Genomic DNA, 226,031 nt, shown 5'->3' on the forward strand with positions numbered 1-226,031 from the left:
GGAAATTTTGGAATTTCTACACAAAATGATTCAAAGATAATTCTAATATGTAGTTTAAGAATTTAAAAAGTAATAAAAATCAACAACAAAGAACTGAAACGAAGAGTATATTTTAATTGTGGGAAAAAATATTTACAGAAGCGTGAATTAAAAAAAATGTTTTTTTTTTCAATAAATTATAGAATCGTATTTAAAAATATATTTTTTAAACACAAAAAAAGTAGATTAAAATATATATATATTTTTTTTTAATTTACAGAAGCGTGGGTTTAATTTTTTTAAATTAGTACAGACGGACTGGGTCGACTATATAATACCCTTCACCATTTTGGGTATATTCTACATATGTCTCCTAACAGACTCCGCTTTTTCGAAAGAACATTGGCATGAAATTGAACGAACTTGAATATAAGATCTTTATGCCTTTCTGGAACATATGCTAAATTTTATTTCATTAACCGATTTTCACAGACGATATATATATATATATATGAGAACTATATCTAAATCTGGAACGATTTTCACGAAGCTTATCGCACATCATTCTAAGGTATGCAAAATTTCATGCAAATCGAAAGATATATATGGACTCCGGTGCACCATTTACATAAAATCGGACGTAAATATATACGAGGGCTATATATAAATCTGGACCGATTTTCACGAAACTTTTCACACATCATTCTAGACTCAATTCAGTACGCTATGCCAAAATTTCGTGCAAATCGAAAGATATATAGGGACTTTGGTGTAGCATTTACATTAAATCGGACGAAAATATATATGGGAGCTATATCTAAATCTGAACGGATTTTCACGAAACAATTTATTCTGACTTAATTCTATACGCTGTACAAAATTTCGTGCAAATCGAAAGATATATAGGGACTTTGGTGCATCATTTACCTTAAATCGGACGAAAATGTATCTGGGAACTGTATCTAAATCTGAACCACACATCATTCTAGACCGAATTCAGTACGCTGTGCCAACTTTCGTGCAAATCGATGGTTATGTAGGGACTTTGGTACACTATTTACCTAAAATTGGACGAAAATATATTTGGGAGATATATCTAAATCTGAACCGATTTTTCCCAATTTCAATAGGGTTCGTCCTTGGGCCAAATAAATGACTTATGTCAAATTTCATCCAAATCGGATCATAAATGTTACCGGTTCTTTGTTTAAAATTTAACATGGATAGACAGAAGGACGGACGGACATGCATAAATCGACTTAAAAAGTGATTCTATGCATATTCTTAAAAGGAACCATGTGTCTCCATCGTATCCTTTTGCCTGTTACAAACATATGCACAACGACATAACACCCTGTACCACAGTGTGGTGAAGGGTTTAAAAATACATACCAGAAAATATCTGAAAGCGTATTGGTCTAATGAAACAAATTTTTCTTTGCCGTTTTTATTTCTTTATTTTTTTATTATCCTCTTTCAGTACATTCTTCTGTTATATTCTGTCGTATAAATTCCAAAATATCTTCTCTACTTGAATTGCTATTTACATAACGTATCGTGGCCTCTTCTTTATTTTCCTTGGGTATAAAAAAATGTATCGGATATTTGCTATAGGAATATTCCAATGGTATGGAATTCGATTTTACATCAATTTTCCACAATTCAACATTCATATCCTTGACGACAACAGGATCAATTTCTTGTAATAAATTTAAAACACGAACAGATTCCCTATCTTTGGAATAATATATTGTTAAGAAAATATTCGATTTTGAGTTTTCGATTTGCGATTTTATGTCATAGGCCACACAACCTTTTATGAAATTTTCTTCCTCCTTCTTCTTATTGGCCACCACCGACCAATGCTGAGATTTGAAACATTGCGTCTCCACTAAATCGAAGGAATAATAAAAGAGAGATGCGGCAGATTTGAAGTCGTTAGGGTTATAGGTGAAATTTAAACGATCCTTGGCAATGACTTGGAGGGACGCATCGTTCAGTTCTTTGTGATCAATATATTTCGCATACCATTTGGGATAGACGAGATGAATATCCTGCAACTCTGCAATATAATAGAGTATTTTTCTCTCCCCAAAGGCAGTGGCAACTTTGTGGATTTTTTCCAAACACTCTTCGTAGAATGTTGCATCATATTTTTGAAAATTCAAAAAATATATAATGAGACAATAATTTTGAAAATTAATATTTTTACTGTCTTCATAAAACATTATACCCGATTTGGGATAATTCTCTTGCAAATATTCCTTTAGTTTGGGATATGTCATTCGTATATCCTTTGGCATTTGAATTGGTTTATATTGTAATTTTCTTTTCTCCCTTTTCCTCCATAATTTTCCTTGCAGGCCAATATTTTGTTTGATAAATTCTCGTACTCCCTCCGTATCCCTTCTTCGTTCCTGAGGATATTTTATGAAATCTTCTTTATTATCCTGAGGGATAAATATTAAACTTGGATAGCAGTAGATTTCATATTTAAAATTCAAATAATTCATCTCAGCATCCATGTAAATAATTTCGAAATTTTCATCTTCGAATTCTTTGGCAACTGCTTCATAATTTGGTTCATATTCTAAATGGTAATCACTTTCGGGTTGATATTCCCCCATATCCATAATGAGGAGAATATCTTTTGTGGATTTCAATATCATTTTTTTAAAAATTGCATGGCTACATATTTTCACTAAATGTTCACCATTTTGCTCCACTGTCAATTGGGTTTTATACAATTCTCCATTTAGTAATTTTTCACAAATTTCCCTCACCATCTCTGTGGAATTTTCGCCATTAAATTCTTCATAAATTTGTTTTTCTCTATCGATGGCATATATCTTAAGATTTTCATTTCGCGGTGGGGTATAACAACAAAATTTTGTTAAAGGATTTGAATTTGGAAATAATATATCAATATCTCTGAGATCGGCGACAATAAATTCAATATCTTCACCATATTCCAATGCCAGTTGATAGAGTCTGTCCAATTTTTCGGTGTGATGTGAACACAACTCCTGGAAATGATTGAAACCCAAAATAATTGGCTTTTCAATTTCATGAAATATTTCACGATCCAATATTTGAATTTTATTTTCACATTTTTCGCGTATATAGTTTTCAAAATCCACGAATTCATGTTCTTTAGCAGGGGGTTGTCCAACATCTGTTTCTGCAATGACTATTTTTGTTTGGCTCTCTTCTTTCAGTGACTCATTTTCTGAAACGTCATCGTCCAAATTAGCAAAACGATAGGTTTCAAATATGTCTTCCTCTTCTTCGTTTTCAATCATTTTCAAACCCATATTTGTTTTACTTAACACCTTAAAAGAACAACTACTTCTGAACAACTATTAAATCTAGTACCCCCAACGCACTAATATATAAAAAGAGAGAGAAAAAGAGAGAACACAAAAAGCTCTATCGTAAGTTCTCTTAATGGGCGCCCCCTTGTACGTACTGAGTCATTGAAAAAAAAATGAAAAATAATTAATTTAATATAAAAATAAATAAGTTTTTTTTTACGTGATTTTTTTTTTAATTTTAGTTGGGACCAAAGACCAGAGTAGCAGTCATTTCTTTAAAGGTTTTTGGGCAGAGCCATAGACAACAATAGGCGTGGATTTTTTTAAAAGATTTATAGGTGGAATAGGCGGGGATTTTATAAAGATTTTTAGATACAACCATGAGCCTCAATAGGCGTGGATTTTTTAAAGAATTTTAGATACAACCATGAGCCTCAATAGGCGTGGATTTTTTAAAGAATTTTAGATACAACCATGAGCCTCAATAGGCGTGGATTTAAAGAATTTTAGATACAACCATGAGCCTCAATAGGCGTGGATTTAAAGATTTTCGGTGGAGCCACAGCTGATGTTAGGCGTGAATTTTTAAATGATTTTTAGGTGGAGCCATAGCTGATGTTAGGCGTGAATTTTTAAATGATTTTTAGGTGGATCCATAGGCGATATTACAAGTTTATTTTTATTTGTTTGAACCACTATTTTTAAGCAGACCCATATACGCCAAAAGGCGTAGATTTTTTAAAGATTTTAGATGAAACCTTGAACCACTATAGACGTGGATTTTTTAAAGATTTTTAGATAGAAACTTGGACCACTATAGGCGGGGTTTTTTATCGATTTTTAAATGAAGTCTAAAAATAATGGATCTGAATGTTTTAAATATTTTTGGATACAATATACAATAATGGGTTCGGAATTTTGAGGTCGTTCTTTATGGAGAAACAATTTTACGACTGATAAAAAAGAGCGCAAATTATAATCTTGGTTTTTGCATGTTAAAACTAATTAATCACAATCCTTAGCATATATGGCAATTTATTGGGATAGGGTAGTGTTTAGTTTACATCTCTCTGCCTCTCTTTCTTAACATAAAAAAGCGTCCAATTCTAATAAACAAAAACCACAAAAGCTCTCTATAAAACAAAAACCCAAATTACACAATTAATTGCAAAGTCGCAAAACTCTCTCTCTTTTGTTGCAGTAGTGCTTTTTGTTTATATTGGCTACAACATTTGTTTATAAATATTATACAAAATTGAATTTCAGCAGTTATCTTTCAATACCGGTGACAACAACAACATCAAAACAAAAGAAACCCCAAAATATGGAGATTACGGACACAGCTGACAAACAATTCGAAATATTTCGTCAAATAAGTTTGGAATATGAATCAAATCTTAATTTCGATTTATACGTCTATACAGATTGGAAAACATCGGAAACAAACGCCTCGGCCACCTCCACCGCAACCACCATCAACCTCAGCTGAATGTGTCGCTTAAAAGGAAAAAGACGATGAAAATTTTGTGGATTTTGAAAAATATGTCGCGGAGAAATGTGAAAATAAAATTCAAATTCTACAACGGTCAACATTTCAACGGCAGATCCAAAAACCCATTTTAATTGCTTTCAATTATTTCCGAGATTTGTGTTATTATCACACAGATTATTTGGATCGCCTTTATCAGTTGGCTATGGAATATGGCGATCGAGTGGAGATCATTGTGGCCGATACACTTGATATGGACGTAATTGACCCACACAGAAATCCCATGGATCATTTTTCATTTTGTGTAAATCCACAGGATGAGAATATACACGTTTATGTCATAAATCAAGAGAGGGAGATCTATGAACACTCCGATGCCTATAATACAATGGAGACGCTCAGGGAGTTGGCTGACAATTTATTAAATGGAAGTCTTTTTAAATCACAACCCATACCCGAGCAGAAAAGTGGGGGATTTGTAAAAAGCTGTGTCCATTCGACATTCAAGGAAATGGTGATCGAATCCCCCAAAGATATATTACTTATAGTCGGTTATGGAGATTATCGGCCGGAGGATGAACCCGATTATGAAGCAATTGCTCAAGAATTCCAATCGGAAAATGTCGACATCATCTACATAAATGCCAAACAAAATTTTATAGATTATAAATATAAAGTCTACTGCTATCCCACGATAATTTTTATACCCCACAATGACAAGGAGAATTTCATACACTATAATATGGAAAATGTACGAAAATTTATCAGAGAAAATCTTGGTGTGGAAGGTGCCCTCTACAGAGAAAGGGAACTTAATAAAATACGTTACAAACCCTTGAGCATACCTGCGCGACATCTAACTTTCGAAGACTTGAAGAGACACATATTACAAAATTATCCCAAGACCATAAGATTCATAGAAGATTCTGACAATTTCGCCAACAACAATCCTTGTTGTATTACCTACTTTATGAATTTCAAAAGACAGGGGGTCGCCCATTACATTCAGGTTCTACAAAAAATCTATCAAATTGCCTCAACCTCCACTGCGTATGGAGTGAAATTTTACATTGCCGATATACAGCAGATCGATGCAATGTATCCCAAATGGTATCGAAAATATATTGACTACAAGTCCTTTGAGAATATCACGGAGCCACAAGTTTGGGTTTTACAACAAAGCGGGAAGATTTTAAATCAATTACCTCCATGTATATTTACGCCCATCGTACTTTATACGATTTGAAGGATATCAACTCACTACCCACATGGCTCATATACCGCAAGGAGGATTTGGTGAAAACCTGTGTTGCCAACAATATTAAGAAATATATTGAAAACTCGAAAACAGATTTATTTTTAACTCTCTACTGGCCCAGCTATAAGGCTTCGGCTAAAATTTTAAATATTTTAAATGAAATTGCCGCGGAAGCTAAACAGCTGAATGTGGGATTGTTAAAAATGGATGTTAAACACAATTCTGTGCCACTAGAATATGCCTATAGTGAATATCCGGTGCACTTTTTCATACCCAAAAAGAATAAAGAGGAGGCAACAGTGAGGTATTCAAATACAAATGCCAGTAAAAAGGATATTTTGGAATTTATACGCAACAATGTGAAGTTATGTTCTTAAATAAAATATTTATTTTTTTTTTGTGATATTATTTAATAAAATTGTAAATATAGTTTTAAAATAAATAAATATATATGTACATATGGACTTGTTTGAAATTTTACCACGATTTTTGGTAGGTGTTAAAACAATGTTAGATGTTGATTTTTCTAAAGATTTTTAGGTAGAGCCATAGCCGATATTAGGTTTCGATATTTTCAAAATGTGTAGGTGGATCATTGAAACATAATAGGTGTGGATTTTTTAAAGATTTTTATGTGAAGTCTTAGTCCGCAATAGCCGTGATTTTTTTTTAAGATTTTTGGGTGGAGCCTTGGACCACAATAGGCGTGGATTTTTTAAAGATTTTTGGGTGGAGCCTTGGACCACAATATGCGTGGAGTTTTTAAAGATTTTTGGGTGGAGCCTTGGACCATAATAGGCGTGGATTTTTTAAAGATTTTTGGGTGGAGCCTTGGACTACAATAGGCGTGGATTTTTTAAAGATTTTTGGGTGGAGCCTTGGACTACAATAGGCGTGGATTTTTTAAAGATTTTTGGATGGAGCCTTGGACTACAATAGGCGTAGATTTTTTAAAGATTTTTGGGTGGAGCCTTGGACCACAATAGGCGTGGATTTTTTAAAGATTTTTGGGTGGAGCCTTGGACCACAATAGGCGTGGATTATTTAAGATTTTTTAAATATTTTTTATGAATATTTTAAATATTTTTTAGATACGATAATGGATGTTTCTAAATCGTTCCTTATGGAGAAACAATTTTACAACAAAAAAGGTTTTTTTGTGAAAGGCCATTCGAAGTATGGCTAATTTGGTTCTTGCATGTTAAAACTAATTAATCAGAACTTTTAACTTATACAGCAATATAGTGAGGTAGGGTAGTGTTTTGTTTGCATCTCTCTACCTCTCTTTCTTAATATAAAAAAGAGCGCCCAATTCTAATAACAAAAACTCTATATCACACAAACAAACAATTTCACAATTAATTGCAAAGTCCCAAAGCTCTGTTGTGTTGTTGTGCTTTTTGTTTATCTCTGCTACAACATTTGTTTATAAATATTATAAAAAAAACAATTTCAACAGTTCTCTTTCAATACCGGTGACATCAACTACAATATCAAAGAACGTCAAAACATGGAGGCTACGGACACAGCTGACAAACAATTCGAAATCTTTCGTCAAATAAGTTTAGAATATGAATCAAATATTAATTTCGATTTATACGATTATACACCGTGGAGATATCGGAAACAAACACCTCGGCCACCTCCACCGGAACCACCATCATCCTCAGCTTATGTTGCAAAGGAGAAAGGCGATGACAAATTTGTAGATTTAGAAAAATATGTAGCGGAGAAATGTGAAAATAAAATTCAAATTTTACAACGTTCAATATTTCATCGACCGATCGCGAACCCCATTTTAATTGCCTTCAATTATTTTCGAGAATTGTGTTATTATCACACAGATTATTTAGATCGCCTATATCAGTTGGCGGTGGAATATGGCGATCGAGTGGACATCATTGTGGCCGATAAACTTGATATGGACGTAATTGACCCACACACAAATCCCATGAACCATTTCTCATTTTGTGTAAATCCCCAGGATGAAAATATACACGTGTATGCCATAAATCGGAAGAGGGAAATCTATGAACATTTCGATGCCTATAATACACTGGAGACACTCAGAGAGCTATGTGAAAATTTATTAAATGGAAGTCTATTTAAATCACAATCCATACCCGAGCAGAAATGTGGGAGCTTTGTAAAAATCTGTGTCCATTCGACATTCAAGGAGATGGTAATCGAATCCACCAAAGATATACTGCTTATAGCCAGCTATGAAGATTATCGACCGGAGGATGAATACAACAAAGAACATGAACCCGATTATGAAGCAATTGCTCGTGAATTCCAATCGGAAAATGTCGACATCATCTACATAAATGCTGATCAAAATTTTATGGATTATAAATATAAAGTCTATTGTTACCCCACCATTATGTTTATACCCCACAGCGATAAGGATAATATCCTGCAATATAATCGCGGACCCAGAGATACGGAAAATATACGTGAATTTATCAGAGAAAATCTGGGTGAGGAAGGTGCTCTCTACCGAGAAAGGGAATTTAATAAAATACGTTACAGACCCTTAAGCTTACCAACGGAACTTCTAACCTTTGAAGACTTGAAGAGCCACATATTGGAAAATTACCCCGAGACCATAAGATTTATAGAAGATGCTGACAATTTTGCTAACAACAACCACTGTTGTATTACCTACTTCATGAATTTCAAAAGACAGGGGGTCGCCCATTACCTCCAGGTTCTGCAAAAAATTCATCAAATTGCCTCAAGTTCTGCTGGTTATGGAACAAAATATTACATTGCCGATTTACAGCAGATCGATGCAATATATCCCAAATGGTATCACAAATATATAGACCATAAATCTCTAGAGGATATCACGGAGCCACAAGTATATGCCACAAATCGTTTGGATATCACAAGAAAGCGGGAAGATTTTAAATCCTTAACCTCCATGTATATTTATGCCTATCGTACTTTGTATGATCTGAAGGATTTCTACACACTACCCATATGGCCCACATGTCGTAAGGAGGATGTGGTGAAATCCTGTGTTGCTACCAATATTAAGAAATATATTGAAAAATCGAAGACAGCCATCTTTTTAACTCTCTACTGGCCCAGCTATAAGGGTTCGGTTAAAATTTTAAATATTTTAAATGAAATTGCCCCGGAAGCTAAACAACTGAAAGTGGAATTGATAAAAATGGATGTTAAACACAATTCGGTGCCACTGGAATATTCCTATAGTGAATATCCGGTGCATTTTTTCATACCGAAAAAGAGTAGAGCTGAGACTACTGTCAGGTATATAAACACCAATTCGAGTAAAAAGGATATTTTGGAGTTTATACGCAACAATGTGAGGTTATGTTCTTAAATAAAATATCTAATTTGTAATGTTATTTATTAAAGTGTTGTGTACATCATTTTAAGTAAATTTATAAATACAAAAATTTTACCATGGATTTTTGGGAGATCTTAATAAAGGGAGATCTTAATATTTTTAGTCGGAGCCATAGCCGATATTAAGCGGGGATTTTTTTGATTCTTAAAGGTCTTTAGGTGTAGCCACAGACCACAATTTTTATGAACATTTTATTTACAATAAATTACAAATATTTAATATTTTTCACTTTACTATCACATCGACATTTTCTTGTACAAATTTCAATAACTCTTCTTTACTTTGGTCCTTACTTATATAACGCACTGTGTCTTCCTCTTTATGGTGCTGGGGTATTAGAAAATGCACTGGATATTTGTGATAGGTATATTCCAATGGTATTGAATTTAATTTGGCATCAATTTTTACAATACTAACATCACTATCTTTCAGCTCCTCTGCCAGTTCCTGCAAGGCTTTCAATATTTTATTCGATTCGCGATATGTACCCCAATAAACGGTTAAAAATACTGTCTTCTTCGATTTTTTTAAAAACATTTTCAAATTATCTCCTACACAGGATATTATACCATTTTCCGAATTACAGGATCTCCGCTGCTGAGAATAAAAATTACGATTATACGTTAAATTATAGGAATAATAAAATAACGAAGACGCTGTCTTCAATTCGTCCAGCTTGAAATAATGACCGGCCCGATCCATGGCAAATATTTGGGGTTTCGTCGCTTCGAAATCTATATCCAAGTGGAGATATTTTTTATACCATTTAGGATACATAACATCGATATCTTGCAAATCGGCAATGAGATAATCCAAACCCCATCCATATCGAGTTTCGGCAACTTGATATAGATTCCCCAGTGACTCCAAATAAAACCGCACTCCCTTTCGTTGGAAATTCATAAAATAGATGATTACACATTTGCGGGCTGGTGGAAAGTTCTGACGTTGTAATAGTTGAAATGATTTGGCAAAATTCTCATTGACATATTGTTCCAGCTGGTCATAGGGTATTTCTTTATCTTCCGGTAGCTGGAAGGGTTTATATTTCATGTTAATTATATATTCTTGCCTTAATTTTTTACCTTCAGGTCCAATATTATCTTGGATGAACTTTCTTAAATTCTCTGTACTACGTGGACCATTTCGAAATTCCATAAATTCCTCTTTATCCTGCTGGGGTATAAACAAAATTGTAGGATAACCACCAACATTGTATTTCAAGGGAACATAATTTTGTTCACCATCCAAATAGACGATATCAAGATTGGAATCTTGAAATTCTTTGGCAAGTTCTTCATAATCAGGCTCGTGTTCCTGGTGAGGTTGATAATCTCCCATATTGATGATAAGTAAAATATCCTTACTGGATTCGCCAACAATTTGGTCATAATTCAAATGGACACATATTTTAATTGAAGTGGGATTACCATTCTCCTCCGGAATGGGTATGGGCTGAGAGATATACAACTCTCCACTTAATAACTTTTCACATAGCTCCGTTAGATTTTCCACTGTTTGATAGGCGTCAAAATGTTGAAATATCTGCTTCTTCCGATCGATAACATAGACACTAATACTCTCATCTTCCGGTCGTATCATATTACAAAAATAACCTATGGGGTTTCTGTGAGGATAGATCACATCGATATCCGCTAGATCTGCAGCCACAAATTCAATATCCTCACCAAATTTGAGTGCCAACTGATAAATGCGATCCAACCATTCCGTGTGGTGATAACATTTTTCACGAAAATGGTTAAAGGCAATTAATATTGGCCTTTCGATTTGATGAAATGTTCTCCGATCCAGAATTTTTATTCTATTCTCACATTTCTCTTTGATATATTGCGCGAAATCAAAGTAAGTCTCGTAGAAGTTCACCGGCTGTCTGGGTGGTATTGGCGGGGGTTTACCAAAAATGCCAACAAACTCGTCGTCATTGTTTTCATTCTCGTCAATACAAATTTGTCGGAATAATTCCAGTTCGTCACCTTCCATTTGACGGATACTGCAAATTAGTTGTTACCTTAGCGAGTATTCGAAGAGAACTGCTCTTTATCGGACACAAACAAATCAGATTTATATTGAAAACACAATTTTATAAAAAAAAAAATACACATTTTTATTGGATTATGAGCGCAAAGCTCTCGTTAAAATAAAGCTTTGGGAAATAGACCTAAATTGTGAAATTATTTATTTTGGAAGTAGAGAAGCTCTCATTTCTGTCGGCAGATATGAAATAAGACTCTCATGAGAGCCAGTATGGGCATTTAGAATTTACTCAGTAGTGTTTTTGTAAATATGGACTGGAATAAGATTGGATTTGTTAATGCCTTAGCATTTTTTAAATGGGAAATCCAAGCCTGTTTGACAGAAGTGCTCCTGGTACAGAAGTCCAAATGTAAACAAAGTATAAGTACATTTTTTAGCACGTGGATTTTTAAAAATATTTTTGGTAGCCTTAAGTCTGGCCTGTTAAGTATACAGCTATTCCTACACTATAATCGTGGACCCAAAAATACGAAAAATATACCAGAATTTATTGAAGAAAAGTATGGAAATGGCCTCTACAGAGAAAGGGAATTTAATACCTGCAGAACATGTAACCTTTGATGATTTAAAGAGCCACATATTGAATAATTATCCAGAGACCATAAGAGTATATTTTTTTATTTTTTTAGATACAACCAATGACCATAATAGGTGTGGATTTTTATTGATTTTTATTTGTGTAAACAACAAGGTGAAACGTGTATTTTTTAATTTAAAATTGTTATTTACAAATATTTATTAAATACATATTTTACTTAGCTATCAAATTAACATTTTCTTGTACAAATTTCAATAATTCTTCTTTACTTTGGTCCTTACTTATATAACGCACTGTGTCTTCCTCTTTGTTGTGCTGGGATATTAGAAAATGCACTGGATATTTGTGATAGGTATATTCCAATGGTATTGAATTTAATTTGGCATCAATTTTCACAATACTAACATCACTATCTTTCAGCTCCTCTGCCAGTTCCTGCAAGGCCTTCAATATTTTATTCGATTCGCGATATGTACCCCAATAAACGGTTAAAAATACACTCTTCTTCGATTTTTTTAAAAACATTTTCAAATTATCTCCTACACAGGTTGTTATACCATTTTCCGAATTACAGGATCTCCGGTGCTGAGAATAAAAATTACGATTATACGTTAAATTAAAGGAATAATAAAATAACGAAGATGCTGTCTTCATTTCGTCCAGCTTGAAATAATGACCGGCACGATCCATGGCAAATATTTGGGGTTTCGTCGCTTCGAAATCTATATCCAAGGGGAGATATTTTTTATACCATTTCGGATACATAACATCGATATCTTGCAAATCGGCAATGAAATAATCCAAACCCCAACCATATCGAGATTGGGCAACTTGATATAAGTTCTGCAGTGTCTCCGAATAGAATCGCACTCCCTTTTGTTGGAAATTCATAAAATAAATGATTACACATTTGCGGGCAGGAGGAAAATTCTGACGTTGTAATAGTTGAAATGATTTGGCAAAATTTACATTGACATATTCTTCTAATAGGTCATAGGGTATTTCTTTGTCTTTCGGTAGCTGGAAGGGTTTATATTTCATACTCATTATATATTCTTGCCTTAATCGCTTTCCTTGGGGTCCAATATTATCAAGGATGAAATTTCTTAAATTTTCTGTACTACGTGGACCATTTCGAAATTCCATAAATTCCTCTTTATCCTTTTGGGGTATAAATATAATTGTAGGATAAGCACCAACATTGTATTTGAAGGGAACATAATTTTTATCACCATCCAAATAGACAATATCAAGATTTGAATCCTGAAATTCTTTGGCAAGTTCTTCATAATCAGGCTCGTGTTCCTGGCGAGGTTGATAACCTCCCAAACCGACAATAAGTAAAATGTCCTTACTGGATTCGCCAACAATTTGATCATAATTCAAATGGACACATATTTTAATTGAAGTGGGATTACCATTCTCCTCCGGTATGGGTATGGGCTGAGAGATATACAATTCTCCACTTAATAACTTTTCACATAGCTCTGTTAGATTTTCCACTGTTTTATAGGCATCGAAATGTTGATATATCTGCTTCTTCCTATCGATAACATAGACACTAATACTCTCATCTTCCGGTCGTACCAAATAACAAAAATGACGTATGGGATTTATGTTAGGATAGATCACATCAATATCTGCAAGATCTGCAGCCATAAATTCAATATCCTCACCAAATTTCAATGTCAGCTGATAGATACGATCCAACCATTTCGTGTGATGATAACATTTTTCACCAAAATGATTAAAGGCGATAAAAATTGGCCTTTCGATTTGATGAAATGTTTTCCGATCCAGAATTTTTATTCGATTCTCACATTTCTCTTTAATATATTGCGGGAAATCTATGTAGTTCTCGTAGAAATTAGCCGGCTGTCTTGGTGGTATTGGCGGTGGTTTACCGAAAATGCCAACAAACTCGTCGTCATCGTTATCGTGTTCATCAATACAAAATTCTCGGAACAAATCCAGTTCGTCACCTTCCATTGGATGGATACTGCAAAATAGTGGTTGTCTTAGCGAGTATTCGAAGAGAACTGCTCTTTGTTGCACATAAACAAATCGGATTTGTATTGAAAAGAAAATATTATAAACAATTTCATGGTATTTTGAGCGTAAAGCTTTGTAAAAAAGCTTTGAGAAATAAACATAATTTGTGAAATTATTTATTTTGAGTGAAGAGAAGCTATCATTTCTGCACGCGGATGTGAAAGGAGAGCCAGAGATGGACATTTAGAATCTAAGAAAACTTAGCCTATTGTGGTCCATGGCTGTATGTAAAAATCTTTAAAAAATCCACGCCTATTGTGGTCCATGGGTGTATCTTAAAAAAATCCACGCCTATTGTGGTCCATGGCTGTATCTAAAAATCTTTAAAAAATCCACTCCTATTGTGGTCCATGGCTGTATGTAAAAATCTTTAAAAAATCCACTCCTATTGTGGTCCATGGCTGTATCTAAAAATCTTTAAAAAATCCACGCCTATTGTGGTCCATGGCTGTATCTAAAAATCTTTAAAAAAATCCACTCCTATTGTGGTCCATGGCTGTATCTAAAAATCTTTAAAAAATCCACGCCTATTGTGGTCCATGGGTGTATCTAAAAGTCTTTAAAAAAATCCACTCCTATTGTGGTCCATGGCTGTATCTAAAAATCTGAAAAAATCCACGCCTATTGTAGTCCATGGCTGTATCTAAAAATCTTTAAAAAATGCACGCATATTGTGGTCCATGTATCTAAAAATCTTTAAAAAATGCACGCATATTGTGGTCCATGTATCTAAAAATCTTTAAAAAAAATCCACGCCTATTGTGGTCCATGGCTGTATCTAAAAATCTTTAAAATAATCCATTCCTATTGTGGTCCATGACTGTATTTAAAAATCTTAAAAAAAAAATTTAAAAATCCACGCCTAATATAGACTATGGTTCCACCAAAAAATCTTTAAAAATCCACGCCTAATATCGGTTATGGCTTCACCTCTTCCTCCTTCCAGCCTCTTCCTTCCATTTACAAAAAGCTTTATAATAACTTGGCTAAAAAGCTCCCTTGTTTCTCTCCCTTTAACAAATTTCACAATATAAATTTAAATACCAATACGATTCTATAAAATTGCAATTTTCAGTTCGAATTTATCATTCATCGTCAAAGGGGTGTTGTGAGTCAAGTCGATTAAACTAGAACCAAAATCCAAACAGAATGTCTGACGAACTGGATCTCTTTCAAGAAGTTTCAATAGAGAATAATTCCGATACTGACAGTGATATTGAAGATTATTTTTATGTGTGTCATCTAAAGCGTTTACCGGCACCGCTTCGACGTCAACCACCTGTCGAAGAAAAACACGTCAATTTCGAAAACTATATTAAAACCCATTATGGAGAAACAATTAAAATCCTAGATCGTAACAAATTTCCGGAGATCCAACAGCCCATTATTATGATGTTCAATCATTTTCAAGAGAAATGCCTATATCATACCAAATGGTTGAATATGCTACATGTTGCAGCTCAGAAGTATATAGGTCGTATTGAATTTATTGCAGCAGATTTCGGTGACATTGACATTCTATTTCCCCAAACAAATCCCCTGGACTACTTCAGTGCATCCGAGAAACCTGAAAAAGAAATTCCCTATATATTTGTCATGGATGTCGTTGGGAAAAATGTATATAAACATGAAGATGTTATTGAAATGGGGGAGAACAGACTTTTGGAATTATGTGAAAAACTTTTAAATGGCAGTCTATATCGCTCACAAGAACCCAGAATAGCCAAAAATTCTGTGGTAAAAATATGTTGCCATAAAAACTATGATGAACTGGTGGCGAATTCCACTAAAGACATTTTACTCGTGGTTGCTTATGATGACTACGAACTATGTGCTATGTTACGAGGCTTTAATTACAACAAGGTGGCCGAGGAAATACAAAAATTTAATGTGGACATGGTTTTTATAAATGCCGATCAGAACTTTGTTCCCATGGAATTTTGTAAATTTTCCTATCCCATGGAATATTTTATACCTCACAACGATAAACAAAGTTTTATACACGTCAAAGGTCATAGTACCGAATCGTCATTAATTAATTTCGTCAAAGAACAGCTAACACCTCTGGGAGAAAGTGCGAGACAGCAGGAAATGGCAGCCAGACGATTTCAACCATTCCAACTTCCAAAAAATGAAGAATTATCTTTCGCCGCACTAGAGGAATATTTATTGGCAAATTATCCCAAATCTATGAAAATATTTCATAATTTACCCACAACCCGCATTTGTGCCCTAATATTTCTAATGGATTTCCAGAACAAAGGAATTGCCCATTATTTGAAATCCCTACAAATCATACATCAAGTTGCAGTGGCAAGAACATTTTATTCCGATAATTTTTATATTGGAGATATAACTCAAATTTCGGACATATTACCCAAATGGTATTGCGAGGAACTGAAACGCCGGAAAGGACACGAACCCCAAGAATTCTATATAGCCTGTGATAGACAAAAATGGAAATATAAATTCGATACCGATGTTTTAAAATCACCCTTCGCTTTATTCTATTACACACAAAAAGTTTATCTTTCGGATCTCTTCTATTCAGAAGCTCCAGAAACGGGCACTGGCCAATCGCTCAAAATGTGTTGCGCCCATAATATTCGGCATTTAATTGTCACCGCTAAAAAGGATATTTTTCTAACCATATATCGTGGTAGTAATTGTAAAAGATCTCCGAAAGTTCTGGAATTATTGGAAGAACTTGCTGGTAGTATTAAAGAAATGGAAGTTTGTTTAATAAAATTAGATGCCAATTTGAATTGCGTACCCATAGAGTACTCGTGGTCATCGTATCCCGTACATTTTTATATACCCTTTTCGAATAGAGATGAAAACACCTGTCGTTATTCGATAAGTTGTGATCAAAATAAGGAGGATATTGTTACGTTCTTGGATTTTATTTAATCCCGCGTAGACGTTGTTTTATTTCCCGATACAACTCGTACCAAATAAAACGCAGGTTCTTTCGGATTACGATTATTACAATGATTTTATTCACACAACTTTACTTTGCACTTTACTTTACTCGACGGTTTCAATTCGCGATCTGATTCACAACTGACTCACTGCCTTTCCATTCCCTCTATTTATATGAGCCCTGCCTGTCGCTACAGAAGTTTCTAGACGATCTGGTAACACCTAGATCACGAACAATCTACCACAACAAACACATTGAGTAACAACAACAAACTTACTGAGTGAACAATAACAACAACAAACTTGAGTAAACAAACTTACAATAACAACAACACATATACAGGCGAGGGAATAACAAAGAAAGAGGAATAACAACAACACATATACAGGCGAGGGAATAACAAAGAAAGAGGAATGACGTTTAACAAGAATTGTACGACAATAACAAAATAGAAAATGAAAGAGGAAATGGAAGGATGTAGAAAAATCTATACAGTGGTTGTTGTTGTGAAGTTATTCAAATAAACTGCGTAGTAGAAATTTACGTTACAATTCAAATTCTTAAATTAACGGAATTCATCTAAATTAACTTAAATCTAAAGTTATATTCGTAACATTGCCCCCCGCTTAAGCCTGTTCGTCCCGAATAGGCACAGTTCCCGTTCCGTAGGGGGTCAGCCGCTCCAAATGTACAACTTTCATCTTCGACCTGGGACTGTCGCTCCTCTGGATGCGATAAACGACGTCATTTATTTTCGTGACAATCTTGTAGGGTCCTTCCCAGTGCGTTTGTAATTTGGGGCATAGTCCTTTCTTTCGTTGTGGGTTGAACAATAGTACCAGTTGCCCTTCTTGAAACCCATCGGTATTTGCCGCTCGATCGTACCTTGCCTTCATGCGGTTGCTAACCATTTTTATTCGATGTCGGACTGCATCGTGGACTTTACTAAAAGAGTTTTGGCTGTCTTCATCTTGGTTCACATCGTCGTTTGGGGTAGCGCCGAATATCAAATCGCCAGGTAGCTTTAATTCATTTCCGAACAGAACTTTGGCTGGGGTCCGGGATGTGGAATCATGAATGGCCGATCTATAAGCCAATAAAAACTTTGGAATATGCTCATCCCAGTCTCGTTGGCCACTGTCCACCACTTTCCGTAGATGTTCTTCAAGGGTGCGATTGAATCTTTCCACCATGCCATCTGATTGTGGATGTAGGGGCGTCGTTCTGGTTTTCTTAATTCCGTAGGAGTCACACATTTCCTTGAAGATCGCTGATTCAAAATTCCTACCTTGATCGGAATGAACCTCAGATGGAACACCATAGCGACAAATCCAATTTTTGCTGAACACATCCACAATTGTCCTGGCTTCTTGATTTGGGATAGCATAAACCTCCGGCCATTTACTGAAGTAATCCATGACCACTAAGACATACCGGTTCCCAGAGTCGCTTGTGGGGAACGGTCCAGCTACATCCATTGCGATTCTTTCAAAAGGGGCTCCTGAATTATACTGCTGCATGTAGCCTCGACTCTTCCGTGTTGGACCTTTAGCTTTTATGCACCTTTCACAATTGGCGATCCAGTCGGCAATGGATTTTTGACAGCCGACCCAGTAGAATCTCTGCTTTACATTTTCAGCGGTCTTTGCTATGCCAAGATGTCCTCCACTTGGCCCATCGTGAAACTCCGACAAGACATCTCTTATTTTGGAGTCTGGGACGACGATCAAGTTCCGGTGAGATTTACCGTCCTCACTTTCCCATTTGCGATATAGGCAGCCATCTTTTATAAGTAGACTGTCCCACTGGGCCCAATAGGATTTTAAAAGAGGGCTTTCGGAGGTAATTTCTTTACGACTAGGTCGCTTGCCCGTTTCAATGGCCGAAATTACTTTGCCCAGAATGGGATCTCTTCGTTGTTCCGTCGACCAATCTTCACCCGACTCAAACTGCAATAGTCGGTCATCAACGATATTCTCCTTATTCTCAGCCTTTGAGCAATGCCTGTATTCTGCCTTGCATGGCCGACGAGACAGGGCATCAGCATTATCGTGTTTTCCGCCTTCTCTGTGCTCGATCCTGTTTACCGGTGACTCATTGGTGGACTGTTGAGCCATTCTTCTACCATCTTTCGTTAGATGAGGTGACGATGACCTGGATCGTTTGCGCTTAGCTCTGCATTCGCGCGCAATATGACCTGCTTTATCGCAGTTGTAGCATCTAACCCTGGGCTTAGTCATCCCTACTAACTTTGTTTCTTCTATTACCCGCCTCATGGCGTCCTTGATCAAGTTAATGAGAGATTTGTGTTCGCAACATTCGGTCTCCAGTTGGCGAATCTTGTGGGTCTGAGGCTTAACAATTATCCTTGCCATCTCTTGGGCAAGGGCAAACGACACAGTTTCGGCAAACGACGCTTTTGGTGACGCATATGTTGCACATTTAATCTCAGGGTCACGTATGCCATTCACAAAGGTTTCGATTTTCATACGGTCCAGCAATGGGTGATTCTCTCCTGGATACGCCATTAGCACCAAACGTTCCACCTCAGCTGCAAAGTCTTGTAACGTCTCGTTTGCCCTCTGTACTTTTCCCCTTAGTTCCATAAGGTAGATGTTTTGTTTATGTTCGCCACCGTACTTACGTTCCAGGGCAGCAATAACATCTTCATAGTTGCTTCTAGAAGCGACAGGAATACTCTGTATAACATCCGCAGCACTGCCCTTCAATGCCAGAAGTAGTGCAACCGCTTTGTCGCTGTCGTTCCACGAATTTCTAGAAGCCACCGTCTCGAACTGTAACTTGAAAACATTGAATGACGTAGAGCCGTCGAATACAGGAGGTTTGATTTTTAGTGTGTTATCAGGAGCTCGCACCGGACCACCTTTAATTTCCAGTTCCGAAATTTTCTTCTCCAGATTCGTAAACCTGTGGTCGTGGGCCAGAAATTTCTCGTCAACCGACTGCACTTTCTTATCCAAATCTTTAATTTGGACCTCCACGGTTTCCACTCTCCTTCCAATAACTTCCGTAATGTTCCCGAGTGTCTCGTTCATTCTACAATTCTCTGCCTTGAGTTCATCTAACTTTCTGGAATTCTCTTCGAACATTCGTCTCGTGTTTTCTTCTAACTTTCTGGAATTCTCTTCGCTCCTTCTGAAATTTTCCTCAAACATTTTGGCCAGCATTTCTCTGAAATCGTCACCCCTGGCAGCTACTGACGAGACTTCCCCACCGTTGGATTCGCCCATTTCCGATAAATCCACTTCATCCTTACTGTCAAACTCATATGTATCGATGTTCATACCACGGCGCTCGAACTCATCCAACAGACGTTTTTGTAGTTCAGCCTTGTTGCCAGTAGAGGACAATTCCAATTTATTGAGCTCCTTCTTTAAGTCTTCCACTCGTAGATCCTTAAACTTCATCGTAGTATTATCGTAATCTCACTTCGGACACCAATTGTTACGTTCTTGGATTTTATTTAATCCCGCGTAGACGTTGTTTTATTTCCCGATACAACTCGTACCAAATAAAACGCAGGTTCTTTCGGATTACGATTATTACAATGATTTTATTCACACAACTTTACTTTGCACTTTACTTTACTCGACGGTTTCAATTCGCGATCTGATTCACAACTGACTCACTGCCTTTCCATTCCCTCTATTTATATGAGCCCTGCCTGTCGCTACAGAAGTTTCTAGACGATCTGGTAACACCTAGATCACGAACAATCTACCAATGCAACAAACACATTGAGTAACAACAACAAACTTACTGAGTGAACAATAACAACAACAAACTTGAGTAAACAAACTTACAATAACAACAACACATATACAGGCGAGGGAATAACAAAGAAAGAGGAATAACAACAACACATATACAGGCGAGGGAATAACAAAGAAAGAGGAATGACGTTTAACAAGAATTGTACGACAATAACAAAATAGAAAATGAAAGAGGAAATGGAAGGATGTAGAAAAATCTATACAGTGGTTGTTGTTGTGAAGTTATTCAAATAAACTGCGTAGTAGAAATTTACGTTACAATTCAAATTCTTAAATTAACGGAATTCATCTAAATTAACTTAAATCTAAAGTTATACAGTGGTGGCCACAGAATTAAAACATTTACTGTGGTAAACATTTTTTGATCAGCCCTCGATTCGTTTGAAGTATTTTTGAAAATTTTTTAATTCAGAACACTTCGATATACTGCACTTAAGAGATTTAGTGTGGAAATGGAAAATTATTTCATGCAATTTTTCCATAAATAACGGTTTTTATGAAAATACATCGACTTTGAAGTGGCCATATAATTAAAACATTGTGTAATTTTTTACTTTACTGCATTTTTTTTTTAATATTTTTTAAAAAAGCTCTTTAATTTAGTTAAATTATATAAACTAAGCACCGATAAAATCATTTACTGATAAAAATTTTTGAAAAAAATCTGTAAAATCTATCAAAATTGCCAACAATTTGTACAGTACACCTAACATTCAGAAAATCACCTTTATTATAGAAAATAAAGGTCCGAATGCACCAGAAATTGCTAGAATTAGTAAAAAACAATAAATAATTCTCAAAATAAATAAATATTTGAAATAAAAACTTAAAAAATGGGAATTAACCTAAAGGAACGATTCAATTTCAATAGCCTTTATTGAAGAAGGCCGGAATATTTTTGCAGTATGTGAGGAAATATCGATTGATATTGGCATTTATTACATCAAATCGATGTTCGAGTAGTACAGAATATATTTTATCAAAAAATATACCAGTCACAACAGAAAGAACAGAGATCAATGCCTATGTTGACGAGTAAAAGATTCCGCCACACAGCAGCATTTTTGATGCTCAACACAAGACTTTAAATATTTGTCAAATTGTAAAATTTTTCTTTCTTTTAGGCTAAAATAGATTAAATGGGCATTATTCTCTCCAAAAAATATTATTTTGGAAAAATATTGTCATGTTCAATAGATTTGAAGGGTCAAGAGTTAACCATCAAACATGCTGCTGTGTACCAGAAACGTTTTCTCGTCAACATAGGTGTTGATCTCTGTTCGTTCTGTTGTGACTGATAAATTTTTTGATTAAATATATTCTGTACTACTCGAACAATCGATTTGATATAATAAATACCAATATCAATCGATATTTTCTCACATACTGCAAAAATATTCCGGCCTTCTTCAGTAAAGGCTATTGAAATTGAATCGTTCCTTTAGGTTAATTCCCATTTTTTGAGTTTTTATTTCAAATATTTATTTATTTTGAGAATTATTTATTGTTTTTTACTAATTCTAGCAATTTCTGGTGCATTCGGACCTTTATTTTCTATAATAAAGGTGATTTTCTGAATGTTAGGTGTACTGTACAAATTGTTGGCAATTTTGATAGATTTTACAGATTTTTTTCAAAAATTTTTATCAGTAAATGATTTTATCGGTGCTTAGTTTACATAATTCAACTAAATTAAAGAGCTTTTTTAAAAAATATTAAAAAAAAAATGCAGTAAAGTAAAAAATTACACAATGTTTTAATTATATGGCCACTTCAAAGTCGATGTATTTTCATAAAAACCGTTATTTATGGAAAAATTGCATGAAATAATTTTCCATTTCCACACTAAATCTCTTAAGTGCAGTATATCGAAGTGTTCTGAATTAAAAAATTTTCAAAAATACTTCAAACGAATCGAGGGCTGATCAAAAAATGTTTACCACAGTAAATGTTTTAATTCTGTGGCCACCACTGTATTCGTAACAATATTTTAGAATTTATTCGAAAGTGTAAAAATGTGTAATTTTTTTTTTGAATAGGTAATAAAAAAATTAAACCAAAAATTTAAAAAGAATCCACTTTTAAATCTTCAAAAATTCAAGCCTACTATGGCCTAAAATCGTTAAAAAATCTACGCATATTGTGGTCTTTGATTTCACCAACAAATCTTAAAACAATCCACGACTATTGTGGTCTATGGCTTCTTTAAAAAAATCTGTAAAACATCCTTCAAACATCTTACTGCAAATAAAACTTTGGGAATATTTTTTTTGTTTTTGTTCTTGTTTATTATAAATGTTAATGAGAAGTATTGGATCTACGAGGATCCGATAGGGGTGAAGCAACAAAACATTTAACGAAAACTTGTAGAATTTAAAGCCTTAACTTATTTGAAATGTGTATAGAGGCTGGTTACTCAAATCATTTGTTTTTTTACATTTATATTTCTTTTAGATAAATGCAGGTGATTTTTAGTTCTTTCCTTTTCCGGGGGGTAGGTAGGTGGTGGTGGTAAAACATGAAAAAATGATGATTAATGTAATGTTAAAGTTATAGCAAAAAAAGATTTTTTGTATATGATTTTTTTAGTTTTAATACGATAAAATTAAAAGATAATTTTTTTGTTTTTTGTGGAGCTGTCTATTCAGCACCGGCAGCAGCAGCTGCGGGGTTAACTGGTTCATTACCACCCTTCTTCTTGGAACCAGAAACAATATCATCAATTCTCAGCAAAAGAATGGCAGTCTCTACAGCAGTTTTGTATGTTTGCATTTTAACAGCCAATGGCTCCCAAATACCCTTAACATTCATATCAACAATTTCACCAGATTCACCATCAATGCCCCAGGCACAGACACCATCACCCGAGTGGGAAGCATGTTTGGCTCTCAAGGCGGTCAGTGTACGAATTGTGTTGGCACCGCAATTTTGAGCCAATGTACGTGGAATAATTTCCAAAGCTTCGGCCACAGCAGTGTATGGGCCCTTCAATTGTTTGCGGGTTAGAAGTTGTGACAAGGCCATTTCAATGGCACCACCACCTGGCACTAGACGTGGTTCAATTACCAAATTACGTGCAACATGTAAGGCATCTTGCAAATTACGTTCTGTCTCGTTGAGAATATCCTTGGAGGCACCTCTCAACAGAATGGTACAAGCCTTGGGATCCTTGCATTGTGTAATAAAGGTGAAATATTCATCACCGATTTTCTTAATTTCAAAGAGACCAGCTCCGGTACCGACATCTTTTTCGGTCAGTTCTTCGGTACGGTTGACAATTGTGGCACCACAGGCGCGGGCAATACGCAAATTATCGGTCTTACGCAAGCGTCTGATGGCAGTAATGCCGGCCTTCAACAAGTAGTGTTGAGCCAAATCGGAGACACCCTTTTCGGTGAAGACAACATCGGGTTTCAAGGCAATAATGTCGGCGCAAATGCGTTGGACAAATTCCTCCTCGATTTGCAACATGCGGGTGAAGTCCTGTTCGCCAACAATTTCGACATTGGTTTGACTTTCGCCCTTCTTGTATTCCAAGGAGCAGTCCAACAAAACAATGCGAGGATTTTCAATATAGCGACGCATTTTGGGGTGGGTAACATCCTTGTTGATCATGACACCCTTCAAGACGCAGGACTCATCAATGGAACCGCCGGGGATTTTCTCAACCTTGGCATAACTATAAAAGGGAGACGCAACAATTTTAATATAAAATAAACTCATCTTCTCCTACAATGCTTTCTTACCGCTTAATATCAACCTCCAAACGACCATTTTCATTCAAAGTGACAGTCTTCACGGCATCCAAAGCAATATTCACCGCCAAATCGGACCATTTGCCAATGAATTTGGTACCGACACAGGACTTGACAACCTCAGCCATTTTCTCCTTATTATTAACATCCAAAACAGTGCTCAAATCTGTTTGCAAATGTTTAATAATATCCTCCAAGGCTTCGCGGTAGGCCCGAATGATGACGGTGGGATGGATTTGTTGTTGCAAGAAAGGTTCGGCAGCAGCCAACATTTCACCGGCCAAAACAATGACCGATGTGGTGCCATCACCCACTTCTTCATCTTGGGTGCGAGCAATTTCAATCATGCTCTTGGCAGCGGGATGTTGGACGGTGATCTCACGCAAAATGGCATTACCATCATTGGTCATAACAATGCCACCCATAGGATCCATCAACATTTTCAACATGGCCTGTGGGCCCAAACAAGTGCGGATAACATCAGCAATGGCCTAAAAATCGAAGAAAATTAAATGAATTGTTTAAAATCATGAACAGATGGTCATCATTCATTTCATTTCTTGTCTCGATTCGATTCACATGAGTCACTTGAGGCAAACCCACACACACAAACACATGCACACACTACACATACCTTTCCGGCATTTATGTTTTCCAGCTGCACTTTTCGGCCAGACTCTCTTTTGGTATTTTGGCCTAAAATATGCAACAAATCATTTAATTATCTCCAATAATAATGAAATTTTCATAAAAACTTACTCAAAACCAATATGGGCTGTTGTCCACCAAACATTTTTTATTGAAAATTTTTTGAAAAAATCCGTAAATCAGTCGAAAACTCGTGCTTTGTGTGAGATCTGCTAGCGGCGCCCCTCTTTTGCAAAAATCACTTGAAAATGACGTGAGTGTTTAAGGTTATGTTTACATCGTATGCGTCCATTGAATAGTAATTTGACATTTCCAGAATATTCAAATGTGAAACACAATGGTGGCAAAACAGACAGCGTCGATGATAGGGAGATTTGAAATAAATTAATAAAATTATATTTTAAAATTAAAAAATAGGTTATAATTCTTGTTCTCAGTCTTGGTCTGTTCCCGTACTTCAGTAATCTACTACTTTTTACTTCGAAAACAATTTTCCAATTATGATATCGGAAAAACTAGTAAAATTAGGATATTCTTTGTGTACGTGAATTAATGTCTGATAGTTCAAATATTAACAAAGTATCGGGAAAGGAAAAAAAGTAAAAATGTCAAAGCATGAACTTATTTTCAAATGACAGTTGGTTACTCGTCAATTTTACGGGACTAAAAAGTTCCTAAAGTGGCTTTTGATTGACTACATAATCGTACTGGAAGATTTTCTGTGTACGTGAAAACTTTATTAAAAAATCTTGTATTTCGCAATTAACGTATGGTTATGATATGGATCAAGATCTATTAACAAGGTCACCCATCTAGCGAAAGTCAGCTGTTTTTTCTCAAGTCTAATGTCAAAAGTGTGGCTTTTGTTTACGTATGGAAGTCAATTCGCAATAATGGATTTTGACAGCAATCTTCTGAAGCATCTAATCTTCCTGAATATGGATAAATTCAGCGATATAACACAATATGGCACTTCATTATTTTCACATTGCTCCGACTTACGGCTAAGACATTCATCTCCTTTTGTTAGTTTCGGTCCACACTAAAATGACATGTATATTAGAAGTTTTTGCAAGTTTAACCTACTTTATAATGATTTGACACTAATTAAATCCAGTACTATGTAAACGTACTATGTAATTATTATTAATTAAATATGTTAGTCTGGATTTACATTAGACAATTTAAATTGCCGCGATCCTGTAATTTGTAGATGAGAGTATTAACATTTGAAATTGACCCTATTTCGAATTTTATGCGAGCTTTTAGGGTATTAATAACCCCACAAATATATAAGCACCACAACCATAATTTTTATTAGACAATCTAAATTGTCTCACTTTGTAGTTTGAAGATGAGAGTATAAACTTTTAAAATCGAACATATCTTGAAATATTGTTGTAGTTTTTTACATGTTTTTATCAAACGATATTAATAATTCCACAAATACATAAACGCCACAACGATAACAGAATATGTTATCATTTTTAGGTGAATTGCGCAATATTGGATCATTATCAGTGAGCATCCGTTCACTAGTTCACAGGCTCTTTTCAGTGAATAACCCAATTAAACCGAATTCCGTGTGAAATAAACGTTTATTTATTGTAAATATAATAAAATAATTAACCAATTACAATGGAACCGGCCAAGAAAATATCATTTGGTTTTAGTAAAATAAATAAAAAAGTGAATTTAAGTGCAAATAAACCTGTCCAGAAACCGGAAGTTGAATTAATAAAATGTTTGGAGGGCCAGGAAATCAAGCTGGTAGAGTAAGTAAACAAAATACCTACATAGAGGTTTACCATTTAATTAGTTCATATTTTAAGGGAGAAAAAGGAAGAAGCACCACTTGTTATACCCCTAAAGGGAGCACACAAAACCTCATCTGCCTTGGCCAGTTTAATGAAACGTCGAGCTGTACTATTGGGAGAAGATGAACCCAATGATGTGGATAAACAAAATGAAAACAAGGAAACTCCCATAGAGGAGAACGGCAATGAACCTGAGGATCTGGAGAAAAGAGCCGCCAAAGAACTTTTGGCTGAAATAAATGCAAATGGGTCATTGGATACAGATAAAAATCTAACATTACCCGTTGTACATCCCAACGATTTGCCATTGGAGGGTGCCAAAGAGTCATCGATGGATGATTATGAAAATATTCCAATACAAGATTTTGGTAAAGCCTTACTGCGTGGTATGGGTTGGGTGGAACCGCCTAAACCCACCAAAGGTGGCCCGCCTGTTGATGATATGCCTATGGTACGGCCCAAAGGTATGGGTCTTGGAGCTGATAAAGCTTTAAAAGCTAAACCTCTGTTGGTGGCTCCCGAATCGAATGAGGTCTTGGAGATTAAGAGACATGCCTATGTACGCATATTGGGTGGCAAACACAAAGATCTCTATGGTCAAATTGAGGGATTTGATGATCATGCTGGTAGGGTTATTGTTAAAATGGCCATTGGTGGTGCCAAGGAAGCATTTAATGAGTTTCTATGTCAACCGGTGTCACGCAAGGAGTATGCCCAATATGGAAAGTGTATAAGTAAGTAAATATCTATGTGTTTTCCTTGCAAATTTTTAATTTATTCTGTTATTCTTTTTTTAAGATTCCACTAAATATGAAGAATATAAAAGAAAGGAAAATGAATTTGGCCAAATTGTTATAAAGGAAGAGAAAAACGATATCAGAAAACCAAAGGATGATAATAAAAATAATTCTAAAGATGTTCAAAATGGCAAAGAAGTCCATGAAATTTCATCCGATGAAGATGATCAAAGGAATTCCAGAAAAATAAAAGAAGAACGTTCGGAAAGAAGGGATTATGACGACAGAAAGGATCGTAGGAATGTAAAGGATGAACCCGTGGAAAGAGAACGTAAAAATATAAAGTATGAGAAAGAAGAAAACTCAAAGGGAGACTACGATGAGAGAAGAGATCGGAAAGACACTAGGGAAGAACCTTTGAGGAGATCTGATGATCGCCGGAAAGATAGGAGGGATAAAGACGAATATAACAAGAGTGACAACAAAAGTACCAGGAATAACTACAATGATAGAAATAACTATCGGGATAGAGATGATTCCAAAGGAAGAGATAGAGAAAGGGATAATAGAAATGATAAATATCGGGATGTTGATGAATCCAAATATAATCGAAGAGAAGATAAATATGAAAATAAGGATAGGGATAGTAGAAAGGATAACCATAGAGACGATGACAGGAGAAGAGAAAACGAACGTGATTATAGAAGAGATGATGAGAAGTACAAAAAACGTGAAGTAGAGCGTTACAAAGATGAACGTTATGACAATGACGATAGAAATTATCGCAATGACGGAGATAGAAAAACTGAAAATTTATCCAGAGAAAAGCAAAAAGATTACGAGGAAAGAAGTCGTCGAAAGAATTCGAAATCTTCTAATGATTCTGACTCAAGTGATAGTGAAGAGGAGTATAGGAAAAACAAAAAATCCAACAAAAAGAAGAAAAAATCTGATAAGAAATCCAAAAAATCAAAGAAAAGCAAATCCAGACATCATGAATCTAGCTCGGACTCGGAAGATTCATCGTCCTCGGATTCAAGCGATTCCGAGGAGGAGAGATCAAAGAAAAAACATAAAAGTAAAAATAAGAAAAGCAAAAAACAACGTGAACGTTCCCGTTCAAGAGGAAGAAGATAACATACAGCAAGATTGAACATGTAAATTAAGAATAAAGAAAATAAAATTAGGGAATAAAAGAGTTGTTTGTTTTATTTAATAAATTGTAGTTTTATTAAATTGATTTTTTATTAAATATTTGATATTTTAAGAATTTATAGACATGCTTAAAAACTAAGAGCAAAATAATTTAATTGGTTTTATGGTGTATTTTTTTTTTTTTGTAATTTTTTAGGAAGTGTTTTGTTTAATGGCAATTTGAATAATTAAAAATTAATAATCTTAAACTCAGTTAAATGATTTATATAAATTATTAGATTTGTTACAAATCTCTTTTTTCAGAATTCAGAATACCAAACTTAGCTTATTATAATTTTCCTACCATTTTCTTTTGAAATATAAATGTTATTGTTTTAAATTATATTTTTCTTTTTATTATCAATTTTTATTATTCTTCAATGAATAAAATTTTGAGATTTGTTTTTATTTAAAATAAATTAATCAAATTAGGGGAGGTGATGTATTTTTTTTCTTTTTCATTAAATAAACAAATTAAAACTTAAATACTAAAAAGAATGTGTTTTTAAACACTATAGGCTATAAAAATTATATGTATTTTGAAATTTGTTTTTTTTTTAATTTTTTTCAAACAAAGTGAAAGCAAATTACAATTAATGAGATAATGAGAAGCCAAGAAGAGAGAGGTAGGTGGTGACTTAGAAATGCAATCCGTTATTGTTTGTTGTGCTTTAGTTGTTTTTGTTTGTTTGTGTTTGCTTTTGTTTGTTTAAATCTATGACAATGATGAGATTAAATTTAATATTATTATAGTTTTTTTAATAGTATAGCATATTTGGTTTTGTTGTTGTTTTGAAATACTTATTTAATGCTTTGGTCGACCATTTTAATTCTCACACAAGATATTAATACTTTTTTGTTTATTGTATTGCATATCCATCAGTTTAGATTCTTTTGTTGTTGTTGTCATGAAAATGTGTGTGTTCTCAAAAAGGAATAATTTCTAATTATCCTAAAGAAATATCAAAGAATAAATTACATATATTATTTTTTATATTATATTGAAATACTTTGTTTTTGTTGTTATTTAATAATATTTGTTTCCAATGGAATTGCTTTAGTCTTGCTTCTTGGTTACCTCCCGTATTTTTTCCATATTGGAACTAACAAGACAACCAAATCGCTCCTTAAATTTATTCAATACCCCCTTGTCCTGAATACCGGGATACATGGCCAAGCCCAAGGTAACGAAATACATGAGCAGTAGATTATTGAAGATGGCGCCAATCCAGGCAAGGGTAAGCAAAACAATGCTCATTATGATGACAAACTGAAAGTAGAGCACACAAATTAGAAAAAAAAAATAAAAATTAATGTTTCATCACAGAGCAGATCTGTATCAAAATGTAGATCAACTTAAAAATTATTTAGGATAACTATATAACAATTCTTAAAGTTTAATAAAAAAATAAACAAGTAAGGCGGTTTGCGAAATTCAGCGTAATTACTACACGCATATACTTTATATTTTTGTTATCAAATAGCTGCCCAACTGTGGACCAGAAGAGGCTGCTCTATATAAATATGTGTTGAAATGTTTGTGGGTCCCATCTACGGACTTGATCTAGTCAAGATAAAAATATTATGATGGGAAATTTTTGGATGAAATCGGACATTCCATTCCTTTAATGTTGAATTAACAAATTTTCAAAATTTTCCACTATGTGATGTACCAGATGGTGATGTGGGTACCAGATGGAGTTGACCTTTTCGGTATGATCAAGGTTTGGTGAAAGTATTACGATGTGTAAAGTTTGAGTCAAATCGGACATTGCATTCGCTTGGTATTGAATTAACAAATTTTCAAAATGTTGAAGATTTTTGGAGGAGATACCAGGAGGAGTGGACCAACAGGTCCCATCTTTTAACTTTATCTAGGATTGATAAAAATACATCGGTGTGTACAGTTTGGGTCAAATCGGATATTTGATTCGCTTAATATAGGATTAATAAAAATCGTAAATTTTGAAACTTTGTGAGGGAGGTACCAGAAGGAATGCGCCGATATGGTCCCATCTTCCAACAATATACAGACTTGGTAAACATATTAGGTTGTGCAAAGTTTGGTTCACATCGCAGGATATTACAAAATTAAATTTCAATACAATTTTGAACATTTTGTGGGGGATGTACCAGTAGGAGTGGACTGATATTCGCCATCTTCGAGCATGAATAAAGTTTTGGGAGAAATATTACGATGTCCAAAATTTTAATGCAATTGGTTACTCTATTTAGAGAGTTAACGTGCGCACCAGCCGGGCAGACAGCTGTATAGACTTGGCTGGAATCACCGTGCTGTCCAGCTCATCATCAGTTAGGGTGAGATTCAGTAGCAGTTCCTCCGGAATCGTATCCCCACATTGCTCTTCCGGTATTAGTCTGTCTAACTGGTTGAATATTTCCTTACTTTGCTCCTCTAGACTATCGCGGATAGCATTTAGAGTCCCGTGTCCCCTCCCAGAACTACAGTCCTGTCAGCCAGAGACTGATTTTCATCAGTCTTGACTTGCTCGTTTACCAATTGAATTGCCGGTATGCCAACGTTATTTGGGTTTGAAATTAATGCACTTGTAACAGATACAGCTGCAGGTGCCAAGGCATCCACACCTAGAACAGACGGCTTGTGACCTCACCAACGATTGCCGCCGGTACTGGGTTATTAACACCCTGCACCGTAACTTTATTCTTTTTGCTCCATTTACCCATCGTAGTTAATTAATTTAAGGTCACTACCCCGATTCATTTTGGCCCACGAGGGATCCGAGGATCCCCAAGGTTTCCACGAAGTGCAGAGGAAAGGTGACCTAGGTCAGTTTCACTCTGCACATCATGGAGACCCCCTTCCCATCCGCCACACGGGAAGACGCGCCTACTAGGAGATTGGCAAATCTTTCAACTAACTAATAAAAAGGTTTAATGTATTAATATATTGAAATATACCAAAATCTATTGCTTTAGTCATCGTTAATTTTAACCGCAATTCGCGGTTAAAAAATAGTTGCGGTATATTTTTTTAATTTATTCATTCAATCAAATAATACAAAAGCCTCCAAGGTCTATAAATAGTTTTAACAATATTATCATTCGATTTTATTCTGCTCAAAGAAACTAGGTATAAATTGAATATGGGAATTTCTTAGTCATCCTTTATTTAAGCTACACCCTAATTATGATATCTATTTCTTTTTCAAAACGTATATTTAAATTTCAATGCAAAGCAAAATCATACAATTAATTTATAAATAGGCTTTAATAAAATTGAATTTCCTTTTATTACTCACCACTGTCGACTTCTTCTCCTTGTTGGCAAACAAATATTCATACCAACCCAATAGTAAAAATTTGATATCACACAGCTGGGTGACAACATTTTCAAATTGGGCCTCCTGTTTGCCACTCCATTGATCGGTGTTGAAGAGCAATTTCGATATTGTTGGATAAAGAAAATCGAAGATGACACCCAAAAGACCGGCTAATGCCACCATAGTGATTATCGACAAATCCATGGCCCACAATGACAAATAGAAAATGCTAACCGCAGCAAAAATAATTGCCGGATAGAAATTTTTCTCCCACACCAACAGCGAATCGATATGTACGATGACATTACGCCATGGTTCCAGGTCATGTTTCAATTTATTGAATGCTCGTTTCTGTGGATAAAAACACAAACAACAACAGAAAAACGTATTAGATTTTTTCGGAGTCCTGAATAAATGGGGTTAGTTTTTGCAAAGGAAAAAAAATAAATTTTACAAAATTATTTTATATCCTTTTTAACTTACTTGATCAACCTGAGACATTTTGTTTGTTGTTGTTTATTAAAATTTCTGTTTTTAATTTATTTAATTCCGTAGTTAGGTTTTCTTCCAAAACTCTGTTCCAGGCAAAAAATCAATGCAAGCCACAAAAAAATAATGATGCACAATTATTCTTTTTTGCTTTGCAAATGCGCTCTCTGGCTGGCTGGGGTCTCTCTGCTAGTTAATGAAGCTTTCGTGTTGCTTGAAGTTTAACGTATGGCAATTGCAATGTAGGGGAGGTTTATTTTGCAAATATAAAATAATTGTTTGTTTCTAATCTTGATTTATTGTATTTTATTAGTAATTCTTTATTATATTTATCACAAATAATTAATTAAAAATCAAAAATAAAACATACAAATATTTGCCATATTGTTTCCGCTGTAATTTATTGTTGTTTACCTTCTTAATAAAGCTTTGCGTCGAGTAGCGTTGCATTTGTTAAGCTTTGATTTTAAGGGTTGCTATTTTAGGAGTATTCGGGTGTCCCCGTAATAATATTTTTTATTTAATAAAAAAGGAAATTTTAAACGTTATTTATTGTAAAGTTTAAATTACATTTTTGATGGTCAATTCTGTCAATGGTATATAAACAAAAATGTGTATAGATTACAAAAAAAAATTATTAAAAAATCAAATTTAAGATGGAATTTTTTTTATCTTCTATAAGAAGTCGTTTTGGTTTTCGAAAAGAGATGGCTTATTGATAATCCATAAAAAATATCATTTAATATGCTAGAAGAAGACATGTTGGTATTTGATGAGAATACCTTTTGATATTCTACATTGTGGTATTTGGACTTTTTGGTCTTTCAAGATAAATTTAAGACAAGTTTGCTCTAAAACCCCTGTCCATAATCCTTTTGATAGCCACAGTGGGTTTACTTATCGGGATCAATTGAAGCTGGGGGTTTTCTTTCATCTCTTTTCTGGTAAATTTTTGGCACTTCACTTTTGTTCTGTAACGCCACCATATTTGATGATTTCTGATTGTTACCGCGATTAACGCCATAGCCTCATTGACGGAATTCGAATTCGGAATTTGCCATTCAATTCCATATTACCAACGCCATCATTGTGGCGATGAGAAGGTTTGCTACTACTTCGTTGATTATCCATGTTGGATGAATTAAGAAGGCCGCTGGTGCCACTTGTGCCATTGGCACTGTTGCCGCTTGCACCGATCAATATTACCACTACAAGAACGTTCAGAATTTGGTATGGTTTTACCGTTGAATTTAGACCCGAAGAGCCACTATTATTTTATCGGTATTGTTTGCCCTTTACACCGATCGATATTACCACTGCCAGACGTTCAGAATTTGGTGTGTAATTGCCGTCACCGGTTGAAATTAGACCCAAAGAAACACTATTTTATCGCTATTTTATATTACCACTGTCAGACGTTCAGAATTTGGTGAAATCGGTATTGGCGCCACCGTTTGAATTTATACCCAAAGAAATATCGATACCGACTATAAATCCGAACAATGTTCAAAAATCACCAATTCTAGCCAGCACTGGGTACATGATTATTTCTGCGGTGTCGGTGCACCACACACATCCACTTGTATATGCATAAAATCATCCATTCCCCCTTTTATGTCCAGATTCTTTTGGTCCGTGTCCAGTTTTTGTTGTAAGTTGGCTGCTGATGAAAGTTCTTTCCTGAACATGTTGATAGAAAAAAACGGAAAAAGAAAATATATTAATTAATTATTAAACAATCGGATTTGAAGAGGGTAGCCGGAGAATTTGTGACACCTCTATTGGCTTTAGCCATAAGTCTATAGGCAATAGACTTGTAGGCTCGGACGGGCAATTGAAAATATGGTGTGGGTCGTGAGGGCTTTGCTGGCAGGGCGGGCAACTGTTTAGGGTTCCGAGGACAATGCGCTTCCGATATGAGTTGAGACCATTGCTGTATCCGGACCTTAGTTATGCCAGAATTGAACGGATTTGCCTAGGAAGAAGCTTCGCACTCTCCGAAATAGCAGGAGGATGTTGTTGTAGGACTTTTTTGCATCTGTAGCCATTTATGGCTTCCGAGACCGCCTAGCATTCAATTTCTGGTTGATGTAATTAGAATGCGAGGAGAAATGAAGGAGGTTATCGAAGACCACCCCAAGGATTTTCAGATTATGGGGATGCGCCTTCCATCAACGGAAATGTCAAGTTTTAAATTGACTTTTCGGGTCCAGGAAATGAAAAGTGACACAGTAGATTTTGCAGAGGATTATTTTAGATGGCGCTCCCGGATGAAGTTTGTGATAGTGGCTAAATAGTTGAAAATTCTTGCACTTACTTCGTCAATGTTAACGCCGGACGAAATAATGTCCAGTTTTCGTCGTGCCTTGTGATCTATCAATGCTTGTAGCTGTGTTACAGTTTGCATATTCTCATTACCCAATTCTTGGAACTTTATTAAACCCTGTTGCATGACATTGTCGTGCTTCCAAACGGGCATACATGGTAGTATCATGATTTTAATTTATTTTCATTATCCAAGTTTTTTAATTTTAAATAAAAAAATCCCATTTTATTTTTATTTTCTTCTTTACAAGGTATATTTTATTACATATTATTTATTTTAAATACTACAATATTTGTAATTCAAATGTTTGTTTTTATTTTTATCGTTTCGTTAAAAAAAACAACATATAAGAAAAATGTACAGTGTAAAATGTTTCCTTTTTCCGTTATATTATTTATTTTGTGTGAAATAAAAATAAAAACAAATAATAAAAAGAAGGCTCAAAATTCAGGGCTCTCTTAATTTACGGAAAAAAGGAAACACAGTTGTAAAATGTCTGGATTGGCTTTTGCTTTGTTTAGAACAAATATTTATGCAAATAAAAACTAAAAAAATTCGAATTCAAACATTTAAGGAAAAAGGGAGGAAATTTCAGCAATAAATAATCATTTTTGTAGGGGGGTGCTCATTTCTATTTAATTTGAAGGCTGGAAATTATGTGTGTGTGTTTGAGTCTATTGGCTACAACATTTATGAGAAACATTTATATTTAAACAAATATTTGCTAAATTACTCTTTAAAAAACACGGATGCCTATTTAAAAAGTAAGCATATTACAGTAGCAGAAAGGGGTTTACTAAAAATGTTATTCATTCCAACATTGTAAATCCACCTTCTACCAATTCTCGGCAATATTTACCTTTTCATCTTTTTAAAGAGTACATCAAGTTTAGTTGTGCTAATTTACAATTATTTCGGTTTTCTCTACGAAATTTGTCTATTGCTTTTGTCTGTTGCACTATTGTAATTAAAATTTGTTTATTTTATTGTTTTTGTTTTTCTTTTGCTATAGAGAATTATTATTTAAAGCTGAAAATAATAAACATTTGTATTTTTTGTACACTACAGAAGATGAAGAAGAAACGTTTTTAACGACATAAATATTAGCATTAAGTTCAGTTGTTTTTTTTTCATATATATATATGTAATAAAAAAAACATAACATTATCCTTCTAGCCTTTTTTACAAAAAAAACAGTCCGTTATATTATATATTATAATAATATATGTATATAGCTCGAAATTAAAGTTAGAAAAATGAATACAGCAACCTTTTTCCCTCTTTTGTTTTTCGTTTTTCCTCTTTCTATTCTTTTCTTTTTTTACATACTAAAGTTTACTTATACTTAAATGTGAAATCAAATAATTTCAATATTAATTGTATATATATATATATCGTCGGGGGATTGATGTCGCGTTCGGTGCATCTGTTTTGAACATTTTGAAGTGAACCACCTCCTGTGCTGTTGTTGTTTTTGTTGTTTGGCGGTGGTGATGCTGTGGTGGTCTACTTTACGTTTTCTCCTCCTTTTCTTTGTTGTAACGTTCCAGTTCTTTAAGAAATTGAGCTTTGGGTTTCATAAGATTGGGTCGGTCGCCACGACAATTCGGACAATACCATTTGCCTTTGGGTTTTAATACCAATGAAACACACGAAAAATGAAACCATTCAATGGGACACAGATCATTATCGCAGAGAATCATTTCACCAAAGGATATCTGAAATGAGAAAAAGGAGAAAAATTAAATTAATAAAAATAGAAAAGGAGAAATAATTGTAAGATGAAAAAATGAAAGGCCTAGCCAAAGGCGTGGATTTTTCAAAAATATTTTTTAAAGGCGCGATTTTTTTAAAAATATTTTTTAAAGGCGTGGATTTTTTAAAAATATTTTGTAAAGGCGCGAATTTTTTAAAAATATTTTTTAAAGGCGTGGATTTTTTAAAAATATTTTTAAAGTCGTGCTTTTTTACAAATATTTTTAAATGCCTGAATTTTTTTAAATATTTTTTTAAAGGCGTGGATGTTTTTAAAAATATTTTTTTAAGGCGTGCATTTTTTACAAATATCGTTTTAAGTCTATCCAAAAATTGGAATTTTTTTGAATCTGTCCAAAAGGCTGAATATGTAAAATGTTTTACCCTCCTCCTTACCTGATTGCATACACAGTATGTTGGCTCATCGGGATCAATTGGATCGGGCGGTGGTGTTTCCTCTCTGGCATCTCTGGCTTGCGCCGACGACTGCGCTCCACCGCCACGTGCTTTACGTTTCTTCTTTTTGCCCGAATGATTATTACCCGAACCGCTGCCGTTACCCGATCCTGAACCAGATCCTGTAACTGCAGATGCTGACACCGCTGAACCGGCAATATTTTGTACACCACCACTTTTCTTCTGTGACGCCGCCATATTTAATGATTTCTGATTGTTGCTACGATCGGCACCATTACTGCCACCCTCATTGGCGGAATTCGATTCATTGCCACCCAATTCCATATTACCAACGGTATCATTACGGCGTCGAGAACGTTTACTATTGCTTCGTTGATTATCCATATTAGATGAATTAAGAAGACCGCCGGCTCCACTTGATCCATTGGCATTGTTGCCGCTTGAGCCCATATTACCACTGCCGGAACGTTCGGAATTTGGTGTGGAATTGCCGCCACCGGCGGAATTTAAAACCGAAGAACCACCGGCACCATAACCTAAGCAAAGAACAACATTATTTCCAATTGAGTCTTCCTCACGAAACTTTGATACTTACCATTGGCAATGGCTCCGGACAGCGTTGACAAATCCCCAACCCTTGCCGGACTCTGGGTACGTGATTGTTTCTGCGGTGTCGGTGCACCACACTCATCCATTTGCATATGCATAACATCTTCCTTTTCCTCTTTTATGTCGAGATTCTTCTGGTCCGTGTCCAGTTGTCGTGTCTTGTGATCTATCAATTCCTGTAGCTGTGTTACAATTTGCATCTTTTCATCGCCCAATTCCTGGGCCTGAATTAAACTCTGTTGCATACGGGTTACAGAACGTGCCCGCCTTGGTATATTCGATTCGCCACAATTCTGTAGGGATCTCCATAAATCATAATAATGATCAACATCTCGCAGGAGGTCTAAACAAACGAACAAGAACAAAACAACAACAAATTGTAAAAACTAAGTCGAAAGGCAATTAACCTCAAAACAAAAACATTGCCAGCCTGCTGTCCGCCAGTTTGGTTGCCTCCCCACCTCCCGTCGCCTACCACCCATGCCACAAAACATTGTTCGCGAAAGTTTGTTGTTTTGGCGCAAGAGGCAAGCAAACAGCAGCAACAGCAATGCTATCTAACTACAACATTTAGCTAGCAAGCTAGCTTAGCTGTGCTGTAGATATTGTCCACCATTCATCTATATACTTACTTCGATACTGTACATCTATATCACGTATACGCGATAAGTGCCTCTGAACGTCATCGGGTAGATTTTCTACCGAATCAATGTAGTTATCCACATAGGTGGCCGAATACAGGGCCTCATCCATTTTCTCCCACAATTGAGCCAGTGTATTATTGCTGCTGCTGATTGAGATACTGCACTTCGGTCTCTTCTGCCGTGGTGGATCTGTGTTCTACGCTACGCTTGGCGACTTTACCAAATAATAAAAACAATAATAATAATAGTAGTCAAAATAATTGCGCGTCTTTTGTACATCCGACCAGCAGCAGTCAACCATTGGCTGTTAGCGCGCGGCTCTGCTCAAACGGCTGGCTGTGTTGTGTGGTGTTGCTCCCAGCGTTTGCTCCTTCCCTCCACGGCACGATAGCTTTTGCTTGGTGGCTTATGGTGGCGTGTGTGTATGTTGTTGTTGACTACGATGCTAGAGCGTAGTGTATTGGTTGTAAAATCTCTATACACACAACACACAGGAGGAGACGACTCGACTTCTCGCTGTTTTTCTTTTTTTTTGTGTTGGGAAAGTTAGGTTTTTTTTTCTGGTTGTGGTGGTGGTCGACAAAATGCAACCAAAATCAAAACACACGAATTTTGTTCAACAGTTTTAACGATTTTATTTCTATTGGCGATTGCGGTACGATCGAAGCGTTGGCTAAGAAGATCGATTTTTATTAATATTTTTTATTCTTTTTGCAACGATGTTGTAAATGTTGGCCATTTGTTGGAATTATAAATATTTACTTTATTAAAACGTATAGCGTAAAGCCGAAGATGTATTAGGAAATCGGCGTCGTATTATATTTGTCAAAGCTTTTTGGTGACGGCGTTGCAACGTAAGCGTCTTTTGATAATTTAAGGTAAGAGGGTTCGCATTCTGTGATATGTTTTACAACAGAAATAACAATTGACAAGGAATAAGAAAAATATGGATATTTGTGGTAATTTGCATTAGTTTACATTAAAGGCGAATCAATAAAAGAGTTATGTATAATGTATTATATATCTATCAAATAAAAATTGTAATAAGTATTTTAGTTCAGTTAGGTTACGTTTACACCGGCTATGTGGTTAATGAAACCACGTGTTTTATAAATTTTAAATGGAAATATGTCGCAAATACCTTCGTTGCCATATTAATAGAAAATCTAATTGGAAGTAATTGAATATAGATTGTTTATTAAGATTTTGTGTAATATTTAAAAAAATAATAACAAAATTAGTAACATCTTCGTAATTTGCTACCTTTAAAGCGGATTTACATATAACATTTAAACCTGATTAAAGGCTGAATTAGGGTTTATTTTCTTAATCAGGCAGAATTTACCATGATTTATCATACAAATTTACAAATCATCGTGCGGCTGTTTTTTTTTTGTTATTGTTTTGTTGTTGTTTTATGGGATTATTTTTGTTTGGAGAAAAATGCGTTTATAGTTTGAGAAGCCCTCTTGCCGACACTTGATGCTAGCACAATAAATCGGTTATATCTTCAAGAGTTATTGAGGTTTTCACTTGAATCACTATCGAAATCATGATACTAATGAAATGCAACGCGGTTTTTGTACGAAAAAATACAACTCTCTCACAACATAACAAAATTAACAATTGTTTTCACATATTGTTTGTTTTTATATTTAACAGTTGCCGCATACAAAAAGAGAAAAATAAAAATTATTTAAAGAATTTTTGTGTTTTAAGTGTTTTATTTATTTCAGATCATGGTTAAATTTATGTAAACAATTGGGGTGTATTTCTGGATTTCGTTAATTTAGTCGATTTAAAATCGTTTATGTAAAAGTACCTTTAAGATTTAACTTAATATTAAAAAAATAAATAATTTTTATTTTGCTACATTAAACCACGTTTATACCTGGTTTCAAAAACAACCCAATTTAACCAATATTTTTATATTTTATCTGTTCCACTATCTACAAGAATGTACAAATAGTTTTTTAATTTTTATAAAATAGTACATAATTTGTACTAATTATTGCAGTACAATAACATGTTAAATTGTGAAGGCAATCTCATGCAATTTTTATCTCCTCAATTCCAGAACATTTAAATCTTGTTAATACTAATAATTACTTTCAGTACATAAGAAAGAAAATTTCTATATGTTTTACAATAAAACAACAATTTGAAAGTTAATTGTACCAACAGCTGTGGTACAATTAACTTTCAAATTGTTGAACCACATCACCACATTTTACAATTTTTGCCACTTTTTTTCGAGTAAACCGTTCCAGAACCCACAAAACTATTAAAACATTGAATAAAATTTAAGGGAATACAAAACAAAATGGATTTCTCTTTTAAACTCTTTACTCGGAAAATTTGTCCATATAAGAGTGTTAAACAGGAATGCCAACTGACTAGCTGTTATATTGATTTTGAAGTATTGCCATCTAAGTTCGACATATTTAATGGATTTCCGTTCCAGAACTTTTGAAATGTTTGTCTTTTACTATTAAAAAAGTACCGGAATAGGCCATTTATAAGGATTTATTTGACAAATATGTAATGGAATTGAAAATAACTTTAATCCGGTACAATGTAAACGTACTATTATATTTTGTCTGCTCCAGAACCTGCAAACATTTTTTACTTCGGTAATCTTCAATATTTAATTATTTTTCGTTGATATTTCTGTTTTAATATTTTTGTTTTTATTCCATATCTTGAATTTTTTAAATTTTAAATTGTCTCGTGCATACGGATATTAATAATTATTGTACATATTTTTAACAAATTCATTATCTCATTCTTTAATAAAATAACAAATTTATATTTATCACTATCATGTGCCATCTAAACCAACCAACCCCACATTTTGTGTTAACCTAACCTAATTTGATTATCAATTACCATGTACCAAACTACGTTTTAACGCCGCCATAAATTGACTGTTCCCGACAACGGTTTCTGATTAAAAGTAGAATGCGTTTAAATAATAGCGGCATAAATAAAAACGCATTATTTCGCAAACTTTTGTCGTGACAAGTTGTGTTCGTTTCTTGAGTTCTCAAGCCCGTGTTTTGTTTTTTAATCGTTTGATATTGGTGTGTGCGTTCTTGGACATTTGTTGTAACCCGTTGAGTTATTAAATTCCCTACGAAATAAAAAGAAAAAAGCCGGTACATTAAAGTAAAGTGTATCGCCGTGTAATCAATAAATAAAAGCAATAATACAACGAATTGAAGTTGTATTTTATTTGACATAACAATAAAACAAAAAATTTTAACATATAAAAAAGAGAATTTAATAATATCCGAAAAACGCCGGTATTAAAATAAAATAAATTTTATAACTTTTTAAGCAACAGAGTTAAATAAATAACACAATAAAAATGATGAGCTTCGAAGGAATTAATGATGATAAAAAACCCTCCTCCAAGTAAGTTTGGTGTTTCCTTTTCATTTGGTTTTTGATTTTCTTTTCTTTTGTGTGTTGTTGGAGTAATAACCTCCATTTTTAATTGATGATGGATCTTTTTGTTGTTGTGTTGTGTGTGGTTCTTACCAATTCCTTTTTGCCTCATGTCTTTATTGATCATATGCTTTGTTCTTTACTTGGAATGGATCCTTCCAGATATTTGAGCAGCAGCGGCGGCGGCTGCGGCACCTTTTCTAAAGCAACAAACCAAAAAGCTTTTGTTGTGTTATCCATGGCCTTTTTCTTGCTGCTGCTGTTGATAGTTCTGAGACCCTCTGTGTGTCTCAGTGTGAGTTTATTGTTTAACTCTTTCTTTACACACGCACACACATGTGTTCAGCTGTTGTTTAAACTTTAAACATAAGCTTTTTTATTTGAAATTTTTCTTAACTGAAATTTCGTTTGTTATTGATTGTCCAACAACAAAATGTACCAAAGGCACAGAGCAAGTCTGTTCTTGTTGTGTACTGCGTGTATGGTTGCCGTTTAGTTTTGCATTAACTTAATTCTCCTTGTTTGTGGTTTGTTGTTGTTGTTGTTGCAATGAAATAATGTCAAAAGTAAAGTTTTGATGAGGTGTTTGTTTCGTTCTCTCACCTCATTCACCTTGTAACGGTATTATGTCTTTTCCTTTTGATAGTTTTCTTCCTTTTTCTCATGTTTTTGCACTTCCTTGGCATTTCATTTCTCATTTAAGTGTTGTGTTTTTTGTTGTTATTGGGTATGTAGAACATGTTTTTTCATGTCATCGACATCCATTTTGTTGCCGGCAAATCGGGGACAATATCGATTCTTCTTTTTCTCCCTGTGTGTGAGTTTGTTGTTGTTGCTATTCAAGTGTGTTGGCCTTTTTTGCCAACTGACTTTTCCCTATTGTTGCTGGTGCTGCTGCTATTGTTTGCGGTGAACTTTGCTGCAAAATTGGTAGCATTTTGTGGGTGTGGTGCCCGGCCGGGTGAATCATAATAATTTTTGATACCATCATGTAATTGTCATAGTTTTTGTGTTCCTTTGTATATCATTCTGGCGAAATTATTATTTTTGCCAGCAATTGGTCTGATTAGAATTTGTTGTTCCAATCAAATCAAACGAGGAGAACACATGTTTTAATTGTCAAGCATGTAGTTTATAGTTTTTGGAAATAAATAAATAATATGATTGCAAAAGGTGTGGTATTTTTTGATAAGTTCTAAATAGTTATGTCTAACTCATTTACCCCTTATGCTGTGAAATTAAAAATCAATTTCCAATTAGATTTTTTTTTTAAAAGGAGTAGGGTAAGTGCTCTTAATGTCGGCATTTATATATATATATATATATATTGTATATAACTTAAAATGACTAAAAAATCCTTTCACTAAATATGAAAACTGCCTTGAATAATCTACAATAATATTGTCAACTATCTCTGTGTAAAATTTCAGCAATCTAATTTATTGTTAATTTATTAGGCCGTAATTAAGGTTTTTCTAAAAATTGTACTTTCACCACTAGCGACAGTGCATGAGATAGGGTGCTGAAATGGGTTTGTCTTTTGTCTGCAGGCAGGTCAATTTCGAAAATGGGACATATCGGCCCACGTTTAGGCATAGCTCCCATATAACAGTACCCCCAAATTTTGAGAATTTTGCGGTTCCGAATTCGTAGAAATTTGGAACATTGGGTTCTTATTGGGTACTAAAAGTCTTCACAAAAATTATACATATAGGTTAACTTTTTCTGGTAGCCTCCATATAACGGTACCCCCGCGTTTTGGGTTTGGTTCTAAGATTGAGATAAAAAAAAAACTAGAACGCATTTAGGCCTAGCCCCTGTGTGGAAGGTATCAGGAGGAGTGGACCAATATTCTCCATCTTCGAACATGAAGTAAGTTTGGAAGAAATAATAAGATGGTCAAAGTTTGAACGAAATCAAAATTTTCTGAAAAGGATTTGGTCCAAAGAAACATAGAACCAATATTTCCATGAGGCACTTTGATGTATACACCCTCATTAGCCATAAGGCTGAGGGTATAAATTATTCATTAAAAATGTTTGAAATTTGTATTATGGTTTAAATAATGGGTTTGTAGAAATGTCGGAATAGGTCCACTTTTTGGTATTTTCCTTATATTTTCATTTTAAGTACCTATCATTTTTGTAAAAATTCGACTGAAAATTTAAAAAGAATTGATATTTTTCTGTTTAAATTTAAAATAATGGAAATATATATTTTTTTCTTTTATAAAAAAGAAGTTTTAACTTGTTTTATAAAAATATTCTTCCCCTATAATATTTTTGTAGAAAAATGTTTTTTCTAACAGGCAGTGTGTTTGAGTTCAACTTCCCAGCTGTATAATGGATCTTTTCCAATCGAATATTACATTTATTTGTTTAAAAATGAGTAATTACTTCAGACAAACAAATCATCTACAAAAATTCGTTACATTTAAACATTTGTCACAATGAATCACAATTTGTTCTGATCATTCAGCATGACCACCAAAAAAGAAAGAAACTTCACGCAAATACTTTCGCCTTTTTTGAGAAAAAAATGTTCTCTTCCCTTCCAGATGTCTTTGAACTGAGCTTTGACAGCTGCTCAGACAAGAGAAAAAGAGACACTAAAAAAAGTGGGGTGTGGGGAGGGCAATGTCTCATATTAGTTTGATGAATGAATGGAGTATTGTCACCACGTTGTTGTTGTATCCAGAAATGCTAAGTTTTTATTATTATTCATAAATATGGTTATTGATGTCGTTCGGCTCTTTTCACATATCTGAATAGTTTGTCGGTGTGCTCTCTTCTAAATGAGAGACTATTTTTCATCGGCTCTGTTTAACATTTCTGCAAATGGTGTGGGAATGAAATTTGTTTATAACCATAATTGAGGAATAATTAAAATTTATAAAAAAATCGAATCAATTTTCTATATAAAAAAATTTTAATTATTATTTTTTATATTGCAATTTGTTGTTATAGAAAATGTGATATCGATAATATTTCCTGTCTAAAAAACTTATCATGAAAAACGTTTTGTCATAGAAAAATTTTTATTTACAACAATTGTTAATAGAAATTTGTTGTGATTCTTTAAAATTTCTTTTTAAATAAATTTCAATTTGTATTGATTGACTTGGCATGGTCATACATGTGTTGGCCCTTGATAGACTTTAAAAGAATTCAATCAAGTTGTTGGTAACAACAAAATAATTCAACCTATTATAGAATTTAGTTTTTACTTTCATAATGATTTGTCAAATGACCACCAAACCCCCCAACGTTCGCCTGCCGCCTGACCAAAGTAAAGCAGGACATTGTTATTTTCCAAAGTTTGGCCCCGTGCCAGGAAGTCAAAAACATTCCACATTTTATTGCTGTCGTTTAGATCAGTAATCATTTATCCGAAAACAAAAAAACAATTTAGCTACCATAACCCGGTTATTTAAAAATGACCATTTGCACCCCTCCTACGTTACTATCTAAAATACTTAAACGGCTTTTGTATGGGCCATTTAGATGAGGGTGGATAGGGTCTAACCTTTTTATGTACCCTAAACACTATCCCTGGAATCAATGTCCTTTATTCGATATTCTTTTATATACAACATATTGTTTAACATTATGTCCTGCAAGCAGGCGGGCGGGCCAATTGCATTGCAACACACACTAACACATGCCACTGCACATCCGGGTATTTAAATATTTTATTATCCTTCCCTGCATATCCTCATTCCTTGACTGGCCGAGTGAAGGGGGAGGGTGTGTGTAGAGAAAGCGGATTTTTTTTTACGTAAAAACAAAGACCATTTATTTGATTATTGACAGCTGTCGTGTTTGGTATCGACGAAGTAAATAAATTTTAAACTTGTGTCTAATAAACACCTGTTCCCCTCTATGTGTGTGTGTGTGTGGGACAAGGAATTTTTGTTGTTGTTGAGTTAGGTTGTCATGGTGAGGGAGAGTAGCCAATAAAAAAAGACAATATAAAACTATTCTAGATATTTTTTTAAGGAAAACATTTTTTATTCATGGAATGTAGTTATCGATAACTTTGTACTATAGGAAAACTGTTATCGGCAAATTTTCTGTACAAAAAAGCTATAATCGACAAGTTTTAGAAAATTTTATAGAAAAGTTTTACTTTATAGAAAAGTGGTTATCGATAACTTTTCTTTATTTATAGAAAAGATGTTATCGACAACCTTTCTTTATAGAAAAGTTGTTATCGACAACTTTTCTTTATAGAAAAGTTGTTATCGACAACTTTTCTTTATAGAAAAGTTGTTATCGACAACTTTTCTTTATAGAAAAGTTGTTATCGACAACTTTTCTTTATAGAAAAGTTGTTAGAAAATTTGTTATGAAATATTTCTTATAAATTTGTTATCATTTCTTTTTGAAAAGTTATTATTGACAACTTTTCTTTATAGAGTAGTTGTTATCGACAACTTTCTTTTAGAAAATAGAAAATTTGTTATCGGAAACTTTTCTTATAGAACAGTTGTTATCGACAATTTCTTTTTAGAAAATTTGATAAATTTTCTTTATTGAAAAGATAACTTCTTTTATAGAAAATTTGTTATCGGAAACATTTCTTATAGAACATTTGTTATCGACATTTCTTTTTAGAAAATTTGTTATCGATAACTTTTCTCTATAGAAAAGTTGTTATCAAAAACTTTTTTTTATAGAAAATTTGGTATCGACAACTTTTCATTATGGAAAATTTGTTATCGATAACTTTTCTTTATAGAAAATTCGTTATCGATAACATTTTTTTATAGAAAAAATATGATTGATTCTTTTTCTCTATGGAAATTTTGTTATCGGTAGCTTTTTACTTTATTATCGATAACTTTTCTTCAAAAAACACTTGTTATCGATAACGTTTCCTCAGGATTTGAATTTTATAACAGATGACTGAGCCTGCCAGAAAATTATTCACCTCCATAAAAATAATGGTTAAATATTTAATGCCGTTCTATGGCGACAACAACAACTCCACTGCGGTGTGATGACTATGAAAGGAGTAGTCGTTGCACTGCTGCTGTTGCTGCTCACTTGAATACTAAAAATTATGTTGGCGTCTGAAAGACGTTGAAATATTTTGCTACAATCCGCAAGAACGTGTGGTAGGTAGGCAGTTTTGTTTGCAGACACCAAACACCACCACCATAAACACCTCATTTTTGTGTGCTTCTTGGCAAAATGAATAGGAAAAAAACTATTGTTTGCCGCCAGTGTGAATCCCTGAAAGCATTGCAACAACAATGGAAGGAGTCAACGGAATACGATGTGCCAAAGAAGAGTGTAGGCTAGGCTAGCACTGAAAAGACAATGGGTATCGAAGGAAGGAAGTCGTTGTTGTTGTTCTTGGAGTTCATGGCTTTCAACAGAGCGTTGAGGAATATTTTTTTTTAATTTTTTCTTTAAGAAAATATTATGAATTGAATGAAAATATTGGATATTTGTTTTTCAACACAAAACAAATATTTTGCTTCTACGATGGAGTGAAGAGGGGGGAGGCGGGATAGCTAGAAAAATATCATTAATGAATTGCTACAAAACTTAATTGTACAAGTGTGAAAACAACATTGAAAGGAAAACAACAACAACACTTGCAAATCTCGTCGACAAGAAGTTGCCGGGTCGGTCGTTTGGGTCAATGACAAATTTGCTTGGCAAACACAAAAATTAAATTTCCAAGTCATTGTTGGAAGCCATGTGGCATATTGTTGCTGCTGCTGCTGCTTTGTCATCACTTTGATCTAAAAACATTGTTGTTCACAAGACATTTGTTTGGCAACTGCAGGCTCTTTGACTGCTTGTTTCCAATGAGTCACAAAGAAAACTGAAAAAAAAAACTTTAAGGAGACAAAGAATTAACTGCTGCACCAAATGGACGACAACGCCACACGTGTGGACAACAGCAAATGAAAAGACAATGGAGTTGGGGAACAAACAACAACCGAAATGGTTAATAATAATTTAAAAAATTTATGGGATGAATGGGGGAGGCACTGCCTAATTCCCGGTAGTTGTTATCGGCATATTTATTTTTATTAACAAACTGTTGTAGAAATTATTTATCTATAGAATTTTATTGTCGATAATATTCTATAGAAAAAAGTATTATCAATAATTTTGCTCCATAGGAAATTTGTTATCGACAACTTTTCTTTATAGAAAAGTTGTTATCGAAAACTTTTCGTCATTGAAAATTTGTTATCGACAACTTTTATTTATACAAAAGTTGTTATCGACAACTTTTATTTATAGAAAAGTTTTTATCGACAACTTTTATTTATAGAAATGTTGTTATCGACAACTTTTGTTTATAAAAAAATTGTTATCGACAACTTTTCGTTATAGAAAAGTTGTTATCGACAACTTTTCGTTATAGAAAATTTGTTATCGATAACTTTTCTTTGTAGAAAATTTGTTATCGATAACTTTTCTCTATAGAAAAGTTGTTATCGACAACTTTTCGTTAGAGTAAACTTGTTATCGACAACTTTTCGTTATAGAAAAGTTGTTATCGACAACTTTTCGTTATAGAAAAGTTGTTATCGACAACTTTTCGTTATAGAAAAGTTGTTATCGACAACTTTTCGTTATAGAAAAGTTGTTATCGACAACTTTTCGTTATAGAAAAGTTATCGACAACTTTTCGTTATAGAAAAGTTGTTATCGACAACTTTTCGTTATAGAAAAGTTGTTATCGACAACTTTTCGTTATAGAAAAGTTGTTATCGACAACTTTTCGTTATAGAAAAGTTGTTATCGACAACTTTTCGTTATAGAAAAGTTGTTATCGACAACTTTTCTTTATAGAAAAGTTGTTATCGACAACTTTTCGTTATAGAAAAGTTGTTATCGACAACTTTACGTTATAGAAAAGTTGTTATCGACAACTTTTCGTTATAGAAAAGTGTTATCGACAATTTTTCATTATAGAAAATTTGTTATCGACAACTTTTCGTTATAGAAAAGTTGTTATCGAAAACTTCTATTTAAAGAAAATTGGTTATCGAAAACTTGTATTTATAGAAGAGTTGTTACGACAACATTCCTTTATATAAAATTGTTATCAACTCCTTTTCTTTATAGAAAATTTTTTATCGGCAACTTTTCTTTATAGAAAAGTTGTTATCGACAAATTTTCTTTTTAGAAATTTGTTATCGATAACTTGTCTTCATAGAACGGTAGTTATCTATAACTTTTCTTTATAGAAATGTTATCGACAACTTTTTCTTTATGTTATCGACAACTTTTCTTAACGGAATATAGTTATTGATAACTTCTCTTTAAATAAATGCTTTTATGAAGAATTTTCTTTATTGAAATGTTGTTATCGATCTATTTTCTCAATAACAAAATGCTATCCATTAATTTTTCTCCATTGTTATCATCAGTATATCCCAATTCCTTTTCCAAATATAATTTTTTTCTTTGGCTATGCAGTCGATAATTATCTTTGACTTATGCGATTGTTTTAATGAGTCAACTAAAATATCCTGTCATTAAAATGTTTAATTTAAATGGCTTAAAATTGAGGTTTACATTTCCTCAAACATTTCAACAGAATGTGTGTAGGGTAGAGGGGGTGTATAAAAGGCACCTTTCACGATAGGTGTTTGAAAAAAAAAACAATAAAATAAACTGGAGGACATTAAACTTTGTTTAGTCGTTTGTTTCATTTTTTGGCATGTTTATTCGTTCTTCCTTTTCCTTCTACTCCTGGTGTGTGGTGTTTAGTTGGGCGGTTAGGAGCAGCTGTTTGGTCACGCGATATTTTAATTTCTGTTACATTTTCTAACTATTAAAACAACAGCAACCAACAACAACAACAACTAGAAATTGATGTAGTGTTTATCTTAAAATTTGTTGTAAAGAACGTCATAATGTCCAACAAAATTGAGAACAATGAACTTTTTTTTTCCTTTCTTGGAACAACGATAAAACAGCAAACGAACTACAAAAAAGAACTGTTGGCGATAAAAAGTTGTTGTCTATGTATAATAGTTGCTATATAATTACTAGCGTAGTTGCAGTTGTGGGTGGGGTTTGTAATCTATTGTGAAATGCAAATATTTTATAGTAAATATTTGCAATATGTAAAATATGACGGCAACGAAGACGACTAAAAATCAATATTTCAATTCATTCATATTTACTTTGCTGGTGTTCCCAATGAGGGTATACCGACTCCCAATCAAAAACCATCAATATGAAGATATTAGGATTCAGTTATTTGAAAATAATATTAAAAAAAAAAAAAATACATTATTACCTTCTAGAAAAATCCATTAATCGAATTCCGTATACTCACAGTTATTTTGAAATGAACTCTGAACTAGCTACTAGTATAAAATCTAGGACGAAGGGAAATATTGTATTTATTTCTTCCTTTATTATTTCATTTTCGTATTCTTTTGCTACTATGTTTTGTGGCCGAAAACAAAATAGCGTCATTTCCACAAAAAACCCAACGTTCAAGATTTGTTTGCAAAAAATACAAAAATCATAAATTTCTAATGAGGACGACCTTCATGGCGCCGCATTGCATTGTTGTCTTGTGGAAACAAAGTAATTGACACGAATTTAATGGATGTTTGTCTTGTACTTCACTTAGATTGTAGAGAATATCTAAAAGTACAACTGCGCTATGGGGTAAATCCACTGAATAGTGGTTAAAATCAATGGTGCCAACGGTATTGATTGTGAATGGCCTTAGAATCAGTAGGTCAAACAGCAATGTCATCAGATGATCGATAAGTATCGATTTTTGTGAGAAAAATTTGCAAATACCTACTTTTATATAAAGAAAAGTTGCCGATAACAGGTTTTCTCTGAAGAAAATTTATCGATAACAAGTTTTCTATGAAGAAAATTTAGAAAGAAAAGAAAAGTTGTCGATAACAACTTATCTATAAAGAAAAATTGTCGATAACAACTTTTCTATAAAGAAAAGTGGTCGATAACAACTTTTCTACAAATAAAAGTTATCGATATCAACTTTTCTCTAAAGAAAAGTTATCGATATCAACTTTTCACTAAAGAAAAGTTATCGATAACAACTTTTCTATAAAGAAAAGTTGTCGATAACAACTTTTCTATAAAGAAAAATGGTCGATAACAACTTTTCTATAAAGAAAAGTTATCGATATCAACTTTTTACTAAAGAAAATTTATCGATACCAACCTTTCTATAAAGTAAAGTTGTCGATAACAACTTTTCTTTACAGATAACAACTTTTCTATAAATAAAAGTTGTCAATAACAACTTTTCTACAAATAAAAGTTGTCGATATCAACTTTTCTCTAAAGAAAGGTGATCGATATCAACTTTTCACTAAAGAAAAGTTATCGATAACAACTTTTCTATAAAGAAAAGTTGTCGATAACAACTTTTCTATAAAGAAAAATGGTCGATAACAACTTTTCTATAAAGAAAAGTGGTCGATAACAACTTTTCTATAAAGAAAAGTTGTCGATAACAATTTTTCTTTAAAGAAAAGTTGTCGATAACAAATTGTCTTTAATGAAAAGCGATCGATAATAAATTTTTATCTATAAATAGTTATCGATTGTAACTTTCCTATTAAGAAATCTAGTCGATAACAACTATTCTCTGCAGAAAAGTTATCGATAATATATATTTTTTAAAGAAAAGTTATCGATAACGCCATTTCTATAAAGAATAGTTAGTGATAACATCATATTCATTGAGAAAAGTCTTCGATAAGAAGCTATATATAGAGTGTATGTCAATAACTTTTTTTCTATAAATAGTTATCGATAATAACTTTTCTATAAAGAATTTTCGTCAATAACAGTTTTTCTTTAAATAAAATTTGCCGATAAAAACTTTTCTATAAATAATATATATCGATAACAGATTAACTATGAAGCAAATTTGTCGATAACAAATATTCAATACAGAAAAGTTGTCGATAACGGATTATTTGTAAAGAACAACAAATGCTATTGTCGATAACAATTATCCTATAAAGAAAAGTTAAGGGAAAGTTGTCGATAACAAATTTTCCATAGAGAAAACTTATCGATAACCATGTTATTTTTCATATAGAGTTTAGTTTTCGATATCACTTTTTTTATAGAAACAAATTAGTGTAAAATTGTTTTAACACCCATTAGTCATTATATAATGGGCCAAGCAAGCTTTTTCATGTTAACACATGCAAAGATTTAAATGATTTTTTTTGCACTCCATTAACTTGTGTTTTTCATTTTTCTTTCAAATTTTGTTGTTATTATTTTTGTGTTTTTCATTGTTATTATTATTTAATTTTCGGTTGAAAGACTTCAATCGACCATTTATGGCAATCTGTTGTTTTTGTTATTGACAACAACAACAACTAAAACAACTTCGAATTCAAATTCACTTTCAATTTGTATTTTGAAATAATGACAATTGCCGCCGCCATCATCGCCGCCGCCGTGGTTAAACGCAGACGCCGCTATTATTGTTTGCGTGTGTTTGTTGTTGGTGCCGTTGTGCTCTTTGACGATTATTTGCTGTCAGTTGGACAAATATGGTCATGATTAGCCAGCCTTGCAAAAGAGTCTCAAAGACAAGACAAAGGTAGAGTTGTGAGAGACAGAGACATCTGCGCACAGAGAGCAGAGCGATCGATCGATAGATTGAACAGCAGATCATAATGTGTTTTTAAGGTGACATAAAGACTTTGTTTGAAATGCTGCTGTTGCTGACAACTTCTTTCAGAGTAGTTGAAGTTTTGTTGCTTCTATTTTTTTGCTATGGTACTTCAATTCACCCAAAAAAAATATTTGTCAATGTCTTTTTATGTTAACTAGTAGTACTTGCAATAACAATAACCATGAAACGAACACACCTACTATACTTTAAGAAAACTATTATTTTACTGTATGTTGTTATTTCTTTAATTTAAAGGTGGGGTGGGCAGAGCGAGGTTCGTCTTGGTAATTGGTTAATGAAATGCTATCGGAAATAATGCCAAAAATATACATTTATTTCTGTGAACTATTTTCAATGAAAATTGTTTTAATGACAGCTCCAAAAAAAATATCTGTTATTATTTCAAATTGAAATCTATACGTTACGCAGCCTTGACATGCCTGCCAATACCATATTTTGGAGGTTGTGATTTATTTGGAGAATAAAAGTAGACATTAAATCGATTCCAAATTTGGTCATATACGGTTTTCAATGAGAAGGGCTTGGATTGTTTGACATTTTAGGCAGGGTGTGTGGAACAGCTGTCTTCCTGTAAAGTTTAAAGAAAATGACATTAAATGCGGATGTTATAAAGAAAAGAAAATAGACAATTTCTCATTGGCAATTGAAAAATTGTTATCGGCATTTTTTTTTTGAATATTTTTCTCTTAAAAAAAAAGTATCGATTACTTTTCTCTCCTTTGTTATCGAGGTTATCAATAAGAAAGTTCTTTTAAATAAATTTTATCTTTAGAGAAAATAGCATCGATAACATAACATTGAAGAAAATGTGTTATCGATTACTGTTCTCTATAAACAATGTGCTATTGATAGTTTTAAATTATAGATTCAACAACTTTTCTTTATAGAAAGATTGTTATCGATAATTTTTCTTTAGAAAAGCTATTATCGATAACTGTTTTCTGTAGAAAAGTTTTTATCGATAACCTTTCTTTATAGAACAATCGGTATCGATAACTTTTCTTTATAGAAAGGATGTCGATAACTTTTCTTTATAGAAAAGTTGTTATCGATAACTTTTCTTTATAGAAAAGTTGTTATCGATAACTTTTATTTATAGAAATGTTGTTATCGATAACATTTCTTTATAGAAAAGTGGTTATCGATTTCTTTTCTTTATAGAAAAGTTGTTATCGATATTATTTTATAGAATAGTTCATTTCGATAATTTTTCTGAATCAAAAAATGTTTATCGATAAATTTAATTTGTTATCGTTAACTTTTCTTTGTAGAAAATTTGTTATCGTTAACTTTTCTTTGTAGAAAATTTGTTATCGATAACTTTTTTATAGAATTGTTATCGATGATTTTTTTATAGAATTGTTCGTCTCGATAATTTTTCTTTATCGAAAATTTGTATTCGCTAAATTTACTTTATAGAAATGTTATCGATAACTTTTCTTCATAGTAAATTTGTTATCGATAAGCTTTTTTTATAGAAAATTTGTTATAAAAATTATAGAAAAGTTGCTATCGATAAAATTTCTTTATAGAAAAAGTTGTTATCCATAACTTTTCGTTATAGAAAAATTGTTATCGACAAATTTTTTTTATAGAAAAGTTGCTATAGATAATTTTAATTTTTAGAAATGTTGTTGTCGATGTATTTTCTTGGTATGAGTAGCTCTTCTTTAAATAAGTCATTTTCGATAATTTATCTTTATAAAAAAATTGTTATCGACAACTTTTCTTCGCTGAAAATGTGTTATCGATAACTTTTCTTCGTTGAAAATTTGTTATCGATAACTTTTCTTTATAGAAAATTTGTTATCGATAACTTTTCTTCGTAGAAATTTTGTTATCGATAACTTTTCTTCGTAGAAATTTTGATATCGATAAGTTTCCTTTATAGAAATGCTGTTATCGATAATTGTTTTTATAGAATAGTTCATCTCGATAATTTTTTTTTAATCGAAAATTTTTTATCGATAAATTTAATTTGTTATCGGTAACTTTTCTTTGTAGAAAATTTGTTATCGGTAACTTTTCTTTGTAGAAAATTTGTTATCAATAACTTTTCTTTACAGAAATCGATAATTTTTTTATAGAATAGTTCGCCTCGATAATTTTTCTTTATCGAACATTTGTTTTCGCTAAATTTACTTTATGGAAATGTTATCGATAACTTTTCTTCATAGTAAATTTGTTATCGACAACTTTTATTTTTAGAAAATTTGTTAACTATGTATTTTCTTTATAGAAAATATGTTATTAATTACTTTTCTTTATATACAATTTAATATCGATAAATTTTCTTTATAACTCAATTGACAACTTTTCTCGATGGAAATTTTTTTATTATCTATAACTTCTCTTTTTTATAAAAAATTTTTGATTTATTAGTTTTTCATTGCATATACATTTATGATGGTATGTGTGATCTTGTATTTCAATTCCAAGTAGGCACGCAAAATAATCAAAAACAACAACACAAAAAAGTAAACAGCGTAACAAATTGCATTTTTTGATAATCTCTTCAATTGAAGGTAGTAGTACTGACTGCGGCCTCCACAAAATGTGAAGGCACACGAATAACAGACAAATCTGGATGATATACCTTGGGATGAATGTCAGTTCTTTTTTTGTCCGGGCTTAGTTGTAAAGCAACACCCTCCCACGCAACGCCCTGTGCTTTGTGTGTTTTTCTTATCGTACGAAGTTTTGAAGATCATTAATAATTTTCGTGTTAATGTTTTGCGATTTTTCCCTTCTCTTCTTGTCACCACCTATTATCCAGGGTTCCACTTGGGGATTTCTCAGACAAAGAAAGTTTCCATGCAACACCACACCCTTTTGTTGTTGAATTTAATAAGCCATTCCAGACCGAACAAACAAACAAACAATTCCGGTAAAATGCCTTTTTTGGAAGCTCTTGAAGAGGATGACAGATGACAATCGTCATGTCGCCTCTAAAGAAATTAATACAACAACAACAAGGAGGGGGGTGTATATTGCAAATTTTGTTTCGCAATTTTTTGTGACTTACCTATATTTCTGCCTTTAAAGGAAGGAAAGTTTGAGTCATTGCCCTGAGGTGCTAGGGAAAATATTATGGAGGCCACAGTGTTTCACTGGATTGATTCGGAATCGTCTTAGAAGTTTTATTATGTTATCGATAACATTTCTTTTTAAAAACCTCTTATCGACCAATTTTCTTTATAGAAAACTTGTTATCGATAATTTTTCTTTATATAAGAATTGTTATCGAAACATAGTTTTTATAGAAAAATATTTTATCAATACATTTTTTTTTAGAAAAGTTCTTATCGCTAATTTGTTATCGAAAATTTGTTTTTATCGATAATATTACACGATAGAACAGCATTTTTAAATAGTAAAAATTTATCTCAATAACTTCTTCTAAACATAAAAGAAATCGATAACGATAAGGTTTTTTTTTATAGAAAAATGTTATCGATATTTTTATAAATAGTAAACACTTTTTCCATAGTTTTCTATATAAAATGTTCTTATCGATAATGTATTTCATTGATGAATATTTATTATCGACAACTATTCTTAATAGAAAATTTATTATCGACACATTTGTTCGATGGGAAATGTGTTATCGTCGTCTTTTATAGAAGTTGTTATCGATAAGGTTCTTTATAGATATTTTTTGCAGATAATTTATTATCGACATATTTTCTGAATAGAATGAATTATAATTATAATTTTTTTACAAATATTTTATTATCGATTACTTGTCCTTACAAACATATTGTAATCGACTTCCTTACATTATAGATAAGTTGTTATAGATCCTTTTCTTTGTAGAAAAGGTATTTATCGATCATTTTTCCCCATAGAAAAGTAGTTAACGATTATGTTCTTAATAGAAGTTTTGTTAATAATTTATAGAAAATTTGTTATCGATAACTTTTCTTACTAAATTAGTTATTGTAGGTTAATTTTGGTTATTGTATAATTGTTATCGTTCATTGAGAAATTGCCGATAATTATTCCATACATTTAACCTGTTATCGATAACATTTTCTTATTGTATATTTTGTTACGATAACATTTTTTTAAATAAAAGCTTTTATCGGCAAAATATCTTTATCTAAATTTTGTTATCGATTATTAAAACTTGATTATCGATTTTTTATCTTTTTTTTAGTTGTCGATAACTTTTCTGTTCTATGTAATTGAACTTTTTTCTTTATAGAAATGTTATCGATCATTTCCATTAGTACAAAAGAATTTTTCGATAGTTTTTCTTTATAGAAAAAGTATAAATCGATTCTGTTCTTTCAGAGAGTACTTGTTATCGATAAGTGTGACTTATAGGAATTATGATATCGATAATAGTTCTTTACATAAACGTCTCTATTGATTTTTCTGTTTATAGAAGTTATAAACGATTTTTCTCTTATAAATTTTGTTATCGATAATATTATTTTTTTTTTTTTTTATAAAATTTATTAAAAATTATTTCTGTATATAAATGTTGTTTTCGAAACTCATTTCTATGTTAACCAGGTTACCGATAACTTTTCTACTTGAATCACTGTTCAAAATCCCAATTTTTCCGCGGTTTAAAAAAATTGGTTTTTTATGCTTAATTAAATCTTCTGTCTGTCATTTGTCATGTTATAGTTTATTGGATTATTATAAAGATTTTGAGTGAAGCAACACTCACTCATATTTTCAATATCCCAGTTGAGGCTGTCACATTACCCACCCAATTTTTGTTTTCTACCAAATTTGTCATAACTTTAAAAAAAAATACGTGGTTGCATTTCCATTGCCTTTCAAAAAAGGAGTAAACTGAGTAGGATTGACAACGAAAAGACAACAGAAATCATTCTTCTCACCATACACAGCTCAAATTGTTTTTGACATTGGCAACAAACAGATGAAGCAAAAAAAATAAATAGGAGGAAGAAAGCCTTATAAAACCCCAATCATTGTCGACGGCCCACTACTATCCTCCGCATATGACGACGAGAACAACATATCCACATCAACATAAATATGATTATGTATGGATGGATGTAGGTATGTATGTTGTCATAATATATTTCCTTTGGGCCAAAAACAAAACCGTTTGCCCCATTGCAGCAATGCGAATTGAATGTTGTTGTCGTTGTGTTTTCTGTTCTGCACAATTTGCAAAGGAAGGAAACCTTTTTTTTTCCATTTTCAGTTTTGTAGGCATGATTTTTGTCTTTTCTCCTCTCTATGGTGGGTTATTATCTGTTTGTTTTTGGTTGCCCCCACATTTTTCAACATGAATCACTCACTCACTCGCCCGGGCCAATACAAAACTTTTAGAATTTCACTGCAGCAGAAAAAGGAAAATCCAAAAAATCAGCCGATTTTTTTATCATAACCTCCACACACGCCGTTGCACGTGCATGTTTTTAAAACATGTGTTGTTTGTTTTTTTTTTCTGTCTGTCTTTTTGACTTTTTCGCAGTGTCTCTTGGCTTTCTGCTGCCTGCCAATACATATGATTATTATGTTATCGACACATTTATTTTAAAAGAAAATTAAATAGATTTTATTATAGCGTTTTTATTATGCGAAATATGGCTATCGATAACATGTCTCCACCGAAAATGTAATACATTTTCGATAACTTTTTTCTATAGAAAACACATTTTCGATAACTTTTGGTTGTAACAAAGTAGTACTGCATAATATATATATATATATATCGATAACATATATAACGATAACATATATAACGATAACATATATAACTATAACATATATAACGATATAGAGCATTTGGTCTGTTTCCGTACTGCAAGAATCTACTACTTTTTTTAACGAATTTTCTTCGATATCATAAAGAAAAATTCGTTATCGAAGTAAAATGTGTTAGATTCTTGCAGTACGGGAACATACCAATTGTCGTTATAAATTTGTGTTATCAACAGCATTTCTCTATAGGAAAAATATATTGTTAAAAGAGATAAAGCGATGTATCGACAAAATTTATTTATAGATAATTTGTTATCGATCACTTTTCTCTTTAAACGATTTATTATCGATAAAGTTTCTTTATAGGAAGTTTTTTATCGATAACTTTTCTTTATAGAAAAGTTGTTATCGATCACTTCTCTTTATAGAAAATTTGTTATCGATCACTTTTTTCTATAGAAAATTTGTTATCGATCACTTTTTTCTATAGAAAAGTTGTTATCGATCAATTTTTTCTATACAAAAAGTTGTTATCGATTACTTTTCTTTATAGAAAAGTTGTTATCAATCACTTTTCTTCATAGAAAATTTGTTATCGATCAATTTTTTCTACATAAAAGTTCTTATCGATCACTTTTCTTTATAGAAAATTTGTTATCGATCAATTTTTCCTTTAGAAAAGTTGTTATCGATCACTTTTCTTTATAGAAAATTTGTTATCGATCAATTTTTTTTTTATAGAAAAGTTGTTATCGATCACTTTTTTTTATAGAAAAGTTGTTTTCGATAACGGTTTTTTGCTGAAAATATGTTATCGATAACTTTTCTTCAAAGAAAATTTATTCTCGATAACGGTTCGTTACAGACAATTTTTTATCGATAAATTTTCTTCAAAGAAAATTTATTATCGTTTACTTTTATCTATATAAAATCTAAATTTGAATGTCAAAACAATCGATAATTTAAAGATACAAGAACTTGTTTTCAATACTTTCAACAAAACATCAACAAAATCGATGTTATCAATCTGTTTGCTCTGTAGAGAACATGCTATCGAGAATAATTTATTATAGAAATGCCATTATCGAAAACTTTTCTTTATAATAAATTCTTTATCGATATGTTTTCTCTATTGAAACGTGCCATCGATCAACTTTTCTATATAGAATAGTTTATTTTGATAACTTTCCTCTATAGAAAAGTTGTTATCGATTACTTTTCTCTATATAAAAGTTGTTATCGATTACGATTTTTATCGAAAATTTTTGCAAATAGAAAATTTTTTTATCGATCAATTTTCTTTATAGGAAATTTATTATCGATCACTTTTCTCTATAGAGAAGTTGTTGTCGATAGCGGTAACCGTTGTTATCGATTACTTTTCTATATATAAAACTTTATTCCGATAACTTTCCTCTATAAAAAAAAATAATAAATTTTTTATATCAAACTGAATATCGAAAAAATTTCCGTAATTTATCGATACATGTTCATTACAATTTATTATCGATAATTTTTCTTTTGAACTTTCCTCTATTGAATTGTTGTTATCGATTACTTTTCCATATATAAAAGTTTTTTTTATCGATAAATTTTCTCTATAAACAATTGTTATCGATAACTTTTCCAAATAGAAAAGTGAATATCGAAAAAATTTCCGTAATTTTATGTTTTCTTTGTGAAAACGTTTGTTATCGATAATAATTTGTCGTGGAAATGTTGTTATTTTCAACCTTTTTTTCGTAGAAATGCCTTTATCTAAAAATTTTTGTTGAAGAACGGCTGTTATCGGCAATTTTGCGTTGCAGAAAATTTGTTATCGACACGTTTTCGTTAGAGAAAAGTGGTTATCGACAATATTTTTGTTGTAGAAAACTATGATCCGGAATTTTTCTTTATATTACAATTGTCATCGATAACTTATCTACATGAAGAATTGGTAATCTATAAATTTTATATTTAAAAATATTGTTATCGATAACATTTCGTTATATAAAATTTGTTATCGATTGATTTTCTTCATGGAAATGTTATCGATAAATTTTCTGTGAAGTAAAGTTGCTATCGATGGCGCTTCTTGATGAAAATGTTGTTATAGATAATTTTTCTGTACAGAAAAATTGTTATCGTTACATTATATCTATTAAAATGTTGCTATCGACAATTTTTCTTCATGTAAATTTTGTTATCGATAAATAATTTTCATATTGAAGTTAATATCGACATTACTTTCTTGCAGAAAATCATTTGCATTTGCACATTCCTTGCAGTTTATTGAACTCTATTATAGTGTACTGCACCCATCATAAATCCGCCGGGTGCAGAAAATGAAATTATTTATTATTTACCCAATGACCGTTTAAGGAAAATTATTTTCTTTGTAAAATTTATTAACACTTGGCATAAAAAAACGTTTCCATTTCAAGTATGGATTTTATTTTTCAACAACAAGAAATAAAAAAGACAAGATATGAATATAAATTAGGAAATGGTCATGTTCAGAAGACAGAACAAAGAACGAAATATTTGGACTTGTCACTTTTTTTTTAAATAAAGTAAAAAAGTGAGTGAGTGAATGAATGGTGGTTCGATAGATGAATGACAATGACAGTTGTGCAAAGAAGTAATGCGTTCGTTGTTGCGCAGGCGTATTGTAAAATTTTTGTGTAATAATCTACACACATACATTTATTGTCTTATAATAATAAATCCATTCACAACCATCTCTAATGAACCACCACCACTAGACACCGGCTGTCAGGTATTCAGTTACTTATTACAGCACTCCCTCTTCATTTTTGCATGTCAAACATGACTTTGGAAAATAAAACAGAAAAACTTCTTGGCTTTCCATCTAAAGAATTTTACAATGTGGCTCCGCTCCGCATAGATTGACGACTAGCAGCTAAGAAACCAAAACGATTGCATGTTAACGATGAAATCGAAATATTTGAAATTGAAATTGCATATGGCTCGTGCACCATGCACCATGCAACATGTTGCTTTGTTTTTTTTTCTTGCGACGGCATAAAAATAGCCTTAGGAAAAAAATGAAAGATTCTTGTCTCGCGGAATATTGGTTTGCTACTTAAATTATATATGTACATATAATTTGGTCGGTTATTGAACTACTACCACCGCTAGTCGTCGTCATCGACGACGTTTTCTCTCGAGGCTTCCAGACTGGGTGTAGAACACACAAAGTCAGTCAGTCGCCTTCAATGAATTGAATCTGCAATTACTTCCTGGTGGAAAACAAAGTCTTTTGTCGAAGAAGAAGAAGAAGAACTGTTCATCCAAATTTCTCCTCTTTTTTTGCTTCTTTTGTTTTAATTTAGTATGATTAAACACAACTCCAGCCATTCATAAATAACTTCAATTAACTCAAAACGAAAAAGACAAAGAATTTTAAAATTATTATAAAACAAAGAAATATTCGAATAGCGAAGATTCTTTGGATATCTCTTCAAGGGGGTAAGAGCTTCAGAAGAGGATCTTCTTCTTTGTGTAGGCAAAAAAAAAACATGAATTAATTAAATGCTTGAGTGCTGCCTAGTACAAACCCACAAATATAAATGAAGTTTAATCAGAATCATAACTCTCATGATTGACGGCGCAGAGATCTCAAGTTCCAGATAAATGAAATGTCTGCCACAATAATTAATGATTTATTTTTAGAATTAGAATTATTCTTTTAAAAATCAAAAGAATAGGAACGAAAACAGTCGATAATTTTTTCCATGAAGGGGAATATTAACGATAACCACATTTGTGCAGAAATATGTTATCGATAATACAGTTTTTAAAGGGAAATATTGTCGATAACTACTACTATATGAAGAAATGTTGCCGATTGCAACGATTTTGCAATGAAAACTTACTATAATTTTTTTTCTATGGAAAAAAATGGTCAATACTAAAATTTCTTCAACGTAAATATGTCGATAACAATTTTTCTAAAGAGACAAGTTATCTATACCACCTTTTCTATCGATACAAATAATTGATAAAATTTTTACTATAACAAAACTAATCGATGACAATTTTTCCATAACGAAAAGTTTTCGATCATAACATTTCTATAATTGTTCTAATATGTCTAAAACAATTTTTCTATAAATAGTTTTTGATAAAAATTTTTTATAAAGAACATTTTTCGATAACAACGTTTCTTTAAAGAAAATTATCGATAACAACATTTCTATAAAGAAACGTTTTTGATAACAATTTTTTTATAACAAAAAGTTGTCGATATCAATTTTTCGATAATGAAATGTTTTCGATAACAACTTTCCGATAACAAAAAATTTCGATAACAGCCTTTTTATAATGAATCATTGTCGATAAAAACTTTTCTATAAAGAAAAGTTGTCGATAACAACTTTTGTATAAAGAAATGTTGTCGAAAACAACTTTTCTACAAAGAAAAGTTGCCGATAAAAACTTTTCTACAAAGAAAAGTTGTCGATAACATCTTTTCAATAATGAAAAATTGTCGATAACAACTATTCTATAACGAAAATTTATTGATAACAACTATTATATAAAAATATCGATAACATAGTTACCGATAAAAACTTTTCTACAAAGAAAAGTTGTCGATAACATATTTTCAATAACGAAAAGTTGTCGATAACATCTTTTCAATAACGAAAAGTTATCGATAACAACTATTCTATAAAAAATATCGATAACATATATTCTGTAAAGAAAACATACATAACAACTATTCTAAAAAGAAAAGTTGTCGATAACTACTTTTTCTATAACGAAAAGTTGGCGATAACAACTTTTCCACAGAGAAGAGTCGATAACAAATGTTCTATATAGATAAATTATGAATGACTACTTTCCTATAAGGAAATGTTATCGGTAACAATTTCTTTGTAAAGACAAGTCATCGGTAATGCCTTTTATGTAGATATATATTATCGATAACACCTTTTTTATGTAGGAAACTTATTAACAACTATTCTGTGTTGGAAAAGTTATCGATAAATTTTCTTTGGAGAAAAATAAATGTAGATAACGAAAAATTGTCGATAACATTAAATGTATAGTGAAAAGTTCTCGATAATCATGTTTTGATAACGAAAAGGGATCGATAGAATATTGAATATTAGAAAAAGGTATCGATAAAATATTTTATAAAATTATCGATAACAAAATTTCCATAAATAAAAGTTGTCGATAACAAATGTTTGTGCCGGAAAATTTATGAAATGATATCGATAACAATATCTCTATAAAGAAAAGTAGTCTATAGCAACAATGATGTTATGAAATTTGTCGATAACAATTGTTATATCCAGAAAAATTATCGACAAAGGCTTTTTAATTAGAAAATGATATCGATAACTAAATTTTTAGTCAGAAAATTATCGAAAACAACTCCTACAATGTTATCGATAACAATTTTTTTTAAATAAAATTTATCGATTACTCTAAATCTATCGATAATCGATAATGTATCGCAAATCATTTGCTTTAGAGAATCGTATATATTATAAAATTATCGATAACAAAATTTCCATAAATAAAAGTTGCCGATAAAGAGCTGTTTGTGCCGGAAAATTTATGAAATGATATCGATAACAATATGTCTATAAAGAAAAGTAGTCTATAGCAACAATGATGTTATGAAATTTGTCGATAACAATTGTTATATCCAGAAAAATTATCGATAAAGGCTTTTAAATTAGAAAATGATATCGATAACTAAATTTTTAGTCAGAAAATTATCGAAAACAACTCCTACAATGTTATCGATAACAAATTGTTTAAAATAAAATTTATCGATTACACAAAATCTATCGATAATGTATCGCAAATCATTTGCTTTAGAGAATCGTACGGCATAAAACTTTTTTTTGTAGAATTTTCGATAACATTTTTTTTTAAATCAAAATTATCGATTACACGTTTTCTATGAACGGAAGTTATCGGACGTATTTTTTTATTATAACTTATTGGCAACTTATTTTCTGTAGTGAAAAATGTTCGATAATATTTGAAGTTGTCGATTTTACCGAAGAAAAATTATCGATAACAACTATACAGTATTTTTTTTTTATTAATTGTGTTTATTTTATTTGCTTTCTTTTTTCAGGTAAGTTCCCATATTGACGAAAACATTTTGTGGACCATGAGTAAGTCTTTTCAAAAATCCAAACCGCGCCCCTGGCAGCCCACTTCAGTGGCAGTTTCACTTCAAAAAACCTTGTTTCTCTCAAATGGGTATTAATTTTTAATACCTTGAACATGAAAATCACTTTATCGCTTATTCAATATTTTGGCCACATCCAACACAAAACCACTTCCCCTTGATTTATCACGGAATAAAAAACAAAAAACATTTAAAGAAATCAAGATAGCAAAAAAACGAAGAAAGAATTTAAGAAACAGCAAATAATTCCCCCTTCTGGATGTACTTGACATGCAGCAGCCGAATTGAAGTGTTTCTCTGCTACCTCAAGACAAATCCCAGAGTTCTTTTGTGGTGCGAAATTTCACAGCAAAAATTCTGCTGCTATCGGTGTAGCTTCTTCTGCCCAGTCTGTGAGATTAAATAATGCCCTTGCGTTAAAACGATGCCGCGAAGATAACACTCAGACAGACAGCCATCCAGCGGGTTAAGTATCATCGTCAGCATCTTCTCGTCAACCTCAGTCAGAGTCAGTGAAAGTCAAATAATTACTTTGTTGGGAAAGTATTGAAAAATAATCCAAAACAATTCTAAAAGGGGGAATCATTCTTTCAAAATGTCACGTCGTATTTTTAGATTTTTTTCATGTCAATAACATTTTGCCGTGAATTTGCCAAAAATACAACTTCGTCGAATCATTCTATATTCGGAGATGTTTAGAAATTAGAGGCTTCGGGACATTGAACTTGACTGGTCGATTGTTGACTTTACATGCATAAATATTTATAGATTTTATATTTTTATATAGCAATAGCAGGACCTCCGCATCTACATTGTACGATTTAAGTTTTCTTCTGAATTTTATTTTAAATTCGATTTGAATTCATTTTTTTTTTTATTCATGACTCATTTTTTTAATACAAAAAAATCTAGAGCACAATACCACCCTGAAACATCTGTGGGTTGCTTTTTATTATTGTAATCGAATCTTGTTCAAAACTACAACAACTAAAGGGGAAGTAAATATGAATAGCTGTTTAATTGCTTAACAAGTAGACAAACATACCGTCGAACTTTGACGTAACAAAAAAAATAAATATTCGAGAATAATTTTAAGGCAAAAACACTTGGGCGTTTTTCCGCAAACACCACACACCGGCTGCTGTTCTTATGGCAATATTCCCACATGTTATCGAACCAATAAATATAACAATTATTATTTTTTTAATTTTTATTTAAATTATTATTATTTGAAAAAGAAAATAAAAATTGGAGACCCACAGTTCTGCACATTTTTTTCTATAGAAAAAAATTTGGAGACCCACAGGTCTTCACATTTTTTTCTATAAAAAAAATTTGGAGACCCACAGGTCTGCACATTTTTTTCTACAGAAAAAAAATTGGAGACCCATAGGTTTTCACATTTTTCTATAGAAAAAAATTTGGAGACCCACAGGTCTGCACATTTTTTTTCTAATAGAAAAAAAATTTGGAGACCCACAGGTCTGCACATTTTTTTTCTATAGAAAAAAATTTGGAGACCCACAGGTCTGCACATTTTTTTTTCTATAGAAAAAAATTTGGAGACCCACAGGTCTGCACATTTTTTTCTATAGAAAAAAATTTGGAGACCCACAGGTCTGCACATTTTTTTTCTATAGAAAAAAATTTGGAGACCCACAGGTCTGCACATTTTTTTCTATAGAAAAAAATTTGGAGACCCACAGGTCTGCACATTTTTTCTATAGAAAAAAATTTGGAGACCCACAGGTCTGCACATTTTTTTCTATAGAAAAAAATTTGGAGACCCACAGGTCTGCACATTTTTTTCTATAGAAAAAAATTTGGAGACCCACAGGTCTGCACATTTTTTTCTATAGAAAAAATTTGGAGACCCACAGGTCTGCACATTTTTTTTCAATAGAAAAAAATTTGGAGACCCACAGGTCTGCACATTTTTTTCTATAGAAAAAAATTTGGAGACCCACAGGTCTGCACATTTTTTTTCTATAGAAAAAAATTTGGAGACCCACAGGTCTGCACATTTTTTTTCTATAGAGAAAAATTTGGAGACCCACAGGTCTGCACATTTTTTTTTCTATAGAAAAAAATTTGGAGACCCACAGGTCTGCACATTTGGTTCTATAGAAAAAAATTTGGAGACCCACAGGTCTGCACATTTTTTTCTATAGAAAAAAATTTGGAGACCCACAGGTCTGCACATTTTTTTTCTATAGAAAAAAATTTGGAGACCCACAGGTCTGCACATTTTTTTTTTATAGAAAAAAAAAAACATTTTTTTCTATAGAAAAAAATTTGGAGACCCACAGGTCTGCACATTTTTTTATAGAAAAAAATTTGGAGACCCACAGGTCTGCACAACTATAGAAAAAAATTTTTTTTTCTATAGAAAAAAATTTGGAGACCCACAGGTCTGCACATTTTTTTCTATAGAAAAAAATTTGGAGACCCACAGGTCTGCACATTTTTTTCTATAGAAAAAAATTTGGAGACCCACAGGTCTGCACATTTTTTTCTATAGAAAAAAATTTGGAGACCCACAGGTCTGCACATTTTTTTGTATAGAAAAAATTTTGGAGACCCACATGTATTCACATTTTTTTTTCTATAGAAAAAAATTTGGAGACCCACAGGTCAGGTCTGCACATTTTTTTCTATAGAAAAAAATTTGGAGACCCACAGGTCTGCACATTTTTTTCTATAGAAAAAAATTTGGAGACCCACAGGTCTGCACATTTTTTTCTATAGAAAAAAATTTGGAGACCCACAGGTCTGCACATTTTTTTCTATAGAAAAAAATTTGGAGACCCACAGGTCTGCACATTTTTTTCTATAGAAAAAAATTTGGAGACCCACAGGTCTTCACATTTTTTTCTATAGAAAAAAATTTGGAGACCCACAGGTCTTCACATTTTTTTCTATAGAAAAAAATTTGGAGACCCACAGGTCTGCACATTTTTTTCTATAGAAAAAAATTTGGAGACCCACAGGTCTGCACATTTTTTTCTATAGAAAAAAATTTGGAGACCCACAGGTCTGCACATTTTTTTCTATAGAAAAAAATTTGGAGACCCACAGGTCTGCACATTTTTTTCTATAGAAAAAAATTTGGAGACCCACAGGTCTGCACATTTTTTTAGAAAAAAATTTATAGAAAAAAATTTGGAGACCCACAGGTCTGCACATTTTTTTCTATAGAAAAAAATTTGGAGACCCACAGGTCTGCACATTTTTTTCTATAGGAAAAAATTAGGAGACCCACAGGTCTGCACATTTTTTTCTATAGGAAAAAATTAGGAGACCCACAGGTCTGCACATTTTTTTCTATAGAAAAAAATTAGGAGACCCACAGGTCTGCACATTTTTTTCTATAGAAAAAAATTTGGAGACCCACAGGTCTGGAGACCCACAGGTCTGCACATTTTTTTTATATGGGAAAAAATTTGGAGACCCACATTTTTTCTATATGGAAAAAAATCGCAAGACCACAGGTCTAGGTTTTTCTATAGAAAAACATTCGCAAGACCTCAGGTCTTCATTTTTTCTATAAAAAACCAATTTTTTATATTAAAAATGTAAAGTCTTCTCCCTCTTCCAAAATCGGACAACTGTAGCAACAGGTGCCGCCTTTCATTTAATGAGTAGCAATTATCGGCAATTTGAAATACCAAACACTTCAATACCGATTGAGAGATAATCTATGCTATCGTCGTAATTTCAGTCCACATTCCTTCGATTGTCATAATAGCTGTAACGCTATGGAAAATTATTACACAAAATATCCAAATAGCTGGAAAGAATGCGGCATTTCAAACAGACACCGACGAATTCTTTACAAAGAAAAAAATCTGAAAAATTAGCATAACAAAAAGTAAATGTTCCGACAAACTGCACTCTTCACAAATGAAGAATCGGAACATATGCTAATTCCTACAGAAAGAGGCAAGTAGATGCATATGGGTCAGAGGTGGTATCACCGTCACAAAACTATGTCGGCAAAACGGAAATTCTAATATTCAAGTAAGGTTTAGAATGCGATGGGAATATCAGAAGTAACACAACAATTAAGAATAAGCTATGCATATGGGTCAGAGGTATTGTAACAATGTCGGAATTTTAAATGTATTTCTTTATTTCGTGGAAAAACAAAAATTCTATTACAAAAGTCACCTGAGGAGGTAGGGCTCCTCCGCTATGCAATTTCTTGTGTTTATTATTTTAGTTTTTGTGTCTGTCTCAATGTATATTGCAATAATTGCAAGAACTGTAACTGTATTGTCAGATTTCTGAATGTGCTCCGTTGCTGCCTGCCTCCACCATCGTCTCGTGTACAGCCAACCGATTATTTTTGCCGCTCCAATTAATAAAATACCAATGAAATAGCAATCACAGAGTTTTTACTGTAGGTTATTTGTCTAACAATGAGGTAATAAAAATGGAAACATTTCTATTATTTCCCCCGATCGCCGTCACTCACCTCCTCCACCATCTCTAAATATTAGATAATTTGCTGGTTGGCATGCAATGTCTTATTTGTTGTATTACAAGGTTATCCAAAATCAATCGAAATTGTTTTTGTTATATACAAAAATAGAAACAAAATTAGACCTACCTGAATTTTTCTTTAATTTTTTTCTAGAAAAAAAATTTGAATTTTTTTATATAGAAAAACCTCTGGTCCTGTGAATTTTTTTCTGGAGAAAAAAATTTGACCTCTGGTCCTGTGAATTTTTTTCTATAGAAAAAATTTGACCTCTGGTCTTGTGAATTTTTTTCTATAGAAAAAATTTGATTCTTTTCTATAGAAAAAATTCAGGGTCACAACGAATTTTTTTCTATAGAAAAAATTGGACCTGGGGTCCTGTGAATTTTTTTCTATAGAAAAACATTGGACCTGGGGTCCTGTGAATTTTTTTCTATAGAAAAACATTGGACCTGGGGTCCTGTGAATTTTTTTCTATAGAAAAACATTGGACCTAGGGTCCTGTGAATTTTTTTCTATAGAAAAACATTGGACCTGGGGTCCTGTGAATTTTTTTCTATAGAAAAACATTGGACCTGGGGTCCTGTGAATTTTTTTCTATAGAAAAACATTGGACCTGGGGTCCTGTGAATTTTTTTCTATAGAAAAACATTGGACCTGGGGTCCTGTGAATTTTTTTCTATAGAAAAACATTGGACCTAGGGTCCTGTGAATTGTTTTTTTTCTATAGAAAAACATTGGAACTAGGGTCCTGTGAATTTTTTTCTATAGAAAAACATTGGACCTAGGGTCCTGTGAATTTTTTTCTATAGAAAAACATTGGACCTAGGGTCCTGTGAATTTTTTTCTATAGAAAAACATTGGACCTAGGGTCCTGTGAATTTTTTTCTATTGAAAAACATTGGATCTCCAAATAGCTAGGTATTTTTCTTATGTCTATTATTTTAGTTTTTGTTTCTGTCTCAATGTATATTGCAATAATTGCAAGAACTGTAACTGTATTGTCAGATTTATGAATGTGCTCGGTTGCTGCCTGCCTCCACCATCGTCTCGTGTACAGCCAACCGATTATTTTTGCCGCTCCAATTAATAAAATACCAATGAAATAGCAATCACAGAGTTTTTACTGTAGATTATTTGTCTAACAATGAGGTAATAAAAATGGAAACATTTTTATTATTTCCCCCGACCTAGGGTCCTGTGAATTTTTTTCTATAGAAAAACATTGGACCTAGGGTCCTGTGAATTTTTTTCTATAGAAAAATATTGGACCTAGGGTCCTGTGAATTTTTTCTATAGAAAAATATTGGACCTAGGGTCATGTGAATTTTTTTCTATAGAAAAAAAATGGCATGTTGTCTTGTGAATGTTTTTCTATAGGAAAAAATTCACAGGACCCTAGGTCCAATATCCCGTGATTTTTTCCGATATAATAAACTGCAGTTCTGAGGTCCTACAACTTGTTTTCTGTAAAAAAAATGCAGCCCTAAGAAAATTGGAACCTATTTCCTAGCTTTTTAAAATAATCAAGGTTTCTCAGTTCATAATTGATCATGTTTTACACTCATGAGTGTCCTTGGAACCAAAGTCAAAATGCATATCAAAGTCAAATGCAAATCAATAATTAGGTAATTTGTAGGCGTTGCATTATTGGCAATTTTTATTTATTTTTGAGTGGCAATTCTATGACGAAATGTTTGCCTGCAATTTAAATCTCCATCCTACTCTCTATTTGTATTTGCGGAGTGTGTTATCAAGATTTCTTTTCGTTGATGCTGATGATGACGATAATTGTCTGACATTGGTGGCCGGGTGGTGTTGTTGTTGCTGCTGCTGCTGTTGTCGCTTAAGTAAACATTTACAAAAGAGGTGGCACTTAAGTGTGTGCGAGAGTTGCACACCATCATCGTCATCACCATCACCATTTTGAATGCTAAGAAATCGTCTTAAGAGTTCTGCAGACTCTCAAGTTTTTGGATCTCCAAGCTGATGGCTACTGTCAATTATGTTACTGCTACGGCCAGCAAGCCAGTCAACCCCCAAGCTATAGACATCCATATGGTCATCACCAACGTCTTAAAACTACTTGAAATGTGATCCTTATCTTTTGGTGTGTGTGCATGTGTGTGATTTCCCAAAGTGATTTATGTACAAAAATATCTTAACACTAAATTATGAATCATTGTCAATTATTATAGCTAAGGTAGAGGAGATTTCTAGAAACTTGAGAAAATTTAAAATAAATGACAGAAAATCTAACTTAATGTATTTTGAACACCCTTTCCTTACAAAATTATATTAGGGGCTTTTTCGCATACAAATTGATCCTTGAGCCTATCATGGGTGCAAGTCGTAGGGCGAAAAATATTTTGGACACTTCTTTGGAATATTTTTTTAGTTTTTAGTAAAATGCATTTCAATATATTGTTTTGCCTTGTCAAGAAATTAACAAGACATTAACTGGAAATGTTTGAAGGGCATCAGCATCGTTATCTCCTCTAGAATGCATAACAACAACCATACAAACCGCATCATTTTACCGCAACAGAGGAGTCATCATCATATCTTCACATCTGCTATAAATCCCTTTTTGACTTCCATGTTGTTGTTGTCGTTGCCATCATTGCAATAATCACAATTCAAGAGATCATCATTTGAATGACAAAAAACGAAATTGAAGAAAGAAATCCATTGTATAATTTATCCACTTAAAATCTGGGGAACATTTCTTGTACTTCGCTACGACTTACTTCTTAACAAAGTGTCTGTCCATTGGTGGAGGAGGCCTCCTCCACCACAGATATCATTTAGAACGAAGTTCCCAACGCAATCAAGTAAACAAAGAATACAATGTGCTTCAACCACAATAAAGAAAACAAAATAGCCTAGAGGTCTTCTGAATTGCAATTTGTTTCTATAGAAAAAATGTGGAACTGCGGTCTTGAATTTTTTTTCTGAGGAATTACTTTTGGCCTAGGGTTTTGTGGATTTTTTTTCTAATGAAAAAATATTGGAATTTTTTCTAATATATTCCTACAGAAAAACATTGGACCTAGGTTTCTCTAAAATATTTTACAGAAAAACATTGGACCTGGGGTCCTGTGAATTTTTTTCTATAGAAAAACATTGGACCTGGGGTCCAGTGAATTTTTTTCTATAGAAAAACATTGGACCTGGGGTCCTGTGAATTTTTTTCTATAGAAAAACATTGGACCTGGGGTCCTGTCAGAATTTTTTTCTATAGAAAAACATTGGACTGGGGTCCTGTCAGAATTTTTTTCTATAGAAAAAATATGAACTTAGGTCGAAAATTTTTTTCTATAGAAAAAATTGGAACTAGGGTTGTGAACTTGAAAAACATTGGACCTTTTTTTTTTTCAGAAAAAAATGGATATATAGTCCTGTGAATTTTTTCTACAGAAAAATATTGGACCTAGGTTTTTGTTTTCTATAGAAAGATATTGAACCTAGGGTCCTGTGAATTTTTTCTATAGAAAGATATTGGACCTAGGGTCCTGTGAGTTTTTTTCTATAGAAAAACATTGGACATAGGGTCCTGTGAATTTTTTTTTATAGAAAAACATTGGACCAAGAGTCCTGTGGATTTTTTCTATAGAAAAATATTATTGTCCTGTATTTTTTGTATAGTTAAATATTGCACCAATGGTCCTGGTATTAAAAATTCAATGGATTAGGTTTCAGTGAATTTCTTTCTATAGGAAAACTTGTCAATAAAAAGAAAACTTAGACCTATGGTCTAACGATTCGTCTCTATAGAAAAAAATTAACCTTTGGTCTTGCAATTGTTTTCAATAGAAAAAACATAGACCTGTGGCTTTGCGATTTTTTTCTTATGGAAAAACATTTGAACTGTATTGCGTTTTTTTGTATAGAAAAAAAAAACATTGGACCTAGGGTCCTGCGATTTTTTTCTATAGGAAAACATTGTACCTAGAGGCCTGTGAACATAAAAAATTGTGATTTTTTTTCTATAGAAAAATATTGGACATTTTTTATTGTCCTCATTGAGACTTGAAGTCTGCAATTTTTTTCCTATAGAAAGAGCGATTTCTTGAAATATTTGTTTTTCATATTTTTTCCTCTTTCCTCTCCACCATCTCATCCTCAGCTGTCTATAAATTTAACCTTTACATAATTTGCTAAGCTCTTGAAAATTTATATTTGATTCCGAAAGGCATGAAATTTAATTCTGGAATAATCCATTTTTCGTTGCATCACTTTCGTTTTTTTATGTTGCCAAAAAAAAGAGAAACGACGAAGTGCTTTGCAAAAATTATAACCCTTGCCCAGTCAGTTCTGATTATTTACGCTCGCTTGACAAAATATTAAAGGCCAGTCAGAAAAAAGGGAGAATTTTTATTTGTGGTGGAGAAGTAACATGGAAGCGACGATGAGGCTGAGTGTGGAGGAGGTATGCAGGAGGTAGTAATAGTAAAGTTAGGAAGTAAAGGGTTGCTGCTGTTCTTTTGTAATTAATGTACCGAACACAAAGACATTACCTCATCACCATCGTCATCGTGGTGTAGTTGTCGTCCTGATCCGAACAAATGCAAATAAATGTTAAACAAATGCAATTTTTTGTTGTTTTTGCCCGAGCATAATAATCATAATAGTAGCAACAACAACCCTTATTTCCATACTCAACCCACTTGGAAGGATAAAAAGACATGGACATGGTGGACGATATTTGTAGTATTCCTTCCTTCATCCGCTTGCTTTTCAGTTTCTGATGATTTTTGTTGCTGTTGTTGTTGTTGTTGCATTCGTCCACCACTTGTAATTATAGTCCGCAAGTTAAAATGCACTTATTTCAATTTTTTGTTGTGGCGAGCCGGTGTGGCGGCATCAATGGTTTCGGCTGGTATGCAATTTTGTATTTTCAGAGGGTAGCTCTCTAGCTATCTTCCCCCGGTGGATTGCTGTTGTGGGTGGAGTGAAATTTGAGTACATGATGGCATGTTTTCCGTCTGTTTTCGTTTTTTTTTCGCAAAAAGGATTGAGTGAGCTAAGAAGGAAGCCCTTGAAGCGGCAAGTCACACAGCTCCTCCCAACCATTCCCCCTTTTCAGTTGCTGTAATTCATGAAGAGTGTCAATAATGTCTGGCTTAGCCATGAATCTCCAGCAACAACAATGACGACGACAAACAGACAGACACATAGTCAGAATGTAAAATTATAACCTCGAGGGTGGTCATATGGGTATTGTCATGTTTTTAATGGGATAATATAGACGCCGGGCATGCTAGCCGCCTCTGGTGGCGGCAGCGGCGGCTTCCAGACTAGCCGTGTGGAACGTGCACATTTTCACTTTTTCCCTTTTGTTGTTGTGATTTCCAATGCCAATCTGCAAAATCTGTGAGAGGGCCATCATCTTGTCATTGTCGTCTCGACAAAAAAAAAATTCAAAAGGCACCAAACTCTCGCAGGCCCAAGTGCAGCGGCCTTGGGCTCCCGGAGTAATGAACAATGTAAATTCCATTTAATAACACGTCATTAAAATGTATCCTCCCGCGCACCCACCCTCCTCAAGGTAAATGTTGCAGAATTTCTGTTTGCTTTGAATTTATGGCGCATTTTTAATTTCTACACACCACGATTACTGTTGTGGACTCCCCCTCGATGTGTGTGTGCCTCGAAATTCTAATGAAACCAATTCCCAAGAGCGTATGTTTTTTCCATAAACCACCCTAAGCCGCCATAGCTTATGCCATTATATTCATCTCTCCTCACCCTTCCTTTTTGCGAACAATTCGTGACATTTTTTATACCATTATTGACTGAAATTAATGCCCTAAGTGTTTGATAGGATCAGTTTAATGTCAAAAGGGAATTCTGTTGACCAGGACGAAAGTGTTTAAACATTCAATTCAATTAATGAACACAAATAAAATGAAGGAGGTCCTATTACGGGAGGAGGGAGAGAAGCAACAGTGTTGGCCTTTCTAAAGAATTTTCTCTGGGGGCAGAGGACTTCATGCGGTTTTTATAAACAAAATAGACCTATCGAGGTCCCTCAGTAGCACGGAATTCGTTCGAAGTTCTCTCTTAAACTTTTTGAGTCCTTCCAACAACAAAGAAGGTCCTCCGGGAGAACTTGAGAAATTCCATATACACAGAATGCCCATTTTAGTAGACTTACATGGTAAAGAAAACCCTTCTAAGTTATTCTACAGAAACACGCTTCTGAGTTCCTCTATAAACAGTGAAGTCCAACAGAGGCCTTAGTTCTACAGAGGACGTCAGGTCTTTTGGGTATATAGAACAGCTCCGGACTTGGAGAAGAAAATCCACAGACATCTTCAGGACGTTCATAAAACCTCCTGAGGTCTTCTATAAACAGATAAAGCCAATTGAGGTCCTCATTTAACAGAGAAAGTCCTCTACCTTCAACCTTCAACAGAAGATTTTGACAGTTCCTTTGTCTTCCATATTTCGAAGATCTCAGGAAGCCTACTGTCGAAGAAGATACTGACTCAGAAGTTAGTTTCTTTGCCTTGATAGATCTCATTTCTTTAGGATTAGAATGTCTTAATAAGTTCTGTCTGAAGATCTCCTCAGGGTTTTTTCTTTCCAAAAAACTATCACAGAATGTCTACCTTCCATAGACCTCCAGAGCTCTTTTGTGTATATAGAACAGTTCCAGACTTAAAGAAGAACAACCACAGACCACTTCAGGACTTTCATAGAACCTCCTGAGGTCTTCAATAAACAGATAAGGCCTATTGGGTACCTCATTGGGCAGAGAAGGCCTTCAATCAGAAGCTTGAGAAGCTTTATAACTTCTACAAGAAACAATACCTTCTGGGCAAAAGGTCTTTATGAAGTTAATAAAATACCCTAAGGATGACCTCCATATGTATTTTTTCTACAGATAATCAAAAATGCCTTTGAACTATTCTGCGGATAGATATGACATTCTATAAACAGCAAAGACCCCTCTAGAGGGCTTATTTCCATTGAGAACCTCAAGTTCTTGGGTATATAAAACACCTCCGGAGGACTCAGAGAGGAAAATCTACAAAGGTCTTTATGAAGTTAATAAAATACCCTAAGGATGACCTCCATATATATTTTTTCTACAGATAATCAAAGGTCTTCTGTGTCTACAAAACATCTCCGGACTTAGAGAAAAAATCCATAGAAGTTTTCAGGAATTTTATAGAAGATCTTAAGGATGACATTAGAAAATCTTTGCATGTACGCAGAGGCTATCCGGAGGTCTTTTAAACTTTAAATACAGTATCTCCTCCAGACCTCCGGATCTTTTATTTTCATAAAAAAATAAGGCAGTAATATTTCCATAGCAAAATCTCTGGAAAACTTTCGAATAAATATATCGAGAGGTCTTCTTTCTATACAACGCGTTAAGAGGTCTATAAAAGACCCAAAGAGGTCTGTGTGTTGAACGCCTTAAAAGTCGCCCTTTTTATATTGGTTTTCAAGACTTCTGATTTATTTAAGAAAGACCACAGGAGTTCTTTAAATAAAATATCTCTGGGGTGGGTGTCTACCTTTCGTAGAAGTCTTTGGCAGTTCTACTGTCTTTCATATTTTTAGGATACCTCAGGATGTCTGAATAAGTTCTGTGTGCAGATATCCTCGGTGGTCTTTTGTTTATAGCAGACATCAGGAGATCCCCTGTCTATAGGTTACCTTAGAAGATCTTCTGTTTGTAAGAGGCATCAGGATGACTAGACAAGTTCTGTCTATAGAAAATTTCTCAGAAGAAGTCTGTATACAGAAGACATCAAAAGGCATTTTCCGTACCGCTCATTCAAGGATTTTTTTTTTTTAGAAGATCTGAAGTCATCATTTCAAAGGGAAAAATCGATAGTCATATTTTCTGTCAATAGGTCTTCTGCCGTTTTAATGTTCAATTTTTTTTGAATACGACAGCTTTTCGTAGAGGGTCATAGGGGAAACGACCTCAGGAAGCCATATTTCCGTTAAGGACTTAAAGATGTCTTTCTTCCATAGAATTGCCTAATAGGTAGTTATACCATCAGCTTTATGGCTGAGGCCTCATCGAAATATTGCTTTTAGACCCCATGTTTCTTTGGACCAAATCCGTTTCAGACAATCCTCTTCGATAAGAGAAACATATACTTAATATAAAACGAACAATAAAACCTTTAAGTAATTTCAAAGACCTCTGTCGGTGATACCGACTAACACTTATTTACTTGTTTTGACTTTATACGGCATTAAGAGTTCTTTTGTTTGTGGAGGTCTTTTGTCTGTAAATTATCTCAGAATACGTTCTGTCTTTAGAAGAGCTCTGTAAGTCGCGAAGATGTATATTTTCCTTACAAAATTTAAAAAGAGACCTTTATATATACAAACTTGCGTGGTCTTTATTGCATTGTTCTACTTTAGAGGTCTACGTTCCATAAAATACCCCAAGAGGCTCGTTTCCATAGAAGGCTCCACGAGATCTACTTTCCAAAAAACGACCTCTGGAGATCTTCTTTTAATAGAACATTCCAAAAGATTTTCTTTCCACAAGATCCCTTAAGTAATCTTCCTTCTATAGAAAATCTCCATAGAAGACCTCAGAACTTTCACTCGCCATATTACACTCCGATTTGTTGGCATTGTTCTCAGCATTGGAACGTTTCATGTTAAAGTCTTTGTAGTTTCGTTTCGAATTTCCAATTAAATGACCATCTGAGCAGCTCATCAAAGCGAAACGACAAATTCAATAATCTTTAGTCATGCAAATATTAATTGCTCGCTCGCTTATAAAATTTTAAGCAGACAAAAGAAGAACAAGTTCAATAAACCCCAATCTCAGACGAAATGCAAAATCAAATCAAGCCAGACCTCCTAAACTAACAAACGGACTGTCAGACAGACATACCGACTGGCAAACGCAACAGACAGATAACTAACCACACCTCAATGCACAGCCCGACATATCATATCTTCGTCGTCGTCATCATCATTGGCTTCGACATCATCATCACCGGCTGTCACATTTCCAGAAAACAGCAGCAAATTAGTGGTTCTCTCATAAGCCACACAAAACAAAGCAGCCAAAGCCAAAAAAGAAAATAAACTAAATATGCTTTTTAATCGCTCGCTCACATGCACACACAATCGAGGCAATCCAGACGAATTGTGACAGCGGGAGCAGCAGCCAGCCAGCCAGTTAGTCATTCAGCCATCCATCCATGCAAAAACGTCCAACATCATCATCAGCACCGCCATTCCAGACATGTTGCCAAATCTAAGAACAAAGACACAGCCAATCTGATCCACACACACCAGCTCCACCACCAACTCTCGACTCTTCTGGAACAACCTCCTACCTTCCATCTAACAGCCAATACTTCGGTACTCAGCCACAATGTTGGACAAAAGACAATAACTTTACAATTTGCTTTATTTGAGTCAATATTTCATTTGGTTACTTTGATACCCCCTAGCTCCCCTCCCAATAACCCCCAACTTGCTCCCTTGAAGTCTTTATTTACCTATGAATATTCGTTGGGGGATTTTCCATTGTTGTCGCCTGGGCGGGCAGCCAAACAGCCAGCCACCACCACCACCACTTTTTCCATTTGTGGGTTTTTGATGTGTGTTCCTGAAATCTTGTCATTGACAGCAATCGTGGTCATGTACGACTGGATGAATCGGGAGCTATGTGGGATGGATTAGATGTAATTCATGTTTAGTTCGCTTTTTTGAGGAAAACTAATTTGTAACATTTCATTGACTCCCACGCACACACAGCAGAACAGAGCTGAACACACCCGGTAATAGTAGTTTTCCAACATGCGATCAAACGTTTGATCGATGTCAATGTACTTACTCGTTAAGGGAGCGGATGGCGATTACACATGGTGAACTCCATTAGAAAATAAATATTCAAAAAAGAAGGTGAATTTTAACTCTCCTCGAAGGTAGAGGACTTCCTCAGGTCTCCAAATCTTCTAAGGTTACACATAGACAGAAGATCTCCTCAGGTTTTTTATATGGACCTTCATATATCATCTTTCAGACAATGGATGTATTCTAGAGGTCACTTAAGCCTTCTTCTTTTATGTAATTTATAGACATGAGATCTTCTGAGGATCATCATAACCATAGTAAACTCTAATAGAAAAAAATATATAAAAATACAAAATTTGTTATATCCGAACATGTTATATCCGAACATGCATTTGTCACTGAAGACATCTTTACACTGTGAAGTCCTTTATATAGAAAGAATCTATGGACGAAAACCCTCCTGAGGTCTTCTTTCCAATCATAGATATATTATACAGGTCTCTGAAGTCTGTGGAGGCTATTTTTCAATAGATGACCTCGTCTGAGTAGGCAGAATATTTCCTTAAGTTATCTGTATAACTGAAAACCGCCAGCGAATTTCTATTCTTCTTCCACAGGTCAATGAAGTCTCCTATAGATAATGAAATCCTTCTGAGGTTGTCTATAGAGAGAAGATCTCCTGAAAATATATCTGCGGATGTCTTCTGTAGACAGGGGAGACATATGGAAATTTTTATAGGCAAAGAATACCTATTGAATACTTCTGAAGGCAGAGAAACCCTCTTAAGATAATGTATACGCAAAGACGAGCTCTTAAGATCTACTATAGACAATAAAGACCTATAGATAATGAAGCCCTTTTCAGGAGACCTCCTGAGGTATTCAATATATACGAAAGACCTGCTGAGGTTTTCTATAGACTTAGAAGACCTCTGATGATTTTTATTGACAAAGTAGAAATCTTAAAGACTTCTGTAGACAGCGAAAACCTCTTGGGATATTTTATAGGCAAAATCAAGAATTCTATAGAAATGTAAGATCTCTTGACGTATTTTATAGACACAAAACATGTTGAGATTCTATAGATAGAAGAGATCTTGCAGTCTTTCATTGACAGAAAACTTCTACAGATCTTTAATGGACAGAAGACCACTTGATGTCATCAATAAACAGAAGACTTGAGCTTCTCTATGAATGAAAAAACTCTTCTGTTCAGAACTTCTTCCGTTTTGAAAACAGAAGACCTTTTGTGGTGTTACTATGGACAAGAACATCTTTCTAAGGACAGAGCATGTGATCTATGAACAGAAGAACTCGGGTCTTCTATGGAGAGATAACTTTCTTTGTCTAGAACTTTTGAGGCCTTTCGTTCAGACCTCTTGTTCTTTAAATTAAATACATTCAAATGAAGACCTCTTCAAGTCTTCTATAGACAAAAGACCGCTTGGGGTTGTTTATAGACAGAATACCTCAGGATCTTCTTGAGGAAAAGCTCATTATGTCCCATAGGAAGAACACATATTTTTTTCTGTCTATAGACACCACTTTGTGGTCTTAACTCTTTAGAAGGCATGCCATTCTCTCCATAGAGGAGCTTTTCAGGTCTTATATGTATGGATAACTTCCTTTGTCTAGAACTTTTGAGACCTTCCTCCAAATCTCTTGTTCTTTAAATTGAATTTCTTTGAAGAAAACCTCCTCAAAACTTCTATATACAAATTACCCCCTGTGGTTGTTTATAAACAGAATACCTCAGGATCCTCTTAAGATACCTTCTGGATGTCCAATAGGAAGACCACAAGACTTTTTTTTCTGTCTTTAGAAGACTTATTTGTGGTATTCTTTAGAAAACTTGTCATCATTTCAAATTTTCATATGTGCTCTATTATCCGTAGAAGACCCCTTCAGATCTTTTGTCCAGACCTCTTTTGAAATTCAGCCATTGAAGAATACTTCAAGTCTTCTATAGACAGAAAACCGCTTGAGGACGTCTTCAAACAGAAGACTGCAGGATCCGCTACAGAAAATCTCATGATGTCTTTGTCCCATAGAAATGCCCCAAGAATTTTTTATGGTAGAGCTTTTTGATCTTTAACAATTAACATTAACAATTTACATTTAATATTCCACCCATAAAAAGTGGATGTTTTTGCCATATTCTATGAATGTGGAAGTTAACTTATGGCTTCCTGACAAAGGCCAACTCCACTTAAAAATCAATAAAACCAACAAAATTTATGGCCTAAAGGAAAATGTAAAATGAGTAGTTTTATAACTCATTAAGGCAATCCGTTTTGTCTAAAGAGGATGTAATGGCTAGTCTCGACTTATCGGTTTTTGCAAACGTGTCGATATTTTTGCGAGCTGGGAAAGTATTAAATAACATTTAGTCTAAACATTGCTTCTCAACAACATAATCAGTATTTAGAAAACATTGCAGTCGAGCAAACATAAAAGTTCTTGGATTATTCCTAACCCCACTGTTCGTTCTTTTGCACTTTGGCTGGCCAAATACCAATGGATTTGTCACATTCTGGCAAAGGGCTGTCAGCCAGCAAGAGAAGAGACAGTTGTAATTTACGCATTACAGGCTTCACAACAAACACAGACACTTGAACCATTGTTATGCAGGGAATGTAGTTTTATTTATCGTATAGACATGGTGGTGCTTGACTATTCCAGGGATTTTGTAAAACAAAAAGTAGCTAAATAGCTACAATTATATATGTTACGAGGGGAGTATGAAGATATAAATGAAAGTATCTGTAAAGACATTAATTTGGCATTACTTATATAGCAGAAATGTCAAGTTGAGACCTCATCAGCTGATAGTATATCAAATATACCCCTACGCCCTAAAGTATGCACCACACATTATTGATATCAGGAAATCACAATTCATTCAATTCATTCCTTAATTTTTTCTGTCTTCCTCATATTTCTAGTTTAGTTCGTTAATGGAAAATTCTAAAATAGCGAAAGGAACGTGATCGAATAGTACCCTTTATTACCTTTTTTCTTTCTTTACTTTCCAATACTCTCAGCGGTCATTTAACTCTAACCCATATAATCGACATAACAAAGTTAGAATATAATAGGCCAATCCAACTAACTTTTTTTGCTGGATTGCGCGCGTAAATTAATCCCCTGTGCTTCCAAGGGTATTTAACAAAGAAATTGTTAAGCTCGATTAATCTCATTAGCATTCAATGAGCTCCAGAACGTCGATTATTTGCTTTGTTAAAATATCTTAAAAAAATTAAAATTGAAGTCGTCAAAAAATGTTAATCGTTTTCATTTGTGTTACTTAATTTGTCTTAGCAATAAAAATTAGCACCTTTCGAACGAGTTCTTGTTTTTTGCACACAGATTAGAACTGGTTTTCTTCAGTTCGATGACGCTGAAAGCAAAATTGACTACCAAAAATTAATAGAGTGCCACTAATAACTGCTATTATTAATAATATCGTTCAAGGTTATTTTTTAAACACCGATTTTGATAAATGATTTTGACTTAAGACAAAAAAAAAAAAAAAAGAAGTTCCAAGATATTTGCTTTTATCGAAATAGGTTCTGAATGTCCAAAATAGAACATAACAAAATATGTTAGACATTTTAACACAGACTTCTAGGATATCGGTTTATCTAAGTAGGCAGATGACCTACCTACAGAAAATTTTGTTCGTTTCAAGAAGTGTTTTACTTCTTTCGGATCTCAACATGTCTCCAAACTTCAAAATATAATCACCTAGGTCTTCTATTTTTATATGAAAGACAGGTTTTAATTTAACTTTCTTTCTAAAATAGACCTCAAGATGTATTGTGAAGATTTTAATACGTCTTTCTTTCAGAATAGTATATTTTAAAAGAAATAAATTTGTGTGCCTCCAATATAGAAGACATCTATCCATAGATAATTCTAACAATTTTTATCTCTACAGACGACCTTCAGATATTTTTTTCATGAGATATTCTTTGTCTATAGAATATCCAAAGATCTTTTGAGACCTTCAGTATACATACAAGACCTCATGGGGTATTCTATCCATAAATAATCTAAAGATGTCTTTTCTCCATAGAGAACCCAAAGATGTCTTTCAATCATAGAATAACGCAGGCTTCAAAATTATCTCATAAACTTATTTATGCCTTCAGTATAGAAAACCTTAGACTTCGTCAGCCCATAGATGATTTCAACAGTTATTCATGTAGGATCTTACAATTTTTTTAAAAGACTTCATGGGATATTTTTGCCTGGATTTTCAAGATCTAAAATGGTGTCTCTATAGATTTCAAGAGGACTTTTGTCTTCAAACATGAACTCAAGAGGCCCTAAAGAGGTCATCTTCTGATCCAAAAATATCTTTTATCCATAAAGGACCGGACCTAAAACTGTCTTCCATTCAAAGAGGACCGAAGGGATCATTTCTACATAGAAAACCTTAAAAACTTCATAGAATATCTTCTAGACATTCTGACTGTTCAGAAAGTCTCAAAAGGTATTTTGCTTTAAAAAAAAAACTCTTCAAGAGCCATTTTATGTCTCTTTTTGCCCTAGACTCATTGGAAGTAGTTAGTAGATGTTCAGCTGTTATAGAACACCAATAATATTGGTTAGAGTTCAATTTCCGTTCCGAGATAAATTACAAAATAAGTGATTGAATTTTGTTTCCAAAAGAAAAATTAAAAAAAAAATGTAATGCATACTTTGAGGCGCAATGTTTTATTTGTATGTACAATCAGCTGATGAAGTCTCAACTAGACATTTTTGGTATAAAAATGGTGCCACATAAATGCCTATACAAATATTTTCAGTAAAATTTTGAAAAATATTTCAAATGGTTTTCTATTTTTTAAAATATATCAAAATATATTCTGTTTTATATAGAAGACCCAAAAAGGGATATACTATTTTTGTAGGCGAAAGAGAAGAGATTCTCTGTGGCACTATTATGCTTCAAAAGGTGTTTTTATTTTTAGAAGTCCTTTGGTTCTGCTTCTATTGAAGACCACAAGAAACCTAAAGTGTCTAATACATACCCTATGTAATTTTCTTTGTAAAAGACCCCACGAAGTCTGTTGGTTTTTGTTTATATATAGAGGACATCTACATTGCAAGCCTATAGAGGCCTTCTATAGGCTGGAAAACGTCTTAAGGGTCTATAGAAACCTCTGGTATCTATTAATGGAATATCCCAAAGGGGTTTATACCTTTATAGAACTTTTCGTGATGACTTATGTGTCTATAAAATATCTTTTGTGTTTATGGAAGACCTCAAAAGAAGATATTTTCCCTGAGATGTTCTTATAAAATAAGCCTTCTTGTGTCTTCTGTTTTTAATGAGGACATATCGAGGTCTTCATAGAATAAGTTAAGATGTCATCTGACTTTATGGAATGTATCAGTAGGTACTCTGCCCATTTTAGCATACCTCAGAAGGACCTAATTTAAAATCTCTTAAGAATTCTTCATCCATTAAAATCCTCAAAAATTTTCACAAATACATAAATAACATACTAAATGTGGTGCATACTTTGGGGCGCAATGATATACTTGTATGTACTATCAGCTGATGAGGTCTGAAGATGACACTTATGGTATAAAAATAATGCAAACAACAATTGTCTATGCAAACTCTTTCAGTAAAATGTTCGGACTTCCTGCGTAGCACATATTAGTTTCTACTTTCTTTATATAGGATCTCAGGTGTTTCCTAAGCACAAACAAAGTTTCTAGCGAAATTCCTCAATTTTTTTGCTATTGAAAAGGAAACAGAGCTTTCCGTCATCATCATTTGACGACAACATTGCGGGAACATACTGTATGTATGATGCATACTTTTAGGCTCTCTATGAGTAATTAATCGAATGATTTGATTGAATTTTTTTTATCAAATTCCAAGAAAATTTTAAATCAAAATTCTTCAATCAATTGACAATTGATTTTCTTAAATACATTCGTTGGCGTTGTCTTCCTCTTTTTTCACATGATTCAATATATTTATTTGTATTTCTTTTCAATTATTCAATGATGTAAGAAGAGGAGGCCTCCTCCATTCGTCTTTTCTTGGAAATCAATGTTTAAAGGGGCAAACAATTTGCTTTGATCCAGTATTTGTTGTTCTTTTCTGTTTTGCTCTTCTTCTTCTTCTTTCAAATGATTCATTCGATTCTTTTCTTTAGTGGTGGCTACAAATGCCTTTTATTTCTAATATTGATAAGAGATTTTTCTAGGTCTTCCAGAGCAGCAGAGCGCTACTGTCGTATGAAGAAAAGTAGAACAAGTTTTGTTCGTTTTTTTCTGTGCTATTGTTTTTATTTTATTATTTCTGCTTTTGTTTATTTAATTTCTATTTAATTTCTATTTCGAATATAATAGAATCGGGTTCAGGTTCTGTTTCGGGGCAACAGAAGTGTCTCCATATTAAATTTCATTAATTTAATTTGTTTTCAACAAAAATTATTGATTGGATCTCATTTCAATTTTAATGATTATTAATTGTCTGTTCTGTTCTCTTGTTTCTTTGCAGGTATGTTAATTTTCGAAATTTTTATTGGCAATTTAATTATTCGAGTGGATACCTATTTATTATGGTTTGTAATTAAATGGTGAAACACCGTTACTATGGTCTTAAAATATGTTTAAAAATCAGTTTCATATTTAATTTGGTTATTATTAAATCAAATATTGGATCTGAGGTTTTGCAAATTTGTTTCTATTGAAACAAAAACCGCCCTGAGGTCCTGTGATTTTTTTTTATAGAAAATGAAAACATCCTTAGGTCTTGCGATTTTTTTTCTATAGAAAAATGAAAATATATCAGATCAAGGTGTACCTTATATTTAAGTAGAAATGGATTACAATACATTTATTTAAACGAATATAAATTTGAAATGATTATTGAAGGTAGATTTGATAGTAAAATTATAAAGATTTATAATTAGATTTTAGTTCTAAAATATGTACACATCGCCCGTCACTCGTTTTATTAAGATAAGTCGGAACATAGTAGATGTTCTGGAAGTGTATCCAGAATGCATTTAAAAGCTTATTCAATAAAGCATATATATCATTTATATTGAAAAGATTTTTGTGCTAATTTTTTTTTTCTATAGAAAAATGGCAGTCCGTGGGGTCTGCAAATTTGTTTTTTTGTAGAAAAAAAGCTATAGAAAAAAGCTGTCCTGAGGTCCTGCGATTTTTTTTCTATAGAAAAAAGCAGTCCTAAAGGTCTGCGATTTTTTTTCTACATAAAAAAAGCAGTCCTGAGGTCCTGCGATTTTTTACTATAAAAAAAGGCAGTCCTAAAGGTCTACGATTTTGTGTATAGACAAAAAACAGTCTTGAGGTCCTGTGAATTTTTTCTATAGAAAAAAGGCAGTCCAGGGGTCCTGCGAATTTGTTTTTTCTATAGAAAAAAACAGTCTTGAGGTCCTGTGAATTTGTTTTTTTATAGAAAAAAACAGTCCTGAGGTCCTGCGAATTTTTTTTTTCTATAGAAAAAATACAGTTCTAAGTTCCTGCAAAATTTTTATATAGGAAAAATATCAGTCCTTGTGTCCCTCATGAAACTAATATTTTCCTGTTGCCAACTTATTGATCTATCGAAATTTATAATAAAAAATAATTAAAAAAATACTGCATTTGTTTGATCAAATTGGCGGATTATCGGTCTACCCGGCATAGCAGCAATATCGATAGCAGCTGATTGATTACAGCTGATACTACATTGCTGCTGTTTGTATTGCTTGTAGCTACGCTATCAGCGGAACTCTTCTTCTACATTTGGGCTCTTGAACGAACATGAGCAATTGAAAGAAAAAGTGATAACACATGGAGTGAGTCTACACTTCTTGTTATTGGATAATCATCGGTGGTCGTTCAATAATGACGTAGGGTCTAATTAAAGAAATGAAAGTTATGACTGTCACAAAAAATAATAAATAAAAATAACCGTTGAAATTAAAAATAACAACAATGAGAGAGGAGGGTAAAAATATACCATCATTCACAATTGGGCGCCACTTTACACAAGTAAAGCAAATATTGTCTTTAAATAATTTAAATTTATTGCAGGGAGACATTTCTTCTTCTCTCCTCATCCATCCCTCCCACCGAACCAATTAACCCAATATGAGGGTATTTTGTGGACATAAATTTCCATTTAAAAATTCTGAGTGTGCGTGTGTGCACTGAGATTCCAATAATTCGAATAAATATCAATTTGCTGTTGCTTTCATTCAATGTCCTCAGTGGTGGCTTTCCTTGTCGTCTTCGATGTCTTATGCAGCCAGCAGGTTCATATTGAACCCATATAACCCCAAACTGTCATTTGGTGTTTAACAATGCTGAACCAAAGAAAGGGCCATATCCATTTGTGTCTAGAGGATAGACTAACAGTCAATAATCGATTTGTGTTCAAAATTGATTTGAAATTTCATTTTTAAATTGGAAATGTGGATTAGATTAAATTTCCCCAGACCTTTAAATTGATTTTTCTAAAAAAGGTAGACTTCAAACGGCAATTCGTAGGTCCTGAAATTCTTTTTCTATAAAACAAAGAACTAGACCTGTGGTCTTACGATATTTTTTCTATGAAAAAGTACTCTACTTCATTTTTATAGAGAAAAATTTTGCAAATCCTCATCATTTTCTATAGAAAAAAATTGCAGACCTCTAAGTCGGCATATTTTTCTATAGAAAAAAATTTGCAGACCCTCAGGTCGGCATTTCTTTCTCATGGAAAAAATTGCAGACCCTCAGGTCGGCATTTTTTTCTATAGAAAAAACTTTGCAGACCCTCAGGATGGCTTTTTTGTGATAGAAAAAAATTTGCAGACCCTCAGGTCGGCATTTTTTTCTATAAAAAAAAAAAATTCTATCAAAAAAATTTGCAGACCCTCAGGATTCCTTTTTCTATAGAAAAACAATTTGCAGACCCTCAGGAATGCTTTTTTTATATAGAAACAAATTTTCAGACCCTCAGGTCGGCATTTCTTACCCATGGAAAAAATTGCAGACTCTCAGGTCGGCATTTTTTTCTATAGAAAAAACTTTGCAGACCCTCTGGATGGCTTTTTTTGTGATAGAAAAAAATTTGCAGACCCTCAGGTCGGCATTTTTTTCGATAGAAAAAAATTTGCTGACCCTAGAGAAAAATATTTGCAGACCCTCAGGTCGGCATATTTTTTTTTTTTTGTTGATGGAAAAAAATATAGGCCTTCTGGTCGACATTTTTTTTAATAGAAAAAAATTTGAAAAATCATAACTGCTTTGAAAAATTACACAGTAATATCTTACTCTTCCACATTCCAGCCAGTTTGGCCTACTACGACATTGATACGTTCTTATTGTGCTATATCTGCGTATATCATGTTAATTATTAAATAAAATATTATATACTGCTATATAAAGAAAACCACACGAACAGGTTCCGTAAACAAAATAAAATATTTTCATTCAAAGACAGGTTCAATTTGTTACAAAATCCGCAGAAATTCTAAACTGAAAAAAAAATGATCAGGAATTTATTTTATCATCAAACCAATAACCGATTAAAAGATGTGATCCGAAGAATGCACCACAGCTGGAAAAAATGTGGCTGCTCTGACTAAGTAAAATCTATCGAAAACAAGTTTACCGGCAAATCTGTGATGGCATGTCATAGAGAATCATGTGGATAAATTGCGTAGCCAACAACAACCTGCTGCTGTTAGTCATATCACACGCGATCATCTACTGAAAAAATCCAAACATAATCTCTGCCAACAATTTATCATTGGAATATAATAAACCAAACCAAACCGAACCGCACCACATTCGCATTCACATAATCGTAAATTGGATAGAGTTGTTCGGACCACAAATCATCAAAATACATACGGGTGGTCGAACGACGACGACTTCAATCCGTTAGCCAATGAATTTTTCATAACAGCTTCGAAGTGTCATACTTCGTTCGTCTTCGTCGCTCTCTTTAATGGTAATTGACTTGTCGATTTTAATGGCTTTTTATGGCCGATTTGATTTTTATTAGATGAGGAGGTGATTAGCGGTGACACACTTTGTAAAGAAAACATATTTATCTGTAATTTATCTGAAATATTGACTTCAGATAAAAAAGCGAATAAGGTCGATTTTCAATTCAGAACTGGTTCTCGAACTCATTACCCCGACAACATTAATAACAACTCTTTTCTTTGTTGCCCACATTCAGAGTTTGCCATTGTTTTTCATGTTCTCTTCCACTTAGTTTCTAAAGCCTTGACAGACAGAACAAAAAAAAACTTCCTCCTCAAGCTCAAAAATCTGTGCATCCGAAAACTATTGCTGCCAATGCCAGTCAGCCCGACAACCTGCAGCAGCCTCAACATTGAAGTTTTGTTGTTTTCTTCCAGTTATTATTGTCTCTTTGTTTCTTCGTCTACCTCTGATCGGTTGTGCTGGTGGCTCTGTGGTCTAGTTGTGTCTTGTGAGCAATGGAATTATTGACGGTAAAACATTACCGGTAATGGTGGTGATAAACCGGCGATGTTGGTGTTGGCTGTTTTTCATTCAAACCTGTTACTTAACAAGACCCAGTCGTTTGGCAGTCGAAGCCATGAAGTTGGCTAAAATCGACCGCAAGATTTTTGCAAAAAAAAAAAAAAAAAAAAAAAAAAAAGATCGGCAGCCACTTCAAATGATTGGCATCAAAACATTATTGAAGTTGTTGTTATTTTGCAATTTTTTCCTCCTCTTGTTGTTGTTGTTTATTCAACTAGAAATGAAAAAAGTAAACAAAACAATGAAGAGAAAGAAGAAGCAGCAGCCGCCGCTCACTAGCAGTTATGCCATAGATATTATGATTACAGTACCAACCACTTAATAATTATGAATGTCGAATATGAGGTATGGTTGAAGTAATGGACAGTGGGTTAGAGGGGATTTATTTTGAAAAACAAAATTTCCAAAGCAAAAAATCGGTTCAGAGGCACTGAGCATTTTTTCTATTGGAAAAGTACCGACCTGAGACTCAGAATTTTTTCTATATGAGAGATCATCGACCTGAGGGTCTGCCATTTTTTTCTATAGACCCTTAGGTCGGTATTTTTTCTATAGAAAAAATACCCTCAGGTCGGTCTGTTAAATTGTTTTCTATAGACAAAAAATACAAAAAATCTGAGTATGAGAGAATTTTTCTGATCGACCGAGGTTCTGAGAAATTTTTCTATAGAGAAAATACCGAAGTGAAGTTCTGAGACCCCTAGGTCGGCATTTTTTTTCTATAGAAAAAATACCGACCTAAGGGTCTCAGAATTTTTTTATAGAAAAAAATCATCGACCTGCCAATTTTTTTCTATAGAAAAAAATGAACGACCTGAGGGACTGCGATTTTTTTTCTAAAGAAAAAATACCGGCCCGAGGGTCTCAGAATTTTTTCTATAGAAAAAAATCATCGTCCTGGGGGCCTCTGAATTTTTTTCTAAAGAAAAAAATCATTGACCTGAGATCTCATAATTTTTTCTATAGAAAAAAAAAATCATCGACCTGAGGGTCTCAGAATTTTTTCTATAGAAAAAAATCATCAACCTGAGGGTCTGAGATTTTTTTCTATATAAAAAATACCGCCTTGAGGGTCTGCCGAATCTACAAGGAAAACAATGCCGGTTGGAGATTTTTTTTATAGAAAAATGCGGTCCCGAGGGTCTGCGGATTTTTTCTATCAAAATTAAGGGTCGATGTTCTGTGAATTTTCCCCCAAGAAAAATATCAGTACTGAGATTCTGATAATGTTTTTCTATAAAAATAAAATCAGTCCTGAGGTTCGGAAAATTTTTTTATAGAAAAGAAATTAGTCATGATAGTCTGAGAATCAGTTATGAGCTTCTGAACATATTTCTATAAAAAAAAACATCAGTCCTTAGGTTCGGATAAGTCGTTTTTATTAAAAATAAATTAGTTCTAAGGGTCTAAGTCCTGATTTTCTTTTGAAAAAAATAGTGCTGTGGTTCTAATTTTGTTTCTATATAAAAATCAGTCTTAAGGTTCAGAAAAAAATTTTTTTTATAGAAAAAAATCAGTCCTGAAGGTCTAAAATTTTTTTACAGCAAAAATCAATCCTGAGATTCTGAAATTGTTTCTATAGCAAAAAAATTAGTCCGGATCGTCTGTGCATTTTTTCTACAGAAAAAATCCGGACTTTTGTCTATAAAAATTTAGTCCTGAGGTTCGGAGAAGTATTTCTAGACAAAAAAATCAGTCCTTAGATTCTGTTTTTTCTCAAAGAAAAAAACATTTCTGAGAACGATAGAATTGTTTTTCTAAAAAAAAAAAAAATACTAAGGTTCTGAGAATTTTTCTATAGAAAAAAATCTGTCCGGATGATTTGAGAATTATTTTATAGCGAGAAATCAGTCCTGATGATAGCCGAGGAAGTTTTTTTTCTATAGCAAACAAATCTTTCCTGAGGTTCATAGATTTTTTTCCAAAAAAGCGGTCCGGATAGTGTGATAATTTTCTATATAAAAAAATTCACAGGCCCTCTGGTCTCATATTGACTTTTTTAATAAATCGAAGTGGACAATTTAAAGAAAATTTGTTTCGCATGCCTTTAGATGTTGTTGAGGACCTGGAAATTTGTTTTGTATGGAAAAATCCGGATTTATGTCTATAAAAATTTAGTCCTGAGGTTTGGAGAATTTTTTCTATAGAAATATCCAGGTGTTCATAAATTAATCGTAGTTAAGGGTTCTGTAATTTATTATCTATAGTAACCTATTATTCCCCACGGTCGCTATTTTTATTTCCTTTTGTACCACTGTTCAAATTATATTTCTTTGCGGTAATTCAGTCGTCCATATAAAGCAAAGACTCTGCCTGTCCCAGCTATAATAGTCAGTAGACCAGTAGTACATTCAGTCACATACATATATAGTAGAACATGTTTTTGTGCCTTCACTCCAAACTGCTGTTAACTCTCTAGCGGTTCGAATAGCTGATATTTGAAGAAGAATAAGAGGACAATGGCCAAAATACCATCTAAGCATGAATGGATTTTCTGTTAGAATCGACAACAACAACAACAGCACACACACCTGAGCTTCTTCTCTAGCTGGTCATATTTATTTTTCTCGCCTGGCTTGCTTTGTGTAAAAGAATAAAAACAACACATTGTCGTAATTTATTTGCACGAAGGAAATGGAGACGAAAGGTGAAGGGGGTAGGGGTTTGGTCGATTATAAAAATAGTTAATGCGGTTTTTCTAATATCATCTCTCACCGCCTCGCCTTCAAAACGCTAAGAATGGCAGCAAACAAAACCGCTGAGGTTTTGCACTTTTTTGTCGGTTCTGTTGAATTCCCAGTGTGGAGGCTCTGTTTTTGTCACCTTTCTTTCTCCATCTCTGTTCTGTGGGGAATTGTTTTTTTCACTTATTTTTTTTTTCTTTCTTTCAAAAATTATATAAGATGTGTGGTATTAGATAAGTATTGAAGTCATCTCGTTACCGTGATTCTTGGTTGGATTTTTTTTTTACTATTTTAGTGGTTTTCCTGTTTTTATTAACCTTGTCGTTGTCAGAATCTGGTTGTTTATTCCGAGCTGGTTAAATCTGTTTTAATAGCCACCTGTGTGTGCATCTGGCCCGAAGGCAACCTAATTGTACAACAATGTGTATGGAGTCGTTTTTGCGATTAACTTAGGAAAAAGATTATACCAGTGAATGGTTTTCTATAGAAAAAATAGAGACAAGGACCAGTATTTTTATACCCTTCACCACACTGTGGTACAGGGTATTATGTCATTGTGCATATGTTTGTAACAGGCAAAAATAATCGACATAGACCCATGGTTCCTTTTGAGAATATGCATAGAATCACTTCCTGAGTCGATTTATGCATGTCCGTCTGTCCGTCCGTCCGTCTGTCCATGTTAAATTGTAAACAAAGTACAGGTCGCATTTATGATCCGAATTGGATGAAATTTGGCACAGATCACTTAATAATTGGCCCAAGGACGAACCCTGAAATTGGAGAAAATCGGTCCACGTTTAGGCATAGCTCCCATATAAGGGTACCCCCAAATTTTCGGTATTTTGAGGTTCTTGAGCGCGTTTTTTAACTGAATTCGCTGAAATTTGGTACTTTCAGTTCTTATTAGGTAGCAAATCTTCTTATTAAAAATTATAAATAAAGGTCAATTTTTTCGGAGAGCCCCCATATAAGGGTACTCCCAATTTTCGGTATTTTCGGGTTTTGGGCTCGTTTTATAACGGAATTCTCTGAAATTTTGTACATTGGGTTTTTATTGGGTACCAAATTACTCCACTAAAAATTATAAATAAAGGTCCATTTTTTCGGAGAGCCCCCATATATAAGGGTACTCCCAATTTTCGGTATTTTCGGGTTTTGGGCTCGTTTTATAACTGAATTCTCTGAAATTTTGTACATTGGGTACCAAATTACTCTAAAAATTATAAATATGTCCAGTTTTTCTGGTACCCCCAAATTTTTGGTACCAAATTACTTAATTTAGTACGTCGAGTTCTTATTAGGTAGCTCCATCTCTCCACTATAAATTGTAAAATTATAAATATAGGTCCAGTTTTTTGTTGAACCAAATTCTTTTTAATACCCTTCACCACACTGTGGTACTTGTCTTTGTGCATATGTTTGTAACAGGCAAAAGGAAACGAGATAGACATATAGAGAATATGCATAGAATCACTTTTTGAGTCGATTTGGCACAGCGTAACAAATTAGGTCTAGAATGCTGTGTGTTAAGTTTCCTGATAATCGGTTCGGATTTCGATATAGCTCCCATATACATTTTCGTCCGATTTAATGCAAATGGTGCACCAAAGTCCCTTAATATCTTTAGGTTTGCACTAAATTTGGCACAGCGTAATGAATTAGGTCTAGATGTGTGTTAAGTTTCCTCAAATCGGTTCAGATTTAGATATAGCTTCTTTATCTGACCAAATGAACAATTTAGTATCGGTTGCAGAATGACGTGTTTATGGTTCCAATTTCATTTTACTGGTCCTTTAAAAATGCGACGTCTGTTCGGATTCATCTGTTGAATATACTCAAAGTGGTGAAGGGTATCATATAGTCGGCCCCGTCCGACTTTACTACTTTCCTTACTGGTTTATGGATAAACTAGACTCAAGGTTATGTAATTTTTTTGGTTAATAGAAAAAATCTTTGGAAAAAATTGACTCAAGTTCTATAGAAAAAAAATTTACAGATTCTTGGGACTATTTTTTTTCTATGGAAAAAAATCGCATTTCCTTGAGACTATTTTTTTCTATGGAAAAATCGCAGTTCCTTGAGACTATTTTCTTCTATAACTGTTTAAGAAAAATTGGACAAATTTTTTCTTTAAAAAAAATTACAGATCCTTGGGACAAAACAACAACAAAAATTCGCAGACTACTTTTTTCTATAGAAAAAAATCACAGATCCTCGGGATTTATTTTATTTTTCTTAGAAAAAATCACAGACCTTCCTTTGGTCTAACTTTTATTTTCTCTAAAAAAAAATGCACAGTCTATTGAACCTTTTTTTCTATAGGAAAAAACACAGACACTTGGGACTAATTGTTTCTCTTTAGAAAAAAAATGACAGACACTTGGATCAAGTTTTTTCTTAATTCACAGACCCTTGAGTCTAACTTTTTTTCTATTCGTAGACCCACCATGGGTCAATTTTTTGTTTTCGTAGACCCACCTTGGGTCAAATTTCTTTCACTAGAAAAAATGTACAGACCCTTGGCGTAATTTTTTGTATAGAAAAAAATCACAGACCCTTGAGTTTTTGTTGTTGTTGTATTTGTTCTTTAAAAAAATTCACAGACCCTTGGACTGACTTACTTTGTTTAGGAACCCAGACCTTAAGAATGTCTATTATCGTTAGAATCATTCCTGTTTAATTTTTATAGAGTTGTCTGTCTGTCTGTAGAAGTCCAACTGAATATACTCTTCTAGATAATGGAGAGATCTAGAAGAATATTCTGTGTACAGAAAAGACCTCCAGAGGGTCTTCAACAGATATAACGCCTCATAAAGTTCTATGTATAGAAGTCCTCCTTTCTATCTATAGAAACCGCTTGTTTATAGAAAAATGTTCTTCTACTGTTGTTGTTCTATGTATTGAAACTATTGTGAAGTCCGCCAACTATAGGAGACCAGCCTTGGGCCTAATTCGTATTGTTGCAAAAAGCAACTGAGACTTCTATGTAAAGAAGATTCCTAAGCATGTCTAGTTATAGAAGAACTTCTAAGGCTATTCTATTTTTAGAAGAACTGGTACGGATTTTATTTTTTTTTCATACTTTCCAAGGGTCGATTTTTTGAAATAGACCAATGGATGCCTAAAGGATGAATAGACCAATAGATGATGCCCTATGGGGGACTGTGGGGGGTTATAATAGCAGGGTCTGTGATTTTTTTTTCATAACAAAAATTTCCCATATCCACAATTTTTTATTAAAAAATATTTTTTTGGAACTGTAATTGTTTTCTTTTGTCCCCATGGAGGGAGAGAATTTATTTTAGAATTTTTTTTTTTTTTTCATAATCAAAAAATAGAGAATCATAGAGAAATGATTGACCACTACCACCACCATCGCCAGGTCATTAACATTGCGTTGTTGTGTGGCATTTCTTCTCGAAGGTGCAAAATTAAAACCACAATTTATAGATTTTTGTTATTGTTTTTATTTTTCGTCTTTCTTCTCGCCGGATGATTAAAGTTTTCTACCTGAGACGCAAACATGAATGAATGAATGAATGGCATAAAATATGTATGTATGCCAAATTATATACCGGATTTCAATTTATATTGATGTGAAAATAAATTATGAATGATGATCGACCGACCAACCGACCGCAGATCCATAGAAGAATGTTGAACGAAAAAGCGTTTGCTATAGCATCCCATGTTGGAGAGGTTTTCTAATAATTTGTAGCACACGAAAGATGGCACAATTTTTTTTACCTTGAGGCACAGGATACATATTCTTTTTCTAAAACGAAAAATTGGGTCAACAAAAATTGATATTAATTAAGGGCGTCAGTCGTTTCCTACATTCTTTTTCAGCAAATTTTTTTTCTTAAAGAGAGCACGCGTGTAGAGTTTTGTCTGATGCGGTATTAGATTCCATGTTGCTTTAGTCTAATTTGGTCTACTTGACTGGTGCACCCAGAGCTTTCGAATGGACTAACCCAAACGTTTGCAAATCGTAATATTTGTTCCGAGAATAAATTATGTTCCACAATGGAGGGGGATATCGGTGTATTTCTGGTACCTACCTCCCTCCTTCTCGTCTTGGCCTTATCACAGAATTATGTTGAACAAAACAGAAACTACGTTTTCAGGTCTTCGTTAAGATAGTAAAGACATCAACCTTCACAAATATACAACCATTCTATGTTTTAATTATACAAAATAGACGATGTTTTGTATTCTCCATTTCAGAAAAGAAAACCTACCATTCTTAACTGCACAACTTACCATGACATTGATTTCTTCAACACCACCACCGGTTTTCTATGTTGTATTTTAACTCAACTCTCCCATAGAGGTGTATTTATTTTTCACCATCATCGGTTTTCTATGTTGTATTTTAACTCAACTCTCCCATAGAGGTGTATTTATTTTTCACCATTACCTCCAAAGGATTGTGTCTTTGATATGTGTTATCCAATACATCACCTATGTAGAGTTGTGTCTGTGCTAATTTTTATTATTCACCATTTATGGTGAATGCCAATATTTCATATTCGATTCACCACAGTCTATGTTTTCGTTCAAAATGACGTAGTCAAGTTTGAAACCTTCTGTATATTTTGGGCACAGTTGCAAACTGTTCCAATCATAACCAAATGCCAAACTGAACACATAATTGTCGATTAATGTTAGGATACTTTCAGTATTTTTTTTTATGGAATACATCTCGTCTTCTGACTTTATTAATCCACCGGACAGTACTATTCCAGATATTGAAGTCATATAGAAGGATATTCTGAAACCCATCTCTGGGTATTTAAAATACATAAGACCACATTAGGATATTCCTGCGTATAGATATCCTTCTACTAGTCCTCTATCTATAGCTTTCCTGACCTCTGTAGAACTGTTGTTAGAAACTATTCTGAAGTTGCCTAATTATAGAAGGCCTCTTTAATGTACCGAATATATCCAGAGTTTTGATTGTAAAGCAAACTTAATAAGGACTTCATATATGAACAGAAGATCAGTCCAATTCTACATAGATTTTCTACAATTTATAGATGACCTCTTGGGGCACTTCTTTCTAAAGAAGGCTGATTAATTTATTGACGGAGGGTATATACTTAAATAAAAATCCTGACCTACAGATTGGCGAGGGGAAACAAAAAATCGCCTGGTATTGTGATAGTATAAGTCCGACGGAAACCCATTATTCTAGATATTGAATTTGTATTGAAGAGTTTTCTGTGTACAGAAGGCGGTCGTCGAATTATAGAAGATAACATCATGCATTTTTCTATATAAAAGTTCTCCTATGTGTTTTCTATATATAGAAGACCTACTGGTGGTTATACCCCTTTCTATACAAATCTTCTGATCTTAGTTATTTTAAGAACTCTTCTGAGGTTCGTATAAGTTCAGAATAACCTGGTAAGAATTATCTATATAGAATATTGCCTAGGATGACTATTGTCTTTCAGAGGGTCTTCGATCTATGGATGTCTGGAGGCTTACATAATGTAACAAAGATCTCCTTAGACTTCTATGTAAAAATATCTCCTGTGATTCATATTTTTATAGGACTGGTCGGATCTTCTATTTATAGTGGACTTTGTAATTATTTATAGACGAGTTCAGGATGGTCAATAAGAAAAAAAGTCACTTAGAGTACATTTTGTCTTCCAGCGGGGTTTCGATTTAAATATTGACACTCTTGTATTCATTCAAGAATAGAAAATCTCCTGAAATCTTCATTGATAGATAATCTTAAAGAGGTATTTCTTAGAAAGATATTCGAGAAAGTCGGCTACCTGTAGTTAACAATCAGGAAGGACTTCTATAGACATAAGAATCTCAGGATCTTCTGAAGTTATGCTATAGGTAACAGATTCATAGTCGATTCATGTTCGACATATATGCATATAAGAGCCTGGAGCTGTTATACAGTTAGAAGTATTTTTTTAGGACCTTGTAAAGGTCGAAAGTACAGGTATTGTTTGTATAGATGGAAAAATATATTGTGAGTTCTACTGTAAGTAGACGATTTATCAGGAGATTTATAGATAGAATACCTTCAGAAGATCTTCAATAGATAGAAGATCATTCGAAAGGCCTTTCATAGAAAAAATCCGTTATGAGGGCCTTCTATGTGTATTAGGCAATCATGAGGTCCTCAGGAGGTCTTATACAGCCAGCAGACCCTGAGGTGGTATCGCATACCTTCAGATTATGTGTAGATTTTCTACAGAAGATTCTCAGGAGGTCTTTTATAAGCAAAACACCAGGGAGAGGATATTTTATAAGTATTAGGCAATCAAGAGAACCTCAGGAGGTCTTCTACAGTCAGAAAATCCTGAGGGGTCCTTTGAAAGATAGACGTCGATTAGAAAGTATTATTTTCTGGAAGAATACCAGGTATATATTCTTACTAGTTTAGAAGATCTGTTGAGGGTCTTCTATAGATAGAACATATTTTTAGGTCCTCTGTATTTAAAATAGCTTCAGAGCGTAATCTCTGAAAATACATTCAGGATACTGGCTTTTAAAAATACCTTTATGATTTTGATCTACATAATTTCTTCTGGAGGTATTATGTCTTTAGAAGTTTTCTATATTGTATTCTGTCTATAGAATGCTTCTTAAAAGCCTTCATTGTTTATAATTTAACTTCAAAACAAAAAAATGCCTCTGTTTTGACACACATAAATCATCTAATGGTTATCAGATTAAAATCTGCGTACAAAAATATTCCCATTTACATGGATGGTACACATTTGTGTGTCTGAGTGTGTGTTATTTAACCAACACACAACTCATTCACACTCGATAAGAAATCTCAGCGACTCTTAATGAAATGGGAAAATGTAGGGGAAAAGTCAGATTCTTAATGGATACCAAACCAAGCCGCTATCCAGGCAGGCGGCGCAAACCCGCCGAGTCTTCTTCTGCTATAATTTACAGTTCATTTGGTGGCACAACAAAAGCCAAATGGCTACCATAATTCTGATATCTATGACTTTTGATCTAATATTCATCATCATCATCTTCATGTTAATGTCTTTTGGGGTTTTGGGAGGAAAGAAAAAAAATGCATTCCATCCTCTTTTTTTGTTGCTTCGATACGCAGCTGTGGCCTTCTTTTCATTTGAAATGGATTTTGTTTTTTTTTTTTCAAATAAAGAGATTTTAAGTTTATTGTGTTGCAGCTGATATTTGATTTTAGATTTATTTTTTTTTTCGAATTTTTGAAAAAGAAAAGCCAAGCTTTGTTCATCGTTGGCTTCATATTTTTCTCTGTCTCTCTCACTTCAAACGTCCAGATAATCTCATCTTTCAATGTCTGCCATTATAAATCATAATATCTCTTGGATTTCTTCTTTTTCATATTTTTCACTTTTGGACAATTAATTTTCTTGTCTTGTCTTGTCATGTCTGTCCTTCCTTCCAATCGATGGGAAATATGAAAATTCTTAACCGAGATTTATTTTTCATTTTCATCTCTGGTGGCTTAATTAGTTTTTAAAAGCAGAGGATATGGCTTTGCCTAGCTTCTTGTATGTAATTTCAAATTTATTTTGAGTGAAAAATAAGAAATTGATTTGTTGCGCATCGAGGCTTTCGAACAAAGGAAAAAAATATTAATGGAAAATGCCACTGGAAAAATTCCAGCTGTCAAAAATCTGACAGCTAATTTTCTTATTAGCTATGGGGTCAATAGCTACTGTTCACAACTTCTAGGGGAAGATCAAATTTCAAGCTTAGAATAAAAAATTGATTTGGGAGGGAAATATTCCAATTAGAAATAAAAAAGAACCCGAACTTCCAAAAGACTAACCAAAACATCCCAATATGTGCTGCCGAAGATGTTACATAATTAGAGGACCTTGTAAATGTTTAAAGTACAGGTCAGAAGGTCTTGTATAGAAAGAATTTGTAAGTAGAAGACCTTCAGGAGACCTATATATACAGAAGATCCTCTGGAGGTAACTAATATACAAAAAACTCATCAAGGAGGTTCTTCCATAGCTATTAGACAAGAGACCGTAGAATAATATATCGTATAGAATACCTTCCGAATTAGTTTAGAAGCTGTTTTTAGGGTTGTTCTAGCTATTTCCAATTAGAAATTTAAAAGAGAAATCTCTCAATTTTTCTTTTCTAATATGACCAAATATTAGAATGTCAAAGATCTATATGAGGGTCTTCTAAAGTCCTCCTGATTTTTTCTATGTATAAGGTTATTCTGTATGAGGTTATTCTATCCTATGAAATATCTCGCGATGGTCTTCTCCCAATATATAGAATATATCGGCTAAGGGTCGTCTATATACAGAAAGTCTGCGGCTAATTTATAAAGTAGACCTCCTGAGGTTTTCTAGGCATAGACGAACTCCTGAAGATCTTATATGTTCTTCAATAAAAGGACTCTTATTTAATATTTCCCGATGGCTTTTTATATAAGTTCTCCTGCACCTATTCCATCACAAAATAAATTTAGATTATATTCTACCCACAGAAAATCTTATTTGTATGTTCAACCCACTGATGACCTCCAATTGGAATTCAAACTATAGAAGTCGCCCTAAAGGAAATAAAATGGCGTCCGGGAGTCCTCCATCTATAAAGGTTTATATGTGAATCTATAAAAGGCCTCTTATAGGTCTTCCCCTTTATTCTATCCTATAAAATATTTCTTGAGGACCCTTTATAGAAGTCCTTTAGAATTTTTTTTATTAATAGAGGACCTCCGGAGAGTTTTTTATTCATACAAATTCTCTAGAAGGATCCTGAAGATATTTAACCTACAGAATACCTCCTAAGTATTTTCTACCTATTAAGGATTTCCTAACGGCCTACCAAATATAAAATATATCCTAAAGAAAAACCATCCCGAAATCTCCTAAGGATCTTCTGTCATGTAGAAGGACACCTGAGGGTCTTCTGTGATATATGAGTGCTTCTTGAGTATCCGTTATATAAGGACCTACTTCTAAAGATTTCTTGAGGACTCTTTCCATAGAAGCCTTCCAGGGGGTCCTCTTTTTAAAAATTTGCTTTTCAGGACCTCCTACCAAAAATTACCCTTCTCCTGTCTACGAAAACTCTCATGTTTATAGAAAATCGTCTGTAAGTCGTCTGTATCTAATCTATCCATTGTATTCTACTCCAGCTATCCAGGCCACCAGATTTAAGGCGAATTTCTTTATAACTCAGGTTGCTTTATGGAAGTTCTACTGGTCGCCTTCTATCTAAAATGACCTTCTCAGGTTCTTCTAACTATGGAAGATCCTCCTAAATCTCTTCTTCTCTTCTGTAAATGATCCTCCTGTAGATCTTCTGTCTGTAGAATATCGTCTGAGGGTCTTCTATACGCAAAATAATCCCTAGAATATACACAAGACCCTCCGACCTGCTCATTAAATTTACCCTATCATCCGCTACACTGCAATCTCTTTCATATGCCAATTCATTTTTAGATAAGAGGTTTTTTGAGGGCCTAATTCCATCTATAAATGAACTCCTCAGGGTCGCCTAATTATAGCAGACCTCATGATTTTTTTCCTCTAAAAAGGACCTCCTTAGTATCTTCTAACTACAAAATATATCCTGAATGTTGTGTACTTTCTTCTATACAAAACTTTCTGACCCGTGCTTTAAATCTTTGCAAGATCTCTTCAGTACCTCTTATATCACTCGAACATGTATCTACTATAAAAGTGGTTTATAATGGTTTAAAATTATAGGAGATCTTAAGAAGGGCTTCTATTTTCCTGCCAAGTTTTAACCATAGATGACCTTCAGATATCTTTAACATTCGAATACCTCTTCTAAGCATAGCACAAATCGTAAGGCCTTCAGAATATCTTTTATATACGAAATTCGGAAGGTTTTCTAATCGAATTATATATCTTTCATGGTCTATCGACTATCGAAGTGATCCTGAAGGTACTCTATATATATATGTATATATTCGGATGATCTGTTATCTTTAAACGACTTTCAGAAGATCCTATGGATCTTATCTCTATAGAAAAAGCTCCTAATTCTCTACTACCTATAGAACAACTTCAAGAGGGACTAATACGTATAGAATGCCTTTCTGAAGGGTTCTGTCTAAGCAAGTCCTTCTAAGCTTCTTCTGCTTATTGAAGGTCTCTCGAAGGTCTTCTATTTAAGAAAGAACTCACTAAAATTAGATTCTTAGTTCACTCATTTTCAGTAGTTAGTCAATTGAATAGATTTCTCGAAACTCATTTGACCAAATTCGCAGTTTCCCTTTAGAAAGTCTCTATGACATGTTCAAGTTGTCATTGAATGGCAAATATTTTCTTAAAATTCGGTCATTTCTTTTCCATGGATTGTCAATGGGGGGAAATTTTCTAAAGACAACTTTGTATTGATTTATTCAATGTGGAGAGGAGCCACACCTTTGACTAATAATTGCATGGGTCCGGTACTTTCAATGCTGTTGTTGCTGCTGTTATTTTCATAACAAGGTATTTCTTGATTAAATAAGTAGGGAGACGACAGGCAGGCAGAAACAGCTACTACTAAAAACTATGTCAAGTATTGATTAAAATACTGTGTCGTCTATTCCCACATTTCTTCTGAAAATTTACAAAGAAGTTAAACCCGACCCTCCTCCTTACTCCTCACCTCAATTTCTTCAGTCATACAACAATTGCCTACTAATCTCCCTGTCTGCCTCATAAACAAAAAATAAAAACCATTGGCACGTCAAACTGACATAAATTGCCAATGGTGGTCTTTGAATAAAAAAGAAAAATATGCCAAAATGCTCACGCGCATGCGCACGCACCCAATTCATAACAGCCGAATGTCTGTCTGTCTATGTCGCAGCAGTGCAACACTGCAACGAAAATTAATCAAATATGCAACGTTGAAAAAATAAAATAATAAAATATTGTCACTCCATCGATCGATGGATGAATAGATAGTTGGGTTTATGGCCAGATTTGATTGACTAGGAAGGCTGAAGGAGGATGATGGTGAAAAATAGAGGGGAGGTGAGAAAATATGAATTTAATGCGACATTGAATTACATATCAAATGAAGGAAAGTGAGCGTTTAATTTAATAAATCTTCAGTGAATTTATACGCACGTTGCATTTTTTTTTTGATCATGCATGTGCCTGATTGACATGCAACCAATTTGTCAACATTTTTGTAGATACCCTACAATGATATGGGGAGGTGTTTTACGTTTTATCATTGTAAAGATCTTCTACATATTGAAGAAAATTCTGAGGGTCGATTATGTATAGAAGGCTTTCGGAAGTCTATAGGAAATTCTTTTTTTTTATCAACAAACAACCTCTAGAACATTTTACCATATTAAAAAGCCCTCTATAAGATATCTTCAATATATATAAGACATCTAAAAGGCATTCCATCTACAGATGGTTTCCTGTAGATCATTCAAATTCGGTAGTCTATAGAAGACCATTTTTCAATCTACAAATGACCCCAATAAGGTCTTCTATAGAAGATCTCTCATATATTTCGAGCCTATCTGAACCTCTTTTAACTTCACAAGGAGATCATTTGCCCATTTACAGAAGACTTAAGTATTTAAGACCTCTAAAAAAATTTCCCCTTTAGATGACCTTCTATGGAAAACCATCAGAAGGTCTGTTAACATTTTAAATAACTTCATAACCATGGCTCTATAATAGTAGAATATCTATCGACTATTTCAATAGGAGAGACCTCACGTAGGGCTTTTGACCATGAAGGCCAGTTGAAGTTTCAACCTTTGAACCCCTTCAGATGTTTTCTAACGGTCGAAAACCACCGTCGACAACTATCAGAATTAATTCAGAACATTTTATATCCACAGAACCTCTTCCATCCACTAAACACTTTCGGAAGGACTTTTAACTATACATTTGGACATCTGCAGTAGTTTTTCTAACTATAAAATACCCTAGCAAAAGCTCTTCTAGTTATGGTCTTATAATTATGGTCATCTACAAGGTCTTGCCTAACATACTTGCTGATAGACGTCGATCTATAGCAGATCTCCCAAAGGTGTTCTACATAGAAACATCAAGAGGGTATATTAGTTATAGACGTCCTCATGAAGATATGCTAACGTTCTTCTAACAATGAAAACCTTAGAATCTCTTCTCACGATACAAGATAACCAGAAGGCCATTCTTACTGTGGAAGGTCTCCAACTATCGAAAACTTACAGAATGTCTTCTAATTGAAAAAAACATACCTGCAATTATAGAGAATTTCCGACTGATCTTCTAACTGAAAAGGCCACCAAAAGCCTACCTAGCCATTGAAGATCTCAAAAAGTCAATTGATTGTAGAAAACCTCACTCTATATACTTTGGTACTCCCGAAGGTTTCCTAGAACTTGTTCTGGCAAAGGTCTATCATTGATAACTTGAGACGATTTTTTAATTTCTAAAAACCTCAAGAATGATTCCTAACTATGAAATGTCTTAAAATTCTTCTGTAGAAGACCTCGGCTATTCTAGCTATTGGAAGCTTTTGGATGATATTTTAGCTAAAGATAACATATTTTTAGCTCGGAAGATTAGCTGTAGAAAACTTCAAGGCAATCTTTTAACTAGAAAATTCTCAAGATCTTCATACTAAGAAGACCACCCATAAGTTCTTTTTATCATTAGAAGATCAACAAGTTTTTCTGACCCGGATAACTTTTTTTAGTCCGACGTAATGGTTGTATGATATCAGAATCAGGACCAGAATTTATCTATGTTGTCTAGATCATGTTTATGTTTCTTAATGATCTATGAATGAAAGACATTGGAGCATATTTTATCTATGACGACAGGATCACGTGCATTATTATCTACACAATGTGGATAAGTCTATCTCTGTTATATGGGCTGCACGGATAATGAATCTTAATTATCTGTACCCGGTGAATAATATATCTACATAATCTGGAGCACGTGGATAATGTGGACCTTATGGATAATGTATCTATATTATCCGGAACCTTTACATACTATATTCACATTACATAGATAAGGTTATCAGGTGCTGTGAATACTGAACTACATTTCCTATATAATGTGGATAATGTATCTACATTATCTGGATATCGTGGATAATGTATATTCCATTTTGGACCATGTATATAATTTATCTAAATTATTTATAACACATGAGTAATGTATTCACATGCTGTGGGTCCTGTGGATAATTTATCTATATTATCCAGATACCTGTGCATACTTCATACACATTGCTTAGACAATTTATAGTGTGTATCTATGTTAAATGGACCCTGGGAATATTGATCTACATTTTCTATATAATTTGGATAACGCATCTACATTATCTGGCGGTTTTTAATAATATATATATGATCTGGACCACGTGGATAATGTATCTACATTATGAGGACCCTGTGGATAAATTATCTAAATTATCCGTAACCTGTACACACTTTACCTATATTAATTAGATGAGGTTTATAGTGTATCTACGTTATTTGGACCCTGTGAATATTGATCTAAATTTGTTATATAATGTGCATAATGTATTTAATGTGGATTTTTTTAAAATAATATATCTATATTATATAGATTTCGTGGATATTGTATATACATAATCGGGACCCAGTGGATAAATTATCTGTATTATCTGGACACTGTAGATAATTTATCTAAATTATCCGGACCCTGTGGATAATTTATCTGTATTCTCTGGACCTTGTAGATAATTTATCTAAATTATCCGGACACTATGAATGCATCTACATATTCTGGACACTAGGGATAATTTGTCTACATTATCTGGACTTGTGAATAATTTATATATATTATCTAAATCACGTAGATAATGTATCAAAATTATCGGAAACTTGAGAATAATTGAAATATATTATCTGGACCCAGAGGATAATTTATCTAAATTATCTGGATCCTATGGATAATGTATCTAAATTATTTAAATCATGTGGATATCGTATCTACTTTATTCGGACCCTGTGAATACTGATCTTCATTATCTGGATCACGTGGATAATTTATCTACATTATCTAGGCAGCGTGATATAGGATTAAACATATTCGCTACTATTTACCACAAAGTATTTTCCAATTCTTGGCCACTTGGCATGGATTAACAAGTGCGTGATTATCTGCCATACGCATGTCTGACTGGTAGTAACTTGTTATGGCCGCTGACTAACTGCCACAGGATGGGGAGTTAACTGTTTATGTGAATTGCATATAAATTTTATTGTTCGCCACAAACCAATCTCCTCAGCCAATTTAAATCAAAATATTATCATTTTGCTATGCCAGCCATCTGACAGTCTGTGTGACTACTGACAATAACTTGGGATTTTGATTAATTACTTTTTAAGTGAATGGATGACAGCTTAGAAAAAGGGGGGACAATTAAAAAACGAAACTTAATCTGATAATTGCTATATCTTCTAGAGCTACACTTTCGGCCACTGAAGATTTCTTAATAATTTTCGATTTAACATTTTCGATATTTCCAAAAAAAGGCTTCTGTATCTTTTTTTGTTGTTGACCACCTGAGTACACGGCTTCCTCCTTCCATGTACAGCAACCGAAGTCATCGGACACATGACATCTTGTTCGCCACTGTCTGTCTATGCCGTCTTTATCGTTTTGTGTACGCTTCGCTCTTTGGCCTATATGTCCAACGAAAATAGGATCATATTTCTTCTTTATGGAAATTATAGATTGTGTGTACATGTGTGTGAGTGTATGTGTGTGCGGGATAGACAAAACCCAACTGATAGAAAAAAAATTAAACTGCCTCGACTTGAAAATTACATTAATTGCTTTCCGTTTCAAAGAAACCAAAGAAAAACAACTGGGAAAACTATTTGTTACAAATATAGCCCAAGAGGAGACGATTTCCAATCGCTCCGCTGCTCTAGTCCAATTGGCTCCAACATTTTCAAAATTTAAAGCAGCCACAGCACCAGACCTTTTTAATAGCCACCATAGTTCACATTTTGTTGGCTGTTAAATACATTTTGCATGCATCGGGCGATTGCTCTCATCCTCTCCTCCTCCTCCACTTCCACTCGACTTTGATGTGGCTAGCTGGCTGGTGTTCCATCTTATTTTGCTTTTCTATTCCAAGTGGTCGAACCAAATTGCAGTGTTGTTCGTGTAAATAAATGTCTTCCGTATATCGTCGTTGCGTCGTCGTTTCTATTTTGAAAATGAAAATGTTGCAAGCAAAGCAATGCAAATTATGGCCAATTGCTTCCATCTTGTAGTTGTTGTTGTTGGTATCTTTTTTTTTCAAACACCACTTCCAGACGGGTTGTTGCCTCTTGTTTGCCTGGTGCGTATTTGTGCCAGTCCTCGCTCGTTTCATGTCCAATATAAGTTGTTGGGATTTGGATGTAATTGTTGTTTATTTCGTTTTTTTTTATTCCGAAAATTGTCGAATTTTATTCCATTTGACAGAATTGTAACAATCTCCTCATAGACGATAGTCTATGAGAAGGAAATACATATTTGTTTTTTACTCTCAGAGAATAGGGAATTAGTGGACGGGATAATGTATCTAGGTGTTTTAGATAACACGATCTATGGATCAGAATGCTGAGAAATGTTATTATTATTGCGGTTAATATAATAATTATCCGGGTTGCTTGGATAAAGTATCTAAATTATGAGGACCTTGTGGATAATGTATCTACATTATCTAAATTGTGTGGATATGGAATCTATGGATAAATTACCTAAATTATCTAGTCTAAGTGGCGATTGTATCTATAGTACCCGGATAACCTGGACAATCTATTTATCTTCTCTACGTATATTTCTACTTTAACTGGACCGGACACGGATAATGTATCTACATTATCTGTAATCCTCAAGGGGGACTTCTAACCTGAAAACTTCTTTAGAAGACCTCGACTATTTCTTTTTACCATAGATCTTCCGGAAGTCTTTAGTAAGATCTCAGGTGTTATTCTAGCTATAGAGAACTTCAAGGATATAATTTAAGTAGAACCCAGTAGATTTTCTAGCTGCAATTGAACCGATAGCTGCAGAAGACCTCATATTGGTCTTCTAACTAGAACGTCCTGAAGGAAGTCGTGATACTAGGAAGTTGTCTGGACCACGTGAATAAATTATCTATTGTATCTAAATTATTAGGGCCACGTGAATAGTTTTTCTATGTTATCCGGATAATGTGTATAAAATGCCTACATTGTTTGGAATGGGCGGATAAGGTATTGAAAGTATCTGAACAACCTAGCTTCTGTATCTGGATGGGATAATGTATATAAGTTATCTGGACCGTATTAATAATGTATATATTTTATTTGGATCTGACGAATAATGTAAATACATTATCTGGAGCAAGTGGATAATTTATCCACATTAAGATGGCCCTTCATCTACCTTAAAGGTTTTCAGAAAGGACATCATACTTGAAAGACTTTATTTAAGACCCCGAAGTGCTCTTCTGCCATTAGAAGACTAAGAAGTTCTAGAGTTCACGTGTGTAAAATGTCTGCATTATCTGGACCGTGTGGATAGTTTATCTGCATTAATTTCAACATGTGGATAACATATCTACGTTATCTCTATATGATATGGAAAAATACATATGTTATCAGTTCCACATGGATAATGTATCTCGGATATCTTTTGGATGTGTATAATGTATATCTATCATTTGAATAGCATCGATAATTTATCTATTTAATTTGGAGGACATAAAGAAAAGATGAAAGATATCAGAATCATGAGCATAATTTATCTATGTTGTCTGTAAACGTGGATAATATATCTACATTATCTATATACCATGGATAACGTATTTATATTATTTGGGCGATGTGAATGTTATCTGGCGGCACGGATAATGTACCTATTTTATTTGGACCGTGCAAATAATGCATCTACATTAATTGACTAAATGGATAATGAATCTATGTTATCGGCTTTATTGTATCGGCTGGGTCTGGATGACAAGGATAACATATCCATATTTTCTAATAAGATAATATACATTATCTATATTATTTGGACCACGTGCACTATATATACTAAGTGGATAGGGTATCCCGACTATCTGAACATTGTAGATAATTTACCTATATACTTATACAGTCATTGACCATGTTGAGAATTTACCTATATATATTTAATAATTATCTATATTTCCATATTCAAACAATCTATAATCTTCTTTATCTGGAGAGCTTATAAAATGCATGTTAATTATCTGGAATACTCCTGTAATGTATCTACGTTATCTGAGTGTATTTAGAACACATGGGATTATATATTTATGTGATCTAAACATCATAGATAATATTCATATTTTTAAAATTAATAGTAAAAATTGAATATTTAATGAAAGATAAATTTATCTAAGATATCCGATTGTCATGGGAACTTATCTATGTTATTTAAATGATATAGACATCAGCTCGGAAATCCATCTAGGTTATCTATAAATATCACAGATGCATAAATGTTATCTTAATACCATAGATAATGTATAGATATTGCAGATAATGAATCTAAATTATGGAAATAATGCAGATAAATTAACTAGATGTTCTTATTAATTATCTGCGTTATCGAATATACAGAAATTTTATCTAGATTTTGTCTAGATATAGAGACATTTTATCAGACAATATGTTGATATTGCAGATAATGCGTAATGACTATCAAAATAATGCACGTAGATTGTTAAAATATCGCAGATAATGCATCTAGGTTATCTTAATACCACTGATAATTAATAGATTTTGTAGATAATGTATTTAAATTATGGAAATTAGGCAGATAAATTATCTAGATTTTCTTATTCATTATCTGTGCTATTCGAATATACAGACATTTTGTCTAGATTATCTAAATATCACAAATGATACATTCTGAATAGATAATGCATTTAGGTTATCAATATAATGCAGATAAAATATCTAGATTTGTTAATTTGTTATCTAGGTTGTTCAAATAGTGCAGATAATTTATGTAGATTATCTAAATATCACCGATAATGCATCTAAGTTATCTTAGATAATGTATAGATGCTGTAGATAATGTATTTAAATTAAATTGTAGATATTATTTAAGTATAGATAGTCTAGTTTATTATCTAGGCTATGAAAATATTGCAGATAGTGCATTTAGATTAATTAAATCTCACAGGTTGTCTAGGTTGTTGAAACATCACAGATAATGTATCTATATTATATAATATCTTAATACCAGAGATAATGTATAGATGTTGCATTTGAAGTATCTCGATTTTCGAAGTAATTATCTAGGCTGTTCAAATTTCACAGATAATTTATCTAAGTACACATAATATTTTTTTGCTGAGCATAAATCTGAAATTGTTTGATCGATACTTTACGAAAAATCTATCAGTACAGGCATCTGTCCAAAAAGTAATGGATTACTTTTTGGATTTTTAGATAATTTATAATTTATCTAATTAAACATAACCATGCAATTTATCCAAACAAAGTGTATTTATACCCTTCACCACACTGTGGTACAGGGTATTATGTCTTTGTGGATATGTTTGTAACAGGCAAAAATAATCGAGATAGACCCATGGTTCCTTTTGAGAATATGCATAGAATCACTTTCTGAATCGATTTATGCATGTCCGTCCGTCTGTCCATGTTAAATTGTAAACAAAGTACAGGTCGCATTTATGATCCGATTTGGATGAAATTTGGCACAGCTCATTTGTTTGGCCCAAGGACGAACCCTATTGAAATTGGGAAAAATCGGTTCAGATTTAGATATAGCTCCCATATTATATTATTTAGACCCTGAAAATCTTTCGATTTGCACGAAATTTGGCATAGCGTACTGAATTGAGCCACGAAAGATGTGTGCCAAGTTTCGTGAAAATCGGTTCAGATTTATATATAGCTCCCATATATAGTTTCGCCCGATTTACGGACTTTAGACCCTGAAAATCTTTCGATTTGCACGAAATTTGGCATAGCGTACTGAATTGAGCCACGAAAGATGTGTGCCAAGTTTCGTGAAAATCGGTTCAGATTTAGATATAGCTCCCATATATAGTTTCGGCCGATTTTTGGTAAATGGCGTACCAAAGTCCCTATATATCTTTCGATTTGCACGAAATTTGGCATAGCGCACTGAATTAAGTCTAGAATGATGTGTGCAAAGTTTCGTGAAAATCGGTTCAGATTTAGATATAGCTCCCGTATATATCTTCCTCCGATTTAAGGTAAATGGTGTACCAAAGTCCTTATATATCTTTCGATTTGCATGAAATTTGGCATAACGTACTGAATTGAGGCTAGAATGATGTCTGCCCAGTTTCGCGAAAATCGGTCCAGATTTAGATATAGCTCCCATATATAGTTTCGTCCGATTTCATGTTAATGGTGCCCCAAAGTCCCTATATATCTTTCGATTTGCAGGAAATTTGGCATAACGTACTGAATTGAGCCTAGAATGATGTCTGCCCAGTTTCGAGAAAATCGGCCCAGATTCAGATATAGTTTCGTCCGATTTCATGTAAAATGCTGCACCAAAGTCCCTATATATCCTTCGATATATTTGGATAGAGCTTCCATATATATTTTCGCCCGATTTTAAGTAAATTGGACATCAAACTCTTCATGCTAGTCAGGTTGACATCAAATTTTCCACAACGTACAAAATTGAGCATAGAATTACGTAGTTGCGTTTCCTAGAAGTACAGACATAGCCCAACAGATAACCTATTTATATTTGATTGAAGTCGATTTATATAACTTATGGATATATAGGTAGATTCACATTTAGATAAATATCACATATTTTATTTCATCCAATTTCATGTTAATAGTCCTGTTTAATATATCCATAGTGGTGAAGGGTATCATATAGTCGGCCCCGTCCGACTTTACTACTTTCCTTACTGGTTTTTTTTTTTTTGGAAATTGTTAATTTATTATTTTTTTCCCTCGAGTGTATGCCATTTCTAAATATACCCAAAAAATAATAATACCAAAAATGCAAGCATAATTCGGGTGCAACATGTGTGGCCTCTGGTGGTTTCAACATCAGTTTTTTTTGTTTTTTTTTTTTGCATATCCCATTTCGACTTTCCATTTCGTCGATGTTTATTTTTTTTTCATATTTTTTTTTTCCCAGTTTACACTCGGCTGTCATGCCGTTAGGCATCCAGCTAGCCTTTGGTAATTTTATTTTTTTTTAGCAGATTTTCGTTGTTGCAATTGTTCACACATTAGATTATTTACACTCGTTTTTAATTGTGAATGACCCTTCACAATGCACAGCCAAGGGGTCAAATGTTGTTGTTAAAATATTTAGTGTACTTTTTTTCGATGTTGCCATCAGTTGTTTTTTTAATTTTTCTTTCTTTTTTATATTTGTATTGTTTAAATAAAGGGGTTTATATTTTCTTGTCCATGTTTGTGTTTTAAGACACAAGCCAATTCAAGTATATCTAATTTCTTTCATTTTTTCTACTGAATTGAAATAAATTTTTATTTTATTTTTTTCTCCTAACATTTCTTTTTCTTATATTCGACATGGGATTACTTGGGTCGTTGTTTCATATTTTTGTAGCTGTTTTTTTAATTTTGTGCCATTTTCACTCACCTCATCATCACCACTCATTCTCACACTTCCATTTCTTCTACGTTTACGTTTAATGTCACATGTCACATTTGTCTCATTTCTTCTTCTCTTGGTGTTGTCGCATTTGTTTCGCCTGACTGTAAAGAGGAGAGGTCAGTTATAGGTTGGCCAGTCAGTCACATTGCCAGCCTGTCTGTCCGTCTTTCGCGTATAATTGCATTTTGTCGTCATTATTTATTTCTTGAAATTATTTTTTTTTTCTTTCTGTTTGGCTTTTTTTTCACACTTTCTTTGGTGCAAAAAAAAGCGAAAGAAAAATTTATTTCGAAATTGAAAACATTGTAACGAAGATAATTTTACGAAATTTATTTAAAAATAATTTAAATTTCCTTTATTGATTTTTAATTAATATTTTTTTCTTCTTTTTTTCAGGTAAGTGTTTCCTATTCGATGACATAGTTAGTTTTCCATAATCCAGGTTTGTGATATTAAAAACCTTTGATACCATTCACTGAAGGAATTAGAAAAACATGACTTATCAGTCCGGAGGTTTGTTTTTTTCTTCTTTTCTTTTAGACGAGAGGATTAATTTTTATAAATGTTTTCTATAGAAAATACAGTAGACCTAAGAATTATTTTTTTCTATAGAAAATGTGCATATAATCTAATGTTTTTTTTTCTATACAAAAAATATTCTATTCAGAACAGATTTTTGTAAAAAAATCGTCAGAACAGACGGCTAATTTTTTTTGTAGAAAAAAATTCTCCCTCTTGAGGACTAATTTTATTCTATACATACAATTTTTTCAGTTTTGTGGCCTGATTTTTTCTATAACAAAATCCTGTCTTTAAAAGTCATTTTTCTATGCAAAAAAAAAAAAAAATAACTCAGAAATAATTTTTTTTCCAAAAAAAAAAAAAAAAAAAAAAAACTTAGACCTCGGAAATTATTATTTTCCATAGACCACAGAATTGATGCCAAAAAAAGTTCCTTATACATGAGAATATTTTGTTCTCTATAGGAAAAAAAACTTCAAATCTGAGGATTAATTTTTTATAGAAAAAATTCTCAGAAATGGTGATTGATTTTTTTTTAGAAAGAAAAAATTACACAGACCTGTCGTTTAAAATTTTTTTTTATAGAAAAAAATCCTTAGAATTGAGGATTGATTTTTTCCACAGTAAAAAGGACTGATAGTTTCTATATTTTTTTCTATACAAAAAAATTCCTCAGTCTTGAGGAATAGTTTTTTTTTTATAGAAATATATTCTCCATCTCGGGGACTGATTTTTTCTTATGAAAAAAAATTCTCAGTCTAGAAGACAATTTTTTTCCTCAGCTTTGAGGAATATTTTTTCCATACAAACAGACTTCAGAATTGATTTTTATAGAGAAAATCCATTCATATCAGAATATTTTTTTTCTATAGAATAGAAAAAATTCTCAGTCTGGAAGACAATTTTTTTTCCTCAGCTTTGAGGAATATTTTTTTTCCATACAAACAGACTTCAGAATTGATTTTTATAGAGAAAATCCATTCATATCAGAATATTTTTTTTTTCTATAGAAAAGAAAAAATTCTCAGTCTAGAAGACAATTTTTTTTCCTCAGCTTTGAGGAATATTTTTTCCATACAAACAGACTTCAGAACTGATTTTTATAGAGAAAATCCATTCATATCAGAATATTTTTTTTTCTATAGAAGATTAATTTTTTTATAGAACAAAAATTCAACAATGGATTGATTGATTAAGAAAAAATCGTTAGACCTGAGGATTAATTTTTTCTAAAGAAAAAAATCCTCGTAATTGAGAATAAGTCAATCCTCAATAAAAAAAAAAAATCAGCCTGAGGATTGATTTTTTTCCTATAGAAAAAATTCTTCAAAACTGAGAATTAATTTATTCTATAGAAAAACATTAAGATTAATTTTTTTATAGAAAAAAAAATCCCAGATTCAATAAAAAATTCAACAATGGATTGATTGATTAAGAAAAAATCGTTAGACCTAAGGATTGATTTTGTCTAAAGAAAAAATTCCTCGTAATTGAGAATAAGTCAATCCTCAATTAAAAATAATAATCCAACCTGAGGATTGATTTTTTTTTTTTCTAAAGAAGAAAAAATTCTTCAAAACTGAGAATTAATTTATTCTATAGAAAAACATTTTTCAGACCTGGAGTTTAATTTTTTTCACAGAAAAAAATTCTTCCAAATTCCAATTGAGGATTGATTTTTTTCAATTGAAACAAATTGCCTCAGTCCTGGGGATAGATTTTTTTCTATAGAAAAAAAATACTCAGTATTGAAAAATTCTCACAACTGTGGATTATTTTTTTCTATGGAAAAATATGTCCTCAGATCGAAGGATTAATTTTTTTTCCTATAGAAAAAATTCTCAATTCTGAGGATTATTTTTTTTATAGAACAAAAAATACCTCCTGACGTCTTGGTTGATTTTTTTTTCTTTGGGAAATCATTAGCCAGATTTGCAAATCAAATTTTCCGCATTTCTTTCGACAGCATTGGAAATTAAGTTATTAAAACGGAGTGAGAAGGTTCATTTAAGACGTAACTCACAGCCAAAGACGATCTAAAATAAAAAACAAAATTGTAACAACAATAAAAAACCAAAAAAAAATTAATGTTTAAATTCCATTAGTCGTTTAATTGTATAGCCGTAGAAAGTAAGTCAGTGGTATGACTCCCAAGAAGTTCCGAACATAATGGGCGTTAAGGAAACCAAATGAAGATTTTTTTGTGAGAAAAAAAATGCTCACAATAATAATAACAACAAGTTTAAAAACTGAAACTAGCAATTAGAGACACTTGAAAGCTAAATGAAACGCTTTGAAATTGAAAGTAAAAAAAAAAAAATACTGTGTAAAAAGAATGAGATCAGAAAATAAATTAGAATTCTCATAGATCGGAATCCATGTGCAACAATGTTGGAGTTTTCGAAATATAAAAATTTGAATTTGTGAAGATGGTCTTTATAAATAAAATTTGTTTTCAATAAATTCTTTCAAAATGTTAATTTCAATTTTTAGAGACTTCCTTCCTTTCCCACTCTTATAATATGACCCATAAATCATCAAAAAGTCTTCCAATCCACTCTAACATCCAATAATACACAACTTTGGTGGTCGCATTTTTCTCTCATCTTAATTTAAAATAAAACAAATTGGTTTCATCCCAAACGTCAATCTCAGCTTAATTTTCTTTTTTTTTCCAAACTAAAATCAATATGAAAAAAAAACTCATTAAAAGAAAACATAGTCCATGGCCATGTTTCAATTGTCATGATCTCAACTTCTTCGTACCCCCTTTTTCATTTATCTGCAGAGTATGAGGCGTCGAAAAACCAGAAAAAATATTGAAAATTCATTATCAGAAAACATGAAGGCATAGACAGACGGGACGCGCATCATCACCACCATGTTCACGAAAATTTTGAAGTTTTTAACATAGAAACTACATTTAACTGTCAATTTTCCTCCCAAAAAAATACAGATTAAAAAAAATAAAACTCGGCAGGGAGGGGTTGGTTGGTAATACATAAAATTTGGGAATGGGTGTATGAGTCTTAATCGATTTCACAGTGAGTTACAAATAAGTTCTCAGTCTAAAGAAAAAAATCGTATTTATTTCTGTATAAAAAAATCAGTACTCATGAACGGTTTAAAAATGTTCTTCAGACGTACGGATTATTTTTTCAATAGAAAACATCCTTTGAACTGAGGATTGATTTTTTTATATAAAAGCAGTAAGAGGAGCAGTATAGTCGAACGGAGACGACCATATGATACCCTACACAACTTCTACGAAAATCTATCTTTCTGTGGTACTACATTCTCTTGACCGTCTAGATGTCATCAAATTGCGGCCTCTGGAGCGACCAAAAAATCAGACAACAATAAAGTTTTTGGTCTATTTTATCCCCTAAATATTAACTAATCTTTACCATAAACAATAGTGGTCTTCAGAAACCATCCTACATGCAAAATTTCGTGAAGATTGGACAAAAACTGTGGCCCGTATCGTGTTTACAAATTTTTTTCTTCATTTTTTTACAGTGGCCCATTTTATCGGAAATTTTCCTAAAGTCACCCTAAACATTTTCAGAAAATCGGAAAAATTCCCATCTCCGAAATTCTTTTTGCCTATATGGTCCACATATTCTGAAAGCACACCCTTAGACCTTTCGATTGAGCCCTCCCCCCCCCCTCAACCCCGAACCCTTCTTAATTTTTTTACAATGGGGCATTTTATATGAAATTTGCATAAGGCCGGCCGCAATTTAGTTCTGTAAATTGGTGGCGCATTGTCAAATACGCTCACATACTGCGCACAATTCTGTTCTGCAAATTGTGGCACATTCTCAGTTACGCTCACACTTTCTCTCTCTCTCTCTCTCACTCGATTTAGTTCTGCAATTTCGGATTCTCTCACTCTCTCTGTCTTAAACCTATGTGAACCAGCGAAAAAGTTTGGTGGTTTGTGTCTTTGCTAGTTAAATTTTAAATTTATCTTCACGGGCATCCTGTGGACTAGTTTTGTGGACTAGTTTTCTCTTTAAAATAAAATCATGCATAGTTCTAAGGATAGATGGATTTTATTTTCGCAGTTTTGTGGACTAGTTTCTCTAGAAAAAAATTCTTCAAACCTGAAATCTGATCAGAAATGACGCTGATTCCTCAGTTCTTAATAAGAAAAACATCAATCTGAACATAATGTTTTTTTTTTTTTATAAAAAATAGTCCTCGGACCTGAAGGTCTCACGAATTTGAAGGATTTATTTCACAAAGAAAAAAATGTCCTCAATATTGTGGCTGAGTAGATTTGTATAGATCCATTCTTTCATGACATACCGCATTCTCTTTTATTCATGTATTCTGCCTGTGTATGTTCATGCATAGATATATTCCTCAGATTTTATTTATTACGATTCAAACCCCACATATTAATTTGTAAATCTCCAAATGATGTAATAAAACTATCGGTTGGTTTTATTATTTTATTTTTAGTTTAATTTAATGGTAATAATTCAATTTAATTATCTAGCTTTTCTTTCGGACATTTTCATGAAGATATTTATTTATTTTTTTTTAACCAACAAATATAAAACAAATGACCCCTCATCTTCATTAGTAGAGTTTTTTCAACTTAATTTTTATAGTACACACACACATATATATAACATATAACACATAAATACGTATAAAACGTCAATCCATCCGACAAGTGTTGTGGATTGCAGCTATAAATCTTCTCAGGTATCAACATCATCACCAAACACCACCACCCATTTCAAACATTTAATTAAAACGGTGTTGTTGTTGTTGTTATTTTGTTATTGTAAAACTATTAAATGTCCGATGATGATGATGATGAGTAAGCCGCTGTCTTGTAGTCAATCTGATGAAGGCTTTCTCTCGATTCACAAAGAAGAACAATAACCACAACAACTAAAATACGGAACACTTAAAAGATTTTTTTTTTGAACTATTTTATTGTTGTCGGTGACTTGATCTCTTCTTCCTTTATCTCCCTTCCCATATCTCATTTTGGTCACTATAAATAGATTTTTTGACCGTATCTATGACTAATTTACCAAAAATTCTATTGGAAAAAAGTACAAAGAATAAAAATAATAACTGTACAGTTTGTATATTGAGGAAGTAAATCAGTTAGCCATATAAAAATTTATCTTTGGAAAAAATGCGTTAGAAATAACGGTAATTTTTTCTAACATCAATACCGGTGTGAGGATGTTTTTTTTATAGAAAACCAGTAAGGAAAAAAGTAGTAAAGTCGGACTGGGCCGACTATATGATACCCTTCACCACTTTGGGTATATTCAACAGATGTATCCTAAGATGTATCCTATCGATGCACCAATTACATAAAACCGGACGAAACTATATATGGGAGCTATATCTAAATCTGGACCGATTTTCACGAAACTTGGCAGACATCACTCTAAGCTCAATTAAGTACGTTTTGCCAAATTTCTTGCAAATCGAAAGATATATAGGGACTTTGGTGCACCATTTACATAAAATCGGACGAAAATATATATGGGAGCTATATCTAAATCTGGACCGATTTTCAGGAAACTTGGCAGACATCATTCTAGGCTTAATTCATTACGCTGTGCCAAATTTCGTGCAAATCGAACGATATATAGGGACTTTGGTGCACCATTTACATAAAATCGGACGAAACTATATATGGGAGCTATATCTAAATCTGGACCGATTTTTACGAAACTTGGCAGACATTATTCTAGGCCTAATTCATTACGCTGTGACAAATTTCGTGCAAATCGAAGGATATATAGGGACTTTAATGCACCATTTACCTTAAATCGGACGAAAAAATATATGTGAGCTATATCTAAATCTGAACCAATTTTTCTCAATTTTAATAGGGTTCGTCCTTGGGCGAAATAAGTGTGTGCAAATTTCATCCAAATCGGATCATAAATGCGACCTGTACTTTGTTCACAAATATACATGGACGGACGGACAGACGGACATGCGTAAATCGACTCAGAAATATTATATATATATATATATATATATATCTCGATTCCTTTTGCCTGTTACAAACATATGCACAAAGACATAATACCCTGTACCACAGTGTGGTGAAGGGTATAAAAATCAGTCCACAAAACTGAGGATTTTTTTCTATTGAAAAAAAAATCAGTCCTGAACATTGTGGACTTTCTAGAGAAAATATCAGTGCTCAGGACTGAGGGATTTCTATAGAAAAAAGTCAGTCCTCAAGACTGAACAATTATTTTCTTATGGAAAAAAACAGTCATCAAAAGGGAGAAGAAAATCCGACATCAGGACTAAGGGTTTTTTCTATAGAAGGGGTTTTTCTTAGTACAGAGAATTTTTTTCTATAAAAAATATTCCTCAGAACTGGGAAATATTTTGCTTAAGAAAATAATTTTTCAGTGTTGAGGACTGACTTTTCTATAGAAATCCCTCAGTCTTGAACACAGTTTTTTCTTCAGGAAGACTGATTTCTTTTATCCAAACTAAAATTCATCAAGTCCGAGGACGGATTTTTTTTTCAATTACACAGGAACAAATCAATCCTTTGGACTGGAGAATTTATTTTCTATAGAAAAAAATCAATCCTCAGGATTGATAACTTTTTTCTATATTATGAAATCTGTCCTCAGCACTGGGAATTTTTCTCTATAGCAAAAATCAGTCCTCATTCAGGATTTTTTTTCTTCTATAGAAAAAAACTCTGTCCTCAGCACAGAGGAATTTTGTCTTTAGAAAAATTCTGCTATTAGCACTAAGGAATTCTTTCTATAGAGAAAAATAGGTCTTTAGACTAAAGATTTTTTTATTAATGAGGAGGAGTTATGAAACTAACTGATATTTTTTTCTGTAGAAAAAATCGGTCCTAGGACTGAGGAAAAAAAATCGACTTCCTATTTCATTTTCAAATAAAAACTGGGGATTTTTTTGATTCCATAGGAAAAAAAATAGCTCAGGGCTGAGGTTTATTTTTCGATTGAAATCGTGTCGAAGTTTTTTTTTATAAAAAAACCTGTTCTTAGGACTGAGGAATATTTTTATACACATAAGATCTGACCTCGGAACTGAAAACCTGTCCTCAGGAGTAAGGATAAGGGTGTCTCAGGACTTTTTTTTTTGGCATACGAAAGTTGTCCTCATGACAGAAGGATTTTATTTCTATAGAACTAAATCTGTTCTACGTCCAAAAGTTTTATAATTTATCATCGGTGAAGAGGCTCCGGAATTCTTTCTATACAAAACCTGTCCGCAGAAGTAAAAAAAAAATCAGACTTCATTATTGAGGGATCTGTCCTCAGTCTATAAAAAATGCCTTCTATTATATTTTCTAATCGTACCTGATCTGATCAAATCTCAATATAAATTTTTATAGAAACTATTCGCCTCGGTTGTGGAGAATTGTGTTTTGAAAACAAAACGTATTTTTTTAAAACAAAAATGCTTAGCTGTAATGGCAGAGGTCGGGTTTGGAACAAATCTTTCTAAAAATGGAACCCTTTTCACAGAAAATGTTTTGATTTTTGTCTCGTGTTGTGCCGCGTAATTTCTGAAAATTATGGGTTTTTCATTCTTATGGTGAGGAAAAGCTTTACAACAATGATTATCATTATTGAGAGCTCCATTCTTCGAAGAATTATTGCTGAGCAGAATAACATCACGTTTCGTTTTGTTTCATTTTAATTGGCCTAAACGCTTCGAATCACAAATGAATGTTCGTTCGTTGGTTCGTTCTGGTTTCTTCTAGAGTGAGGAGTGTGTCCCGCTTTAGCGAGAGAGTTGGTTGGTCGGACCACCACCAGGTAGACAACCAGCCAGGCCTGCCCGTCAGATAGCGTGCTAAGATGCACAATCTTACGCCTGAGCTGGCGATGATTACGCGCTCTCCAGCCAGCCCAAGAAATCAGTGGTGGTGGAGGTAGTAATGCATTAAATCTTCAAGTTTAACTTGATTTCGTTCTCGGGCAATTTAAAATTTTCATTTTACGATGAACGAAACTTGATTTACACTTCAAGTTGTGGCGGGTTTCAAACCTTGATGGCGTCGGACGGGCGTACTCTGACAGGCGGGCATGTTCATATTTTATGATTCAATTTCTTAATTTTTCACACGTTCTGTTTTGTCATAATTTTTTTGTTTTTGTTGTTCTACTTCTTGCTGTTGCTATCTTGTTGTTTTTGTTGTTGTTGCCTATTTAACTAAACAATTTCTTTTGAATTGTTTTATAACAAAACAGTTTTTTCTTCTTTAGTTTTAATATTTGTAACTTTTTTTAAGACTTCTTGTTGTCATCCATTACCGCTGTGTTAAGACGCCATACGTCACGTAATTGTGAGAATAAATTCGGATAAATGATTTTTGTCACTTTGATGAATGAATGTTTTAAAATTATTTTTATACTGAAAATTTATATTCACATCGAAATTAATTGGAATTGTTTTGAATGAAAGTAAGGCAACAATTAAAAACTAAAAATATTCTGAGAAATGTTATAAAAATATTACACGAAAATAGGTCACCACTTCATAATCGTAATCGAAGCTGCTGGATATTTCTTTCCGAATTGTAACAAATACAGTAAATTTAAATTATAATTTTCTAATTTTCCACCATTCTACAGAAAAATGCCTGATATTTTTGATTAGAAAAAATTCTACAGCCTTGAGGGCTGATTTTTTCTATAGAAAAATATCCTCAGTACTGAGAGGATATTTTTTTTGAGGACTGATTTTTTTTATAGAAAAAAATTCCTCAGTCCTGAGGATGACTTTCCTCAGGGGGCCAGAGGATTTTTTTCCATAGAAAAAAAATTCCTCAGTCCTGAGGACTGATTTTTTTCTATAGAAAAAAATTCCTGTTTTGAGGACTGATTTTTTTCTATAGAAAAAAATTCCTCAGTCCTGAGGACTGATTTTTTTTCCATAGAAAAAAAATCCTCAGTCCTGAGGACTGATTTTTTTCTATAAAAAAAAAAAAATTCCTCAGTCCTGAGGACTGATTTTTTTCTATAGAAAAAAATTCCTCAGTCCTGAGGACTGATTTTTTTCTATAGAAAAAAATTCCTCAGTCCTGAGGACTGATTTTTTTAGAAAAAATTGATTTAAAAAAAAAAAAAATTCCTTAGTCCTGAGGGGACTGATTTTTTTCTATAGAAAAAAATTCCTCAATCCTGAGGACTGATTTTTTATCTATAGAAAAAAAATTCCTCAGTCCTGAGGACTGATTTTTTCTATAAAAAAAATTCCTCAGTCCTGACGACTGATTTTTTCAATAGAAAAAAATTCCTCAGTCCTGAGGACTGATTTTTTTCCGTAGAAAAAAATTCCTCAATCCTGAGGACTGATTTTTTTTTAGAAAAAATTGATTTTTTTTTAGAAAAAAATTCCTCAGTCCTGAGGACTGATTTTTTTCTATAGAAAAAAATTCCTCAGTCCTGAGGACTGATTTTTTTCTATAAAAAAAAATTCCTCAGTCCTGAGGACTGATTTTTTTCTATAGAAGAAAATTCCTCAGTCCTGAGGACTGATTTTTTCTATAGAAAAAAATTCCTCAGTCCTGAGGACTGATTTTTTTCTATAGAAAAAATTCCTCAGTACTGAGGACTGATTTTTTCTTTAGAAAAAAATTCCTCAGTCCTGAGGACTGATTTTTTTTCTATAGAAAAAAATTCCTCCTGAGAACTGATTTTTTTCCCATAGAAAAAAAAATCCTCAATACTGAGTCGAAAGTTTCCATTGGGTAGAAAATCTTCCCACTAAAAATTATCAATATTGGTGCATTTTTTTTGCTACCATATTTTTATGCTACCCCATATATCGGAACTTCGATATTTTGGGGAGTTAGAGCTTGTTTTTCAAACGAATCGAATTGTAATTCGATATTTTAGATTCTCATTGAGTAGAAAACCTCCACACCAAAAATTAGCGATATCGGTTCACTTTTTAGAGTAGTCTCCATATAGCAGTACCTCCCAAAAATCAATATTTTCAGGAGTATGAGGATGTTATTTCAAACGAATTGATTGAAATTTGGTATTTTTACTTCCCATTGGATAGAAAATATCCCCACAAATCAATCCTCGGTCCTGAGTACTGATTTTTTTTTCTATAAAAAAGAATTCCTTTGTCCTGAGGACTGTTTTATTCCATAGAAAAAAATGAATCAATTTTGAAAAATTCCGCAGTCCTGAAGATTGTTTTTTGTTTCTTTGGGATAAAATTCCCCAGTCCTGAGGTTCAAATTCGTGATTGTTTTCTATAAAATAAAAAATCATCGGTAGTAAGAAACAATTTTTTCTATAGAAAAAATTCCTCACGTCCTGATTTTGAGATGAAAAATCTTCCATCACGGGGATTTTTTTCTTTATTAATAATAGCTGTAATATATTTCCCCTTCTCCCCCACTTTGAGCTCCTTTTCTCTGCCATGGCTATAATAAATTTGATTGGATTTGTAGTTTGTTGTGTGAGACGACAAATCACCACTTGCCAGCCAGCAGATGCTGTTAGTTTTGTTTCAATTTTAACACCTGCAGTTTTGTTGTTGTTCGTATTGTTGTTGCTTTTTGCTGAACAGCGTTTTGAATCTTCTCGAAAAAGGTCTGTTAGCGTTAGCTTTGCTCGTCCGTGTTTAATGGAGTTTTTTGGTGTGTTTCCGCTTTTTTTTTTCTTTCATTGGCTGATGATCCATGGCTGGCTGTGCAACTGCCGCCACCATCAGTGCTGTTGTTGCTGGTCCATGATGATGATAAAGTCGAAGTGTTATTTTCTATTTCCTCTTAAATTTCTTCAATTTGGCTGTTTTGGAGGAGAAATGAAATTAAAGTGAATGTCTTGGCACGATTTAGTCGTTCATTGTCGTTGTTATTTTTTTATTTTGGGAAATGATGATGGCCATCAAAATCACCAGCATGGAGGGATTAGAAAAAGTTCGACATGATGACGATCATCATCAGCAGCGGCAGCAGCATTAAAACATTGACAAGTGATGCTTGTCTTGTCGATGGTGCCTTTTGTTCGGAACTGGGTGTTCAATCAAAATTTGGTGATAAGAAAGGGATTTAGGGGGGAGGGGAGAAAGAAGAAAGCAAGCAAACTTACCATAGACTGTGGCTAACCCGTTAAAGGGTCGTCTTCCCTCTCTCTCTTGTACATAAAACTGTTAATTTCATGGTTAGAAGAAATTAAAGTTTTACTACCTTGCAGACCCATCATCGTCTTATAACTATGGTTTCTCACACTTTTCTTTCTTTAGAAGATAAACCTTTCAGACTCTTCTTCCCCGCCTAGGAAAAGGTAAATCAAATCTTTTGAAAATTTTATTCCACCATACGGACTTCAAATGATGATGGCTGATTTGTCTTGGCTGACTGATTCATAACAACCATCCATTTCCACCCGCCTTAAATTTTATTACAATTTTCAATTAAATGTTGTTTTTGTTAGAAATTGAATCTGTTGTTGTTGTTTTTGTGATCTCTGCTTCTTCGAGAAATTGATATAGAAAACAAACGAAACGAAATGTGGCACGAATTTCAATTAACGCCAATAAAAAAGCCAATGAATTTTCCCAAATGAATCGAAATTATCTGAGATTACCTTTTATGGATCTCCTCCTCCATTCATTCATCCAACCATCCATTCATCGATCCCCCATTTGAAGTGGAAATAACATTTAAAGAAACGACAAGATAATTGACAGATCTGGAGTGGAAAATTAGGCTATAAACTTGGCATTTTTATTTGGATTTTGTTTGTGTCGCTGATCAATTAGAGGTGAGGCGCCCACTCGATTTCTATTTCAATTGGAAAAATATAATAATAAAAATAATAGTGAATAGGAAAATATAATTCAGTAAAAAATGTCAGCAAAAAACAGAAAAAATCCTCTATAGAAAAAATTCCTCATAACAGAGAATGGATTTTATTCTGTCAATCCTCCCAGACCTGAGGATTGATTTTTTCCTATTGAAAAAATTCCTCAGAATAGAGAATTACTTTTTTCTATAGAAACAAATTCCCCATTCGTGAGAACTGATTTTTTTTCTATAGAAAAAAATCCTTTGTACTGAGGATTGATTTCCTTTAGACCTGAGAATTGATAGAGAAAAAATATTTTTGTCTTTAGGATTGAAAAAAAAACCTGAATCCTCAGTATAGAACAAAAATGTTTGCCCTGAGGATTGATTTTCTTTTATAGAAAAAAATACTTAGACCTGAGAATAGATTTTTTTTCCAGAGAAAAAATCCTCAGTCTTTAAGATTGATTTTTTTCTAGAGAAACATCGTAAGACAGGAGCATTGATTTTTTTCAATAGAAAAAAATTCTATAGAAAAAATTCTCAGTCCTAAAGATTGTATTTTTCTATAGACACAATTCTACAGAATTGAGAATTTTCTTTTTTCTACAGAAAAAATATTCCTCTGTCTTTAGGATTGACTTTCTAGAAAAAAATTCCCCATAGCTGAATCCTCAGTATAGAACAAAAATGTTTGCCCTGAGGATTGATTTTCTTCTATAGAAAAAATCCTTAGACCTGAGAATAGATTTTTTTCTAGAGAAAAAATCCTCAGACCTTACGATTGATTTTTTCTAGAGAAACATCCTAAGACAGAAACATCCAATAGAAAAAAATTCCTCAGAACTGAGAATTATTTTTTTTTTCTAAAAAAGATCCTCTGTCCAGAGGACTGAATTTTTTCTATAGAAAAAATCTTCAGAACTGAGAACAATTTTTTTCTATAGAAAAAAATCTTCAGAACTGAGAATAATTTTTTTTTCTAAAAAACTCCTCTGTCCATAGTAAAAAATACTCAGCCCGAAGGACTGATTTTTTTATAGAAAAAATCCTCAGAGAATTGGGGCTCGATTTTTTTCTATAGAAAAAATTTCTCATAACTAAGGATTGCTTTTTTTCTAGAGAAACATCCTAAGACAGGAGGATTGATTTTTTTCAATAGAAAAAAATTCCCCATACCTTAATCCTCAGAATTGAGGATTGATTTTTTTACAGAAAACAATTGCTGCACTGAAGATTGATTTTCTTCAATAGTAAAAATTTTTGGACCTGAGAATTGACTTTTTTCTAGAGAAAAACCCTGAGACATTAGGATGTCCGGAGGACTGATTTTTTTCCATAGAAAAAAATACTCAGCCCGGAGGACTGTTTTTTTTTTATAGAAAAATCTTCGGAACAGAGGATTTAATCCTGACAACTGAGGATTGATTTTTTCTATAGAAAAAATTCCTCATAACTAAGGATTGTTTTTTTTTTCTAGAGAACGGAGGATCGATTTTTTCTATAGAAAAAATTCCCCATACCGTAATCCTCAGAATTGAGGATTGATTTTTTTTACAGAAAACAATTTCTGCACTGAAGATTGATTTGATTCAATAGTAAAAATCTTTAGACCTGAGAATTGACTTTTTTCTAGAGAAACCCCCTAAGACATGAGGATTGATATTTTCTATAAAGAAAAGATCTTCTGACGTTAGAATTGATTCATCTCTATAGAAAAAAAATCTCAGTCCTGAAGGTTGTATTTTTCTATAGGAAAAAAAACTGCACAACTGAGGATTGATTTTTTTCTATAAAAAATCCTCAGAATTGAGGATGGATTTTGTTTCTATAGAAAAAGAAAATTCCTCAGAACTGAGAAATCAATTTTTTCTATAGAAAAAATCCTCTGAACTGAGAATTGATTTCTTTCTATAAAGAAATCCTCAGGGCTGAGGATTGATTTTTTTCTATGAAAAAAATCCTCTTAACTGAGGATTTATTTCTTTTTTTTCTATAGATTTTTTTTAAATATTGAACTATTTCAATCTTGTATTATGATGTAAACTATTCACTCCGCTGATAGCAATCTTTTGCTAATGTTGCATCCAACTGAATTGCAATCACCCAGCCAACCATCCATCCACCAATTCATGCAAATCCAGACAAGAAAGCCTAAACCAAAAGTCTATTATGATAATTTTTGTGTTGGCGGTGGTGGTGTTGTTGGAATGTTACATTTTGGACAAGTCTATTACAAAAAAAAAAAAAAATATCTTGACCAACATCTGCCGGCTTCCGATCGTTTCTCTCCCCCTCCTGGGTGGTAGATGGATAAACTGTTGATTGTTGCATTTGTTTGCAGCTACTACCTCGACTCCAAGTGTTATTGAAACTGCTGCTGCTGCAATTTCATAAAGACCATTTGATTGGTCATTTGGTTCTTTTTATTTTTGAAGTCGTATCAGGAGGAGACTGACTGCCTGGTTATTGTTGTTTTCTATTCCAAAGAGTAGATTTGATCAAAAGAAATAACTGCAACAGATCATCTGATGGCGGTGGGTATTCATAAAAATTATTCAACGGCAACAAACAAACAATAGATCCCCACTTGAGGAGGCACAGAAGTAGAGAAGAGGAGGATGGCTGAAGATGCAGAGTGGAATATCGTCATCACTTCATCCAGCATCATCATGAATGGATGTGGATGGTGGTGGTTTTGGAGGCATGCAGCAACAACAACATCATCTTCTCCTCCACGTTATTGTTAGTCATTGTAGCTCACGTTGCCGTTTGTTGTTGTTGTTGCTGTTGCTGTTGTGTGTTGCGGAGGAGATCATCTAAAACAACTCCATTAGATGCTGTTGAAAACACACATGACCGTCCGCAAATGCTCTTGTCGTCGTCAGAGCCATGGTACGACGTTTGTCTGCTTGTCTATCCGTCCGTCCGTCTGTCCTCTTGATACTGATGAAGAAATCATCATTTGCAGTGGCTGCAACTCGGTTGACAAGCAACATGCAATGTAACAACATCATCATTGCCACAGATCTGCCCCCTTCCTCCTCTCGAACCACTTCTCTTCCTCCAATGTAGTTTCTGAAGAGCAACATTACCTCTGTTGTAACATGCATCTGTTTTATGTTAATTGCATTTTGAGTTATAAAACTATGATGGAACAACTGCAACAACAACTCCAACAACAACAATAACAACAAAAATATTATTATGAAGACACTACTATCAGTCAACGCCATTTGCACAATGGGGCTCCAAGTCTATTGTCTGGAGGATTATTTTTTTAAGAGGATTTTTTTTCTATAGAAAAAAAACAGCCCTCAGGACTGTGGAATTTTTTTCCTATAAAAAAACTCAGTCATCGGAACTGAGGATTTGTTTCTATAGAAAAAAATCAGTGCTCAGGAAGGTGGAATATTTTCTATAGAAAAAATCGATCCTCAGGACTGTGGAATTTTTTTTCTAAAGAGAAAAATCAGTGCTCAGGAAGGTGGAATTTTTTCTAAAGAGAAAAATCAGTGCTCAGTAAGGTGGAATTTTTTTCTATAGAAAAAAATCAGTCCCCAGGACTATGGATTTTTTTTCTATAGGAATTTTTTTCTTATAGAAAAAAATCAGTCCTCAGTACTTTGGAATTTTTTTCTACAGAAAAAAATCAGAATTTTTTCTATAGAAAAAAATCAGTGCTCAGGAAGGTGGAATTTTTTTCTATAGAAAAAAATCAATCCTCTGGACTGAGTCTATAGAAAAAAATCAGCCTTCAGGACTGTGGATTTTTTTTTTCTATAGAAAGAATTAGTCCTCAGGACTGTGGAATTTTTTTTTATAGAAAAAAAATCAATCCTCATGACTACGGAATTTATTTCTATAGAAAAAAAACAGTTCTCAGGATTTTTCTTCTATAGAAAGAATCAGTCCTCAGGACTGTGGAATTTTTTTCTATAGAAAAAAATTACAGCGGATTTTATTTCTACAGAAAAAAATCAGTCCTCAGGACTGTGGAATTGTTTTCTATAGAAAACAATCAGTCCTCAGGACTGTGGAATTTTTTCTATAAAAAAATCAATCCTCAAGACTGTGGAATTTTTTTATATAGAAAAAAATCAGTCCTCAGAACTGTGTAATTTTTTTCTATAGAAAAAAATCAGTCCTCAGGACTTTAAAAATTTTTTTCTATAGAAAATAATCAGTCCTCAGGACTGGAATTTTTCTATGGAATTCTGTTGAATTTTTGTCTACAGAAATCACTCCTCAGGACTATGGATTTTTTTTCTATAGAAAAAATCAGTCCTCAGGATTGTGGAATTTTTTTTATATAAAAAAATCTGTCCTCAGGACTTTCTTCTATAAAAAAATCAGTCCTCAGGACTGTGGAATTTTTTTCTATAGAAAAAAATCGGTCGCCAGAACTGTGGAATTTATTTTCCATTGAACTTCGAATTTTTTTCTTCTATAAAAAAATCAGTCCCCAGGACTGTTGATTTTTTTTCGATAGAAAAAAATCTGTCCTCAGAACTGTGAAATTTCTTTTCCATTGAAAAAAAAAATCAGTCCTAAGAACTGCGGATTTTTTTTTTTTTTTTTTTTTTTTTTTTGAAAGAATCAGTCCCTCAGAACTGGATTTTTTTCTATAGACAAAAATCAGTCCTTATAACTGATCTATTTTTTTCTATAGAAGAAATCAGTGAAAGTTATTTCACAATTTTCTTTATTAAATTCCCTACCCAAATTAGTCCCTAAATCTCTGCTGCTGGTCATCCTAGAACACATACTTTGGTGGCAATCTGTTAACAATGGGAGGGAAAATTCAGCTTCCTTCTTTAAATTATTATTAAAAAAAAATTTAAGTTTATTTTTTTAAGGCATTGCAAAAAATACAACAGACCACTGGGAGAAGACTCTGGTCATCATCATCATCATCCTCGACATAACTACCACCAGCTGGGGCATTAACAACAAATCACAACAAGTGTGGGCATTGCCAAACACCACTTAGGTGTGGTGATGCTGCCCTGGCGAATGCAAATCTCTTACGGAAGACAGACTTGTGTATGGCTGAGAGTCTTCAGACCTTGTTAGGCTGCCAAATGTCTGTCCGTCCTTATTACAAATTGTTATTATTTGTGTTGTTATTTTTGTATAGTTTATTTTTTGTTTATAAACATTTGCCATGAGATTTGAGACAAATTGCCATTTCTTTGGCTCTGCATGTTAAGCAAATTTTTGCCAGCCATGTGCCTGCTGGCTTAGACATGTGGACGACACTCGGCTAAAGAGGCTCTTCAGTAATAATGTGTTGATCAGCATCGTACTTTTCTCTCTTTCTTACTTTCCTCCTTTACACACTTAAAATCCAAGCACCAAGCCAGCTAAACTTGTCACTGACCCTGCCAGTGAAACAAAACAGCCCACCACTTGGATACACTTTTTGCATACGAGAGGAGGAGAGGTGACCTGGTAGGATGGGGTGGGGTTTGGCCAACTAGTTGCCTCTTCCGCCATGATGATGAATGCTGTTGCTGGACATTCTTTTTCAAGTGTCTGCTGTCATTTTAGATTGTCAACAATTTTAATAGTTATTATCAACAACAGCAACAGACAGGCCGGTGGGACGGACGGCGGTCGTTCAGCCTCCTCGTCATTAGATAAACTGAAATATGCAAAAACAAGCCCAGAAGAAAAAATACGACAAATCTTCTTTAAAAGACTTTCTTCTTGTTGATGGTCTTCTTCGTCTTCGATGGGTCATCACCATCGCCATCCCCATCATTATCATCATTATGTACGACTGATTGTGCCAATTTGTCATTTTCTTTGATGGGTGGCATCAATTTGCAAAGAGAAAAAGTTCAATTCTCACGCTTATTTGCAGCGGATTGGGTTGGGCCACCCATATTTTTTCCAGTTGTTTATTTTTTTATTACTTTCTAATTAGGCAAACGATTTAGTAGAGGAGGGAGGGGAGGTGGGTAGGAAGAGATGTTTATATCATTGGAAATTGTTGAAGTAAAGGGGATTAACTATGGCTTACATATATTTAATGTGAGGACCCCATAATTAGTGCAGACCTATACAGACCTCTTTAGACATGAGGAGTCAAATAAGATTCCAATAAAGTCTCCTTCATTGGAATTAATTAAAATTACTTCATTAAAGTCCATACCATTTTAATGGTCCCTAAAGTGATTACCGAATCGCCCAGAAGTGGTTACCTTTCGGTTCAGCATTTTATTTTTTTTTCTCCCTCCCCCTGCAAAAAAAAATATGCCTTTATGAATAAAAATTTAAATGTCATGTAATTTATTTTTATTTCTTAATTAGTTCAACGTTATTTTTTTTTTTGTCATTTAAATATTTTTATTGTCTGTAAAAATTTCATAACCCTCCATCTGAAGATGATTATCTTCTTCAAAAATGACTTAATTTCGCTCTACGCCTGTCTGCCTGCCAGCCAGTCAGCCTATCACATAATCAACATTAAAACTTAAAAACTTTTACCCCCATTTGTTGTTTTTTGCAATTACTCTCATATTAGAGGTTCCCCTGCCCACCTCTCTCTCGCTTCAAAAATCATTTCATTTATTTTTGGTTTTCACATAATTACTCTTACTTTTGTTTTCATCTTCAAATCCGTCCTGTACTAGATTTAAATCGGAGATTTGAAAACAAAAGCAAAGCAATTATGAACAACAAAAACAACTGCCTGCATGGCCTGGCCTAATAAAATGTCATCTAATGATGAGTTGAAACCCTTGGCTGAATAGTTTTAGAGAGGGGACTCACTCATTAACAGCATTACTTTGTTGCCTAAAAAGTAGGGGAAGCTATGTTGGTGGACTGTTGGAACTACTCGAGAAACAAATTATCGAGGTGGGTGTGAAAAGTGATGAGGAAATTATTTTAATTCCTCATGGTATGAGGAATCTTTCCTCATAGTACGAGGAATCCTTCCTCATAGTATAAGGAATCCTTCCTCATAGTATGAGAAATCCTTCCCCTTAGTAAGATGAATCCTTCCTCATAGTATGAGGAATCCTTTCTCATAGTATGAGGAATCCTTTCTCATAGTATAAGAAATCCTTCCCCTTAGTACGACGATTCGTCTTCCTCATAGTATAAGGAATTCATCCCCATACCATGAGGAAATGTTCATCTTACGATGACGAAGTGTTCCTCATACTATGAGGAAGGATTCCTCATACTATCAGGAAGTATTCTTCATACTGTTAACAAGTATTTCTCATACTATGTGGAAGGGTTCCTCATTCTATGAGGAAGTATTCCTCATACTAGAATGAAGTATTCCTCATCCTTTGAGGAAGTTTTTCTCATTCTATGAGGAAGTATTCCTCATTCTATGAGGAAGTATTCCTCATTCTATGAGGAAGTATTCCTCATTCTATGAGGAAGTATACCTCATTCTATAAGAAATATTCATCACCCTATGAGGACCTTTTAGGAAGTATTCCTCATCTTATGGGGATGTATTCCTCATTCCACGAGGAAGTATTCTTCATTCTATGAAGAAGTATTCCTCATTCCATGAGGAAGTAATCCCCATTCCATGAGAAAGTAGTCCTAATTCTATGAGGAAGTATACCTGATTGTATGAAGTATTCCTCATTATATGGTGAAGTATTCCTCATTCTATGAGGAAGTATTCCTCATACTATGAAGAGGTGTTCCTCATACTATGAGGAAGTATTCCTCATCCCATGATGATTCTTTGAGGAAGTATTCCTCATCCTATGAGGAAGTATTCCACTTCCTATGAGGAAGTATTCCTCATTCTATGAGGAAGTATTCCTCATTCTATGAGGAAGTATTCCTCATTCTATGAGGAAGTATTCCTCATCCCATGATGATCCATTGAGGAAGTATTCCTCAATCTGTGATGAAGTATTCCACGTTTTGTGGGGAAGTATTCCTCATTCTATGAGGATGTATTTCTCATTCTATGAGGAAGTTATCCTCATTATAAGAGGAAGCATTCCTCATCCTATGATGATGTATTCCTCATCATATGAGGATGTATTCCTCATCATATGAGGAAGTATGCCTCATAATATGATGAGGAAGTATTCCTCATTCTATGAGGATATATTTCTCATACTTTGAGGAAGTATTCCTCATACTATGACGAAGGGTTCATAATACTATGTGGAAGCGTTCCTCATTCTATGAGAAAAGGTTTCCTCATTCTATGCGGAAATATTCCCCATTCTATGAGGAAGTATTCCTCATTCTATGAGGAAGTATTCCTCATTCTATGAGGAAGTATTCCTCATTCTATGAGGAAGTATTCCTCATTCTATGAGGAAGTATTCCTCATTCTATGAGGAAGTATTCCTCATTCTATGAGGAAGTATTCCTCATACTATGAGGAAGTATTCCTCATTCTATGAGGAAGTATTCCTCATTCTATGAGGAAGAATTCCTCATTCTATGAGGAAGTATTCCTCATTCTAAGAGGAAGTATTCTTCATTTTATGATGAAGAATTCCTCATTCTATGAGGAGGAATTCCTCATTCTATGAGGAGAAATTCCTCATTCTATGAGGGAGTATTCCTCATTCTATGAGAAAGTATTCCTCATTCTATGATAATCCTTTGACGAAGTATTCTTCATCCTGTGATGTAGTATTCCTAATTCTATGAGGAAGTCTTCCTCATCCAATGGGGAAATATTTCTCATCCTATGATGAAGTATTCCTTATCCTCTGAGTAAGTATTTCTCATCTTCTGAGGAAGTATTCCGCATCCTATAAGGAAGTATTCCTCATCTTCTGAGAAATTATTCCTCATCTTCTAAGTAAGTATTCTTCATCTTTTGAGAGAGTTGTCTTTATTCAGTGAAGAAGTATTCCTTACTTATTTGGGGAAAATACTTCGAATAATGAAGGTTGCAGATTTTCTTTTCTGGGACTTTGCAGACTACCCCTTTTATTTCACCTAATTTCATTGTTGTAACATTCAAACACGAGCTTCTAGTGGCACTTACAACACTTTAGTAAATTTTTGTTGTCTTTTCATAACAAACAACAAACACTCTCCGAAAAATTGTTGTCATTTTGGTTACAATTAAAGTTTTTTTTTACTAAAAAATAAACATTAGTAATTTTGTGTAAATAAAAGAAACAAACAAAATATTTCGGAAATCGTCATCATCACACCGTAGCTCTCTGCATGGCCCTTATGTATGTGGCATGTGTCTCGGTGAGCTGGCGGTGAAGGGTAGGGGGTACCCCAACATATTTTTGTAATAACTTTTAATTTCAGTTGCCGCGTACAAAATATGCCGACCACTTTCTTTCTGTCAATTTTTTAGGGTCTTGCGATAATTGTTTTATTCCCCAGGTCTCACAAAATCCAAACAACAATCTTTACGATGGCTGTAAAGGTCGTCAAACGTGCAAGGTGATTTTACCGCAATTTACCTCTCGATGAGTAGTTGTCGTACTGCTGGCTAGGCTGTTGATATGAAATTCGGTCACATCAACAATTTGATTTTTTTTTTTTCATTTCTTAAAGGGAGGGGAATTCACGTCTAGCCATTCAAGTTAAGCTCGATTTTCCACAAACTTCCAAAGAAAAGGCAGGCATACCATTACTTTTGTTGGAAAGAAACAAAAAAGGGTCATTGCAATTAAAAAGTTTCAAGCGACCGGCAGCAATTCAAGCAACGAAATGAAAAATGTGCAAACATGAAGCCAGAGGTACCCCTCCGACTCCTCCTCTCCATAATAGCTGTGAACAAATAACACATTAGCTTTGAAAAGAGGTGCTCTCTGGGGTCGGTCAGCAGACATTAATGGTCAGTAATTTGATGTGGGGGGAGGAGGCGAGAGCCTCTATTATTTCTAATTGCGGTGTAGGGACTACCCTAACAATTTAACTATTTTTTCAGTGTGTTACCCCTCACTCCCTCTCTCACTCACTAACAGGTCATTTATTGTTATTTATTTGATGTTATCCGTCAATGTCTACAATGGCTATGCGTTAATGCATTTTGTTGTCTCTCCCACTCCCCACCGCCAGCACGACTTCATTATCATTCGTCTTTTCGGCTATTTTTTGACGTTTTTTGTTTATCAATGTCATTAAACAGCGAAAGTGTTAAAATAATCTTTCTTTCATAATTCATCCGACGAAAAGCGTTATTTATTAATTTTTTGTTGATTATTGGTATTAAGGCGAGGTTTCTTTTCTTTTAATTTTTCGGTGTTTTGTTTTGATTATAAATTTTTGTGTGTTTTCACACGGTTATCATTTGTTTGGATTATCTCTCTCTCCCTGTTATCGAATTAGATTTCAATCGAAATGTTTACTCCGATTGTTTATTAATGCAATTTGATTAACAATAATTATTGATTAGTGATTCACTAGCAAACAAATGTGTGTAAAAGACCAGCGACGGAGGTTTTTTCAAGTAATCCGAAAGTTATGATAAAAAAAATATGAGAGGAGTGGGAGGCTGTCTTTTTACGGCAGGAATTGTATATCCTGTGTAGAAGTACTATCTCATCCTGCAATGAAATATTCCTCATCCTATGAGGAAGTCCTCCTCAACCTATGGGGAAATATTTTTCTTCTGGGAGGAGAGATCCCTCATCCTATAAGAAATTATCCCTCTCCTATTAGAAAGTATTTTTCATACTATGAGGAATTACCCCTCATTTTATGGAGAAGTATTCCTCATCATATGAGGAATACTTAGGATGAAGGAGAATCCCTCATCCTATGATGATGTATTCTTCCACATACTATGGGGGAAGTATTCCTTATTTTATGAGGGAAAATTCCTCGTATTATGAGGAAGTATTCCTCATCTTATGACAGGTATTCATTATCCTATGGGGAAGTATGCTAGGAAAAATCATTCATCATATGAGGAAGTATTCCTCATACTATGTATTCCTATGATGAAGTATTCCTCACCCTATGAGGAAGTGTAGCTCACCTTATGAGGAAGTATTTCTCATATTATGCGGAAGTAATCCTCATCTTATGAGGTAGTATTCCTCATCCTATGAGGAAGTATTCTTCATCCTATGAGGAAGTATTCCTCATCTTGTGAGGAAGTATTCCTCATCCTATGAGGAAGTATTCCTCATCTTATGGGGAAGTATTCCTCATCCTTTGAGGAAGTATTCCTCATGCTATGAGGAAGTATTCCTCATCCTATGAGGAAGTATTCCTCATCTTATGGGGAAGTATTCCTCATCCTTTGAGGAAGTATTCCTCATGCTATGAGGAAGTATTCCTCATCCTATGAGGAAGTATTCCTCATCCTATGAGGAAGTATTCCTCATCCTATGAGGAAGTATTTCTCATCCTATGAGGAAGTATTTCTCATCCTATGAGGGAAGTATTAGATCTTATGAGGAAGTATTCCTAATCCTGCGAAGAAATATTTCTCATCCTATGAAGAAGTATTCCTCATCTTATGGGGAAGTATTTCTTGTCTTATGGTGAAGTATTCCTCGTCCTATGAGGAAGTTTTCCTCATCCTATGAGTAAGTATTCCTCATCCTATGAAGAAGTATTCCGCATCCAATGAGGATGTATTCCCTATGAAGAAGTATTCCTCATCCTATGAGGATGTATTTCTTATCCTATGAGGAAGTATTTCTCATTCTATGAGGAAGTATTCCTCATCATATGAGGAAGAAGAAATCATTCTCATCCTATGAAGAAGAAATATTTCTCATCCTATGAAGAAGTATTCCCCATCTTATGAGGAAGAATTCCTCATCTTATGTGGAAGTATTCATCACCTTACGAGGAAGTATTCCTCATCCTATGAGGGAAATTCATCATCCTATGAGGGAAAATTCATTATCTTATGAGGAAGTATCATGAAGAAGTATTCGTGATATTGTGAACTATTCCTCATAGCAACTTTGATCGCATGGTTACTTCGGACTGTGTTGATTGGATATGTGTCTGTTTTTCCCAGTGGGTATTTAAGCATTTGAGAACTATCTGGGGCTCTGAAAAACTACGCACAGATAGTTCTTCGAAATATGCAGCGCGGAACGACTGACGGTGGTGGAACCTATGATTTATTAATGAGTAAGAAATAAACACGCCTATTTCACACAACCTTTTGAGGGATTCAGGCATTAGAATAAATGCAAGAATGGCACGTGAGTTCCGGTCAGTATTGCTGCCGAAGTTTCATAATTGGATCAGATATATGCGGGAAGTTCAATATGTTAATTCACAGAGCTTTGCATTTCTCTTGGCAGTCGACTGAAGAATTCTGAAACTAAATTAGGTTTTCTTTGTTCATATTTCCTTGTTCTTCTTGACGCTAGAACTCCCATCCCGTCATGCTATAATTCACTTGTTTTCTACTTTACTTTAAATTAATTCGCTTTTCAAAATTGTACTTTGTAGTAATCGGAAAATCACCCATCAATGTCGAATTAAATTTCCCCTTACTCTTAAATTTAATGGAAGGGAATAGCTACCATAACAGGATTATATTGAATGAAAAGGATTAGCTACCATAGCCGAACCTGAAAAAAGTTTCTTCAACATCAAAGTATCCGAATTTATTTGTTTTCGCCGGCTATTATTAATAATACAAACAACAGCCTTTGGAAACCAATGAACTCGGATACACTTATGTTGAATTTCCCTTGGTTCTATTATGGTTCTATTATGGTAGCTACTCCTTTACTTTAAGGGGAGAGGAGATATTCAAGGGTGTATTTTAAACAGAAATCACATTTATTTTACTTTCACTAATAAATTTGTAAAAACTTTATCTATTTGTTGTTACTTATTTTTTATAACATATTTTTATAAAAAATATGATTTACGAATGTTATTGTTCGTTTAATTGCTACTTTTCTTTTTTGGGGGAGTTTCCCCCATCAGACAGAGATATGACAATTGTTTCCACTGGGTTTTCCACTTAATTACAAAATCTTCAAATGTCTCCTTAACATTAACAGAGACAGTTATTTTTTTTTTATTTTCAAATGAAAGCAATTTTCGGTCTATTTATTTTTGATTTTAGATTATAGTTTCTGCTGCTTCCTACTTCGTCTGTCTTTGTCTGTTTTTACTTCTTCTTCTTTTAATGAATGTCTTACTAATTTCTTTTTTCCATTTGTTTTTTTCTTTTCAGGTAAGTTTCTGGTTTTGAAATAATCTCCTCACCATTCAATTCAATTACAATTGTAAGTAGCTTCAGAATAGAATAATAAAGAGTAGCATTCCCCTTTGGGATAACCACATATCACAAAACCGGGAGATCTTGACATTTGTGGTCACAATATTAAGCCTTCTGGTCATGGTTTTTATAACACAGTCTCAGTCTCTCTCTCTCTCTCTCTCTCTCTATTTGTTGCAATTTTAACAGAAAATTTTCCATTAATGAAAAAATGGAGATTACATTTTCTTATTATTGTTTAAGAAACTCAGAGAAAAAAATCCGCCAACTAATTCCCAGCAATGTTAACCAACAACTTTTCCCATTTAAATGTCGTAAATCCTCAAATGCTTTGACTCGATAGTTTTTTCTTCGCCTCCTTGACATTGGCATGACAATGCGCTGGCACCCAACACCAAACATCCTATTAAAATAACTAATAAGACGCCACAAAAAATTGACCACTGGACAGCATGTTCCACCATGACGATTGGACGGTCGGACGTTTGAACAAAAAAATGTGTGTATCACAGAAACGACTAATTGCAACTGATAATTGAGATATTGGCTGCCTCCTCCTGATGGCTTACAAAAAATTAACAATCATAGCTCTCCTAATCGCTAACAATATGACATGAAATAGATCGAGAAAAGTCTGGTCAAATAAAAAAATATTGATAAATAACCAATAGTAGAGGAAAAATCAAATTAAATGACTCAAGAAAAAAATATGAGATTAAAGCCAAGAAATCTCATTAACCTTACATGGAATTGGCACAGTGGGGGGAGATTGAATTTAAATTAGATTGGGAATAGAAATGGGAAATATATTCTGTATGGAGAGGTTCGTTCTTAGGATTATAGTCAGATTCCAGCAGTCCCATGATACAAAAAATAATTCAAGGACAAGAAGAAAGCATTCTGAGAGATGAACATGATTCAGATCAAATAGAAACTGTGTAGATCAGGCCAAGACGAGTCATAATACAAAAATCTAGAGAATGACAGACCTCTCATGGCCATCGACTTCAGGAATGCCTCTGACATCATCAGACGAACGGGAAACATTAAGCAAAAAGGAAGTACCTCATAAAATAATCCGAATAATGAGAACGAGTAAACCGACCTCTCAGTTCATAACAACGAGCCAAGCGTTCCTCGCCAACGCTGGAGTAAGACTAGTGTAAGGCTTCCACCGATAAACAAACAATCAATACCTCAACAATTACCTCTCGACATCAGAGTAGAACATTCTCTAAACAATGAGAAGCAGAAAGCTGAATACTTTGCCGCAACATTAAGAATTGTATTTTCAAACATATAAAATCTTCTATTTTTCAAAACATCCCATTTCCTAATTAGTAACCCGTAAGTATCGCCAATATTCCTGTTGTGTTGTCTAATATCCATATTATTTTTATTGTTCATCTCTGTGCAACGAATACCTTCGGCTCTAAAACTACTCTGTTGATTTCGGAACCCTACAAGTCCATTGATCAGCATCGGAAGGAAATATCGTCTCGCTCCATAGCTACTCTGTTGATTTTGAACTCCTACAAATTCATACGCCTGTATCGGAACTTTTATGGAAAGGATGATCTCTGTCACCGCTACTGTTCACAATTGTATTGAATGAAATATTGAATAAAGCCGACTCTCAGAGATGTGGCATTACATGGAGTCGCCGCTTTGTTACTCGTGACAAAAGTGACATCCGTACAGAAACACCTACGATCGCTTCATCCACCATAGCAACGAATTCGCATGACGTCTCCATGAGTATCAACAACGAACGTGTTGACATTTAACGCGCGTCTTCTACACTACCATGTAATTCTCATTCACGTTGTTACACCGCAAACATAAGTATTTCAGTTCCATCTGCTAAGGGCGGGGCTTACCATTGCACAGGCTTGCTATTTGTTGTGTTGTGGATGTTTATTGCACTTACGATCATTCGGAATTCTTTTTGATGGCTATCCATTGTGGCGGCTACATAAATTAAATACACACAGAAGCTTCGGCTTACTGTTCGTATTTGGATATAGTAGTTTCTACGATCGTCTTAGCCTATCATCGTGTCAATTCCCGACAACAACCATTCCCGGTCATCACTAAATCGTCGTTACCTTGCAACCGATCATTATCTTCGGTTCGGAACACCTTCACATTAGCGTCTCTGTTAATAGACAACCTGTTTTCACAACCTCTGTACGTTGTACTTTTCTGAACCACGATAAAGCTGATTGGCAAGGTTTCAGAGATATAACCAATGTCCGCTTCAAAAAGTTGGCCAATCCCCTAAATCCTCAGGATGCTGACATGCATCTCCGCGACCTAATAATGGCTGCAGTACAAAAGGAAAAATATCGCTATTTCAAACATAAATTTACTGTGAAAAAATTTCCATTCTACGTCGTTGACCCCTAGAATGACACAGTAAATAAGAGGTTGTATAAGAACCCTACGATCCGAAGAGGTACCTCTACAATTTACAGAGGATAATATTGCAGATGCTATACGAGACACCACAATGATATTGCAGATGTCATACGAAACGCTAAGTCATCCAAAGCATTAGGCCTGTATCGAATCTCAATGGAGTTGATTATTTAACAGCTGTACTGAACATTTCGTTAGCCAACCACATTGTTCCTCAAGCCTGAAAATTAAGCAGGTCGATCCCGCTACTGAAGCCAGGCAACGATGTCAGCAGAAAGAAGTGAGCCATACCGACCGAATTCACTTCTGTCCCCTGTAGCGAAGCCTATCTCTCATCAGGGAGGTAGATTTCGTTTTCAGTTGCCGAACCTCTATATGAATTTCGAAAATTGTATAGCACTACAACATCGAGACCGTGCAACTGATTTTTTATTTTTTTGCTCTTGATTTGACATGTACTTCTGTTCGAACAAATGGAGTAGATCACCCTTCGATCTTCAGATAACTATATTTGTGAGTGCTAGTCATATGTGAAATTCAGAAATAGAAGATCCGTATAAGGAAACGGGTTGTCCCCAAAAAGGGATCGTATCGCCGGAACTGTTTAACCTCAACCTTTCTAAAATTACAAAATCTCGGGACGTCACACAAATCTTAATGTATTCCGAAGATTGTACGATCATGACTTTGGGTCCCATTATCGATGGTACGCACATTTCGACTTATTATTTAAATCTTCTACGCAAGCCATCGCTATCGTACGCTTACCTGGTAATCGTACGCTATGCGGACCCGTATGTGTTACAAATTTAAACGATATACTGTGGTAGACAGTTAAAAATAGTCACAGTGTCACTCTTATAAATGCGGCAGGGTGTCTCCTTATGAAACCAGTGGACCATTTGTATAAAGAGGCAAAGATCTTACCCGTATATCGGCACATTTATGCCATTACCTCAGGCACGTTTGGCGAGGCCTTCATAGTCGGCGTAGAGAGGGCAATGGTAAAAAAAAGAAACACTAGCCCAGAAGGCGTGCCCGACAGGAATGAATAGAATTGATACGGAAGCAGTAACCCAGCCTATAGATCAACAGAATGCAATTCCAGGAGTCCACACTTCACCTCTATCCACAGAAGAACGACAGCTGCCTAGACAAACGTGAGTTGTTTAGCCCACCTAAGATAAGGATGGTGCCGTACCAAAAATATGTTCTGCGTTTGGACTTGATCCTCCCCACACAACAAACCCTTTAAACTCATTTGAACATACCTAGTTCATAAAATATTTGTAATATATATCCAATGAGATCTCTATGTGTGTTATGGTTACAACAATTTCCGAACAAATCGACACTGTTTCGAATGACAGTCTGCTAATAATGAGACCAACACTCTTCGCAAAAAAAAAAATCCCCGTTAGTGGCAAAAAAAACAACAACAGCACTCCAAAGAAATTAGCCAGCAAACAACGTAACATGCTGTCTGTCTGTCTCGCTCCGGTAGGGTAAGATATCAGTTTGCCACCAGAGGTGGTAGGTAGGTAGTTAGTAGTAGTGTGGTGGCTGTCCCGCCAACGGCCTATATCTTGAAAAAAACTAAAATGAAAACAAGCAGCCAGCCAGACAAAAAACTAATTACTTATTACAACAAAGCCAAGCACTTGGCGTATAATTACTACTGCCATGCCAAAGCTCTACCTCCTCTCTCCCCATCCCGCACCCTCTCGTTGTTTTTTGCTTCAGCTTATGTTTCTTCTTGGCTTTCACAGTTGGCAGATTTACTGTGAAAATGAGTTTAAACTCCGAGTCAACCTCCCAGCCAGAGTCTGTCATTCCATTCAACCGACCAACCAACCATTGCCACAGTCAATCGTCGTCGTAACTGTCGTTTCGAACAACTTCGGTAACTACCGCTGTTTGGCAGTGCTGCTGTTGTCGTTGCTGCCTCCCTGCTTGACAACTCGGAAATGTTAGTCGTGGCAATGTTGATTGAGCACCCAAGACACACTAACGACGACAATAGTACGTTTGTCCCCCCTCTCTTCCTAGTGGAACTTGCCACACAATCCAACAGCAACATCTAAATAATATGCTTTGCAACAAAGACACCAACGAACATGATTGTGATTTGAAGACAGCAACAACAGCAGCAGAAGCAGCAATGACCATGTTGCTTGATAGTTTTTGCGGTTAGCTCGAAGACAAGTCCATCGCAAGTATTTTCTGGTTGCTGTCTGTCTTTTTGCCTTGCCATACCACCATAAATCGCAACCGAACATTGTTGGATTACTACCTAGGCTAGCCTCATCCTCCAGTGTGTTATAGTCAAATTGAGGAGGCTTTTCAAACGTCAACTGTTGCTCGGCATAATGTGTTCGTCTGTTCGTTTGAAGTCGTCGTCAGAATGATTAGTTCATGTTGAAGGATTTACACTCAGAGAAGAAATAAAGACCCCCCTCAGGTTATCTATAGAAAAAATTCCAAGACCCTCAGGTCCATGATTTTTTCTATAGAAAATATTCCGAGACCCTCAGGTCCATGATTTTTCTATAGAAAAAATTCCGAGACCCTCAGGTCCATGATTTTTTCTATAGAAAATATTCCGAGACCCTCAGGTCCATGATTTTTTCTATAGAAAAAATTCCGAGACCCTCAGGTCCATGATTTTTTTATTAGAAAAAATTTCGAGACCCTCAGGTCGATGTTGTTTTTCTATAGAAAAAATTCCGAAACCCTCAGGTCCCTGATTTTTTTCTATAGAAAAAATTCCAAGACCCTCAGGTCGGTTATTTTTTCTATAGAAAAAAATTCCGAGACCCTCAGGTCCATGATTTTTTCTATAGAAAAAATTCCGAGACCCTTGGGTCCATGTTGTTTTTCTATAGAAAAAAATTCCGAGACCCTCAGGTCGGTTATTTTTTCTATAGAAAAAAATTCCGAGACCCTCAGGTCCATGATTTTTTCTATAGAAAAAATTCCAAGACCCTCAGGTCCATGATTTTTTCTATAGAACAAATTCCAAGACCCTCAGGTCCATGATTTTTTCTATAGAAAAAATTCCGAGACCCTCAGGTCGGTTATTTTTTCTATAGAAAAAAATTCCGAGACCCTCAGGTCCATGATTTTTTCTATAGAACAAATTCCAAGACCCTCAGGTCCATGATTTTTTCTATAGAAAAATTCCGAGACCCTCAGGTCCATGATTTTTTCTATAGAAAAATTCCGAGACCCTCAGGTCCATGATTTTTTCTATAGAAAAATTCCAAGACCCTTGGGTCGTTGATTTTTTCTATAGGAAAAATTCCGAGATCCTTGGCTTGTTGATTTTTTGTATAGAAAAAATTCCGAGACCCTTGGGTCGTTGATTTTTTCTATAGAAAGAAGATTCAGAGACCCTCAGGTCGATGATTTTTCCTCGAGTGTACTGCCTTGTTATATCCAATAAAGTTGGTGGTGTATTTTAAAAGACTTATTTGTTTCTTGGCTAGCTGTTCGGGACGGTTGGTTGTCGACTGCCACAATGCTTTAGTCAGCAACTATTTTATGCGTTGGACTGCCAACAATTCCCGGCCGCCAAATAGAGTCGGCCAAAATCGGCAATGGCTTGTGGAGTGTCTATGTGTGTGTGTGTGCCGGCCATAAAAAGGTGTTGTCTGACAAGGTGACACCCAAGTGAGTGCAGCAGTGCACACAGTTCAAACGCCTGTCGGGACAGTTTTCTGTGTGTCCACCCATCCTCCTCTAAGCGCATTCATTATTCTTCCCATTGGATTTATTATAGGAGATTTTTGTCCTCCACCTATCCAACTTTCGGATTGTCTTCAAATTTGTAAGATGGTGTAGTCCATCATTTTTATGGTTGTGTAGTTGTTGTTGGACCATTACCAATGAATTTTAATATTAATAGATTCAGGAGACCCATTCATTCATTGATGATGGCTGGCCTTTCTCGACGGTCCACTGGTCCGTCTGTCTGTCAGAGACTGCCATGTGGACTCTGTGGCAACAATTCCATTACATGGTTACATTATGGCACAAAAAACTCGAACATTTTTCACACATGTACCCAGTAGTTGGTGTGGAAAAGCGTTCACTTTTTTTTTGCTGTCTAAAAATCTCCAAGCTAAATGGTTAACACCAAAATGAGAGTAGCTCCACTCCGCGTGATGATGGTGGTGGCCTCAAGAAGACTTTGAAGCGATTGATTTTCATTTTTCATTTATGACAAAAAATTGCTTACCCGCTGATCTCAAATAACGAGCAGCTGCTGGAGGTGGCACTGCTTGCGATGATTATGGTTTGAAGCTACCAACCATTCATCCAGCCTCTTGATGGTGGCCACAAGGCCCCAGCACACAATTTAAGCGCCACTTAATAATTCATAGCTCGCGATACTGAGACAAAAGTGAATGTGTGTGGGGGAGGGGGATCAGGGGGATTATTGGGGCTTGTTTTAATGATGTTTTGTGTTGCGATTTTTTTATCGAAATGATGGCTTAGCTTGTTGACTTTTTCCGAACCATAACTAGAAATTAAATTAATTGTAACACATGTTTTAATTAATTTGCCATCATAACGTTTTTTGTTGCTGCTGCGGCTGTTGTTGTTTTTCGGGATGTTTGGATTAATTGATCGAAAGGCTTCACAATTTAATTGTGGCAATTACACGACACAGAAAAAACTGGCATTGGCTGTTATTTCTGTTTGGAATTTTTATTGATTGGTGTGATATTGGAATTTCATTTAATAAAATTGTAAAAAAATAGTTGGTTAATTGGAACCCACGCTGGGCGGATTTTTTATATGGAATGATTTTTTTAAATATAATTTTTTTTTTGTTAAACAAAAATATCAATTTTTCTATAGAAAAAATTCAGAGACTCACAGGGCGATGATTTTTTCTATAGAAACAAATCAGAGACACATAGGGCAATGATTTTTTCTATAGAAAAAAATTCGGAGACCCACAGGGCGATGATTTTTTCTATAGAAACATTTCAGAGACACATAGGGCAATGATTTTTTCTATAGAAAAAAAATTCAGAGACCCATAGGGCGATAATTTTTTCTATAGAAAAAAATCAGAGACCCACAGGGCGATAATTTTTTCTATAGAAAAAAATCAGAGACCCACATGGCCATACTTTTTTCTATAGAAAAAATTCAGAGACCCACAGGGCAGTGAATTTTTTCTATAGAAAGAATTCAGAGACACACAGGGCGATAATTTTTTTTCTATAGAAAATGCAGAGACCCACAGGGCGATGATTCTCAGGACCCCAGGACTGATATTTTTTCTATAGAAAAAATTCTCAGGACCTCAGGACTGATATTTTGTCTATAGAAAAAATTCTCAGGACCTCAGGACTGATATTTTGTCTATAGAAAAAATTCTCAGGACCTCATGACTGATATTTTGTCTATAGAAAAAATTCTCAGGACCTCAGGACTGATATTTTGTCTATAGAAAAAATTCTCAGGACCCCAGGACTGATATTTTTTCTATAGAAAAAATTCTCAGGACCCCAGGACTGATATTTTTTCTATAGAAAAAATTCTCAGGACCCCAGGACTGATATTTTTTCTATAGAAAAAATTCTCAGGACCCCAGGACTGATATTTTTGCAATAGAAAAAATTCTCAGGACCCCAGGACTGATATTTTTTCTATAGAAAATTTCTTAGGACCCCATTTTTCCATTGAAAAAAATCGTCGTCGAACCTTTTTTATAGTTTTTTTTTTTAACAAAACATCTAGAGTCTCACTTCGTCGATGATTTATTATAGAGAAATTTCATAGGACCCCAGTACTGGTATTTTTATAGAAAAATTTTGAAGGACCCTTGGACTGCTATTTTGTCCTACAGAAAAATTTGCGGGATCCTAGGGCTGTTGTTATTTTTAATTCTTAGGACCACAGGATTGAGTTTTTTGGGGCCAAGGTCTGATTTTTTTCTTTAGAAAAAACACTCCGGACCGCAGGACTGATATTTTTTCTATCGAACATTTTCATAGGACACTCATGTCGTCGGTTTTTCAGAGACTCTAAGATCCCAGAAATTTTAGCGACCCTCTGTATCAACATTTTAGAGACCCCCGGCTCGTAGATTTGCAGAGACCCTCAAGATTTTTTTTTTTTTTTTTTTTTTTGTAGGAAAAATATCCGTTTCCCTCAGTTAAGTGCTTGTTTTCTGTAGAAAAAATTCTGCGACGCTCAGTTTGGTGTTTTTCCTCTAGAAAAATTTCAGAGACCCTAAGGTTGATGATTTTTTTCTGATTTTATATAAAAATGTCGGAGACTCTCAGGTCGTTGGTTTTTACTATAGAAAATTTTAGAGGCCATCCGGTCATAGTAATGGACTTCGGAGTGTTTCATATTTTTTCTATAGTAAAGAATAGTCATTCACATCTGAGGTTTTGTTTTATTTATTGAAAAGCTCTGAGACCTCTAAGGGCCTCAGATTTTTTTCTGTAGAAAACAAGTTATCGACCTCATTTAGTCGATTATTTGTTTTCATAGAACATTTTGTGGACTTATAGAATTTATTTTCTATTTTTGTGATAAAACTTGTTCCGGAAATTATTATCGAAATTTTACTTTTACCCTTCTGTCGCAACTTGGTCATCAACTTCTTGGCCTGTTTCACATAAAATGACATAAGGGCACATGAAGAAAGAACACTACAAATTACATTACTCGTAGCGAGTTGAGGTTTTGCAGAGGAGGAGGAAGAGGTTTGGTTAGTTCGGTCACTTCACTTGGCAAGTGGTGTTGATGTCCCCTCACATTCTCTCTGCTGCTTGTCTTTTTGCATATAAAAAATATATGTCTTTTGTCTTTAATGAGTTCATTTACACTTTGTGCCAAGTTAATGTTGTTCGCATTTTGTGCTGGGATTTTGTGTTTCTGTCGCATTGGCCGCAAAAACAAAAACCATCATTCCGAACATAACATGGGATGGGCCTCATAGAAAAGAGATTGACTTTTCCTCAGTTAACGGAAAAGAAAATATCGATGATGGGTGATGTCAATGATGCAGGGCTGTGGAAAGGAGTTTGCCGATGTTGTGCCTAATCGCTTTATAATCAGCTTCCATTGGAAATTGGCATGTTAACCCTTGAGGGTACTGGTGGATAGCGGCAGATATGTGTGGGCATGCCTAAGTGGCATATTTAGTAATTTCTTGCAATGGCAAAAATAATAAAAATTGTAATGTTAGTCCATGAGTTGAATGAGAAGCCGGGAAACCTTTTTTTAGAATCCCTAAAACTCTTTCCCTTGTCATCCAAAAAAATTGCTTTGAAATATTCGAATTTTTGTCATATCATCACGACCCAATTATAAAACTACACTTCCTCCTAACAATCCAACAATGAGGAACAATAAAAAACACATAAAACAATATAAAATTTAATTACAGCATTTTGTGATATGAGATTTATGGCGGTGTCCGTCCATAACCCCATCTGAGTCATCATTATCCAAAAGAATAGAAGAATTGAACCCTGTCATATAAACTATTATCATAATTAGCTCAACGTCATTTAAATCAAAACAAAAAATACAACAAAAATAACAACAACGACATTGTAAAGTGCCCTGTCACTGCATTGCCTATTGGTCTGCCTACCCTGCCGATACCCCCTTTTTTTGTTGTGGAAAATTCCCGAAGAATTTTCGTTTGTTTGTTTGTTTGTTCGTGCGCTGTCATCATCGTGTTATCGTTCATTGGCCATTATTATAAAAATAAAAATTAAAAATATATTAAAAAATGCATTTCCAATTTTGAACTACAAAACCCATTAGAAAATTTGAAACGAAATGGAAACAATGAAACCGAAATGTTGCACCCTGCCGAGTAGTCGTAGAGAAGAAACAACAACAATGCCAAAACGAATGGAGAAATGAGCCGGAAATTAAATAAACATTACACGCATCGATCCGAATACAATCATGCACAACAACAAAAGCAAAATATGGGATAGAATTGGGAATCATTTTTGTTATGATTGGAATTATCACAAAATTGTTAAAAAAAAATAGAGAAATGGCACTGGGTCTAAATCGAAAAGGACCTAGAAAATTTTTCAATAAATAAAATCAATGCCCTGAGGGTCTCTGATATTTTTATAGAACAAATCATTGAATTTTTTCTTTACAAAAAATCAACGACCCGAAGGTCTCGGAATTTTTCTATAGAAAAAATCAACGACCTGAGGGTCTCGGAATTTTTTCTATAGAAAAAATCAACGACCTGAGGGTCTCGGAATTTTTTCTATAGAAAAAATCAACGACCTGAGGGTCTCGGAATTTTTTCTATAGAAAAAATCAACGACCTGAGGGTCTCGGAATTTTTTCTATAGAAAAAATCAACGACCTGAGGGTCTCGGAATTTTTTCTATAGAAAAAATCAACGACCTGAGGGTCTCGGAATTTTTTCTATAGAAAAAATCAACGACCTGAGGGTCTCGGAATTTTTTCTATAGAAAAAATCAACGACCTGAGGGTCTCGGAATTTTTTCTATAGAAAAAATCAACGACCTGAGGGTCTCGGAATTTTTTCTATAGAAAAAATCAACGACCTGAGGGTCTCGGAATTTTTTCTATAGAAAAAATCAACGACCTGAGGGTCTCGGAATTTTTTCTATAGAAAAAATCAACGACCTGAGGGTCTCGGAATTTTTTCTATAGAAAAAATCAACGACCTGAGGGTCTCGGAATTTTTTCTATAGAAAAAATCAACGACCTGAGGGTCTCGGAATTTTTTCTATAGAAAAAATCAACGACCTGAGGGTCTCGGAATTTTTTCTATAGAAAAAATCAACGACCTGAGGGTCTCGGAATTTTTTCTATAGAAAAAATCAACGACCTGAGGGTCTCGGAATTTTTTCTATAGAAAAAATCAACGACCCGAGGGTCTCGGAATTTTTTCTATAGAAAAAATCAACGACCCGAGGGTCTCTGAATTTTTCCAAAGGAAAAAATCATCGACCAGTACTGTGGGTCTCAGAATTTTTTCTATAGAAAAACATCATCGACCTGTACTGTGGGTCTCAGAATTTTTTCTATAGAAAAAAATCATCGACCAGTACTGTGGGTCTCAGAATTTTTCTATAGAAAAAAATCCTCGACCACTGAGGGTCTCAGAATTTTTCTATAGAAAAAAATCCTCGACCACTGAGGGTCTCAGAATTTTTTCTATAGAAAAAAATCATCGACCACTACTGAGGGTCTCTGATTTTTTTCTATAGAAAAAAATCATCGACCACTACTGAGGGTCTCTGAATTTTTTCTATAGAAAAAAATCATCGACCACTACTGAGGGTCTCTGAATTTTTTCTATAGAAAAAAAATCATCGACCACTACTGAGGGTCTCTGAATTTTTTTCTATAGAAAAAAAATCATCGACCACTACTGAGGGTCTCTGAATTTTTTCTATAGAAAAAAATCATCGACCACTACTGAGGGTCTCTGAATTTTTTTCTATAGAAAAAAATCATCGACCACTACTGAGGGTCTCTGAATTTTTTTCTATAGAAAAAAAATCATCGACCACTACTGAGGGTCTCTGAATTTTTTTCTATAGAAAAAAAATCATCGACCACTACTGAGGGTCTCTGAATTTTTTTCTATAGAAAAAAAATCATCGACCACTACTGAGGGTCTCGGAATTTTTTCTATAGAAAAAATCTACGACCCGAGGGTCTCGGAATTTTTTCTATACTGAGGGTCTCTGAATTTTTTTCTATAGAAAAAAATCATCGACCACTACTGAGGGTCTCTGAATTTTTTTCTATAGAAAAAATCAACGACCCGAGGGTCTCGGAATTTTTTCTATAGAAAAAATCAAAGACTTGAGGGTCTCTGAATTTTTTGTTATAGAAAAAATCAAAGACTTGAGGGTCTCTGAATTTTTTCTATAGAAAAAAATCATCGACCACTGAGGGTCTCTGAATTTCTTTCTAATTTTTTCTATAGAAAAATGCATCGTCTTGAGGTTCTCTGGATATTTTCTATAGACCTAAGCTTCTAAATTTTAATTTTTTTCTATAGACCTGAGGGTCTCTCTATATAAATAAATAATAGAACTGTGGGTCTGCAGACCCAAAATTCCGAAACCCTTCTGTCGTTATTTATTCTTTTCGATTTTCAGACTGCCAGGTTTGACATTTCACCCTAAGGGTGATTATTTTTTTCTATAGAAAATTCAAAGACCATCAGTTTTTTCTTTAGACAAAACTCAGACCGTCAGATCGATCATTTTTTCTATTAAAAAAACTCAGTCCCTCAGAGCGGTCATTTTTCTATAAAAAATTCTCAGAGCCTCAGGTCGAATTTTTCTACGGAAAAAATGCTGATCTGAGTATTTTCTTGTCTAATATCCCTGTCCCTCCAACCCACTGTGCCATGATATTACACCCCGAAACAGTTAATCATTTCGATTGAAACACTTGCCTGCCTGCTGCACTCAGTTCTCCCGGCTGTCTGTGTTCGTCTAACGGATTTGACGGATTGATAATTTACAAATTTATTGTTTTATTACATTTGTTGTTTATTATCGTTGTTGTTGTTGTTGTTATTATTTTTCAATGTTGTTTCAAAAATTAACCTCTTGCTGACATTGTAATACAAAACAACAACAACAAAAATATAATTTTCCAAACAATGTGTGTGTGCAGCATGATGTCCGGTCCAAATGTTGGAGACAAAAGAAAGAAGGGGGAGACGACGAAGAAGAAGAGAAGCAGATATAAGATTGGAAAATTTACCACATAATTGTCTTTAATATGGTTATTATTGAGATTAAAAATTCATTACTTTCTATTTGTATTTTTTGTTGTTGGAGTTGTTGTTGTAGTCATGGTTGTCGTCAAACTCAAACTTCAACTTGAGTTTCAGTCTACCGGGTAGATGGATGGATGGTTGGTTGGATAGATGAATGGTTGAATGATTGGCTGGCTTGGCATAACTGCTGCTGTCCACGGACGCACATACTGAATAGTCCCGAATAGTAATAATTTCATTGTCAACAACAACAACAACAAATACGACAACTGAATAACAAATACCCCAACTCCATAGATTTTCACAATTCACAAAATCGAGAGTTTTGGAAAAAGTTTCGTGTTCGAAGAGATTGATTGCTTCGTCAATTGCAAATGACTGCATTATGTTTTGTTAATGTCCTCTCCCCCACCCCCACCCCTCCTTCTCATTTTATTGATTGTTTATTATTGTCAAATTACCTGAGAAGTTGTGTGTGGATAATGAACCCCCGATGAAGTTGATGGCGGGATTGTCGGCTGCTGCCAGTAATCACAGAGACAATAATTTTGTCATTTGTATCAAATGAATATTATCATCTGGCACGATTACATGCTGGATTATGTCGAAACATGTTGTAATGATTGTTCGTTGTATTGTGGTCGATTAGCAACTGCAGGTGGGTGACCTGAAAGAAAATAGAGTCAGGTTTTGTTCGAGATCTTATTCTTAAACCACAGGTCCGAAGTATGATACGGCATAGAAATCTGATAGTTATTTGCCTTTACAAATGTTCGATACAGAGTTCTAAGAATTTTTTTATAGAATAAATATACGACTTGGAAAACTTAGATTTTCAGCATATATAGCACAAATATTTTAACAAAATATGCGGCCCGATCCTTTCGGTATGATATTATTTCTACTGGACAAAACAGCAAATATTCTCAGGGCTTCTTGGCTGTTATCTATTTCATAGAAAATATTTTCAGATCCAATAGACCAATATTTTTCCATAGAAAAAACCGGAAAACCTTTGATTTACAATTTTTGTTTAATTCGGAGATTTTTTCTGAGACCTTTGGGTCGATGTTTTTTTTCAATAGAAATAGTGATCCAAGGTTCGATGTTCTATCGACCGAAATTTTTTTCTTCAAAATTATTTCGAGACCACTCTGTCGATGATTTTTCCTATAGAAAAAATCGACATTTTTTGGTTAATGGTGGAGAAAATCTGAGACCTTCCGAACGATGATTTTTCTAAAGGCCAATGAATTTTTTCTATAGAAAAATGCTTCTCAGAACCTTAGAGCTACGATTTTTTTTTTCTATAGAAAAAAATCGGGCGATGAATTTATCTATGGAATAAATTCTGAGAGTCTCAGGGCGATGATTTTTTTATACAAAAATTCTGAGACCCTCGGGGCGAAGAAATTGCAGGACCCTCACGTCAATGATATTTTTACCTAGAAAAGTTCTGAGACACGCATTTAACTGATTCTTTCTGTAGAAAAATTCGGATACTCTCAGGGCGATGATTTTTATCCATAAAAAATTTGGTCAATGATTTGTTCTATGGAAGGAATTTTGGGAACATCTGGTGGAATTAAATTTTTTCTACGGAAAAAATTCTGTGACACGCAGTTGAATTTTTTTTTAATAGAAAAAATCTGAGACCATCATGGCTTTGATTTTTTCTATGTACAAAATTGTTGCACCCTCACGTCAATAATATTTTTACATAGAAAAGTTCTGAAAACTTCAGGTCAATGATTTTTTTCTATAGAAAAAATTCTGAGACCCTCAGGTCGATGATTTTTTTTCTATAGAAAAAATTCTGAGACCCTCAGGTCGATGACTTTTTTCTATAGAAAAAATTCTGATAGAAAAAGTTCTGAGACCCCCACGTCGATGATTTTTTTCTATAGAAAAAATTCTGAGACCCTCAGGTCGATGGTATTTTTTCTATAGAAAAAATTCTGAGACCCTCAGGTCGATGGTATTTTTTCTATAGAAAAAATTCTGAGACCCTCAGGTCGATGATTTTTTTTCTATAGAAAAAATTTTGATGATACCCTCAGGATCGATTTTTTTGGATCGATTTTTTTCTATAGAAAAAATTCTGAGACCCTCAGGTTGATGAATGATGATTCAGAGACAAAAAAATACAAAAAAAAACGAACACAATTCTGAGAACCTCAGAGGTCGATGACGTTTTTCTGTAGAAAAAAATCTGATACCCTCAGAGGTCGAAGACCTTTTTGTAGAGAAAAAAGGCAGAGGCACCCTGAGGGATCCCTAACAGTACTCTACAATTTTTGATATGAAAAATTCTGAGACACTCGGAGGTCTATGACTTTCTATAGAAAAAATTAGGAGACGATTTTTTCTGAGATGGCTATCCTTTCTATAGAAAAACTTCTGAGCCTATATGACTGTTTTTCCTAATGAATTGGTTACTCCACACTTTTTCAGAAAAAATCTCATGGAAGCTAATTTTTGGTTTCTTATGTTTTAACAGCTTTTAAATATCTGATTTCCTAATTTCCATTTTCTGTTTTTTTTTTTCAGGTAAGTTTTCAATTCTGGCTAATTTTTTTTATTTGATTAGTAAGTACAAAAAAATCACTAAACACCAGGTGTACATCGGGCAAAATTTGACTCGAACAAATATCTCTAATGTTGCCTCAACTATCACAAACTCCGTTTTGAAATCATGGACCCTCAATTTGTTGACTAGAAGACTTTCCGACTGATTGGTTCGTTTTTGCTTCGTCAGTTTGTGCCCATACTGACTGCATCTATGTGTGGTGTCGTAACCAACATTATTTTCTTCTTTTAACACGTCCATTAAGATATCAACTTGGCTAACCCGATTTCCCGCTTGCATTGCTTCAGAATGGGTTTTAAAGCTCCCCAAATAAAAGTCAGATTACAACATAGGCATAAAAAAAGAAGAAGAAGAAGAAAAATAGTAAAGTGTGAAAATGTACCTAAAAGAAGTTAGTCGACCTCATCTCACCTACTTTGTAGTCTTATTTATAACTACTGGCTATTCTTATGACTTCTGTATTATCTTCATACGCTGAAAATTGGGGGAAAAGCATCCAACGAAATGTAGAAAAAGTAGCAACAACTAAAAGTGTCACATGCTAAAAAGCAGCTTTGATATGATGGTGATAAGGAAGAATGTATAAAGGCAGGTCCCCTTTTTGTTAAGTAATTCGTTGTTGGCAACAGAAGAAAAACAAACAGCCAACAAACAGTTGTTGTTGGGGGCAATTCACCAGAATGACACAGAAGAAGAAGACGAAGAAATTACGTTTAACCAAGAACAACAAGAACGTGAGTAACACATCGCTGACTGACTGCCTGCCTGCGTGCCCAAACCACGAAAAATTGCGTCACACGCATATTCTTACAACATGGCTAGTAGATGGATGTAGAGGGATGGGATGAATGTGGACGTATGGAATGATGAGGTATACTCGCGACGTGTTCTCTTGGCTGAAGAGCTGCTGTCATCATGTGTTCATCATGTTTGAGGTTTGGTGGGGGATTTGTGTTTTTTTTTGTTTTTCATTATTTTCCTTCTGGCTTCTATGCTACTGCTGCTGCACATGGAAGTGAGTGACTGTGTCACGAGAGTGCACAGAACTTGTAGTTTTTTTTTTAGTTTCTGTTGCTTTTGTTTTTGTTCTTGTACATGGAAATAAAAATAAACGACCCTAAAGGTAGTGCGTATTTTCAGATTTATATATAATTTTATTTTTTTTTTCTACAGAGAAACTGGGCACAGATTTATTTATCTATATGCTATAGAAAAATATTTTTTAGAGCATTTTTAATAAAATAAAAATTCGTTAACAACTTATTTTTTCCTGTAGAAAACAAAATTCCCTGTCACTGAAAACATATGTTCTATATTAAAAATTCTCAGCATTGAAGGCAGATAGACTTTTGGAAAAAATCCGCCGAACCTCAGTAAATTTTGTTCTATAGGAAAAAATACCATCTCAGGGTCGGGTATTTTTTTCTATAGAAAAAAGTTCCGACCTCAGGGTTGATTACTTTTTCTATAGAAAAAATTTCCAACCTAAGGTCGGTTACTTTTTTCTATAAAATTCCGACCTAAGGTCGGTTACTTTTTTCTATAAAAAAATTCCGACCTAAGGTCGGTTACTTTTTTCTATAAAAAAATTCCGACCTAAGGTCGGTTACTTTTTTCTATAGAAAAAATTCCGACCTCAGGGTCAATTACTTTTTTCTATAGAAACAAAGGTCGATTACTTTTAGAAAAATTCCGAACGCAGATTCTATTCCATTTTTTAATAGAAAAAAATTCCGACCTCAGGGTGGGTTGGTTTTTTCTAGAGAAAAAAAAATTCCGAACTCAGGATCGATTACTTTTTCCTATAGAATAAAAAAATCCGAACTCAGAGTCGGCTACTTTTTTCTATAAAAAAAAATTCCAATCTCAGGGTCGGCTACTTTTTTCTATAGAAAAAATTCCGATATCAGGGTCGGTTACTTTTTTCTATAGAAAAAATTCCGATCACAGGGTCGGTTACTTTTTTCTATAGAAAAAATTCCGACCTCAGGGTCAGTTACTTTTTTCTATAGAAACAAATTCCGGCCTAAGGTCGGTTACTTTTTTCTATAGAAAAAAATTCCGACCTCAGGTTCGGTTACTATAGAAAAAAATCAGACCTTATGTTTGCATTTTTCTATAGAAAAAATCCGAAAAAATCATGGTCGGTAACTTTTTTCTATAGAAAAAATGCGACGACAGGTTCGATAACTTGTTTCTATATTAAAAATCCGAATTCGGGTCGGTTGCATATTTTATAGAAAAATCCAACATCAGGTTAGGTTAATTTTTTTTATATGTATAAAAAATCCGACCTCTGGGTCGCTTACTTTTTTCTGTAGAAAAGATACGATTTCAGCGTAGGAACTTTTTCCCATCCGACCTCCTGGTCGGTTACTTTTAGAAAGATTCGGAACTCAGGTTCGTTATTTTTTTCCGAAATCAAGTTCGGTTATTTCTTTTCTATCCGACTTCACCTTTTGTCAATAGAAATCGGAAATTAGATTTGAAAAAAATCTGACCTCATAATTTTTTACAGAAAAAAAATCCGACCTCAGAGTCCGTTACTTTTTCCTATAGACAAAAAATCCGACCTCAGGTTCGGTATCTGCTTTTCTATAAACCAAACATCCGACCTACAGTGTTGGTTATATTTTTTTCTATAGACAAAATCCGATCTCAGAGTAGGTTACCTTTTTATCAATAGAAAACCCCGATCTCAGAGTCGGTTCCTTTTTTCTCTCCGACCGCAGGGTCGGTTAGTTTTTTCCTATTGAAAAAATCCCAAATTCGGTTCGGTTTTTCTTCTATCCGACCTCAGGATAGGGTTACTTTTTTCTCAATAGAAAAAATTTTGAAATCAGGTTCGGTTACTATTTTGAAAAAGTTTCATATGAAGAAATTGGCCATTATAAAAATAATTATACCGACTTTGTTTATGTAGGTCACATTTTTTATAATTATTTAATAAAAAAAATAATTTGGAGACATCTAGAGCATAGGGCCATTTTTAGGCATCAGGATTAATTACTGATTATTCTGATTTTTTTCCACAATTCTAAAGTTGTCATTAATTTTGAAATTTTTTTAGACAGCTGTCATGAATAATGATGACAATAATATTGACAAATTCATTCCTGTTTCCCTAAACAAAAAAAGCGACAAACACCCGAAATTATTTCGCAATAATTTTTCCCAAAAAGTCATTAGGAGTGTGTATCTGCTGCACAAAATATTGTTACATATTTTCCATTTAAATTGTGTATTTCAAATTTATTTTTGTTCATACATTTCTGCATGCATACAAACATTTATTTTCTCTGTATTATTCTGTATTATGTTCATAATTACAACAAAAAGCCATTAAACTGTCATTAGAATTCATCAACGTTTGCCCTGCTGATGTCGCTGCCACTGCTGACGACAAATTTAGTTCTGGAAAATAATGAACCACGAACAACATCATAACGAACAAAATACAACATTTTCCCGATACATATTAAACTGTAACATAAAAATGTTTCCAGGGTACATATTTTAGTACCACTACTAACCTCTTTAAGTATACATCGATGCATTATTTTTCCCATGTTAACATTTGCATTTTATGAGTTCTGTTAAATTCTTTCTCGAATGTTTTTTTATTTATCTAAACATAAACATTTTTGTTTGCAACATAACAAACATTTGTTTATATTGTTCCCCAGTACATTATTTGTTGATGCAGGGGCCTTTTTTCAATGCACCATCTCCTACCAGCAACCACCTCTGTTAACAGTGAACATTGGAATTGGCGTTGTTTATCAACATGTTGCCAATGCAACATGCAACCACCCTCCTACATCTGTTATTATGCATTTTGGAAAGTGTGCGTGTGTGTGAATGCACTGTGGCCACTGGAAATATCCAACAACAGCTGTTAACCAACCTCATAGCATCCATGGCAAATAATTACCGTAATTCTTAATTTCATGCTCACAGTCTGAGAGACAGTCTCTGTTCTCTGTTTGAGGTCGAGAGATAGAGAATGTTTCAAGATGGGGTTAGTGCGTAACTGAGAGTTCTTTTTGATTCGCACACTCAGCAATTATTTCTATTTCTGCCGCAATGTAAGCAACATCTTCTTTGTTTGGAATATGGAGCACAGTGTGAGGAATCAAATATTGTCAAGCCATAAAAAAACCAGTAAGGAAAGTAGTAAAGTCGGACGGGGCCGACTATATGATACCCTTCACCACTATCGGTATATTAAACAGGACTATTAACATGAAATTGGATGAAATAAAATATGTGATATTTATCTAAATGTGAATCTACCTATATATCCATAAGTTATATAAATCGACTTCAATCAAATATAAATAGGTTATCTGTTGGGCTATGTCTGTACTTCTAGAAAACGCAACTACGTAATTCTATGCTCAATTTTGTACGTTGTGCAAAATTTGATGTCAACCTGACTAGCATGATGAGTTTGATGTCCAATTTACTTAAAATCGGGCGAAAATATATATGGAAGCTCTATCCAAATATATCGAAGGATATATAGGGACTTTGGTGCACCATTTACATGAAATCGGACGAAACTATATCTGAATCTGGGCCGATTTTCTCGAAACTGGGCAGACATCATTCTAGGCTCAATTCAGTACGTTATGCCAAATTTCCTGCAAATCGAAAGATATATAGGGACTTTGGGGCACCATTAACATGAAATCGGACGAAACTATATATGGGAGCTATATCTAAATCTGGACCGATTTTCGCGAAACTGGGCAGACATCATTCTAGCCTCAATTCAGTACGTTATGCCAAATTTCATGCAAATCGAAAGATATATAAGGACTTTGGTACACCATTTACCTTAAATCGGAGGAAGATATGTATATACGGGAGCTATATCTAAATCTGAACCGATTTTCACGAAACTTTGCACACATCATTCTAGACTTTATTCAGTGCGCTATGCCAAATTTCGTGCAAATCGAAAGATATATAGGGACTTTGGTACGCCATTTACCAAAAATCGGCCGAAACTATATATGGGAGCTATATCTAAATCTGAACCGATTTTCACGAAACTTGGCACACATCTTTCGTGGCTCAATTCAGTACGCTATGCCAAATTTCGTGCAAATCGAAAGATTTTCAGGGTCTAAAGTCCGTAAATCGGGCAAAAATATATATGGGAGCTATATCTAAATCTGAACCGATTTTTCCCAATTTCAATAAGGTTCGTCCTTGGGCCAAACAAATGAGCTGTGCCAAATTTCATCCAAATCGGATCATAAATGCGACCTGTACTTTGTTTACAATTTAGCATGGACAGACGGACAGACGGACGGACGGACATGCATAAATCGATTCAGAAAGTGATTCTATGCATATTCTCAAAAGGAATCATGGGTCTATCTCGATTATTTTTGCCTGTTACAAACATATGCACAAAGACATAATACCCTGTACCACAGTGTGGTGAAGGGTATAAATATATATAGGGAAAATTATAAAATTAAAAGCAGTATGCAGTATAGTCGGACGTGTGTGGAGGGTCATATGATACCACATGCGATGATACGGGACTTAAACATTCTGCGAACCTATATCCCGAACCTGGGCAATATTTTAGCCACATTTGCATTTATTAGAATAAGCAATGTCAGAACTGCAGATGCCTAGTCTCATTTTATTAAATCCCCATATATCCTGACTTCATTTATCAGATCAGTGACCAACAACTCCTCTTTTATGCACTGTCAATTTTTCCGAATTATGTGTACGGTCTATATATAAGGCGGAGTATATACAGTATTTTTCGGTTAATTGACCCTACGGTTAATTGGTTTCCACGCTTAATTGAACCACATGATGGGTCAAAAATATTTCATTTCATAGTAAGCGGGTTCGGTTAATTGCAAATTTTGATGTGCAATTAACCGAAAAATACTGTATAAGGCATAGAATGTCAGTTTTGCAATTTTACAAAAAGCATTTGTCTATTTGACCTCCTAAATATTATGCGATCATCATATACTTATTCCTTGATCATGTATCGTTCCCTGTGTAATATATCAAGATGTTCGGGTCATAATTGTGGCCTCTAGAGAACATTGTTGTATATTATACCCTCTAGACAATAACAACATAAAAGCGTCGTTATACCGCATCGGTATTTGTACAACCTACACCATGAGGTGGTCAAAATACCTAAAATCGATGGGGACTTTAATATGGAGGCTTACCACGGTGAATTGTTGCGAGTATAACAATCTACCGATACTCAGGTTGGAAAATTGGGTTAAGAACCATCAAAATATCTAAAAAGGGGGGCTTTTATAACGGGAGGCTATATAACCCAAAATTCGAAAAATATTTATAATTTCCAAATAGGATGATTTGTTGTCACCCTATAAGATCTCAAAATTTCAAATAAGAGCAAAATGGGAATCGGGAATCCTTAGAAATGTATCATATAGGAACCAACATACCTGATCATGGTAACCGTTATTACCAACATACCGTTATTGGTAATTTTTAGTAGAAAAAGGCAATTTGCTTAAAAAACGTACCCAAAATACCGAAATTTCGATGGTCCCCTAACCTAAAAAGTGGACTAATATAGATAAATTTTGATAAGAGGGCTTTCTACCCGATGAGAACCCAAAATATCAAACTACAGCCAATTAAGTTGAACATGTGTGGATACGGATAGTGGATAAATACCCAAAGGGTAAATATCTGGTAAATTGGGTAAATCCCCATTTGTGGGTATTTATTTTGCGTATTTAATATATATCGAATCGGTAATACAAAATCTTACACCCCATTTCCGGGTTTCTGTTATCAAATCGATTTAGAATGGATAGTTTTACGATACTTTAAAGACGTGGGTAAATTGGATATATACTCATTAACTGCCGAACCACTCGACATAGGCGGCCAAAATTTTGCTTACATGTTTTTAATGTCAAAGCAAATATTGAAATGTAAAATGGGGTCCCTGGGTCCAAGTTTTGATATAGCCCCCATATGACCGTATCTCCCGATTTAAGGTATTTTTTGTAACTCTTATCTCTGGACCTCCTTCTCTCCAGATATAGAAGATCTTTCCTGACATGTATGACTGAATGCCTATTCATTAGGTGATGATTCAAATGATAGCTTTGGATAAGTAGACATCATGTTGTCGTACAGCAGGGATCTTCGTCTCCTCATGAGAAGTAACCCCAGCCTTATGGCTAGTGATGAGTATATATACCCTTTGTTACGGCAAAATAGTTTCTCATGGAAATATTGATTTTACACCCCATGTTTCTTTGGATCAAATCCATGAGAAAAATTTCGATTTAACAATGGCCATCCGCATTTCTGGCTGAATATTGCGCACTATAATTCTCATAATTATACTGTGAATCTTAAAATTTCTTCTAAACCTAAATCAATCGAAGATGGGGAATATCAGCCCACTCCTTTTGATACCTTCCCCACAAAATGGTCAAAATATTAGGTTGGGGGAGAAATCCATTATTTTTATATTAACTATAGTACTTCGGAATGTCCGATTCGGTCCAAATATGCAACGTTTTGTTGTATGCCTCTCTCATAAAAGTCATGCTCTCTATTTGCAAAAAAAAAACTTTAGTAGTCGATTTTTCACAATCCTCCCTAGATACCAATTTGTTTATCATTAAAGACATTTTGCAATGCATGAAAAATATGATAATCGCCTAGGGCCAAGTCCGGATTGTATAGCGAATGTATTAAAACTTCCCAATCATGCTCCCGAAGTTTTTGGTGAGTCACTGTAGGCACCCAAACATTGAGCTTTTTTTGAATCCAGCATAGATTTTTAGCTCCTGAGCGATGTTACGACTGCTAACAAGCCGGTCAACCTCGATCATTTCTCCGATTTTATCGACGTTTTCATAATGGATTTCTTTTTCCCCAACATAATATTTTTATACCCTACACAACTATGTTGTCAGGGTATTATAGCTTGGTTGCAGACCCAAGAGTTTGTAACGCCGCGAAATATTGGTCCTAGACCCACCTTTAAGTATACCGATCGTCATATCTCGACTAGCTGAGTCGTCCATCCATTATAATTTGTAAACACGATGCAGGCCACAGTTATGGACCAATCATCACGAAATTTTGCATGTTGGATGGGTTCTGGCCAATGAAGCCTCCTATTGTTTTTGGTAAAGATCGGTTAATATTTAGGGGTTGAAGTGGATCAAAAAATCTATTTTTGTTTGATTTTCTGGTCGCTCCTGAGGCCACAATTATGGCCCAAACATCGCGAATTTTTACATTGAGAAAGGGATTGGGTCGACGAATAAGCTTGCATTTTTTGATAAAGATCGGTCAATATTTAGCGGGTCAAATGGACCCTGATTTTTCTGTGAAAAATTAAAAAATTTATATTTTATGGCGTATATATTTACCCTTGAAGGACAAAGTCCCGAGAAGTTGATAGCATATATAAGAGGAGTGGTGTACTTTTAAATCGATACCAATTGTATTGTCGTATGTACTCGGATGTGGGAGTTACACTTATATATATATATATATATATATACAGGTGCGCTTATGAATTCAGATATTATTTAGTAATACATTACCACACTAGAGGGCGGAAATATAGCGCTTATCGATTTGAAATTTTCCATGAGGATCCAGGTATGGCCAAGGACAAAGCCTATAAGTTTTAGGTGATGATCAGATAATAATATTGGGATGAAATCTACCAAAATCTTAATTTGTTGTGTGTTTACGCCACAATTGAAAGCCGAACATCACAACACAACCCATGGTGAAGGGAATCTGGGCAAGTAATTAGAAGGGCTGTACTGAATATTGGTAATACTTATTGACCTCTAGTCGACCAAGAGGGTGCAAATATCGCGAAATATTGTTCAAGCTCAATATATAGAACCAAACAAAGTAAGATTTTCGTGAAAGTTGTGTAGGGTCGGCCCCGTTCGACTATACTGATTCGCTCACTGGTTTTAAATAGGAAATTATTTTTTAATTGCCTTTACCAGAAATATATTTCCTGATTATAAAATGGCTTTGATTTCTTCAGTACCTTAATTAATTTAATTCCATGTTTATTACTGGGTATTATCACCAATAATTGAATGAATAAGAATTATTACTACTCCGCTTATTTATTTACTATTCATGATTGGACACATAGCACTGTGCTTGGTGTGTCCCCGTATTACAATTGGCGCAACCACAAAGGTAATGTTATTAAAATGCTGTGCGTTATTACTCAGAGGGCTATTCTCTGACTCTCGGCGTATGGTTGAATTAGTTCTCTATTTTTTATACTCTCTCTCTCTCTCGTAATGTTAGTACCGTACAGCAGTAGTGAGTACACAATGTGAGTGGGGTTGGGTTGATGTTACACTTCACAATGTTTTGCTTGGTGGGCTAATGGTTTGGGTTATGTGCTGTGGCTATGTTGTTTGTGTGTATGTGTGTGTGTGGTTGTTTTTGTTTTGACGATGGGTAAATGACGATGATGACTACAGCGATGATGATGATGACGACGATGGTGTTGTGCTGTATTGTACTGCTGTTGCCTGCCCTGTTTGCTGTTTTGTTTGTTGTTATTGTTGTTGTGCAGCATGTTGTGGCACATTATGTTTTGCTGGATCGATAATATAAAATGTTTTCCACTTTTCCAAAAACAGTTCAGTCTTCAACTTAAACTAGCGCCGTTCACAACGTCTTTCCACACAGCGAAAAGCAAAGAAAACGTCGTGTCTCTTTTCCCATCAAACAACCAACAACATTTTTTCTGTTCTGTTATTAGTTTTTGTGTGTCAATGAAAAAAGAAAATAAATACTAAACGAAAAAGAAAGAAGAAATAAATTCATAAATTGTAACAAAGTAAAATTAAACAAAAAATAAATCTCTTTTTTAACCAAGTGAAAATTAAAGTTCTTCCAATAACAAAGTTTTTAAATTTTAAAAATTAATTTTAAATCTAACTGTGAAAAATATTCATAAACGAACTCCTCCTCCTCTGCTGCCCTGCAATAAATCAAAAAAGAGAAGGAATTTGTGAGTTTTATCATCCCAAAAAGGAATAACAAGGACTCTTCTTTTTTTGTTGGAGAAAAGGATATAATTTTTATTTTAAAATTATTTTCTTTAATTATTTTGTAAAAGTAACTGTGAAATATTTTAGTTTTTTTTTTCATACATTTCGTCCTGATTTCATCCACCGCCTACTCATCATAATTTCTGTAGGTATTGCATAAAATCTATTTCATATATATATGGAATACATATATTTTGTATATGTATTTTGTATATTTTTCTATACTCTATTTTGGGGGCTCCCCATTGCCATATCATCCTTTTTTCTTATACGAACTTTTCTGCGGTATCCTTTTGTGTTGTTGGCTTTTTCTCTCCTGAGAGTAAAACAAAAATCAAAGGCAACTGAAAAAAATCTCTGTTTTCGCAGCACCCCACCAACCAACACCATTGGAATTGAATTGGTTGTTGTTGCCATTTGTTTCTCATTGTGTGGGCTCCCCCAAAAAAATATGATTTTTGTGGAGCTTTGCTTGTTTGGTGCTTCTCTACTGCATTGTGTGGTGTCCTTTTTGTATATTGGGCACTGTATTGGAATTCATCTTCTTTATATGTATTAAATATAATATAGAAAATACAGTATGGGCTGGATTTAGACCACAAAGATTTTTTTGGAGAAAAATTAAAAAAAAAAACTATTTTTAAGGGAATTGTTAAATTTGGAACCTTTTTTCTAATATTGGAACTTCGTTATTTAATTATACAAATTAAAAATAAAATTTTAAGAATTTTACAAAAAATCAAATTTTCATAAAAATTACGAATTCTTTACATTTTTATTACAAATATAATTTCCTTCTTTTGTATTCCCAAAAAAATATAAAAAACTTTTAACAATTTAAGACATTTCTAATAGGGGTTTTTAAATGTTTTTTTTTTTTTTTTAATTGAAAAAAAAATGTTTTCAACAAATTCTAAATTTTCAATGAAATAGTTGAATTTTCATTTCTTCAGAAAAGAAAATAAATAAATAAACTTTTTTCTCATTTCGAAATTTCAAGAAATACAAATTTTTAGTAAAAAAAAAATTAAAAAAATAATAATTTTAAAAAATGGGTTGTATTTTCAATTCATCAAAAAAATAATTAATTTAAATTTGTTCTCATTTCGAAATTTCACCGGTTTCACCGTGTTTGATTTTGTTATATTTGAAATATGTACCTATTTTTTTCAAAATATCTAATATTAGTTTCCGTTTCAATATTTTTAATTAAAAACGGGTAAAAAATAGTATTGAAAAAACACATTTTTGATTTTTTTTTAATTTTTCTGGCGTAAAAAAATATTTTAATCAAACTTTCAAATTTTTCTTTTGTATGACTTTAGGCTTTTTGTAAATAAAAATCGTCTATATTTTCGATTTTTAATACTATTTATTGTTTCCAATATTTCGATTGGAAGAAAATTATATAAAAATTAATTTCTCTTCTCCGATTTCAAAATAAATTTTTAGAAATGAATTTCCAATAACAATTTTTTTCGGATTTATTGAATTTTACCCACTATTTTTTTATCTGATTTGTTGAATCGTTTCCACTATAAAAAATCGTAATTGAATTTTGTTCAAAATGCAAAAAAAAATGATTTTTTTAATTTAAATTTTACTAAATGCATTATCAATTACAATTTGCCTTTACTCTGATTTTTTGAATCGTTCCCACTATAAAAATTCCAAAATAAAATTTAAAATTTAATTTCATTCAAATGCAATGGCAACTGAATATTGACGATTTTTGTATTTAAAAATTAGTCATATGGTTTACAGGAAATTTAAAAATTTTTATTTATTTGAATTTTGCCAGAAAAGGCAAAAAATGTTTTCAAAAATCTTAAAAAAAAAGTCTTAATTTAGTATTTACTGTAAACCATACTATGCCGAAATAATACCCTACAAACATTACCTATTACTATTTTTTTATTTTCCACCAACGTTTTGTTCTTATGAGCATATTTTTTTATATAAATTGGAAGGCTACAGAAAGATTGCCCTGTAAACACAAATTTCCGCTAAAAATGTCCATATGGGAATTATATTATTTATATTTCATAACAAATCCAAAGAAATATGGTTGCATAAATATAGCCCTTACTGTAGTGTATTACCCGATGTAATTCCAAATAAGTTTCCAAGAACACCATAATTCTTCGGAGAAAATTCTTAAATCTTAATTGATTTTTATATTTTTATTTCTCCTCTTTATTTCCTTATAGCGGCATTTTATTACCCTACTAAAATCATTATTGTATTATTATTGCCTAAATAGAGCCCTCACTGTAGTACGTTGTATAAATAACATCATTCTATCCCCACAAAAAGGATGCCCGTGCTAACATCATCACTTATTGATTTTTAAATGCTCTCTTTATCACTCTCCATCTGACCGTTCTATTTCCCCAAGAAAAAAAAATTAAAAACTATTTCACAGTTACCACAGCTTTTCTCCAACAAGAAAATTGAAACCAAAGTCCTTTTATTCGAAATTCCCATTGGTTTTCATTTCCTTGATAATTTCCTTTACATATATCTATTTTTTTTTTCTTTGTTTATTTTTTTGTCTCGCTGCTCTCTACTCTCCATATCATTTGATTTCATTTTCTCTGTTTGTTGTTGTTATTACGCACGCACACACACAGAGATTTGATTATCATCTGCATTGCAAACAAAGTTGGCAACACTTCCATTGTTGGTGTTGTTGTTGTGATAACCTTTAACAACAGAAAAAGCTACTCTACTCATTCGTCCTCCGCATCATCGTCGTAGTCGTCGTTTGGTGTCCTTGTTATTCACTCGCCAAAAAAAAAACAAAACATCTGTTTGCAAAACAGTCTTCTAACCCGTAACCTACCAACACCACCACACACACAACAGAAATGGCCGCCTATGCTGCATTCAAACATGTTGAACTTTACAATGTCGGCAAAACCAAGAAGAGGTAAGTTTGAACACAAAAAAATAAATAAATACAAGTACTACAGTTACTATAGTGGGTCCTTGCTGTAAAGATCCTTCAATTGAATTTGAAAATTGTTGTTGTTCATTAATGAAGGTTGGGAAATTTTTTCCTATGAAGGGATTTTTTTACGGAATTGCAATGAAAAAACTGTTTTAAAAAAATACTTTTACAGATGAGCGTTAGCGTTAGCGTCAAAGAAAAATTATATATTATAGTATGAGGATATTTCTAGGGTGATCTCTCAGGATATGTCTGAAAAGAAGGATTATTATATGTGAGCCTGAAGATAGTCTTTGTAGATTAACAGATGCTCATGGGTTATTTTATATGAGCTGGAGCTCTAAAAGTTTTTATAGTAAAGCTGGGGCTTAGGAAGCCATGATAGAACACCAAACTCTCAGGAAATCTTTATAGGTGAGTCTAAAGACAGTCTTGATCGGCGAGCTGTACGGAATCAATAATGATGAGCTGCAATCTCTGTAGACACTCTGAAGGAGTCTTTGCAAAGCAACTCGAAATAAATCTTTATAGACGACCTGAAGGGTGCTCTTAATAGACGGGGAGTGTTTAAAGACAAGCCTGAAGAGAGTCTTTAAATTCGACCTGAGCAGAACTTTTATTGACGATCTGAAGTGAATCTTTATAGACAAGCTGAAGAGAGTCTCTGGGTATATTGACGACCCAAAGGGGAGTCTTTATAGATGAGCCCGTGGGCAGTCTTGATCGGTGAGCTGAAAGAAAGCTGAATATTTATAGACGAGCCTGAATAAGTTTTTTTTTTTCAAAGAGACCGGAGAGTGCTTTATAGACGATCTGAAGTAAAACTCTAAAGATGGGGCTGTAATGAGTCTTTATAAGCATTCTGAGGAAAGTTATTATTGACTTATTATAGGAGATCCTGGGTCCATTGAAGGCCCTGAGGGAAAATTTTATAGATGAGTTGATGTGAGTTTTTAAAGACTGGTCTGAAAGGAGTATATTGTCGAGTCTAAGGGAGTCATTATAGAAAAGTCTGAGGTAGGTCTCAATAGATAACCCTAAGAAGACTTCGTATGTATGAGCCTGAGACTCCATAAACGAAACCTAGGAGAGTTTTTATGGTCGAAACTGAGGAGAATCTTTATAGATTAAACTGAGAACAGTCTTTATAGACAAGAGTGAGGGCGTATTTATTCTTGAACCCGATCGCAGCAGTCTTTCATAGACGACGAGGTAAGTCCTAAAGAAGGACGAATTTATAGACAAACTAAAGATGAGCCTGAAGGAAATCTTTGAAAACGAGCTTTGGTGAGCCTTTATAGACGTGCTGAAGAGACTTTTGTGCTGTATATTGGCTTTTTTATATAATTGAGAGCTAAAGGTCCTCTATATAGACAAGATGAAAAACCTATTTATAAAGACATTTTTTTTAAGACTTCCCAATCTATAAAAAGACAATTTTGTAGAATAGAAATATTCTAGAATTTTTAATCACAATACGCATAAAAGTTAAAAAATAGATTTTCGATTTTTCTAGAAAATCCGACCACTTCGAGATGGCAGGCTAGATAAATGATAATAGCATGCGACGGCAGGCATGCCGCCATGCGTCATCTGTTCAAATACCCATTAAGAGTTGCACTACTCTAAACAAAGAAATAAATCGCCAAATGGTTTTGAATGTATGAAACGAGTTTTCATTCCACCACCACCATTTCTTCAACCTCACCCCCTCCCACTGAGTTAAGTGAAAAATGGAAAATCCGAAAATTTATCATTCCTATCTATTTATTTTCACATAAAAACATAAATTTTCTCGTAAATAAAGGAAACGCAAGAGGATGAGGGGAGTGGTGGGTTCGGTTCGATTTTTTATGAAGTGTGTACAGATGTCAAAAATTAGCGTTAGATTGCATGATCATCCCCCAAACAATTTTTTCGAAAAAATTGTAATGTTCCAGAAAGATGATTAGTAGGGAAAATTTATGTCGCTATCAAAGTCAGCAGTCCACCACCACCAAACATATTTAAAAACAAAGGGGGTGAGTTGTGTGTGAGCGTGTTTTTTTTATTTAAATCCGATAAGGCTTCCTCTTCCTCTAAAAAGTGGTAACCACTTGAAAAGTGGTGGTAACTTTTTAAAGCTCAAGATTAATTATTACTGCACCATGGCCAAATAAGAAAGAGAGCTATTAAATGATGAGGTATTACTTTTTTCCAAAAAATTAATTTTCAAAAAAATTAAAATATTCAAAATACCTTGCCCTATCTAAAATTGGGGTGGGTGTATATTTCAAGCATAAAATACAATATTAAAATTTTTGGGGGTTGTAGTTGCATGCCTAACTGACCACAGATACATGCCTTGCCTGTGTATTGAATTTCAAACATGACCAAATGACCGGACAGTCTGTATGTCTGTCCATCCCACACATAACATTAGATGGCTTCCTTTCTCTGACTATATCTCTCCTATCTAAACATTTGACATGACTTTGTGACTTTTGTTACAATTGTAAATAGTGCGTAGATGGGGTATAATTTCGAATAGGAGATTTAGGATAGATGACTGCCATTATCATTATGTGACCATTGAATGACATATGAAAAAATCGCCATTTGAATTTATTACCTCATGTCATGTGTTTAATGACAGAAGAACTCGATTGAATTTTTCCAGGGGGTGGATGGGAATAAAATGTTTAGCATTTATTCTTAGATGTCCAGGATAAATGGTTGCAATAATAACAACTCGTCTATTGTTTATAGAAACAATTTCCAGAAATATAAAACATATGTTTTGCATTCTTTCTTTAATAATTTAAATGAAAGATGAAAGAAAAAAACACTTTTAAAGAATGTGATAAAAATGATGAATTGTTCGGAACAGGGACGTATACAGATTTTCATTTCGCGGGGGATCACTGGTTCAATATAAAAACTTTCATTGCAAAAATAAAATTTTTGTATAAAAAAATAATAATGGGGCGGATACGCCGCACCTCACCTTCTGCGTAAGTCCTTGGTTCGAAAACATTTTTAACAGAGTTTTAATAAAACTTTTTATACCCTGCACCATAAGGTGAAGTGGTGGAGTGTATATTGAATTTGTCATTTTGTTTCTAACACCTTCAAAAAATATTCAAATATTCACTGGGGTCTCCGGATGATCGGAATAAAATTATATGTGGATTTATGTGAAATCACGATATTTAAGATAGAGCACATACAGTGCTATGTTTGGTATCGGAAATGGATTATATCGGTCCACGATTTGGTATAGCCCCCACATAACGGTATCACCAGATATTTTGGGAAAGTTCTTTTTTTTTCAGACGAAATTACTGTAATTTGGTGTTATGGGTTATCATTGAGCAGGAAATGTTCCTACCAAAAATTATCAATATAGGTCTACGTTTTAGGGTATCCCCCATATATAAATACCTCCAAAATTGTCGATGTTTTGAAAAATTGAGACACGTTTTTCAACCAAAGTGGCTGTAATTTAATATTTTGGATTTTAAATCGGTAGAAAATTTTCCTACAAAAAAAAAAATTAGCAATATTTGGTCCACTTTTCACGATAGTCCCCATATAATCATAACTCCCGAATTTCGGTATTTTGGGAACCTAGAGCAGGTTCTTCAACCGAATTGTCCATAATTTGATATTTTGTGTACACATTGGGTAGAGGAAATCTTCTAACCAAAATCTATCAATATTGGTCCACTTCTTAGGATAGCCTCCATATAACGGTTCCAAAAAACATCGATTTCTCGTCTTTGAGCACTACAGCTAAAATTTTATGAACAACTTTTTTGTAGAATATTACAAGGATGAAAAATCCCATCTTGTGATAATTGAAGTGAGGTTTAATAAATTGATGACGAAAATGGCACACAAGCTATCGAGATAAAAGGACGAAGTACAAAAAAAATGCCTCGTTCGTTTCTATTGAAGAAATGTGATCTCAAAAAAAAAAACATATACACAATAGCTACAAATCAAGATACGATGCTAACTCTTCAACTCAGCAAAAAAAAAATGATCACACAATATCTCCGAACTTTGGCCTATAGCGAATTTTTCCTTCTGGGATTTTCTTCATATACTCACCAAGGTCTTTCATACTCATTAGGAATTTTCCAACCCACAAAATCACAGTGTAAACTATAAAAACACTATTTTCGCTACAATAATTTTTGTTTAATACCCAGGACCGATTTTTTTTTCAAAATTTTCCCCATTGGCATATTTGCAATGTAATACCATATAATCCTCTTTGAAAATATAACCGCTTCTTACATACAATTGCACCCTTTTATGTATTCCTGTCATTATGTATTTTCTTCGTCTTTATTTCCTTTTACATACCCACTATTAGATATATGTATGTATGTATATACACATTTTTTGAAGTTTAAGAAGTTTATCGACCTTTACATTGTCTATTGCCCTCCATCTATTCTGGGTATTTGTTCAGGACGCAAAAACGCGACTTCTTACTTCAAATATACATTTGAACGGATTTACATATGTAAAACATGTCTTCTATATACCACTACATAGTATATACATACCACATATATATACATAAACTATTTGCAAAATACTACTTTTTGTGTAGGTTCGCTCAGTCGTTCGTTTGTTTCTTGTTACAAATCCGAAGGTAGGAGTTTTGGTATTGGCCATTTTCAAGGGATATCCAACGAAGAGACTCCTCTTCATTCCAAATGAAAAGACATTAGGTGGAGGATTTTCTCTGCCCAGTTGGTTGGCTGGCTATCTAGCTGGTGGTTGTCTACATTTTTCCTGGCAACAAACAGGCAAAAAAATTAAACATTTTTTTGTCCGTTTAACTGATAAAGAACTTTGCGGAAAAAAACAAACTTGGCATAGAATGCAAATATTTTTCCCTTTTTTCCCCAACTAGCCTTTCCCTATTGACTAGTTCAACCGTACACCTCTCACTTTAAAACTTGACTTGTTTTAAAATTCCATGGAGGAGAGGAGTTTAATGAACCTTTGAAGGGGAATTTCCTACCCGAATAACACCAAACATTTAGAAGGGAAATAGAGAAAACCCCCAGAGTCTATTTTGGTTTAGAAATTATGGCAATATTTTTTTTTTTTTTTTGATACCATGCTCTGCCATGAACATTTGTTGTTGTTTTCGTTAATATTTTTTTGTTCCACTTTCTATTTTTTGGGTATTTTATTGATATCGATTTTTCTTTACTTGTCCATCTTTTTAATGCCTTAAATTCTTCTTAATTTATTTTTAAACAAATCCCCCTTTGATTTGCATTGTTTAGTCTAGTCTATGGCTATGGAATTCCAGGCAATTCCAAAATCATTTATTTTTAAATTCATTCTGGAAATTTCAAACATGATGTGCCTATCTCCCACCCTCTCCACTTCAAGTATCAATCACCAACACCATCATAAAATTTTATGAGTGTCTCCCAATTTTCTTGTTTTTTTTTTTTTTTTATTTGGGGCACAAATAATTTTTCTAAATCTTTTTATTGATTTGTTCGTAAACCATAAATCTTTTCAAAATACCACTTGAAAATTTGTTTATGAGGTTTTTGCCACAATTTATAAACAATTTGAAGATTTTTTTTCTATTTTTGGGGTCAGAATTGAGGGTGTCTCCTTCTCAGAATGTTTGGAGATTTTCTTATTTTTTTTTTTTTTTAATTTTTTTACCATTATATTTGTCACTACGAATGTTTACATTTGGAATATAGGGATTTTAAAATTTATGGTTATGCTGATGATTTTGATTGTGTGTGTGTATACTACACATAAACAACCAAACAAATGTCGAAATAAAATGTCATTATGTGCATTCGAAAACCGTGTATGGCAGTATTTCAATCATCGACAATTTTCAAATATTTTCTTTAAAAAAAGTAGAGGGTATTTTTTGGAAATATTTTTGGGAGGACAAACTGATTTGTTGAATAAAAAAAAAGTTGAATATAATGAAGCTATAGTCCAAAATTTATTTATTTTTTTTTTATTTAAAAAAATTGTGAATGGAGGGTGTGTACCGGAGATCGATATAAAAATTACTTATAATTATTATTATGTCTTCAAAGAATCGCGGAACTTACTGCTGTAAATTTGTTAAGATTTTTTCAATTGCTACGGATCTATCCGAGTATTACAATTTTGTTCCTATAATCTTAGCCATAAGAGGGTATATACACTTTGCCACGGCAAAATTGGCCTCATCGAAGTATGTTTCTTTGAATCAAATCCGTTTCAGACAATTTAGGGTCGATTTACAAACGATCGTCTCTTTGGGGCGCACGACGATAACTCTCGAAGGAAGTAACCGATTTCATCCAAACTTTGCACATCATAATATTTCTTTCAATCTTAAGATGGTTCGAAGATGGGATCCATCGGTCCACAGCTTTTGGTACCTCACCCGCAAAATGGTCGACATTTTGCTAAAAATTAATTTTTATTATTTTTAGATTGGGGAAAATACCATTATTTTTACATGGACCATGGGACTTTATTTAATATGCCTCGTAATGTCCGATTTGGGCCAAATGCCTCTCTCATAGAAGTCCTGCTCTCTATTTGCAAAAAAGAAAACTCTAGTAGTCGAATTTCTATTATTTTTATATGGACTATAGGACTTTATTTAATATGCTTCGGAATGTCCGATTTTGACCAAATATGCAAATAATGCCTCCCTAATAGAAGCCCTGCTATCTATTTGCAAAAAACTCAAGTAGTCGATTTTCATAATCCTCCCTAGATACCAATTTCTATTATCATGAAAGGAATTTTGCAATGCAAGATAAAGATGATAATCCCTTGGCGCCAAGACCCGTAGCTCGCGAAGTTCTGGCGAGTCACTGTAGATGTGTGTGGCCTACCGTTGTTCTGGTGGAACACGACACCTCTCCTGTTGGCCAATTTTGGTCAACTGTAAATGGTTTAAAACTGTTTTATGGTCGTATTTAAGCTTCAGGGCGATGTTACGACTGCTAACATGCCGGTCAATTCCGATAATTTCTCCGACCGGCCTACCTGTGCGAGGTGCATTTATAACATCAAAAATTCCTGAACGGAATCTACGAAACCAAAATTGCACATTTTGCACCATACACAAAATTAGTTGTTTGGCTTGCATTTCGCCTTTGTCAAAGAAAAAAATGTAAAATGGACCGAATTTTCTCTTTGTTTACTTCCATTTTTAACACCCTGTAACTCACAAATGAATGCACCAAACAAAAAACAGCATAATAATTTTTTACTGCGAAATGTCACCCTTCCAAAGATCATACATCTGAAATTGTATGATCGATACTTTATGAGAACTCTATCAGTACAGCCAAATGCCGAAAAAATAAGGGATTTCTTTTTCCCCCACCTAATATTTTATTAAAGTCTAACGAAAACAAATATTAAAATAGAGTAGATATTTCTATAAATTTGTTTAAATTTATATCATTCGTTGATCCTAGATTATTTTCTATAATTTTTTGAAGAATCGACAAAAGGTAGATTTTTTCATTCATGTCCTCTGGATATTTCCCAAAAAATTAGAAAGCAAAATAATTGATAAATGCCTGTTGAACACAGAAATATTAATCCAATCCTCCCTCCACCTCTCTTGCCATAACTTATGAGGAAGAAAATTACCAAATAAATATGTTCATCATTCATGTTCTTCTCAAGAAACATAATTTATAATATTCGGAAAATTGATGATAATGGTTCATGAACACGTTCCAACATTTATTATGACTGTGTTATTTTTTCCATTTCGTATCCAGTCAAAATGTATGTCAAATTGATTTCGTTTTTTTTTTCGTATCATATCTATGACTTCCTTTGAAGTTCTCCTTGTGGTGGTTGTCATGGCAAAACAGGCGGCAATAATAAATGAAAATCCAAAACAACAACAACAATAATAATGAACATATTACCAATTCGTGATAGAATATTTAAATAATCAAAACTCCCCAAAAAAATCAAAATCATTTGTTTTGTATACGACGTCACAACAATCAATATTTCGCTTCAACCATCCATCCTACCTGCTTTCCTTGATGTTTTTCCTTAAATAATTTTATGGAAATTTAATGTCAACGGGAGAGGAGAGGAAAAGCTCTGCGAGAGAAGACACCAATCAAACCAAATAAAAACAAAATCAAGTTACAAAAATTAGGTTTTTCTTTTAAATTGTATTCATTGTTATTGTCATTGTTGTTGTTGTTTTTTGGTAATTGTCTCTGCACTTGGCACGCCAGGGTACGCTTTTTGCTAAAACAATTTCCACAGTTTTGTTTTTTTTCCAAGAAATATATTTACATTCTTGTGTTTTATTGTTTTTGTTGTTGTTATTTTATTGTTTATAGATATGATATGATGTATAAATGTATGTTTTGTCAGACGATACAACAATTTCCAAACTTTGTTGAATTTTTTTTATTAGGGAATTTCAGGCAGCAGGTTCTGTCGTGGAATGTTGTTTATTATTATTGTTGTTGTTGTTTTTGTTTAACAAAATGACACGAACATATTTTAGACAGCTAAAGGTTACTGGAGCTTTAGCAGTAAAGTCATGTAAATTTTTTTGGAAGGGGTAGAGGGGGTCCTCTTCTCCTGCCTTCTCCTTCTTTATCGAAAAACAAGTTTGTTTTTGTTACAATTTAATCGGTTTATTGCCCCACTTACTACTGACTGATTCATGCATTCCATCACTTATTACTCTACTCATGGTTGGTTGTTTATCTATTTTATCTACTTTAGCATGAAATTATTATTCTCTGTAAATGAAACAAAAAAACATTGCAAAATAATTTTTTGTTATGAGGAAAAAATTAGGAAATACATTTTTTATATTTGATAATAAACGACCATAAAAAAATTGTTTAATATTTTTTCGTAATACTGCAATTTGTCATTAGCGGAACATTATCACCAGAAAATACTGATTTTTTCTTTACTTTTTAAAATTGGCTGCAATTTTTTATTTTAATGTAAATAAATTAAATTCTTAAAATTAAACAAATCTTCAAACTAATTGCGATTTCGTTGGCATTTAAATAATATTTTTATAAAAAGTCTACACTTTCCTTGGTTCTAAGAAGATATTAGGTTGGGGAAAAAGAAATTCATTATTTTTTCGTCGAAAATGTCGATAAATCGGAGAAATGATCGATGTTGACCGGCACTGTTTTAAACCTTTTTACACAAATCTGGATTCCAAAAGATAAAAAAATTGTATCTAGGGTTGAATGAGAAAATCGACTACTAGGGTTTTTCGCAAATAGAGATCAGAACTTCTATGAGAGTGCCATTATGAAGTTATCTTTAAAATGGCAACAAATCATACAACAAAACGGTGCATGTTAAATAAAGTCCTATAGTTCATATAAAAATAATGGATTTCTTTTCCCCCCAACATAATATATAAATAAAAATACTTTATTGTTGATCTTTGAAAAAATATTTCAAAAAATCTACGCTTTTACGAATATTCGAAAAAGACAATTGAATCAAAAAAATCAATCATCTATCTGTGCTTTTCTCTGGCATTAAAAACAACATTTTATTCGAAGTATATCATTAACAAAAAAAAAAATAGTTTTTCGAGAACACCGAAAACAATTTTGTTTAGATATTTTTTTGTAAGGGACCACCGAAAAATAATTTTTTAAAGGACCAACTTATACGTACATCGAAACAAGTAAAATCATCGTTAATATCGACCCGATATTTAACATGTGGTGGGCATTCTGAATTCATAGGATCGGTCGGAACATTTTAACACCCAATGAGAACCGAACACATAACATTAGGCCAGCTTGTTTGAAAATCCCGTGACCAAAATCCACAAAATACCGAATATTGAGGGTATTATTATAAGGGACTATCCGAAAATTGAGCATATATCCTATAAAGTGGGCTAATATTGCTCATTTTTAGTAGAAGCAGCCCAATGAGAACTTGTGCAAAATTTCCAAAATACCGAATAATTGGGAGATACCTTTATATGGGAGCATTTGGGAGATTTCCTACCCAATGTGAATCCAAAATACCAAACTACAGCATATTTAGTTGAACATCGTATCCAAACTTCTCAAAATATATTTTTTTAAATACCGTTGCGCGATAACCTAAAAAGTGGATCAATATGAAAATGAAAATTACCACAGAATAAGATCACAAAAAATCAAATGACAGCATATTCCGTTGAAATTCGTGCTCGTTCTCCCAAAATTACGGCAAATTAGGAGGTACCGTTATATAGAAAAACGTGGACCAACATATATCCCATTTTCAATGCCAAACATACTGGAAATACTAGGAATGTTGTGTAAAGAAACCTTCCATAATACCGAAACTTAGGATATATATGAGCAACCCAAAAAAGTGGACCAATACTGATATTTTTTATAGGAATATTTCCAAATTACTAAAATACATTCAATTTGGTTGAAGCCCGAGCTAAAATGTGGTCAAATGTTGATAATTTTTTCGAATATTCAAGGGTACCTCCAAAAAGAGGTATTTTATACAAAGAATACCTCCTACAGGACTTGTGTAGACAGAAATACTCTTAGAGTTATTAAAAATAGATAGTAGGTTTTTAAGAGATCAACTATTGAATTCTGTATGTAAAAGTATATCTCTATAGCCAGAAGAACACCTAAATCCCTACTCTAGATACAGGACCTTCTATAGATCCTCAACAATTTTTGTTTTTCATATTTTTAACCCCTATCGAATATGTTCGTATTTCTGCCCCCCTTCTGAGGACACACAAAAAAAATTGATTTTGTCCTTAACACCGTTATATATACCGCTCCACTTTAACCGATGGTATGTAACCAAAAATTTATGTTTAGAATTTTAACGACAATTTCCCATTCAAACTTTTAAAGGATTTCCGTTCTTCAATGAGACCATGGTTTATTTAGAAAAGTTTCGTACAACAAATTAATGAGAGTTGCAAAGAAAAACCGCCGCATATTTTGTCTAGTTAAGATATGGCCGAAAATTATGAATAAATTACAACAACAACAAATTGTAGAAAACAGCCACAATTTCAAAAGTCAATATCGTCCAACAAATCAGAGAGTTTGTGGTGGTTTGTGTTGTGAAGGTACGACAAAAATAACTTATTTTAATTGCCACAACACGACAAACATGTGTCCGTCCACACAGTGGTGTATAACAAATATGACATGTCGATATGTATGAAAAAATGTTGGTATTGCAACAGTCATACTTGGTTAATGACTAAACTGAACGAACATTTGATTGTATGAAATGATTTTATTGGAAGAATTAAATATTCGATAAGTAAAAAAAATTGAGTCAATGGTAAGAGGGAAGGGAAACGTAAATATATTAATTCTCCCTATAACCTCGAGCACCTTATATCCCATTTGAAAAAGTCCCTCCTTTGACTGTCCAAACGTTGCCTGGTTTTATTATATTAAAAAATTTGTTGACAATTTCCTATTTATCGTTACTCTTCATTATAGCCATGTTTCACTGTTTTTTATATCAACAACAAAATTTCCTTCATGTGCATTCCATGCCAAATTACACATATAATTCATATAACCAAACAAATTCTATAATCGCTAAATTGTTGCTATTTTTTTATATCCAACCGCCTGTCTGTCCAAAAGTTTATTACAACGTGTATAAATAACATTTATTGTGTTGTAAATATTAATAAACCTAAAAAATTGTTTATAATAAATTTATTTCTATTTACAAGTGGTCTATACAACACCATAATAATAATAATAAAACAGACAGACAGACGTGCAGACCGACAGAAGGAGTGAGTAAAGATGCGATCTTGTTTTCCTGCAATCATTTGATATGAAGCGACAGCCAGAAAATTGTTTGCTGTTTTGCCACCAGAGTGAGTGCAACATGAAGGAGTTGTAATTAATACCAAAGACTTTTTTTCGTTGCAACTTGCTGGAGCTGCTGTGGCTGCCGGTTCAAGTTTACATTCATTCATAGATACAGCGGACAATCATTCATCTCAAGTTTTGATTGGTTATTTTTTATTGTGATTTATTTTTTGAGGGGGGAAATATATACAATTTAATCAAATATAATTAATCGCTGGAAAATTATATGGTAGTATTGGTGGTGTGGCGTGGTGTAAAAAATTTCAACACATCATAGATTTGACAAGGAATCATAAACTACAATGAATGGAAAGAGGCAGGGAAAATTATTGGTCACATATATTGTTTAGAGTGAAATAAGAAGAGATAAGCAGTACGATGTAAAAAGGAAATATCGGAAACACAATTTTTCTGGCTATAGAAGTCCTCTAAGAAGTCCATAGTGAAACTCTATCGTACAGAAGGTTCTTTGACTATAAAATATCCTTTGAAAGTCTTTTGAATATAGAATATGTATATAAGATATTCTTCTCTTTATGTACAAAGGGTTCTCTACAGAAAATAAAAGGAATTCCTGGAGAAGATCTCCAAAATATGCTCACCCTCTATAAGACCTCTAGAAGCTCTGATGCATGTAGAAGACCCCAAGGAAGTGTATTAGGTTGGGAAAAAACAAATACATTATTTTTTCGGCATCGATCGATACTTTACGAGAAATGTACAGATAGATTTGGCTGTACAGATAAATTTAGTGCTCTTGGAGTACATCGGTCTACAAAAGTCGCCTTAGAAATCTGTAGAAGACCTCTAGAAGATATTCTGGCTTTAAAAGATCCACAAAAATTCTATAGATGATATACTGAAGACCTTTTGAAAGTTTGAAGAAGGTATTGCATTGGAGGAATGTGAAATATCTCTAAAATATCTATTGAAGACCCGCGGATGGTCTTTGAAATACTTCTAGAAATCTTCACCTCTGAAAAGTCAGAAAATCAATCAATAACAAATCTACTTTTAGAGACATTTTCATACCTTAGACCTCTAAAAGTACGATCAGATCTTTTAGTGGTCAAATATCTGGTCTATGAAATACTTCTAGAGATCTTCTGCCTCTGAAAAATCTAAAGAGCACTCAATAAAAAAAATCTACTTCAAGAGGCCTTTTCATACCTTAGACCTCTAAAAGATCTGATCGTATGTCTTTTTAATGGTCTCCTGCGTATAGAAGAGCTCCTGGATGGCTTTCATTATAGGAGACCTATATGAGGCACTTTTTGAACATATAAAAGCGGTGGGAAGTCTTCCAAGTCAAAATAGAACACCTATTGGATATCAACAGATCTTCTTTTTCCCAAACAAAACCAAAACCTGTCGACTTAAGGAGTAATCTTTAAAGGTATTCTTGTTTCTATAAGAGATTTCTAGCAGTCTCCTCTTTCTATAGATTCTACAGAAGACCTCTGAAGAGTATTTTGTCTATAGAAGTTCCCCGAGGTGCTATTTTGTATACAAAATTTCTTGAAGTTATTTTTTTCTATAAGATACCTCTTGAAGATCTTCCGTTTCCAAAAAAAAACTGTAGATTTTATGAGCAGATCTCTATAAAATACTTCTACGGTTGATCTCGTTCTATAAGCTCTAATGAAAACCTCTGGATGGTATTTAGTCTATAGAAGTTCTGTAGGTGGTATTTACTATATAAAAAATCTCTGGAGGGTCTACTATCTATAGAAAACCCCTAGAAAATATTATGTGATTAAAAATAAAGATTATAAAAAGACCTCTGCCAGGCTTCTTAACATTCATGGCCTATAGAAGGTCTTCTGTCCGTACAAAGCTTCTAGATATTATATTTTCTTTAGATGGGCATAGATGGCTTCTAGAGATTATTTCCTCTATGGAAGACCACAGAGTAGAGATTCTAGATATTATTTTCTCTGTATGGAAGACATCTAGAGGGTCTTTGTGGAGGAAAAAACTCTTTTTTCCACTCTTTTGGTCCATGGAAAACCTTTAGTTGGATTACATCTATAGAATACCTCTATATAGGCTTCTGTCTTTATAAGGTCTCCAGAAAGTTTTCAGTAGAGGGCCATAGAAGGCTTCTAGAGATTATTTTCTTTGTGGAAGGGCGCAGAGAAGAGGTTCTAGATATTATTTTCTCTATGGATAACCTCTAGAGGTTATTTGTGTAGGGGTTTACATCTATTGGACAACTCTAGATAGGCTTCTGGCTTTAAAATATCTCCAGGGACCATCTATACAGGACTTTCAAAAGTTTCTGTCGAGGGCTCGTTAAAAAACCTCCAGAAAATTTTTTGGCAATATAAGATCAAAGAGGTACTTCATTTACAGAAAACCACCATAAAGCCTGATATAGACCTATAAAAGGTCTTCTTCTATTGGGCCTTCTAACACTAGAGAACAACCTAAATGGATTTTTGTCTGTGGAAAACGTCTAAAAAGCCTAAAGAGACTCTAGAAAGCCAGATGAAGGATATTCGGCTAAAGAATGCCACACTGCTTTTCCTCAACCACGTAAATTCTTCATTCTCTACACTCTTCTCTTCATTCTACTTCCTCAAGTCTTTCCTTACGGTGGATTCTCAGATTTATATTTTTGAGCATTCGAGGTATTCCGAAGAAATCTTCTGCAGCAATAAAAGATTTTGTTGGAAAATCTCTGAATCTTATGTATATTTATTTGATGATATTATTATTTATTTTTTGAAAATGAAGACTTCTGGCGCACAACTGAATTTTCAACAACAATTTTTTGCCATTCGAACAACAAGTTTTATATTTTTCTACAAATATTTCTAATCTTAATTACTTATCTTTGTACATTTGATATTACTTTTTTGCCAACCTCCACTAATTTCACTTTTTCCCCTCTTTCTTCTCTTCCTCTCGTTACAGGTAAGCATCAGAAACAAAATACATATTTTTCTACCCGGCTAATCTCAGCTCAGCTGCAACCAACCAACCAAACATCGCCAACCACCACCAGGGCAATTATGAATAAAAAATGACATTTTAAAATGTCGTTGTTGTTATTGCTGTTGCTATCATTTATCTAAATCCAATTTTTGATACCGCCTATTTTTATATGTGTATATCGAAATTTAATAGTAATTGACTTTGACGGCCATGGGTAAAGTATTAATTAAAAACGGAGAAAAAAACGATAGAAAAAATTGGCACGCTCGCGGATTTGGATGAAAAAATCAAGAGGAGGCAGGAGAAGAGAGCGGATTTCCAACCAGAGATTACATAGACGTAGTTAATTGAAATTTTAAGAAGAGATTTTGGGGGGAAATCTTCAAGTTTTCAACTCGAAATCTTTAGTCAATGCATAGCCACGTCTCTGTCATCTTAACCTAGAGTTTCTTTTAGCCTTGGCGCCTAAGAAGACAGCCATGCAAATCTGACAAAAAAATAATAATTTATCCCAGCAACTAGTGGTGAACTAAAGAAGGCTTTACCGTAAGACAAGAAGAGCTGATGAGGAGCCAATCATTTTTTTTAAATAGTAAATTTTCATTTAGTTGTTGTTATTGTTGTTGCCTTGAGTTTACTCATCTAAATGATGATTTTTGCATATTTTAGAAAGTCCTTTCGCTTTTTCATGTTTTCAGCTTCGAAACTAAAACTTAAAAACTATTAATAATCATTATTTGCTGATCGGTATAAATGTCAACATATTGTTGTTAACGTCAGTCGCGTACCGCCATAGTACAATGACCAAATAGAGGTGAATGCTGCCAGGCAGCCCAGCTTACGATACGACTACCTATGCCGCGACGACACATATGGACTTTCTGTGCTGTATGCTTCTGCATGCAATCCTTTCGCCAATTCTTTTCGAAAGGCTTTCCAAAGAGTTAATCGTTTTTATTATTGGTCATTCATCCATACATACAAACATTCAGTCCAGCCTAACTAAGCAGCCAGATCTCAGCAGCTTAGCTCAATCAACTCTAAAGTGCAAATCAATCACTAATCATCACCCAGCCGAACACACACATGTCATATGCCGTGGAGGTATTCAATAGGCCTTATTGTAAATTTTATTTGTTTGGAATATGAATGCCACGCAATATTATTTGAACTTTATGAACAATAATAACAACAACAGCAGCTGCTATTTAAATTGAAGGCCAGCTGGGCTTATGGAACAGTCATTGAAAAAAAAGCTCCTCTCTTCGAAAGAGGTTCTTCTAGGCGTATTCCATAGACAAAACAATATAATAGGTGTTCTTTCTAGTCAATATATCTTCTGCAGGAAATAAAGGCGAAACATTTCCTCTAGGTGATCATCTGAATATGAAATACCTCTACGATCTCTTCTGACAATGATAGGAGGCATATAGAAGAACATTATATGGCTTTCTAAATACTAAATACATCAAGAACCCTGTCTGCAGGGTATAAGACCTCCAGAAGATCTGCTAACTGACTGTAGAAAACCTCTTATCTTCTTCGGTATATTGTTGTCCTCTGGGATTAATTTTAATTTTCCACATATCGTTAATACTCCAGAGGTCGTCTTAAGACTCTTAAAATATTCTAGGGATAATCTGTTATAGAGGGAAGGGTTCATAGAAGTTCTCCTATGCAGAAGAAGTTTCAAAGGTCCGAAGATCCATTTTCAATGACTTTTCAAAGGAAAGATCCCCAAAATGTCATCTACGGACGGAACTCATTCTGAAGAATACCAACTTTCTGAAGATTATTAAACAAGGGAAAAATGTTCCGAAAAAATTTGTAGACACAACATTTTGTGAAGATCCTCAAGGCGTCCTGGAAGGAGGGGAAGATCGCACAGACGTCTACTTAGACATACATAAGTCCTTCCGACGTTTACTAGAGGTATGTGGAGATAAAATCTTATTCTCAATGTATCCTGTACACAACATGCGTCTATTTATCTGCTCGAGTTATTCTACAAATGGATAAGATTTTCGAGAAATAACACGAAGAACCTATTTTTATTAAAAAAATATCTCCATAAAAAATGGCGCAGATCTCTCAAGATCTTTCATTTTGTCATAATTGATGATTTTAGAAGTTGGCGCCCAACATGAGGACAATATTTTACTCCTGTTTGTAGTCTAAAGGCTTCTTTTTCAAAGGCTCAGTTTTGTTTAAATTTGAGTGAGTGATAAAAATGCGTACAAATATATACTAAAGTGCAAAAATGTGTCGTTTAAAAAAAAAATGGCGCCCAAAGTGGGGCCAGGGTCCTTCTATAGATAAAAGATATTTTCTAAGGCCTCCTACGGCTGTCTTAAAATGTTGTTTTTAGTCTATGAAAGCCTAGTTTGCAGTAAAAAAAAAAAATCATTGGCAGTGTATTTTTTTCTTTTATTTTTCTATTCTATTGGGTGCCATCTTCGAGGTTCCCTACAAACCGAAAAATCACTGATATTTATCCTACATTAATTTAGTTTAGACCAAAATTTTGATTTCACAAAAAAAAATATGGCGCCCAACTAATTTTCTCGCAAACAATTTTTTGTTTATCTTTAAAATTAATTGTTGGAAATTAAGTTTTCAATTTTTCAAATACTTGGCGGTCATTTCACCCATTTCAAAAGAGAGATTAACAAATTGAAAAAAAATTGTCTCAATTAGTGATAAAAATCATTGATAATATCTTTTAACTTTGCTATTTAGTGTGTCTGGCTGTGCGCAGCAACACATGCTTATTTTCCAATCAATTACAAGTAATCTCTCTTTTTTTCTGCGGTTGTCTGTGGTAATTTTTCTGTCCAGCCTTCACTTATCTGTTGCAGATCTCTCAAGAGTTGTATGCAAATTTTCCAAATGCAATCGCATTTTCAATCAAATAGTTTTTTTCTTTCTGCCTTCCTTATTGCATGCGTAAAAGTTGCGAGAGTAGTGGGGCTTACTTTGTTCGGTGTGTTGCATGCAGAGTGTGCCACGAATATCTGTGGTTTGATCTTTGTTAGATAATGATGATGCTGTGATGTTGCGTTTTTCCTCCTCCTTCTTTTGAATTTATCATTAACACTATCTTTAGCAAGTTTTTTTTTTTGTTTTCCTTTTTGTGGCAAATTTATTTGCTGTCAATAGTGTAGGAGGAAGAGTATAAGTATCATGCATGGCATGCCATACCATGCCATCTACATGTGTGATATGTTGCCTGCCTGTGTGCGGAAAAAAGAAATTCCAACAGCAGAGACATTGATAAATTAATGCATTTGAGAGGCCAAAGGGAAGAGAAATTGCCATTAAATCTGCAAGTTATCTAAATTTTTCTATTATGGAATTTGTGGATTTGCATTTAGTTGTCAAGACAAAATTGGCGCCCAACGTGTGGAAGTTTCGGTATTGATTTAATTGTGCCATTTTTAGGAACTAAAAAGATTTTCTATGTTTGGACAGCGGGTTGAATAATTTAACACATTATTTTATTTAAGAAATTGTATCTGACAAATTGATAATTCAAATCCCTAAAATTATACTATCAAAACTTAGTCGTGAACTTTAAGAAAAATATTCTCTATCAGAAACTTTGGATATAAGTACCAAAATATGTTTAGCATCTGGTCTTAAGAAATTGGTTTAATGCTTGGCATTTGGCCGACAATTTTGAATTTATCTTAAAAAAATGTATCTGAACAAATTTTCTTAATATGATCAAGTAGTTGCACCACGTTGGGCGCCGTTTTTATGAAAGAACCTACTGTTCCATAAGCAGAAGACTGCTGAGATCTTCTACGGACAGACTATTTTATAGATACAATTCTCTAGTTTTCTTCCTTAGACCTTAAGGTTTTCTATGTGTAATCTGTGATGGAAGGATTCATAGAATTATTGTGTGAGTTTCTAAAATTATACATTCTCAATATGCAAAAGACGATCCCGATGTATTTTTTCCAATGCCTCTTATAAAGAAAAGATTCTCCAACTTTCTTAGAAAATTCTGACTTTCTGATTCTGACTATCTTAGAAAATGGCGCCCAACTTGTTCAAATCCGAAATGATTTCATTTGGTCGGAATTTATGATTTTAAAAGGAAACTATAGTTTTATCCTGCTTGGAATCTGAAGATTTATTTTTCAGCCTTAAGCGCTGTCATGATTCTATGTACCTCTTAAACGTAAAAAATACATTACTCAGGTTGGGCGCCAACTGAAAACCTCATTTTTGACCAGATAAAACCAAAACATGCATTTTTGGAGTCAATTTTTTACGAACATGTACATACTTTTCAAAGCAGCTACTTGCCAGAATCCAAATATCAAAACTTTTAAATCAAAAAAAAAAAAAAAATCTCCACGTTGGGCGCCATTTTTGTATGAAGGAATAATTTCATGATTTTCTTGAAAACATTTTATCGTAAAGCATTTCTTTCCACTCACATGAGACTTTATCATGTTTATTATTAAATATATTATATATCAAGTCCCGTACTTATTAATTTCCCCATACTTATTAATTTCCCCAGCTTGGACGCCAATTTCCCACTTTAGGCGCCATATTTAATTTTAGTGTAATATATTTTTCAGTGGTTTAAATTTAAATTTGTTTCTAGAGTAGATTTTGACAATAAATTTTAATATCACAAATATTTTACATGGAAGAAACCATAGAGGAAAGTTTTAAAGCAGAAATAAAATATTTTTTCACGTTGGGCGCCAATTCAAAATTAGTTCATAAATATTCAAATTTATTTCCTTTCACTCAGTTACAATAATGTAATTCTTTAGTGAAAGTCTTTTAAATAAAATTTTTATCACATTCGGCGCCATTTTTTAATTAATCGGATAATATTAAAAAATATGAGGAGATTTAAAAAAATCAAATTTGAAGGTCATTGAATAAACCAACCGACTGTCTTTCTATTCGAAAATAAGTGACATTATTTCAAGACTTATTTTATATTTCCTTTCCGCCTCTCTTGTTATACTCTTCCCTTGTTTACTCTATCTTTCCCTTCTATTTTTTCTAGTCCTATTGCTCTGGGAAGCACCCACATGATCGTCTCCAATTTCATTTCCTGGACAATTTATATTTTTTCTGTCTTTTGATTTCTTCCTCACTCTCTGCCTCTTTCTCTTCGTCGTTGCCTTTCTCACTTTCGAAAAAAAAATGATTTACCATAAATCTCCATCCAATTAAGTTTTCAAAATATTAAACAAATATTTAGACTTTTGTGTTGTTGTGGTTCGTCGATCATAAAACCAATTTTATCCTGCTGCTGGCTGGTTGGCTTATGAGCGCCAGTCTTTGGTTTTATAACCACCAATAATCAATGATAAATGGATCTCTAATGGTGAATAAAGTACAAATAAATTTCAAAACAAATAACCGCTGGTTAATTTGCAATCAAAACTCAATAACTTTGTTTTTATTTTAACTGGGCAAATTTTTGAGCAGCTGCTGGTTTGGTTGTTAGCTCTGCTTAGGTTTTCAATGCCATAATTTAGAGTTGGCATTTTTTTCATTTGGTTTTGGGACTAAATTGAGATGCTGATCCGGGAAAAAATATTTGAAATTTGAATGTTAATCAAGGTATTAAGACAAGCAATAACGGCAGCAGCAACATTTTTTCAAACACTCCAGCTTTTTGTGGGTATGACAAGCTTACCAGCCAACTAGCTGGATGGCTGGCTTGGCTGGCCAGTCATGCATGAATTCATCTATGCATATTGGCAAATTGTTAACCTTAGGCGATAAATTCCTTGACATTGGCTGACAATGTGTGTCTGTCTGTCCATCCGTGTCTGTCTTTTTAAAAGCAAAACTGGCCGTCTTTAACAGACTCCTTTAAACTTCCAACAAGCTTCTCACATAAAAATCGAAAGTAATTAATCTGAAAAACCCATGACAAAGTTGGCGGGAGAAGGAGGTTGGAAAAATCTAAGCTATCTGTTGAGGGGGCCCTGGAGTCGATTTGAACATTGTTAGTCTACCACACAACTTCATTATAACCGGCAAACGCCCACATATTGTCATCGTGTTTATGTGTGTGGAGTCCAAGTCGAAGTCCGACCAGACAGACAGGCAATGAATGTTGCCACCAACAGGCAACAAGAAATTAACTTAACTGCCTTAACAAGAAAATTTTCCAATTATTAACTTCGAGCAGCCACAGCAGCAGATCATTGTCTAGTTGGCTTCCTCATCCTCCTGCTAACCTTAGCCGAGGTTGCTTGTTGTGGTTAGTCTCCTATCATCATCGTCGTCATCAAGACTGTGTGGTAACTCCCTCACATGTATGCTCGGATATGGGCTTGTTTCTTCGCCATCCTCATGCAGATCTTGTAAATTTCCCAACCACACACCGACCGGGAAGATCAATTCAGCCCCAGTATTCATTCATAACCAACCACACCACAACAAATTATAGACATAGTGAGCTCCAGAAGTTGTGTAGTAGAGGCTGCCAACCACAACCATTATACTTGTTGTACGTCGTTCAAAATCATGTTGTGGCTGCTGTTGCAGCTTGTTGTGATTATGGCAGACGACGATGATGATGGAGGAGGCCATGGCCGGCCAATTGATCGACCATATAATTTGATGCACTGCAAAATCCACCCATTACAAACAAAATCACTTGGTGGTGCTTAATGGTAAAGGCCAGCCGATCATCAATGGCCGGTCGGCTGGCTGGATGAGTCAATTGATGATGTCGATGGTGGAGGATTTATATTTGGCGAAATTGGTGAAATTTATTAAAAGTCAAATATGGTTTATGATGAGTCTGTTTGAAGATTGGATTACAGTAATTTCCAAACATCTACCTCCCTCCCCACCCCTACCAAAACGAGAAAATCCCATGGTTGAGGAGATTATCTAATATCCAATGCGCGATATTCGATATTGATGAAAATTTATGGGAGTTTTGTGCGGAATTTGGTAAAGAAAGTTATTGGGAAAATGAAAATTTTTTAATTTAACTCAATTCAGCTGAGGAAAATTGTATTTTTCGCTAATTTAGCAAGAAGATTTCATATAAAAATCACAATTCAGCTTAGCTGAATTCGCAAATTTTCATTCTTAATTGCAGATTTCCCACCGGAAACCTTATTCAGCCAAGCTGAATTGCAGATTTCCTATCAGAAACCTTATTCAGTCAGGCTGAATTGAAGACTTCTTATAAAAAACCTTATTCAGTCTGGCTGAATTGCAGATTTCCTATGGAAACCTCTATTCAGCCAAGCTGAATTGCACATTTCCCATAGGAAACCTTATTCCCCCTGGCTGCATTGTACATTTCCCATCGGAAACCTTATTCAGCCAGGCTGAATTGCAGATTTCCCATCGGAAACCTCATTCAGCCAGGCTGAATTACAGATTCCCCATCGGAAACATTATTTAGCCAAGCTGAAAAGAAGATTTCATATGGAAACCTCTATTCAGCCATTTTGAATATAAGATTTCCTATGGAAACCTTCATTTAGCCAGACTGAATGAATGATTTTCTATGGAAACCTCTATTCAGCCAGGCTGAATTGTAAATTTTCTATGGAAACCTCTATTCAGCCAGGCTGAATTGCAGATTTCCTAATGAAACCTCTATTCAGTCATGCTGAATTTCAGATTTCCTACAGAAACCTCTATTCAGCCTTGCTGTATTGCAGATTTCGTATCAGAAAGCTTATTCAGCCGAGCTGAATTACAGATTTCCTAAGGTCCAGCTGAATTGATGTTTACCTATATTCAGATACATTTTTTTCTCCCACAAAATCTTCCAAATCTTTTGTTACAAAATTCCTTTGAAATTGTTAACATTTTTATTAAAATTTCTCAGCGAATCTTTATCGGGAGATTGTTAGAGATTTGTACCAAAAATTGTTACAATGCCAAAAAACAACAATTATTGCCTGTATTAGGATTTTTACATTATTACTGTAATAACAGCAATAACTACAACAACAACTCTGTATAATCTCCTAACATTTGCTGCTGCCTAGTTAGTACAACAAATGAAAGTCGTCCTCCAACCTCCATGTGAATTTGCCACAATCCTCTCGATCATCGGACCAACAGATGTGCGGAGGATCGAAGACCATCATCTGCACAAGTGTAGAAGCTTACAAATAATCTTTTTGCACTAAAAAGGCTTTACATAAATGTCTTGCTGTTGTTGTTGTCGTGTTGGTTTTGTTGCAACCATTAATCAATGTTATTTTGTACGACTCTGTCGATAGGCCAACACACAACACAACATCTTCGGCAGCAAGGAAGAGTCTGCGTTTTCGTTTAAATAACCACAAAATGGTCTTAAAGCCATTAGGAAATTTATTGGTGAGAGAGGAGTGAGAGAGAAAAGGGTACTGGAGGTTGTCGTAGTCAAATGTATGGACTTAGCTAATGGGCTTGGAAACGCAACAAACAAAGCACAACATTTGCTGTTAGTTTGACTCAATTTAAACATAATTTGCCTACATTGTCTTCATGGGATTTAGAGAGAGGGTGGTGTGGAAAGGTTGGTAGTCCCAGGGAACCATTTCCCTGTTTTACAATTTTAATACCCTGCATACATCCTTAAAACGGTTCTTGAGCTTTTTTGGCAAATATAGGAGTTTACGACAAAATGCCATAAACGTCGCAAACCTGTATAAACATATTAAGTGATAAAAATCGATATAGGAACAAAGTTTAAGTATGAAAATAATAAAAATTACGAATTTTGGAGTTTTTGACAAAGTGTCGTAAACGTCACAAATGAGAATAAAACCTCTTAAATGTTAAAAATCGTTTTTAGAATCAAGTTTTATCATGAAAATGATTCAAACGACGAATTTTGGAGTTTACGACAACATGTCGTTAACGTCAAAAGCTTGTATAAAATGTATTAAATTTACTATTTCGATGCCATAAAGGGGATATTGCTTTGTAATCATTATTTTGATGTAAAAAATTACAATTTGGTAATTTTTCGAGATTTTGACAAAATGTCGTAAATGTCATAAATCTGTAAAAAAAGTATTAAATATTAAAAATTTATATTTTAACAACGTTTTATCATGAGAATTGTTTAAATAACAAATTTTGGTATTTACGACAATATGTAGTAAATGTCATAAACTGGTATGAAACGCATTAAATGGTGGAATATGTAAAATTTAAACATAATATTGTTTAAAAATTTATATAACAACAAAGTTTTATCATGAGAATTGATCAAATAACAAATTTTGCCATTTACGACAATATGTAGTAAACGTCAAAAACTTGTATAAAACGTATTAAATGGTGGAATATGTAAAATTTAGATATATAATATTATTTAAACTATTTTTTATCATGAAAATATCCAATTAATGATTTTTTTAGTATGTAGCAAACGTCTTAAATTTGTAGAAAACTTATTACATGGCGAAATAAGTCGAATTTAGATTTTTTAATGATAAAAATTATGTATTATACTATATACATAATTTTTATCATTATAATAGCTTTAACAATTAATTTTCGAGTTTACGTCAACATGTCGTAAATGTCACAAACATGTATAAAATATATTAAATGACAAATACTTTAGAAATAAGAATATGAAAACGTTTAGATACTTAGGTTCTGTTTATATGTAATATTTTTAGTAATGTCATAAATGTCATATACCTGTATAAAAATGTAGAAAACCTATACAACTATTTAAAAATTATTAAATATGTTCACATTTTTGTTTCTATTTGTTTTCTGGTCATGATTTTAATTTAAAAGAATAACTTTTTTGAGTTTTAGACCAAACGTCGTAAATGTCAAAAAACGTCAAAAATCTCAAATTTGTAATTTGTTTTACTTCTAAAGTATCGTGTAGTATCTCAAAATGCCTTTTATCAAGTTTTTTTGAGTTTTTGACAAAATGTTGCAAATGTCAAGAATGTATAAATCAATGAAAAATATATTTCTTCGCCTTTAAATAATTTTCTATGGGCACCGAAAGGATTCTAAAGAGGGTGTACAATTTTGGTTTTATGTAAAAATATTCCACATTTGGATTTTTTACGTTTACGACAAAATGTTGTAAATGTCAAAAAGCAAAAAAGAAAACTCTTTTTAGACTTCAAAATATCCAAAATGAACTAAAAATGTATGATTTGTACGATGTTTTGACTTTTTGACAAAATGTAGTAAATGTCGAAAACTTCAAAACTAAGTGCAAAAAATTAAATTTTAATTTACAGAGCTTTCTATCAACCCCTTCAATGTTTTTTATTATGTTTTATTCTTTATTTGACATTTTCACCATTGTGTCGAAAATTGTTTTATAACTTTTTTAGGGGACAAATACAATTTTGGGGATATTTTGGGTCATTTGCTTTTCCCCATAAAATCAGGGGAAATTCACTCAAGTTTTCCCTTTTTCTTGCCTTTAATAAAATATCTGAAAAATATGTAATTTTATGTGTCAAAAATGTATTTCGCACTTCAATATCCCTTTCACTTCGCTGGCTATAAAAGTAAATATTTTTAAATTTTCATTTTCCCATAAATTGTCAAACCAAATCCCCATATTTTCCCCACTTTTCCCCCTCTATCACACTCTCTCTTTTCTTATAATTTATGTATTAACCCCCCCTTTTTTTTGCATAGCATCATTTGATCTTTTCATCTTCCCAGACATATAAATTTGTAAACAAAAAATTGTAGTGAAAATTTCAACAAGTTGGTAGCCCGAACCTCCTTCTGTGTATGATCTGATCATCTGCTGTTGCAACAGCAATGGAAATTTTGTTCAACATCTATCTCTCAAAAAGTACAACAGCAACAGCAGCCGATACATGGGCCAAACATTTATTGCCCGGCAGTGTCGGTGTCATCTCCAGCCACCACCGAATGACACCATAATGTTCCTTTACTGCTGATACTGCATCTTCGTCTTTGAGTGTGTGTGAAGATGTTGGTTGGACGGACCAAAAACCGTTTAGTGCCATGTCAAGTGATGTATCTTTTGGAGGCACTTTATTTCGATGTTGTTGCTTTTGTTGCACACTCACTTCAATGGAAGAGCTTTTTTCTTCATCTTCTTCCCAGTGTTGTAAATGGTGTACCTCCAGTGTTGTTCCTTGTTGTTGGCATTGTAATGATATGCAAACGAAAAAAGGCCATGAGGATCGTACCATAACCCAAACCTTGCTGGAAGAGGTAGAAGAAGAAGCAGCAACAACAGCAAGTGTTAAAACAACAGTTTAGTGTAAATATATATGTGACAAGTTTTTGTTTCCCTCGATCTTCATCATTGTCATCGAGCTCCTCTCCAGTGTGTTAGGCTTTTAGTAGCATTATGGTTACTGTAGTCTTTCCTTGTTGTTGTCGTCGTCTTTGGTAGCTTCCATAGATTTATCTTTAGGTTGATTTTTTTTCTTCTTCCATTTCTTCTTTGGTCGCTTCAGCCGACCTCCATTTAAATATCGTTGACAATGAGAGTAGAGTTGACTATTGTTGTTGTTTCTGTTGTCCCATAATAATGGTGGTAAACATTTTTTTCCGATTCCTTGTCATGACACCTAACTCAGAGTAGCAGCGGCGGTAGTAGAGGTGCCGATGTTTTCGCACCCATTGACAACAATACTGATGGTGCTGAGAGATACATCCATTTCCAAATGATGGTGGAGGTGCTACTCCTGCTGATCACCTACCAGCGATACATTTGTTGTTTTGACTTGACAAACAAACAAAAAATTTAACACAAATTTGAATTTGGTTCCGCCGAGCGTTCCACTCTTTAGCAAAGTAGGCATTTTATGTTGGGCAGCCAGCCAAGCCATAAACTCGCTTTTGAAAACTTGCGATCATTTTACGTTAATGATTCAATTTGTGCAGCCATGAAACTTCTCGGCTATTGACAAAATAATGGTCTGTTATAAACGCTGACATTGATTTATAACCTTGACGGTGAGCATTCGACTTGAATGCTACGTAAATTTGTTAAAATGTAACATAAATTTACCATCTAATGGGGTGATATGATCCGAAGAAGTCAATTTGCAACAATGGAACCCTTAAAAATCACAGATTTACTGTTAAATATTAAATTCAGCTAAGCTGAATTAGAGTTTTCGCATTGAAACTCTAGTTCAGTAAAGTTAAATTACAGATTTTCTATAGAAACACCAATTCAGCTGCTAAATGGTGTTTCTATAGAAATTCAGCTGCTATTCAGCCAGGCTGAATTGCAGATTTCCTATGGAAACCTCTATTCAGCCTGGCTGAATTGAAAATTCCCTATGGAAACCTCTATTCAGCCAAGCTGAATTGAAGATTTCCTATGGAAACCTCTATTCAGACAAGCTGAATAGCAGATTTCCTATGAAAACCTATATTCAGCCAGGCTGAATTGCAGATTTTCTATGAAAACCTATATTCAGCCAGGCTGAATTGCAGATTTCTTATGGAAACCTCTATTAAGCCAGGCTGAATTGCAGATTTCCTATGGAAACCTCTATTCAGCCAGGCTGAATTGCAGATTTCCTATGGAAACCTCTATTCAGCCAGGCTGAATTGCAGATTTCCTATGGAAACCTCTATTCAGCCAGGCTGAATTGCAGATTCGCTATGGAAACCTCTATTCAGCCAGGCTGGGATGACCTTTTTCGAAAGCTTCTCTTTTGAATTTCCGATGCGAAATCAAGCGTGTTAGTGAAAGTTTTCTTCTGTCGAATGAAAAATAGTTTTTCAATTTTGAAAACAAATTTGTTTTTGTTGTGTTCAAATAAAACGGAAATTGGGGAAAAGCCTCTCTCACAAAACTTAATGAAATGTGAAAAATCACAAATGCATAAAACCCTAACCGAACTTCAATGTTTTTCTGAAAAAAAAACTCCCAAATTTTGACAATAAAACAGTCAGTCAGTCATACGGCGGACAGCAGACATCAAATGGAAATGCATGCTAAGATTGATGGATAAACTCATGGACAGATAATAGAAAGATAGAGAGAGTACATCTGGCTGTCCGTCCGTCTGCATGTCTAGTTTTAGAGCAATGAACATAAAGTTGATGTAAATGGCCCTGCTGCTGCTGCCGCCGTTGTTGCCAATCAAGCATTACTTTGGAACACGACCACCTCATCATCATCGCCGTCATGAAAGGCAATTCCAAATCGTCGGTAGAGAGTCAATATTTTTTCTGGTTAAACGCCATAAAAATGCAGGCACTAAATAGCGTTAAATTACAATTCTAATAAAAAACAACAAAAAGTCCAAAAAATCATAAAGGCGGCGCAGGGTATGTATTTTTCCCAACTCCATTGAGCAGCAACCAAAAAAAAAACTGCAGATATGACAAAAAACGAATTAAAAACCGTGACCCAGCTATGATTGTAACCATAACTGTTTCGGTTTTTTTTTTGTATGGTCATTGTTATGTTTTCCCCCTTCAAATAATAAAAGAGGGGTGGAGAAGGGTCCCAGGGTGCGGAAATGAATTCCATACCACACAACAAAAATTGTTGATTGCCATTGCAAATGCAACATGTGTTCGACCAAGTAGTACTTCTAGTGCCACTCGTGCCTTGCAATCGAAACCCCTTCCCTCCCATAACATGGGTTGGGGAGAGAGGAAGGTAAGTGGTAAAAGCCAACAACAAATGGTCTACTAAACCATTATCATGGACAATTTAGTAAACAACAAAACGAAACTGACACGACAACGGCAACGACGACGACGACGATCATTGAAATCTAGACTCTTCCTGATCTCGTGTTACCCGAAAATAACAGGTGCAGCAAAATATTGTTTTGTTGTTGCTGGCCATGGCTATGGCTCATAAATGCCGATATCACATTCTACGATTAACAATGGCATTAATATGGGCGCATAAATGTTTGACTATTCAGCATTTTTTTTTCAAATTCAATATTTGAAAGTTTATTTTTTTGTGGTTATTCAAATTCTCACATGGGAACCTCATGGATAGAATAGAGACACCTTAAAAATCTATATGTATGTTCTGTGTGTATATGAATTCCGAAAGAAATCTGCAATTCAACCCAGATGAATAGAAGTTTAATTCTGCCTGGCTGAATAGAGGTTTCAATAGGAAATCTTTAATTCAGCCTTGCTGAATTAAGGTTTCCGTAGGAAATCTGTAATTTGGCTTGGCTGAATAGAGGTTTCTAAAAGAAATCTTTAATTCAGCCTTGCTAAATAAAGGTTTCTATAGGAAATCTTTAATTCAACCTGGCTGAATAGAGGGTTTCATTAGAAATCATTAATTCAGCCTAGCTGAATAAAAGTTTCCATTGCATTTCCATAATTCAGCCTGACTGAAAAGAGGTTTTTATAGAAAATGTACAATTCAGCCAGGCTATATAGAGGTTTCCATGGGAAATCTATAATTTTGCCAGGCTGAATTGAAGTTTTCTATAAGAAATCTGCAATTCAAAACATTAAAATTGCATTAGTGCCACGCTTATCCCCTTATACATCATTTATTAATATATCCACAATTAGTGACAAAAATAATTAATATTTTTATTTCACTCATAGCCATTCCTAATAAATTGCTTTTAACCAGGTCAATACCATACTGAAACAAAAAGTTGAATAAACCCATGTGATAATTTTTAATTTAATGACAACAAATTTATAATAGATTTTATTGTTTTGTTTGCAACAAATCACTGAAGGGTGACCGACCGGTCACAACCACAACATAGGATCGACGACAACAAATTGTTTTACTACACAATTTAAAATAATTACTCTTACGTGTGTATAAATAAATAAAACAAACTTAACCCCAGAGAGTGATTATGAGAGTTATCAATCAGCAGCTGTAATTATTTGTTTTTATTGTTTATGTGACAATTGTCCGGCCTCAATATTATAATAAAATATAAAAACAAAAAGCTCCTCATGTAGGCAATTTGTAATGTGACATTGTTATTAACTTTAATTTATATCAAGATGGCAACATTTTACGCATATGAATTTCAATAGAGAATTTAGATATTAGGTGGTCCACACATAGCTGATAATGGATACATATACAAAGTACAAAAAATATTTTTAATTTATTTTTCACTATTCCATTTTGTCTAATTTTAAAAATTTAAATTTTTCTTGCTACGAAAAAATTAATTAAAACGTATTAATCCATTTCAAATCACGTCCATTATTTTCAAGATTAAGAGAGAGGCAGAGAGAAGAGTAAAACAGCCAAAGTAAACAATTAATTTAATAAATTTACTTCTATCATCAAAACAGTATATTTTCCATAAATTTTCATTACATTGCCATGCCAAGTCATGGCATTTTTTTCTGTAGGAAATTTTCTTTATGTCCTCCACTGACATTCAGGTGTAATAACGATAAACGGCTGGCTGGGAAGGAAATGTGAATGGATGAATGAAGAAAATGAAAAAAACAACAACAACGGCAATAACAACTCTCTTTTTAACACACTTCACTAAATAGTTCAAATGAAATATGACAATGAAAAACGAACACAAAGACCCGTGGAAACACTCCTCTCTTTACTTCCTTTGCCATCACGTATCACAGTTACAACTCCAAGCCTCCAAACTAACCGCACCAGGAAAGTGGTGGCGCGTCAGCCACTCATCTGTAACAAGTGGAGTTTATTTTTTGTGAAACTAGTAAAATTTATTGACATTCAGCATACAAATCGATAAAAATGAATCCACTACCCCCCCCTCCCCCTCTTTCCCCTCTTCCAGTAATAAACCTCTAAAATGAAATCACCAGAAATGTTAGCTCCACCTGTTGTGTTGTGTGTGCCTGCCACAGATTTTGTGGCATGATCCAGCCGACAAAGATAACGAGATAGTAAATTTGGGTTTTTGCTTTGCTGCTGATATTTTTATGATGACCACACGACGCCGACGATGACGTCGATTGGAATTCCAATCGATGATAAACATAAAAAATCGTTTTAACTGTCAAAAGGAAAAAAATAACAACAACAAGAAAAACTAAGGACAAACTTCGAGGAATCAAAAAAAAAACTAAATTTGAAGAAAAACTAAAACCGAATGATGTTTAGCTATGGAAAATTTTATTCAGCCACACTGAATTGCGAATTTCCTATGGAGACCATAATTCAGACTGGTGGAATTACAGATCACCTCTTGAAACTATTATTCAGTCATTCTGAACTGCAAATTTCCTATGGAAACATCTATTCAGCCAAGCTGAATTGATTTTGCTGATTTTCTAATGAAATCTATATTCAATTGTAGATTTCCTATGGAAATCGCTATTCAGCCTGACTGAATTGTATATTTCCTATGGAAAACTTTATTTAGCCTGGATGAATAGCAAATTTCCTATGGAAACCTCTATTCAGCCAGGCTTAGTAGCAAATTTCCAATGGAAACCTGTATTCAGCCAGACTGAATAGTATATTTCCTATGGTAACCTCTATTCTGCCAGGCTGAATTGCAAATTTCCTATGGAAACGTCTATTCAGCCGGGCTGAATTGTAGATTTCCTATGGAAACCTCTATTCAGCCGGGCTGAATTGTAGATTTCCTATGGAAACCTCTATTCAGCCGGGCTGAATTGTAGATTTCCTATGGAAACATCTATTCAGCTAGGCTGAATTGAAGATTTTTTAAGGAAACTTCTATTCAGCGGGTCTGGATTGCTGATTTCCTAATGAAACCTCTATTCAGCCAGACTGAATTGCAGATTTCCTATGGAAACCTCTATTCAACCGGGCTGAATTGTACATTTCCTATGGAAACCTCTATTCAGCCGGGCTGAATTGTAGATTTCCTTTGGAAACCTCTATTCAGGCGGGCTAAATTGTAGATTTCCTATGGAAACGTCTATTCAGCCGGGCTGAATTGTAGATTTCCTATGGAAACCTCTATTCAGCCGGGCTGAATTGTAGATTTCCTTTGGAAACCTCTATTCAGCCAGGCTGAATAGCAAATTTCCTATGGAAATCTCTATTCAGCCAGGCTGAATAGCAAATTTCCTATGGAAATCTCTATTCAGCCAGGCTGAATAGCAAATTTCCTATGGAAATCTCTATTCAGCCAGGCTGAATAGCAAATTTCCTATGGAAATCTCTATTCAGCCAGGCTGAATAGCAAATTTCCTATGGAAATCTCTATTCAGCCAGGCTGAATAGCAAATTTCCGATGGAAATCTCTATTCAGCCAGGCTGAATAGCAAATTTCCTATGGAAATCTCTATTCAGCCAGGCTGAATAGCAAATTTCCTATGGAAATCTATTCAGCCAGGCTGAATAGCAAATTTCCTATGGAAATCTATTCAGCCAGGCTGAATAGCAAATTTTCTATGGAAATCTCTATTCAGCCAGGCTGAATAGCAAATTTCCTATGGAAATCTCTATTCAGCCAGGCTGAATAGCAAATTTCCTATGGAAATCTCTATTCAGCCAGGCTGAATAGCAAATTTCCTATGGAAATCTCTATTCAGCCAGGCTGAATAGCAAATTTCCTATGGAAATCTCTATTCAGCCAGGCTGAATAGCAAATTTCCTATGGAAATCTCTATTCAGCCAGGCTGAATAGCAAATTTCCTATGGAAATCTATTCAGCCAGGCTGAATAGCAAATTTTCTATGGAAATCTCTATTCAGCCAGGCTGAATAGCAAATTTCCTATGGAAATCTCTATTCAGCCAGGCTGAATAGCAAATTTCCTATGGAAACATCTATTCAGCTAGGCTGAATTGAAGATTTTTTAAGGAAACTTCTATTCAGCGGGTCTGGATTGCTGATTTCCTAATGAAACCTCTATTCAGCCAGACTGAATTGCAGATTTCCTATGGAAACCTCTATTCAACCGGGCTGAATTGTAGATTTCCTATGGAAACCTCTATTCAGCCAAGCTGAATTGCAGATTTCCTATGGAAACCTCTGTTCAGCCAAGCTGAATTGTAGATTTCCTATGGAAACGTCTATTCAGCCGGGCTGAATTGTAGATTTCCTATGGGAACGTCTATTCAGCCGGGCTGAATTGTAGATTTCCTATGGAAACCTCTATTCAGCCGGGCTGAAATGTAGATTTCCTTTGGAAACCTCTATTCAGAAAGGTTAAATTGCAGAAACTCCCCTGGAAAACTATTCAGCCAGGCTGAATTGCAGATTTCCTGTGGAAAACTCTAAGAATTTTAGAAATAGTTTTCTTCAATTTCTTTCCGTTGATTCTCTTGTGCTAATTTTTGCATGCCACTGCTGCTCTGTGCATGCACTGAAGCGGCGAATTCGTTTTTTGGTCTTTTCCGTATTACTGTAATCGTTGTTTGTTCCAGTTGTCTTCGTCTTCGTCGAAATGAAACAAACAAAACAGAACAAAATCTTTACAACATTAAAATGGCTTCAGCTTTGGATTTAAGATGTAATTTACACGTTGCAACAAAAAAAAAAAATACGGCAGACTAATTAGAGTTGTTGTATGTTGCATCGATTCATGTTCGAATGAACTTTTCTGGGGTTCAGTCGCTCCACCTATGTGTGTATGATTGTTAAAATCGCCTGTTTTGTTTGGGTTATATATTTTTCTCTCTACGCTTTGGAAATTATGGTAATTTTTTTCCATTCTTCTTCCCCTTTGTTTTCAGGGAAGAAGAAGAAAATTTCCCTTTTAAAGAATATAAGAGAAGCCTTTGGTGTTTAATTCTGCCAGACATTAACACTTGAGACATGTTGGATAGGAAATGGGGCGAACTCAATCAATTATTGTAATATGAGGGGATTGGAAGTTCAAAGGGATTTTTCAACGATTTTAAACATACATCTTTTATATATAAAACATACATATACATATAAATAAAATTTATTTTCATATATTCTAATACATTTTCTTTTTCCTTCTCTCTTTTTAGGTAAGTTTTGAAACAAAAAATTACACCTTTGCTAATAAGGCGAGAACTGTAAGTAAGAGAATACAATTTTATAAGAAAAAAGGAGTAAAGAAATTGGCAGCGAGTATCACTGTTTAAATTCTAAAAACTCTGCCAAACACCTTCGTCATCATAAAATAGTGTTGGAGTTACTTTTGGCCCTGAGGTGCAATTTGAGGAAAATTGTTAATATTTTTTTAATAAAAATCTCAAATATCTTCGATATCATCAATTTGTGTTGGAATTAATATTCGTTCTGTGTTTAAAGAACCTAATGTAAATTCAAACACTAGGTTCTTTATATTCGGACCCCAAAATTAATTTCAACACCATTTAGTGATGAAAGCCACATTTTATATTAAAATATTCAAAACATAGATTCCTTGTATCTGATTAGATAAACTTCTGGTAATTCTTAACCTCAATTTGAATTTACACTTAAGAAAAGTTTTTATTTTCATTGTTTTTGGCTTTGTTACACCTTTTGTAATACTTGCTGCAAATGATACCGTAAATTACCGACCAACTTTTTCCACCATAGGCTTTCTTTTGTTTTTTTGCCTCCTAGCTGCAGTTACAGCTGCTGCTGTTGCTACTTTTGCTCCCATATGCAAATCTATTTTTTCCCATGGCACATTTCTCAGTTTTGTTTCTTTGTTGTTATTTTTCTGTTTTATTTTTGGAGCAAAAATAAAAGCCTTGTGTAAATGATGTGTTAATTTGCAAATTGAAAGTTTTGCTATGAATAATAAATGAGTTTTGTTTTAACTAGGCGAATACAAATGCGGAGTTGTTGTACATAGCAACACTTGTATGAATGTATGGGACGATGATCCCAAACACAATATTCAATTTTTTTCACACGGTCCATTAGTGGGAAAAGAAGAATGGAGGTTTTCATATATTTCAATTTCATGGCGAATTTCAATGACAAATTTTGGCCTCAGTAAAAATTTTGCATCACAGGTTATGGATCAACAGAGAAATTTCGGTTGATGATTCAGTTCAGTTGAAAATTCGATTTCTAAACACTGAAAAATATTTCAGGTGATAATCGTATAGTTTGTTGTTATTGTGATTGAAATATAAAAGATTTGAATCATTATAGTTAGGTTCACATTTTTTCTATGAGATTAAATTTCAAAATAAGTCTCGAGAATCCGTAGAAACATTTTTTTTGTTTCTATTTTTTAATAAATTTTGTCCAATAAATTTTCCAGCAAATTAGGTCAATTTAGGAAGCTGAATTTTGTTCTTGCTTAAGACCAGGGTGTGCAAAAATTCGCTCGCGAATAATTCAAAATACATTCTTTTCGTTTTGTGCTCATTTTAAGAATGAATTTATGGCGATAAATTCTTTACCAAACGAACATTCGCCAATGAATGTTCACACAACCATAACAAACGAGTGAGAACACACAAAAACGATCGTTCGTTTCGTTTCGTTTCGTTTGGTGGTTGAAATTCTTTCTGACATTCTCTCACGAATGAAAACAAACATTCCCGAATTCTCGCGAATGCTCAAAACGTCAACAAGAACACCAACAACAAACGTTTGTGAACTCAATAGTTGTTGGACATGTGTTTTTTTATTCCACACCAGTCGGTTCTCACGTATTTGTCTTTGTGTTTGTGTCAATGGATTTTCAGTTGGTTCAGTTGAATGTGTGTGAGTTTAACAGTGCTCGCGAGCATTCGCGAACTTTTGTTTTTTGAGTTTTTCAAAATAATGTTCTTCAGCTAGGAATGCTCGCGAATGAATGAATCGACGACGCTTGCAGTGAAGTTTTATCGTTCGGGAATTTTTCGTACAATGCGAAAATTCGCGAGAGATTGCAAATGCTTGTTCATTCATTGTAACTTTATCATTCGCGATAAATTGAAAACATTCGAATTCTCGCGCGTGAGCATTCGTGAGAAAGAGCGTAAAAATACGCTCATTGTTCGCACTCTGTAATTTAGTTTTTATAAAAAATTAAATTTGGTCGAATTTAATGGCTGGGCGGGCAACTGTTGGTCGATTTTTTGTTATTTTTTATTGATTATTTTTTGAAGGAAAAAATTGAATTTTTGGACGGCCAAAATTACATTTTTATACAGAATAACGTACCAAAAAAAAAAATGGGCAATTTTTAGTAATTTTTGGTCGGTTCTTGATTTGGCCACATTTTCTTAATATTGTCCAGTTAATTCATTTTGATGTATTAATGCATATTAATACGAATTTATAAAATTGTTAGCAAAAAAAGCAAAAAATAATTTTTTGTTGCAAAAAAAATTGTTTGGTCGGATTTTGATATTCGGAAATTTTTTTTTTCAAAAATGTATTTTTTATTACATTTGTATCTGATTATGTTTTTATTAAATTTTTGAGCAAAAATAAAATTATTTCTATCGTTTTTTTTTTTTGTGGATTTTCAATTTTCGAAAAAAATTTGCTCAATTTTTCATTTTGAGAAAAAATTTCCAAACGTTGTATTTTGTATTTTTGTTTTCTCTGCAAATTAAATTGCATTTTTATATTTTTGAGCACAAAAATTTTTTTCTACGAAAGAAAATTTTAGTCGGATTTTGATTTTGGGTAAAAATGTCCAAAACTTTATTTTATATTACGTTTGTACATATTGAATTGCATTCTCATTAATTTTTTGAACACAAATATGATTATTTCTATCGAAAATTTTTGGTCGGTTTTTGATTCTATGCAATTTTTGGAAGAAACAAATAATTTTGTTTATATATATATATATATATATATATATATATATGGGATTTATAATTCAAATATATATTTTTTCTGTAAAATGTTGTATAATTCATTTATTTATTCAAATTTTGTTCATGTTTTCTTTGTTTGCCCTATGTCCACTTTGAGAGGTGTCCGTTCATTAGATCCTCATTTTTTAGCTTTCTAAATGTTCTTGTGTATCACTTTTATTTCATGTTTTATACTCCCCACTGGAAAGCCAAACAATCACACATATTACGTTTTGAGATTACACAACAGCAAATGTGTCGGAGGAAATATGCCCATAGGCAGGCCGGCTTTCTAACAAACAAAAAATGGAGCACACTTCACAGAAGCGAAAGGATTGCCAAAATGTGATAGTTTTATGGACCAACACACAATCTAAATGGAGTTTTCCCCTCCAAGCTACCAAAATGTTAGGCAATTGTCACCCAGAAAAAAAAAATGAAAACCAAAAAAACCAGCAAAAAACTTAAAAAGGAGCAGTCAAAGTGCTTGGATTTTGCAATATTTATTGCATGTTTAACTCTGGTTCCTTTCCTCTTCTACTATTTCCTCTTGTTGCTCTCCTCACAAACATAGAAAATCTTGTTAGAAATATGAAACTTGTAGTAAAAGTCGTTTCTAGTTGGTACAACAATACATATACGATTTTGGAGGTTAATTTCCATCTCTTTCGCCATCTCTCTATATCTCTCTTTCTATTTATGCAAAAGGACCAAATAATGATTGCCAATGCAATGCAATAAATTCAGGCAGGTGTGGGGATATATATTTTTTTTTTGTTTTGTTTATTTTGGTTTGCCGCCGTTGTTTCCAAACCTTGTGTTGTGTACTTTATTATTGACACATGCAAAACCAAAAAACCGTTACTTTCTTCCTTTCCCAGCCGTACGAACAACAGAAGAGGAAATTGTACCGAGTACATTCTCATTTAGTTTTTGTTTTGTTTGTTTTTTTTTTTTCACATCTCCTCCCTCCTTGTAATCTGGTCTAGGCAGGCTATTGGTCAATTTATGGCCTGGCTGGTTCATATGAAGTTGTATCTCAATAACCCTACCTTGTTTCCAAAAGCGTTTTTTTTTTCTTATTGGAAAATGGACAATCGAACCACAACAACGATTAAAGGAGGAGAAAGGTTTAACTCGCCGTCGTCATGACAAAATAATATCTCTGATTTATGTTGACCATTTAATTGCCACTAAACGAAAAAAAAAAGAAATGGCCATTAGAAAGGTTTTATTTTTTTGGGGAAGCTAAAAACAATTGACATAAAGAATGATTACAATCATGAAAATAACCACAGTTGGTTGTTGTTTGGCAGGCTGGTTATGTGAAATCAATTTGGCGTTTTTGTGTTACAGAGGTGCGGTAATACTTGTACATATTGCCCTTTTAGGAGCCGTAGTTCCATAAAAATTAATTTTTGTTGCATTGTGGAAATACCAAAGAAAATTAATTTTTTTCAAATTTGTTCAAGAAAAAAAAATTAAACTATAACTGCACAATATAGTTATATTTTTTCAAATTTTTTCAAGAAAAAAAGTATATTTTTTAGGAAATTTTTGTGGATTATCATATATCATAATATGGTTTGGTTTTTAAAAAATATTTTTTCTACCAAAATAATGTTGGTCGATTTTTGGTTGGGCAATAGCTGTTCGATTTTTTTTTGTTATTTTTAATTATTTAATAATAAAAATATAAATAAAAATTACATTTTTTGGGCGAAATTATTATTTGTCCAAAAGGAGGACATTTTTAAAGGATAATTTATATATCGTAATTTCTGAATTTTGTGTATTTTTATTGTTGTTGTTTTTTTTTTTTTTTTTTGACCCAAAAAAATTTGCTCGATTTTTAATTTGATCAAATATTTTCAAAAAATTGGTCGATGTTTAATTTGATATTGCGGCAATATTGCCCATTTTGCTACATTGTGGAAATAACAAAAAACAAATGTAGGGGAGAGGGGGCACCTTCTTTCAAGCCTCATAAATTGTTTTTATTTTATAATTTTTGTTTTCTTAAAAATTTTAACTAATAGGTATATATGTAACCTTTACAATGAATATACATATGACATACTTCAAGCTTGATATGAATATTTTATTGCTGTTTTAAAGGAGGAAGTCAAAGTTTTCGAAATATATTGAATTGAATGTTATTATTTGAAAAAAGTTAGATTTTTTGCCATATTATTAAAATTAAAATGGCAAAAATAAATTTTTGGTCGATTTTTAAAGTAGGCGAAATTTGTAATCAAATCCCCTTATCACATCTTCATTACAAATATTTACAGCTTACTTTTAAACATTTAATTTGGGTTACTGTTTAACAAAACTAAACTAACCCACTTTCTTTGCCCCAGCCCAGCAGCCACTCTAACTTTATCTACCTCAATTTTATTCCTATTGCCTTGTTTATTTTCGAACAATTTGTGTATTTTAATTACATTCTTATGTTTGTAAATACTTGTTGTAGTTCTTTCAAAATCCTCTTGTTGTTGTTGTTCTGTCTGTCTGCCATCTAGAACAATTCTACCATTACAAATGTTAAACAAATAACAAACGGTAGATAAACCACCGCCGCCGTAACTCTAAAATAGTTAACCAAGTGTGGCCAAGCAGCCAACTGCTGTGGGTTTTATTGCATTTTTTTAATTAAAATCCATTTGGAAAAGTACAAATGATATACAAACACAATTTCATGTTATCTCTCTCTCCTCAAGCAGAAAGAAAGATACATTTTTCATGCGGATAAAGATGAACATATTTTATGATCCCCACATGGTAGTTTTCTATTTTTTTGTTGTATGCTTGGCAATTTAATAATGGTTTGCTCTAATGGTCTAAATAAATAGAAAGCAATATGTACTAAAATCCATTAAGAATATGCTTTTCTTTGTAAGCCTTATATTTGGTATTCAGCAACATGCAACTCGCAGGAATATATATGTATATATTATTGGCAATATATTCCATAATTTATAAATAAATCTTATTTTTAAATAAAAGTTGCAAATGTTGAATTGCCAATCAGCTGTTTGATGATCTACCTAAACAAATTGCGTATCATAACACAATCAAATAATAACGGACATGTACAGAGACAGGGGCTTTTTCTCCAGGCTCTCTTCTCTCTCTCTCTAATGCTAATTCGACTTTCTTTCAAATAACATTTGTTGGTATTTAAAATGGCAACTCATCACCTCTGGGCGCCATTTAACTGTTTACTGCTGAGCTATCTAAACATAACACTTAAAAATGGAAATGAACAAAGACAAGGGATTTTCTCTCCCTCTTAATACCGTTGTATTGTAAAACACTAACACCAATGAACACATAACAGTCTCTTCTCGGTTTTCTTTAAAATTTGACAACTAAACACCCAATGTAAAAACGCCCTGTGTCCATACGACAGGGCTTTGGAAGAAGACCTTAACACTGTAGGAGGCAAGCATTAAATGCGTCGTTATTATGCAGAAATATTTTAAAAAAGAATATTCTAACGGTAAATATCATTTAAGAGATGATGCATACTCTTGCTAGGAAAACCCAGCATTGAAAAATTTGCCAATTGATTAGAAAATATCAGCGCCAGAATAATTTTTTTAAGAAGTGAGTAAAAAAATGGTCTATTACAGGGCTAAATTTGGCTCTGTTTCTCTTTTGGGAATGTTCTTCGAATTCGAATTTAATAGCGCCATTTAAAATAGAAAAATTATAGGTTAACATTTTTATTTAATTACACAAATTAAAAAAAAAAAAATATTTAAACTCGGAAATACTTTTCAAAATAAGGCGAAAAATAACAGCAAAGAGTAATACGAAAATATTTCATATCTCTCATCTTTTTAGTCAAAACACCAGTAACACCTCTAATTTAGTTTAGAATAAAAAAGGAGAAAAAACAAACTTCGTATTAAAAATGGGTGTATATGTTGTTGGCCGGCCGTCCGTTCTATTTAGGATTTCTTAATCTCTCTCTATCTTTAAAACTTTAAACAATGCCTACCACACTAATGAATGGTTATGGCGTTTGGGGTTTTGTGTTTTTTTGCGGAAAATTATGATTACAAACATGGTACAGTGAATTAAATACAGCGCCGGCCGGCCTTCTCCTCCTCCTCCTCTACTCTCCTTATAACTGAAATTAACTTCCGCACGTTTCTTTAGCAGCATTTCTTTCGTTCAGTGGCTGTTCAGGCCAGTGAATAATGTTTTTTGGTTATGGTATGAAATGCATACCATCAGTCAGTTAGCTAGCCAACAACAACAACTAAAAATCTTGTATTATGTGCGCATAGCTGAAATTAAAGCAAAACGCTCTTTGTGGTATAACTTACAAGTAATTAAACATAATCTTTGCAACAACAATGCATTACTTTTTTTCATTCCATCCATAAATAGTTTTACCGTTTTCGTTTTGGCTTTTGTTTTGCAAATTTACTCTGACTCTGACTTGTGTGTAATTTTCTGTGAAGAAATTTACCCTCCGCCTATTTTGAAAGCATCCTCCTCCCAGCATGTAAAGAATTTAAAGTGTAAGCAATTTTCTATCACGTAGGTAGTTGCCCTTAAAAGGGGAGAGATTTAATAGTAAAGTGAGTAGGCTAGGAGGGCGGTTTTACATTACCTTGAAATATGGCCAAATAAGGGGTCAGTGAAATCTTCACTGGAAAATGCCCAATATTGGCAATTTTTTTCTCATTCTTTACAAAACAAATAGTTCACAAATTATCTCCATGATGATATTAATATCAATATATAAATGTGTAGCTAATCTTGCCTTTATTTAAAAACAACAACAACAAAACTCAAAACAATTTAAACCACAAGTTAATTGCCGGACGCGGGACTTCCTTTTGAAGTTGTACGGACAGAAAAAAAACAAACTTGGCTTATTGTTTATAATTTGTATACATTTTTTTGTTATTGCACTGTCATATAGCCGCCGCTCCACAACTCAATATTAATCCTATCAATTACTCATCCATCCATGAAACCACCACTACCTCTCTATGCTTTCCATATCAAATTCCTTCGCATTATTTCAGCCACAACCGCGCGCCGCCTCACTTCTCTCTATTATTAACTTTCAGTTTCAATTACATTTAACAATTATTAATTATTATAAAATTGTATCATGTTTTTTGTTGCTATTTTCATTGTTGTTGTTGTTTTGGTATTTTAGTAAATACAAATGCCAAGATTTTTTTCTCGTTTTATTTTCCTGTTGTTAACATTTTCTTGCAAAGAAAAAAATAAATGTTAAAATTTTTATTTTATTTTAATTGAGGAAAATTTTTTCCTTTAACAACTGGATATTCAAATTTCAAAAATTTGCCATAAATAAAGGAAATTATTTTTAGTTTAATTAATTTATTTTACATAAATGGATTGTCTTTTGACATTTCCTTGAAAATTATTGATGTAAATCGTGATACAATGCCGTCATGTATGTACGACTTTTGATTAGGTAGCACTGGCCATATATGATTACATATAAAACGGCATGTACACTAGAACTTTTTCACCGGGTTAACCTACTTTATGAGGATTTATTTGACATATATGCAAATGAATTTACAATTGAAACCCACTGGGTTAACGAAATCCGGTTAAATGTAAACGTACTATAATTTTAATTAATTCATTTAAAAAAAGGTAAACGAATTTTATGTTGGCAATACTAAATCAGTTTTTTAATTTGCCTTTGCCCGCCTTTTTTGTTTCATAACTTTCGAATATTTTTGACTTGAGTGGTTTCTGGTATTATTACATTTTTTTCTTGATTTAAAAATTCTCGCGTTTTGTATTGCTTTGATGCATTACGAATTTCAGTTAGGCACCAAACATCAAACAGCTGAGTTGCCATTTTTATCAGCTGTTTATCATTTGTTTATAATTTTCTATTGTCAAATAAATGAGGTTATAAAATCCCTCATTTATTTAATACGTCCGATAAAAATGTCATATCGATTTGTTTATACGCCTGATTTTTTTTTTAATAAAAAATGTATTATTTAATTTGTTTGGTCATTATTTTGTTAGGAATTTAAAACATTTGTTTAATTTTAAGCTCATCATTGCCAACTCAAATGATTTGCCAGCCTTTCCATAAAAGTTTCAATTACCTCGTTCATTCCTTATATTAAAATCACAATAAAAACTGTCAACAAATGCCGCTTACAATTTCCCATGATTTTTGTGTGAATGTGTGTAATCGAGTGAGTGAATTTTTTCTCGTAATTCCAACAGATTTATTCAAATGGTTATTGTATTTTGATAGTTGGCTATTAAAATTTGATTGGCCATTCCGATTTGCCAATAAAAAAATCAATTTATGGAATTACTGGCAATTATGTTGTCATCTTGCATAAAAGTTGCTAAACCAAACTAAGGAAAAAACGGTTTATACTACCATGTAGAAGAAAACAAGAAAAGAAAAAATGTTCCAAGAAAGTCTAGTTTAGCATTCATTAGCTATAATCTTTAAAGTCTTTTAGGCTATTTTTTTCTCTTCTATTTTTTGCTACTCTGGATAATTGAAATTTAATGCCTCCGATTTTTTTCCTCAATTTTTACTATCTCCGAAATATTAACAACATTTTTGTAACTTCATTTAAAGGCCATTAAGGCGTTGCAACAAGTTTCGGTACGGTACTTAGAGGCGTCATTTCTATTTTTTTCTTTTGCTTTAGTTTTGTGTGGGCAGTTTTTCTTGGTTAATGATGATGCCAAGTTGTTGCCGCTGTTACCTTTCATAAATAACATTTGCAATTGGATTTTGATTGATCATTGAGGCTTATCTTATCTAGTTTTAAAAATGTGTTATGTCTAACAACAACAGCTAATAAATTTCCCCAAAATATAAAAATGTTGAAAGTAATTTCTTTAAGCACACTTTCTTTACAACATCTTGTACTAATTATGGTTAGTTAACACTTTGTGGTAATTAGTTATTATAACAGATACACTTTTTGTTGCTATTACAGAAATGTCAATTTATATTTTGTCATTTGGATGTTTTATGTCACTTAATTGTCAATTTTCATGTCGCGTCTTCTTTTACTCATCAAATTGATGAAAGCTACTAATTGCCTAAAAAAATTGTGCCACTATTTGTTGCTGATGTCGTTTATGTTTAAAATCTTACTATTTTAACTTTAAATTGTAGTTGTATTATGTCAGAGGTCATAATATTAATTATATTTTTTTAATTTGAGGCATATAGGTTACGAAAGATTATCATCAGCAGTGTAAAAACGAATTAAATTCGTTTTGACAATGTATGACACACGCCCTTCTTTAAGTTGATGTAATAAAACGCTTAATTTTCTACCTAAATTAATAGCGTAAAGTATTAGTGAAACGCATTAGAAAGAAAATAAATAATGTAAATAGTTATTAACAATATTATTATTTTCTGGTAATAGCTTCCGTAAAAGCTTCCATAACTTTAGATAAATATCCTTTTCGTTATTTTCCCCTTTCCATGGATTTTTTGTTTAAACAAATTTCTCGTGATAATAATACCCACAAATATACCACAACATTTGTGAAAATTGTTGGGTTTTAGTACAAATTATAGATTTGTTATGCTGGATTTTGGCTCCCTGGATTACTTCAAAATGCAACAGTAGTTTTTGTGAGATAATCATGAGATAGTCTACATTAAATTTTATTACCATCCAATAAATGAAAACTGAACCTCCAAATCAACAAGAAGAAGCATACCATTCAACCACTTCAAATTAACATCTGGGTGAAGGAAAAAAATCTGCAGTCAGTCAAGTCACCGTTATTCAACAAAATGTTATTGGAACAAACAAACACAGCTGCTGTGTGCCCGCTCGCTGCTGGGTTGCAGGAGTTTTATTTTTATAGTGATGGCGCAAATATGATTGACTTACGGTTTTATTTTCGATATTTAGAGATATTTTCGAAGAGATTATTATTGAACCGTTTAATAAAATGAAATAATATGCTAAAACGACATGTATTAGTACTTTTTGCAGGGTTAACCTACTTTATGAAGATTTATTTGACAAATTAGTAATGGAACTGACAGTTAAAATCCACTGGGTTAACTTAATCCGGTACAATTTAAAAGTACTATACCTCTCAAACTACAGATGACTGCGGTTTGAGGCATAAGTATAACAGCTGTTTTGTCTCCTACCTAAAATAAAATCGTTTGAAATGCAAATTAACACAATCAGCAGTTTTATAAAGGCTTCTTGAATCCAAAAGTGGTTGGAGACGGCCGAGAGAAATTGTAGTTTGCAAACTCTATGCAAAGAATATGGCCCCTTTGGAGTATACGTATGACAGCTGTGTTTACTACTAATCTAAATCTAAAAGCGTTCGAAAAGCCCAACTAAAACTATCAGCTGATTAATTAAAATTTTCATGAAGTCATGTTTGCGGCGTTTTTAACAACTGCTACCTACTCTAAAAGCGATCGAAATGCAAAATTAAAACAATCAGCTGTTTTATAAGGCTTATTTTACCCAAACGCCTACATCCAACCGCTTTTAGGTGTTTTTGACAGTCGAGATAAATTCCTATTTGGTTCACAATATCATTTATACTCTCTATTCTAAGATTATGACCCGTTTGAGGCATACGTATGACAGCTGTTTTGACTACTACCTAATCTAAAAGCGTTCGACAAGTACAATCCAAACAATCATCTGATCCATTAAACTTTTCACCAAGCCATATTTGCGGTATTTTTAACAACTGTTTGAATTTGAAGTTTGGTTCAGTAGTGACTTGATTTGCATTGGAAAATTTCAACAACGTCAATTCTCAAATTGTAGGCGGAAGAAATAAAGGGTCAACAATAGCCTCCATTTCTTCTCTAATAACTGAATAAAGAATGGTGAAATTAAAAAAATGCCTTTTGTAAATCAAAAGCATGATCTTTCAATAAATATAAACCATATTTCTTCTTTAAAAGTGTTCCGTAATTTTAATCATTTTACTAGATTTTTGTAAATATTTATTATCTACTAGCTTAACTATCTGTAAATCTGTGCTACCTTTTCCAATAGCTTTATAATGCCACAAAAAATAAGCTAAAAATTGGGCGCATATGTATTTTTCATGGAGAATGAAAATAGGGAGAATTGAGAGATTTCAGTTATGTTACTCTGTAAAACACCTTTCAAAATAAACACATGTGCAACCTAACTAAAAGGCGTGGCATATGCTTTGAATATCGTGTAAACTCGACCTTACACATAAGTATATAAAACCGACTTTAATCATTAATAAAAAGTACCTAATTAATAAGCGTATTGTGTTGGGATAATAAACATAGGTTTACATTGAAGTAATTTTAATAAAATAAACCATTTAAATGGAAAATACTTTGATAATACTAAACAAAAATTGATTAAAAAATTAAATAATTATGTAATAATTACATTTAAACCACTTTGTCTGGGAAATACGGTCTCTTCCCCTTGAAATATTTACGAAATTTAAGTAGCAAATTGTTTATAATTGCAAACTGATTCTGGTTCATCACGGTAACCGGTTGCTCATTTGATGCTTTGTCGTTTCTACATCTCTACAAACTTGTAATGCCAACAACAAATGTACCCTGCTGTTGCAAAGTGCCAAAAACCCCAAATGTCAAACATTGCTACCCAGCTAAATGTATTCAAGCCAAAGGAGACTAACAAAAACTGTATAACGGATATCACATGGCTGGCTTAGTAGCTGTAGGTTATCTGCATTAATTCAAGTGATTTCTTGGTCCAGTCATTCAACCATTGGCAATATATTTTTCAAAAATAAAAAAAATCTTTATATTGGCATTGAAGTGTTGCAGATTTTTATTTTTAAGAAGCCAATTGTCTGTCTGGCTCTAATCCATTTGAATCTATAATGGCAGCACTCACAATACCAGCAACAACAAATGGAGCCTCTAATATTAAATGATGATGATGGCTATGAGACAGACTCTGCAAATCAACTACAAAGATGTGTTATTGCTGGTGGTACTTTTTTGATGCAAACTCCTTCGATATTACCATAAAAAGACTCATTGATGGTGGTGGCAGGCAGGCAGACCTGCTGTTGCTGCTTCATTTTCTTCTCCGTCTGCTTCTCTATGACTATTCCATTGAGAAATTGCAGAAATAATTACAATGCAGTTGCACTTTTGCCACCCTTGCCTTTATGATAATGGATTTTGGCGGAGGAACTGGGAGGCAAGCAGATTATACACCACTTTGTTGTTTGATCAATCAGTATATATTATTAGCCTGAGAAGATGTAACTTTTTGTGTAGTGTAGATTGCATGTCAATAGTACATTTTCCATACTGATATTTTGTCTTCTACTTCTGCTTCTTTTTCTTCCAACAAAGTATGCATAATATTTTGTCCATAGATTATGACATGGACGAACTTCTCTTCTTTTTTCAATTAGGGCCAAATGTAATGTTATGACACATGACTAGGGAAAAAACTGTGTAATTGCAAATTACCATTATTATCATCTTAATTGAAGATATAAACAAATCGTGGAATTAGAAAAATTAAGTTTAACAAAATGCAAATATGATTCTCATATAATTCAATTAAAAAAATGGGAAATGTGAATTTCCTTCATCATGTATTGTTTTCATAAAACCCACTTTAATGTAAATATGCTCTGTTTTAGTAAACTAGGTTTAATGTAAACATGTCCTGTTTTAGTAAGCCACTTTGTATGTAAAAATGCCCTGTTTTAAAAAGCCCCTTTATATGTAAACATGTCCTGTTTTTTTAATAAGTCCCTTTATATGTAAACATGCCCTGTTTTAATAAACACCGTTTGATGTAAACATGCCCTGCCTACTCTCTTATTTGGGCGTACCTAATTAAAATGCGTACCTCATTATGTAGTATCTCTTCCGGCCAACGACTGTCACCTTTGCCCTTTCTCTAACATTTGCCAGCATTTTCCCGCTATTTTCATTTTCCTACACATTTGCAGCAATTTTCTCATAATAATATAACAGTTTTTATACAAATATATATTAGAAAAAATTGTCTGTCATTAGTTATTTTACCTGGTCATAATGATTTGACATAACCTTTGGCTTATATACATATAATTCGACAAGACAAAACCCCTCAGAGCATGCATGACTTACAAATTTCTTGCACTAATTAGTATCAGAGGTGATTTAATCAATAAACCATAATTGTTTTATATAAAAATAGAAAAAAAAATCAACTTACACATGTCCACCAGACATGTTTCCAACCAACCAACCCCTACGCATCGCGCCATCACACCTTGTAACCAACTCAACCAACCATCCATTCATAATGAGTATTTCCTCTTCTATCTGTGCACCTTCGTTGTCTCTTCTAAATGAAAATTTTCTTTCACCATAGCTATCAGCTTTACGTGTCGTTTAAATTCTTAATTGTCATGGCTAATATTCTGTGTGTGTGTTTTTTGTGGCTAATATGTCTAAAGCCGCTGGTGGTTACATTCGAGAGGTGTTTAATCACCCAACTAGCAACATGTGTGTGGTTGCGTTTTTTCTTCTTCTCTAATTTTCTTGGACACTTGATGGCGATAAAGATTTCTATCGCCACGGCCGTTAGATAGTTATACACCAAGTCCATATGTATTTTTGTTGTTGGTTATTTTATTATTGCATGTTTGTTAGTAAATTGTAAATTACAATTTAACAGATATTACAGTCAGAGTTTTTTTTCTTCATGTAATTACTTAATGATTATATTTTAATTGCAGCAAGAGGTCAATGGCCTTTTGTTGGAAATTTTATTTTGAACAAAATTAGGAAATAATTAGAAAAAATAAATGTTCAAAATTATGTAATGATTTCCTTCTGAAAGTATTATTTTTAAAGACAATAAAGCAAAAAGTATGAATTAAAAATAGTTACAGGTTTAAAATCGTAAAAACGATCGAATTGTTCATTGTTTATCGATGTCAGCCGATAAAAATTGTCTTTTTTCATTATTAAAACGCATTATTTTCCATAATATGGAGATGTAATAACGCCCAAAAACAGTTTATAGGTGTGAAACCTCCTTTATATCTCTCTTTTGCCTTTAAGCTCAGCATTGCCAAAAATTAAGATTTTATAAACTAAAAGTATGGTTGTCGTGTAATCACGCTCACTCAGCTGCTTAATGGTGAAAAATATATCGTATCTTTCCCTTTTATTTGATAAAACAAAAATTGCAAAAAAAAAAAAGACTATCTAAATTTATGTAATGACCTTCAAGTTGTCTGTTTTATTATACATTTTTATTAATTCGTGATAAATATTTATTTAAATTCTTTATTAATTTTGAGCGTTTATTCACCAATAGCGCACCCCTCGTCTCTCATTAAAAAGTGGAAATATTAAGAACTTGTCCAACTATACGGGAAGATTATTGATTGGAATTTATGAGACACTTGGAAACTTGATAGCTATTAAAAAGTGGATGAACGGTTAGGAAGATGCCAAAACAGTTAACTGAAAATAAAATCAAGTTATTGCTAATTAACTTAGGCTATGACGATACTAGCTACTAGTATTAAGCCATATTTATGTTCATAACTTTTTTTATTTTTAAGTGGATATGCCTGGTATTTAAAAAACAGTCATTGAGAGCAAGCCACTGGCTGTAAAAAAATAACGATTAAAATTTATACGTCTTCATAAGATTACTGGTTGGGGATTTCATTGCTTCTAAACAGTTTACATTGATTTATTTTTGTATTTTAATTTATTTAATCAAACTTGAAAATAATCTAATCTATTTTTTTTATTTTGTTTTTAGGGTTTTGAGACCACCAGGTGGTGGCACCAGCGACATTTTCGGAGGTGACTTGCCACAAACTCCACGCAATGTCAAAAATCACATGCAATCAAACATATTCTCTTGTGAAAAGGACAATGTTAAAAATAACGGTAAGAATACCAAATAAAAGTAGATTTAAAATCAATTAATAAAAATTTAAAATTTTTTGTAACACATTTATATGGCTATTTATACATATTTATTATAAAATAATGCTTCTTTTTTAATTATACGTTGTAAAATGTATTTCAACAAAATAAGGCTTTTTGTCATCAACAAAAATGAAAACCTTGCCATATATTAATTTTTATTATTAAGTGTAAATACAAATATTTTGCTTGTCTTTTTTAGTTACAGATTTTATTATTATTTTTGTTTTTATAATTTAAATTTTGTATTATTATTATTATTTTAGTCCATACAGTATTCTTTGAAAAAAAGAAAAAGCAATTCATTAAGAATTTCTTTGTCTTATTTTCTTCTTCTTCTATTTTTTTTCATTCTCTTTTTTACCAAAACGAAAAAAACAACCATTTCTTGTGTTCCTTTCTTTTTTGGTGGATATCCATACTAAAAACAAAAATATATATTTAAAAAAAAAACAAACAAACGAAACAACATTAAATGTGCAGTACGACAAGGAGCTCACAGATTCTATTTCATCGGTATTGTTATTGTTGTTGTTTAGATATAAATTGTCTTGTTTCAATTTATTTAATTTTTTGTTTTTGTTTCATTGTTAATATGTTGTTGTTTGTTAAAGTTGTTTTATTACCACCAATGCAGAATCCGCCCTTTTTATAAGACACACCCACGTTTAACCCTTAGATGGAACACCATGTTGGCTTAGCCCTTTGTCCTAAAGGGGAAACACATACGAGTATTCAGGCCTAACCTGTTAAATCTGCTTTGTATGAAATTGTAAATTTATAAAGGAACATCAGGGTCAAACTGCATTTTGGACGCGGTTCTCCTTTATTCTTTTACAAGAAAATAATCCAACTTAACATGCCAAGCCTAAAATCCTTTTATGTGTTTCCCCCATTAAGATATGTATTTTTTTGTAATTAAATTTGGTGAAATAAGTATCACCTCCTCCGCACACACATACACGGCAAATATCAGACAGCAATAAAATCACTTAACAAATCTAATTGCAATTACAACAACACTGCTCTTTCTTACACTGCAATCCTTGAACAGAATTATTGCCCCCCAACTCCACTCACAATTAATAACATTAAGAGCTAAGCTGCTGCTAAACTAGAACCTCTTTAGCAGTTTTTGTTTTGCAAAAATGTAAATAATACTTTACAAATTATTTATTAGAATTATATAATGTAGCCATCATGTGTTTTCTTACTGCATATCTCAACATATTATAGAAGATTGTGTCAAAATAAAATTAAGGCTGGGGTGTATTCACGGCCAAATTGTAATTAGCAATGTGGATCACCATTCCATACGGTTTTCTACGTTACAGTGTAATAAAGACTACACTGCGGCAAAATAAAAACAATGATGTAGTGTAATCATGGCCCGAACATTAATTTGCGAACACAGGAGTCAGTCAAAGTTTTGTTTTCATATCCCTTACAAGTTTCTATTAGAAATAAACTAAAAAAGGACCCTAAAATGAAAGTGAACTTTAAGTGTAATCACGACCAAGAATTATACTAAGGTTATTAAGGTGTGAAGCTTCCAGGTTTTCAGCTCGTCATTTCACACTGCTCATTACAAAGTAATGGATGTGTGTACAGTATCAGAACAAAAGAAAGCTTAAATCGTGTAATCACAACAGTTAACCGATCATGTGTACCTCTCGTAATACATTACTGTATTCCCTTACGCAGTTAGACTGAAAAAGTAACTGCATCGAAAATGTAATTACGGCATTTGTTAATTTTTTTTTACTTTGAGAGCCTTCTCATGGTTGTCTCTATCTTATTCCCATTACAATATATAAAAAGTACAGCTTAAGTGTAAACACGCACCAAACTATTTTACACTATCTCTCTCGTCTTTCCCTCACTCCTTGTAATAAGATGACACTTAAAATATATTATATGGGAAGGTTAATTAGAAAAAAATACACAAAAACCCCCAGAATTGAAAAATTTCTCACACAAGAAGAATTAAAATACATTATTAGTTGCATACTTTCAGGCTCCGTATAAAAATTTTATCTCAAAACATAAAATTTCAACACAAGGCCCAGGAAGAATTTATTTTAGATACAATAATGCTCTTCGGACTTGCCAAAAACCCTATTTTAGTTCAAGCAGGTATCCAACACAGCCATAAAGCAAAGATCGATTCCATAAACCACAATACATCAACTACTCTAAAAATTTTAAAACCATTTCCTCAGAAGATTTGGCAGAAATTCTATTCATATTTTTATGTGGGAATTCTTTAAATTAAAACTTGAATTTGAAGACAGAGGAGGAATGAAAAATCGCATAGAAAACCCACATTTGTTATTTCCGACTTTCTAGCCAAAAAAAGTTCGTCTCGAAAATCCATATTTTTTATCTGCCAAATTTCAAAATTCTTGAGCTATATCACGTAAGCCACAACATCATATCTCAATCCTTTAATCAGGTTGGGTCTGTGTGGTGATGGTGTAGCGGTGAGAGGGGGGAAATATTGAACCAAAAATAGAGGTGAAAATTTTCAATTTTTTAATTTAATCTTGTGGTAGTTTAGTGGAATATATAATTTCCAATTTCATCTAAAGGAAATTATAAAAAAATGGGTTTGATGATGTATGGGATCCCATAGACGATTCTAAGTGTTTATCAGTAAACTTAAATCTATTTGTTCTTTCACTGAGTTAAATTTTACAGAATTTTATACTTATTTTTTATTCCATATCTTGTGTTTTGAAATCTCAAAATTCCCAATCAAAATCAATAATTGAAATTTTATTAAAAATTACACATTAAAATATAAACACCATTTTCCAATGCCAATTTTGACTAATAAAAATAACAATAATACACTTTGTTGTTATTTGTAGTATCTAGTTTATACTTCCTAGATTTTAATTAACCAACATTTTCTTCTTAAACAAATTTTTATTAACCATTTAATTTCTGTTTTTTTTTTTAATAAATAAACAACAATTCATAACTAATAATTTCCATTTTTTTCTCCATTTCCCTTCCAAAAACCCCTAATGCAGGTGAACAACCACGTCGCGCTCAAAAGAATGTTGACTCATATCAACGTCTATTCGGTGAACCTGAGCGTGTTGTTACTCCTGCCAAAAATCACATGAGAAGCAACATTCCATTCGGTGCTAACAATGAAGCGGCTCAAACTTTGATCACCAATGGCAATGGTCATCATTACAATGGCAAAAGTTCATCTGTATCTTCGGCCTCGTCATCGGTCTCGTCGTCAACTGAAAATCTCAAGATGAATGGTTACTCCAAAACAGGTGAGAAGAAATGGCGATTTTTTCATTTATTCAAATTGTATATTTCCTTGTAGAAATTTTTAAGAATTTCCGTTTGAATGGCATTTTGCATAATTTCTTTTTTAATTTATTTTTTTCATAAATTTTTATTGTTTATTTAATTTGTTTTTGTTTTAATTTATTTATTGTTGTTAGTTTCTATAATTGTAAAATTATTGCTTTTGTTTATTGTTTGTTTATTTAATAATTATTTGGGCGGGGCATCGTCATCATCATCAGCAGCATTGTTGTGGAAAATTAGTTTTTCATTGTGAAATGTTGAGGAAAATCTTTGGAATTTGTTGTTGTTCGTAATCACTACCGTCAATAATTCAAGGAAATAATAAAGGTCATAGTGGCGAATTATGACATTGTAGTACCTAGTACCCTATACTAAGGCTAAATATCTACTACTTTTTTCATATAACTTCTTAAACGTTAAAAGACGTAGAATTTTAAATTCTTGAAATTAAAATCTTCAGATTTTGCAAAACAAAAACAATGACAATTTATATAAAATGATTATTTATTACCAACAACTCCTCCGGAACTCAAATTTCCATTTAATATTATTCCGAAGGAGAATGCAGCAAATCTCCCGATTTTTTTCATTATAGGACATCTTGGATTTTGTATATAAATTGAAACCTTGCGAAAATTAGACAGTAGATTTGTCGTTTCATCAACTCAATTCCCTGACATATAAGCGTTGTTAGTATAAGAATATAATAAAAGTTGCATACTTTCGGGAGGCATCCTTATATTTTCTTAATTTTTCCACATGGCGGAAACTTCTGTTCCTCTCCCCTTCTTATTATTACAAGCGTGGATTTGCATTATGAGAGACCAGATGGAACACTGCGAGACAGACAGAGAGTGTTCCTATATAGGAGCTAGAAATCTTCAATTTTTGAAAATATGTTCCTTTAAGTCACATACCTTTAACGGACTTTAGTCACAGGAATTTCAGCTAGTTTGATTTCCAATAAAAGATTTCCATAACCAGTCTTTGTCACCGATTTCGAGTGGATTTGTCTGTAGGGCAGTTTTCCTCTTTCAAACTCCGTCATTGGTTAAAGTAGTTTTTTAAATATTTTTTAATTTCAATCACATTTACTTTGTTTTTTTTATCAGTCAAAAATAGTTTTCAATGAAGTAGAATTGTGTCAAATATTTTTAAAAAAGATAATTATATTAAAAAATATTACATATCTTCACGCTTCTTTATAAAAACAACAAAACAACTTTCTTTTAAAATCTTCTTTTCTGCACGCTGCAAACTTTTTTGTTTTAACAAAAAAAAAAAAAAAAAACAATAGTTTATCATCGCAAAATGAGTAGTAAGTAAATGACAATTATACATATATCCCTATAAAAAATAATCCTAAATTCCCCCCAAAATCCTCCCATCCTATTCTCCCATATTTTCTAGAAACAGAAAACAATGATTTTAATTGCCCACCATCGCCAACCAAATCTTTTCAATCTTCGCAAGAGAGTAATGTCGTGGAACCACACATTGTGTCGCCGAATTTCAATTGTGATACACAAACTCCTAGAGGTTTTCAAAATTCTTCAGAACAATGTTTAAATGACAGCAATTTCTCTGCAGATTTGGGTATTTCCCATCTTGCCAGCCAAACAAGCTCATCTACGTGTTGTAATCCAGAAAATCCATATTCTTTAACAACTAAATTTCAAAATTCTATCAGCGATGATTCAAATTCCCGCAAATTTCAATGTGGCAGTGTCTTGGAATGTGTGGATATGTGTAATGCCACAAAGGCAACAGCTTCAGCACGCAATCCTTTAATTGGTTTGGGTCTGTGTGGTGATGGTGTCGGTGGCTGGAAGCCAATTAAACCAAAAACACGTAGAGGTGAAATGTTTTCATATTTGTTATTTCCTTAAATTTTGAGTACTAAGGAATGGCTTATTCTAGAAAGGTCAGATAGGTGCAATATCTTTAGAAATACTTTATACATACTTCAGAATTGAGATAGTTCCCACAGGAGTGCAATAAGAGTTTGTTTAATAATACCACACTAGTTTCCCGAAACTCTTCTCGTGGAAGACCAGAAAGTCTTTTCATGGAAAGTCGGACATATACCTGGTGATATACTTATAAAATATCAAAGGGACTTCAATTAAACCAAAAACACGAAGAGATGAAAAGTTTTACCTTTTATAAATTGCTATGGAATGGCGTCTTCTAGAAAGGTCAAATAATGCAAGATCATTAGAAATACCCAAAAACTATTTTTTTATAGAAGATTTGAGAAACTTCTCACAGGATACGAGAAAATTTTGCCTAGTTTCCCGAAACTATTCTCGTAAAATATATGAAAATCTTTTCATGGAAAATCGGACATATACTGGTTTATCTACTTATAAAATATCGATAGGGACTTCTGATAGAAGAGAAGGCCAGAAAATAGGCTTAATTTGTTTTCTTCAGAAAGGCCAAAAGATCACAGATGAACTTCAAATAGATATTAAGAATGTGGTTTCGAAGGATTTGAGTAGGACTTCCAATGGGACTAGAGGTTTGATATGAGAAGACTCCTATTTATAGATGTACTGAAGCTCTGAAAGTATTTATCAATTAAATTCGGAAATGTTCATTCAAATTAAAAGATCTGTATTACTTTTCCCCCCAAAGAAGATCTGCAGGTATTCCTCCTTCCAGAGAAGATGGTATTCTCATGGAACACCACAAAATATTTTAGAAGACAAACTTTTTTTATCAGCAATTATTCCAATAGAAGTCGAAATAATTCCTCTGAGATATTCAATTAGTAAAAAAGTGTCAGTCGGCGTCGCCGACAGATTTATAACCTCATTCTATGGTTTGCGGAGAAGGTTTTCGGAGTTACACACATGTTTTATTATTCGCTTTATATATGGTGCAAAGTTTGGTTCAAATCGGACATACCATTAGCCTGATATTGTATTAAAAAAATATTGAAAAATTTTGACCCTTTGTGAGGGATGTACTAGAAGGAGTGGACCAATTTCTCCCACCTTCCTACTTTATATAGGCTTTGTAATGATAATAAGTTGTGCAAAGTTTGGTTCAAATCGGACATACCATTAGCCTGAAATTGTATTAAAAAATATTGAAAAATGTTGACCCTTTGTGAGGGTCATGTACTAGAAGGAGTGGACCAATGGGTCCCACCTTCCTACTTTATATAGACTTTGTAAAGATAATAGGTTGTGCAAAGTTTGGTTCAAATACCATAGTCCGTTCGCATGATATTATAAAATTATTTTTTTGCACAATTTTTGACCATTTTGTGTAGACCGATATTCCCCATCTTCGATCTTGAACTAAGTTTGGAAGAAATAATAAGATGTGCAAAGTTTGGATGAAATCGATTATTCCCCTGGAGAGTTATCGTGCGCATCTGCTGGCCCGATGGACAACGAACGGATGGACATTTGTAAATCGACTCCAAATTTTCTGAAACGGATTTGGTCAAAAGAAAAATGGGGTTTAAAATCAATATTTCGATGAGACTCTTTTTCACCGTATCAAAGTGTATATATCCTCATTAGCTATAAGACTGAGGGCATAAAAATAAAATACTAACATGTCTTATTATAAAGTATCAGGACATATTCCCATAAAAATCTGAAATATTATAAGATAGTGTTGTTATCGAAAACCAGGTTATTTCAGAAAACCAAAAAGTTTGCTATCAGAAGGTTATACGAATTTGAGAAGACCAAAAAAATGTTTTTCTGAGAATCCCGGAAGGAAGTTTTTATGACATTTTTCGTTGAAACCTCACAATATTCTCTTTCACAATGTCTTCATAAAGAAGATCAAAAATATTTTATTTTCATAGAAGACTAAATGGTCCTCCGGAAGACCTCACGCATCTTATACAATTCCAAAATATATTTGAAAGGTCACATATCCCAAAGGCTTTTATAAGAAGGCCTCCGTTTTCTGAAGAGCCATGTTTCCATAATATTCCCCTTATATTTCCTCATCTTTCTCCCCCTCCTTGCATATTATATAAATATTTAAATTAATATCATTATTATATATATAAATATTTTTTTTATATTTTAACTTAAACCTTTTTATTAATCAATTTCTTTTCTCCCTACCAGATGGTAATCCTGTCACCGGTGAAGGTTATACCAAGAACAATGATTTCTCAAATCATACACCCAGCTTGAATGGTGCCAATCAAGTCATCAATAAAAATCGTATTCCCCCCGGTGGTTTCTCTTCGGGTCTCTGGTAAATTGTGTCTCCAGTGTGTCTTGTTTGCGTTATAAACAACTAAATTTAGGATTAACAACTCTCTCCACATCTCTCTCCTGTACAATAACATCTTACAAAAGCAATCAACGACAACAAAATGTCAAAAAATAAGGATTTTCTACAGCAGCAAAAACAAAAAAATACAACTGGGAGAGAGGAAAACAAAATTATAAGAGAGAAAATTAAAAATTTTAAGAGAAACTCGAACAACAACAACAACAATAATAATAACTGAAAATAATAACCAATCCAATAATAATAATTTGCTGCATCTTCACAAAAAAGGAAAATCATCATATATTTTTTTTTGAAAATAATAACAACAACAACTCAGAAAAAAAGCAAAATCCAAAAGTAAACTTTTTAAAAACACGATTAATAACAACTAAAAAGGGAATAACAAAACAAACTCTAGGACACAAACCGTCACAAAAAAAAAAGAAAACAATTTTAAAAACCAAGAAAATATTCAGCAAAACTTAAATGAAAAGGGAAAGCATTTATCACACTAGTAAACCGCCTCTCATATACATAAATCAACCGGGTAAAGGAAATAATGGAATCATCTAGAAAACTCCCTTTACTTCAGGATCATTTTAAAGCGCAGCATTTTATCATCATCTCATCACATCTCCCCCTCCCCCTCGAAGGAATACATCAAACGTTACTAGCAACAGAGAAAGCAACATTTCGGAGAATACAAAAACATAAATAAAAAATATATCACAAAATTGTTTTTTATGCAGTTTTTAGCATAAAATTATATAATTTTAAACGAAACTAACAGCAAAATAATATGAATATATGAACTCAACAAAACGACAAAATTACTATATTTTAAAGAAAAAAACATACATACATACAATAACAACAACTGATGCTTCAATATACTAAACAACAACAACCATAAAAAGTAACTAATTCTGAAAAAAAAAACGACGAAAGAAAAACATTTTGCAAAAACCCACAACAAAACAAAATCGAAACATATAAACGAATTTCTTTTGTATTAGCCATTATTAATACAAAAGGAACATATTTTGCAAAATTGTGTTTTCTTTCGCAAAAAGAAATTGTTGTAATGACTCTAAATTGCAATTGCTTTCTAAATTCCCCAAAACAAATCGCCTTTTCTTTCATTTTGTTGAATTATTTGTGGCCTTTCTAAAATTTTTGGTGTTTTTTTTTAGATTTTCAAAAAAAAAATAATTACACATGTTTGGTTTTTAACAACAATATATGATTTTCTCTTAAATAAAAACAAAAAGACACCAAATCCATCATTAAAACTCATTACAACATTAAAAAAAGAACATAACATTACATAATTCACTCATCTCACATATGCATTATATTCATTTTTAATTAAAAGAAAATATATTACATTATATTTTGCTTGTATTTTGAATATGTTTTTAACAAATCAACCCATCATAAACTTTTGTCCCATTACTTATACTACATATATTTTTATTATATTTCTTTAATATATATACTATATTATTATAATAATAATGATAATCATTTAATCTTAATTATTACTTTTTTACATGAAAAAAATTTTGTAATGGATTTCTTCATTTAAGTTAATTTGTAATTGTCCCCGCAAAAAATTGTCGTCGTATTTGCTCATACATACAAAAAATATGTACTTTTTTCCAAATTTCAGTTCTGTTTCCCTCTTTTTGTTTGCTATAACAAAATTTGTACGAATAACGTAACGTAAATTTTGTCATTAGTTTTTTGAAAACTACTAAAATTTAAAAATTGAAATGTTAGGAACAATAATAATTATATATCCATACATATACCATATACCACCCCCACTTATCATCATAAATACACACCCCCTCTAAAAAAATGGAAGAAAAATTCAAACACACTCAATTGTAAAAATTTAAGCAGTAATTTAAAAACAAAATAAAAGTTTAATAAACAAAAATTTTCTTATATAAAAAATAAAAATTATTTGTTTTATTCAATATTTAAAAGGACTGGAAAAA

General features: G+C 33.4%; 5 protein-coding genes across 9 annotated transcripts; 2 read left to right on the forward strand and 3 right to left on the reverse strand.

Annotated features, from left to right (window-relative positions):
- The first annotated feature begins 22,944 nt into the window (after positions 1-22,944).
- LOC133332360 (microtubule-associated protein Jupiter) lies at positions 22,945-224,080 on the forward strand. Of its 5 annotated transcripts, XM_061540759.1 has the most exons (7): positions 22,945-22,949; positions 41,842-41,891; positions 216,263-216,393; positions 216,916-216,948; positions 219,471-219,728; positions 221,066-221,086; positions 223,872-224,080. In XM_061540759.1, the coding sequence occupies exons 2-7, from the start codon at positions 41,845-41,847 to the stop codon at positions 224,006-224,008; spliced, it is 627 nt and encodes a 208-aa protein (XP_061396743.1). In that variant the 5' UTR covers positions 22,945-22,949; positions 41,842-41,844; the 3' UTR covers positions 224,009-224,080. The 5 variants fall into 5 exon arrangements, with proteins under 5 accessions (XP_061396743.1, XP_061396742.1, XP_061396744.1 ...); XM_061540758.1 differs by lacking the exons at positions 22,945-22,949; positions 41,842-41,891 and adding an exon at positions 166,873-166,951; XM_061540760.1 differs by lacking the exons at positions 22,945-22,949; positions 41,842-41,891; positions 221,066-221,086 and adding an exon at positions 166,874-166,951.
- Positions 23,411-25,456, reverse strand: LOC133332368 (T-complex protein 1 subunit gamma). Its single transcript, XM_061540769.1, has 4 exons — positions 25,296-25,456; positions 25,171-25,232; positions 24,528-25,027; positions 23,411-24,460 (listed from the first exon to the last, which is right to left on the reverse strand). The coding sequence occupies exons 1-4, from the start codon at positions 25,327-25,329 to the stop codon at positions 23,422-23,424; spliced, it is 1,635 nt and encodes a 544-aa protein (XP_061396753.1). The 5' UTR covers positions 25,330-25,456; the 3' UTR covers positions 23,411-23,421.
- Positions 26,816-28,881, forward strand: LOC133332338 (peptidyl-prolyl cis-trans isomerase G). The gene is made up of 3 exons (XM_061540737.1): positions 26,816-26,959; positions 27,017-27,735; positions 27,800-28,881. Exons 1-3 carry the CDS (start codon positions 26,823-26,825, stop codon positions 28,873-28,875), a joined length of 1,932 nt encoding a protein of 643 aa, XP_061396721.1. The 5' UTR covers positions 26,816-26,822; the 3' UTR covers positions 28,876-28,881.
- Positions 29,965-32,785, reverse strand: LOC133332358 (ADP-ribosylation factor-like protein 6-interacting protein 1). Its single transcript, XM_061540755.1, has 3 exons — positions 32,718-32,785; positions 32,214-32,585; positions 29,965-30,202 (listed from the first exon to the last, which is right to left on the reverse strand). Exons 1-3 carry the CDS (start codon positions 32,733-32,735, stop codon positions 29,990-29,992), a joined length of 603 nt encoding a protein of 200 aa, XP_061396739.1. The 5' UTR covers positions 32,736-32,785; the 3' UTR covers positions 29,965-29,989.
- Positions 36,561-38,605, reverse strand: LOC133332352 (inhibitor of growth protein 1). Its single transcript, XM_061540751.1, has 4 exons — positions 38,463-38,605; positions 37,830-38,173; positions 37,201-37,794; positions 36,561-36,767 (listed from the first exon to the last, which is right to left on the reverse strand). Exons 1-4 carry the CDS (start codon positions 38,581-38,583, stop codon positions 36,561-36,563), a joined length of 1,266 nt encoding a protein of 421 aa, XP_061396735.1. The 5' UTR covers positions 38,584-38,605.
- Positions 224,081-226,031: the final 1,951 nt, after the last annotated feature.

Source organism: Musca vetustissima, unplaced genomic scaffold, assembly GCF_032173495.1.
Source record: "Musca vetustissima isolate MV318-11 ecotype Yass unplaced genomic scaffold, APGP_CSIRO_Mvet_v1 utg4395, whole genome shotgun sequence".
Classification (NCBI taxonomy): Eukaryota; Metazoa; Arthropoda; class Insecta; order Diptera; family Muscidae; genus Musca; species Musca vetustissima.

Excerpts from the sequence above, each read along its gene's own strand:
- LOC133332358 (XM_061540755.1), bottom strand. Across the intron at positions 30,203-32,213 it reads AGGAGAAGAAGTCGACAGTG|TTTGTCATCATAATGAGCAT; the intron begins GTGAGTAATAAA and ends CTCTACTTTCAG.
- LOC133332352 (XM_061540751.1), bottom strand. The coding sequence starts at position 38,583 with ATGGATGAGGCCCTGTATTCGGCCACCTATGTGGATAACTACATTGAT. Across the intron at positions 38,174-38,462 it reads TATAGATGTACAGTATCGAA|ACCTCCTGCGAGATGTTGAT; the intron begins GTAAGTATATAG and ends TCGTTTGTTTAG. Across the intron at positions 37,795-37,829 it reads ATTTGTCAACGCTGTCCGGA|GAAGACTCAATTGGAAATAA; the intron begins GCCATTGCCAAT and ends AAGTTTCGTGAG.
- LOC133332368 (XM_061540769.1), bottom strand. The coding sequence starts at position 25,329 with ATGTTTGGTGGACAACAGCCCATATTGGTTTTGA. Across the intron at positions 25,233-25,295 it reads ACAGCCCATATTGGTTTTGA|GCCAAAATACCAAAAGAGAG; the intron begins GTAAGTTTTTAT and ends TGCATATTTTAG. Across the intron at positions 25,028-25,170 it reads AAAACATAAATGCCGGAAAG|GCCATTGCTGATGTTATCCG; the intron begins GTATGTGTAGTG and ends TTCGATTTTTAG.
- LOC133332360 (XM_061540758.1), top strand. The coding sequence starts at position 166,890 with ATGGCCGCCTATGCTGCATTCAAACATGTTGAACTTTACAATGTCGGC. Across the intron at positions 216,949-219,470 it reads TCACAGATTCTATTTCATCG|GTGAACAACCACGTCGCGCT; the intron begins GTATTGTTATTG and ends CCCCTAATGCAG. Across the intron at positions 221,087-223,871 it reads TTATCATCGCAAAATGAGTA|ATGGTAATCCTGTCACCGGT; the intron begins GTAAGTAAATGA and ends TCTCCCTACCAG.
- LOC133332338 (XM_061540737.1), top strand. The coding sequence starts at position 26,823 with ATGGAACCGGCCAAGAAAATATCATTTGGTTTTAGTAAAATAAATAAA. Across the intron at positions 26,960-27,016 it reads CAGGAAATCAAGCTGGTAGA|GGAGAAAAAGGAAGAAGCAC; the intron begins GTAAGTAAACAA and ends TCATATTTTAAG. Across the intron at positions 27,736-27,799 it reads CCAATATGGAAAGTGTATAA|ATTCCACTAAATATGAAGAA; the intron begins GTAAGTAAATAT and ends TCTTTTTTTAAG.